This window comes from Callorhinchus milii, unplaced genomic scaffold, assembly GCF_018977255.1.
Source record: "Callorhinchus milii isolate IMCB2004 unplaced genomic scaffold, IMCB_Cmil_1.0 Scaffold5, whole genome shotgun sequence".
NCBI lineage: Eukaryota > Metazoa > Chordata > Chondrichthyes > Chimaeriformes > Callorhinchidae > Callorhinchus > Callorhinchus milii.
The window spans coordinates 27,955,433-28,227,772 of NW_024704746.1; the positions used below are offsets into that span (position 1 = coordinate 27,955,433).

Consider the following 272,340-nt stretch of genomic DNA (forward strand, 5'->3'; position numbering starts at 1 on the left):
AAGGCCATCTCAGAGCTTTGATACAGGATTAGTGTACAATCAATATAATTTCTCAACAACTTCCTAGAATAAACCTCAACATGATACAGGCTGGTGAAATTAGGTGATATTCTACTTACCACTAGGTACCCTGATTGTGACAATATGCGCTAAAACGAGTATTTCTCTATTCCTAAATTGGAATTGATTTCTCAATAAGCTTGCTGTGATCATGTTACTACTATTTCTTCAATAAAAATGTCACTGAACTGGCCTCACAGTGTTGTAATGGCTGTCTGCAAAAACGAAAGGACTTGGCTGAATAAAAGCACGATACGCGTAGCATGTATTTTCAATACCCTGGAGAAATATCAAGACACAAATCCATTTGGTAGCTCATTCATTCAGATGACAGCTTTGAGCCATGAGTTCAAGACTTAAGAGGGATTGTGATGTGACATGGACCCTGTGTTCAGACATCTGAGACAAGAGAACAAAATGTAGTTTGTCTGGACTTTCAGGTTAACCTACAGAAACATGTCTGCTCAAATCAAACGTGCTAAAACATGTACCAGATACATCAGTTTGTCCAGATGGGATTATTGCTTTGTCCAGACAAACTACAAGCCATTTGCTTCCAGCCCTTTGCTTCAGGTTGGTTATGACAGGCATTGGAGATTCTGGATAAACTAGATCTGCACTATCAATGGCTTACGCTGCATTTGTTGATTGGTTTTTGAAGGTTACAGGAGGAGGCCATTCAGCCCTTCAAGCCAGTTCCACCATTCTATTAGATCATGGCTGATCTGTTCCAATTACCATTTCCCTCTCTGTAGACAGACTGCCAATCGTAAGGAAGAAGTAAGATTTGAACCAATTGGGTAGTGGTGGGGGGAGGTGGGGTGGTAGCAGAGAGGAGTTGAGGGACACGATGGTCAAAGCGTTTCACAGAATCTACTGTAAAATGAATTGAATGTATATTTTCTGGGCAAAACAATGGAGAGGGGTACCGGAGTATAAGTCTGTATCCTTTGTACCAGAGGGCCAGCAGGATAGTATAGAAACCACATAAGAAATGCTGGACGACAAAGACCAAGGTCCATTTAGTTCACCTTCCACCTTCCTGGTGGTCGCATGCACATATATCCCAAACTACTTATGTACTATATCCCATAATGTTATTTCCTAAAAGAAACCATAAGTAACATTGTGAGAAATTGCTTAGATTTGTCTGTTTTGAGGGTGAAAATTGACAAATGAAACTATATGATCAGCGAGAATTTCACAGAAAGAACTGAAAATGTAAAGAGCCTTATGACTTTTCTTAGTAAAATCACAAAATAGCTCGATAGATAGCTGGTCTGTTTACAATGGCAGGTGTCTCCTCCCCTGACATTGTTCTCAGCATGAGACATTGGCTAGATAAATGTCATTCAGACACAGGAGATGTTTGCTGGAGATGTTTACTGGAGATACCAAGCAACAGGACTGCTTGTACTCCCCAAGCATGTGAATTCATCAGCTGCTTGGTCTTTTTCAGCTATCTCAGCCAACACACGGCTCAGCTCATTCTCTTTGTCTGACTCTTCTCTCAAGCCTTTCCCTGAACAGTGGAGCAGAGCTGCTGATGACTGGCAGTACCTGTTCCTTGAAGTGAATGTCTGCCAACTCATCCTTCACTGACCAATAACCTGCGGGAAGATAAAGCCTTAGCTTTCTCAGTGCAAGACTGTGCGTTACTTATATAATAATAATAATAATCATTGCATTTGATATAGCGCCTCAGCACGTCTTCAAGACGTCTCAAAGCACTTCACAGAATATATTGTAAAGTGAATTGACTGTATATTTTATGGGTGAAACCGCAGCCAATTGTTCACAGTAGCGTCCCACAAACAGTCGTGGATTGAGTGACCAGATTATTATTCCTTCTTCATTCCACTGGGATCCAATAAGTGGAGATTTCTAGTGCTAATCCATTACAAGGAAACCAAAAGGGAACTCAGATAGTAGATTGTGTCAGAGCAGAGTTCTTGTGGGCCTATATTTATGAACTTCTGTTTAAAGCATAAAGAAATCCTTTAATATGATATAGTGCCTTTCATGTCAGGAGGACATCTAAATCATGTTACAGGATTTACTGTATCCTTAACTGGATTTACTGTAAAGTGCAGTGTATTTTGCAGGAAAACAGGCCAGTCAGCTTGTGCACAGCATCATCCCACAAACAGCCATTTGCTTTCATAAGGAATCCTATTAAAAGTCGCCTATGTATTAGATCCCATTATCTGTGTAGAAATGCATTGAGCCAGCAAGGAAGTCCTCAGATTGGCTGTAATTAAAGGTAACGCTGACAGAGTAACACACTGCGCAGAAAAGAAAACCTGAATGCTTATTAAAAGCCACAAAGACTGATTTCTGCAAAAAACAGACCTGTTTCCATAAGTGGGGCTTCCAGAAACATTTGCAAGACTGTCTCCCTGCTTTGTAGCCTTGCTCATTGCTTGTCTTGGATTAGAACGGGAAAGCCAATATGTATCAAATTATTAACTCATAGGCTTTCACATTCTGAGCCATTGCCAGTGCTCATTCAGATGCCTCGTAGTGTAAACTGACCTCAAAGAACAATCAAGCAAACATTTCACAAGAAAGCTGTCAAGGAACCATTCAAACTTTACTGTAATTAAATCCATGCTCACGATAATATCATAGCTCAAAAGCCAAATGAACTGTTCTTCAGGGCATTACATTTGCCATTTCATGCTACCCGTCTTTGCAACGTGGAGCTATAGTCTGAGGTATTTGATAATAATGTTATCATTTCATACAATACAAGTACAATTTGGATGGTTAACTGAGATGCATTGACATGGTATTTGAAGAAGGGATCAAATAATTATCTTCTGTGTCTTTTTTACATCTTTGTACATTGAGTCACACAAACTTTCATAGGAGCAAACTCGAACATTGACGAAAACCTATTTATAATCTCTTTAAAAAAATGAAAACAAAAAATATAATAATTTGGTCACTCAATCCATGACTGTTATGGGATACTGCTGTGGCTGCCGTGTTTCACCCACAAAATATACAGTCAATTCACTGCATATACTGCTTAACGCTTTGAGATGCGTAATACTCAAAGGTGTAATACTACGCTATATCAAATGCAAGGCTTATTATCATTCTTCATCAGTTTATTTTGTGGCAAACGGTAGGGAACAGATCCACTTGTAAAGATTTGGTGTGACATAATAATAATAATCCTTGCGTTTGATACAGCGTCTGATCACATCTTCGAGACGTCTCAAAGCACCTCACAGGATATACTGTAAAGTGAATTGACTGTATATTTTGTGTTTGACATGTGCTTTAAAGGTGCTTTAAATTTTATACCACCAAAGATGATGTGGATTCAAATAACACTGGATTTAATAGGCAAGGATCAAATGCTCAAGCATTATAGACTAAATGCAATAAATTAAAACAGCAAATTTCAAAATCAAAATAATAAACACATCTGCATAACTGTATTAATAACCGCCTGTTATATATAGAAGGAACATCTGCTTGAAGGGCCTTCACGGTCAATAAATGAGCCATTGATATGCAATTGATTCTCTTTCCTTCTGCATGTTCTTTTTGTAATGAATGTTCGTGCATTTTTTCAGGGTTTATAAATATACCAAAGGGAAAATAAAGGAGACTCAAAAGTACGCTGATGAATACAAAACATATCTCAAGTGCCAAAAGGCGAAATAATTCACAAGTGCTGGAGGCTCAAATGAGCTGAATAGATCCTGTTCAATTGCACGCGCGCACACACACACACACTTTCTAGCAGGAGTCACTGGATAATAATAATAATAATCCTTGCATTTGATATATTGCCTTATCATGTCTTGAGACGTCTCAAAGCGCTTCACAGAATATACTGCAAAATGAATTGACTGTATATTTTGTGGGCGAAATGCGGCAGCCAATTGGCACAACATAGACTGGCAAACAAATCTTAGGACCGTTCTGACCTATAAGTACCAACACCAAACCACGTAGCGGTTTCACCTATTGAGCCATTAGGTATCAATGGTAAGCTATGCGGTTTTAGTTGATTAGACTCTAGCAATTACCCAAAGCACAGTCTGAGGTCACCAAGCCTCGACTCTTGCCAACCTGCGCCTAATACTTTCCGGAATTAGTTACGCAGGATGCGTCTCTCCAAGGAGAGAGAGAGAGAGAGAGAGAGCTCATTCCCTTCCAACAATCTATCTCTGGGATTTCCATGTGTAGGTGGGATGCGTGGAATTCTCAGCTCGGTTTGGAGACTCTTAAACACAGTGGCGGGTTTCCGCCTGTGTCAGACACCCGGCTGAGCAAACAAAAGTGCCGTTATGGAAATACACCACTCTAGTTGTAATTTGTCTTTAGTTTCAGCATGTTAGTTGTGATATTTCTTTGATAATATTATAGCTATATCGCTACACAAAATGGTCAGGTCTGGTAACGCAGACTTTTTATTACAAAGCTCTAACTGTGAGAAGTGTTTTTTGTGTTGCTACTGCAGCTCTATTAAGTCAATGTTGGAGCTCAAACCATGCTTTGACAAGCTTCTAATGAGAGCTAGTTTGGTAAATCCTAAGCAGTTAGTAATAATGAGTTTTGACTCAAATTCTGTTATGTAATGCAGTGCTCTATCAAAGCCAATTTACCTGAACTAACTGTGGCAGATAATCTCCTAACTCATCTTCCAATTTCCCTCCATTTGTTGGAATGCAATCTGATGAACTTCTTGTGATGGAAAACTTATGAAGCAAAAAAAAAAGATGCAAAATAAAGTTGCGTTTATACACCAGACACGGCTGAACAGTAATTGGCCCCGGCTACACTAAAAACGGAACCAATTTTATCACTAACTTGTTTTTGAAAATGTAGGTGAACATACTTATTCTCATCACGGTGTTTGTGAAAAAATAATGTTCTGAGAGCATTTTAACACTTGGTCTAGATTGGAGTTTATTTAGAAACGACTGTTCAAAGTAATGCAACACACTCGAAGGGAAATTTGTGGCATGTGATGTGATAATTATTTGCAAATGTTTTCCCCCTATATTTAAGTGCTCCGAGATGCTAACCTGCATGAAGGGCGCTATATAAATACAAGTTCTTGTTGTATATTTAGAGCACATCATAGATATTGCTTTTAATCCTCATATTGCCAATTTCAACAACCTTTTGTGTCAATTTTCCATGCAGTCTCTTCATATAGAAGATTACCAGTTATCCCTGCCCTGAATTATATTTGAATGGTTACCCTCTGTTATTACATCTTAACAGCCGAATAAGAACGGATTGATTTCAAGATCTGTTCTTATTCGGCCGTTAGCACCTCCCTCCCTCTCCGACCTGCTTCCTCCCCAACCCACAACCCTCTGCCTCGACTGGCTCGAGCCTCCTGCATGTCCCTCGTGCCCTCCTTCCCACCATCGGTGGCCACACTTTCAGCCACTACGCCCTGAAACAGTGGAACACTCTTCCTCCATCCCTCCCTCTCCCTTGCCCCCTCCTTCCCCATTTTCAGGTCGTGCCTGAAGACCTTCCTCTTCGACCGTGCCTACAGTCACCTACCCCGAGCTTAGCTTCGTGCTCCGCCACTGTCAAGCGCTCTGGGACGCTACCTTGCATGAGGAGGANGGGGGGGCTGTGTAAATGCAAGTTGTTGTTGGTTGTTGTTGAGGCACATACCACCCATCTCTCTGAGAACCCAAACAATTACATTTAAGAGGAATGAATGTGGACACACAGGCCTGGAATCAACGATTTGCTTTAGATCTGCCAAATGCTGTGTTCAATCTCTGGAATGTTTGCAGGTCTGTGTTATTTTGCAAAGGGGAACCAGAGATGGACAGAGTAAACAACAGGCCTTTCTGGCAAAATATCTTCTTGGGCTGATCAGCTCAGTAGTCACTGGCTTCCTACACTTGTGCTGACAAGAATGCTGAAAGGTGGTATCACTTGAGTCCTGTAATCACTGGGTTACCAGACTGCCTTGTGAAACCTCCTCCTTCTATAAATACTCCAATTTCTGTTACCAGTGGCGATATAGCACCATTATCCTGTCAAAAACACCTTAATTATCAAGCAAGATAAAAGACTCCATAAAATCATAGCTCTTGTTTAATAGCTTTTGAGAATTAATAGTTCCACAATAAACAACCGGTAAAGGCAATTGATATAAATTATTTCTGTGCAGAAATGTGCAAAATAATGGACCTATTTCAATGCTTTTAAAGTCAGTTCCCTGGGTTTTCTGAGACTGAGATCAGATCACTACAAGAATGATAAACAGCAGCTCTTTCAGGGCTGTCACTGCTGGTTTCTGCTGAAATTCAACACTTTGAATCATCAAATGTTAAACTGCCCGATTCTCCTTTAATGTCTGGTGTAGGGGAATTGGACCACATCAAGCACTCCCAGGTCAGGTATAATGCAGCGAGCTGCAGAGAAATGCTTTCTTTACGGCTTCAACCTCAACCTCAGAGGAACATTGCACTTCCATTGTCAATTGCCAAATTAGCAATAATGAATTGAGAGCACCTCTGTGCAGAATTAACTTTCACCCTGAATTTCAGTTGGGGTTTGAGGGCGATGTTTTAACATTAATAATAGAAATAAAATAAGGGACAAGAAGTTGCTGGGCAAAAGATGACCAAGGTCCATCCAGTTAGCCTTCCACCATCCTATAAATTATATATTGAATCCCGAAGTATCATTTATTCACAGAAATCTAAATAATTTGTCCTTGAAAGAATCAACACTTTCTGCTTCCATATTGAATCCCGAAGTATCATTTATTAACAGAAATCTAAATAATTTGTCCTTGAAAGAATCAACACTTTCTGCTTCCACCTCCTCCCGAGGAAGATGTCTTAAAATGTCCGCATAAAATAAAACAAAATTGATAGACGATGTTATGTTATCATCTTTAGTGATAACTTAAGTGTGAAACTGCTCATATTTAATTAATGTGGAATATTTTATAAAATAAGGTCTAACAAATAATTTAGATAAATATGAAACATTGGGAAATGAGTCAAACTTCTTCCTTAAGAGATTTATGTCCTGAAATTCTGGAACATTCTTCCTCCATCACTCCACCTTGTCCCCTCCTTCCCCATCTTCGGCCCGAAGACCTTCCTCTTCAACTGTGCCTATGGTCACCTCCCCCTTTCCCCCTCGGGTTAGCGGCGTGCTCTGTCACTGTCAAGCGCTCTGGGACACTACCCTGCGCGAGGGGCGCTGTGTAAATGCAAGTCGTTATTGCAGTCAGTTCAACAACAACAACAAGATTCCATTTATAGAGCGCCTTTCACGTCGGGAGGACGTCCCAAGGCGCTGGACAGTTGGGTCAGGACCTGAGCAGGGGGTGAAATGTTGAGGGGAGGGAAGGGAGGGAGCGAGGAGGGGGGAAATGGTGAGGGGAGGGAAGGGAGGGAGCGAGGAGGGGGTAGAGAGTCGAGAGGGGAGCTGAAGGTACGGTTGAAGAGAAAGGTCTTGAGACCGGCCTTGAAGGAGGAAAGGGAGGAGGCGGCGAAGGCACTGGGGATGGAGTTCCAGAGCCTCGGAGCTGAGAGGCTGAAGGCCACCGATGGTAGGGCGGTTGGGACGGGGGATGTGGAGCAGACCGGAGCCAGAGGAACGGAGGGTACGGGCAGGTAGGTAGGGGGATAGTAGGTCGGAGAGGTAGGAGGGAGCGAGGCCGGGAATGGCCTTGTAGGTGAGGATGAGGATCTTGAATTCGATCCTCTGGGCGATGGGGAGCCAGTGGAGGCGAGCGAGGGTGCGGGTGATGTGGTCACGGAGCCTGGTGCGGGACAGTACACGAGCTGCAGAGTTCAGAGGTGAATGGAGCCATGACAGGTTGAACATTTCGCCCACAATTTTCCTGCTGCACTTCAGAGCTTACCTACAGAAGCAGAAATAGAAAGGAAAATTCTGCAACACATAACGCGCTGAGATGCACAACTTCCGACAACTATTACTGCTGTCTCCACAGATAAGAGTGCTTATCACCATTCCTCTCTCAGCAGCACACTACCACCTGAAATCCATGTGTAATCCACTCTCTGTGCAGTGAACCGCATTTACATTTACTGACAAACTGACGTCTTAACCATTGCAGTATCATTTCGAAATGAAATGAAATTTCAAAATAAAAGCCTCTTCAGGATGCACAGAACAAACAGAGGAGTAGGAAACAGACAATTTGAACATTCTGGATGTGGTGAAAAAATTGCGTGAAGCGTCAACAGAAACACAAATTCAAATTCTTGGTTCATTAATTCCCCCCAGTGCATTTTATCTTAAAAAGAATATTACGGAATCTGTTATTTTGGGGGTAGATATCATGTTGTTGAGATGTGTCAAAGTGCTTCACAGAAATAGTGTAAAGTGGATTGACTGTGACTGTTTCGCCCACAAAATATACAATCAATTTACTTTACAGTATATCCTATGAAGCGCTTTGAGAAGTTTCGAACACTTGATAAGGTGTTATATCAAATATAAGGATTAATATTCGTGAATTTATTATTATACTGTAAAGTCAATTGACTGTATATTCTGTATGCGAAACACGACAGCCAATTGCGTACAGCAGAGTCCAATAAACGGTCATGGATTGAATGAACAAATTATTATTATTTTTGTTTTTCGAAGGGGTTATTACGCTGGGAAAGTAATCCGCCAATCAACTAACAACCATTTGCCTATTTATTGCTAGCTAAACAGAGGCGTGTGGAGAAAGGAAACTTGCCTGACATGGAGTCAGTGAATTTAATTTAATGAATTTTAATTACACGAAGCCCAAACAGTTGACATCTAAGACAATGACAGAACATAGAAAACAGTGATATGCATGCACAAAGAGACGATTTTCCCTTCTGAGTTTGCACACGGGCTTATTTTAGAGTAGCAGCTGGCGTAGAAACCAAATGCATTTTGCTATTCATTTTCAGTCCAGCTTAGTATCATCATTCAAATTTAATTTAAATAAATCAATATAATTCCCATCATTATATCAATGTTTGTGCTGGAGTCCTGGAACTCCACCCAATTGTTCTGAAGTTGATGAAATTGACGCAATACAATACAAAATTACATTTGTAAAGCCCCTTTCACATCGGGAGGGCGTCCCAAGGTGCTGAAGCAAAATAATTACACGATATTAGAGAAATGTCCTATTAAGTCACAGTATGCACAACGGAGTATGTTAAATTAAATCGACATTAGTCACATTACTCCCTGCTTTTACTTGAGTAATAATAATCCTTGAATTTGATATGCAACAGCACCTTATCATGTCGTCGAGATGTGTCAAACCGGATGTACTGTATAGTGGATTGTCTTGTGGACGAAACACAGCAACAGATTTGTGCACAGATTTGTCCATGGAGTGAGTGACCAATTTGTTGGACAGGACACCAGATCTTTAAGATCCACTGAAACAGGTTTGACGTCTCACCTCTGACAAAGCAACACTCACCCAGGACTGTATTGGAGTATCATCTTAGAAGATGTGATTCCAATTCACTCGACATTGCCAAGCCTGGATTCCCTTAAAGGTGCTAACGCGGGCATCAGCGGCTAACTTATATGTGAATGTATACGTATAAAGATGTGCCTCTTTGACTGGTCTTTCAGTCATCCCCCTTCCCATTCCCTTTGGCTCCCAACCCCAGCAGTGTGAAGTGCCTTGAGACATCTTCCCAACATGCAAGGCTCTATATGATTGTAAATTGTGTTGTATTGCAATGATAATCTGAGGCAGTTTTGCAGGGTTACCGTTCTACACCGAGTTTGCCTGTCACTGGTTTCGGATCAGTGGCGAAAAGGCATGTGTAAAATACAATTAAAATCCCTAGATGCTACTGCCAGTGATATCTCCATCCAGTCAAGCTCTCAGTCATATACTACAAAACATCTGGCATTCAAAGCCACGTCTACAACTCAACGTCTTTGCTTCTCTTTGCTACCAGCTTTTTTTTTATTTTGGGATATTTCAACGATCAATTAATGGTGATGAAATGTTACATAATAATGATATTCATAACCCTTGCATTTTATCTAGTGCTTTATCACTCCTCCCTCCGCAGGCTGCAGATAATCCAGAACTCTGCAGCCCGTGTCCTCTCCCGCACCAAACTCCGTAACCCCATCTCCCCCACTCTCACCTGACTCCATTGGCTCCCTATCTTTCAGAGGATCCAATTCAAAATCCTGGTCCTCACCTACAAAGCCCTCCATGGACTTGCCCCACCCTACCTCTGCAACCTCCTAACCCCTTACTAACCCGTCCGTTCCCTCCGCTCAGCCGGCACTGGCCTGCTCAACGTCCCCCGACCCACCCGCCACACCAATGGCGAGCCTTCAGCCACTCTGCCCCCAACCTCTGAAACTCCATCCCCCAGTCACTCCGCCTCACCCCCTCCTTAGCCTCCTTCAAAACCCTCCTCTTCGACCATGCCATCGACCCCTTCCCCTCCCCTTCCTTCTCCCCCCTGACCCCAGCTCAGGTCTGAAATGCTGTACTCTGTCCAGCGCCTTGGGACGTCTTTCCGACTTGAAAGGCGCTATACAAATGTAATCTTGTTGTTGTTGTTGTTATCACGTCTAATTGGATTTACAGTGAAATTGCTTTATTTTAGCTACAGTTTCTTTAAAGAAAGACTGCATGGTCTGTCTACTTGCCCAAATGAACATTTGTGGGGCCAATTCCTGGCACAAATAACATTGACTGACCAGATATTCCCACCAAACTAGACATTATAATAATAATAATCCTCGCATTTGATATAACACCTTAACACGTCTTCGCGAAGTCTCAAAGCGATTCATGGAATATATTGTAAAGTGAATTGACTGTATGTTTTGTGGGCGAAATGCGGCAGCCAATTGCACACAGCAGCATCTCACAAACAATCGTGGATTAAGTGACCACATTTTTTGAAATTTTTTTGTACCTATTTCAATGCGTGACTTCCTACTGATAGCAGAATGCTGTTTGGACAACATAATTGCTTTTTACCAGTGGTAAGTCCATACTTATTTTTCGATGCAACCTCTTGCACAATTTGGCTGTTTTCATTGTGAGCGTTCTCTGCTTTTGATGGTGATGATATTGACAGAGGAGGTGGGGGTTGGCGGGTTGGGTGGGAGAGAATCAGTCAAATTGTTTCTCCAGCTGACAGGCTTTTACTTGTCATGACCGGACCTAGTGATTTGCTCTCAGCATGTCAAGCCAGTGCAAACCACCTGGAAACATTTAGGCTCACCCTCTGGTTAGTGACCTTGAACACTTTACTGCACAGAGGGCACATTCACACTGCTGGATGAAATCCGATTCCTGTCAATGCGAATGAGATAACTGGTCCAGAGGGTAGTGTTCTGAGTTTGATGCATAGAAATGGTGGTCACAGATTGATCTGCTTATGTGCATGATGCATTCGTGTCAATTTGCAGACATCTGCAATGGTGATTTGAGAGGACGGGTGCAGATCTAATTGATTTTGAACCACTAGAAGCTTTTTTAGATCATGTGGATTACCCACCTACAGAACGGTTGGTGACGCTTAACAGGGAGAGGGACAAGCAACGAGTTTAGAAAACGTTTAAAGAGGAAAAATACCAGAATGGACAGAATGTAATACCATTAGAATAATAGAGAAGTGAAGGTAATACAAGTACATGTAATAATAATCTTTGCATTGATATAGCGCCCTGTCATGTCTTCGAGACATCTCAAAGCGCTTCACAGAATATACCGTAAAGCAAATTGACTGTATATTTTTTGGACGAAATAAGAGTTAAAGCAGAGGGTGGACAGGGAAGCAGAAACAAGGTACTGTATTTCCTTTTTATTTTATTTAAATTCTTTCTGCAGTAGCATAAGGTTAATATAACAATATTAGCTGCTCCTGACATCTGAATAGCATTATTTTTGTAATCCAAGTGTTTGTTTCAGTGTCAGGACATGAACTGTGTATGCAAACTGAATGGCTGTCTCAGGAGTCTGCAAGTGCCTGGAGCTTATGTAAGTCACAGGTTTAATAAGAAGGGAAATTACAGCACAGCAGGTTGGAATGACACTGCATGCTGCAATTGCAAAGTACAGATATACTATCGTATGGGGCATAGACTCCCAGTTAATAACGATAATAATCCTTGCATTTGATATAGTGCCTTTTTATGTCTTCAAGACGTCTCAAAGCGCTTCATGGTAAGTGAATTGATTGTATATTTTGTGGGAGAAATGCGGCAGCCAATTTTGCACAGCAGTGTCCCACAAGCAGTCATGAATTGAATGACCAAATTATTATTATTATTATTTTTCAACAACATTTTGAAGGGATTATTACCCACGGATCCGCCAATCGACTAACAGCCAAGTTCCTACTTACTGCTCGGTAAACAGAGGCGTGTGGTGTAAGGAAAATTACCTAACGTTTTGCCCTGCCCAGGGAATCGAACCTGGGACCTCTTGCTTGCGAGGAAAGTGCTCTAACCAGTATGCTTCAGGACTCCACAGTTACTCATTGACTTGTGTAACATACTGTATCGCTACAGTGTTATGAATGAGGATTCATTGTTGGTCAACAGGGTCTTCGCTAAAACATTTCTCTAACATATTGAAAAAGCAGTACATTTTCATGCCGGTGATCTGTTTTCTGCACACTTCATCTAAATGAGTGAAATCTTGTCTGCGTGCCACAGAAACAGTTGGAAAACATATCCTGGGCAAAAAAAAAAACCCCAGAGAAAACCTCCTGCTTGTAAATGACACAAATCGCTTTTAGTATACGGGATACATTCTGTACCCCATCGACAATGAATAGCCTTGAATGTCACTGAAGTTATATTATTCTAATCAATAAGAGGGAACCGTCAAATAAACAACTAATGCGCATCACCCGCTGTATAGTTCATCGTAGTGAAGATTTGTAGAGCAACTTGGAAGGACTCGCTAATAGAAGAACAAGTGGTCCATTTGCACACATTAATATTGCACATATGGACTCTGGGCTGTGTGACTAGAAGGATATGGCTCCCAATGGATTCCCTTCCATAACACTTGCCTCACATATGGAAAGAAAATGGAAAAGTCTATAAATTGCAGTTCATAATCCTTTAAGTAATGGAACACCGATCCTCTATAAATCATGCGCATATAAAAATATATTTATTCACAAGCGTCCCCCTTGCTACTAGTAGAACATCAAGCAGAGGCAAGAAGCCCAGCATTTGGATTGCAAATAGCTTTCCTGGTTGAAAATGAAAGCATTATTTAACTGAATAGTGGCTCGATGATTCCCAATACATCTGCACTTTATCAGGTGCCCATTTACTGGTGACTGACTCTGTCTGGGATTAATGTTAAAGTCTGAAATGTAAATGCAAGGAAGTACAATTGTATAGAGCATTTATCTGATTTTTCTATGCCAAAACTATAAGAAGGATATATACATCATTTTGAGAGGTGAGTATATTATATATTCCTTGCATTTGGATATAGTGCCTCATCATGTTTTTTGAGATGTCTCAAAATGATTAACAGGATTTACTGTAGAGTGTAGTGACTGTTTTTGTTGGCAAATAAATCAGCCAATTCGTGCACAGCAATGTCCCACAAAGAGCCATGGAGTGAATGACCAAATTTTATCCCTTGCTTTTACGTTTTAGGTATTTGCCTACAAAATGTACAAGTCCCAGCACTTTACAGTATACCCTTTGAAACCTTTTTGAGATATACTTATTAAAACTCACTTCTCTTTAGAAAGAGTGCCGTGGGATCTTTAACGTCCACCCAAACAGATAGATATGACCTCGGTTTAACATCTCATTGGAAGGATGGCAGCTCTGACATTGCAACTTTCGAGAAAGATTCACCACATTAATACCTGGGATGCCATGCTATGATGAACAAGCATATGGATGAGTGGGTTATGTTTCTTGGAGCTGCAGAGGTCGAGGGGTGATAACATAAATTTACAAGTCAGATATGGAAAAACTCTTCCATCTGGTAGAGTATTCCAAAACTAGGGAGGGCATATAGTGTTACAGTTAGAGGTCAGGGGCAACCCTGATGGTATGGTGGAGTTTTCATAAGATTTTTTTATAGAGCTACAGATTGTGGACAGGGTGTTTGCAGATTTGAAGCCCAGTCTGGGTTGGGTGTGGTGGTATCAGCCCAGGGCTTTGAGGGAGGTTACATTTGTCCCTAGCTATCCCAGAATTAAGCAAGGTAAAGCCAATAAGTTCCTGCTCCTCATCCTGCTCCTCCTTCAGCTCTCACGACTGTCCGTGTGCATGTGTGAGAGCTGGTTGACGGTTAAGCTTGACGCTGATGCCATCTCCAGTTGAGTGACCTGTTGACATTTACTTCCATGGCCACGGGGATGGGTTGCTGTGCCAGTGGAACAGCACCTCAGAAAGAAGAGGAGGCCGTGGATCAGGAGCGGAGACGTACGCCAATGAGGAGAAAATTAAAAAATAATTGGCAAAAAGAACTAAATGGATTAAACGTGAAATCAGAAACTTTCTCAACACAAAGGGTTGTGAAGATACGGAGTTTTCTTGCCCAGAACATGGTATATACAGAATCATTCAATGACTAAAAAAGCGAGAGATGCATATAATAATACTTACATTTGTGTGCCTTATCCTGTTGTTGCGGCATCTCAAAGCGCTTCACAGATATATTGTAAAGTGAATTGACTGCGTATTTTGTGGGCGAAACGTGGCAGCCAATTGCCCACAGCAGTGTCGTGGATTGAGTGATTGAATGTGGATTGAGTGACCAAATTATGATTTTTTTAAGGGATTATTACCCTTGGAAAGTGATCCGCCAATTGACTATTGGATGAACTGAATGACCTACTCCTGTTACTAACATACTCAACTTATCTACTTTTGATACTCACCCACCAAAGACTTGATGTGTTTATAAACTGAATCACACAAATCAATGTTAAGCTCAACAACATTTTATATTTATGTTTTCTATTTATGTTAAACGTCATCATTCAGTTGCCAAAACGTTTCAACACTGACATAACGTAAGCAGCGAGAAGCAATCAAGAGACCCTCAGCTCACAGACTGGTGCCAAGGTACATCTATCCTTCTCTTTTTATTTGAGGCCCACGTCATAAATATGACAATTATTGTAAATTCATTGTCTGCTGCTTACATAAGGAAAACCGACATAACATAAGCAGCAAGTGGCTCCAGCTGCTTTCTCAGTCGCCTTCCTCAGCCACCAACAACAAAATGCTTGATTCTAAGTAGTAAGCATTGCAAGGTGTACTTAGCATCAAGCATTGATGACAATCACAGAGCTTAGAACTGCGCCCAATCTGCCTCTATACTTAAAAGAACACAATATTATTTTTTCTGCAGAAAAATACAGACGGTGATCCAAAGGTTGCACTTGTTTGTATCACATGCAACTTTGCCTTTGCTGTGTACACTGGCACATGAATTAAAAAAAAGGTTTAGCGCTGGTAAAAAAATAAGCCTTTGTTTGAAGACTTTGATTGCCAAAAATTGGTGGCAGATTAGAGTTTGGAGCTTTAATATCACAAGATCACAAGATTGGTCTGGATGAGGAAGGCACTTTGATCCATCCCTATCTCATTCCTCCAGAACTCCAATCCTCTCATCGCTGCATCAAGCTGCTTTTGAAATGAGTCAAGTGTCCTGATCTCTTTCACCTTTGGTTACAATTCTATCAGCTTTTTAACGTGTGCAGTTTTATCTGGGATATGACACCAACTAGCTTTCGCTGGTCTTTCCTGTAGAAAACATAGAAGCTTAATTCAATAACAACAACAACAAATTACGTTTGTACAGCGCCTTTCACACCGGGAGGACGTTCCAAGGTGCTGGACAGTCAGGAATATGGGTCCGAGCTGGGGGTTGGGGTCAGGAGGGGTGGGAAGCAGGGAGGGTAGGGATAGGAGTGACCGAAGGTGCGGTCAAAGAGGAGGGTCTTGAGACGGGCCTTGAAGGGGCAAGGGAGGGAGCGAGGCGAGTTCCAAAGGGTATGGGCAGAGAGACGGAAGGCTCAACAGCCGATGACGAGGGACATGGAGCTGGGCGGAGCCTGCTGAGCGGAGGTCTACATGGACTCTTTACCAAAAGGTGAAGTCATCAAAGTCGGTCAATTTAATTTTATTAAATTACTGGGTAACAATCTACTTACTTCTGTGAATTGTTGGCATACATTTCTGAAGCACATTAATGATAGAGGCTTTGGGTCTTTTTGCCCGAGTGTGTCATCTCCTGCATTCTAAGTGAACGCAGCTTTTTATTCTGCCGCTGTGCACTTTGGAATGAAAATAGATACAATAGGAGTAATTTCGCCAGAGCAAAATCAGATACCGCAAGAACGGATGCACACTTGAGAGAGAGAGCTTTTGACAAATCAAATAAAGAAAAAAATCATAGAAAATAATATTTTTTTTCTTATGAAACAAGAACAGATATGAAAGGGAATAAGATTAAGTGCAGATAAATGGAGACCGGCAAAGAAATACAGCCCAACTCTATACAAATATGTATTTAACTTTGCTATTTAGTTGGACCCTGTGATTGGGATGGGGGGTAGGTTGGGGGAACGGTAGAGTGGGTGTTCTGGAAGATTGAGATCAGATGGATTGTAGGATATTCTTCATCCAAACCAATCTTGTGATCTTGTGAACTTGAAAGCCAAACAAAAACTTCGGGATTCCACCCATTTAGGAATGAGGTTCTAAACCCGAGCCTCCCTATGTGGGGCTGGGTAGGATTTTGGTGAAATAAGTTGCAATATGTTGCGATACTCCAATAATTTTAATTTAATTAGAATTAAATTGTGCTATTTCAGAAAGCAGCACCTTTTTTTATATGTATAATGTTTGCACTTCAATGATGTTCAGTAGGCCCCTGGTAGTGAAGGTATAAATGGTGCCTCTGGAAGCTTGGTGGTACTTTGTATTATTTACTCATTCTCATTCACTTTGTGTAGGTGTTACGTGAAACCCAGGAGGCATGGATCCCATGACAATCTAGGGGTTCTGTGGAGTAGTTTCCCTGACAGCTGCTGGGAACCATCTGACTGTTAGATGTTTCCCTGATGGCTCGGTGACTATTCTCCCGGGCGTTTATTTGCACTTGAGACTGACAGGGCTTAGGTGAATTCATGTGGATTCCTGGAGGATCTGCTCAACACACTCACTGGCAACTCTCCGAGTCTAAATCAGGAGGCGATCAGCCTCATTCAAAATCACTCGTTACTTTTAACAGATCTCCACTTGATTAAGTGTCGTCTTCATAAATAGAGAGCAAATACTAAGTGTTAACATATTCCTACTCCAGTACAAGATTCAATTATCTTAGGCTAGTAAAATTCTGATTTCGCCTACACCGTAACACTGGGTGAATTGGTGAATGTACAAGTGAATATTTCAGCTTGCTGTCTGAATAACAATGAGAATCTTATTTCATCATTTTTTTAGACGTGCCTCTTTCTCCTAAATGTGATTTTAGCAAGATGAAAGGCATCTTTTATGGCACTGTTACAGTGTGGTCCATTATGGTTTTGTTAGCTCAACAGTGGGTTGCGCTGCCTGATCTGGCAGCAAACCAATATATTCTTTTATGGCATTATGTATTGTAACCAAAGAACACAATATTTGCCTGCGAGAACAGGCTGTGTACTGTATTTGGCAGGAAATTCAGCTGGCATCAATATAATATTCTGAAGCACAATGTAAAACAATTTGCTTTTCATAAAGGGGCCTAACTAAATAAAGGTCACATTTAATTTTGGATTTGGCATTCTTAATAAAACTAAGACAACTTGCTTATTGATTACGAGATATAACTGAGAGATACATTTATTGCAATATCGGGTACTAACCCAGACTTGGTGTCTTATCAGATATCTTCTTTACAATGTATTTAGTTATTGATATAATACTGCCGTATTGTTTGCTTACTATAGAAGATACTTCTATCACATGTGAATTATTATTAATAATAATAATCCATGCATTGATTATAATTATTAATAATAATCCATGCATTTGATATAACACCTTGTCGTGTTAAAACTCGCTTCACAGTTTATTTCTGTAAAGTGTAGTGACTTTACATCTGTAGGGGAATACAGCAATGTTCAACAAACACCCATGAAGTGAATATCAATTTGTGAGCTGGGGAATTATTAGTCAGGACACTAGGAGGAACCTCTTTCTCTTTTCAGATAGAGCCATGGGATCTTTAATGTCCACCTGAACAGGCATTCGGGACCTCAGCTCAACATCTCATCTGACAGACAGCACCTCTGACAAGGCAGCACTCCTCCAGCTCTGCATTGAAGTTTCAGACTAGACATGAGCTCAAAGTCCTGACAAGGAGATTGAACCCACAACCTTCTGACCCACCAAAGGAGCCTTTTATTTTCAAGTTCAAATGGCTGTATGATATGGTTTCTCATTGTTAGTTTGAGGTTGTTCAGTAAGATTTAGCCCTTCTGAAGCTGTCTTCTATTCAATTACTTCAATGCAGGTACTTAAGTTGAATTAATAATCAGAAGCCATTTTCCAATTATTGTGGTCAACCTAATGGCTGTATTGTACGCTAAAGGCAGATGCCCTCCAGATAACTGCTGAGGAAACTCCGAGATTTGGAGCGACAGCTGCAGGAAGGAGTTACCTAGAGACCGAATTCGTGAACACGTTTGTACATCAAGCATCTGGAATCCACTTTGATTGTCCTGCGGAGAGGTCAGCAGCTGCTGCTTAAACTCCGCATCTCCAACTGGTGGAACCATCGCTCAATGGGAAGGGACGTGTGCTCAAACTGCGGACAGGAAGACGGTGGCAGTGCTCTCGTGGGTTTCAGGTACGGCTCTGTCCCCTTCTGACTACGGTAACCACGTTTATGTTTCTAGTCCTTCAGAACCTCACCAGGTTTCATTAAGGTTTATTCTCTGCATATCCTTCTTCGGAAATGTAAATAGTTATCTGTGAGGTTCAATTGTGCAGAAGAAACTCACAGAACAAAAAGTAGGTTAATATTAAGTGTACATTAGGAAGATTTCATAATTCATTTGGTCATTCTTTTGTAAAACCCAAAAAAGCATGAAAAATATTAATTTTGAGGATTGGCTGGAACAGTGAATTTTACCCTTGGGATCTGAGCTTAAATTAAATTAAAATAGATAAGATGGAATTCTTCAGCTTCTCTGTTGGCAGTTAGGGTCATGTGTGAAGAGAATTTGGGCAATTGCAACCTAGTTCTTCATAGTAATCTGTTTATAGCACAAAACTGCCTTAAATTTGGCCTAAATCTGTACTGTGTTAGATCACTGAGAGGCCACAATGACTAGATCTGGGAAAAAGGGAACATTTCAAATTGGCTCATTGGGGAGTGTCTTTGTACGGTTGGAACTAAGGGACATTTTGGGAGCACAGAAGAGGGAGTTTTACTTTGCATTTGGCCAATACTAAACCTAACAAAGGAAAGCTAGAAGATGCCAACTGTAGGGAAGTGTTCAATACGGTGATCTTTGAGCACAAGAATTCACTCATTGAGAAATAAAATTGAATGTGAACCCAACCATCGAAAAACCTTCAAAGTACAATCGGAACACAACAACAACAACAACAACTTGTGTTTATATAGCTCCCCTCACGCAGCGCAGCGTCCCAGAGCGCTTGACAATGGTGGAACACGACGATGAGTCGGTGGGAGGGAGTAGGTGACGGTAGGCAGAGAAAGGTTCAGGGGCGACCTGAAGATGGAGAAAGAGGAGGCAAGGCCGAAGGAGGGATATAGGAGACTGTTCCAGAGTTTCGGGGCATTCTGGCTGAAAGTGAGGCCACCGATGGTGGAAAGGAGACCAAGCAGGAGGTCGGAGCTAGTCGGGCGGAGTGGATTGGGGTGTAAACAGGTCAGAGAGGTAGGGAGGTGCCAGTATATGAAAGCACTAAAAATGGAAACAATTTCAGTGGGTTGTGGAGGAGTTTCGTTCTGTATGGGAACAGCAGCGTCCCACAAACAGTCGTGGATTGAAGCGACCAATTGTTTTTTTTCTTGAAGGATTATTAACAGGTGTGTGGAGTAAGGAAACTTGCCCAAGGTTTCGCCCTGACGGGAATCAAACCCAGGTTTCTCGCTTGTGAGGCGAGTGGTCTAACCACTTCAGGACTCCAATACACATTACACTTCAATATCTCCCCAAAAAACAACAAAATTACATTGTTATAGCGCCTTTCGTGTCAGGAGGGCGTCCCAAGGTGCTGGAAAAAGATACTTTATTTCCTAGCACTAAATTATTTACTCTTAAGAATGATCCCAGTGTATTTTCAGTGTGGTACATTTGTATTTTTGAAATATGACTAAAACAAGTCTAATCAATTAACAACTGGGTTCCTACTCACTGTTAGGTAAACAGAGGTATGTGGAGTAATGAAACTTGCCTAAGCTTTCACTCTGCCCGGGGAATCGAACCCGGCTCCTCTCGTTTGCGAGGTGAGTGCTCTAACCAATACGCCACAGGACCCCACAAATGTCTTTTCAATAGCTACGTAAAGCCAGAGGGATACACCAGCCCGTGAAATTTCTTATTCATGAACAAGGACACTCCTTTAACTACGGGCATCAAGGAAACCCCTGGTGTTCACTCATGATCAATAGAAATTCCCAGATGAGTTGAAGTGAGCTGTCATTAAAACGATTAAAATGTTATGAAAATTTAATTCATTGCAGTTTTAAACAAATAAGCGGGAAAAAACACAGGGGGAAGAAGGCTGAAAAAATATTATTGGACGAAGATAGAACAGTGGAATGAGCGCAGGGTTTCAAATGAACCCAGAGATTAGTGGTTGTTTCTGCAAAGTGGAATTGCATACATTGCATGGAAAAAGAATGGCAGTGTTTTTGCTGAGTATGAATGGAAAGACTTGAACGCAGGAAGGAAGAGCCAGGGGGCTCTGTTATTTCTCTGATTTTTATCACAAAGAACAAATGACGTTGCATTGAAAATGTTGAGGTTTTAGCAAATGAATGCTACAAAAGTGGAGTCCTGTAGCGTATTGGTTAGAGTACTTTCCTCACAAGCGGGTTCAATTCCCAGGCAGGGTGAAACCTTAGACAAGTTTCCTTACTGCACAAGCCTCTGTGTACCTAGTAGCAAGTAGGAACTGTTAGTCGATTGCTTTTCTGTTTCCTTAAATTTAAAAAAACAGAGNAAAAACGTGGTCACTCAATCCATGACTGCTTGTGGGACACTGCTGTGAGCAATTGGCTGCCGAGTTTCGCCCACAAAATATACAGTCAATTCACTCTACAGTGAAGTGAAGAGCTTTGAGACGTCTCAACGATGTGATAAGGCGCTATATCAAATGCAAGGATAATTATTTTTATTAATATAGTTAAATATGGTGTCATTTTGTAAAGTTGAAGCACGCACAGTGATCATTTGAAAACTCACGCAGAGCTCACATTTAAAGGAAATCCTTCACTAGGCTTTTGGCTCAGGCAGAAGGAATTTCATGCCGAGCATAAATGTTGAAGATGAGCCCGCAGTGCTCAGCTCTGCTCAACTGTGTTCCTGGCAACATCACTGACGTTGGCTGCCTGATACTGAAGGCCAAATTGTCACAGTAGATCTATCCAAGTTTCGAGACAGCACCAGACAGGCCATTTGACGAGTCTAGAGTGTAAAAGAAATAAAAAAGTTTCAAGCTTGAGCACAGTCAGCCTTCACTCAAGTGTGTCATGCAGAAATACGCTTAGAAATGTGTCTTCCAGAAGTGACAACAAGCAATGGAAACAGCAGAAATGGTGTCTGGTTCAGTCAATTGAATGTCAATTTGAGTTGCTCCAGTGCCTGTTTGTTTACTCCCCACTCAGTGACAGGACTATCGAGGGGAAGGAGACTAGTCTCTGTCAATTGAGGACATTTCATTAGTAGTAAAGTGCGTTGATGATTGTAACGTTTTCTCATGTCACTAAAAGGGAGGACATTAAACGTCAAACTAAAACTACACCCCCTGGACTTTCCTTCCCTTTTAAATTAACTTGTTTAAAAACAACTTCCCAACATCCAGTCGTCCTGGTCTACACTTAATTCAGTTCATTTTAAAAGTGAAATCTGCTTGAATTGACACAGCTAGAGACAGTTTCCAATAGCTCACTTCTCCCAAATAAGTGAATCCGTTTGGCATAATAGTTAAATGAATGTGATTTTATAATGAAATATGCTTGTAACATGGATATCTGCTGGTTAACCAAGGTCATATGACATCATCAGTGTTGCTGCCAGTTTCTGATGAAAACCCACTGTGTTGCCAGGAGTCTGTTGAACTGTGCTGTGCGGAACTGTAAACAATGCTGATTTGGTTCTGTAGTACTGGGGTTTGAACCTACGATCCCTGAATGGTGGATTTCCTGATTATTACTATAGTGACAAATGACAAGCAGTGGGGGGGAGGGGAGTTGGACATAAACAAGAAGCCTGGGAACACTGGACTGCTCAACCTCTTAGTCAAACAACAATAATGAGCAGAATGGGCAAGGTGGGGAGGAAATTATAAAATATATTACCTCTCGTCTGGGAAAACAAAGCTGCATTGTGTTTGAGTGCCTGTGCAGTAAAGGATGTTTTTAAACCCGTATGCAAAGTGGATTGAGTGTTTGAAATTCGAAAAACCCACCACATCAAATTAAGGACTGAAGACGTTGAGTGATACCAGAGACTGTATCAATCGATCATTAAAAAAAATATGGGTCATAAATAAATAATAATCCTTGGATTTGATGCAGCACCTGATCACGGCTTCGAGACGTCTCAAAGCACTTCACAGGATATACTTTAAAGTGAATTGACTGTATATTTTTGTGGGCGAAATGTATTTATTCTATATATACCTCTAGTGATTGCAAATACATATTTCTTTTATAAATTCGCATTTAATTATGTGTCATGGAACACACTTATGACTTTTTCTGTGTTACATGGTTATATTGTCTGGTTCGAATCTTGAGATCTTACTGTAAGGTTTCATTGGTGTTACACAATTACATGTTGTTAGGTAAGAGCCAATATCAGATCACAGTAACCAACGCAAAACATTATTGATTGCCAGCTGTGCAGAAAACATCTGGAACGGCAACAGTGATGTCCAAATTAGATTTGATTAGACTTGCATCTTTGGTAACAGAGTCTGTGCACAACACTCTGGAGGCTGTGAGATCCCCTTGAAGAAATCAAATCTCAAATTAGAACCAGTTGCCTTGGTGCAGAATAATTTGGCAGAACTAGTTCAAAATACATTTATTCAATGAAATCTGTCTCAGGGCTCCTTCGACTTCACAGGAATACGTAGACTTGTGCTCCAATAGATCAATGCCAATATCAGCCACTTGGCTATTTGTCTCAAAATACAATATTAGGCCCATTAAATATCATGGCAAAGGCACACACCTTTTTGAGTGAGGGGCGAAATCTGATTGCAATACAATGTTCTGAGACAGCATTTTGGAATTTTCACCCACTATATGTTCACTTAATGACAGATTGCCACCCAGTGGTGATCCTGAGATTATCAGGACACCATCATCTGCCATTTTGATATTTGCTCTCGTTAACTGGTGTTAAATTGTAGGAAGAGGATTTTAAAGTTGGGTCCTGTATTGCCCAACTGGAATGGAGTTGTTCCCAATCTACATTTTGAATATCCTTCATTATTTTTCCGGAGGTGATGGAAGGCGGTGCCGGTTGCGGCGCCGATATGAGGGAGAAAGGACAGCTCAGGGTCGAACAGAACACCGAGCTTCCTGACGGCTTTGAGAGGTGGAGAGTGCGGCCTTGGATGTTGATGCTGTCAGCGCCTGAGGTGCGGAGGCGCTGACGTGAGCCAATCAGGAGGTCCTCAGTTTTGCGCACGTTGAGCTGAAGAAAGTTGTCTCTCATCCAGGACTCGATGTCAGACAGGCAGACTGTAGGACATCGGGGGTCGTGGAGTTGAGGATAGAGGAGGAAAGGTAGAATTAATGGTTCCATTTGAAGAAGGAAAGCTGTTTCTCCCGGTATCTTGGCAGTGAGTCTCTCAGATTCACTTAATGGCTGTTTGTGGGATATTGCTGGGTGCAAGTTGGCTGCTGCGTTCACCTACGAAAATGTAGAGTTACATTGATCTCAGAATTCTGTGAAGCACTCTGAGATGTCCCCTTATTTGAAAGGCACTATATCAAATATTATTATTTCTTGTGTACAGTTTTAAAATCAATGAACAGCACACTTTACTGTCGCTGTATGCATGCAACTCCTTCCAATTAAAAAAGTAAAACTGTTTGCTCAATGGCAACTACGACTGGAAAATAGCAGCGATTTGTTTTGATTACATTGTCCTTTGTATTCAGAAGAGGACAAACAATAACTTCCCCTCCAAGATACTGCCTCATAATTTGCTCCCTGTTGCTCAAGCTCATTTTCATGGCTGTTATTCTTTCTGGTAAACTATAGGGTGGGAAAACACTGTTTGTAGATGGATTTGCTGCATATTTATGTAAGGGCAAAATACACAGGAAACTGCAAGTACTTACGTTTCCATCAAATACTCTGTTTAAAGTAATGCAATTAAAAATCAACCTGCTGTCATAATTTTACGGAGCTTAAATCATTTGAATTCCAGCAAGGAAATCTTGTTTGAGTCTCAATATAGCCCTGTAGCGTATTGGCTGGAGGACTCCCACTTCACAGCATATACTGCAAAGTGAATTGACTGTATACTTTGTGAGCGAAATGCAGCAGCCAATTGCGCACAGCGGCGCCCCACAAACAGTCGTGAATTGAGTGAGCAATTTTTTTAAAAAAGGAATTATTACCCCTGGGAAAGTGATCCGCCAATGGAATAACAACTGGGTTCCTACTTACTGCTTGGTAAACAGAGGCGTGTGGAGTAAGGAAACTTGCCCAATGTTTCGCCCAGTATATAGCACCATGTGCAGATTATAACAATAGGCAATTTAAGATTATGTAAACTCATCTGGTATACTGTTCTAGCCTATTGGCTCAGAGACAACTGATAAATATAATTGCTTTAGCTTTGAATATCGCCAATCTTTGTTTGTAACGAATATCCAAATGAAAATGAAGCTGTTGTGCTCTAAGTTAGTGTTGAATGTTGAGGGCAGGCATTTGCACTTTCAGTCTCAATCTAACACATTTTGTTGTTATCTTGGAAACATTTTTTTTCCCTTTAATTAGTGTTGTTGAAAGGGCCTGCATATATCGTTTTAAGCACAAATTGTTACCTTGGTGTTTGTTTTCCAAGGTCATCTCCTTGCTCACTCTTGGCAGAGCGCAGAAAGGCTGCAATCAATGGTTATTGCTGTGAGAAAACTGTACTCCTCAAGGAAAAATGAACGCTAAGTTCATCGTATTTTTTTCATGCTTAAAATAGTAATGTTTAAAATAACCACTGAAGTATTTTCAGCGCATATATGCTGAAGTAAGCGTATACTTAACCAGACAGTAACCAGACTGTTTCAATCTCAAAAGGTTTCCGATTCAAGTAAATAATGATGGCTTTTTCGATTAATCCACAAGGAAGGGCAGCTCCTCAATGTCCTACTGCCTATACAGTGGAACACTGTATAGACAGTGGAACACTGTATAGGCAGTAGGACACGGTATATATTCTTAACGTTCTCTTATTCTGTATCATTAATAATAATAATAATAATAATCCTTGCATTTGATATAGCGCTTTTCACGTCGGGAGGACGTCCCAAAGCGCTTCACAGAACACACTGTAAAGTGAATTGACTGTATATTTGTGGGCGAACGCGGCAGCCAATTGCGCACAGCAATGTCCCACAAACAGTCATAGATTGGAAATGACCAATTTATTTTTGTTTTTTGAAGGGATTATTATTAGGCTCTGTGTGGAGTAAGGAAACTTGCCCAAGGTTTCGCCCTGTCTGGAATTGAACTCAGGTCTCTCGCTTGCAAAGCGAGTGCTCTAACCACTGAGCTACAGGACTCCAAATTAGAATTTCAGGAGCAAAAATGAACATTATTGATCAGATAACACCATTACTGTGTATTTGTGTTGGATCGAATCAGACTGGGTGTCTCATTTCTGCCATAAAATATATAGTCAATTAACTATACAGCGTATTCTGTGAAGGGCTTTGAGGCGTCTCGAAGATATAAGGCAAGGATTATTATTATTTGGAGGACTGGGTGATAATATGTATGATTTAATGCAAATCACGCATAGCCACCTCTCATTTGGATATATAAATGCACCAATGATGGATGTTTGTTTTGGGAAACATACAATAACCACAATTGGAATATGGTATTGGTTTGTTTTTCTTCAAGCAGCTTCTTGTACACACTGGGTGCTGTGGGTGAACTTCCTACTTTGCTCTGTACACAGACATGCAAGCTGCCTCTAATTTGTAGATTAGATAACCAGTACAACTGGTTTCTGGAATTCCCTCAACCTTCAGGTTACTTTGTGAGTTAATAGGTCTCCATCCCCCATAGAGCAGACATCAACTATTGATCCATCAGCACCCATTTAGCTCACTTTGCCTTCAAGGCTGTCTGAAACAAAAACACCACCTTATGTATCTTATATCATTGCTCCTAAGTCAATAGTTTGGGCCAAATTCTGTGCTGTAAGTTGAATCGGTACAAACATAGAATCGAGCACCACGAGGTGTCCTTCCGACGTGAAAGTTGCTATATAAATGCTATTTGTTGTTGTTGCTGTGGTGGTGGTAGAATATTTAAGGATTCCAGCTCTCTGCTTTTGTCAAGGCATATCATCAGAAAATGTCAGAATTGAATAGCAGTTTAATGATCATCTGATAAAGAAAAATAGCCTCATCTTTTGGGCGTTACTTTTCAACCAGTTCTGTCTTCCGTTTCATTTTGCCCACAAAATATACTGTCTATCCACTTTACAGTATATTCTGTAACGCGCTTTGAGATGTCTCAACGATGTGATAAGGCGTTCTATCAAATGCAAGGATTATTATTATTATGTTCTGTATTTCAGAAGTTGTTTATTTCCAGAAATATCCATATTTTTTTATATAGATTTCCATTTTTCAACTTCTGTTTTTCTCTTTCTCTCTATTATTATGTCACATATACAGGATCGTTTGATTTAAATGGCTCCGACTTTCTAAACCATAGGATCAAGAGTTGTTATCTGCCAAATATATGTTACCTTAGCAACACTGTGTTGAAGTGTTAATAAAATAGCAACTTCCATAAAACCTCTTTAATGTCACAGAATTTTAAAACATAACAGATATGTGTTCTGCAGGAACCGGTAAATTAATTCCTCAACTGTGAAGCCAGATGGTGATGTTAATAACAATGATCCTTGCATTTGATGTAGCGCTTTCTCTCAAAGCCCTTCACAGGATTTACTGTAAAGTAGAATGATGATGTATTTTGGACTCGAACTCTGCAGCCAAATTACACACAGCAATGTCATACAAACAGCAAGAAAGTGAATGACCATTTTTTTTATTTGGAGGAATGTTTGCCAGGACACAAACTCCCTTCTCTTTTCAAAAATCATCATGGGATCTTTAACACACACTACCCTATGCATAAACAGCTTACTTGCTCCAAGATAACACCGAGACACCTAGATGTCCAATATCTATTCAGTGAATATTACAGACATTTTATATCACAGATATGGTAGGTGGGTTTCACTCCGGAAGCAGTAACCCAGCTCCCTATATATTACAATGTTGTTGGCATCCAAGTCACATTACCGGTTATTCACACAAATTCTTTATGTGCCGAGACTGATAACAGATTAGAGAATGGTTGAACTTTGAGCCTTTGTTAAGTCGCAGAATCGGCAGTCCACCTCGGGTTCGATTTCCAGGCAAGGCAAAAGCTCAGGCAAGTTTCCTTACCCCACACGCTTGTTTACCTGTAGTAAATTGGTTGTTAGTCAATTGGCAGATCTGTTTCCTGGGTAATAATCCCATTTTAAACAAAAACATTTGGTCGCACAATCCATGACTGTTTGCGAGATACCGCTGTGTGCAATTGGCTGCCGTGTTTCGCCCATTCATTTGACAGTATATTCTATGAAGCACTTTGAGAATTCTCAATGATGTGATAAGGTGCTGTATCAAATACAAGCATTATTATTATTATATTATTATTAACTGAAGATTTGTACTCGTTCTGTCAACTAACTGCTGATGAAAATAATACTTTTCTCCCCATTATATAATGTAACTTATTCCTCATTTAGAAAAAGAAATCACACAGCCGTTCAGATCACGCCGCCTGAGAAGAGAAAGGCATTTTGTTTGATATAATCTGGAGTACTGCAGTCCTGTTATACTTATAACTCACGAGCATCTTTCTCGCTACTTCGCAGTCTGTGTTGGGTGCAATTGCTGTCAGTGCTACTTACTGAAGTGACCATCCTAACAATAAGGCAGACAATCAGAGTAATGGAGTACATGATAGATACACTTTGATTTTAAAAAGAAATCCACATTTCAGTGTCACTTTGAGATTTTGTTTTTGTCCTGAAAGTAACAACTACTGGTTTGGATACTCTTAAGCATGAGGGCGGGTGTCCGCGTGTGTCAGACACCAACAGAAAATAAATCCTTTTGCTAAACATTCAGTGGCAGAGACACTGATAACACACTGATCTGCGAGAANTTTTTTCCCCTGGTTCTGGCAAGCATTCCGCCATCAGTTGCCGCACTTTCATCCACTACGCCCCGAAACTCTGGAACACTCTTCCTCTATCCTGACATCTCGCCCCTTCCTTCCCCATCTTCAGGTCACACCTGAAGACCTTCCTATTCGACCTGTGCCTCCCGTCACCTGCCCCCCTCTCCCCCCACCCCGGCTCAATTTCGTGTTCCGCCACTGTCGAACTCTCTGGGACACTACCCTGCCTGAGGGGGTGCTGTGTAAATGCAAGTTGTTGTTGTTGTATCTAAATAGACCTGAAAAATGTACCTACACAGGAACATCATGCGTTCTGTACACGTGGAAAATGAAAATCCCCAAACTGTGAAATTTGTAAATGTAACAGCTAGAGCTTTTGCTGAGAGTGACACTCAACAGCCAGCACTGCCACCTGAGTATCACACATAACGCAGTCTGCAACACAATATAAAAGCAGCGTTAGACAGAGATTGCTGAAGGAAGCAACTGATGCCTGGGCCGAAGGGGCTTAGCAGCGATGAGTGGTTTGGTAGACGTGTATCCCGAGAGCAAGGATGATTTGATTGAGGTGGTAATCATAATATGATAATAATCCTTGCATTTCACATAGCGCCTTATCATGTCTTCGAGACATCTCAAAGCGCTTCTGAGAATATCCTGTCAAGTGAACTGATTATATTTTGTGGGGGAAACGCGGCAGCCAATTGCACACAGCAGCGTCCCACAAACAGTCGTGGATTGAGTGACCAAATTATTATTATTGTTTTTTGTTAAAGGGATTATTACTGCAGGAAGCGATCAGCCAATCAACTAACAACCGGGTTCCTAATTGCTATAAAACACTTTGGGGCATCATCCTGACATGAAAGGTGCTATACTAAACACAAGATAATGCTATAGTGCTATAATGATAACACAATTATCATTAAGAAAGTTAATAGACAGTGTAACAGAACTATTCTTACCACTTTCTTCCCTCCCCGCCACCCCCACTTCAATTTAGGGCAACAATGGAATACTGAGCTTAACCTTTTTGTGTTGAAAAACATCTAACTTAAAGGGCCTTTGGCAATCACGCAGATTTTCCTCCATTGCAGAATAAACAAATGTTTTATTGTTCCCTGTTGTGTGCTTTTTATTTATGCTAAAATATTGAGTTTGAACAAATATCCCAACTGCTTTGGGCTTGAAACAAAACTCCTGATTCAATATCTAGATGGCCTAGAGGTCATTGCTTCCCTTCGGTTATCATATAAATTAGTTTATAAATGTTTTACTGGTGTTTCACAGGGAACATGAATATTTGCTGTGTTCAATTATATTTGAGATAAATGCACATGAGAGGTCTAATGATATTAGGTTAGAGAAAAATATTTGCTCCGGTAATGACTTGAATAACAACCTGTCATTTCTGTTTGGCCTTTAAGGCCTACAAAGAACCTGGTGATTATTAAAATAAAATTAACCACACACAATTTTTTTAAAATTGGTTCCAGAAAAATCTCTGCATTTAACAATTGATGCAGGAATATATTTGAACTGGGCAATCATTTCAGGAGATACAGTGCCAATACTCCAGATGAAAAGGGTTTTCAAGTGAAGAAGAGCAGTTGAGCTTTGTTCGGTGTAGCAGAAGGAAAATAAAATGAAAGCCTAACTGAATAACTTGTACTTCAAAACTCAATGAACACAGTGTTTGGATACATTTTATGGAAATTGTAAATATTTTCACACTTCCTGATCATCTTTGCATTTGATATAGCACCGTATCATATCTACGAGACGTCTCAAAGCACTTCACAGTATATACTGTAAAGTGTAATTGACTATATATTTTGTGGGCGAAATGCGACAGCATTGTCCCACAAACAGTTGTGGATTCAGTGACCAAATTACGACTATTTTTTGTTATGTAACATAAATTGTAATGATGTATTTTGTTGGCAAACACTGCAGCCAATTTGTACACTGCAATGCCCTACAAACAGCCACAAAATGAATGAGCAATTTAAAATAATGAACTGAAACATTTTCCACAGTTCAGACAAGATTACTTTGTGATGGTAAAGTTGAACCAAATTAGGTACAGTGCAGGAAATATAATAATACAGCAATGTACAAATTAGGAGTGAAATCATTGTCAATTAAATTTGGAAATTTCATTGGAACTAATTTCCTGTCAGACAGAGGACTGCTGTTTATTCTCAAAGCTCATCTGCAGCTTGAAGCAGAACAGAAAAAAACTATCTTCATCCAAGAGTATGTCCATGAGATCACATGAGAGGTAAAAAGGAAGAAAGCCCTTTGTACCAACCTGCTGTCTTCCCATTCCGATAACAATCTGTTTCTTAAATCAGACCAATGTCTCAGCCTCTATCGCCCTTCTGGTAAACCCATTTCATTTGGTTAATTATTCTCATTGTGAAGAAATACTTCCTCTCGGCTTAAAAAATTGCTCTTCATAACCCTCAACTTTTGCCTGTACAATAAATTGCACTCCACAACCCTGAACTGCCATACTGTTGCTTTTATATATGTGACCACTCCCTCAGTCACCTTCCTACCCCTACACTCCCTGTCCTCCACCTCCCCTGATCCCAAACCCCAGCTCGGGTCCAAATCCCTGACTGTCCAGTGCCTTGGGACGTCCTCCCAATGTGAAAGGTGCCATACAAATGTAATTTGTTGTAGTTGTTGTGGTGGTTGAATGCATTGCTATGGGTTTAACATTTCATATGCCTCTATAAGGTCCCCTCTGATGCAGATCTGTTCAAGCCTGAAGAGCCCTAACTTGCCTAATCTTTGCTAATAGTTTATTCCTGCCACTCCAGGATCATCCTGGTTGGACTCCCCGGCACTGACTTTAAGTGGTGGCAACCAGAGTCCACAGAACTCCAGGTGCAGCCAGACCCAAACATTATACAGCTTGTTTAGCTTCTGGGATCTCAACTCAACTGATTTCCGTGCCGTTATAGCTTAGCGTCCTGTTTGCCTTGTTTCTGGTCCATCCATGTGTTTCCTATATCACATGTGTATCCTATTTTTGCTTCCTATATGTAGTACCTTGCAATTATCTGTATTGAACTTCATTTGCTTGTGGGCAGCCAAGGCTGTCCACCTTGTTTAGCTCTCTTTGTAAAATTTAGCTGTCTCCTCTGATTTCCCAGTTCTTCAGCAACTCTGTGAGGGGATATCAGCATTTAATTAATTAGGCCAGCTTCAGATAAGGATACAGGCACACCATTTATAATAATGATAATAATAATAATCCTTGCATTTGATACAGTGTTTTTCACGTCAGGAGGACGTCCCAAAGCGCTTCACAGAACACACTGTAAAGTGAATTGACTGTATATTTGTGGGCGAACGCGGCAGCCAATTGCGCACAGCAATGTCCCACAGACAGTCGTAGATTGAAAATGACCAATTTATTATTGTTTTTGGTTTTGGAGGGATTATTATTAGTATTGGAGGGATTATTATTATTATTTAGTTCAAACTATTGACATTTAATGAATATTCTCTGGAATGGTCTTCCTATTTGGCATGAACAAAGCACCCAACGTGCCAACTTCAACTTAAATGAAAAAGATCACTATTCTGAGGTTCAGGGTGCAGCCTAATTACAAAAGCTACTTCATCAAAGAAATGAGGTAACTACAATAGAATATTGGGATTTATATTGCAGTGAGGTGCAAGTACTTTATTGTGATTGTTACTTTCCTTTAACGTCCTGCAGGGTATCGGTTAGAGCACTTGCCTCACAAGCGAGAGGACCTGAGTTTGATTCCCAGGCATGACACAACATTAGGCAAGTTTCCTTCCTCCATAAGCCTCTGTTTACCTAGCAGTAAGTAGGAGCCTGGTTACTCGTCGATTGGCGGATCGCTTTACGGGGGTAACAAACCCTTTAAAATAATAATAATAATTTGATCACTCAATCCAAAATTGTTTGTGGCAATTGGCTGCCCCGTTTTGCCCACAAAATATACAGTCAATCCAATTTACAGTATAAAGTGCTGTGAAGTGCGTCAAGACTTCTCAATGATGTGATAAGGCATATCAAATGCAAGGAATATTATTATTATGAAGGTCTGGAAGAGCACCAGCTGTCTGCAGCTTAACACAAACAGCTCCCACCAACATCTCCTCACCTCTGGCTTCAGTCTCCTTAACCTCGCCCTGCTTAGCTCTGAAACTCACCAAAGCAGTGCTCTTTAATTAGCTACCCCTTCGACCTACCTAGGGTCACCTCCCCCTCCTTTTCCACCTTCTCCCTCGCTCGGCGAAGTGCTCCAAGACATTATCCTTTGTGATCTCAATTATGTGATTAGGTCAACTTTCAAGAGCTGATATACAAGGATTAATATTATTATTATTAATAATAATAAATACAAGTTGATGCTCAATAAGCAAAAGCTGTAATTGAAGATGACTGATTATTGTGCACTGTTAGTTAGTCACTTTGCAGGTATTTCTGGTGTTCTGCTAATACACTGCATCACTGATTTGCAGTGCACAGAGCTTTGACCTTTCTGCAGATCAGCATCACTTTTTGACAACCGTGATGGCTTAGTTAGGATCAAAGTCAGTTTGCAGTAAAAGTGCATAAAATAGCTGGTCCAGGGAGATATTAGCTCTTGAAAGCTGATGTGCTCCATTCAAACTACAGTGTTGATTTCTTTTAATTCTCTTGGCCATATCTGGGTGATTTAAAACCCATCCAAGTGTTACTGTGTAATACTGTCCTTCAAACTTTCTCAGTATATATTGATGATCTAAACCCTAAGATAAGGCAGCTTTAAAGGTAGCATTTGAATGATAAGCACAATAAAATGAAGTGTGTGTGTGTGGGGGGGAGGGGGGGGGGTGGTAGGTGTTATAGTAATAATCTCATCAAGGAATCAGATTTCACTATAAATCCCATTTCCTCCCCCAAAACACAAAGATGACCACTCTGAGGTACTAATAATACTGATCCAGCCATATCCTATGGTGCTTTCCAGGATTGCCCATTTGATGTATTATCCAAATATTTAGTGTTTCTATGTACAGAGTAGGGTTTTACAAACAATTGCCAGGTGTTTGTCACATGCAGATATCCATCACCATACTTAAAGAGCATCCAAACCAAACTGAGAGTTGCTTTCAACCCACCTATACATAGAAATTCCAGAGTTATTTATTGGAATGGAAAGCCCATTCCGTGGAGGGATATATCTTATAATAATAAATATTCCTTGCATTGATTCTTGCCTAATTCCAGACAGTATTAGGCACAGGTTGTCGGTTACCAGGACTTGGGGATATTAGAGTGTGCACAAACACACAAACTCGGACTCCAGGTGATATATTTCGGAAGCTGTCACCACAAGGTGTAGCAATTATTGCTTTTCCGCGGGGTAATAATTCCTTAAAAAAAGAAGACATTGGTCACTCCATCCACGACTGTTTGTGGGACGCTGCTGTGCGCAATTGGCTGCCGCGTTTCGCCCACAAAACATAGTCAATTCACTTTACAGTATATTCTGTGAAGCGCTTTGAGATGTCTCAAAGACATGTTGAGGATCTGTATCAAATGCAAGGATTATTATTATTAGTAGTATTTTTCTTATGTGTTGATTATTGTAACTGCCAATTGATGGTTCCATTTACTTCAAACCTATTGCTGGCAATGGGGAATGTAGTGAGGTTTATTTTTCACCAGATACAGTGATCGACAGTGCTACAGTTTCTGTTGGATTTGTGTATATAGATTGTTTGTATAGATCCATTATAAAAATAAAACAAGAAGGGTTAGGCTGAGGCATTCATGTGAGAAACAGGTTATGAAATTGCAGAGTGGATGCTTTTGATAGCCAGTGACCTCTCGTCTGCAGGTTATTTCTGTTTGAAGTGATGTGGAGCCTGAAATAAGTATGGTCCATTGTACAACAACAACAAGATTCCATTTATTGAGCGCCTTTCACGTCAGGAGGACGTCCCAAGGCGCTGTACAGTTAGGTCAGGACCCGAGCCGGGAGGAAATGGTCAGGGTGAGGGGAGGGAAGGGAGGGAGCGAGGAGGGGGAAATGGTCAGGGTGAGGGGAGGGAAGGGAGGGAGTGAGGAGAGGGGAAATGGTCAGGGTGAGGGGAGGGAAGGGAGGGAGCGAGGAGGAGGAAGAGAGTCGAGAGGGGAGCTGAAGGCACGGTCAAAGAGAAAGGCCTTGAGACCGGCCTTGAAGAAGGAAAGGGAGGAAGCGGCGAAGGCACTGGGGGATAGAGTTCCAGAGCCTCGGGGCTGAGAGGCTGAAAGCCCGACCACCGATGGTCGGGCGGTTGGGGCGGGGGACGTGGAGCAGACCGGAGTCAGAGGAACGGAGGGTACGGGCAGGTAGGTAGGGGGATAGTAGGTTGTAGGTCATGTAACTATTGTATAATAGATGTTCCAACATCAAGCTTATCAAGTTACATTTCTTTTCCCAGCAAATTGTTGTTTCAGCATTAATTCTGCATTTCTTTCCTTGGGACGTCCTTCTGACGTGAAAGGCACTATACAAATGTAATTTTGTTGTTTGTTGTTGCATTCTCTGTCTGATACTCTACAGTCAGGTTTTAACCCGTCCGCCAATGTTATTGAGAATGGTGTTGTGTGTGGTCTGTTTCCAGCACATTACGGCAATTTATATTCAATACTTAAGGAATCTCTAAAGTTAAATTGCATGTTAGACACCAATGAAATCATATTCAAGGCAGTAAAGACTGGATGCAAAGCCAGAAATCAAAGGGTGTGCACTCAAGGCAATGCACGCACTAAATCGTACTGATGAATTTGTCTAATTGTTATTAATAATAATAATAATCCTTGCATTTGATGTAGCACTTTATCACATTGTTGAGACGTCTCAAAGTGCTTCACAGAATCTACTGTAAAGTGAATTGACTGTGTATTTTGTGGTCGAATCAGGGCAGCCCAATTGCACACAGCAGCGTCCCACAGACAGTCATGTTTGTGGAAATAATTATTTTTATTAGTATTATTTTTCCAAAACACAAACAAACCCATTCTGGCCCTTTGCAAAGGAAAGGATAGTCAGCGTTTAGTCAACCATATCTATTTTTTGTGATAGAATTTTAGAGGAAGGTAAAACTATTGTGAGTAGTGCAGCGAGTTAGCACATTAGTCTTCCATTCTCTAGGGTTTGAATCCAATCGAAATTGGTGAAGCACTTTGAGACAACTCAAAGACGTGATCAGGCCCTATATCAAATGCATGGCTTATTATTATTATTATGATCTTAAAAATGAACCAGAGCCTCTCCTGAGTCTCTTTTTTCTCTAATGAGAATAGAGTTAATTCCCTCGGTGCCTTTCCCAGCTCATTACGATACAATCTGGTTTCACCTCGCCGCTCATCTTTGAATTCTCTCCTGTACCTCAAGGGGAATGTGATATTAGGGTGGGTGGTAAACGTACAATTTCATTGGTGCCAGGCAGCAAGCGGGCACCTGGGTGCTATTTTCCACTCTGTGCCCTGCATTATAAATAACCTAAAGGTGTTTTAGTCAAAGAGTGGTAAGTCAATGGTAACTACCACCTGCTCCTGATTTTCCATCCGAAGCCATGGAACCATCTCAGTCATAAGGAAAATAACAGATAGCGAAAAATAGCAACCAATCCAGTGAAATGTTAACTGCGGACCCCCTGGCTCAGGAACTTGATTACCAAGACTGCCACTGAGGGCTGCCTCGATTCCGACAAACAGTCGACAGACATGTCAACTTGGTGCCAGTTCAGCTCCTCCCCAAGGAGGACAGAAATAAGCAAAAACATAATGAATTAATCTGCTATTTACAAAGCCGGTCTGTATGAACTCAATTGACTTCCTCTCACCAGTGCATTGGATAAATCTTTGCATTTTTTTATATTTTTGATATCACCTTCTACTAGTTGTGCACGTGGCTGGCATCCAGGTGGGTAGAGGCCAGATTCATCTGTGAGTCCCTCCACCGTCTTGCAAACACTCAATGCCAAATCTCACACGTGAATAACGCTCGCTATGGTAGGACACCTGTGGACCTACACCCCAGCAAGGCTGGACCAGGAGTGGAATGCAGTGGGGAGAAAATTAGACAATAATATGTGAGCACATTCATTTTATTTTTTTTAAAAATAACATCAACATTGCACTTTAATTGATAGATAATTAAAATCACCCTTCGCCACAGTAACAAGTAACCTCTCTGATCCTCTCTTTACTCACAGAATTCCAACTTTGCTCCTTTTGGCCTGTGGTTCGGGAAAACTTGAATGATTTATCTATTTTCCTCAGTGCCACAGGTTTTGATGCAAATCATGTCTGAGGTTAACCTGTCTCTGTGGATTACTGTCAGATGTTTGCTTATTTGTAATGCCTAAGGATGACAATTACAATAGAAGTATAAAGTTAGAGAGACAAAAGAGGGGGAATAAACATGATAGAAGCCTGAAAAACAAACCCGCAGGAAATGTTCTGAATTGAATCGATCACCCCGTTCTGATAAGGGATCAAACATGAAATATTTGTGGGTTATATGAAAATTCGCTGTGGCATTCACAACGTTTTATGGTAAATCCTCCAAAATCGCTTTGAGACATCCTTTTATAACAATAATAATCCTTGCATTTGATACAGCGCCTTATCTGTTTGTGGAGACACTGCTGCGTGCAATAGGCTGCCGGGTCTCGCCTGCAAAATAAAATATACAGTCAATTCACTTTACAGTGCATTCTGTGAATCGCTTTGAGACGTCTCAACGAAGTGATAAGGCAATGTATCAAATGCAAGGATTATTATTATTATTAATTGGATAGAGCCCAATTCAATGAGACAAATGTTGGGAATCACACTTATGTACTGTGGTTGCAATATATTTGAAATTGTTCAGCTGATCATCCCCAGATGGTTTGAACTGGCTTTTTGCCATTATAATCTTTTCTGTATTTTTTTGCCGACTGTTCCATAAGTGTTTAAATAAACAAGAAAACAGATTCTGGAGGGCTCAGTTGTTTAGCTTTTAGCTTTGCCTTTTGAAAAAATACATTTCTCTTGGTGGATGTATTATTAACTTCCTTCGAAGTGAAGAATATTATAGGCATATAATTTAGATGCTATTTTAATGGGTTTTATAAAATACGCATGGACTATTCAATAAATTTCTTGGTTGAGAATACAATTTCTTCATTGCAATAATATAAAATATATAATACACACATATATAATATTTGTGCCTCTTTAATATATATGGTGTGCAGCATCTTTAATATAGAGTGCTTTCTTGCTGAAATAAGACTGGATCCTGTATTCCCGGCTTTTTATTGTCATGAGGACCTGTTTTGAAAGCCCATTTTTTTTAAGTGAAAAAGCTGGCTTTGTTCCAAAACACTCACAAAATAAAATTACTTTATTTTAGAGAGACTTTCATGTTGTTGTTCCTTTTTTTCCTTTGCTCTCCACACCCCCTCCCAGTCCAGGCTAAGCCACACGTACACACACACACACACACACTCACACATACTTAATAATGACAGTAATAATCCACACTAATGAGGGCTACACACTTGAAGTTCAATGATTTTTTTTAATCCTGGTATCTTTCAATTTGGAAGGATGTCTCAAAGTGCTTCGCGAGATTTACTGTCAAGTGTAGTGACTGTGCAATTTTGCAGGCAAATGTGACAGCCATTTGCGCATAGAAAGTTAATAGAAGCAAATATTAGTGTCATACACATGGACTTAGACAATGATGCTTTAGTGTTGCTTTAGTGTGGTATTGGAGGGCTTCTATCTCAGTGGAACTGGGGACTATGAAGAGGTGGTGCCTTCTTGGGAAAAGAATATCTGCCAATAAAGAAACTTTTTCAATCTTTAGTTTAATATCTTTATTGCATTAGAAACTGGTTGAAGGCAAATTTCATGTATGTGGAGCCGGGCATACTGGAAATGGGTTTTATTCTTCAACATAAATGATTCTAGCTGATTCTTACACAATGCCCGAGGAATGACATGATTTATACAAAAGCCTTGAGATAATTTCATTTCTTGTAATGCATAAAGTATTACTGTAAAGTATGCATTTCAGATTTCAAAGGAATAATATCCAGGATCTTTGAAATGAATGAATCATTTGATAGAAGATATACCACTATTTACAGATAGAATGGGTGCATGAAGAAGCCAAGAACAGAAAAACAGAAAGATTTCTTGCACTGGAAATGCACTATTTAGGGTCTGATCTATTCAGAATCAGCTTGGCTCTAATTGTAAGTCAGTTTGGCTCAATTGGCAACACTTTCATCTCTAAGTCAGAAGGCTGGGACTTTGAATTGAACTGACATTTCAATGCAATACTGGGGGATTCAATTGAGTCTATATGCTTTTAAAGGCCTCTGAGATCATCCCTCAAACTCCAGGGAACAGATTAGATCCCAGAATATGGAATGGTTCTAAAATCATGGTGTATGCGCCAGTGGTGAATGGGATCTTGGTGACATTTTGCTCTAAAGCTTTGAACGTAAGAAATGCTGGACAAAAAGAAGACCAAGGTCCATCCAGATCGTCACTTGCTCATATGTTCCGAACTGCTTATGTACTATATATTTTGGTGGACAGGCTGGTGGAATGAGGACAGTTTTATAAAAAATAATATACTTGCATTTGATGTAGTGCCTTAGCACGTCGTTAACACGTCTCAAAGTCCTTTACAAGATTTTCCTGTGAAGTATAGTGACTGTGTACTGTATTTGTAGGCCAACTTGAGCTCAGCAATGTCTCACAAACAGCTATGAAGTGAATGACCAATGCTATCTTATCTGGGGGATTGTTGGCCTGGACATCGGAAAGGGAAGAACTCTCTTCTCTTTTCGGACAGTACCTTGGAATCTTTAACGTCCACCTGAACAGGCAGATGGCACTTAGGGTTAGCATCCATCTCACACGAAGGACAAAGTTATCTTTCAAATACAAAGACAATGTGTCTGTTCGCTATCCTTGACACAGCTTTTACTGTTTTCTGGAGGATTCAGTCTAATGTGCTAATCTTTTTGCTTCTGGGTCATGCTTTCATCAATGTATTCATGCAGCAAGCAGCTTTGCCTTTGCCAGTTAAAACATATAATTTATGATCCGCACAAGGTTATAGTTACAGGCATTACCATTGACAACCCTGCAGTAATACCATGTGATGCACATAGGTTGACTGCACTTATTGGACTCCACAGCAGAGCCAGAAATTCATTAATGTTGCTTCATGATGCGTCAGGAAAGTTTTGGCTCTCATTGTACATGGGAAGTAATTTCGGTAGAAAGCATTGAACTCAAACGTATTGCCTTTAAAAGTCTGTCACTAATAATAAAATCCAGTCCAAATGCAATCCAACTATAATGTACAACATTCATACAACAGTTTCATAATGTTAGAATATATTATTTAAATGACTAGGATTATCCTCAAAATCCTCATTGGATGAATAGCTTTTTGTTCAGTGGTGAGGTGGTCTAGCCTCAATCCCACTGACTTGCACCCTTCTCTGACCTCTTCAAATTAAACCTGAAGACTTTCCTCTTTGACCTTGCCTTCGTGGTCCCCCTTTCTCATAGCAGCCTTATGGTAAAATCAAAGTCATTTATGTCTGTTGATATCAATTTGGTGTCTCCAAAGTTACCGAAGTAATCTGTACTGTTCAAAGGTCAATTAAATAGACAGTAAAAAGCCTGGTTATATTAAATAAGAATCCTTGCAATTTGATGTAGCCTTATATAAAAAAAATCTTAAAGCCCTATAGAGTTTTCTGTGAAGTGTAGTGATTGTGTGTTTATAGACACAGAACGAAAACCCATTTCACAAGGAACTAGAACCCTAGCCCAGGGTGATGAGGTCAGTTGTACAATTTGAGTAGTTTTTTTTGCTGCACTGCATTATTAGTTCTATACCAGTATTTGTGCTTATTTTTAAAGACTGTTTTTGGTTATTTTTGGTTTATACCCAATGTATACCACTGTTGCCATAACACTTTCAGTCTGAGATCAGTGTGAGCAGACTGAGTGAAATTCTGCTATCGTTGCTCACCAGAGGAGTTGGATTGACTTTATCAGGTCTTCCACATCTGTAATCTGGGTTGTGTTGTGTGGTAATGTGAGCATATTGGGTTGGATGAGCGCAAAAGGCCATGCAAATGCTACCTCAAAAACAAACGGCTTTTTTCTTCCAAAGATGCAACATACAGTTAGTACTCCCAATAATGTACTGAAAGACCCAGAAAAATATACACCGTCAACTCCTGGTGTTTGGGGAAAATTAAAGAAAGGGCAGGTAAATGTGACTGAAAGGTTTGCTCTTAAAAGAGTTACCACAGACACGATAGACCGACCGCCCTTCCTCTGTGCTGACAGTCTCTTTGCTTCTATCAACTCATAGCTTCCTGAATGTTGTTCGATTCCTTGTGATAGTGAGAGTGGTGGGGGGGGAATCAAAGCAGCTGTGGGAATAGGTTTCTTCACTGAAAGTTATTTGCGAATCGGTTTAGTAATAACATTTGTAATAATACTCCTTGCACATTTGATGACCCCCACTCCGAACCCCAGCTCCCTCCCACACCCCAACCCCCAGCTCGGGCCCGTAACTCTGTCTGTCCAGTGCCTTAGGACGTCCTCCCGACGTGAAAAGCGCTATACAAATGTAATTTTGTTGTTGTTGATATAACACCTTATCACATCGTTGAGATGTCTCATAGCACTTCACAGAATATATTGTAAAGTGGATTGAATATATATTTTGTGGGCCAAATGCAACAACCAATTGCGCACAGATTTAAGATCGTGCCTCTATAAGCATTTTCATAGTTTTCTAGTAGCGCCAATTCGATGCTGCTTTTGTATCAAATAGCCACTTAAAAGTTCTTATAAAAGGGACATCAAGAAACCAGTTTTCATACTTTAAATGAATATTACGTAAGGCTTTGCTGTTTTTCTTAAGGAAATCTCAAGAGATGACTTCAGCGATGCTGTCCCATGAGGATAAAATGCTAAGCGGAGCATGTGGTCGGGAGCTTATGTGTTCAGGCAAGTGCGTGGCTTGGAAAGATCATCCATCCAAGAAGATTGGAGCATCAGTTGGGCATATAGACTAGAAGCATCTGTCAGTGATTTCTGGAATATCAGAGTGAGAAGCTTGGGGGGTTTGTTTGAGATTCTGGATGCCTATATCAGGAATCCTAGAGCATCTGTTCATACATAATGGAGCTCTTTAACAGTGAGGCTACAGATATTTGACAGTGAGGCACTGAACTTTGAATTCTGAATTAAGTAACAACTCCTGTCAAAGGAGCTTGTAATTGGAGAACTAGAGATATTTTAGACCTGGGAGTCAGATGGCAAAGTAAGTTATAGTTAAGGTATTTGAGAAGCGCTGTACACAATCACTTTCAGCAACAGAATGAATGAAATCTGTAATAATACAGATTGATTAAGGTGATACATTTGGATAACTTCCACTGAAAAAGGAAAGTGTCCGCAAACAATTCCACACATGTTTTGGATCCAAAATCTGAAGTCTGTACATCAATCATTCGTTAATTATCATAATCAGGAAACCCTGTCCGATTTTCCTTTTCCTAGCCCAGGGACACTGAGGCCAACTGAGGCTAAATTTAACATTATCCTGCTTGAATGAAACTGGGACTCGCTTAGGGTGCATTTTAGTTATGCACTGATTCATGAATGTACCAGCTGAGCCATTGTAACAGAAGCATATGACTTTGTTATCTGCTTCTTGTGAAATGTTATGGATTTTCTCATCTGCGGACTCATCCATGGGACAATGCACCCTCTCCTGGACAATGTGATACTGCAGATAAGACTGGAAGACAAGTCTAGAATTGAACATTTTCTGATGCTTTTTGATCAAATAGCGCTGCAAACCAATGAGGTTTTGATTAGGAGTAATAAAAATATGAAGTTTTCGCCCACAAACAAAAGATACAGTCAATTCACTTTACAGTACATCCTGTGAAGCGCTTTGAGACGTCTCTAAGATGTGATGAGGCGCTACATCAATTGCAAGGATTATTATTGTCTTATTATAAGTTGCAATCGTATAGTGCCCTTACATTGGAGAATGTCTCAGAATGCTTCACAATGATGGGGTTGGTCACTGAACAAGGGAAAAGGGAGATGGGGGTACCTTTGAAGAAATGGGTTGTTAGGCAGCATTTAAAGACAGATAGAGAGGGGGGCGAGATGGAGGAGTAGGGAGGGAGTTCCAGAGGCTAGGAGGAAGCAGAGGAGTGGGATAGTATACACGCCTCTGTTTACCTAGTAAGGAGGAACCTGATTGTTAGTTGATTGGCGGATCGCTTTTCCAGGGGTAATAATTCCTTCAAAAATAGTAATAATAATAATTTGGTCACTCAATCCACGGCTGTTTGTGGGACACTGCTGTGCGCAATTGGCTGTCGCGTTTCGCCCCAAATATACAGTCAATTCACTTTACAGTGTGTTCTGTGAAGCGCTTTGGGACGTCCTCCCGACGTGAAAAGCGCTATATCAAATGCAGGGATTATTATTATTATTCTGTGAAGCGCTTTGAGACATCTCAAAGTCATGATAAGGTGCTAAATCAAATGCAAGGATTATTATTATAGGAGAAGATCACAGAGATTGAGAAGTGCTGGGACGTGAATGGGTTTATAGATAAGGGTGAGAATTTTGAAGTCGATTTGTTGGGAGGCAGAAAGCCAGTGGAGCCTGACGAGGACTAGAATGATTTAGCAGTGACGATAAGTATTTTGATGAGAAAGTAGAAATCTTTGGATCAGGGTTTGGAACTAGTGTGAAATGAAGTAGAGAAAAAGCATCTGATTTAACTAGATAAAGCATAACAACACACTGATTAGAACTCACTCTAGCAAATTATTCAGCTTTTGTCTGTCCTGGTCCATTATATCATTTAGGTAACTCTGTGTGCTTTGCAACCCGTGTTGTCTTGTTACCTTTTGTAACGCACTATAATAAAGCTGTACAATTGAAAAAAAAACCTCCATGAATAATGAAAACAGTTAGATCTTGAGTTTCCCGTGGAGTATAATTTGATGGTAAACATTGCAAAAATTCTTCGCGAGGACATTTTCAAGCCTATTAACTCAAGAAGAATAACAAGAGACAGTGGGTGACTGTCAAATGTAAAAGCATCATTGAAGTCACAGAGGTCATCAACCACACCCTTGCCATTTTCTTCTGGCTCACGACTATTATAAATAGATTTTTACTTCAGATTTCTGGCTTTCACGTTTGTTTCTTGTTATCGTTAGCCCCTTGTGCATCGAAACGCACAATTGTTTTTCAGACCTTTTTCTTGGCTTGGAAACTGCACTGTTGATTGACAAAGCCAAGTGTTCACTACAGTGGTTTCTGGTCAAATCTGGTATGATTCACTGCTGTTGACTTATCTGTTTCTCACGACTTCTCTTTGTGTAGTTCAGATTGTCATTTGATATTTGCATCCTTCTCCCAGTCTCAACAATAGCGGTGAATAAAACTGCAATTGGAAACTGTAGAATCAACTGTGTATTAGAACATCCTGGAAAAAATGTAAGCACAATAATCAAAGAGAATGAAAGAATGGAATTCACAAAATATAATTAAATGGTGTAATCTTCCCCACTGCCCCCCCACACTCTTCAGCTCCCCACTCCGCTGTGTAAAGTGCTTTGAGATAACCTCCTGATGCGAAAAACACTCTACAAATATGAATTGCATTGCAATTCTGCAATCATACAAATATACATCTCAGCTCTAGCAATGATCATAACAGTTGAAAGCAATAAAGACGTTTTTAATCTCAACGTTCAGTTCATATTTACAGCCAGTGCACTGAAAAAAACATTAAACCTTCCAACAAATATTGCAATATGCTTTATATATCCCAATTGTTTAAAGCTCAGCGTAGGATATTAATTTCTAGAAAACAACAATAATGGCTGCAAATCTTTTTCAAAACAAGTCCACTGAAAAAGTATTTTGCAGCATTTGTATGTCATTTCTGTTGATTTAATTGCATTGCTTTCAGATCTAAGGCCCGGAATTTCTTGTGGTCTTGGGCCTAAAATCATTGCCTTAAATTTAAGATTGTGCAGTATTTTTGGAAACTTGTTAAAGTCGATCTTAATTTTGAAGCTAGTTTTCTGCATTTGAGAACAGACTGAGAGTATATTGAGAGTAAACTTTCCAAAATTCCTCATGATCTTAAATCTGAGACAGTCCAAGGTGACATTCGACTTCAGTGGTTTGAGAGCATTGCTTTGTCAGAGGTGCCGTCCTTCAGATGAGACATTAAACATGGAGTTTCTCTCAATGTGCTGGCCAACAATCCTCCAGAAAAATTGTTATCCACGTAATGGCTGAGTGCGGGTCATATTTGTGGAGTCCTGTAACTCAGTGGTTAGAGCACTCGCCTCGCAATTGAGAGACCTGGGTTCGATTCCTGGGCGAAATGTTGGGCGAGTTTCCTTACTCCCCACGCCTCTGTTTATCCAGCAGTAAGTAGGAACCTGGTTGTTAGTCAATTGGAGCATCACTTTTCCAGGGATAATAATCCTTTAAAAAAATAATAATTTAGTCACTCAATCCACAGCTGTTTGTGGGACGCTGCTGTGTGCAATTGGCTGCCATGTTTCACCCGAAAATACAGAGTCAATTCACTTTACAGTATATTCTTTGAAGCGCTTTGAGAATCTCGAAGACGTGAAAGGCGCTATATCAAATGCAAGGATTATTATTAATATTATTATTATATTGTTCATAAAGTGGCTGCTACATTCACCTACAAAAATACAGATAATGACCTGTGAAGCACTTTAAGGCCCTGTGGCAAATGCAAAGATTATTGCTTTTATAAAATAGTGGTGTTAACACTGTTAATGTTATAAGTTTGAGCTTTTGACAATGTGGGATAGTAGAATTACAAAACATTGGATAGAACATTACAGCAAGGAAACAGGCTATTTTCCCAACTAGTACATGTCAGTGTTTGTACTCCACATTAGCTTCCATTACACCTAATCTTTATGCCTAATAATAATCCCTTCAAAACAAAAAAAAAAAATAAATTGGTCATTTTCAATCCACGACTGTTTGTGGGACATAATTGGCTGCCGCGTTTCGCCCACAAATATACGATCAATCCACTTTACAGTATATTTTGTGAAGCGCTTTGAGACGTCTAGAAGATGTGAAAAGCGCTATATCAAATGCAAGAATTATTATCATTATTATTATATATTATAATCTCCTCTCCCATGCTTTTCCATTCCCTACTTCCTCATGTATGTTTCACATTTCCTTTCGAATACTGACACGATGGTTGGCAAAAGGATAAAAGTGCCTGGCACTGTTTGCACAACAGATGAAGTATTAAATCGCATAATGATAGCCCCCCGAACAAAAACTTTTAAGCGTACGATTGAACGCACGACAGGAAAATGATTTGGAATCTCATTAAGGAAAATTACTTTTTGAAACAATTCAACCCCTCTGGTATTTGCCATTAATTGCAGCACGGGGGGAGAAAAATCAACAACAGAGAAATGTGGAAATGCATCAAGCTTAGACAAATTATTCAGGCAGATGCTCGTGAAACATCGCTTTCAACCAACAAAGAGCGGTTTCTGTTAACAGCATGCTGAGATGATCAAACGTATTGCATAGGCTGTGCAAACCTTATTATCATTTAGGAAAGAATTTCTAATTTGTCTTTAATAATTTACAAAGCTGTTTATCTCTATGGACATTACCATTATCGGAAACGCATTTGAAGATATTTGCTGTGAGTAAATACTCCTGATGTGAAAGGCACTAAGAACCGCTGTAATTTGTTGTTGTTTTATTATTGTTGTTGTGGAAAGTCCGACGTAAGTAAGTTGCCTTTTCAGTTTTATTGGAGTTCTGTTGTGGTATTGGAAAGCATGCTGTGGGAGAAACATTAATAATAATTAAAATAATAATATCCAAACATCACAAAGATGTCTCAAAGTACTCAACAGGATTTACTGTATAGTGTAGTAACTATGTATTTGTAGGTGAAGATGTAGGCAGCCCAATTGTCGCAACATTGTCCCACAACCAGCCATGGAACTTTTTATTTGGGGGTAATGTTAGCCAGGACAAGTCGTGCCATGGAGTCTTTAAGCTCCATCTCAGCAGCCAGACAGGACTTCATTTTAATACTTCATCTGAGGGACGACACCTCTTACAATGCAGTGACCCCTCCACCAATACTGCGTTGGAGTGTCAGCCTAGACCATGAGAGTTCAAGTCCTTATGTGGGGCTTAAAGCCACAACTGTCTGACTCAGAAGAGAGAGTGCTATCACCTGAGTCAGGCTGGTGCACATTGACACTTTGTACAGGACATCAGAGTTACCTGATGAGTTTGATTATTAACACTCAGGGAAGGATTAATTCCACTGTGACTGACAGAGGAGGCTCCGGATTAACCTTTATTTAAATGACATTTGTCTCAAACAGTGTGTCGCTCCTAAAGCGGTTTGTCCTGGGGACAAGGGCATGAGCTGAAATCCATCAGGACTATTCGTATCGGGTAAAAGCCAAGGCTGGTGAATAAGCTAAGTCTGATCCTTTCTGGTCCGGTCTCAAGATCACATTGTTGTCATATGAGTCACTGAATCCCAGAATCATTGGACAGATAATACTTGTAGCAAATCATCCATGTAACATACACGTGTGTTATTGATATGGTGCGTAAGATGTCACCGAAACAAATTGACAGAAGCTGAGGAATTAGAAGCCCAAGTGTTTGTCTTTGTCATGATTTTAGCCTTAAGACTTAAAATCCTCAGTATTTGGGAAAATTCGTAAATCCAGTCTTCATTTGGCTTTTGGGTTCCGCATCTCTGCATTTCATTTTAACAACTGTTGCAAAACGAACTTCCAACTTAAGGCTAATAATTTTCCAAGATTCAAGGATACAGTCCGACAGCTCAGTGGTTAGAGCGCTCGTCTCGCAAACAGGTTCAATTCTCGGGCACAGAGTAACGTTGGGCAAGTTTTCTTACTCCACACACCTCTGTTTACCTGACAGTAACTAGTAACCCGGTTGTTAGTTGATTGGTGGATTGCTTTTCTGGGGCTAATAATCCCTTCAAAAGAAAATAATCATAATAATAATTTGGTCACTCAATCCACGGCTGTTTGTGGGACACTGCTGTGCGCGATTGGTGTTTCACCCACAAATAAGTCACATAGTTTGAAAGAACGAAATCATAACTGATTGAGTGTGAACGCCACAAGTTAACTGATAACTGAATCTCTCACTCAAGTGAGGCATGAAATGAATTGATGTTCAGAAGCATTTTCAAGTATATTTGTTTGGTCCTCACTAGAAGTGAACTTCTTTTCATCTTAAGTGTTCATCACCACAAGATGGCAGCACAGGTACTGAAAAAGAACGTCATAGAAAGAAACATAAAAATAATAATAATCCTTGCATTTGATATAATATACTACTCATGCATATCTTGCATTTTGAACATATTGCAATATTAATGCAAAAACTAAATAGAATGATCATTTGGGAGCAAGTGAAAGTCATTCATAGTCTCTCTTCGAGCCTGAAGTAAATAAAATTATCTGGAATATAACGAATGTCTAAGAAAAATAACAGTTAGAAAATGTGCTTGTTGAACTGGACTAATTCAAAAAAAAGAAAGAAAATCTCTTCACTTGTCATTTGCCTTTGAAGTTTGAACATTCACTCTTCCCTCCCCTCTATCTCCACTATAATGTCACTTTATTCGGCAATTTATTCGGACTTGTGTTGGTATTTGACAGTGACTCTCAATATGGAAGTTCTGCCTATTAATTTAAAGAGTACATTTATGTTGCCAACAAAACACAATCTGCTTTGAAATTTACCCTGTTTTGGACAAAAAGGGGCAAAGGTTTACATTTATATACAGTAAAACTCGTATAAGTCTGATCTGTATTAATCGTTTAATCGCCTACCTCATACATCTGCCCAAGTCCAGTTGGATTTGCTATTCCTATTATACATAAATAAATGAGGCCAGGATATTGACAGCATGATGAGTTAAGTGACAGTGGCAAATTAAGTCAGAGTTGAGTTATAATAATAATAGTAATAATTTGCATTTGATCTATTATCGCATCTTCGAGACATCTCAAACTGCTTCACAGAATATACTGTAAAGTGAATTGACTGTATATTTTGTGGGTTATCAGGAATTTACAGTATTTATATGTAATTTTATTAACTAAATCATAATATACTTTCAAAAGTAAATTCGAAGCCCTATGTGCAACTCTTATTAGATTGGCTTAACCCTAGTTATCGAGTGGTAGATTTTCACCTTCGCCATTTTTCTATTTCCTTATCTATTGAGAATTTGCATCAACGTTTGAATCTCAATGCACCTTATAGTGTGGCATTGTTTTCCAGGATATACTGTAAAGTGGATTGACTGTAATTTGTGGGAAATCAGTGGTTATTTGCAAGGAGAGTGGGATTTCCATTCTGATCAGGAAATTATATTAGCAACAGTTTTCATTTATTACTGGTTGAAAAAGTCTTCCTGCTTCATCAGTCAATTGTTCAGTCTACGTTAACCATAATTGATTGTTCATGGTTAGAAATACGAGGCATTTGACATTGAGCTCAGTTTTCCATAGTTTTTGAACAATAAAAGAGTAGAATCTTGTATATCAATCATCGGCACTCAAATAACAGATGTGCTTCCTTGTTTTTAAATACAAAAGTTCATTGAGATGACGTACTGGCTGATCCCGTAACCTTAGCTGGTCCTTAGTTTCAAGTTCTGTTTTGCTTTAAAGTCACCATTTTCATTCTTCCAAATTGTTTGCTTACAGAGTGCTGGATCCACATCTTCAAAGATGGCATCATTTGATGGCATAATTTGTGTTCAGAATTCTATTCCGTTCTGGTTTTCATTCCTCCTTTAGAAGATTTTATTGTGCCTTTATTGTTCATTTCCTGAGCACTGTCTCAAGCATTCCTTGAACTGCAAATTATTTGTTCACATCCTTGTCAGGCTCTGCCATTGTTAATCGCTCCGAGTCCCTACCTCACATGAAGGGCGCTATAAAGTTGTTGTTGTTTATTAGTCTGGCATTTTGCTCTCACAATGCTTAAAGCCACCTTTGCCTTGGATTCAGATGACTCAAAATGCCTTCAAACCCCTTTACCAGAGCCTTGGGACGTCCTCCCGACGTGAAAGGCGCCATACAAATGTAATTTTGTTGCTGTTGTTTGCAGCAGTCTTTAAGATCATCCATCATCCCTTAACCAAGCATACTTCTTACTTCCATCTGGTTATGGAGCAACATATCTGCTGAGCAGCTTTCCTTGGATTTATTCATCTCAACGATTCTGTCACCTTTCTATCCGTTGAAGAAGATGTACTCTTCAGAATAGTTCCACTGAACCTAATCATCTCATGGTGAATTAAAATTATTATTATTATAATATTTCTGCAGTAGTTTCCTTCATTCTCTTTTTGGCAGCGCTCAGCAAGCTCAAACTGACTGAGTATGTGAGATGCGATGATTCCATGATTACTTTCAGAGTTCAATTCTTAATTGTAATAATAATAATAATCCTTGCATTTGATATAACGCCTTATCAAGTTGCCGACATGTCTCAAAGTACTGCGCAGAATACACTGGAAAGTGGAGTGACTGTATTTTGTGGGTGAAACGCAGCAGCCAATTTTAAACTTTGAAGGACACTTAAACCTTAATCAATTGCTCTTCACTTCTCTTTTTAGAAAAGTTGTGTTTTCTTTTCCTAACTTGTGTGTGAGAGGCTTGTGAGGTGAAACCAGATATCTTTTTATTTAGTAATGGGCACTTACAAGCAAGCCTTTTAGTTGTTCTATTTCTCTCCTTGCTTGAAGTCTTTCCATAAACTGTGAAACTGTGAAATGGCTGATACGCTGCACCCGAAACTGGGAATTCACTTCGCATTTTACAGAATAAATCAAAATATTTTGCAGCAATAATTACTGAAAAAGGGGCAAAACCTTCGGCAAGTTTCCTTACTCCACACACCTCTGTTTACCGAGCAATAAGCAGATTGTTAGTCGATTGGAGTATCCCTTTCCGGGGGTAATAAGCCCCTCACCCAAAATATAATAATTTGATCACTCAATCCACGACTGTTTGTGGGACACTGCTGTGTGCAATTGACTGCCACGTTTTGCTCACAAAATACACAGTCACTCCACTTCACAGTATAAACTATGAAACGCTTTGAGACGTCTCGACGACACGATAAGGCACTACATCAAATGCAGGGATCATTATTATTATTATAATATATATATAAAATACACGTTTTTTCTGTGACTCCATATTTGGTAGCAAAGAACTCTACCTTGATCAAATGTGTTACGACACATCAAAACTTTCTCCAAAAGTTTTAAATATCCGGCAGCTGTTGGTCTGGGAATTGGGCTTTGTCAACGCTGGCCTGGCCTATTAACCAAATTGTTGTACCATGAAGTTTAGGAACAGGGAACAGAATGTTTAGCTTGGGAGAAGGTTGCTGCTTTCAGTTACTAAGATAAAGGAAGTTTTCTGCCAGTGAGACAGACAGTACGTGTTGTTTTCACGAAGGAAAAGAACAGAGAACAGTGTCTTAAAAAGTTGGCAAATTCAAAGATACAGCTGTTCTGTTTGAGGATCCATTCATTCATTTCAGGTCAATATTACACGTTCAAAATAAGCCTTGGTACGTGAATTATTCCAATTATCACGAACCGGTATGAAAAGACAAATGCACAATTTTATATGTTAATAAAAATCCATAAAAGGTGAAACCAGATGTCATGATTTTATTAAGTGAAGCAGAGTCCTGCATTTGATAACGTTGGCAGTAACATCTTAAGGTTGCTTTGGACGATGACGTGATTCAGTTTGAAACCAGTTGTCCGTGTTCCTTATTTCCATCATTGTTCATGTGGCTCTTGCACCAGCTCAGGGTTTTTTTGGGGGGGGAGCGTAGCACCTTTCACAGCACAACTCGGTTAGGAATGTTATTTTCAGGTTGAGCTAACACTGTGGGACTGATAGCGTAAAAAACAATTCACATGCATCAATATATAAATGGATCCCAGGAATGAGTACAAGGCAGTAATTTGATAAAGTGGTTCAGATAAAGTCAGCTCAACCCCAACTTTGAAGTCATTCCAGAGTATCTGTTACATTTTACAACATATATTGTGGAGTTTTTGAGTTAGCATTGTTCATTTATTGGACTAGAGTATTATTTTACTGACCGGGATAAAGTGCCAATGCATTCTGCGCTCTAAATCCTGTTGACACGCACACCACAGAAATAAGAATTAAGTTTTATAACACAATGATTGAGATTATTGAAAAAATATCATGGCCTGTTTTCCTAGTACAATAGCTCCCAAACCAAGTACAGTGCTGGCATTAATCATTTGCAAATGAAACAGGGCATCACGCTGATAAATTACTGCTCATGTGGTTTTCAACATCATGCAATAAAGAAGAGACCGATCTGAACTGAACTGTCATGAAACAATATTGCGAGGCCCTACATTATGTCAAGATGAACTGATACTTCAGGCTGACACTTGAGTGTATTAGCGGGGGATCATTTGTCCATCTTTGGATGAGATGTTAAACTGAACTCCCATCTGCCTATCCTCAAATGGATGATAAAGATTGCATGACGCTGTTCAAAATACAGGCTCGAAATGAGCGATTCTTAAATCAGTGGTAAATTTACAACTTACTGGGCAGACATATTGGATTCAACACTAGTCAATAAATATAGTTGATCATAGGATTTATAAACATAGCGGGGTGAGTTTATTTTGTTCTGATCTCAATAATAATAATTATTACTGTTGAAGGTGAAGCACTGGAAAATCAACACATTTATTTGAGGTTGTCACTTTAAATACATTTGTTGAACTATTCGTCACAAGAACATAATGTGATCGAAAGGTGGACGATGTAATAATAATAATAATCCTTGCTTTTGATATGGTGCCTTATCATGTCTTTGAGATGTCTCAAAGCGCTTCACAGGATATACTGTAAAATTAATTGACTGAATTGATTTCCATTAAAAACTGTCACTTGATTTCAGATTTCTGGATATGTGTAAGAAATTCATCCTCCCAACTCTGAAATTGGGTGTTAGTTTTCTTACCATAACTTACTCTGATTTAGTTAAATATTTTACTGTTTCTGGGACACTGCTGTGTGAAATTGGCTGCCGCACAGTTCGCACACAACATATACAGTCAATTCCCTTTACGGTATACTCTGTGAAGCTCTTTGAAACGACTCAACAACAACAACAACAAGATTCCATTTATAGAGCACCTTTCACGTCGGGAGGACATCCCAAGGCGCTGTACAGTCGGGTCGGGACCCGAGCAGGGGGGGAATGGTCAGGGTGAGGGGAGGGAAGGGAGGGGGCGAGGAGGTGGTAGAGAGTCGAGAGGGGAGCTGAAGGCACGGTCAAAGAGAAAGGTCTTGAGACCGGCCTTGAAGGAGGAAAGGGAGGAGGCGGCGAAGGCACTGGGGGATGGAGTTCCAGAGCCTGGGGGCTGAGAGGCTGAAGGCCACCGATGGTAGGGCGGTTGGGGCGGGGGATGTGGAGCAGACCGGAGCCAGAGGAACGGAGGGTACGGGAAGGTAAGTAGGGAGATAGTAGGTCAGAGAGGTAGGAGGGAGCAAGGCCGTGAATGGCCTTGTAGGTGAGGATGAGGATCTTGAATTTGAACCTCTGGGGGATGGGGAGCCAGTGGAGGCGAGCGAGGGCGAGGGCGAGGGTGAGGGCGAGGGTGAGGCGAGGGCGAGGGTGAGGGGGGTGAGGGGGGTGATGTGGTCGCGGTGTCTGGTGTGGGACAGTACACGAGCTGCAGAGTTCTGAATGACCTGCACTGTGGAGGGAGGGCCGGGAAGGCCGGCGAGGAGAGAGTTCCCATAGTCCAGCCTTGAGTTGATAAAGGCGTGGACCAGGGTTTCAGCCGCGTGAGGGGTGAGGTAGTGCCGTAGTCTGGCGATATTCCAGAGGTGATGGAAGGCAGTGCCGGTTGTGGCGCGGATATGAGGGGGAAAGGACAGCTCAGGGTCGAACAGAACCCCGAGGTTCCTGATGGCTTTGAGAGGTGGAGAGTGCGGAGCTGATGCTGTCAGCGCCTGAGGTGCGGAGGCGCTGACGTGAGCCAATCAGGAGGGCCTCAGTTTTACGCACGTTGAGCTGGAGAAAGTTGTCTCTCGTCCAGGAGTCAATGTCAGACAGGCAGACTCAATGACGTGATAAGACGCTGTATCAAATGCAAGGATTATTATTATTACTTCACACATCATTTGAAACAGCTGCACCCACATCTGTTCCGAAGGTGTTTTAAAACTCGTCAAGGGATTCCAATTTCAACTCTGTGCTTCATGTTATGCTCATCAACGCATTTGTCCAGAAGGATAATCGGAGGGGAGAGAGTTCAGGTACAGAAACTGCAGGTGAATGACACATAAACGAAGAAGAACTATTTGTCAAGGAGATTGGCTTGGTGGTTAGCCATGAATCATTCAGTCCTGAAAAGGCTCTTTTATTCTCAACCTTTCATCCCTTTTTAGCTGGTATCAATAAACCAGATTATGGGTTCGAGTCGCAAGTGGGGCCTCAGAATCATGTCGTCTAAGGTGACAATCCAACACAGTGCTCGGGGTACGGGATTGTCGGAGATAGCGTCTTTCGGATGAGACTTTAAACCAAGGTCTCGTCTGCCTGTTCGGATGGATGTTAAAGATCCAATGGCACTTTTCGAAAAGAGCAAAAAAGCCAACAATCCTCCAAATAAAATCGATCATTCACTCCACGGCTGTTTGTGGGACACACAACTGTGCGCAATTGGCTGCCGTGTTTCGCCCGCAAAATATGCAATCAGTTCACTCTTTTTTAAAAAAAAACTGTTTTAACTGATACCCTTGGAAGAACAAGTTCAAATGCTGGAGACTTTTTTTGAATCGCGCAATAGTGTGACGGTTTTATTTTTAGGTCCAAATCCAGGGCAGTCCGAATCATTTTGCTCGTTTGAATTATTTAGAATCATTGAACTTTTGATAAAGTTCAGCCAGCCCTACCATGCAGAGATTTNAAAAAATATATTTGATTTTATTCAGCTCTACAAAGAGAAAGTAAGCTTTGAAGTTGAAACAAATGTGAGATTTCTTGGAAAAACTTACTTTGTGTTTATCAAAAGGTAAATCTGGCTCTCAGGTCTAAATTCCCAAGGTTTATTATATTTTCTGCAATTTAAGTGTGTGTTTAAATGAAGTTTAAGCATTGACAATGCACCCGATGCCAGCGTAAATTGATTGTAATCTTAATGAGAAAAAGACGCTTGCTGTGGATTTAAAATAGATAAGCACCTTTTCTGAATCTTCGTTTCAGCACGCGAGCAAAGGAATAGCTCGTGTTTCAACAGAAATTGTATTCTGTAATCCAAATGAGAAAGCTCGCTCTACTCGGACTTCACGAATAGGTAAACCACTTTTTTTTAAAAAAAAAAATCCTCGAATCTCCATTTCAACATAGACGTTCCCATTCAAAGGAAAAACATGTTTATTTTGTGAACTCGCTTTGGTCGATGAAAAGGTCTGAATTTGGTCATGAATACATACGTACGTACATCTGTGATCTTTTAGCCAATGTGGTTTAGATCAAAGCAACACGTTTAGATGGAATGTTGATGAATTTTTAATGTTATCAGTGATTTATTTAACTGGGTCAGGCACATGGTGATAAATTATACCATCATGGCACTCTTTCATTTTTGCAAAATACATCAAATTAGCTGAGGTATTATATCATTTGCTTCGGCTAATAAATCGTTCTTGTATTTTTAAAAAAAAGGGAATGATTAAATTAATGATTTAATATTAATACATATTTTAGGAATGGTATTTCACATATTTTTGGATTAAACTACTAACTACAAAAGGAAGTGGTCAACAGTACAGGATAAACATTGCCTGATATCCAACCCAACACATAGAAGATGATTATCAAAACATGAAGTAATTAATTGTTGTAATAAAATTCGTACTTTAGCCCTTTGCACCTCTTCCTACAAATCCACAAAGTTGGAATCATAGAGGACCACTTACAAAGATTTACAAAGACTAACCTTTTAGGAATCATTTCTATAGTTGTTTAAACAAAGCAAATAAAAAGCAGATTAGGAGAAAAAAAGAAAAATAACAGCAACAACAGCAGCGTGGATTCGTATTGCACCATTCATGTTGGGAACATATGAAAGGCACAATGAAATCCATACTGTTGCTGTTGCTTTCGCTGTATAACGTTGCTGTTGAAAAATAAATAATAATAATTTGGTCACTCAATCCACGACTGTTTGTGGGACACTGCTGTGCGCAATTTGGCTGCTGCGGTTCGCCCACTAAAAGCCTTTTAACATGCAGAGCTGCATGGGCTCCTTCAATTATTAATAATACTGTTTAGCTAAAGATGTAGGAATTCTACTGAGTCTTTGTACATTAATGATACCCCAGAAATCTCAGTACTAGTTAATGGGCGTGAACTGTTATGTTTGCAGCAGGAACTCAGCGCTGAACTCCAGGCCAGCTGTTTAATTTGCTCTTTGACTCCCATGGCTCAGAAAAAAATCACTCTCCTTATTATCTCATGTTTGCAGAATATTGAAAAAAGCTCATACTGTATCTTTCGTAGTGAATCAATGCATTGACTTCGAGAAATGCACACGCATGTCTTTAGCTGAGCAGGATTGTTTAAAATTTAAGTGCAAGAGCCCTGTAGCGTATTGATTAGAGCACTCACCTCGCAAGCGAGAGTATCCGGGTTCGATTCCCGGGCAGGGCGAAACCTTGGCCAAGTTTCCTTCACACGCCTCTGTTTATCTAGCAGTAAGCAGGAACCCTGATGTTAGTCGCTTGGTGGATCGCTTTCCAGGGGGTAACAATCACTTCAATGAAACGAACAATAATTGTTCACTCAATCCACGACTGTTTGTGGGACGCTGCTGTGCGCAATCGGCTGCCGCATTTCACCTACAAAATGTACAGTCAATTCACTTTACAGTATATTCTGTGAAGCACTTTGCGATGTCTCGAAGATGTGATAAGGCGCTATATCAAATGCAAGGATTATTAATATAAGGGCACATGTAACTCACCCACAAAAATACACACAATCACATCACTTGAACCTGTGAACTGCTTTGAGACAGCTTGACAATTTGATGAGGCATCATATCAAATGCAAGGATTATTATTATTATTATTTAACTCAACATATTTAAACCTTATAATCTGTCTCCCCCTCCTTGATGCAATCTCATGAGTCTTAAAGTGCCCCAGATATAAAATGGAAAGTTCACATCACAACAGAATCTTAGCTTATTAGCAAGATTAGGCTTGTGAATTTGCACTCAGCCCAGAATACCAGGCCATTCCTGTCACTCGACCTCCCCACTTATGGATTTGGATTGCAATCTCTGAAGGTCCATGTGTTTTGACGTGCGTGCTGCCAAGGCTGCCAGAAATCAGGGAAAAATACCCAAGGCCTGGAAATTAGATTGAACGTTAGCTTGCTGCTCTTTCACTATGGAAAGCAGATGTTGTGAGGTGCAGTATTGAGCGAGGCAGCTGTCATCTCCAGTCATTTACTTCAAGGCCTTTGTAGGACACTGTTGAGCGCAAATCAGCTCCCAGCGTCCTGGCCAATAATCCCTGAATAAACATTAATCTTTCACCTCATGGCCCTTTGTGCGATATTGTTGTTCGCAACTTGACTATTTTGTTTACTTCCAAATATACTGTCACTGCACTTTGAAGCGCTTTGAGACTTTTTGACGTAATCAAAACAAGGATTATAATATAACAAATTCTAATTGTTTTTGTTGTACTTTATTAATAACGTTGAAGGTATCATTTTTGCATTGTTATGTATAAATCCTAATAATAATCCTTGCATTTGATATAGCGCCTCATCACATCTTTGAGACGTCTCAAAGCGCTTCACAGAATATATTGTAAAGTGAATTGACTATCTTTTGTGGGTGAAACGTTTACTTATTTTTGAAGGGCTTATCACCCCCGGAAAAGCTATCCTCAAATTGACTAACAAACAGGTTCCTACTTCTTGCTCGGTAAATAGAGGCCTAAATTTCACCCTGTCCGGGAATTCAATCCAGGTCATCTCGCTTGGAAGCAAGTGCTCTAACCAACAGGCTACAGGACTCCACACATTTGAAAGTCCCATATTTAAGTGGTTCTTATCGATGCTGACAAATCAATTAAACTTTAAAGTGGCAGAAAGATATGTGCCCACGTGTACTGAAAAAATAAACCATTCAAACAGCACGACTGGCGAAGGTGAGTCACTGAAAGCAGTTTTTAGCAAAGAGTCATGGAGTGCATTGGCACTAAATAGGGCTAACGGAGAAAAAAAGCTGCCAATCAGATCTGTAAAGAAATTGCTTGCTTAAAAGTCAATTGAGATATTTTAATGAGTACCTAATATGTCAAGTGTAGATACATTTCAAACCTGGTAATATCGATTGTACGGTACTTTGCTGTAAAGTTTTGTTGAAGTATCCTCACAGACTTCAATGTCTTTGGGGCCAGTTAAGGTAAGTCACCGTAACAAACACGCTCTGTATACTCATGAGAGCCTTCAATAAAACACTGGAACTATTAGAGAAGAAATCAGGGACATAGGAATGTGTGCAAGTGGAAAAGATCGTTCAGATCCACCCGGACAATCCCTTAGGTACTCTTTATGCTTTAAAATGTTGCGAGACATTTCAGTACTTGGATATGAACCAATGCGAGAATAATACTACAGAAGCTATCAATGGTTTTGATGTTAGATATTTGTGTGGTGTCCAAGAAAAAAAGTAAAATGTTGACAGGAACTATTCGGCACTTTATAAATAACTCAATCACTAACAATCTGTTTATAGCAAAAACAGGCCAGTTATATGCTTCAGTGATAATTATTGCAACATGAATCTATTCAGCGTTCCAAGACCTTTCTCTGTAGTTTGATTTGGATTAGATTAGTAGCACTAGTTGTATATTATTTCTGATAAATGATAAGCAATGTTACATCTGGCTATTTACAATGTGCAAGCTTTATTTTTTGGGGGGAAAATAGAAAAAAAAATGTCTCTACTAGTAAATTCACTTATTAAACATTTGTTTGATTTAATGTGGTACTTTAGCTTTATTAGAAATAATGCAATTATGTAACGCTCGACGATGAAGATAGAAAAAAGAACCATACTTTCAGAACGTTTAGTGAACTTTGAGAAAATTATACTTTATATCTGTAATAAAGGACGCACAGTAAAATGTACAGGTATCACATGAGATGCCTTGTAACAAACTAATGCTATAAGTTACTGCAAAGGCATGGAGAGCAAAGAGAGTGGGTTTCTTGCTGCTGATACTGCTATACAAATGTAATCTTGTTGTCGTTGTTAGTGTGTACAAGCTATCAGATTGGAACATCTCTGAGCTCCAACTGGATCAAGCGGTTATAGACGTTAATTCAGTCAAAGGGAATCGTGCAATCTTGAGTCCCTAACCTGCCAAACTCCATCCATGTGTGTTACATTTCCTTCGCTCTCTGAGGAGACATTGCAATCGAATGTACAAATGGTTCCCCATCGCTTGCCCCTTTGAGGGATTGCATGTCCTCTATTTTGTTACTTCCTTTCTGTGGGCTTCCTATACCTGTACGTCTTCTTCTACTGACTAATAATACTCCTTGAATTTGATACGGCACCTTATCACCTCATTGAGACGTCTCAAAGCGCTTCACAGAATATACTGTAATGTGAATTGACTGTATATTTTGTGGGTGAAACACGACAGTCATTCGCGCAGCAGTGTCCCACAAACAGTCGTAGATTGAGTGATCAATTTGTTAAAACAAAACGTAATGGCGTTACTCTGCCAATACTTTCCTTGTTTTTTTCCTGTGTGAGGTTGTCTCTGCTTCAATCTTAATTTCTTGTTCTCTTACAAATGTTTTCTCTAACATCCCACAACTTCCCCCACATTTCCTTTGCCCTACACTGTACTCACCAGAGTTCTCCTGATTGATCCCTTAGCTCTAGGTTGACCTTGTGTTTGCATCTATATTTGGTAAGTTTTGTACTCTCGTGACATTTCTACAAAGAACGGGGTTACATTACTGGTTTGACAGACTGCCTGATGGACATCAAGTCCCGGATGAGGGAAAATTTCCTACAGTTGAATGTGAACAAGACTGAGGCCCTCCCGATTGGCTCGAGCCAGCGCCTCCGCACCTCAGGCTCTGGCAGCATCAACCTCCATGGTTGCACACTACAACTCACTGCCAGTCAGGAACCGAGGTGTCTTGTTCGACCCTCAACTGTCTTTTCTTCCCCACTTCAAGCCGATGTTACCTCCGTAACATCGCCCGACTCCGAGCCTTCAGCCACTCTGCCCCCAACCTCTGGAATTCCATCCCCCAGTCACTCCGCCTCAGCCCCTCCTTAGCCTCCTTCAAGTCCCACCTCAAGACCCTCCTCTTTGACCATGCCATCGGCCACCCCCTTCCCCTCCCTTCCCTTCTCCCCCCCCCCCCCCCCCCCGACCCCAGCTCGGGTCTGAAATGCTGTACTCTGTCCAGCGCCTTGGGACATCCTCCCGATGTGAAAGACGCTATACAAATGTAATCTTGTTGTTGTTGTTGCCAGTGATAATAATAATAATCCTTGCATTGAATATAGCGCCTTATTACGTCTCAAAGTGCTTCACAGGATATTCTGTAAAATCGATTGACTATTTTGTGAGCGAAACATCTAAAAATGTAATCAGACGAGAACATAAAGGTGAGATTAACAAACACTTATACTGAATTAAAAAAAATTGTTCTTTACAGTAGTATTTAGCTCTTGCTAGGAAATGATAACGATGACTGCATTATAGATGCATTTGTATGCTTAAACTGATGACAGATTCTTGGAAGAAATATCAATATCTGTCCAGATTGCTTGCTGGATTCATAAAAGTCCTGGTATGCTTTGGGTGAATTTATTTGTTACAGATGTAAGGTCCAGTATTTAAACTAGAGATAATACCTTTCCAAACACTCTATAAAAATGTTTTGCAATATTTAAACTAGATTTCCAAATGTCTTACATGTCGAGATGTATGTTTACTTTGAGTTATATTCTAGGTAATTAATAATGGAATGCTATTTGTAAAACAACCAGATGCGATCTGATGTATATTAATGACTTCTACTAACGCCTCAGAGGTCCTGTAATATAATTCAAAGCAAAGCAAGCATGAGTGACAGACCTCAAGAGCATAAGTTGATCTGTTCTGCACCTGCAATTTGCTCTGTGATTTTCTGAATTAACTCATTGTAAGTTGCCTCAGAATACAGTGGTACAAGATGCAATGGAAACTATTTGTGCTCTTTGCATGGTGTCTTTGCCCAGGAAAATGAAATGATTGGTGCTCCTTATTCTGGTAAATACATAAATCCCTTCAGGAAGAGAGTACATGGAATTCTCAGTTTGGTTTGGATACTCATTCTCATGTAAACCCCATAACTTTAATCTGTTGTCCAAAGAAGACGTTGATCTACTTGTTAGAAGTCTGGCATTTGGACAAAATCCTAACTATACAAATATTAATCAGGTTTTGCTCATGCATGTAAAACAGACAGCTGTGTCAGGATCAAATTATTTCTGTTTAACTTTGTTTGCTGAAAACTCCTTTGGTTCAGAAGTTTTAACTGCAAATAAATAGCTCACTAAATGCTGTGCATAACAGTGTCGTAAAAGTCATCCTGTCAACATCATAAGGAGGTATCAGGATGTCTGCTATTCAGCCCAACTAAGAGAAAAACAAATAACTGGTAACAAAATATACAGTCAATTCACTTTACAGTATATTCTGTGAAGCGCTTTCAAACGTCTCAATGATGCGATAAGGCGCTATATCAAGTGCAAGGATTTTTATTATTATTATTGTTATAACTGGAGATGAGGCTAGTGAGCGAATTCAAATTCTTAAATCCAGTCTTAATTTGGTAGAAGGTTCTTATTTCAAACTGGAAATCTGGCTTCCAAATTATGACTGATTTCCAGCGTGGCAGACAAACCATTTCTGACTTATATATATATAATTATATATATATAGATATATAACTATAGCCTGATGTAGTATATATATATATATATAATATATATATATATAACTATAGCCTGATGTGGAGTGAGCCCATTATCAGTACATCATTGCCACTGACAGTGTGACTGACCTCTGGTCTTAACTTCCATGCCACTGCCTTTTTCTCATGGTACCTGCAAAGGATTTTGTGTGCATCAGCAAAGTCCTTTACGTATTACTAACAAGGTCACAGCTGCATTGTTTAATTTAGTTGGTCACCAAAGAGCAGACAGTCTTCAGTTTATCGTGTTTTCCATTGTGCACTGGGAGCAATTAAACTGTACGCACGTGGAAATATGACCAGAGAATGAAAATTGTGTCGGTAACAAGAAAGGGCACCTCTTGGTGAAGATTCAGTGAGTACCTGAAGTTAATTCATGTCATTTTACATACTTTACCACTTTGCCATGACCTTGTGTACATGCCTTATGAACGACTGGTCAGAAACCATGACTTATGAGAACCTCAAACAGAGAAACTGTGGAATATGAGGAAAATACAGATAAAACCACAAAAAAGAAGGTAGAAAAGTCTTCTTGATGCATGTTTGAAGGACCCAATGGTAAGGGAAAGGTGGTGTCTGAGAATGGGGAAGCTGGAGAATTACTATACTGCTATTCACAATAATGTTCATCAATTAAATAGTGTGAGGAATGCCAAAGGTGAAGGTACAATTTTACAATTTCAAGGTGAGTGTAAACATGTGCATCTTTGCAAACATCTGCTAACTCAGCACAGACATGGAATTAGGAACATAGGTACAAGAGAAGGTCATCTAGCTGTTCAGTCTGTTACTGGATCACGGCATTCCTTTTACTCCCATTTCCCAACTTTTCCCAATGATAATAACAATAATAATACTCCTTGCATTTGTTATAGCACCTTACCACATCATTGAGAAGTCCCAAAGCACTTCACAGAATATATTATAAGTGGATTGACTGTGCATTTTGTGGGCAAAACGTGGCAGCCAATTGTGCACAGCAGCGTCCCACAACCAGTCGTGGCTTGAGTGATCAATTTTTGTTGTTGTTTTTGAAGGGCTTATTACTCCCGGAAATATACTCCATATATATATATATATATACTAGGTTCCAGCTACAGAATTTTCCTTTTAAACATCCCAGTTGATTCTCCCTCTGGGACAATGCATTCCACACAACTTCATTTCAACTGAGTTCCGACCTTCTAATGTCTCTAGCTTATTGCCACATTGGGCAGTACCTCTGCCTCACGTACGTACTAGTAGTTTTAATGATATAATGTTCTGAAGTTGTGAGGGAACTATGTTAATTAGCCAAAACAATTGGTAACTTTCAAAGAAAAGGGCAACAAGGTGAGGCTTCAAATGCTGCCACCATAAAGTTTATGTGGTTTAGGGATCGGAGGCAAGTAAAAACAACAGGTAAATCAATCATGCTGGTCTCAAAAATCTCCCAGCAATGCACTTTGGCTCCAGGCTAGAGCCTTGAAATAGGTTATCTGTGGACCATCTCAAACAGGGAATGTTATGTGGAATGAATGGAACCCAATAAGGAAGATACGGTCAATGAAAATAAAGGGAAATATTTTCCACTGTACTCTTAACAGCAAAAACCTAAAACTTTCCTTACAGCATACTTCTTAATTTAAACGAAGCAAAACGAAGAATAAGGTGAAACCAGATTCAGTTTCAGGAGATAGTTTTACTTCACTGACTATACTCAATAACTTGGTCACTCAATCGATGACTGTTTGTGGGACGCTGCTGTGCGCAATTGGCTGCCACGTTTCGCCCACAAAATATACAGTCAATTCACTTTACAGTATATTCCCTGAAGCGTTTTGAGATGTCTCGAAGGCGCTATATCAAATGCAAGGATTATTGTCATTATTATATATCCTCAGGTTGCATTTCTATTTCCCACATTTTGTTCAATGGTTTAGCAAAGCTCCTGTGGCAGGACGTAACCAAAGGGCAGACTGGTGCATTGCCCTTACCATTTGGTATGTTTAAACGTGTAAGCACAACATACTTTTATGTTACGTTTTTAAGCCATAGGGAATGGCACATCATTATAAATCCTTTTTCTTGAAAGGAAGCTCCACAACGAAATAAACCATATTGCGCAGTCTTCCCAGAGGCACAGTCATCAGTTTCTACCCAAAAAGATTATATTTTCCTCTTATATTTCAAGGAGCTAAGGGATTGTTGCTAAACTTTCCAGATGGTGCCTCAGACACCATTTAGGTTATATAACAGAAATTATGTTTATAATTCCGTTTTAAGTCAGAAGAAGGAAATTCTGAGGTTGAATAGATGTTTGTTAGGAAAGGTATCGAGGGATATGGGCAAAGGCAGGTAATTAGAGTTGAGGTGCAGATCAGCCATAATCTAATTAATAAAAGTCGGAACAGGCTCAAGGGGCTGAATGGCCTTCTCCTGTCCCTATGTTCCTATGTTCCGAACTACAAAAGTAGAAATAAAATATAGAATGCTGAGTACTTTAGAATCAGCTCAGATATATATATATATATATATATATATATATATATCTACACACATACAGCTTTGTTCCTTTTCCTAACTTGCACTAAGGTGATTACAGACCAGGTAAGTTTGAGTGTGTGGGTAGTAATTACAAAACAACAATCTTATTTATGGATTTAATTTGTTTGATAAACCAAGACGGGGAAGTTAGAGCAGTTGGCTGTACCACAAGGTGAAATTATAACCTTGATTAAATTTCCTCATAACTGTTGTTTCTTGGGGATATACAAGTACTGCAGAGTGTGGAGGGGGGAGCAGTATAATAACAATCATTATATTTGATATAGCGCCTTATCAGGTCATTGAAACATCGCAAAGGGCTTCACAAAATATAGTGTGAAGTGGTGTGACTGCTTGTTTTGTGGGTGCATGACACAACTCATTGATGCACAGTGGTGTCCCACAGACAGCCATTGGAGTGAGTGATCAATTTTATTTGAGTGGGGTTTCTTGGCCAGGACAATGGGAGAAACTTCCTTCTCTATTTGAATAGCGCCAGGGAATTTTAACGTCCGCCTGGACAGGTAGACAGGATCCCGGTTTAACATCTCATCCGAACGATTTAATTGTTCCTCTCTCTTCCTGAAGGCAGGAGTTAGGGAAGGCATTGATATTGTGAAGGCTCCAATGTATGTCCTACACTTGAGGATTAATGGCTGTAATGTAATCGTTGCTTGTTTATCAAGTGATGACGATAACCATGAAATAAATCACTTCTTTATTTTACAGCTGTAAATGGCGACAGTAGGTCTGCATGTCTCGATGAGGCAAAATATTCTCAGATGGAAAGAGCTGAGATCAGAAAACACTGTATTTAAGAAAAAAACACAGGTAAAATAAACACATTGTCATTTGTCAGCCAAAGTCTGTGTTCAAAGTCTGAGTCACAAGTGAAAAAGAATAAAGAGAGAGAGAGAATGGCAGAAATGTTTTGAAGATTGCAGTGTTTTGTTCTCTCCCACCCTCGCTCGCCTCCACTGGATCCCATCCCCCAGAGGGTCGAATTCAAGATCCTCATCCTTACCTACAAGGCCATTCACGGCCTCGCTCCCTCCTACCTCTCCAACCTACTATCCCCTACCTACCTGCCCGTACCCTCCGTTCCTCTGGCTCCGGTCTGCTCCACAGCCCCCGCCCCAACCGCCCGACCATCGGTGGCCTTCAGCCTCTCAGCCCAGAGGCTCTGGAACTCCATCCCCCAGTGCCTGCTCCGCCTCCTCCCTTTCCTCCTTCAAGGCCGGTCTCAAGACCTTTCTCTTTGACCGTGCCTTCAGCTCCCCTCTCGACTCTCTACCCCCTCCTCACTCCCTCCCTTCCCTCCCCTCACCTNCCATTCCCCCCACTGCTCGGGTCCCGACCCAACTGTCCAACGCCTTGCGACGTCCTCCCGACGTGAAAGGCGCTCTGTAAATGGAAACTTGTTGTTGTTGTGTGTTTTCTTGAACGCTAAATTCGAGGCTAATGTACCACAGTGACTTTGGTAAAAAGAAAACGAGTCATTTTTTTTGGTGGGATATAAGCACTGCAGTAATCGATTCAGGTGGCAGATTTTGAAAAGATATTAATATTCCTACACAAAAGAATGACTTTTATTTTACATGTCGTCCGTTCAGATCTTCAGTTGGGTGTTAACTTGATACAATATAAAGCTTGTCTATTTTTGGCAACTTGATGCAGCCCCTTATGTCAGTGCTATTGTTTCGAGGGCACAACAACATAGTCTGTATTCCACATGGCCTTCCAGCTATTTATTAGAATGTACTGTGTTGTATTGTACTTGTATGGCTGGTTACTTGGGCTAATATTTAACTCTCTGTTAAAGATAAGTAAATACAACTCGGCAGAAGTTACAGTGGTTGGAATTATTCCAACCATATTGTGAAAAATTTAATGTTCAACCAGGACAGAGGGTTTTGTCACAGACAAATGGAAAACTCACAGTATCCGTGACATTTTTCTCTGCCTGCAGCTCTAAGAATTATCGTTGTTATTATTATTATCACTTATTATGATTACTGTTATGTGCCTAGGAAACCTTAATGCCATGTTAATTCATGACATAAATTAACGAAGAGTGTGCCAGTTTGACAGAGATGTCATTCTTTGGGGATGAGATGTTTTCACCTTCATTTTCCTGACCCCTGACTGTCCAGCACCTCGGGACGTCCTCCCGACGTGAAAGGCGCTCCATAAATGTAATTCTGTTGTCGTTGTAGTTGGATGTAAAACGTTCACATGACTGTATTGAAAAAGATAAGGGAGCTTCTCCAAGTTTCTTGGCTAAAATTCCTCTCACCTGATGGCTGTTTATGGGAGTTGCGCGTAAAATAATTACCAAATTTGTCCACAGAAAATACACCATTACATTTGTCGGTTATTGCAAAGCGCTGTGAGACATTTTGATTTGATGACAAGCAAAAAAATCTTTACATTGAAAATGAAAGTTCTTTCTTTTTGTATATTTCAATGGCCATTTTCTGCTTAGAAGGCAGTCAGTCTACAGAGACTGAAAATCACCCACTACCTTTCCCAACTTCTGTTTGTCAGAATGTGCCGACATATTTACCTCTACTTTTAAAGCTATCTTTTGGGGATCCCACCTTATCAGCAAGGACATTTTAACAGATGTTTGCTAAACCTAGAATCACGAAGATTTAAATTACTGAGGCTAGTGTCAACTACTGTAATTTGCTATAACAGCAATGTAAATTAGATATACTTTTTCCTAAACCACAAAGACCATTAGACTGTGGTTATGTTTCACTGTTCCAATTATAATACGTTATTTTAACATTAAAAATTGAAAATTAGTAGCAATTGAAACACGAGAAATCTGTATTTAATTTGGTATAACAGATAATCTTTTGGCATTTACATCTAACAATTCACCCCGGCCACTTCAATAAAAAAAATCTTTATGGCGATTATCGTTTCTTTCAGTGCGGAATGCAGTTTGCTGAGATTGGTTGCAGATTAAGAGTAAATTAAGATTGTTAGATTAGTGCCCTAAGATGCATAAAACATTTGAAGTTATACAACTCAAATCACTTCACGATATTTGAACTTACACTAAAATAATAACTATTTGTCTTGTTTCTTTGGTTTCATGAATACAAAATGACATATGCATAGCGCCTTTCACGTGGGGAGAAAGTCCCAAGGTGCTGGACAGTCAGGCATTTGAAAAAAAGTTTGTTTCAATAGAGTTACAAAAAGGTGCTTTGATATATAAGGCAGTATAACACTGCAAGGTTTATTTCTCTCTCTCTCTCCCTCTCTCTCTCTCTTCTTCCATCACTCCTTTCTTCAAAGGAAAGATCAAACTTGTACCACAGGGCCTAAAAGATTGGAGAACTTCACTGTATAATTGCCAGTTCAGATCTACTGTAGTATCAGTCTCATATCCTTGAAGGAACCACACATTTTTGATTCCATTCCTGAAAGACATCATTCCAATCTCCTTGAATGGCTTCTCACCCTATGCCCACACGTTCACTTCTGGTATACCTCAAGGTTGTATTCCTAAGTCATCTCTTTACGCTAACCTACAAAGCCTTACAGAGAAACCCTTCATAGAGAGATTTTATAGTCAGTACTTTTTAATAAAAGAATATGACGGCGTAGAAAATTTGATGGAATGTTTTGAATTCAAATTGCACAAATTTCTCCTTTGACAGATAATATCCATTATATGTTTATTATTAATCTAAAGGTAACCGTAACAAGATTTTTTTTTACACACAGAGGATTATTAGAACACGAAATGCTAGGAAATATTGGAGAACTTTTCGTTTCATGCTTACTATATAAGAATTTCCATTCTCTCTCAGGTGTGTGATTCTCTTATACTGTTACTTCATGTTCAAAATATTTTTTATAGTAAATCATATTTTCGTGTCTAGAGATTTGAAAAATGCCACTGTTTTGTTTACTCTCATGTGCAGAAGAAGAATTTGGGGTTATCTTTGCGATATGTTTACAACATCACTCGGGATTTTTAGAACTATTTTATGTACAAAGCTTGCCCAACAAATAACTGAAATTGGTTTCCTGCTATTAAGTTTTTCTATGCCTTTGGTAATTTCATACTAAACAAGAAATGAATGTTTAAAATATAACGTACCCTGCCATTGGCATCTGTCATATTATCTGGATATTATTAGTGACTAAATCATGCTAAAAGCACCATATCGATGTTGTGCTTTGTATTACAATATTACAAGATTATAAGATACAATAATAAATGTAAAATATTCAATGTTATATTTTAATCATTACAGTTTCTTGTTTACTGTGAAATTGCCAATAGCTTTGTTCCTCAGCAAGTCATTCAATCCACGACTGTTTGTGGGACGCTGCTGTGCGCAATTGGCTGCCACCTTTTGCCCACAAAACATACAGTCAATTCACTTTACAGTATAGTCTATGAAGAGCTTTGAGACGTCTCAAAGATGTGATGAGGCGCTATATCAAATGCAAAAATTATTATTAGTATTATAAGACATTGCCACAGAAGAAATCAGTGGATTTTACACTACAATTTCAACTGAGTGATGACCCATTTCTGTCTACAACTCTTCAACAGATAGTAATCAATTAAAATTGATGTTTGATTGTTTAACCGATTGATTTTTTTTTGCTGCACAAATTCTACTGCACTCAAAAAGTAGAAAGGCTTCAAAGTACATGGAAATTCTTTCAACATCTCTTTGAATAAAAACACTGTTATTAGAATGAAAATTATTCAAAAAGACGTAATTAGGTCGTTCATTATTCATTGCTCTTTGCTTTAGAAGCACTTCTGATGACTCATTCCTTATAGTTACTAAAATAAAACCTATTGGGGGCGATAAGTAGATAACATTTTACTTATGAAGGCTTCAGAGCTGTTTTATGTGTATTCCTTTGTGCATTGAATTCAATAAAAGCACAGGTTGGCACTCAAACAATATCTCTGACATTTTACTTAAAAAAAATGCAAACCGAACATAATTATTTGAAGTGTATGATTTTAAGTGACCAAAATTATGTTGAATGCACAAACGAACCGGAGGAGAGACAAGGAGATTTTTTTTACCCAGAGAGTTGCTTCGATCTGGAATACACTTGCCTGAAAGGGTGGTGGAAGCAGATTCACTAGTAGCTCTCAAAAGGGAATTGGATAGGTACTTAAAAAGGAAAAAAAATTGTAGAGCTTTGGGGTAAGAGTGGGACTAATTATAGCTCTTTCAAGGAGTCCTCACAGGCACAATAGGCCGAATGGCCTCCTTTTGTGCTGTAAGATTGTATGATTCTAAAAGCATTTTTGAAATAGCATATCAGACAATGAAAGGATTATTGGGTAAGTAAAAGTTACAAGAGAGGATGAAATTCTATTCAGTGTTTGTGGTAATGACATTTCTTAGTAAAACACAATATTACTAATCCTTTCATCTGATATAGCGTATATCATGTCAAACTGTAAGTGACTGTGTATTTGTAGGCAAACACAACAGATATTGCAATAGTAAACAGCCATGAAATGTGTAAGCAAATATGTCTTGTGAATTGTTGGGCAAGTACTGGAAAAAAGTCCCTAATGTTGTCATATAGTGCCTTGAGATCTTTAACATCCACCTTAACAGGCAGATGGGATATTTGTTTGACATTTAACCTAAAGGACAGTACCTCCAATAACCCGGCACAGACACGATCGGCCAAATAGCCTCCTTCTGTGCTATATAATGCTATGGTTCTATGATAATGCACTGATCCCCAGTACTGGAGTATCAGCCAATATCATGAACTCGAACTTCCCGAAGAGCGGCTTGAACTCGAAATATTTTAACTTAGAGGGTGAGAATGCTATCAAGTGAGACAGGAGCAAAGTGCGTTAAAAAGTTAGTTTGGGTGTTGTTTTCATGCATGGAAATCAGTTGTTTTGAATTAGCCATTGAAAGTAATTGATCATTGGAATTGGGTGAAATGTGCCATGTTTATCATAATTATGCTTATCGTTTCGAATGCATTATGAATTGAATTGCAGCAAATTTCACAGTTTTCTGCCTGTTCACTTGTTTTTCAAGTAGAAATACTTATCGCTCCCATAATATCTCAGGCTTAGACCATTTCGTAGTCCCTGTGGATTCTAGCAGGTTTCTTGTTATCTTGATTGAATCACTTGATTAAGTCACAGTCACAAATCATTATCCACACCACACTTCCAATGATCAAGTAAGAATGCTGCAAAATTGGTCCATGGAAATGGTCAATTCAAACTTGAGTTAAACTTCCTATGTTTAAATTACTTTGAGTTCAATGTTGTACAACAGATATTTGGCCAGTAATGCATCAAAATATTCAGATGATTGACTATTGGTTGGTATGTGATGTGAAATCAAGATTGCAAATGGTTTATTCGTGGATAATTGATTTTAAATCAATCAACCTTCTTTTCCGCATTGTGTTTGGCCTTTGATCAACATATAGGTTGGATAATTGTTTAATAAATCCATATTGGGGCATAAATCTAGCTGAAACTTCAATCTGATAACTCAAAGGTTACATGCACGAGAAATTGCAGAATTATACCATCGTAAAACCAGAGATGATTATGTTCTACAGAAACAAGCAAAAAATACTTTTTCTGTAATTGTAAATTTAGGACAGTAATATGTGTCTAACTCTTGCGATTGTTAAACACTGAAGAATCATTCACAATTTGACTTATTATAACTACAAAGATTGCAATCATGTTGACTTTATTCGCTCAACCCACGTGAGAAATAAAGTTTTTCCTTTTGCTTTTCTTGCTCTGCTTTCAAATTAATTGTTTCGCACTGCACTGCATATAATATACATCAATCTATTAAAGCTAATAGATTGATTTAGGATGTTCGTATATTGCAGAATAGATAAGGAAGATTGAAATGTTGCATTTGCTTCCTGAATTATAGGTCATTTTTCTCACATCCGACAGCAATTTTGCATGATAAATTTCCAGTGAAGTACATTTGTTGGATAATCTTATTATAAATGTGCACGTTTGACAAGTAATCCATTTCACGATTGTTGGTTCAGTGGAGTAACACTGCACAGGTATTTGCTATATCTAAATCAGAGCCTTTCAGCTGCAATTAATATGATTTTAAGAACATAAGAATTTGCCAGAAGAAAGAAGACCAAGATCCATCCAGTTCGCCTTCCACCATCCTGTCATTCGCATTTGTAATTGGTGAATAAAACAGGGTTTTTAGTGCACGGCACTAGGGACTGGATGTAGTATAAGTACATCATGATCTAATAGATCATGCAGTCCTGTAGCTCAGTGGTTAGAGCACTTCCTCCCAAGCATGGGTTTGATTCCCGTCAGGGCGAAACCTTGGACAAGTTTCCTTACTCCACACACCTGATAATAATCCCTCAAGAAAAAAAACAATAATAAATTGGTCACTTCAATCCACGACTGTTTGTGGGACATTGCTGTGCGCAATTGGCTGCTGCGTTTTGCCCACAAATATACAGTCAATTCACTTTATAGTATATCCTGTGAAGCGCTTTGAGACTTCGAGAATATATTAAAAGCGCTATATCAAATGCAAGGAATATTATTATTATTACTATATTATTATATCAGGATTCAGCCTGGTTCAGTTGGTACTCTCCCCTTCGATGATTAAGGTTGTGGGTTCAAGCCCCTCATTTGAGTTTAAGTTTATAGTCTAGGCTATCGCTGCAGGCCTGTCTTTGTTTGGGTGAGATGTTAAACCCAGGTTCTTGACAGTTCATGTGGACAATAAAGATGTCTTGGTACTGCTTGGATAAACAGCTAAACATAGGAACAAGTGTAGGCCTTCAGCCCTTTGAGTATGTTCTGCCATTCTGTTAGATCATTGCTGATCTGTACCTCAACTCCAGAGTTTCTCCCGGTGTCCTGGTTAGATACAATTTGTCATTCACCTCCAGGATGTTTGTGAAGCTTTGCTATATACAAATTGGCTTCCACGTTCACCGACAAATACAAAAATCATGCAAGGTGCTTTGAGATGATTCAACGACATGACACGGCACCGTATCAAATGCAAGGATTATTATTGTTGGAAAACAGAAAGAGAAGAATCTCCTTCATCTTGTTTTAAACCAAGGTCTGATTCATAGAATGTTTGTTGATGAGACTGAATTGCTGCCAATCAATGAGGCAGAAAATAGCCCAAAGTGGAGGTAAGATCTTTGCAACCAGAACTAAGCTCATTAACACAGTGACAGATTGAACTGCATAATGCATACAAGCGGAATAAAGCTTTGCATGAATTAAGAAAGGGCATGTTCTTTAAATTTGGATTTTAATATCAGTTCACACAGTGAAATGTTCCATATCAAATCTGGTTCAGTGTTTGCAAATGCTTTTATTTCTGTGACACTTAGCAGCTGTACAACAAAGACAAGTTGAAACAGGAAAAGAAACGAGTTGTGTATTGCAGCAAGTTTTTTTTTGAGACGGTGGGAACATCATCTCTACAAAATCCTGTTTGAGGCACAGATTTTGCTAACAGCATACACTGCCCATCGTACATTATGTTGTGAAGTAAATTGTACTGCAGAATATCAGATAAAGTCTCCTTATTCCACAACAGCTATATTTGTCGTGGCAATTCGAGGGCTTTCATAGCACTTGTTCTCTTGTTGAGGAAGGCATGGGTCAATATAAAGAATGGATTGCTGGTACCCTAAGGGCTCCTGACATTATTCTATGAATGTTGCTATTTCTAATGGGCCTACTGAAAGCTTTAATTTGGTGGTATAACAATGGCTCTATGGATCCATTGACTTAATTTTGCAGACACTGGCCATTTGTCATGAAAAGCCTATCGTTACCCTTCTTTCTGATGTGAAAGGCAGTATATGAATGTAAATTGTATTGTATCACATCACTTTTATCCACAAGTTAAATGGAAGGATGGGGACAGGAGGAATGGTATCCTCAAGGGGCAGAACATACTCAATAGTATATATGAACAACAGCTTTCAGATAAGTTCCAGGATACCATGGTGTTAGGTGCCAAAATATACAGGAAAAACTGACAAATCGTCATCTACTGTTGAACCTTGTCACATAACAAAGTGCATCACAATGCTGGATAGAGTTCTCTTTGAATGAAATCAGGAGACATTTTATCACGCGAAGGGTAGTGAAAATCTGGAACTCTCTCCCCCAAAAGGCTGTGGATCCATTCACGTTTTCAAGACTGAGGTGGATAGATTTTTGTTAGGTCAGGGTATCAAGGGATATGGGGCAAAGTTGAGATACAGATCAGCCGTGATCTGATAGAATGACGGAATAGGTTTGAGGGGTTCAATGGCCTATTCCTGTTCCTTTCTACATCCTTTTCGACTAACTGAAACATTAAAACAAGGATTCCTCTTAATGAAACTCTTTGTTTGTGTACACGCTAATTGTAAACAATTATAAATGTACCACTTGTTTTAGATATTTTCCAGTTTCCTGATTTCTTTGTGGTTGAGTAGAGATGCTCCTTCGAAAGAATGAAAGCTCTTGATTGCAAAGCAATCATTTTGTTTTCCTTCAAACTTCTTGGAGTTGGTTCAGACAACATTGATTATACGTGCTGTCACCGCAGCATCAGTTATCAACAAATCTTAACGTTGATAAAATCATGCACCACATTGAGGTTAAACCAGTGCTTACCTGCCTCAGTAGATAAGAGAAAATACACAGGCTGCACCTGACATGCGAGATGAAGATCTCTGATTATGTAAGTGATTTTTCTGCATTCTGTAGGGTTTGTAGGATTTTCAAGACCAAATATTCTTGCCATATTTGTCATAAGCAATCCAATTCAACACCTCAATAGGGTGTAAGATTCTGACAAAGCAGGGCTGTCAAAACATTAACCTGCTGATGCGCCATGTCCCTGATTTTATTTTCATATTTTGAAGTAGGGTTTGGGTTATCTATAATTAACCTTCGATCGGAAGATAAGTCCATAGCTTTGTTTCTCTGTCTGTATAAAGGATCTGCATTTGTGGTGAAGGGTCAGTCATGTGAGCTCAATATGTAACCTGAGTTTTCTCGTAAGATCAGGGTACCCAGGCATCTCAGGCTTCTTAGTGAAGACATCTTAATGTCTGTCTTACTACATTTAATCATAATACAAATACTTGCATCTCTCTCGCTGAATCAAAGCCAGAGGTGGAGAGGCGGGGTGGGGGGCAACAGAAATAGCAAAACACAATAGTGAATTTATCTCATGAGGATCTCTCTTGAAATTGGTTTTGCAACTAGAATTATGTACAAACTTCTCCATAGCCTATTGACTGCTAGAGATATGTGGCAAATTTTGCATTGTTTACTAAAAGTGGGCATAAAGCTGTGGTCATAGTCAAATATATGCACGACAAGCTTGGAAGATCTCAAAGTCCACTTGTGTAAGAAAGCCGGGGTTGAAAAATCTAGAGAATGTAGCTTATTTAAAGCAATCTTATAGTTAAAGCTGTACTGGTAGAGAAAATAATGAATTTTAATCCTTTTATTTGCAACAAAATTGATCATTGAACTTCAGATTTAGTTTATAATAACTTTGTTTAAATTTGCTTAAAATCTTGCAAGTTATAGCAGCCTACCTCACCCACCAAAAAAAAATCAACTACTGCATTGGTAAACATAATAAGGTAGTAACATTGTAAGGTAATAAAAAATTCAGTGAAAGTGTGCTCCACCAAATGAGCTTGTTCACGATATTTTCTAAAGTCTAAGCACAGTGTAGCTTTATTACATTATTAATAATGTGAAGCCTAAATGGAGAGCCAAAGTACACAGTGCAGGACACCAAGATAGAAAAGATTAGATGAGAATTCCATGTTAAGCCAAACTGCTGATTGATGCCAAACTTTAGTTTTTAATAAAACTGTAAATTGTAAGAAAGGAAGACTGAGGTTCTTCGGGATTTCAGTATTAAGATCTGGAAAGGAATGAGTTACAGTGAGAACTTGGGTCATAATATCGATGCAGAGAGGAGGGAACAAGAATAGCCAGGGTAGTATAACTTGTTTCCTTCTTGGCCAATGCTTGAATTGTGAAAGCTCTTCTTGGAAACCTTGTGCTTGCAACCATATGCTCTCTCCTGAGATCTTTCATCTCCTACTGATCTGCTGATGCTAGGATACTCGTTAGTGATCTGAACCTGCCTCCTGCCTCCTCCGCCTTAAATCAAAACAAGATTAGAATAAAATACAAAATACTGCAGAAATCTGAAACAAAAATAAAGAGAGCTGGGAACATTCAGCGGGTCAGGCAGCATCTATGGAGAGAGGAAAGTGAGTCAACGTTTCGGATCCGCTACCCTTCATCAGAACTGGGGCATGTTGGGAGGGAGAGGCTTTTGAGGAAAAGTTGAGAGCGGGAGGGTGGGGGGGGGGGGGGGCAGGAAAAAGAAGACATTAAAGAAGACAAAGGAGAAAGTGTGTTAGTTGATGGGTTATGATGGTGGCGTAAAACAAAAGGAGGGGGGTGGTTTGAAACAAAACTGGGGAGAAGAGGTGTTAATAGTGCAGAACAGGCAATACACCAGAGAGAGACAAAAAGTGTCTGGGGTGATGATTGTAATAATAACAGAAGATAACTCTTCTGGTAACAGAAAGAAGGGGAGGAGGGAAGGTGAGCTGTTATGGTCTGAAGTGGCTGAAATGGATATTGAGGCCAGAGGGCTGTAGGATCCCGAGCAGATAGATAAGATGCTGTTCGCTGTGGATCATTAGATCAGGGTAGGAGACCATGGATGGAGAGGTCAGACTGTGAATGAGTGTGTGTATTAAAATGGCAGGAGATCGGAAGATCAGGGTTGACCTTGCGTACAGAATGGAGGTGTTCTGCAAATCGGTGCCGGAAATGTCGGAGAATGACGTGCTGAATCTTGAGGCTGTTGAGGTGGTAGGTGAGGACTAAGGGGACCCTATCATGCTTCTGAGTTGGGGGGGAAGGGGTGAGGGCAGAAGTGTGGGAAATAGGGCGGACACGGTCAAGGGCCTTGGCTATTACTGTCGGTGGGAATCCTCGGTCGAGGAAAAATGAGAACATCTGGGTGGCTCTGGCGTGGAAGGTTGCATTGTCAGAGCAGGTGCGGCAGAGGTGGAGGAACTGGGAAAATAGGATGGTACCTTTGCATGAGGCTGAGTGGGATGAGGTGCAGTCAAGGTAGCTGTGGGAGTAGAATAATACTGGTTCAATCTCTGTGCATATTTGCAGTGAATTCCTGAATAATATGAATTGTTGGATGTCATCTGTGTCCTCCTTGCAATTTGAACAATTGTGTTTAAAGCTTACTCACTCAGTGCGTCACATCCATTTATTGCCTTTGTCTTTTTACTGTATTATTAAAAAATTAGTACATTTCAATGTGGTATAATTAGACTTCAGTCAAGGGTTTTAGACTATTAGACGTTTAAATGAATGAGTGCCTTAGAGCACTTTCATTCCACTGAATGTGAATTTAAAAACATACTTTTTATTTGTTCCAAGAGCTCCTTTGTTAGTTGAAGTGATTGTTTAATTGCATCTTTGAATAGTTTATAGGAATAACAGAAGTGGAATTAATTCTGTAACAAATTCTTCCAAGCAAATTCTATCTGAAAAGAAAGCTTACCCTTTTGGGACAGCACTTCTGACAATGCAACAGCAACAACAAATTACAATGGTATAGCGGCCTTCACGGCAGGAAGACGTCCAAAGGCGCTGGACAGTTGGGATCAGGTAGGGTGGAGGACAGGGAGTGTAGGGGTAAGAGGGTGGCTGAATGCACGGTCGAAGAAGAGGGTCTTGGACAGTATTAATGCAGTGCTCATCCAGCATTATATTGGAATATTAAGCCAATTTGGGGCTTGGAACCCATAATCTTTATGACTCAGACAAGCGTGCTACCAAGTAAGCCAGGCTGTCACCTTAAAGTATGTATGTAGGCCTCAACTTGTATTGTGCAGCACTTTTGATGTGTGTGAAAAATTGCCTTATGTAGAATAGTGATTAAAATATGTTAAGGGAACTCCAGCATTATAAACTAGTTTATTTTATCCTAAAGATATAATATAGTTTATTATAACTACAAATAATTGCATCTTTCTCACTGGTGACTTATAACTAGTGCCCAGTATTACTCCAAATGATGCAACTGAAATAGCTCTACAAAATGGATATCATATGAATCATAAAATCTTAAAGCACAGAAGGAGGCCATTCAGCCCATCATGTCTGCGCCAGCTCTTTGACAAGAGCTACCAACAAGTCCCACACCCCTGCTCTTACCCCATAGCCCTGCAAATTTTATACATAATTGCAGAACTGTCCCTAAGTATAACTCTCCCAAACAAGATCATGATTTAATATAAAACACTTAGCGTTATTTTTAAACGAAATAGGTCCCAACCTATTAAAAATAAAACCGCTGTTAAAAGCAATTTTTTTTTTTAAACGACTGATGCATTTTTTGGGGTATTGTATGATGGAAAATGCTTCATTCATCTGTTGTAGGCTGTGAAACAACTTAACACTGTAAGGCAATCCTTTGTGATGCTGTAGTTAAGGCCATCTCATACACACTTTAGCTTTGCCGGGCATGGAATTATTTTGCAGCAAATTCAGACAAGGCATTCAGCCCGCAGCACTAAGATTTTATCTGGCACACAATCTTGGCGGTACCTTGGGCCTCATGTAGTCTCTGGCTCATGTATTTCAACAGATTTGACTAATTTTAGAAGGAAACGGACGGCTACTGGACAAGCGCTTACTTGAAAAGACTTAAACAAAACAAACTCGGTCAAAATGAGGACACGCACATCTTAAATTGTGCAAATCCTGCACAAGGATCAAAATAGATGGACTGATATTTACCCCTGTATCATAGTATTATGACGGGATCACGAAACACTAAAGTGCAGTGTTCAAAGGTGGTGGATATTAATAATATTATTAATAACAATAATAATCCTTGCATTTGATACAGTGCCTTGTCACATCATTGAGAATTCTCAAAGCCCTTCGTAGAATATACTTTAAATAGAATTGACTGTGTATTTTTGTGGGCGAAAAGGCTATTTCAGCAGCTAGTGGCCTACTGTTTGACAGTAATTGAACCAAAGAGTCTTGACAACACAGATATTTGTTTATTCACACTGTCAGATATAATGGTGTACCATTACTGATTATTTAACTTGTAAAGGAGGGGGAGAAAAGAGAGTGCATTTGGCTTTCGTGATGATATTGTCAGCTCGGATCAGTTGGTAGCACTATCACCTCTGCGTCAGACATTTTTGGTTTGAGCTCTATGTTGGAACTTGAGCTTATAGTCCAGACTGACACTGTGCTGGAGGACTACCATCTTTGCTCCTCTTCAGTTGCGGTGTAAAGCGGAGTGACTGTGTATTTTATAGGCAAAACGCGACAGCCAATTGCACACAGCAGTGTCCCACAAACAGTCAAGGATTGAGATAACTGAAGATTCAAGGTACAAGGTGGCATCTTGGATCTTCAGTATTTGTTAGATTAGTGAATGAAAAGTAACTGTGATAGTTTGAGCTTGAGCTGAGAGTCCCCTCCCCTCCCCAATTCCTATTCCTCTACCTGGAAGTTTCAGAGACTTCTATGTATTGAAGAAATCTTGAAAAGCAAAGCACACAGTCCGGTGAGTAAAGAAACTGTTATGTGGAGCAAACTGGCTTAATTTGTGCTTTTACTTCCACCTGCATGTTTTCTTTTCTAATATCTCTTCCTGGTAATCGGCAGAACAAAAACGTGCACCGACACCATACGCCAGCAGATAGCAGCCAGGAAAAGAATGCACATTAGGCAACAACAAACATTAGAGTCAATCACCACTGGTTAGGATTCAACAGACTGAAAGCAACTAAATGTTGTTCCCATATTCAAGAAAGCTTACAGTGCCAGTTTTGGCCATTCGCCTAACCTCAACAATTGGGAAAAATGATGGAGACAATCATAAGGAAAAAAAAATGAATATTACCTGTATAACAATTCCTGTGTTTGCCTACAAATACACAGGCACTACGCTTTACAGTAAATTTTGTGAAATGCTTTGAGACATTTCGACAGCATAGAGAAGTGCTATATCAAATGCAAGGATTATAATACTATCTTAACTCTGCTTTTGCAGTGGAACTAAAACAGTATTCCCAAACCAGAACTGAACTGCTGGGGGACACGTGATGGTAGGTTCAAAGAGATCAACTTTGGTGCAAACATTTGAATTAAGTTATGGTGTGGAATGAATTTTCAGACAGTTAATGACTGGCACATTGCCGGGAGGTGAATGCCTCTTAATGTGATAAACATCACATGCTGAATTTTTCATGCTTATATAATGGTTTTGGAACCACTTAACTTCACAGAGTCGTAAAAGTTAGCTCTGTTTCTCAAGCAAGACGTTTAACACAACACGTTTGGAAGGAGCTGCGGCATAACTGGAGCTAACATAGACAGAATGCAAAAATCAGATAGGATCAAGTAGGCGAACAAGAAGAATTAGAAATTGGCTGTAGGAGGATGGTGACTCATTTTAAAAGCATGTTTAAAAAGATCTTAGCTCAATAGGAGAAGTCTAGCAAGTTCCATTAAATCTGTTCTTTCGAGGGGCTCAAAAGGGAAATTTGTTTGGAAGACAAACAGGTACAAACTTCAGATCTGGATGAGCCAAACCTGGGGAATTGAAGGGTAATCGGAAAACCACACCATTGAATAGTAATAGCTTGTCTTTGAGTTTGATATAGCACCTTATCACGTTCTCTAGAAGTCTTAAAGTGCTCCAAGGATTTACTGTAAAGTGTACTGATTGTGCAATTTGTAAAATAACTTAGCAGTCAATGTACGCGCAGCAATATCTCACAAACAGCCATAAAGTGAATAACCAATTTTATGCAAAATATCATATTTTAATCAAAATGCCACACTTCTTCGGTAATCCCTGTCCAAACTAATTTTTAAAGTAAAACGTTAACAATATATATACCTCATATACACAGATACGACACAGATTCTTTCCAAGATAGTTTATGTCCTGCTTTTAAAGATTAAGCGGCTTATTCAAGTACATATCGGAATTGGCTTAAAATGCTGCAAAATTTGCAGTAGGTTTAAGGTGCAAGTGACTGCTACCATGGTAACTCACTTGCAGCTATTACTGTTATGGTTTAGCAACATTATTTGAAACCATTTGAATGTATTACAGTGAACAAGATAATAATAATAATCCTCACATTGTACAACGCCTTATCCCATTCGAAGATTGCCTCAGAGAATTCACTGTAACAATAGAGTGACTATGGAGGCAAACATGTCCCATAAACAGCCAATGGCCAATTTTATTTGGGGAGATTGTTGGCCAGAGATGTTAATGTTAACCCAGATAAAGCTGGCAGGCTTTGATGCTGCCATTCTGAAAATGACTGTAAGCATGGTCAAAGAGGAAAGTTGTCAGGTGGGTTTGAAGAGAGATAAAGAGAGGATGAGGCAGAGGGATTGAGGCAGGGAATTCAGACAAGTTCCAAAGATTGGGGGCAAAGCCACCACTGGTAGTGTGGAGGGACATGCAACAGGTTTGTGTTTGCTGAGTGAGGAGGTGGACAAAGTAAAAGGGTATTAGCAGGTCAGAGAGATAGGGAGGTGCTCGGAAGTGAGTGAAGAAATTTGTATGTGTGGATCTTGAAGTCGTTTGTCAATCCTTTGGGGAAATAAACGCTACTTTGAGGCTATCGCACATGTAATGTGTTTTTTTTTAATTGCACGTTATTGTACATACAACAATTGAAGTATAAAAAAAGTAGAAGACATATAAATAACATTCAACACATGAAAGAATGCGTAAAGCAAGGCTGGTTATTTACATAAATGGAGTAGCAATAAGCCCCTTGCATTTTTATGAACTCCAAAACATTTTCAGGTACAGTATTTAATATAATATGTTCCCAACTTTTATTCTTTGTACCATTAGTTCGGACAAAATATCTGCTGCAGGTATGACTAGATAGCAGAATTTTGTCTCAGGCTATTTATTACAACACTAATCTTTTGTCAGTATATAGTACCAAACCATCACTCACAAAAAGATGAACACTTAAATACACTAGTTATCAGAATATAAATGCAAAAATGATATTTCAGCGAATTTTATGACCACGGATGTATTTCTGTACCATGTTAGGATCACTGAAAAATAGTTTGACAAATTAAGATAATGGACTGATTAACCCAGTTCTCATTTGGAAGATGAAATTGATCTCCTTTTAGTTCACAAAGACAACATTTTGATGTTTCAACCGATTGATATTTTCTATTGATTAGGAAGAATGAACTATTTTGGACGCGTTTCCACTCAAATTCCCTTCCCTTTCTGCTTCCTTTCCTGAAGGCATTGGGGTAAAGGATCATAAACACTGACACCTCAAGTAGGTATTCTGTTGAATCTTGACAATAGGTGTTGTCCAACAATGCAATTTGCCCTATCTTTCCCTCACAAACAGATGTCCATCAGCGAGCATATTTTTAATAATAATAATAATCCTTGCATTTATCATGTCATTGAGACATTTCAAAGCAAGTCACAGAATACCCCGTAAAGTGTAGTGACTATATATTTTGTGGGCGAAAGACTGCAGCCAATTGCGCAAAGCAGTGTCCCACAAGCAGTTGCGGATTGAGTGACCATATTATTATTTATTTATTTTTTGGAGGGATTATTAGCCCCGGAACAGCGATCCGCCAAAGCAATCTTCTAACAACCGGGTTCCTACTTACTGCGAGGTAAACCGAGGCGTGTGGAGTAAGGAAACTTGCCTCACGTTTCGCCCTGCCCGGGAATCGAACCCAGGTCCTCTCGCTTGCGAGGCGAGAGGGCTAACCAATATGCTACGTATTTTCAACAGGGATTACTGAACTTCAATAAGGAATGGAACCCTGGATGATTTTCACGTCCCTAACCCAGGCTCACTGATTCCCACTGCCAACACCGCTATTGTATCCTCAGCTGCGATCAACTTACTCAGAGCAGACCAGGCACTGAACCTGGGGCCTTCTGGCTTTACCAACTTAGCCATTGGAGGAGAGTTCATTTTACAGTTCACTTGCGGATCGCAGCAAAGAGGAAAGGGGGAAATGGTAGGTAAGACTTCAGTGGGGATTTCGTACTCATTACAGCAGGCCAGTATGCTACACAGATTTTCGTCTTTTACCAAAAACGTTGTTAATCAGCTTGGCCATTGATTTGGAGCCACTGGGACGTCTCCTGCGGTTGGAGTTTACGTTCTTGATGGCCTTCGAAAACATCACCGTGACCTCTTGGTGATGTTCTGCTGCAGACAGTTCAAAAAAGTGGCATTTGTTCTCCCCGGCTAAGATGTGTCCCTCCTCCTCCTGCACCTCTCTGACATGGCACAGATCTTGCTTATTGCCAACCAGAAATATCACCAAGGTGATGTCCCTGTGAGAAGGAAAGGCAACGGTAATCATGTTCGGAAAATGTATAAATTTCAGCAGCACACAGTTATAATAAGTGCCCTCTACAAACATTCACTTTACAATCTAATCCATTAAGCGCTTTGAGACGCCTTGAAGACGTGATAAGGCACTATATCAAATGCAAGGATTATGTTTATTATTAATCAGGCTCGAGAGGCTGAATGGCCTCCTCCTGTTCCTATGTCCTTATGCGTAATTATTTTTTAAAAATGTAACTGAGGCAACAACAACAAAATTACATTTGTATAGCGCCATTCACGTTCGGGAGGACGTCCCAAGGCGTTGGACAGACAGGCAGTCTAAGACATCAGAAAACTTTGACAGCAATAGCTAACCAGAGAAATTAGTACACGCTTAATTCAACGTACCTTTTGCACACTTCACCATGCAATTCTCTTATCCGGTGGATGAGTGTTTTGGCAGAGGCAAAGCTGGAGCGGTCACCAATGTTGTAAACCACAACAAATCCATCCGCCCAGTTCAGCTGATCAATCAATGACGACTTGCTTTCAGAAGGCTGGAAAAGAAAGGTAGTATTTGAAAGATGGTTAGAAATCTGCCCCCTATAAAACCATTTTATGAGTCTCATCAGTTCTGTACTATGCGTTTCGCCCACAAAATACACAGTCAATTTACTTTACAGTGTATTTTGTGAGAGCACATTTTTACTGTCTCATTAGACATCTCAAAGATGTGATAAGGTGCTATATCAAATGCAAGGATTATTATTATTATCATATATAATTTGGGTTAGTTAAGATGTCTCTAACAGCAATACATTGCCAGGGCTAATTTTTTGTTGTAAAATAACTGCAAACTAAATAAAGTTGTGATATTGATACCTACACATTAGTAACACAAAATAGTCAACATGCAGAGATGATAATATAATTAAAAAGAGAGAGAAAAGGCAGATTGGGAATTGTGTGGTTTGCTTCTATAGACCTTTATCTAATATATCAATTGATAGCACTTTTGTCCAAGTTCGTCTCGGAATCAAGTTCTGGGGAAGAGCTGAATATCAGAGGTGTCATATTTCTGACAAGCCCCATCTGCTTGATAAAGATCCCAGGACACGATTCAAAAAGAGAATGGAGTTTCTTCTGTTTGCTCTCACTCAACAATCCTTCAAATTAATTGGTCGTTCACTTCACCTCGTGGCTGCTTCAAAGTTGCTACCCTCGCCCATAATTGCTTATGAAGCATTTTGAAACCTTATCCACACGAGGTGCTTTCAAATACAAGTTCTCTCTGCCCCTACCCCTTAAATCAGACAGAAGTGGCATGTTAGCTTTGTCTGAATTGGTCTACAGTAAAACTGGTATCAGTCTAATCGGTATAAATTGTATAATTTGTGCCTTGTGCACCATGTAGTATAAGTAGGCTTGGAATCGATAAGAATTGGTAAACATGAATATTTAGCGATTGTCATGATGATCCATCACCTGATCCAAATAAATTTATTGATAAATCTTTTTTTTTTTACGATGCCAGGAGGTGAAGAATTGTGACAAAGTGAATTAAGATACGGTTGGAGCCTTAGGAATGTCAAAGCTGAACAAGGGACAGGTAGAACCGTAAAAAAATGTGCTCTCGCAGTGAGAGTGCCTTGTAAAAGTGTGTCAGAAACGCACACTTTTATGCAGGCATCAAACAATGGAAAATGCTCCCATGGCACTGCTTGAAAAAAAGAGAATGGAGTTGTTCTCAATTTCCAAGCCAACAATCTCTTGGTTAAATGTAGTCATTCACTTTGTGGCTGTTGCTGTGGTGCAAATTGGCTGCTGCATTGGAGTCACTACAATTTACAGCAAATCCCGTGAAAGGCATTGAGACATTTCAATGACTTGTAAGGCAACAAATCCAATCTAATCCAAAGAACTTACTTGTGAACAAGGATCAAATATTTCCAGATTTGTTTGCTTCCCATCGATAAATAAACGTTTTTTGTAGATGCACTCTGTGAAACAAGCGTTGTAAAGATTACTCTCTGCACACAAATTACACAGAAAAATCATCTTTCCTTAAGAAAACGTTGCACTTAAATTCTACCAACATGATCGAATATTTTTTTTTGGGGTGGGGGAAGTTCCTATTGTGTACACCACTAAAATTATGACCATCACAATAACAGGCTTTCTTAATTATAATGAAATGGGGGCAATGTCATTCTATTTCAAATTTGACTCCTCAAATGTTACTGTAAAGCTTATCTAGGATGGGATGGTACGATTGGCGGAAACACCGAGTTTTGTGGGATAGTGGGACTTTCTCCCGACGTGAAAGGTGCTGTACAAATGTCATCTTGGTGTCGTTGTTGTTGTCGTTGTTCATTCTCTGCTGGTACGGTGCATTTTATTAAACTTGAACTCGCTCGACAAGTTCAGAAAATGTACTGACCAGCTGAGAATTCCCTTCTTTTCCTTCGAACACCCCCCACAATGCTCGTCCCACTCACCCACCCAACCACCCACCCCCCAATTCGAGCAATGCTACAGTAATCAGACTGGAAACCAAGGCAGGTAATGTTAAGTTGTTAAACTAGGGTTTCGTGCATCAGATTCCAAACTGAGAACACAGGTCCACTTTCATACAGTACTGGACTTACCAGAGTTAGAGGCATACTCTCCAATAAAACGTTTTGTCAGAAACCTCACGATCAGAGCTGCAACATAAAGAAATCAACAGATCAAATTGCACATTGCGCTGCACAAAACCACAGTGTAAAATTGCCTGTAAGGCGCATTTCACGCAAACAGAGAGGACCACACAAGGGACTGGCTGCAATTTGCTTCCACAATAGTTGTGTCGAAATGATCAAACGTTTACTCACCAGATTTACCAACTCCTTCGTTGCCTAACACGGCAAGTTTGATGTCGTTCATGCTGCTATTTCTGGACACCAGAGATGAGCTGGTTTTCACTTCTGTAACAGTTGCTGATCACAGCTGATCTTGTCCAGATCGGGGAGCTGGTTGATTTGCTTTACTGCCTTGCTGTAGTTGGTGAACAGTAAACAGGGTGATTCTTACATTGCTATCGCCTGGTCTATTGCTCTTAGCTGCACACCACGATGCTTTTTATCTTGCCTTTGACTGACTGTGTGTGGTGTGTGTGTGTGTGTGCTGGGGGCGGGTCTCTCTATTTAAAGAGCCCTGGCTTTGATGTCATTTTGGGGCAATTTGGTTGTCCACCAGCTGTTGGGTCTCCAGAACCTGTCAGCTATCCACATGGCAGCACTACCAACACAGCCCTCCACTCCACTATCTGAGCACTCCATTGTGAAACCAGCGGCACATTGCTGGAGTCCTGTAGAGTAGTGGTTAGAGAGCTCGCCTCACAAGCGAGAGATTCAATTCCCAGGCAGGGAGAAACCATAGGCAAGTTTCCTTACTCCACACACTCGCCTCTGTTTACCTAGTGGTAAGTAGGAACTCGGTTGTTAGTCGATTGGCGGATCGTTTTTACGGGGGTAATAAACCCTCAAAAAAAAAATTTGGTCACTCAATTCACGACTGTTTGGGAGACATTGCTGTGTACAATTGGCTACTGCTTTTCGCCCACAAAATATACAGTCAATTCACTTTACGTATATTCTGTGAAGAGCTTTGAGACGTCTTGAGACACTGACCTGCGTGAAGGCCACTATATAAATGCAAGTTGTTGTTGTCTTGACCAGGTGATAAGGCACTATATCGAATGCAAAGATTATTATTATTATCATTATAAGTTTAGAAATACTTTTTAGCTGAAATCCACCAGCTAATACTGCATACTTGCCATTGAAGCACTACATACCTAATTCTGGAAAGTATTAGGGGCAGGTTGGCAAAAGCCAAGGCTTGGGCACCCCAGAGTGTGTGTTGGAATAACTGCTGGAGTCTCACCAGCTAAAACCAGAAACCTTGCCATCGAAAGCACTGTGCTTTCCCGCTGTTTGTGCAGCTAGGACCACCCTACCCCTTACGGTTTTGGCTTACAGGGTTAACAGGAGCTGAGTGGGACTGTCCCCAGCGACTGGTCTGCCCTTCCATTTCCTGCCACAATGAGCCAGAACTGAATGCGCTGCCATCAGCAGTGCCCTGGAATACCGCAGACCCGCCCGGCTCAGGAACAGGACTAGACACCGGCACAGAGTGTTGGCTTGATTCTGACATTCCATTGCCACACACGTCCACCCGCTTACCTCCCCCCAACGAGGATAGTCACTAGTCGGTCGCGGTCGTTCGACATCTGACAAGCGTGGGTTTGAGCCTCACTAAGTGGAACGGCAGGCACCAGGAACTCTGTGTGAGCTTCCCGGTGCAGCACAACTCAGCGTGAAATGCGTGAGAGCATCGCAGTGTTTTAATATTGGTAAGCCAAAGTTGAATGAAGGAAATGCTTTCTTGAAACAGTTAACGCCAGTCGTCCCCCTTGAATTATCCGACTCAAGTAAAATTCCTCCTCTGCTTATCCAATGTAAAGACTTTACATAAAATGGGCTTCGGAAATCAAACGAATGACCTGAACTATCTTTTTGATCAGTTTGATGTGATAAATTCCCCAAAAGACTGAGCTGTTACACGGGGAGTGTCAACATTAAATTGTGCGAAAACAATTATGTTGCTTGAAGCAAAATGTAGCAGTCTCTGATTATCAGATTGCATGACATCCACCTTTTAAAATGATTACATGAATGTTCAACCGGATACACCAAATAAACACAGCTGAGATATGACATCAATAACCCATGCCGATATGAAAAGTCAGCCAAAGAAAAACTGGAATAAGAGACACGGGAGTCATTTAATGTACTGTTGCTGATGCATTTCCTTTAGATTGTAAGGAAGAATAAATCAGAAGGAAATGATTGCGGTTGAAGGCAAAGAAATGGAAAATTAGCACATTCATTTGAGGTTGTAACTTTAAATACATTTCTTACACTAATTGTCACAAGAAGATAATGTGATCCGAAGGTGTACACTGTAGTGTATGAATCCAAATAATAACAATAATAAGATCATTAGATGTCCAGCATGCACACTTTGACAATAATAATCGTTGCATTTGATACAGCGCCTTATCACATCTTCGAGACCTCTCAAGGCGCTTCACAGAACATACTGTAAGGTGAATTATATTTCGTATATATTTTGTGGGCGAAATAAATTTCCTTTCGGTAAAGTACGTGTGGCATCACCATTCCATTAGAGTGTTCAGATCATTTTCAGATCATTTCCTGTCATGTGCCTTATGAACCTTAATCATTTCGTAATGAGCTACACTTCAGCTACGTTTACTGGAACTCACATATTTCCTAATCAGTCTTGCGATCGCTCCCAACTGAGTTAACAGTTGTTATGGTGATTGTCCATAGGAGCAATTGAGGAACACACCAGCAGTTATATTTGGCAGCTTACTTTACCTAAAACAGAATTGCTGAAGTTAAGAGGATCCAGAGTGATAGAGGCCAGACCCTGAATTGCTAAATAACTTTAGTTTGAAATTAATGCTTTAGGGATCCTTCTGCTGTTTTGACCACTAACTGCTGATCAGTGACTTTTTTTGCTGTTCATCTGAATGGCTCCAAGCATTTGGCTCCACTGTCTGCTTCTACGCTTACTAGTCGGTATAAGACCGAGTGTGGGTCTCTCGGGGCAAAATAATTGCAGGAAGAATAGTTCTCTGGCATGCATTCTGGCTAACAGTACAAATAGCTCGACGGTGAGCCAAACACCACTGAATAACACCATCTCCTACGCTTATTTTCTGCACAAAATGCGGTCAAAATGTCCCTGGTTTCCATGACACCTAAGGGTTCCTTCCACTCTGCTCACTAGCTTTCGCAAATTTGTTGCTGTCTGTTTATAATTGAACTGTAATCATATTTTTATAATTGCAGGCTTTCAATTTAATATTAATCTTGTGATTGGAAAGCACACAGCGACAACAAAAAAAACAATCAATCGATAGTCCCATCAGCAATAACAACAATAATAAATAATCCTTGCATTTGATATAGTGCTTTTTAGGTCTTCGAGATGTCTCAAAACGCTTCACAGAATATATACTGTAAAGTGAATTGATTGTGTATAATTGTGGGTGTAACGCAGCAGCCAATTGCACACAGTAGTGTCCCACAAACAGTCATGGATTCAAGTGACCAGTTTTTTTTTGAAGGATTATTATCAGGCGTGTGGAATAAGGAAACTTGCCCGACGTTTCGCCCTTCTGGGAATCAAACCCAGGTCTCTCGCTTGCGAGGCGAGTGCTCTAACCACTGAGCTACAGGACTCCTGACTGAGCAGCAAGACTCCTGCAATCCTGTAATCAATGAACTCGTTTATATTTAGAAACAGGAACGGGGTCAAATTGTTTTTTTTTTCCCCTCTTATTATTTTACCGCAGAAAATGTCTCGAGTTAGTTTGCAGAAATGTCTTTCTTTTCAAAGTAAGAATCCAGCCATAAAAACGATCCAAGATTTTGTATTTTGTGCTATTTTTCTTATGTTCTTGAAGGAATAACAAACCAAATAGAAATGGTGCCAAGGGATTGACTCCCACATTTACTTACATGGAAATAACTTAATTATATTAAAAATTCTGAACCTAATATAAGAGAAAGTAGTTTACTATAAATATAACAGACAAGCAAAAGGCATGGAAATTATTAAAAGGAAATATCACACACTCAATAATTAAAATCTTAACATTGAAAGGTTTTTGAAGTTACAAAAGAACAAATATATAACTGAACAAATACACTTTTATGATGTGTTGATTATTCGCAGATCTTCAGGACTGAAAACGACACTCAAATACCATCCTTGGGGAAATTGGGTGATTTAAATTAGTGTTCAGTGAAGTGCAAATAATCAAAATCTATGCACTCTGCTTACGTGTGTTATACAACATTTTAGTGTGTGATCTTAAATAACTGGTCACTAAAAATGTCACGTACATTTCCCCAAGGAACTTAAGGATTTCTGTACTTATGAATTTATGCCAATCAAACTTAGAATCAGCTGAACCTCTGCTGACCTCTAAGAAAATATTGTTTTAGATCGGTTCGACTTTGACATTTAAGAATATACTTCACTATTTTAGTTTGTAAGAATCAACGAAAAATGGAAGATTAAGTAAAATAGTTGCCAGTTCTACCTTTCCTTAGTTAATGACAGAAATACTGCGGATCTCTTGCGAGGAGAATGATCTGATCAGCTTTCTAACCTACAACTGTATTTTGTTCTCAAATTTGCAGAAGTGATTAATTATTTAATGTTCCAGAACAGGTAATATAAACAGTATTCAGAATCACATAAACTTCAATGAAAATTTTCAATCTAATATATCACCTGTACTCCACTTCATATTGAGTCACAAAACAATCCAGGTTTTGTTTTAAGTTTTATTTATTTCTATGACAGTCTGCGGGACACAATTGGCTGCTTCGTTTCGCCCACAAAACACACAGACGCTCTATCAAACGCAAGGATTATTATCGTTATTTATTCCAGACACAAACATCTATATTTAGTGTAAACTCTCCTCTCTGCAAAATGTTCAGAATAAATATAAATCGCTGCCAAGAATAAAGAGCGATGCTCTCCAGATAGGTAAGGATTCTTGCCTACAAATCATTAATCTTTACATGACAACCGATCAGCTAACAACCGTGTAAACATGGCAGTGCCTGCTCCAGGGCTTGTGTGAATTAGTCCGCTCTCTTTGGAATTCTATGATGCTGAAAGAACATAATTAAATTCCTGAAATCCTGCTGAACTGTTAATAGCGAATATCGCAGAGTGACTTGATGTCAAAAAACTTTAAAACGTGTCTAAAGGAACTTGAAATAATTAACTTGTATGCTGCACGTAAAGAACATTTTATGACCCATATTTGGCACCTTATACTTAATTGATGTTTAGAAAAGGCCGTATATTAGTATATTTTAGGTTATTGTGGGCATTTAATAATAATAATAATAGTGCTTGCATTTGGACACTGCTGTGTGCAATTGGCTGCCGCGTTTCACCCACCAATTACACAGTTAATCCACTTTACGGTATAAAGCGCTGTGAAGTGTGTCGAGACTTCTCAACGACTTGATAAGGCGCTATATCACATACAAGGTTTATTATTATGATTATTATTATTATTACTCCTTACACACACTCCCATTCCGCTCTGTGACCCGGTCTCCACTGAGGCACGCAGAGATGTATTGTTATTCAGAGGCCTATTGGCAGTGTTCGATGTTACTGAAGGAATGCGGGTGCAAATAGCTGTTATTTTGCCCGATCACTGGCATGTCGGTCTGAAACTAAATGGTGCAGGTGTCTGCGTTAATTCAAGATAAGGCTATATCTGTTAGACATTCTGAAACATGTTTGTCCACGAAAGACTATTAGTTAGAATCGAAGCACAAAACCAAACCACTGTAACCAAGTTAAACCCAAATTGTTTCTCCGAAGCTGCCAACTAAATTTATAGAAAATGCTGCATATTAAAGAACGCACTGCAGTTATATTGACTTTCATGTGCTTTTTCTATTACTCTTGGAGGTGAGGGTGGCTCTATATTACTGATGTAACTTACGACGCCACGCTATAAATTGAGATTGAGATACCTGCGCCCTACCAGAGCTTTTGGTTGCTCCTTGTTATTGAGGTTTATGTTGGGACTTGAACAATAGTCCAGTGGAGCACTCCGTTTAGTGCAGTGTATCTTTAGATATTGTATACAACACAATGACTTACTTTTATATAGCGGCATTCACATAGGGTAGCTTCCCAGAGCGCTTGTACACCTTTGGACTGGCTGATCAAGACAATATGCTTATTTATTAATAGTAATAATTCTTACATTTGATATAGTGCTTTGTCACGTCGCTGAGACGTCTCAAACGTAAACAGAGGCGTACGGAGAAAGGAAACTTGCCTAATGTTTCGCCCTGCCCAGGAATCGAACCCGGGTCCTTTCACTTGTGGTCGAACCAACACATTGCTACAGCCAACACCGTGATTCATTACTTCTGAGTAATGAGATAAAGGAATGCCTGGGAAATGTTCTGTAGTTCTGCTCAAATGTGTTTTGGATTTAATGTGCTGCTCATTATTCATTGACTTGCTTATTTAAAATGAATTACACATTAGTAAATCATTACCAGCTTTAGCTAAAATGATTTTTATTAGAGTGCACGAACCAGATAAAAATGAATCCGGCGAAAAAAAAACGCAGTTTATCAACACTTAAGATGTTTGGTATTTGTTGTTGAGTCTCTAATCTGCACATTTTAAAAGAAAACGTCTCCTGAACTGACAGGCCGACAGTGAAAGTCATAAGCTGATTTTTAAATATTATCGGCCGTTCTTTTTGGAAGTGGATCAACATGTCTTTCTCCTGGGCTTGATGCCATATGTATCTTAATTCCGTCTGCTAAAGGAAGGTAAGGGATCTTTAGAATGTGGGATTTAACGTGGCGTCACAATGTTATGCACTTAAAGAGTCCTGTAGCGTATTGGTTTGAGCATTCGCTTCACAGGCGAGAGAATCTTACCCCACACGTTCCTGTTTACCCAGCAGTAAGAAGGAACCCGGTTGTTAGTTGATTGGCGGATCTCTTTTCCGGGGGCAATAATCCTTCAATAGAATAATAATAATAATTTGGTCACTCAGTCCACCATTGTTTGTGGGACGCCGCTGTGCGCAATCGGCTGCCGCGTTTCGCCACAAAATACACAGTCAATCCACTTTACAGTATATTCTGTGAAGTGCTTTGAGATGTTTCAATCACATGAAAAGGAACTATATCAACTTCAAGGATTATTATTATTATTATTATTATTAAAGATTGTTCAGAGTTTGAGAACTCTAAAGCAGTGCTTTGCTAAAACTCCAGAAAAGTAGCATTGATGAACCAAAGTTGGTTATTCACCTCAAGGCTGTTTGTGGGACATTTCTGTACACAAATTGCCTGTCATGTTCACTGTATAAAATGACTTCAGGGTGAACCTGTGAAGCAGTTTGAGATGTCCTCCTGACATATAAGGAGATATATCAAATGCAAGGATTATTATTTATAATTAAGTACATCTGAGAAACAAAATAGGCAATAATTTAAAGTTGTGTGTAATTCAGCACCGAACACCTGACATTGATGTAACTGAATTTAAAATAGGTTGAAAAACACGACGCACTTTGTTGACTGAATGCCTTGAACTTAATACCTAAAGACATCAATCGTACTGGAAACCTGGTAGATCATCAATACTGTATGTACGCTTTGAAATTTTTCATCTGACCTGGTTTTGAGGGTCCTGTGGAGTCCTATAGCTTTGTTGTTAGAGCACTCGGCTCGCAAGCAAGAGGACCTGAGTTCAATTCCCGGGCACAGGGCGAAATGGTGGGCAAGTCTCCTTCCGCCACACGACTCAGAAGTACCCAGAAGTAAGTAGGAATCCGGTTGTTAGTTGATTAGCGCATCGTTCTTCTGGGGTTAATAATCCCTCCAAAGAGATAATAATAATAATAATAAATAAATAAATAAATAAAAAAATAAATAAATAAATAAATAAATAGATAGATAGATAGATAGATAGATAGATAGATAGATAGATAGATAGATAGATAGATAGATAGATAGATAGATAGATAGATAGATAGATAGATAGATAGATAGATAGATAGATAGATAGATAGATAGATAGATAGATTAAAAAAAACTAATAATTTGGTCACTCAATCCATGACTGTTTGTGGGACGCTGCTGTGTGCAATTGGCTGCCGCGTTTTCTCACAGAATATAGTCAATTCACTTCACAGTATATTCTGTGAAGCGTTGTGAGACGTCCAGAAGATGAGAGAAGGCGCTATATCAGATGCAAGGTTTATTATATTTACAATTAAGCTGCAACATATTATCAACACGTTAACATTTCTCTGTGTCTTATTGCAGGTATCTCAACATGATCCCCTGAAGGAAATAACAGGTGAACAGAGTTTATTCTTTTTTAACAGTCGTTAATATTTTATTTTACTTCCTTTCCCATTCTCTCTCCGCTCTTGAAAATGCAAGATCTGTGAATACAGTTACAGAGATGTCAGTTGCTCTCTGTTACCTAGTAGAAATCGTAGAAACCATAGGCAATTGTTCTTCATGTGTACGCCTACACTGTGATCTTTGGTAGGTTATAACAATGATGATAATAATCCTTGCTTTTGATATAAAACCTGTCATAGGATTGATAACATCCACCTGAACAGGCAGACGGGAGCTTGATTTAACAACGTAGCACACCCACCCCAGCCGCGAGTACAGGATGAAAGCAGCTGTGAGGGCATCATTATCTAGACTGAAATAATAATAATAATAATAAAAATAATAATAATAATAATAATCCTTGCATTTGATACAGCGTCTTATCGCTCACGTCTCAAAGTGCCTCACAGGATATACTGTAAAGTGGAGTGACACTGTATTTTGTGGGCAAAACACGACAGACAGTTGTGCCCAGTGATTGAACCAGGCCACTCTGCGACGTCCACTACATCTTATAAGGACTCGCAAGCAATAACAGTGAATTGTGACGAGAAGCAGGAATCATCATTGATTTCTTTCCACCTCCAAAGCCCCCTCCAAACCCCTACGAAGCGCTGACAGCAATTGTCGTGCGGTCTACAGACAAATGACTTGTGATTGTGACCCTCACCCAGGATTTAGATGTGAGCTCCATATCCATTCAGTGCAATTTTCACATCAAATTGATGCGCTAAACAATCTAAATAGGGCTTTGGTGGCTCCTGAGAGTTAGATGGTGCGATCTAGAGAGTTGCTGCTCTCTGGTGTCAGTTTTCTCTCACTGCGCCTTGCCGTTTATTTTTAATATTCTCATGCGGAGTATTTTTATATCGTTATTTGTTCTGACCATTTTGACAACAACAACAACAACAGCAACAAGTTGCATTTATGCAGCTCTTTTCACGCAGGTTAGCGTCTTGCATTTGGAAGGTCGACGTTTAATGGTTCGAGTTAAACCTTGCATAAAGCTCTTTGAGACGTCACAACGACTTGACAAGGCGCTATATCAAATGCAAGGATTATTATTATTAATATTATAAACGTCCATTGCCAAAGTAAACTTGAACTATTCAGCAAAATGGAACTGAATGTACTCCACTCCCGTAAGGATGTGATTTTCTTTTGAAATATCTGTGTCAGAATAGCATTTCCCAGTCCAAGGTATAGCCTGAGAAGCTGTAAAAGTTTTCTTCAGAGAATACAATGATGGAGTCCTGTAGAGTATTGGTTAGAGCACTCACCTCGCAAGCGTTACGATCTGGGTTCAATTCCCGGACGGGTCGAAACGTTAGGCAAGTTTACCTGGCAGTAATTAGGCACCCGGTTGTTAGTCGATTGGTGGGTCGCTTTTCCGGGGGTAATAATCCCTTCAAATAGGTAAACAAATAAAAAATAATAATAATTTGATCACTCAATCCGCGACTGTTTGTGGGACGCTGCTATGCGCAATTGGCTGCCGCGTTTCGCCCACAAATATGCAGTCGATTCACTTTACAGTATATTCTGCGAAGCGCTTTGAGACTTTACAGTAATCCTTGCATTTGACGTAGGGATAAATAGTGACAAGTGGGCGTTATAATGCAGATGAATAATATTTGACCATTAAAGCCACAGAAAAAAATAGACGGACTTTATAAAATCATTTACTTCGAAGGGATGTGCCAACGTAGCAAGTTCACATGACATTTGAATGTTCACAAAACTTATTGTAGAGTCGTGGAAGAAGTAAGTCAGACAACTGTTGTACGTTAATGAAATATATGAAACATTTGGCTGTAACACTTTCCTGCCTTGGTACAGACAATGTTAACAAAAGCCACTTGCACCTTTCATATAAGAAAACATCTCAAAGAGCTGCTCAGAGGTGAATTAAATAATAATAATAATCTTTGCATTTGATATAGCACCTGATCACATTGTTAAGTTATCTCAAAGCGCTTCACAGGACATACCGTAAAGTGCATTGATTGTATTTTGTGGGCGAAATCTGAGCCGGTGGAAAAATAGAGAGGGTCAGAAGGAAGAGATTTAAGACGCAGTAAAAGAGGTAGGTATTTTCAGATGGTTTCGAAAATAGAGAGGGAGGGTGCAAAAAAGGCAGAGGAATGTTGGGAGACAGTTCCAGAGAACAGGGAAGAGTGCATGAAAACTTCAAGAGCAATTGGTGATGGAGTCCTGCAATGGATTGGTTGGGGAACTCAACTCGCAAGCGAGAGGACCTGGGTTTGATTCCCAGGTGGGGTGAAACCTTCCTTACTAAACGTCTCTGTTTAGAAACCTTCCTCACTAAATGTCTCTGTTTACCTAACAGTAGATAGGAACCAAGTTGCTAGTCGATTGGTGGATTATTTTTCTGGGGATAATAACCCCTTCGAATTTTTTTATATATATTAAAATTTAAAAAATTGGTCACTTTTTTAAAAAAATCCTTAAAAAAAAATTGGGTCACTTAATCCACGTCTGTTTGTGGGACACTACTGTGCACAATTGGCTGCCCCTACACTTTACGGTATATTCTGTGAAGCGCTTTGAGACACCTCAAAGACATGATAAGGCGCTAAGTCAAATGCAAGGATTATTATTACATTTCCATGCAGTTAGGTTTATACTAAAAGCATAATTCTCAGTATTTGCAAATCATTGGTGGTTAAGCGCAGAGGAACAGGCAACTGGTGGGAAAGCTGTAAGTTCCTAACATACTTTATGACATGACCGCAAGTATTTCAATTTTGAGATTATGAAAGGCCTGGTAAGCATCTCTTCCCAGTTACTAATTATCAGCAAGACTTCTCGACATTTAAATGAATAATAATTTGCAGATAGTTTATTAAAATAACATCATCTGATTGTTTGGTGAGCGGGCATTAATCCCCAATAGACTCCAGCATCCGGAGATCTTAATTAAAATGTGTAGCATGGTATCACTTGAGGCTATTCTCTCAGCTACTAATTAGCTCTCCCCCTGCTTTCCCCACCCACCATCACCCAATTCAGTCTCAGGAACACACAATGCTTAAACTACTGATAATTAACAAGTATTATTACTCCGCACAACCATCAAATGTTAGGTTTCAGACTGGAAGAGTAAAATTCTTAAGTGCATTTTGTCACGGCCTAATCTCAATTAAACTTCCTACTTGTTGAAAGTCCAATATAGTACGTTTGCCACTTGAAACGGGGTGTATTAAAGATATTAGACAAGGCTGGTGAAGGATTAGGTAACGTTTCACCGACTAAATAGCAATAATGATAATAATTCTTGTATTTGATAATGCGCCTTATCATGTTGACTAAACCTCTCAAAGCACTTCACAGGATTTTTCCTGCAAAATATTATGATTGGGTGTTTTGTCGCTGAACGTGGCAGACATTTTACGCAAGGCAATGTTTCATAAACAGCCGTGAAGTCAACGACCAATTTTATCTGGAGGACTGTTGGCCGAGACACTGGGAGAGAAATTCCCTTCTTTATTCGATTAGTACCATGGGATCTTGATTGCCAACCTGAACAGACAACTGGGACCTCGGTTTAACGTCTCACACAAAAGGCAGCGCCTCCAACAATTCTGTCACTTCCCCGCACTGAGCTCAAGTCCCTATGTGTGTCCCGATTGGGATGATCGCTGTCAATTCTGTAACTTGATATAAATTTGATAGATGTTCAATGGATATTAAGTGGTTATTAAGCAACAAAAAAATCTCAAGTTATTGGAGAGTCATAAGCTGATAATGTATTTTCAATTAATCAGAGACAGTATCGTGTGTGTGTGTGTGTCGTGTTAAACAGCATTTAACTGTGGGCTCAGTGTATAGTTTCGAATAATCCTGTTAAAGTCATGTGTCTTCGGAGTAAAGTGTGAATCGTAAGGATCTAAGAACTCAAATGTCGGTTGGCAACCTCCGGCAGCCAGGATTTGGAATCAAGTGTCTGCAAAGTACTTTCTCAAGGAGACGAACATCCTTCTGGCAACCCTGTGCTCTGACCATCTGCTAATGATTCTATTTTAATGTGCTTGTCAAATTTCATCAATGGAGATCAATAATCTACCTCTAGGTCCAGCCGTCCTTTTGAGTGGTGTCTTAAATTGCTTCCACGAGAATTGTCTTGCAAGCAAAAAGTCCAGACCCTCCCTTGGCTGTTTCGTGTTCTTCTTGACAGTTGTTAATGATCTGTTTGAGTTGTTTTACTTTCTATAGTATTTGGATCTAGAGCTGGCCACTATTCCGATCACCTAAAAGTGTTAACCTAACACCAGTTATTATGCATTTACGCAGCCTTTTGGTTTCAAAACAACACCTGCAATTAAATGTCCTTTAATCTTGAAAATAATGACAAGTGCAAAATTTGGCTGTTTGAATTGTCTCCTGAAGAATATTATCTACTATTGCGCCGAGCCTGTGCCAGTGCCTTATCACGTCGCTAAGCCACCTCAAAGCACTTCACAAAATATACCATGAAGTAAATTGACTGTGTATTTTGAGGGCGAAACACAGCAGCCAATTGCGCACAGCAGCGTCCCCCTGACAGTCGTGGAGTGGGTAACCAAATTGTTATTATCATTTTTGTGACAGCGACACCAGAGAAGCAACAACAATGTTTGGAAACCTACACATGTTGTTTTCACGTGCGGAGCAATGTGGATTTTCTCAAGATTGGTTGAAATAGTTCGAGGTGCATGTTTATCTCCGAGGATGATATCCAATTATCACGTCCGGACTGTGAGCCTAGAAAGTGTTTAGTTTACCGCTGGAGTTCTGCCCAGATGTCTCTTTTCTCAGTGATTAAATGGATTCAGATTAGACAGAATTTGATTCCATTTTTTCGTTGGCACCTTGCCTCTGGGTACAAAACAGTCCTCGGTTTCTATAGTGATTGGATGTGTGACTGATAGCGTGGAAGTACTTTAAATTCAATAAAATCTCCCATTATCAGAAGAGTTTGAAACACTAAGAACATTTTGAGACAAGAAAAAACTGTATTGGCTGTGAGTTTGATTCATCACGTATATTCTTTTTATCATAAATATATATATTTTTTTCGGTTGCGTATGCAATCTCTGCGAGCTTCATAAAAATCCAAGCAATGTTCTCACCTAGCCTAGGTGCCAATTCCTTAGTCTATGAGCTCGTTTTCGAATCTCTTCTCGGTAATGGTCTCCTCTCTAGTTTACGATTGCTTTTCGTTTGCTTCTTTCAACTCTGTTGCAACCTTTTTACCTTCTTTTGTGGTTGTAACCCATTTAATGTCACGCACTGCTAGAAATGTAAGTCTAATAATAGTCATTATCTTCCAACCTGCAACACATTTCACCGCTGATCTTGCTTAAGTAATTATGGGCCGAATTTTCCTGGTTGCTAATTTTAGCAACAGTGTCAACAAGGATGAACGGAGGAGGAACGCTGAGAGATTGTGTTATTGGATGGTTCATCTGCATTCGGCACTCCATCTTGATCTTACACAATCCGAAAATAAAGTGACTATAGAAACAGAGCGAAAAGGCCAATGCGGCTTCTAAAGAATAGCACTTGCAATTCAGTAATAATAATAATAATCCTTGCATTCGATATAGCAACTTATCACGTCTTCGAGACAACAACAACAAGAAGATTCCATTTATTGAGCGCCTTTCACGCCTTTCAAAGCGCTTCACAGCATATACTGTGAAGTGAATTGACTGTATAATTTGTGGCCGAAACGCGGCAGCCAATTACGCACTGCAGCGTCCCGCAAACAGTCGTGGATTGGATGACCAAATTATTATTTTTTTTTTAAAAAGGGATTATTACCCCCTGAAAAGCGATCCGCCAGTCGATTGACAACCGGGTTCCTATTTACTATTTGGTGAACAGAGGCGTGTGGAGTAAGGTAACTTGCCCAACGTTTCGCCTTGCCTGGAAATCGAACCCAGGACTCACGCTTGCAAGGCGAGTGCTCCAACCGCTGAGAGACAAGACTGCACATTGTAGGTTGACGGACTTTACCAACATATTAGTGAGGTAACAGGCACGCCTTTGCTATTCATCTCCGTTTACAATGTTCTGCTGTGGTGGTTACGAAGATTCTTGTAAGATCAAAATACAGCACCTGCGGTGTTTTTAATCTTTGTGCCTGAAAGCAGAGTAACCTTGTCATGTTTCAAAGCGATATTTATTCGAATAAGATTTTGCAATTCGCCTGACCTGAAGACTCATGTGCTCAGCGGGAGCAGAATAGGATCTTGCAAAGTGCTAAAAGATAGAATGGTGCATCGGTGTGTGGTGTGACACAGAACGGTACAAGTCTGGTTTCCGTACATGATTCCCCACATGGCAACTATTCAATTTTGGTTGTGCTCGCAGAGAGAGATCCAAAGCAAAGGCTTCTTTCCCCACAGGGAGGTAAGGAAATTCTGAGCTGAAGCTCCCTTGACTGTTTTTTTGTGTATAGTACCTTCTGGCAAGTGGTTTAAGGAGTAGGATTAGCAGATGGATGGAAGATGTATATTAGATTTCCCAGAGGTAAACACCCAGTTCCCTCTAATCTTTCTGAGGAAACTTTTTTTTAGATGAACTATAATCTAATGCTGCAGCATTTTGTTGTACCATCATGAAATGTACTTTAACCTGCACTGAGTTTATAAGCTGACAAACCACTTACTGCACTAAAGAAAGATGACTCCCAATTTTTCCCCTCTGTTCCCAGGGGTGTGCGGCCAGATCACTGAGTGTTGTAGCACTTGTTCTCCCAGTGAAATAACTTGTGTACCTCTATGGAATGGTGTGGCCCTTTCAGTGCGGCAAAATATTCTGTGAAAGGAGGCAAGACACATTTATCTTCTCGAACAACAACAACAGATTACATTTACACGGTGCCTTCCATGTCAGGAGGACGTTCCAAGGCGCTTGACAGTCAGGGATTTGGACCTGAGCTGGGGGTTGGGATCAGGAGGGGTGGAGGACAGGGAGGGTAGGAGGGTGACTGAAGGCACAGTTGAAGAATAATAATAATAATAATAACAATCCTTGCATTTAATATAGCACTTTTCACGTCTTCTAGACGTCCCAAAGCGCTTCACAGAATATACTGTAAAGTGAATTGACTGTATATTTGTGGGCGAACGCGGCAGCCAATTGCGCACAGCAATGTCCCACAAACAGTCGTGGATTGAAAATGACCAATTTATTATTGTTTTGTTTTTTTCGGTGGGATTATGAGGTCTTGAGATGGGTCTTGAAGGAGGTGAGGGAGGGAGCGAGGTGAAGGGAATGTGGGATGGAGTTCCATAAGGTGGGGGCAGAGAGGCTGAAGGCCCCGACTGCCGATGGTGTGGTGGGCTGGGCTGGCAATGTGGAGCAGCCCTGAGCCCGCTGACCGGAGGGAGCAGACAGTTCGATTCCTTTCCAGGGGAATACAGTGGTTTTCTAATGTCCAAAGAAGTGAAAGGACTATATCAATTGCAAGGGTTATGATTATTATAATATTTCACCTGGCTAAATGCAGTCACCAGCAAACTTAGTGTAGAAAGGATAAGATATGGTTCCCATTTAAACGTGTGCATATTAGGGAACAGGTTCAAGGATCGAGACTGATTTTGAACGCGGTTTGAATAATGGTAGATCACTAAACCTTATTGTTCTAACCCCAGTTACACACATTATTGCAGTCTGTGGGTTTGTACCTGTTTACCCCGAAACATCAAAGGAAAAAGATCCAAAACTTTCATTCCTTCGAGGGGTTTCATTTTCTTTTGCAGAGAACGACCAGTGTTGTTAATGTGATGCCATATGCTCCATCAGATGGCACTGTTGCACTATGTGCATCGTTTATTCAATATGGTAGTGTTTCAGATTTCTGTGCATTTTTTTAGTATAATTGGAAATCAGTGTTTAGTGGAAAACTTGTCTGATTCCCCCATAATAATAATAATAATAAATGAATAAAAAATCCTTACATTTGCTAGAAGCACCTTTCACAACAGGAAAAGATCTCACAGCGCTTCAAAGAAGATACTGTAATGTGGAATAGGTGTATTTTGTGGACAAACACAGCAGTTAATTTGCATACAGCAATGTTCCACAAACAGCCATGAAGATAGCCATGGACACTGACGCTACCTGTAGTTCCCCCATCGCTAAACTACCAGAGAACAATTAACTCACGATAGATCTAAATTTAAACCTGGAGTTTTCTGTATCTTTAAGTTCAATAGCTTTAGTGGTGCATTTACTCACAATGGATACTCAGACAAGTGAATCTGATCCAAACTTTTGAATAAAATCATTTTCTTCCCAGATGTGGAGCTTATGAATAGTTGTATAATGAACCAACAACAAAAGGAAAGAACATTAACATATAGGTGATTCTTCACACAGCGGATGATTTAACAGTGTCCCATTTGTGCTCATGGGAATCCTGAATAAGATATCCCATTAAATCGAATGGTGGTAACTTCACTTTTGATGATGCTGTGTCTGACCAGAATCCCTATGAGACAGTGTGTCTAAGTTCTGGTTAACAGGGCTCCCTGTTTGCTTGATTGAGATTCCTAGATTTACCAAAATAGATTTGCAGAAATAAACTAAAGATTTTCATCGTACTCACTCACTGCAGTTCAGGTTTCCAGATAACAGGATCTAAAGTGTGATGTCCGCAAATAAAAGATTTCCATTTTTTGTGACTTCTGGACTCCTGCTTGTCCCTCAAATGCAAGGATTATTATTATTATTATTATTATTATTATTATTATTATTATTATTATTATTATTATTATTCCCTCCGCTCCACTATCGGCAGCCACTGTGCCCCGAAGCTTTGGAACTCTCTCCCCCGATCTCTCCAAGCAATGCGTGTCTAGACTTCTTAGGTTTGTGAATATCTCCTCTTTCCCCCTCTCGGTGTAGAAAAATAACATCATTTATTTATTTTTGATTTATTTGTGGAGTTCTGTAGCCGATAGCGTATTGGTTCGAGGGCTCGCCTCGCTTTGAGACGTCTCGACGACGTGACAAGGCGCCACATCAAATGCAAGGATTATTATTATATAAAAAACTGTTGCTCGATCGGTTTGGAACGTGACTTGACTTGCACCAAGTGGCTGGCTATTCTTCACACGGTGCGGTTGAGATGAGATTTCTTCAGGTCGATTTTGATCCATTATCTTGATTTCATCAGCAGCAGCAACAGAGCTCAGAGCTATGAGGCAGGAGCTCTGTGTTTCCTGTTGCGTAACTACATTCCTGTGAGTGGGACTGGCTTCTAGCATTGACCGGGGTGTGACTAAGGCATGAACTGATTCCCTGGTCACCCCTAGAGATCCACTCACACCCAGTCAGACATGCAACAGCAAGATGGGAAGCCTACAAAAGGAATGTTCCACTCAGGCGTTTAGGATCCAGGAGAGCCGGGGCTGGAAGTCGGAACATTTTGAACAAATCAAGATACTGTCATAGTTTTCTTTTCAGGTGAGCATTTCATGTTGTCGTTTCACCTGGGGTCTTAACGATACAAACCCTCACTGCAACACTATTATTCTGTAGGCTTTGTGTGTAACAGCTCGGCGAGAAGGTAATATACAGGACAAAAGTTTGCTAGTGCAAGCATTCAGTGCATTGTACCTCCTCTCTTAAGTAGGCAAACCATGTTTAATACACTATAGAGTAAGTGTGTTCCAGCACAAGAAACCACCAAGGCTGGAAAGAAGGCAGATAGTGGTTTGTGATGCCAACGTTGGCTATTCAATGTCTGTACATTGTTAAAGGAAAGAGACACTGAGGGAGTAAGGAGTTTCGTGTTTTTGAGCTCCTGGGAAAGAATGAATTACGATGGGAAATGCAAGGGTTTCAACACCATGAGAATGCAGAAAGGATGGAAAAACTTATTGTTCAGGAGGAACAAGGGGGAAAAGTTCCGATGCGCGATAATTATTGATATTATTGAGAAAGAACGGGGTGAGAGAGGTCGGAGGCTGGAAGTGGGAGAAGAGACACCTGTCGAACAATATCTTGTATCCTCCGCTCGACTGGCTCCGGCCTCCTCCTGTCCCTCGTGCCCTCCTTTCCATCATTTGTGGCTGCACTGTCAACCACTACGCCCCCAAACTCTGGAACAATCTTCCTCTAACCCTCTGCCTTGCCCCCTTCTTCCCCATCTTGAGGTCAAGCCTGAAGAAATTTCTCTTCAACCGTGCCTACAGTCACCTCCCCACTCCCCCTGGCTCGGAGTCGTGGCATCATCTGCCAACACAGAGGCACCGAGGATCATTGGATTATTATGAATGGCAGCGTTTATTGTCGAGCTGTTCTTCTTTTAGAAATAAATTTCTGTCGTACCTCTTGGCTTGCACCGATGAGAGAGCGAGATTATATCCTTGCAGGACTCCATTCAAGTTGCCTGGGGATACTTAGCTGCCGCTATCATCTGGTGACTGTACAGAACTCCCAACTAGTCAGCCACCATTCTGTATCTAAATCAGGAAAGATAGCAGCAAGGAAGATAGCTCTCAGATCTCCCAATACACAGTGGCATAGGCAAGCTGTGGCAGCCTCAAGTGATACTAAAGTTTGAGGTGATCAGTAGCCCTCGTCCTGATCCAGCTCTAATTTTAAGATGATAATGATGATAATAATAATCCTTGCATTTGATTTATTACCTTATCACGTCTTCGATCGCTTCACAGAATATACTGTAAAGTGAATTGACTGAAACCCAGCAGTCTATTGCCCACAGCGGTGTCCCATAAACAGTTGCGAATTGAGTGACCAAATTATTATTGTACATTTTTTTAAGGGATTATTACCCCCAAAAAAGCGATCCCCCAATTGACTAACAACCCGGGTTCCTACTTACTGCTAGGTAAACAGAGGCGTGTGGAGTAAGGAAACTTGCCTAATGTTTCGCCCCACCCGGGAATAGAACACGAACAGAACTTGTATGGCAAGTGCTCTACCCAATACCCTACAGGACTCCAGATGATAAGATCTAATATCTGTCAATTTCTAATGAGAATAAAGAAAATGAAAATATGTAAGACTGATTTGCGTAAACTCCACTCTGACACAGTTCTCTCGGAGCAGAGTTCTGGCAGGTCAGCCTGATGTGCACTGTGTAATTACAGTTACTAAAAAGAAATTGCCACTCGGATGCATTATTGAGAAATTGCTGCATATTATACTCTTATACTGCATTGTTATATTGTTAGATTAATTATATTATTATGTTATGTTGACTGTTTGGCCTCGCTGTGCACAATGCAGGCCACGCAGAAATCTGATTTGCCAGAATGGGGATTTGGTACCAGTGGGTTTGAAAGCAAAAGTGATGAAGCAGAGTTTCAGAGATTGTTTAACATCAATGTTTCCAATTATCCTTCATTATATGGACTTGTCACGTCACAAAGAATTAAACTCAAAAGTGAGTAACTCTGTACCTCTCTTATCCAATACTGTTAACATTCCAGATATTTAGTCCTGTAGCTCAGTGGTTAGAGCACTCGCCTCGCAAGCGAGAGACCTGGTTCTATTCCCGGCAGGGCGAAATGTTGGACAAGTTTCCTTACTCCACGCGCCTCTGTTTGCCTCGCAGTAAGTAGGAACCCGATTGTTAGTCGATTGGTAGATCGCTTTTCCAGGAGGATAACAATTCTTAAAAAAAATCATAAATCGGTCACTAAATCCCAGACTGTTTGTGAGACGCTGCTGTGCGCAATCGGCTGCCCCATTTCGCCCACAAAATATAGTCAAATCACTTTACAGTATATTCTGTGAAACGCTTTGAAACATCTCGAAGACGTGATGAGGCGCTCTATCGAATGCAAGGATTATTATTATTATAATATTATTATAATTATTTAGTGATCTGGGACACTCGCCTGCGTGTGAGGCGCAATATAAATGTAAGTTGTTGTTGTTTTTGTTCTGAATTCCCTTAGCGGAGAAGGAAGTTGCTCTCCAGTGTTGTGGGATGTTTAACATCCACTTGGACAGGCTGATGGAGCCTCATATGAACTTTTAATGTTTCATCTGAAGGCAGCGCACACCAGCACTGCAATCGGAGTGTCAGCTTAAACTATACGTGTTCCTAGTCCTGATGTGGGGCTTGAACCCAAACCATCTGACTCTGAGGCAAAAGAGAGCTACCAACTGAGCCAGGCTGACATTAGCATGATAAGAGTATAAGGTATTAAAGCTTACTTAAACTCCGTCTTGTGGTGTACTTGTTTGTCACAACCCAAAAGTGCAGAAATTGGTAGCTTGGCTTATTTTGCCAATCCACCCTTTAGCAAGAGGATTAATTAGTGTTTTAGACATTATGTAACAATTTATTAGATCTCAGTTTAGTTCCTTGCAAGAAATGCCAATTTTACAACATCCCAGCAACAGTGAGTTACTGTCAAAATAAAAATTCACAGTAAACCTGCGGCGATATTGCAACAGAATGGACAAATTCTGGCCAACATTGCTTATAGGTATACATCATAATGACAGACTGACCCCACAACATAGTTTTAATTGATTTTTAGGGCTTTAAAAAATGTTTATTAAATTCCATTTTTTCCAATTGGAAGCCTACCGCAAGTGTTAACAAATTGGATATGTCATGATCATCCATGTGATATGATAAATATCTCCACTTGTGAGATGACCATAACTCACTTGTGACTTTCTCATTTGTGAGTTATCTGATCAGCCTCACATCTACAGATATTTATCATCTATCACTGATGATGATGAAATATTCACTTGTTTATAAAATATTCAAGGTTGGGGAAGAGTGAGGGTGGGAAATAAACTTATTCGTGGAACAATAGATCAGGCCAAGAGCAACAGAACAAGTTTAAAATATGCCTCAAAGAAGAAAAAAGAAGTTTAAGAAGGAATTGAGTGATTACAGATTTCAGGGGTGGAATTACACACAGCAACATTCATCACAAGGAGCATACAGGCAAAAGCAGGAGGGAAAGCTAACTGAAACTGAGATGACAGTGAAAGAATAGTTCTTCAGACAATCTTTGCATATAAGTGAGGCACAAACATGTGATTATCCTTTGCTGGATGGAAAAGCTCTCATCACTCGTCAAGGGTGTACACCGACATAATATTGCCTCTCTTCTACTCTACTGATTTTGGTCCCTTTATTTATTCATTTATTTATTTATTTATTTATTTCATTAGATGACATGTACGGAAACCCATCACCGTGCTTAAGAGCATCCAAACCAAACTAAGAGATCCATAGAAATCCCAGAGATAGATCGTTGGAATGGAATGCTCTCTCTCTCTCTGTCTCCATGGAGAGACGCATCCTGCTTACCTAATTCCAGAAAGTATTAGGCGCAGGTTAGCAAGAGCCAAGGCTTGGGGACCCCATTAATGTATTTTGCTCTCCTGTGCACCACAACCCAGTGAAGGCGATTAAGTCTCCTTTAATGGTAAGCAGTAAGTGGCATTCTAAACAATTCTTTCCTGGCCTTGGTTTGCTGGGTTATAAAATATCGCTTTTTGCTAGCTTTTGTTCAGGGTTATTGTGAAGAGAGGATTGGATTTCAATCTAGGTACGTAGATTTCACATTTTTGGGCAACACTACTTATTGCAAATCCAAGTACATTTTGTGATTCTTTGGAACGGTATCAAGCAGTGTTATCCTCTATGATCATCTTGGAGTAGGGCAAAAGCCCAAAGGATACATCACAAAAGCATAGGTATCTCTCATAAACTGTTTAAGAGAGAGAGAGCACGTACAATGTACCTGGACTTTATGAAGCAGCGATGTGTAAGGAGACTGATGTTAAATCTGCAACGCAATGGATATATGCACTCTGTCGACTGGTGATCAGTCAAAAAATACTGCCAGTGGCTCTTAAAGTGACTCCTATCCTGCATTGTTGGCTACTTGTAGCTTTAAGCACTTACAGCAGACATCTCTGGGATTAGCAGGATACACTGAATTGATGACAGAGAGACATTGTCAGAGATGTACTCCACACGTCTGATTTTCTTGTAGTGGTTAGGAAATGCTGAGACATGAGAGTTTCTTTGGAGTGGCTGATATTGTATATGTAAAGGTTATCCAGGTCTATGCACTAAGCTCCAGGTATTTCCTATTATACTTGCAGAGTTTGAGTTGGTGAACATCGCACATTAATGTCTACAAGAGTACAAGGAATCAGTGATGTTCGTTATCAAAAAGGGGCTTCACTCCCTGAACTTGGAGGATATGTGTGTTAGTGTTTCAGAAGTATTCACCATATTTACCATCGCACTCACATCAGGATTTATTCCGTCAGCCTCAGTTAGAACAGTACTGGTCTTGTTAGGTCCCTTAAGGGCATCGAATCGATTATTATTGGAGCAGGGATATTATCGACATTTAAAACCTGCACACAAAAAAAATTGCACCACCACTAACCCCATACATCAGGGTTTATCTACTCAGCACATAATCACCCCGTACATGGAAAGGTGAAGTACACCAAAGTCGCAGTGAATTGAACAAGCCTGGCAGGGCATTGCACTGCACTGCACTGCACGCTCCATGAAGTATGGCACTAAAGGGTTCCTTATAAAATGAAAATAAAAACTTATGAAATGCAGTACATCTGTGTAAATGTCAGATCTCGATTTTAAATTTCCAATTTGTCAGTCTGCCTGACATCGCCCTGGATTTGTGCCATAAATTAAAGCGGTGAGAAAGGTCCAGAGATGAGGTAGCTGTCAGGAGAAATTAAATCGCTAATTTGTTGTTTTGGATGTTTTTCTGTGTGTCCTTTAAACAGACAGTGGAGAGTGAGTGATAACAAACTTGCCAGTGTGTAAATGTTAGCTGCTTATTTTTTATACAGAGAATGAACTTGGGGGAGAAGAAAAATTCGAACAAAATAAATCTCCATCAAACATGCCTACTGTTATTCAGTGGGCATTGCTGTTTTTTGGGGGGTGGGGGCGGGGGTGATGGAAAAATGGTTACATAATCATCTTCATTGAAAGAATACTTAACTAACAGTTTTCAATTCAAGTAAATTTATTCATTTACCTTAGGCAACTTTCCTTATGCCTCAAGCCTCTGTTTACCCAGCAAGTAAGTAGGAATCTGTCTGTTAATCGATTGACAGATCGCTTTTCTGGGTGGTAATAATCCCTCCAAAAAAAATGGTCACTCGATCCATGTCTGGTCACTCCGTTTCACCCACAAAATATACAGTCAATTCACTTTATAGTATATTCTGTGAAGCTCTTTGAGACGTCTCAATGACATGATGAGTTGCTATGTCGACTGCAAGGATTATTAATTCACATAAATTACCCTCCTCTTGCATCCGCTTTTCCATTCATTTCTTCTCTACATCCTTAGTTTTTCATTACCAGTCTGTTTTTGTCATTCACCTACTTATGTTTTACCATTTCTATTTAGTTAAAACATTTCTACTTAATTATACTTAACTTCAAACACTGGAATCAATTATTTCTTCCAGCGATCATCATTTATTTTAAGAGACGGGAGTATCTTTTTATTGACTCGTATGTGATTTTGTAGGTTTTCAAACAAATGAAAGGCTGAAACATGAAAGAATGAAACAGCTACATTATAGATATGAGTAAATCAATCCTTAATGGTTGTTAGTTGATTGATGGATCATTTTCTGGGGGTAATAATCCCACCCCCACCAAAAAAAATTGGTTACTGAATCCACAACTGTTTGTTGGACACTGCTGTGTCCAATTGGCTGTCGTGTTTCACCCACAAATTAGTCAATCCACTTTACAGCATATTCTGTTAATCCCTTTGAGACATCTCAATGACATGATAAGGCACTATGTTGATTGCAAGGATTATTATTATTATTATTATTGTACCCCTCTATTTCTTACTCTAAAATCTGGAAGTTGAAGATGTAAAGGAGCAAATGTGTTCAAAGAACTTTAAGGGTTAATGCCACAGGCCTCCGAGAGTAGGAGTACTGATGCAATAAATGCTGCATTGAAAATGGATCATTTCATTTTGGTCAATTGAATTGCAGCCTTTCTACCCCAATTTAGAAACTGTCATTCCTTGACCTTTAATACTAAGTGATATATTTTATTGCCATGATGAAAATTATAAGAAAAAAAGCACTAAATCTGTAACCTTTTGATTATTTGTTTTGACAGTGAGCTGCTTCATTTTACTCTTGAATATTAGCATGAAATTACATTTAATCATAATTCTAATGAAATTGCTTCATGAACGCATGAGAGCTGGATTGTCATACTAAGTAATCATACTATAGAATAGAATGACTCATTAATACTAGACACATCGCAGAAATACACTGGAACAAATCATCAACTTTAAAAGTTTGTTCACAAACATTTTAAAAAATAGAGCTTCCCTTGTGGAGATACATTTAATTTACTAGTCAGACAATTGAAGGTGTATCTTGGATTCCCTTCTTGGTGTTTCTAGAAAATTGCTTCTTAAAATGTATTTTTAAACAAGATTTAAAATTCTGAATTGTGTCAAAAAAAATCTACATTTGTTTTCCTATTGAACAATTTTAGTTTATTTAACGACAATCCTGGCTCCAAAAAGACCCTCCCATTTAATGGCTTGATGTTTAAAATGAAAAGAAAGTGTATTCAGTTCCTTAACCTATTTATTGGCATTGTCAACCTGTACTAAAGCCAGAATCAGATCAGCTTGTGATTTAAAGGGACATTGTTCTCAGGAATTTCCATGTGATAAATGTTGGCAGCTATGCAAGTCTGCCATTACGTTCCTGATAATACAGAGTTGTTTAAAATTCTCAAAACAGACGAATAGCTTAAGATATCCTAATATCTTGTAAGATGTAGCCTCAGAAGTTCTTGCATGTACGTTCTAATCAAGATCGGATTACAATGCAGGTTCACTCCTTTGTAACTGTTGAAAAAGCATTGCCATTGTGAAAGTGATAGCCGGCCTGAACGGCCAACGCTATCAGTCAATGAAACATTCCTGCGAACAATGAACCTTTGAGTCGCAACAGCGTTAATACATTAAATGTGGCCATTGCTTTACTGGTGATAAATGCTAATGAATAAGCTAGAGATATTAGTGAGACATTATTGTTAACTCACTTGTAGTTTTAATAAGGTTGTACAAGTGAGCTGGGATCTGTAGGTATGTCAGTTTTGGTGCTTCCATTATGCAGTCTCAAAACACGGACGTGCTGTTGTGTTGTGTTCGTAAGCCCACAGAAGACATCACTTCACAACATGAAAAAAACTGTGAGACAAGAACATGCTGCAGTATTAGGCTTCTATTCCAGGAAGCAGCCAAAGAGGTTGAATATAAAGATACCAGTAATATGATTCAGAGCTGAGCGCTCGGAAGGTGATTAAAGTCAGTATTTCAGTTAGTTAACTGAAATTAATTTTTAGTGTGAAGTTTTGCCAATTGACGGTTTGCAAATGATAATACTTATGGGAGCTCATTATGAGNAAAAAACGAAGATGTAAGAGATTTTTTTATGTATTTAGTGGTCTCAAAATGTCAATAGTGGAAGTATTTCTATTCATCATGTTTCTGCAGTAGATCCGCACTATATTAATGTTCTTGCTTATGCCACTGTAACAGAACATTCTGGTTGTCATGAAGCTGCACTGAAATTAAGGTCTCCATATTATAAGTGTATTTCTAAGAATCTTTGAAGCATGTCTTGTTCTGTTCACACTCAAAGTAGTATAGAGGTAGGAAGGCCGTCAAACTGTGCAGGTGCAATCTGAGTGGTCAAAATGATATTCAAGATTGTTTCACCAAACCTCAATGGGGGTGAAACTTATAACATTTCATAAGGTACTGTGAAGCGTGCAAAATCATTGCTTAATTATTGTTGGCATAAATGTATCTGTCAATCAAGCAGAGCTGATCCCCTGACTGACATGCTATGTTCATCACATTGTTTTTAAATGTGTTGCTCAAGTATACCTTAGGCAAGTTTCCTTACTCCACTTACTCCAATAGTAATCCTTGCATTTGATACACTGCCTTATCATGTCATCGAGACGTCTCAAAGTGCTTCACAGAATAAACTGTAAAGTGAATTGAGTATATGTTTTGTGGGCGAAATACTGTTTGTGATAAACACTGTTTGTTTTGAAATATGCAATCCGACCCATTAAGGACCAAATAATAATACTGTTTGTACCATTCTCTCTTTCGTTAAAAAAGCAAGAACTGGATTCGATTCTCCTTCGCAGAAATGGCTTTTCAGCGCTCTGCTTCCAACAGCATGGAAAGCACCACACCTCACATCAGGATAGAGGACGAGTCTGTGATTAAGGTAAGAACCTTGTCCCACCTTTTCTTAAAACTTTTCCTTCCGACCCTTCAGAATTCAGAATTGAGTCCTAATTCCTTGACCCTACATTTGAAAAGCATATCAACAATCATCATCATAATTTTAAAAAAAACATTAAGGTGTGATATTTAATTTGTAAGCCACTGATATGTAATAACCTCTGCGGTGTACTTCAATGGCTGCAATATCTAACTTGTTAGCATTAAATAAGATGTGTGTATGTGTGCATGTGTGTGTGCCAGCCTAGTTCAGTTGGTAGCTCTCTCGCATCTGAGTCATAAGGTTTTGTTTCAAGCCTTACATCCGGGCTTGAACCCACATAGTCTACGCTGACACTCCACCGTATTTCTGGCGGGGAGGGTGTTACATTGTTGGGAATGCCATTCTTCATATAAAGTATTAAATCAGTCCCGTTTACGTGCTCAGGTGAACATGAACAATACCACGGCACGACTCGTGAAAGAGAAGGGAGTTTCTCCCTGTGCTGTAGTTTACCACATGGAGCTGGTCATACTTTGATGGTGGAGATGCTGTACAACTGTAATCACTTTCTATGGGTCAAAACACCCTGTCTGAATATGCAATGCTCCTGCGTTCAAAGAAAAGCTAATATTCAATCAAAGGGTGCGGAGGGCAGCAAGTGGCAGATTCCCTGTGCTCAAAGAGCTGTTAACCCTCGGGAGGTAATTATAGAATTACACTACTTGGAAAGCAATGTGCTGAACACTTGGGAAATGCAAATCTGAGAGCATTGCAGCTAGACAGACCTGCGGTTTCCACATCAGGGAGCACAAAGTAGGACACAAGTACTACACCCGAGAAAATAGTTAAACACGTGGAAATCGCACTTTTAAGACATTTTAATAATAATTCACTTTACAGTATATACTGTGAAGCGCTTTGAGACGTCGCAAAGATGTGATAAGGCGCTATCTCAAATGCAAGGATTATTATTATCATTATTATTGCATTTGATTTGACCTGCAAATAATTTGACTTTTAAACAAATCAATGTTTGATTTAGACAGTTCCTGGTTTCCAAGTTATTCTGTATATTTTGAATTTACTTGAGGGTCATCGAAGACTCCAAAACCATGTTGACAAGATCACAAGAGAGGTTCAGATGAAGAAGTCCCTTCATCCCATTTGATCCCAACAGAGCATCAAGCTGTTTTTTTCTTAATTAGTTCAGCATCCTGGCTTCAACCACCCTTCCTGGTAACCTGGCACTAGTGAACAAGTGATGGAGTTTCTCCCAGTGTTCTGACCAACATTCATCCAGAAAAATATTGGTCCTTCGCTTCATTGCCGTTTGTGGGACAAAGCTGCAATCAAATCTGCTGCCACATTCACCTACAAAAGTACAGTCACTACACTTTATAGTATATTCCTGTGAAACCCCTTGAGATGTTTGACAACACGATAAGGCACTAATATCAAACACTAATATCAAACACTTTGCAAGTGAGAGACCTGAGTTCAATTCCAGGCACAGGGCGAAACCTTGGGCAAGTTTCCTTACTCCACACAGAGCCTAATAATAATCCCTCCAAAACAAAACAATAATAAATTGGTCATTTTCAATCTACCACTGTTTGTGGGACATTGCTGTGCGCAATTGGCTGCCGCGTTCGCCCACAAATATACAGTCAATTCACTTTACAGTGTGTTCTGTGAAGCGTTTTGGGACGTCCTCCCGACGTGAAAAGCGCTACATCAAATGCAAGGATTATTATTATTATTATTATTAAGAATGATATTTTTGGGTATTTGTTGGTAAAAGTGAGGCCTTCTTATTGAACCACAATTCTTTGGCGTAATTCTTTGATAAATTATTAGGTTCGAAGGGAGAAGTGCCAGAAAATCTATACGCTGTTTTCATCACAGCAATCTTACATGTACCTAAACACTGGGTTTCAACAGCTTCGCAAACGACAGTCAATATCTGGCACAGCCTCAAACACATACTGTATTTGCTCCACATGACTCCTCCCTGCATTCTGCCCAGGAGCTAGCCCAGGAGTAGGTTTGCCTTTGGCTCTTGGTGTCAGCCGCATCATACATCTAACTTGCCTGAAGACTCACTGGCTAAAGGTATTGTGCCTTACAGTGCGATATTAATACACAATGTTATCCTCCATGTGTTAATATAGCAGAAAACACAGTATCCTTTCCCACCGACCTCTGTTGATCTGCTGACCCCACATCCACCTGCCCGCTCCCTCCGCTCTGCAGGTTCCGGACTGCTCCACGTCCCCCGCCCTACTATTGGCAGTCGGGCCTTCAGCCTCTCTGCCCCCACCCACATTTCCTTCGCCTCGCTCCCTCCCTCAAGGCACGTCTCAAAAACCTCCACTTCGACCGCGCCTTCGGCGACCATCCTACCCCCACCCTCCGTGCCCTCCCCCCACTTCTGATCCCAACCCCCACCCCTCACTCCCCCCCACCTCCGCTCGGGTCCAAATCCCTGACTGTCCAGCGCCTTGGGACGTCCTCTCGATGTTAAAGGTGCCGTGTGTAATTTTGTATTGTATCACTCAATGGGAAATAGATAACTGTTAAGGAATAATTCGAATGGCCTAAATAATTAGGCATCTTAGAGGCTATATTCCTGGAACGAGTTTAGCAGATTAAAAGCACCACAAGCGGATCCCAGACTGCGTTATTGTCTGGCAGTTCTTGTGTCCTATTCACTAATTGTTATTTGGAATGTCCCCGAGTGTTTTAGTGTTGGAGATCTAATTTAAAAGACTCCTTTGTGGTTAGCACTTTAATCAGAGTCCAGTCTCCCCTATTCTAGTACAAAAGGCACCAGCACAAAACATTAATTCCAACAGCTATTGAGTGACACAAGTGGATTCTAAATGGCTTGCAAACACTGAGTATTATTACAGAATCCTAGGGCAGGAAGAGGAATAAGTTAATATGAACTTTTAAGTCCCAGAATAACACAGGATGCCTGAAATTGATAAATTTAATATTTGATAAATTCCTAAACGAATAAGGTGAGGAGGTGTGTGATTTATTTGTTCTGAAGTCAGAAGCCTTTAATAACCAATTTCTTACAATTGTCCAATTCTCTTCCTATTTTCAAACGTTTAAAATAACATTTTCGAAAGTATCTAAAGATTGGAAAATTAATTCCGTTTGATGAATGCTATTTCGAAGCACTTAGAAAGGATTATTTTCCTGACTTTTATGTCTGTTAAATGGGATTCTGCCATTGTGAACTTGAATTTTACTAACCAGCAGAATATCTCACCCTTAATTTCTGGACACAAGAACAAAAGGTAGAAACGTTGAGGAAAATTGCAAGCAGCCAAGATGTTTCAAAATATATTTTGCCCTTCTTAAATTGTCCAAGCTTCTGATTCACAGTTTTGATGATAACAATCAGAGAGTGGGATTAAGGCTGAGTTGTTACAAGAAAGCATTGATGCAACTGTAATCCAAATTGAGTGCAGCATCCTCTCTGGAACATTAATGTTGCTCAACATGGGCTAACTGCAGCAACTCACTGAAATGCACCTTCTTGGAAAGTGCAGTGCCATTTCACCATCAAACCTACAGACTATAACCAGATTAGAAACGTGCCATTGCTGTGAATTAAAGGAGTGTCTTCTATACATGTATTATTTCTGATACTGAGCACCACAAATTAAAGGACAATGCTTTTGACAGATGATCCAATGCACGTATTGAAACTTGCAAACACCGCTCGCACACGGAATTTTTGACTGTTTGATGTCTTCAAAACTGTGCGAAAATTTACCTTTGAAGAGGTTTTCCATATTTAAAAACGTTCCGTTTTGAAACAGAAAAAAAATCCTTATCTAATCCGCGAAGAAACGAAATACATCTTGCAGACATTTTACCTGCTAGATTCGATGGAGTCCCAAAGAGTTATTCTCAAGTTATTTTGCTACTGTCATTTTGACATAGAATGAGAAGAGGATAAGCTTCTTAACCCAAGTAAGAAGGGATTGATCTAAAGTAGAGTGACTGAAGGGGAATAATGTACAAGGGTCCAACGTATTTAACAGTCCATGAAAAGCATGTCTAATAACTTCACACCAGCAAACCATTTAAAAGAGCATTGCAGAATGCAATTTTAAACCACATGCTCACAGCGCAAGTGAGCCTGAAGAGTGTTTACAGCTTGGTTGAAGATAAACTTCATTGGTTTAATTGTCCGTGGTTCTGTACTCTTAATTTTCTGCTTGTAGAAAATCATGTAGCGTTTTATCAGACATGGCAAACACTTGATTCTAAAGTGCAAACACTGAAATTGTTCCCATAGCTGAAGATGCAACACCAATTTCTACTTACATTGTACTTGCATTTTGATGTACCAGTTTATCATGACATTGAGATGTCTCGAGTGCTTCGCAAGGTAAAGTGGAACGATTGTGCATTTTGTGGGTGAAATGCAGCAGCCAATTGCACACAGCAGTAGCCCACAAACAGTCGTGGATTGATTTGACCAAATTATTATTATTATTATTACCATTATTTGGGAGGAGGCGTTACAACACCCGGAAAGAGGGGGATACACCAATCGACTGACAAGCAGGTTCCTATTTACTGCTAGGTAAATAGGCGTGTGGAGTAAGGAAACTTACCTAAGGTTTTGCCCTGCCTGGGAATCGAACCTGGGTCTTGTTGATAGCGAGGCGAGTGCCCTAACCAATATGTGACTGGACTCCATGATGCTATGTAACAGCTTTCACATTGCTAACATCCCAAACTGCTTTATAGAAACCGAACGGAGATAATGCAAAATATCTTCTAGGGTTGCAAAGTTGCAAAGACTTACTCCTGGAGAAGTCAATGGCTGTAAAATGTATAATATTGAAGTACAGTGTGCACACTGGACTGGAGATGTCAGTGTTCACGCTGCTTTGAGTCTGCTCCATCCAGACCTATAATCTCACTGCAACATTTGTATTTACCACCCACTGGCTCAGGAAAATGCCCAGTTTATACTGTGCTGTACTTCGCAACGAAGGCTGAAGATGAACCTGCCTGCTACGCCCCCAACTGTTTCCTACCTCTTCGAGTCATGCTGCCTTCTCTAACTGCTTTTACTTACTCTGCTCTTAAATTAAAGTGAAGAAGACATAAATGACTCTTCTAGTGACTAGACACACAGCGTGCACATTGCACATATAACTAAAGAGCACTTCAGTCTACATGCAAATATTTGGTAAACTTTTTGGGAAATAAGCTCCTCTGATGGCTTAGCTAATTTATTCAGTGTGTCGCTGAGCATACAGACTTGCAGCTGATGCTAACCCAGGCAATAGTAGGGGGCACTTTAAGAGCTCACGTGCCTAAACTGGAAAGGAGGAATTCAAAATACAGGATTCCTGCTCCTCATCAAAATCTAGCAACAGTAGCAACAGCTGCTGGATGACTTTGGGTGTAGCTATGATTTCCTCCATGTTTAAACAGGCTGCCAACACTATTAAAACACATGCATGAATGCAATGATAGTCATAGGGTAAGTGACAAGTAGATGTGGTATCTACGGAGCTGTTTCCCACGAAATGGCTTATCTCAATAGAAAGAAGCAAATCTTCTTCAGAAGAGGAAGGGGAAGGGGGAAAATACCCGATTCAAGAACCAAATCTTTGATGTTATTTGTTTTATCAAATGCGAGGATTATTATTATTATTATTTGAAGTCAAATTTACTCCTCCTGGCATCAGGAACCTGGGGGGATTATGTGTGTGCTGGGTTGTTGTCAGTGGCAAATAGGAGATAATTCGGAATATCTAACTCCTGCTATCAATTGAACTATTGACCAACAGTATGATTTGGATCGATACCGTGTTAACTTATAATGGCTCTAGGCTATGCTTCCACATGCACAATTGCTGATGATCAACTGGAGCTGGTGGGAATTGAACATTGCTTTTTTGCAATGCTAGGAGGGGCAGATCGGGGTGGGGAGGGGAGAGGGGGCGAAAGGGGCCTGGAACCCCCCCCCCCAACTCCCCTAAGACCAAAGTATGCACCGCTATCCCCAGTGCCAGTATCAAATTCAAAAAATTGCATCTCTTTATCCCAAAATTGCTTCTCTGTCTGTCCCTGTCAGTCAATGTTTGTCATTTATTCATTGTGTCTCTGAGCATATAGACATACAGCTGATCCTAACCCAAGTGATAGCAGAGGGCACATGTCTAAACTGGAAATAAAAATATGCAGCGTATTTATAGTGAGTGACAAGGAACAAGCACGGACGCTGATGGATACAGAGAGGCTCAGAGGTTTTTTTTAAGTCGATTTTTTTTAAATTTCCGTTTGTCTGTAATTACGCATGTCTCAAAGCGCTTCACAGGATACACTGTAATGTGAATTGACTGTATAATTTGTGGGAGAAACGCGGCAGCCAATTGCGCACAGCGGCGTCCCACAAACAGTCGTGGATTGAGTGATCAAATTATTTTTATTTGTTTGTTTATTGAAGGGATTGTTACCGCTGGTAAACAATCCGCCAGTTGACTAACAAGCGGGTTTCTATTTACCACTAGGTAAACAAATTTGTGTGAAATAAGGAAACTTGCCTAAGGTTTCGCCCTGCCCAGGAATCTAACCCAAGTCCTCTTGCTTGCGAGCCGAATATACTGTAAAGTGTATTGTCTGTATATTTTGTGGGCAATATCTGATTATCTAATTAGAATCACACCCTTGAGTTTGTACAGTGATCATTCTCAAGGTAATTGTTGCTAGTGGAAGGTTAATTGCTATTTACTTTTCCAAAGGTTTACCCTACTTACCTGAATGCCTTCTGGGACTGTTTCCTATTTATGTCCTTTAATGAATCTAGATCTTCAGTCTCACCTCATGGGATTCTTCCCACTTAATTCCTGTTAACCCTGCAAGCCAAAGCTCTAATGGGTATGGTGATCCGAGCTGGAAAAACAGCAAGAAGCTTGTCAGACAATACTCGGAATGTGGTTAAACTCCGACAGTACCCCAACGTACATTCAGGGGTCCCTAAGCTTTTTTCTCGTCTCTTGCCAACCTGTGTCTAATCCTTTCAGGAACTAGATAAGCAGAGTGTGTCCCTCCAAGAAGAGGGTGTGCATTCCATTTCAGACACAGGGAAATTTCCATGCGTAGATACAAGAACAGCAACTTGCATTTACACAGCGCCCCCTCACACAGGGTAGCGACACAGGGCACTTGACAGTGTCGGAGCACGACGCTGAAGCCGGGGTGGGGAGGGGGGGAGGTGACCGTAGGCACAGGTCGAAGAGGAAGGTCTTCAGTTACGACCTGAAGATGGGGAAGGAGGGGACGAGGCAGAGGGAGGGATAGAGGAAAGGTGTTCAAGAATTTCATGAACACAGCCACTGGTGGTGGAATGGAGGTCACGAGGGATAAGCTGGAGGCCGGAGCCAATTGGGGAACCTATCTATTTAGTCCCACATCCCTGCCTTCACTCTCTGCCCTATTATATTTTAATTTTTCAAATATTTGTTTAATTCCATTTTAAAAATCTATAATAGATTCTGTTTGAATTATTATCAATTTTTAATAATTGATTCCTTGTGTCAGGAGATACTCTTAATATCTCTCTTTGCTTTTCTGGCGATTAGCTTGAATTTATGACGAAACGTGACTGACTCACTGACCAGTGAAAATAGTTTCTCTATTTATTATAAAAATAATAATAATAATAATCCTTGCATTTGATATAGAGACTTATCACGTTGAAATGCCTCAAAACACTTCACAGAATACACTGGAAAGTGGATCCACTGTGTACTTTGTGGGCGAAACTTATCAAAAATGCCTGTATTAGTTTGGAGATAGTAAAATCATTTAAAAATACACACACAAGAATTTCACAGGACCGCATTAATGGGGTTTATTTGAAAATTGTGTTAACCATGTGTAAATGCTTGTGTACATAGGGAATTAAAGGTACCTTTAGTTAAGTAATTAACAAGCAATGGAAAGGATTATACCACCTAATTCTGTGCTGTGTATACTCTAATCTGAGGATTTAAATACTAAATGAGTTTCTGGAAGTAATTTAAATGTAATGTGAATGATCTAATGAATGCTGATGCCACCTACTCTCATTCCCTGTTCTCTCTCACAGCAAATCCACACTCTCTGCTATCTATAATTTTTCAAAATGACTGTTGGTCAGGCATTGACACAAGGAAAACGAAAGGTTCAGGAATTTGCACACTGTGCTTGTCTGTTCCTGTGTTTAAATAATAATAACAATAAAAGGACAAAGCTTTGGGGACTGAAGTATGAACGTAAATAAGCAACTTGAGCAGAGCTTTCGGGGCCTGTGTTTATTAATAATAATAATCCATGTATTTGATATAGAGCGTTACCACGTCTTCGAGACGTCTCAAAGCATATACAGCAAACACTGTTAAGTGAGTTGACTGTATATTTTGTGGGTGAAACGCGGCAACCAATTGCACACAGCAGTGTCCCCATAAACAGTCGTGGGTTGAATGACAAAATTACTCTCATTTTTTGAAGGGATTATATTACCCCTTTAGTTTTTTTTTAAATGGTTGAAACATATTAATATGTTTCAATAGTTTGGTGGAATTGACGAAGTTTGCCATTGATTTTCTTTCCCCCTCTCTCTCTCTCTCTCTCTTATTCGTTTGAATAGATACTGATTACGCTGTTGTATACATATCAGGCACTAGAGATAATGGAAACCAGGGGTTGAGTATTTACGGAAAGGAGAGGGAGATGTAAATCGTAATTATCATTAATAGATTTATGCTTTGATGGCATTCAATACTTTTTCGTACATTAGTAGCTTTTTTTAATTAGAGATTATTATAAGCAGTCAGAAGCATCTATAGCAGAAGATTTTTTTCCTCCAATACATACAGTCATACCCAGAGGCCCCAATTAAATGACTCTGTTCATAATTGCCAGCTCCCTGATTAGGCTTATTAACATCAATGGAAAAAAATATAGACACATTCTCCTGTAAATTGGGTTCGTCCAGTGAAAGAGTGAAGTATATCAGTTCCACATGTGCTTTTGTCAATGGATCTTAACAGTTTTAATATTGAGCCCTTCTGTTTAATCTTTACATTTGATACAGTGAGTCATTTCAGTGTTAATTTAGTGAGTTTAAGCTTCTTTACTTGAGAAATGAACATCTAAACAATGATATTCTACCTATTTTTACCGATTTGTTGTGCTATTAGTAACCTACAAAAGTCAATAAGAAATAATTCCTGATCCAGTATAGTATTAGTAGTAAAATATATCGAGTTAGAATTGAGCGACAGCACGAACAATTGGTTTAAAAAAAAGAATTTCAAGTGGCTTTGCGAAGGGGGTGATGGAAGGCATGGGTGAAGAGGATAAAGTCTTCAGGTGTGATTTGAAGATGGGTAGAGAGGAGACAAGATAGAAGGATTGAGGCAAGAAGATCCAGAGATTTGTAGTAGCTGATGTCTATGAAAACTTTATTAACTTCTTCAAACCCGTCCTGTACCTTCCTATTTCTGCTCCTACCGTAATCAAAGGGTTTTGTATGACCTCTTCTAATGTAGTGAGGAGTAATTTGGTTTCTACGTTAAATCAATGGCACAGTTGCAGTATAAATCTGGTTCAGAGGGATTGATTCAATTCTGTACCGCACTCACAAAACAACATGCAGGAAGGAGGTGGGCCTTAAATTAAATTGATGCTAATGCCTGTAGCATTCAATTGGATTTCACTGCAAATAAACAAACTTTGTGAGCCTAAAAGAATGACGCTTAAAACTTTGTCGCTATTCTATTGGATTGTTAATGTTGGAGGCACAATAACACTCCCGGCTGTATAATGGGATTAAAATGTAACCGCTGTTGAGTGCTGGTTTTCTGAGCTCAGTGCAAGATGAAACACATAGCATGAGTGTACAATATGTGATGCACAAATGCATTTCTATTATTTCTAGCAAAGTCTATTTGATACTCATGTCCCACACTGAAGATGGCCTCCTGAAAAAACTTCTTTGCCTCTCGTACAAACAAAAATGGGAGGGCTTGAGAGAGCAATGGGGAACGAGGTCAATATTGTGCTTGTAACTATTAGTGATGAAAGGTGGTAGGGAATGGAACACATTCCAATTTTGCCACAATAATTATAATAACAATAATCATTGTATTTGGTATCGTGTCTTATCATATCGTCAAGTCTCAAAGCAGTTCACAGGATATACTGTAAAAAGTGGGGTATTTTGTGGGAAAAGAATTGCAGCATCAAGCACCCTCGGGTCAGATTTGGTCTTGATAACAATAATAATCCTTGCATTTAATATAGCGCCTTATCACATCATTGAGACATCTCAAAGCGTTTCACAGAATATATTGGAAAGTGTATTTTGTGAGTGAAACATGGCAGTCAATTGCGCACAGACGTGTGTCCCACAAACAGTCACACAAAACACGAAATAGATGAGGCAAAGCTGCCTTTACCCAAACAATGTGTTTTTGTACATGCAAATGTCATTCCCCGATTGGACAAACCCTACTACACCTGCTCTAGACATGTAATGTGCTTACAGCCAACATAGTGGGAGAAAAGATTTTTCATCAAAGCATCTGGTCTTGATTTAAACTTGGGGCCCAAAGGTAAAAGGGTGGCACATTGGCATCCTCTCACTCAGCTTCTGCTAACTATAATTTTTGGCTGGCATATTTTTCTCCATTCTCCTGACAAAATTGCCCTGCACCGTAAACAAAGCGGTTTCATTGACCGGAAAGAAAAGCTGTGACTGCTTTGGAACAACATTTCAAAGTGGCTTTGTACTGGAAACACAGGATCATTGTTAGTGAGATGTAATTAAGGCGTGGGCTGAATGACTCAGGTCTCAGTCCAGCTGAATAGGTCGCTTGTGCATCTATGGCCACCAAATAATAGAGTTACACCCTGACAGGCTAGGAATGTACATCCATTAAGTAGCTAGCGAAGCAGTTTGGCGATCATTGACTCGTATGGTCTGTCATCAGCCATTGGAACAGGTTCAGCAATATTTGCACTGGGAGAAGATGAGTAATGCTACCTCTTGCTTAGGCAAGATATCGAACAGTTACTCTTTATTTACAAGGACTATTGTAGTTAGAAAAAAGGGAGTGCTGAGGAGATGGAGCTTCAGGTCATCGAGCAGTAATTCCAGTAACTAAATTGGATGATACGAATTATTCAATACTTGGAATAACCCTGCCTGACATGTTGAGGGTTCTCGTCAGAGGTTAACAAATTTGGTTCTCTCTAACACGAGTAAGATGGGAACAGGCTGCAGGAATCTGTTAGTGTCTTAGTTACTTCAGCAATGACAGCTACTCTGTATTCAAGACCTGTTTGAAGGGGAATGTATGCATGTTGTCCAGGGAGAAACCAGAAGGCCGTACCACATTTGCTTCACAAAACTGCTGGTTGGGAATTTTCCGACACATTGTCAAGAAAAGGCAAATGATTATCTATGGGATTTATGGAAATATAATTTACTAAATTACATCTAAACACAGCAGACTGTGTATTACCTTTCCTGGTCAATTTCACCAAATTAAAAAACAATCGATCAACAATGGTAGCCGCTGAACAACACTTGTCTCAATTTCTACACCTTAGTCGCTGTATTCAAAACCCAATTCAAAATGTCTTGACACGCTATGATTATGTTTTACAGTTTGGATTCAAATACCGCCCATAGCAAATGTTTGACTGGAGAGAAACATTAAATGGTGGTGCAATGATTTTAGATTAGACACAGCTTTGCTCTCCCTGGTTCGAATGCAAATAACTGATCACAAGAGGCCAACCATTTTGTTCCTAATGCTGTGAGGGTTTGCAGATGAATAAATGCCTCTTTATTTAGTTTCTTGCGAGGAAGTCCTGTAGCTCAGTGGTTAGAGCTCTCGCCTAGCAAGCAAGAGGTCCTGGATTTTAATTCTCGGTCAGGGCAAAATGTTGGCCAAGTTTCCTTGCTCCACACGGCTCCGTTTACCTAACGTTAAATAGCAGTCCAATTATTAGTCAATCGGTGGATTGCTTTATCAGGGATAATAGTCCCGTCAAATAAATAAATAAATAAATAAAATAATAAGAATCAATCCACAACGGTTTGTGGGTCACTACTGTGTGCAAAATTAGCTGTCACGTTTCACCCACAAAATATACAGTCAAGTCACTATACAGCATGTTCAGTGATGCGCTTTGGGACGTCTCAAAGATGTTGTAAAGCGTTATATCAAATGCAAGGATTATCATTATTAACAAGCGTGTAATCTTGTGCTGCAATTCGCTTCTTCAATCCAATGCAGGAGACATGAAACCTCATTAGATAACATTCTGAGACGAGAGGACGGAGATAAAAGCATTTTTGGTGAAAATCGTTCAAAAGAGAACTTCATCTCCACTTTTTTTGAAACAAAAATCAGCCATATATCTTTAAAAGCAGGCATTAAAGGATGTGGTGATCTGATTGATTTCATTACTTATTTATTTCACAAGGGGCTCATTAAATGAGATATGTGCCTAGCTAATGTGTGCACACAACTCATGCAACAGCATCTAAAATTAAACAGGGACTTCAATTAGATTAGATGGGCAACTCATTGGTATAAAAAAGGGATATTTGCATCAGCAGCATTTAGTAAGCTGTGGGCTTCACTTGCAAAACTGTTAGTTTAACTCATGATCACACCTTGATGTAATTTAGCTCAACAAGCAGCTAAAAGACAAAAAAGGAATATTAGGGACTGACGTAACATTGAAAGCAGTAACGCAGAACGTTATTTCCTTCATGCTATATGAGGCAGTAATGTTGAAAATGATCGATTTGAAAAATATTTTCCGTCTTATGAAACAGAGTTAAATCCACGACTGTTTGTGGGACTCTGCTGTGCACAATTGGCTGACGTGTTGCGCACAATTTACAATGTATTCTGTAAAGCGCTTTGAGACGACATGATAAGGTGCTAAATCAAATGCAAGGATTATTATTATTAATGTGACACAACTGTTCCTTTTGTGGCATGACTTCCAGCACCTTTTCCCCCCTCCTCTCTTGAGGTCAAGTGTTCCGGGACTCTACCCCATGTGAAGAGCGCCATATAAATGCACCTAAGTACTTACTCGTATCTGTGAGTGCAGACAGGCTGTTTTCACTGGGGGATAGGGAGAGACATTATAATAAGTTTAATACGACTGTATGTTATGTTTCTGTAGTTAATGTTATTAAATACTAAAAGAATGTTACTGTGTTCTTGATGACGTGCTTTCAGTCCATAGTAGACAATAATAATAATCCTTGTATTTCATATAGCGCCTTTCACGATGTTGAGGCGTTTCAAAGCGCTTCACAGGGTATACTGTAAAGTGTAGTGACTGTGTATTTTGTAGGCGAAACACGGCTGGCAATTGCACACACCAGCGTCCCACAAACAGTTGTGGATTGAGTGACCAAATTATTAGTAGTATTTATTTTGGGGGGAAGGGATTATTACCAATATATTGTTGGCAGCCTTGGAGGTGTAGAGAGGCCTGAATGACATATCTGTACAAACAGTGTGAGATTTTCAGTGCTTTGTGCTGGTGTGTTACAGGGTTCCCATTATTTTGCCATAAAACCGTGAATACAATTAACGTAATGTATTAACTTGAAGAGTGTATGAGTGAAGGCTCCGTTGAATTATACAGTTTGGGAGTTTTGCACAGATATACAGTAACACATTCACATGGCAGATTTTGTCCTTTTTTCACTTTTGCAAATATCAATCGATTTATTGCCTCCGAAATTTGTCACTTTAATACCTTGGGTGACTCTGGCCAGACAAATCCCAGTGAGCGTACATGCCATGTGTAACACCTGTCATATATAATGCCCTTTTATTGCAAATCATTATTTTAGATAAAAAAAAGGTGTGGTATTCTGCTATAATTGAACCATCAAGGTAATGAGGTTATCTGTTGAGTTCAGTAATGCAGATTACTGTAAAGATTTTAGCTAGATTGTGAACTACCAGTTTACACGCCTAGCGAGGAAGTACTGCCAGGAATTTTAAAACCATTCACTTGGTGCACGCAATTTAGTTGGAGATTTAATTTGTAGCACTTTGTTGTGGTGACTGATGTGTAGATGACACATTGCTCTTCAGTGCGCTCAACTCCAAATGTTCTAACTGAGAAAACATTCCTGTAATCTGACCATGACAATCAATAGCCTATTAAAAGAGCATTGACCTGTTTGGAAGGGGCGAGGTGAGCACACTATTATCGCTTTAGATGGTGAGTAATCCTCACGGCAATATCCTGCATTGAAGTGAGATGATGCTTTCAATAACACCGATATTGAAGTGTTTAAGAGTGGATCCTCTTCACTCCCTCCCCCTCACCTCCCACGCATCTTTTTCACCCCCTGCTTCAGATCCTCTATTCAAGATGCAAAGGTCCAAGTAATAATAATAATCCTTGCATTTGATATAACGCTTTATCACCTACGAGACGTCTCAAAGTGCTTCAAAGAGGATACCGGGTTATTTTTAATTGATCAAAAATTGCTGTGCTTTACAATCCATTAACTCCACAATGACATCTCAACGTCGCGATAAGGCAAATGCAAGGCTTATTATTACGTTGACCGAGAGAGCACTGAATAAACTATTTTGCTTTGCTTTTATTTGCAATCGTCAGTTGGCTTGTTTTCCTGTGGCGAGACCATTGAGATGCTCACTGGAGCATGTGTTTAGTGAGCAATGTGTTGCAAATGTGATAGTCCAATGAAATCAAAACAAGCTGTTGCTATAGCATCGCCAAACCCTCATTGTTCGAAGTCACATATGTGTGTCCTTTCACAATTTGAGCTTGGGCCAAAACCCTGGGAGATTATACCTCTATAACACAATTTTTCTGCAACATACATGTTTCACTTCCAAAACCTGAATCCTGAGACCATAATAATAATAATAATACAATAATTCTTTCCATTCTTTCTTAATAACCATCCTTTTGTTTAGTTGAACATCTTCAAAGCTACGTTTTAAGGAATTGATACACGATTTGCCAAGTAATGCAGTTGCCAGACACATTTCAAAGTCATTTGTTTTTATCATGCAAAGCAGAACACTTATATTTGCTTTGGATAAGTTGACTCCCAAATGCCGAATGTGTGCTAGTTATTTTTCTGCATTTTCCCTTGTACAAGACAGGTCATTAAAATTGCTTTCGTGTGATGTGACATTACGTGATGAGGTTGTGCGCAGACACAGGGAGTGCTGTTCCTCTCCGTGATGTCATTGGAGAGAAAGTTCATGACATGAAATAAGGAGAGTCCCACATCAATTTCTTGCCAGAAAACTTCTAACCAGTAGTCCACAGGCACCAGTGAGCCTTTTTAATTGTCTATTTTTTCATGTATGTGGCTGGACAAAGAGAAGAAAGTATTTTTCATCCATTCATACTCAGTGGGCTCCTGATTTTTCCCCTTCCTAACCTTAGGAAGATAAAAATATAATAATGTGGTCACACAATCCACAACTGTTTGTTGGACACTGCTGTGCGCAATTGACTACCGGATTTCGCCCACAAAATATACAGCGAATTCCCTTTACAGTATGTTCTATGAAGCGCTTTGAAACGACTTAAAAACATAATAAGGCGCTATAGCAAATGTAAGTTTTTTTTAAGGCACTGGGGACAATCTTAGTACATCCATTGCTGCCTTGGAGTCAGCATAGACTATTGATTTGGGTTTATTCAGACGATAGGATGGTGCTCTAAAGAATATGGCAAATTGTTCTTTACGATTAACCAAAAGGTTATGGGTTTACGGAACATTAAAGCAACTTTTTATTTTACCTAGTGAAGACTCCTTCAATAGCCTGGTAAGTAAAAGCACCATCCAGTGTAAGAGATTGCTGTACAGAACAAAAAGGTTTGCAGTCAAAGTTCTTGCTCCAGAGTTTATTGCCTTTTGTAACGTGAACATCAGGTGAGGATAGCGTAACACTTGGTTATAATGCCCCCTGCAGCCGAATATCCTGTCAACGCTGACTGGTCTAACTCACTCATACATGATGCCCACACAACAGGTCGTGAAGCAACCAGTAGAAAGGAAAATGACTCACATGGTTTCAAAGAACAACAACAACAACGAAATTGCATTTATAGAGCGCCTTTCACGTCGGGAGGACTTCCCAACGCGCTGAGGTGATGTGGGGAGAAATTGTCAGTAAAAAAAAGGAAAGTATTTCATTCTTCTGGACTGACATCCTTCACATTAATCAATATAATGCACACATAATAGTCAATCCACCCTACAGTATATTCTGTGAAGTGCTTCGAGACATCTGAATAACGTAATAAGGCTCTGTATTAAATGAGCAGAAAATTTGTTCACTGTAAAGTCTAATTTTGCTTGTAGAAAGCAGAAAACGTGTGTTTTACATGTAGAAAATGTATTTGTTTTTATTTAAATACGCCAAATTATTTATTGCTATTATGTTTGCACAATGCTTATTCTCAATAATAACTCTTTTTTTTTTAGCAATTCTACAAGTTTGAACAAAATCTGGGAAAGGGCAGCTTTGGGGTTGTTATCCAAGCCACTCACATTCCGACAAGTACAAAATGGGCCATTAAAATACTGAACAAGGAAAAGGTAACACTTTATTTTACAAAATCTGGAACTCTCTAAACTAAGTACAATATATCATAGAATTCTAAAATCTGCTTCTAAAGATGAAGTGAACTGGTGACAATATCTGAGTACTGGACCCCAAGAAAAAAAACCCAGTGGTTGAACACCAATCTCAACAAACATTGGCATTTTGTCTTCCTTAATACGATAATCTCGGCCAGTTTGGAGGGAGGAAAGGTTGGGAGGAAATGAAAAGAGAATGGATGGAGTTGAGTAAGCTACGTGTGGAGTCCTGTATTGGTTATGCCACTCGCCTCACTAGCAACAGGACCCGTGTTCAATTCATGGATAACCAGAAACCTTAGGCAAGTTTCCTCACTCCACACGCCTCTGTTTACCGAGTGGTAGGTAGGACTCCAGTTGTTAGTCGATTGTCGGATCGTTTACCAGGGTAATAATCCCTCCCAAAAATTGTTTGGTCATTCAATCCACGACTGTTTGTGGGACACTGCTGTGTGCAATTCGCTGCTGCGTTTCGTCTACAAAATATACAGTCAATTCACTTTGCAGTATCTTCTGTGAAGAGCTTGAAGATGTCTCAAAGACGTGATAAGGCGCAAAGATCAAATGCAAAGATTATTATTTAGTAGTAATGTAAGACAGGACCTCATCACACTCGTGATAAATAGCTGCAGGGTTGAATATATTCAAAAAGACACAAGTTTCAGTCTGGTCAAAGTCCTATAATCTAGTGCAACCTTCCTAAATCATTTCAATGCATAAACAGGCATGTAGAAAACTGTCCCAGATGATAACTGAAAGGTTGCATACAAACAATGTTGGAAAATGCTTTAAATGTTGCTCAGCTATTTAGTCCTAGTGTTGGAGCAGCAATGCGTTTTGAGCACTATCACGTATTACCGAGGAGCAGATTAAGACTTGCTGTTAAGAATTTGAAATTTAATTTTGCTCTATGTAGCGAATTTGGTCGAAGAGAAGGGTCTTGTGACGTGCCTTGAAGGAGGCAAAGGAGGGAGTGAGGTGAGGGATACAAGATAACTTGCTTTATTATTCATTGCAGCATGCAAATTTGGGAGAATTCCGAGCAGGAATTATGAAATATGAAAATGCCCATTGCTTACTCTGAACATTTGAGTCGCGTAGTCAGTCTCTCATGACATTTGCTGTGTTGGGTGATTGTTCCAGGCTGGAAGCTCTGGAGTCCGAATGCTGGAGAGGGAAGTCGCTATCCTGAAGATGGTGAACCACAATCACATCATTCAACTAGAGGAAGTCTATGAAACATCAAGGGTAATGAGTTGCTATTTATTACCTCACACAAAAATACTGTGTTGAGATCAATGCTGCAGTTTATCACCACATTATTACACCTTGTTTCTCCTTGTATCACAGTCACGCTTATAAGTCATTAGGGTCTAACTTGCAATATTTCCAAATTTCCGTCAATTTTCCTCTGCTCGATGTCTGGGTTTACACATGAAAAGTAGTGTCTTTTGTGAGGCGTTAATAGAGAACATGGCCAATGAAACTGTATAATACTTATAGTAATAATAAAAATAAAAAATATAGCATATGGTTGTGGTTCACCCACATAATGGCATCTGCAGGAGAGGGAAAAGTACTGCAAATAGGCCAATGTTGTTCAGTATAGAGGAGTAAACACTTTATTTTCTGTCAAACCTGTTACATTTATTAAAGATGTCTCTGTGGAATGCAACAATAAACTTACTTTATTTTTTGGGGGTCAGCCAAGTGTCTGACATGTACGGAACTCCATCACCATGCTGTCCTTCCAGATTTGAAGCAAATAATTTGTCTCCGTCTACTAATCGTACTCACAACAACGCTGACCAATTTAAGGTCAAACTCAAATCCTTAGCAGCACCTTCAATTCACTGTCTTAATTACTAATTAGACAAATTCAACTTTTTTATAAAAAAAAGGAACTTGAACCTTTTAGATCATCATGAAGTGATCAGGTCACTTAATTGAATCTTTTATCTATTTAGCAAAATATGGTTGCGATCATTCATCTGTTCACCCTCTTCACAGACTTATTCATAACTTGTTTCCTATATTACAACATTTAGGGAAGTCAGTGATCTTTTAATATTCAGCAAATAGAACTAATCTGCCAACCCAACTTTACCGGTTTGACTATATCTAATTGACCAGTTTATTTTCTACTCAAAGTCAAAGCTCTCCTGAAACAAAATAAAGTAACTAATTAATCACTCTCTCAGTAGTGAATCAATTTCATTTGACCCACATCTAAGCTTTCCTTTAAAGAAAAACCAAACCACATAAATTATAGATAAAATGTAGAATTACATAAAGAGGTTGTACTAATTTAGAAGAAAAAAAAGAAAGCTGTGATTTAATGGCAGTCTACTACTGTGCATAAACTCCCGTAGAGTCCTGTAGCTCAGTGGTCAGAGCACGTGCCTCGCAAGCAAGAGATCTGGTTTTGATTCGGTTGTCATTCATGTGGTGGATCGCTTTTCCGGAAGTAATAATTCCTTAAAAAATAATAATAATTTGGTCACTTCAATCCACGGCTGTTTGTGGGACACTGCTGTGTGCAATTGGCTGTGGCGTTTCGCCCACAAAATATATACAGTCATCTCAAAGCCCACCACAGAATATATCGCAAAGTGAATTGACTGTTTATTTTGCGGGTGAAACAATAATCCTCTCATTTGATGGAGCGCCTTTCACGTGGGTGCTTGAGGTATTCTGTGACATCAGAAATGCTTCACAGAATTTACTGTAAAGTGTAGTGACTGTATTTGTAGGCGTACGTGAAGAACAATCCATGCAAATAAACAAAGGAAGCAGTTTCCAGAGAGAGGGGTGTGTGTAAAAAAAACGCAGCACATTAATGGTTAAAAGAGAGAGGGATGCGATTAGAGCAATTAACTCTCTTGTTTCAGTTGTGGTCAGATTCATTTGTTTCCAGAGCCATTGGCAAAATTTCACCTATTGTGTTAACAAGGACATCGAACTGTAAAACATGCAATCAAACTGCACCTTGAGTGTGTGAAAAATGACATTCGTCAGTCATACAGTGAGAGGAGTTTGCGGAAAACACACATCAGAGAATTGCTAATATATACAACTGTCAGATAGCTCCTAGGAACTGACCAATTAAATGTCTCAAATCCTGGAAAGATGTGCTTGCCTTACTTCAAACAAGTTTTGATATATTTATTCCAGAATCCCCAAGACTACTTATCTTGGGTGACACTTCTGTGATCAAAGGCTCGATAGCAAAGCTTCAAATGTTTTTTTTATCATCGCTTCTGTTGGCTCGGCAATCTGCTATAAAGAAATGGAAGGACTTCTCTCTCCCAGCAATCCCAGAGAACAGAGGAGGACAGACAGGGAAACTTTTTTACATTAAGCACATTGAACTGTGTTTTTTGTTCCAATGCAGTAATCTGCTGCAAGGGTCCTCTGCTATTTATACCAATTATTATTAATTTAGCTGTTGTTTGGGGTTTGTTACATGTGTTTAAAGTGGAGGGAGCTCTACAGGGAGGTACATTTCAATACAAAACACTTCTCTTCTTTCACTGCTACTGTTTATACAAAAGAAACTTCTACCTGTTGAAGGAATCGTTTTATAGCAGTGCTCTGTGTTTCCATTCTTGACACTTCAGGTTGGGTAGAAAGTGTTTGATCTGCACTCAACTGATGTCAGTCATGGATTCGATCAGTAAGAATCCAGATTGCCAGAACCCAGAGACATCACAGATTTGTTCCTTGATGCCAATGGGTAACTGCAGTTCATTTCTTAATACAACATCAATGAAGGACACCACAGTATACAAACCCCATCTGACTGAGGCACGATTTATAATCTTCAACAAGTTGTCCAGGAATGCAAAGACATCAATTGGTGCACTTCTTTCTACGATTCTAGGCATTTGTTAACTGAGTGAGTGGCTGACACCATGTCTGGAATGGAATGTGTGCTCTCGCGCTAGAGGGGTGCACCCTGCTTACTAATTCAGGACAATATTAGGTACAGATTAGCAAGAGCCAAGGCTTGGGGGATCCCAGAGTGTACATTGGAGTACTTCTGGACTTTATTCAGCTAAAACACCATTGAGAGAAACTTTCTTGTAAGCTTCCAGCTTGGACCACCCAACCCCTTATGGCTTTGGCTCGCAGGGTTAGCAGGAGCAGAGTGAGAAGAATCCTGACAACCAGAGTCCAGTCTATCCCTTCAAGTCCTGCTGATGAGCCAAGCTGGTTGGTCTGTCAGCTTCAAGTAGAGTCCACTCACCTCCTCCCGGCAGGATACTGATCTGGGATTTTCATTGTCTTCTTTATTGCAAAAACAACATGTTTGATGCTGATGCTCAAACGTTCTTGCCTGTATAACCATATGAACATTATCCTTGTTTCCTGGAGAACTTAAGGTTATTTAATGACCTGTACACTTTGATAGCACGTTCTTAAAGGGGATTTTGTGAATGGGTCATTATTGTTGAACGACATTCCCCAGAAGGTACATGTAGCTCTGTGATGGTGTTAATGCAGATTTATCAGCAAATCATTGACCTATTAGAAGATACATGGTATATAATGTAAATTGTTGTGTGTTGAACTATTTATTTGCAGAGGCTACCTGCTGATGTAGCATGATTTTCATTTGTGTGTTATCCTACTGGTATTTAATACAATCTCAACTCTGTATGCACATGCGGTAGAGATACCCACAAAATACAGTCAATCCACTTTACAATATAGTCTGTGAAGCACTTTGAGAGGTCGCAACGATGTGATAAGGCGCTACATCAAATGCAAGCATTATTATTATCATTATTATTATTATTCTACCAGTAGTTTTCTCAAATGTAAATACTGTTGCTGACCCCATCCCAATTTATCAACCACCTTTGCTTAATACCTCGTATTTCAGTGTAACACTTTATCTACTTCAGGTAGAGAGATTTTTCATAGATATTAACTGTGGCCTATTGTAATCATTATTGTGTAGTTGCAGATTATCATCTCTGGAGGAAACAATTTTGTTTGACTTGTGCCCAACAATAATGTGTTTTCCCTTTTTGGTAACACAAAGACCCGTTTATCTTCAATGCCCTGGATCTTGGTACATTTCACAATCGCTGTTGAAATAATAAATAAGGTGCTTTTATACTTATACAGAAACAGAACTTGGGACCTGCAAGATAGATGCTTGAATTACTTAACTTTCCCAATGCCAATAAATTGTAGAATTTAATATATTCCATTTATTGGGCAAAAACAAATCACTTAGTTTAAATTGTAGCATTGTTCAAAAATAGAACCACTTGTGCTAATGGGTTTAATCTAGCCCGGCATTACAAAATATGATTAAACATTGAACCAAACCCATCTGTCTTCTTAAACAGAGGCACAGTATTTTCAGCTTGAAGAACTAATGGTACTAAGTCACGTAGTACAACATTCTGTTCTTAGCTGTCTCCAAACGCCCTTTAAAAGATGGAATGCCCTCCCCACTGTTTGTCTAGGTTTTTGTAGTATTTTTAATTAATAACACCGGTATAAAGCAACTCCATTTATCTTCATTTACATTGGATTACAATTTTTTTTTACCGAGCAATCTCGCTTTGACAAATCAAGCCTTAACGTAACTACTATGATTATGAAGCTTAATTGGGCAATGTTTTTGTGGGAGTAATTTTCCTGTGTGCTCACAGAAAGCCTCCTGTAGCAGTCAACTTCAACAAACCGCTTATATTTTTTCATTGAGTCACTAGAGACTGAGTGCTCTGTATTTGCACATGCTAGTTTAGTGGTGCATTAAACCATTAATTGGAGAACATCTTTCGTAATTGTTTTAATCAGTTTGATCAACTCACTGCAACATACAAGGATTGGAGGATGATAGGAAATTTTCTTAAACCGAGATAATAATACATAATAATCTTTGTGTTTATAATAATAATAATAATAATTATCCTTGCATTTGATATAGCCTCAAGGCATTTAATATAATGCCTACAAAGTTGAATGCCTTAAAGTAATCATAACGTTTCTGAAAAATTTACTGTCTGTGTATTAGTAGGTGCATAATACACAGGAAATGATGGCTTCTGTGCTGGGATGGAGAAAGTTATATGTGAGGGATGGCAGACATGGGTGGAATAGGGCGACATGAGGATTAATAAATATTCTGGGTGCTTTCTGTTTTATAGGAGATTGAGTGATACATTATTATCATTAGGGCTGTACATTTGTCATCAACCCATGAGATTAGTATTTTTATATAAAAAATGTCAGAGGTTCTAAGTGAAATAAACATAAAAAATATTGCTTAAACTCTTCCCGTGTCCCCCTCCCTCACCCGAAGCCCATCTTCTGGTTCTCTCCCCTTTCTGCCCCTACAGCTAATAATTCAAGTGTTTGTGCTAATTTCTCTTTTTCTTTTGGCCCATTTCTGGGTGTTGGTTTAGAAGGTCTACCTTGTCATTGAGTTCTGTGAACTTGGGGAGTTGAAAGGAATTGTGGCCAAGAAAGGTCACTTGAACGAGCCCGAAACCAAACACATCATCTCTAGCTTGGCTAGTGCTATATTTTACCTACACAAAAACGGTAAGCAATTCTGTGCTACGACACGCTAAAAGCTGTCGCAATCCTCTCTGAACCATGTATTTTTTTTTCATTTCACCTATAGGGACCACCTTGTGTTGGTTTAAGTCATACACATAAATAGTGTTATAAGCACAGAGCAAAACATTCCCTTAGCTCGAGTAAATTCTATTAGGCAGGAAATTCTCCTGTTATACAGAGGTCATATTTTCGACATTTCCGTAACGTGATATGTATCACAAGGAACTCTTGCTACATTATGAAATGTCACAAATTTCACCCCACTGTGTGACATTTAAATATCAGTAACCTACAGTATTTATATCAATATTTTCTTTCTATATTATGAATAAACTGTTTATTTTTTTTCCAAATGTTCTAACTATCCCCTGAGATCAGCATTCTTGTGAATCTTTAAGGCTATTTCCGCATGTCTGGTTGGTTGCTCTTATAATAGATTAATAAGGTTAGATATCTTGAACCATTTTAAAGAACAAATCCACTCTGTTGCCACTATAAATCAACTGAAATGTCAAAAACTCATACATAGAGTTTTCGTGTATTTGTGCAATGATGCCGATGTCTGAAATGACTGTACTGTATCCGTGCAAACAGGTAAAATGTCTCCTGTTCAAATGAGTAGAGGCTCCTTTTTATCTGTGTGATGCCTTTTGATCTCAATGCCTAGTTTTGCCAGATGTGTACCAGGCTTAACGTCACAAACGCTTTGCGAAATCAGACCTAGAATTTAATGTGATCCTGAGCATTTGAACGCATAGTAGATTGAAAGTCAATGTCTGATCATGTATAAATAGTTCCTTACAATTCCTCATTATCATGGATTCATCTTAATGTTCTGAATGTCCAAAAATGTTTCATTTTTCTTACTTTTGACTCTTAGGTATTGTACACAGAGATCTGAAACTGGAAAACATCTTGGTGAAAAGTAATGATAATGCAGATGACAATGACCTAAAACTAAATATCAAAGTAAGTGATGCCTCCTTGGTTATCTAACAGTATATAGAGTACTGTGATGAAGCACAATATCTGGCTTCATCCTTACTTGCTTTCTGTTTTAGCCACTAAGAGACATGATCTGAGTGTGATCTGTTGTTTGTTTCACACCGTCTCAGCTTCACACTTTCTTGTAGCCAAATCACTGTTGGAGTAATCATACGGTCAGTAAATATACTCAGGCTCTAGTCCTCGGCCATTTCAGCCGTAAGGTATTGAGTCAAAGGACCCGGGTTCACATCCCTGGCAGGGCAAAACTTTAGACAAGTTTCTTACTCCACACGCCTCTGTTACCTAGCAGTATGTAGGAACTCGGTTGTTGGTTGATTGCCATATGGCTTTCCGGGGGTAATAACCTCTTAAAAAAATGTGGTCACTCAATCCACAACTGTTTGCGGAACACTGCTGTGCGCAATTGGCTGCCCTGTTTCGCCCACAAAATACACGGTCACTACACTTCACAGTATATTCTGTGAAGCGCTTTGAGATATCTCAACGATGTAATAACACGCTACAACAATTGCAAAGATTACTATTGTTATTAAATATTTAAAGTAGCCACTGCAGGGGTGAGTTGCTTTCTGGTTCAAATCAAATTGTTAACAATTTGCTGATTCAAATTATAATTTCATTCGATTTCTCATAAGAGCAATGAAATCTGCAAAGTTCTTGTTGGAAAATTTATGTCTATCCCCGAAACAAAATTCTCCAGAACGACATTGCTACTTGGGCACTGAAGAAGATGCAGGTGAAGGTTATGATTATAAGTACAGCTAAGGGGCTTCTGTTCTTGTGCAAATGTGCTATTTTCAGTGCTACAGTGCCTCAGGCATTTGCAACATGAATATTAAACAGAGAGGTAATGGCATCTGTGTCATTCTCATCGCCATGAAGAAAGTCAGGAAAACGGCATAAGTGGTAGATTGAACAACTTGGCAAAATAAACTTTGTCTTGGCATCTGCCACAAGCTGGTAGCATAAAACTATATAAATCAATTTATTTTTGATCAATACTTGTCTTGAGCTCTACCCAAAGGTGCCTAAAGCCACCACATAATGTGAATCATAGCTGCACAGATCTGGGAAGTTTGATTCCCCATTCGGCATTGATCTCAGTCAGGGCGGCAAAAGAGAGGGAATTAGTTATCACATTTTAAAGTGAATGTTCGCAAATGTTGTTTGTTTTTCACTTCACAGGTGACTGACTTCGGCTTATCTGTTTTAAGGGATGGCGCTGGTGTTGGGGGGAAATCAATGCTGCAGGACACATGTGGCACACCTTTGTATATGGGTAAACTTCAGCCTCTTTGCTCAGATGAAATAGATGCAATCAAAGAACTGCATCAACGTTGTTTTTAAAATGGTTTTTCTTTTAAAGTTACGTCACTGAAAATTTTAATTCCTCTCTCTCTCTCTCTCTCCAGCCCCAGAAATTATGAATAACTACGACTACAGCCAGCAATGTGACATTTGGAGTATTGGTATTATTATGTACACTCTGTACGTATTCGTTTAGTTACTGCTGCTGCGCCGAATATTAAAACTGTGCACTGCTTCTGAAAATTAATAAGAAGCCTTAAGAAAAACTATTTTACACAAGTGAAATAGATTCAAAGCATCCTGTACTGTGAATAATTATGAATGACTAGATGATTACATGGGCCCTCACTTTATTCTTGCAACATACTTTTACAGTGATGAAAGTTAATGCTCGATTATCACTCGAAGTGACTGCCTAATTGGGGCATGTGTAGAAGAAGAAATTAAAAGCCAAACGGTTCTATTTCACAAAAACTTATACGTACTGATGTGAAATTCACAGTGTCGTTGTCAAATTTCATTCTAATAAGTGTTCATCTTTTTAAAATTATACTTTAGCTAATAAATGGGTCTGTCAGTGATGGATAGAGGAACGGGCGCAAAAGTGATGCTTTTATTCTATGAAAGTTCAGGGTCTGATTTGCCAATTATCCAACCTAGGTCTTACGTACTGATCCATCATTCTTCCCACAAATTACAGTTACCAGCACCAACTAACTGTAAAGGTGAAACAAATCCAATTGAAAGGAAGTACCCTTGGCACCAACTCTTCCCCTAACCAGAGATAGTTTTATGTTTGTCTCACTCGGCTGGCTAGACAAAATGTCTCAACGACACATGTTAACTGATGTGGTTGCGATTACAGGAACACAAGATATTGCGTTTGATGAAGTGGACCCTTAAGCAATGCTGGAAATAATTTGAATATTACAATATAATAATAATAATAATTTAGTCACTCAATCCACGACTATTTGTGGAACATTACTGTGCGCAATTGGCTGCCGCGTTTCGCCCACAAAACACACAGTCACCACACGTTACAGTATATTCTGTGAAGTGCTTTGAGGCGTCTCGGAGACCTGATAAGGTGCTATATCAAGGGTTATTATTATTATTGTGACTGCGGTTAATATCATAAGTTCAGCATAGGCCCCTGTTTTCATTTACCTATTGCAACACTTTGGAGAGGCAGTTATTGATTAAGTGTTCCATTTGAACACATCTTCCTATAATAATTATTTTATTTTGTTTTATCACCGGTTTTCATCAGCAACAACTCCTAGGGTAGTGTTGTAAGGGATTCCCAACACAGTAGTAAGCCCTTCTACACCCTCCCTTAAGACTACTTGTTTCATGTCATTTCAAAGAATTAATGCGTAAGGTTTTGTTTTGGTTGTTAATATGTCAGCTAGCTGCCATGGGAATCTTGTTGAGCCCCCATATATACACAAAGGAGGCTCTTCTGAAGTGTTTCAGGAAACACTCCTGTTTGGATGAGTGATTGTGTATTAGTTCCAGGTGTGTACTACATAAAACAATATTAATTCAGGAGAGAAACTGACATCCAGTACTGTATGAACAATTAAATCATTATACTCGTGTGACACCTCTGAGTGGTCTAACCATGCAGTTAAAAGCTGTGTTTATCTATGAGTGTGTTTGCACAAAATGGTTTCTGACTCTTTCATTTTTCAGAATCAAAGTAATCTCCAAACTCTTTGCCTGGTGTTGTTTTGTTATCAGTAATCTGGTACTGAATTACTGCAAGAAATCCAGCACCACATTCACATCCCAACAACAGGGTAGTCTGATTCCTCTGGAATTGATGGACCTGTTCACTTCCTCTTCCAAAAATAATGCTGGTCTCAGCTTGTTTGCATGTTATGTCCACTCCAGTGGATATAATGTGAATGGAATCTGGTGAATCATGTTACCGGGGTGAGGTATATCATTAATAATAATACTCCGTGCATTTGATATAGCGCCTTATCACGTTGTTGAGACGTCTCAAAGAGCTTTACGGAATATACTGTGAATTAACTATACTCTGTGGACGAAATGCGACAGCCAATTGCACACAGCAGTGTCCCGCAAATAGTTGAGAATTTATTTTTAAGGGATTATTACCCCCAGAAAGTGATCTGCCAATTGACCAACAACCGGGTTCCTACTTAAAGTGCTATGACAAATAGAATGATTACTAATATTATTATTATTATTATAAAATAACCACGCCAGAAAGAGAAAATGTTGACTTAATCCATGTTAATGGTTTGGTCGGTTCTCTAATTGAAATGTCCTGGCATGAGTTGGATCACAATCTGCCACCGCCCATTGCAGGATGAATCCGAGAGCTGAAGGTGAAGTGACTTTTGACGTGTTTCTTATTTGACTTTGTATGTACTGCAGGTTGTGTGGCCAAGCCCCGTTCACAGCTAAATCTCAGGAAAAACTTTATGAAGAAATAAGAAAAGGGGAACTGGATTTTTCTCATTCTTGTCTGAAGTCCATTAGCGAGAGTGGTAAGATCATGAAATACATTACGTCATAAAATCCTGAACAAGGAAATGATCATGGACCTGTTAGAATTCTCTAACCTGTTGTGCTTTTTCTTTCTATATTATGAATACACTTCCTGGCAAACTGTTTATTCTTTCCAGGGCTTCTATTCCTGAGTTCAGCATTCTTTAAGGCTAATTCCACAGGTTTAGTTGGTTGCTCTTACAATCGTTTAATGAGGTTAGATATCATGAACCATTTTAAAGAACACATCCACTCTGCTGCCACTATGAATCAACTGAAATGTCAAATACTCATATACAGGGCTTTTTGAGCAATTGAGCAATGATGTTGATGTCAGAAATGGACGCATAATATGAAGAAGGTGAAATAGTTTGTCTTCCAAAACATATTTTATTCTCTCCCTCACTATTGTTTTGCTTTCTTGGTTAATCTGTGATTATATTCTGGATTTACCCTTTCTATATTTTAAATACCTTAATGAAAACTCGTCCCACAAAATGCAAAATGCTTTGAGACCTCTCGACAATGTGATACCATGTGATAAAGCGCTATATCAAGTGCTAGGATGATTATTATTATCATCATCATCATCACCTGAGATATTTTTTCTCTGGGACCTTATTAGCTCCACAGGTATGATAAGTAAACTTACAAGTGAATGTCGTCGACCTCTCAAGGATACAGAACAAGACAACTCCAGAACTGCCAGGACTCCTAATAGGGATGTGCTGTGGGCCTGTAGCTATTACACTGTCAAGACACTGTACCACAATGGGTATATTATATTTATTTGTCACATTATTTCTATTTCTTACAGCTCACTGTGTTTTAAAGGGACTGCTGATAGTGGATCCAGCCCACAGAATGACAGCTAGTGAACTACTAGATCACCATTGGATAACTGTAAGCAATAACAAATAAATTATTATTTTAAAACAATCAATTAATTGTAATTCTACAGGATGTTCAATTGACATTTGCCAGTAATCACACGTATTAGATAGTGATACATCCTTAATACCAAGGGCTTGGCTCTCACCATTTTCAGGTTGCATGTGATATACATGTTTGCTTTAGTAAATATTCAACTCCATCTCCAGCTGTATAGTTTAGATCTGGATAATAATAATAATAATAATAATAATAATAATGGTTGCATTTGATATAGCGCATTATCAAGTCTTTGAGACATCTGAAAGTGCTTCACTGAATATATTATAAAGTGTCGTGACTGTGTATTTTGTGAACAAAACGCCTCGCACACGCGAGTCTCATTTGGAATATATTTATTCCGTTACAACATTGTTCATATTACCAATTGAATTTGATTCAGCAACAGCAGCAAATTACTTTAAGCAGACTTAAAAGACAGCTTAACGGAATCGCGTTAGAATTCCAGTTGATCCCGGGGATTCTGCTCCAGAAATGAATGGAGTTTGTGTGGGTTGGCATGATGTAATCCCTCTGACTCGCTCCCTCTCTCACCTTGTTCAGGGTCCATCTCAAGACGTACCTCTTTGACAGCACTTTCGTTCATATCTCCACTGCCCAATTCAAACTCGGGTGCCCAGTCAGCTGTGTTAATCACTTTGAGATGCCGAGCCTTCATGACGGGGACTATATAAATGTGTATTGTGTAAAGCAGCAAATTTAACAATACTTTATTGCTTTAGGGAGAACCGAGCAGCAGAGAACGGCCTAAGAATGTATTGGAAATGATGAAGCAATGGAAACAGGAAATCAGTCGGGAGAATGAGGAAGGCCAGGATCAAGAGAACGGAGTCAGTGAAGAGAAAGACAATTTGACCATTTCAAAAGCAGATCCTGAGACAAACATCTGCTCAAAGAAGCTAGCCACATCTGTTGCAAAGGTAAGCAGTTTGATATCATTTACACACTGTCCTATTAAGGAAAAGAGCATGAATTTGTATGTACATGCATACACATATAATAGTAAAATAACAATAATAAATCGGCCACGACTGTTTGTGGGATATTGCTGTGCGCAAATCGGCTGCCATGTTTCGCCCACACAATATACAGCCAATTCACTTTACAGTATAGTCTGTGAGACGTCTCAAAGATGTTATAAGGCACTATATCAAATGAAAGTATTGTTATTATATAGACATACAATATGACTTCGATAGTAGACTTCCTTTCATGGAGTACTTGTTTTCTTATTTCTCCCCCAGCCCAGTGTCCTTACTTTTATGAAGGGCGCAATATAAATGCAAGTTGTTGTTGCTGTTGTTTTAGGCTGCCATAATTCAGACTGACCTGCTATGTCCAGTAAAGACCAGGGAAGATCATCATGTTATTATATCACTGCTAAATTGTATGGTGGAAGGTTGGAGGATTCTTAAAGATGCAGTCCTTTGGATCCAACATTTAAACCTAGATCGCAATTGCCTGTTCTGGTGGATGTTAAACAACCAATAATGCAATACAGAAAGAGAAGGCGGTTTGCCCACATGCCCTCCAGTTAAATTGATCATTTACCTTCTGGTTATTTGTGAGCTATTGCTTTGTGCAAAATAGCTACTGTAGTTACCTGTAAAGACATAGTCACTAGATGTCACAGTAATTACTGTGAGGTGCTTTGAGACATTTCAACGTGATAAGGCACTACATCAAAGGCACGGATTATTATAATAAATTACATGCGGCAAGACACATGTGTACTGCATTCTGCACTGAAACACTTTGCACTGAACAAATGGCACAAAATGCCTGCTAATGTGTACTAATCAGCCTTTCTCATGATTATACCTCATTGTGTATGCAGACAGCGACTGCAATGTGGGATTAATTTAGCAGTCACCTGGGGAAGAATGTTCCTCCATGAATAACAGGGAGAAATTCATGCCCAGATTAAGACACATATTTCCCTGTCGTGAAGTGTAGCATGAAAAATATCTGCAGTGAATTATTTTGCAGCCACCGTACACATTTAATGCAACCCTTGTTTAAACTATTCAGTTTGATTGAGAAACTCTGTCAGACCTATTGTTGTCTCAAGGTAAATTTATATCATATACTGACCTAACATGTTGAAAAGCAATTGCAGGTGATTACATTAATAAAGAGAAGTGTCACATATTTAATGGCTCTAGATGTTGCAGAACCTAATCTTGTCATACCATTTGTTTGCTATGTTTTCATGATGTCTTTCAAGTGTTAAGATATTCTAAGCATTTGCTGCAGTATTCGTACCTCTCTCACATTATCTGTTGCATCCTCAAGTAAACCATTCAGTTCTATTGAAAGTGGATGAATTCAGTCTGTAAATGTAAACTCTCAGGAGTTTCACAGATTTTGTATGATTTTATGCATTTCTCCCGTATTTGAAGACGAAGGCAACAGCTAATTTGCACAAAGCAATGGCCCACAAATAACCAAGAGGTATAGCCAACAATTCCCCCAAGTAAAATTGGTCATTCAAGTGGCTGTTTGTGAGATATTGACATGTGCAAATGATGCCCAATTTGCCTTCAAATACATTCCACAATAAATCCTATGAGATGCTTTGACACGTACTTCTGACATGAAAGTTGCTATACCTAATATAAGGAATATTGGATATTAGTATGTGGATGGGTGACTATTATAAGGAAGATTTAGCATTCAAGATGCTTTGGAAAAATTCAGAAGGAGTGGCGGATGGAGTTTATTGTAGATAAATGCCAAGTATTGAATTTAGGAATGGGAAAGTAAGTATGTTCGCAGTTAAAGGAAAGGGTACATGGCATTACCTTCCAGGGAAAATTACTTGATGTGAGTATTCATTATGAGGGTGTCTAGTCAAGGTGAGGCTGTTAACAACAGGCAATCAGATTTTAGGCTGCATCTAAATAATATTTGATTTCTGTCCATCTGAAAATATGAAGATCACAAGATTGGTTTTATTGAAGATCTTTGACAATATACAAATGAACTTGATAATGTTTATCAAAGAGCAGAATTCCTCCCCACTCTCACAGACTTAGAATGGGAGCAGAATAGATCTAAACGTCTTAGTTCTATGGCAAGTTATCAAACCAGTCATCCTACCATACAATGTCATGTTAGAGGTATTCTTATTGCAACTTTAAAACTTCAGAATTTGCAATAAAATTATGTTTGCTGCAGAGACTACTTTTGCTATGAAATTTAGTCAGGATAGATGTCTGCAAATGTATAATTACATTTGTAAACATTGATAATAGTTCTTTTAAAACGAAAAGGTGCCCTAGCCCTAAAATTATTTGACGATTAGAAATATAACTACATTTTAAAACCATATTTTTAGTTTGATGTTTGAAGATGTTTTCATGAACCAGTGTCACCTATTGGCAGAAGTTATAACCCTAACCCGGTTGTTAGTCGATTGGCGGATGGCTTTTCTATGGGTAATAATCCGTAAAAACATTTTTGTAAAAATAATTTGGTCACTCAATCCACGCCTGTTTGTGGGACGCTGCTGTGCGCAATTGACTGCCGCGTCTTGTCCACAAAATATACAGTCAATTCACTTTACAGTATATTCTGTAAAGCACTTTGAGACGTCACGAAGACGTGATAAGACAATATATCAAATGTAAGGATTATTATTATCATTAAATCAGTGTTTACTGATTTCAAGGCTTGAGAATGGACAGTATCTCCCTGTTAGGCTTATTGGCACTTTCACAAACGAGCACACATTATACCGGCCCATTAAACCTGAGACCGCATGCGTTCACACTGCCACTTGTAATTTTCCACACAGCTGCCCAGCTGTTGCTAAGTACAGTACCATTTTAAATACACTTTCCAACTTGCTTTAAATTGCTGAGTCCCACTTAAGAACTGATTACTTTTTTTTGGCCAAGAATGAATTGACACAAAGGGACATTAAAAAATAAATACGTTTTGCTTCCACATAATTATTTTTTCTCAAAATAGATCCTTCTTTAACAACTTAGTGCAGAGCTCAAATCCCAGCAGAGTGTTGGCCAGCCTGATCTGTACTGTTTTATAAATTAAACCATTTAACTCCTGATCACTAATCAACATTGAGAGGCCGCTAATAAATAACACAGACGCAAAAAGTGGTCAATTTAAATTCAGTTCAGAAACACCCAAAATCAATCCAATTTGATATCTCTACCGGATGATTAAACTTGCTTTTCTTGATCTACTTATTTTGTTGTGTTCCATCGATTTCAATAAAGATTGTCGGCATGTTACTTAAGAAATGATTTACATTTAATTTAGTTGAATTTAATTTTTAAAACCCCAGTTCGTCTGCTATTTAGAATTAAAGCCAGGGCTAATTTGCTTCATTACGTCAATCGGTTTCAGAACTAAAATAAATACTTTAATAGAAATACCGAGTTTATGAAGGTTGTAGGTATGACTACTCATCTGTCCTAAATTAGGTATAAATCCTGATATGTCCTGATTTAGTTCCTCTCATTATTCGGGAAATTTGCTTCAGTTCTTGTTTCATATTTGGGACATCCTCCCGACGTGAAAAGCGCTATATCAAATGCAAAGATTATTATTATTATATTTCTCACCCAATATTAATTTGAGTCTTTGAAACTCTTTATATGGTCCATCGAAAAAGTGTCTTGAAGGCCTATGTCCCTTCTAATGTTTTATGAATCCCACATTAAGTAAATGTATGAAGGAAAATCTCTGCGACTGAAATGTCTAACATTTGGACCGACTTCATGCCTATGTTTAGCAAGTAATTCAGCACCGGACAAAACAAAAGGCTGTTGAAAGTGTGACACTTTCCAAAAGTGTGATTTTTTTTCCAAAAAGTATAACAGACTGCTTTAACTTGAGAACAATTATCAATAGACTGTGTGTGTGTACTTTCAGTCAACAGGTGCGTGTGGACAGAAACGGTACTCCTTTGACAGTGCACCTTTAAGGATAACAGCTGCTTCGAAACAAGCCTCAGCCTCGAACAGGAAAGCGAGAAGGAAGTCTGAATCTGCGGCTAATTCAAGACTATTTAAATTGTCCGGGCCCAATCCTCTGGTTAAAAGATGACATGTGTATAATTGGTAAAATGTACCGACAGGTTCCTCGGAGAACAGTTTTCCAAGATGAAAACATTATTTAAAAGGATTTGGCAGCATTATTTTAGTACTGAATTGTTAGGATTATCAACTCGAGGTATCTTTCTGTGACAAATTTCTATCTCCGCATACAACTCTTTCTAACACAAGAGATTGATGCATACGGTTCTTTTCCTCTCATCGTTTGCAGCTGACTTCTCAGCTGCCGCATGAGAGAACCTTCAATTCCCTACGTGGTAGTTTTGTTTGTCGATAAGCAGTTCACCATCTTGTGTGTCGTCCTGGTGTAACCTACCTCAATTGATCCAAACACTTTGTCACCTCTTCCCCCCCCACCCCCCCCAACATCCAATTTGGTTCCCCGCTACCAGTGTCATAAACACCTTTACAACAACTTGTTGGGAGCCCTGTAGCTCAGTGGTTAGAGCACTCGCCTCACAAGCGAGAGACCTGGGTTCGATTCCCGGGCAGGGCGAAACGTTAAGCAAGTTTCCTTACTCCACACGCCTCTGTTTGCCCAGCGGTAAGTAGGAACCCGGTTGTCAGTCGATTGGCGGATTGCTTTTCCTTGGGTAATAATCCCTTCAATAAATAAATAATAATAATTTGGTCACTCAATTCACGATTGTTTGTGGGCCACAGCTGTGCGCACAAGGCTGCCGCGTTTCGCCCACAAAATATACAGTAAATTCACTTTACAGTGTATCCTGTGAAGAGCTTTGAAACGTCTCGAACACATGATAAGGTGTTATATCAAATGCAAGGATTATTATTAACTTTGCTATGCTACATCACCATTGTACCTTCCCATACATCTTTTGAGTAAGTATTGAAATCCTCTGCAGTCTACGTGCAAGGGTTTGACACAACCAAAGAAAGAATGATTATTGTTTGTCATTTGGTGAGTTTGTATGTTGTAAAGTAACTATTACCTGGAAGGATATTTAAGCATCATTTATATACTGTTAACTATATTTGTTTCAATTTTTGTAATATTGAGCATTGAATCTTAAAAACTAAGTTTCCATTATATTTATATATCTGTTTAACTATTCACTGTCAATAAAATGGAAATAGTACTGGAGTTCCACAGGAACAATGTATATAAAGTTAATCAAAGTAATGGTTTCTTGAATTATTTTACAATATTCTTCTCTCCAACATGCAAAGTCACCGTGAAATTCGAAAGAGGTACATGATCATTTCACACCAGAGATAAGATAGAAAGAACTCAATTATTTTAGGAAATAATATCTTGGGATACAGTATATATTTTGGGACACGACATGTGCAAGCATCTGCCAAGATGGTGGAAGGTCAATCGGATGGACTTCTTTCGTTTAGTAATTCTTATCTTCTCGCATTTTCGTCGCACCCTATACTTCGGAACTTCTTAAAGAATTTTACAGTAACTGTCAGGTTGCCCCACTGTACCTCTGTAACTTCCTCAACCCAGAACTGCCTCAGCTCAATGGGCATTGACCTGCTTCAGCTCAATGGGCATTGACCTGCTTCAGCTCAATGGGCATTGACCTGCTTCAGCTCAATGGGCATTGACCTGCTTGACGTTCCCCTACATGGATGCTCTTCATTCAGGCTTTCAGCACTTTGGTCCCCACTCTCTAGAATTCCATCGGGCTTCATACCGCAGTCCCTCCGCCTCGCCCCTTCCCTCGCCTCTTTCAAGACCCATCTCAAGACCCTCCTCTTTGACCGTGCTTTCAATCACCATTCTTGCCCTCTCCGCCCTCCACCCTCCCCAATCCCGACCCCCAGCTCAGGTCAGAAACACTGACCGTCCAGGGCCTTGGGAATGTAATTTCCACAGCTTCTCTTTAGGAAGCATTTATGAAGCATGGTTCTTTTGGGTCCCAAAAATATATTGGCAGAAATCAAGAGTTAATTTCCTGAGAAATGAACAGAATAAGTGTGCCAGTTAGACAAAAGCATGCTGTGCGCAATTGGCTGCTGCGTTTTGCCCACAAAAATATAGTCAATTCACTTTACAGTGAATTCTGTGAAGCGCTTTGAGATGTCTCAACGACGTGATAAGGCGCTACATCAAATGCAAGGATGATTATTATTGAATAAATTCCACATGAACAATTAAATAATATGAGAATTTTATTTAAAGACACTACACTGGTGCCTTCCAATAGTCAAAAGTGGAGCATAATTGAATAATCAAGATACGTAGTCAATATAAATGCAGAAGCTGTTTGTAGTTTAACTGTCTATACACAAAGGGTTACAAAGAAACGGAAAGGAAACACTTCTTGTTATCAACGTAAAACTTTTGCTCATTATATTCCAGTTCAAGGGCAATTTTTTACACTCCAGTAACATTTCTGAAACAATGAAAGCAGATAAAACATGAATCGTCAAAATGTTTAAAAACAGAGGCGAATCGGAATATCAAAGTGAATCGAAAACTTGTGTTATGTTAAGAAATAATATTGTTATTATTATAACAGTAGAAATGCTGAAAAAGCAAAAAAAAACTATATGCATTTTTCTCTATTTTAAAAAACGAAACAAAAATGCATTCAACATAACATTATTTGTCCAAAATTGGTCACTCAATCCACAGCTGTTTGTGGGGACGCTGCTGTACGCAATTGGCTGCCGCGTTTCGTCCACAAAATATACAGTCAATTCACTTTACAGTATATTCTGTGAAGCGCTTTGAGACGTCTCGAAGACGGGATAAGGCGCTGTATCAAACGCAAGGATTATTATTATTATAAGAGAGAGGGAAGATGGTGATAGGATTTCAGACCTCAATCACGTCATTAGGTTTACCTCTTGTACAAGTTGTTTCAGGTCCACAAAATTGGGTTGCATTCTTCCTCTAACCCACTGAGGTGGAAATTCATTGCCCTGTATATACTCTTGGTAGCCAGGTAGAAATCAGGCACTCACCAGGAAAAAAGTTTCAAGTGTTAACCCACACTGTATTACGTACTTCTATGCAACCTTTTAGTATTCAGCTTAACTATTATTCCAAAAGGACAGAAAATAATATTGCACGCTAAGCCCTTTTAATTGACCGCTTTGTTACGAATAGCTTGATTTTATGAACAAGCGTTCAAATAAAAATATAAATTGTAACTTGAAGATGAATTAGTGAGTGCAAACAGAAAAAAAAAACAATCCTGCAACATTTGTTCATAAGCTTCATGATAGAGAAAAAAATTATAAAGTTAATAAACAGTACTGTCATCCTACTTCATTCAAAAAAATAAATTGGGTCGCTCAATCCACAACTGCTTGTGGGACACTGCTGTGTACAATTGGCTGCCGCATTTTGCCCACAAAATGCAGTCACTCCCATTTACAATGTATTCTGTGAAGCGCTTTGAGACGTCTCAACGAAGTGAAAGGGCGCTATATAAAATGCAAGGATTTTTCTTATTATTGGTCATTAGAATTTGGAAAAATAATGTTGCATCAGATTCCTAAGCAATAATGATATAATAATGATAATAATCCTTGCATTTGATGTAGCGCCTTATTACGTCTTCGAGACGTCTCAAAGCACTTCACAGAATATACTGTCGAGTGAATTGACTGGGGGACTGGGACATATTTTGGGGGCAAAAATAGTTTATCAAGAATGTCAGGATATCAATGTGGGGCACGGAGCCAGGTTTATATTTTCACGCTCTATATCATTTTTGATGTGAGCCTGGAAATAAAATTGGGGGAGATTTTTTTTTCTTTTTTTTAACTTTAATGAAGATTCCTGTAACCAACTCTTATCATTAAAATAAACAGTCTGCTCAATTTGTCTTGGCCTTCGGAAATCCCTCTCTTGAACATACCTCTGGGGAACAAGTCCAGAGTGATTCACGCCCATGGAGTATAAATGTGGATCGTGCAAATCCCTCTGCTCTTGTAACTACCTCAAGCTGTGTGAGACCTTGAGACGTTTTGATACAAAAAGAATCATCGTCAAAGTCGGAATGATTCACCAACCGTGCATTATAAATACAACAATAAGTCTGAATTAATCATCTACCAATCAAAGTAACCCCTCACATATTTTCCTATGACATCCATTATGAAACTAAAAGATTAAAATTGCTAATTCTCAAAACATTAAAACCACATTTTGTGTGGCAACCTCACCTTCCATCTTTGTTGTGCTATTTATTTTCCTCTGATCTTTGCAAGTACTTGAGATTAATAGGCAGCAATATTATGGGCGCAAAAGGGATTTTTCATGTTGTTAAATTCTGTGCTAAGCAACTCAAACAATACTTCAAAATGAGTAAATATTTATATAAATTGACGTACATTATTCCAAATGTAACATAGCTATTATAATAATGATCAAATCGGGAATATTAGACAAACTCGTGGCTGTTAATTGTTTCACACCATCAGTAGGGAAAATAGAAATTTAATGCGTCAATTAAGAATTCATTTGCTGATTGAATTTTGACCTATCTAGCAGCAAGGAGATAAAGGATTCCTCCCTTATTAAATAAAGACATCATTTTGTAATAATGAGTACTACATGGATTACGTAATACTGGATTCAAACAATTCAAAACGATAGACTTGTTTCTCTGCTGAGCTGAGTGTTGGTTGAGGGAAAATGAGGTAACAAAAAGATTTTTAAGTTTTCGTGCTGTTCAGAGAATGAAAATGTCGACCTTTAGCACACTTCATACATCAGTTATTCCTCATAAAAGCAGTGCAGGATGAATGCACGTTCTCCCACTATAACCTGTTCACATAATTGGGTCAAGATCATCAACCAATCAACAGCTAATCTTGTCATTATAACATTGGCACACAAACATTCACAAAGCAAATGTCTTCAAATACAACCACTATTCAATTACACTGGATTTATTGCACATAATTAAACTGAATTTATTGCTCAAATTCAATCCCCTCCCCACTCCCCAAACTGATGGCCTGGCATTTCTCATACCCTTCTTGTACTAAGATACAGAGCTGCTGAATCGAAACAGCCAGACTGGGTCACCTCTGCCTAAACCTCCCCCTGGGCAAACGGGGCTTGTGCTACAATAATATTGCATTTGCTTTATTTAACCCAAGGCACTGCTGCGATGCTTCATATGACACACACACACACACACAGAGTCATATCAGGGTAATGTTGCAACAAATAGTTCCACCTTGCATATTTGTGGATGTGCTGATGAAACCATTTGAAAAACAATTACTGTCAATCGAAATCTAATCCTTCCAATATTAATTCTCATAAACTAATTGTGGTTGATGCAAGGAACACCGCACTTATCGTACATGTAGAGGCAACCTTCTCAAGCCATTCTTCCCTTTAGTGCTACTTATTTCATTGGAGGTACAATAGGGTTGGGGTGGGGGGGAGGGGGGGGGCACAAGGAAAGTAAAGAGGGGTTAGAGCCAAAACAAATTCTATGTTGGACCAGGATGTGCATGTGAACAATCCCTGAGTATGTTCTTACATCAACAGTGTGCTTTGAATCTTTGTGTTCCTTCAAACATGTAATCAAAACGAGTACCCAACAAAATTGAGCAGTTTTAATATAAACGATTCAGTGATCGATGAGAGAACAGTCTTCAGATTTCATAGTTGCCACGTAACTGAAAATAATACCCAACAAATACGTGAATACAGCACGAAAAATTATTCTCCTGTGTTAATGGTCCAAAGTCAAGATGCATATCAATGGCAAGCTATGTGGTTTTATCTGGTTAGACTCCAGCAGTAACCCCAATGCACACTCTGAGGACACCCCAAGCCTTGGCTCTCGCCAACCCGCACCTAATACTTTCCGGAATTAGGTAAACAGGATGTATCCCTCCAGGGGGAGGGAGAGAGAGAGCGAGAAAGAGAGAGAGAGAGAGCATTCCATTCCGACAATCTCTCTCTGGGATTTCCGTGTGTAGTTGGGATGCGTGGAATTCTGAGTTTATTTTGGATACTCTTAAGCAACGGTGATGGGTTTCCGCATGTGTTATAGACACCCGGCTGACCCCCAAAAAATCAAGGTGTATAAAAACCGCTCCCCTTCCTGACCTCAAAATTACCAGTGTGGGGACTTGCCAATAAAGCTAGTTTTCTTACTGCTTTCTCAGCCACGTACATCCTTTACTCTTTTACAGTTTTGAAGGTTTTTTTTCATTTAAAGTTTCTCCTTTTGGTTTCATTCCACTTCTATCATTATTTTCTACCCCCCCCCCAGCCCCGCCCCCCGCCCCTCCTTACACACACCTTTCTCTATTTTCACTTCAACAGAACACAGCTTTTGTTATTGGAGGCAACACATCCAATAATAATCAACCAATAATAAAACTAACTTCACTTGGCGCTGAATGAATGGTGCCTCATATTGCAAACCACTGCTAAGTATCAGATACAGTTTCAGTACTAAAACCTGCTGGAACATCAGATTTGAAAGGAACATTTTATGATGGTCTAAACTACAAAACACATCTGAGGTCTAAGACAATGTGACATTTTTGATCCTTAAATGTACGGTATTCAAAAATAGCTTGTTTTTATTGAATCATATAAAAATCGTATGAAAGGCATCTGTAAATCTGTAAATATATAGCAAAACACTTCATCTGGGAAACGGAATCTATTTGTTCACGAACTTCGGGACTTTTACAAAATGGTACATTTGCTGCCGCTCGATTGCTCTGTGCTGGGACATTCATCTTCATTTTCATACCTAAAACAAAACGTCAGAGGGTTTCTTTAGCAAACAAGTTAAATCCAACATGAAAAATGATTCTCCTGCGTTAATGGATCAAAATCAAGGTGCATATCTCACTTTGATATTATTGATGAGTTTGCTCTGAGCTGCACCCTCAGTTGTTTGACCGATTCCAATCATTTCAGTCATTTCAATTGCTCATATTTTTTGCAATTGCAATCCTACATGAGATGTGTGAAGGTTTTCTTGTTTACTCATTACATAATTGAGAATTGTATTGGCTGAAAAATGGCATCAAAACAAGCTGGGTCTTGTTCATAGAACTAACGGCCAGTAAACCGTATGTCTTGAATGCTTGAATATGTTGACATTCCCCTCTCAGTTTCCGCGCATTCAATTAACCCCTTCACTACTTATATAATACTCAAGTCACAAAATAATGTTGAAATCCCGAGAAGCACATTTGCTTATTTATGTTGCCATTAATTGCAAAGGTTCTGGAGTCCCAAGACTAACCATCATTGAAACAAACCCAATTTACACCTGTAGAATAGAATGCAACAGTCGTCCCATTCTGCTCTCCTCTCTCCCTGGCTCCTTGTCAAGTTCCAGCACTGTTAAGCGATCTGAGACACTACCCCAAGTGAAGGGTGCTGTATAAATGCAAGTCAATGTTATTGTCTACCTGCAGTTCTGGCACCTACACTACAGTAAGACGTTCTGGTGGTGGATCGGGAACAAGGACAGTGACCAAATTGATATGTGGGATTAGGCACCTGATGTATGAGGAAATTAGGAATATTCACCCTGAAGAAAAGAGTAAGGAAATGATATTACTAATAAATTCAGCATTGGGAAGGACATAGATAAGATCTGAGTCCAATAATATGCTTGACATAGTCACAAAGCTCAAAAGGGTCAAAGTCGCAAGCTCAGAAGGGAAAGGCAAAATATAGTTTACATTTTAACAATTTAATATGTGTGGTGAATACGTGGTAAAAATTGCTCCAGAGGTGGGCAATCGGCTGCTGCGTTTCACCCACAAAATATACAGTCAATTCACTTTACTGCGAAGCGCTTTGAGACGACTCGAAGACCTGATAAGGCGCTGTATCAAACACAAGGATTATTATTATTACCATATAATATCATATCAAGAAAAAAGCATTACAGAAATGAATTTGCAAAAATCCACCTATACTGTGTTTCACTACCATATTTAAAAGTACAGTATTAGTTTCGGACATCTGTATGCTTTGGAGGCCACCCGGTGGAAATACCAGTGAAATGCAATGTATTTAGCTGAGTGCGTTACTTACTACTGAATAGATATAAAAAAAACTTTAATCTACAAGTTCAGTTTTAATCGTTTATGGAGTACTGTTGCACAAATATCAAATGTTTTTTTTTTTTTACAAAATAAGGTCTCACATCCTCCATCGAATCTCCAGAGAGGTTTGAATGAAGAAAGCCCTTCAGCTCATTTAGTCTTACTGCGGATTAGCCTCAATACTCTCCTCTGTAATAATAATAATAATAATCCTTGCATTTGATATAGCGCTTTTCACGTCGGGAGGACGTCCCAAAGCACTTCACAGAACACACTGTAAAGTGAATTGACTGTATATTTGTGGGCGAACGCGGCAGCCAATTGCGCACAGCAATGTCCCACAAACAGTCGTAGATTGAAAACGACCAATTTATTATTGTTTTTGGTTTTGGAGGGATTATTATTAGGCTCTGTGTGGAGTAAGGAAACTTGCCCAAGGTTTCGCCCTCTGCCTGGAATTAAACTCAGGTCTCTCGGTTGCAAAGCGAGTGCTCTAACGACTGAGCTGCAGGACTCCTACATGTACTCTGTACTCCCTCTATGGCCTGCAGAGCCCCATTATGTTGTGGTGACCTGGCCTAGCTCTATTTCTCTAAGCGTAGCTTGACAGAGAACACTTCAGTGTGACTTCTGTGGATTTAACTTAACTGATTTAACAATGTTACTCAACATCCTAATGGCTTTGTTCATTGCAGCCTTCCTGCCACTGTATGGACATAGCGAGCTACAAATAACCTTAGGTCTCTTTCAACTTCCCTCCAGCATGTTTTCATCCTATGCATAGAATACTCAACCGCCTATTTTATTTTACTCTGAATATCCGATAACTTGCATTTAACTTTGACACTGATCAGCTCACACCTTGTAGAGCTCTCCATGCAAGATCTAATGAATCTACCAAGACTTTTATGAGACATAATGCAACCTTAACCATTCTTTTGAAATCTGCTGCAGTATGAATCTAGCGTGTAAAGCAGCCAATCAATTCCATTTGGAAGCCATCTCCTTGTTTTGGAGTATCTCTAGGATGGCATCCACACATTTAAACCTGATTTATACTGCACTTTAGCATCAATTTGATGCCAAGATGGCATCAAATCATCTTAACTTCACATTAGAAATGTGGCAAAATGGTCCACGGAGGTTTAGGTTGTTTCTATCTCGGTAATCAATACGTTATTCTACCTTAACAGTAGCCCAAAGGGAACGCATGAAAACGTGAAAGTATGGACATCGCTAATCAGGCTATTCATAATAGACAACATGGACAAAACTGAGGAATACAGATATCTGTACATTTCACAAGTGACTCACAAGCACTCAAAAAACAATTGAGCTATAGATAGCATTGTAATATTCCATAAACTACACTTCTGATTCTGCATTCAGTTTATACATCACTCAATCAAAATAAGTTAGAAGTTAAAATATGTTCAATTTAAAATTGTAGATCATAATTATGCACAACATGTATATCTTATNAAAAAGAAAAGAAAAACAGAGGAACCAGAGGAACATTAATGGAGGAATTTAATATTAAATCTATACCTTAATAAGTTCAACAAATTTATGGGAATTATATGCATTCTTAAGCAGGCGTAAACATTCAAACATCAACATTAGCTACTCCAGTAGTTTTATACAATTCGGCCACATACTCTCACAAATCTAATAAAGAAAAATAAAAGCCCTGCCTCGCTATCTTGCAGCCAGAATATATCTGTGTCCAAGATCAATAGAACTGTCTGAGTGTACTCAGAGAAGTAGGAAGACAGACCATTATTCAATGGCATAAAGTTTCCCTTTCAAATGAAGTAACACTTTACAATACCTCTCAGTGGGACTTTGCATCAGTCTGACTCGCTTTGATGCAACACTATCATCCTCGTGGCGGTAGAGTTGGGCGTCTGTGAGTGAATCTTGCTCCCTGCGCCTCAGCTCATTCTGTCAATAATTTAAAACAATAAGGTCGCTAGATTCAAGGAAAGTTACGCCATTCCACCTTCTGGAACATCCACTGGTGTGAATTTTCTTCAGTAGCACACTAAACTCAAAAAGGCGTCTTTAAAGACATACAGTACATTACCCGTTTCATGTCTAGAAAATGCTTCTCAACCACAATGGAACTGAATTCTTACCAGGTTTCGTTTCCTTGCACTCTGAGGTATTGTCGAACAGTCTTTCACTGGTATTGCTGTTTCTACAGACCGCAGAGGCCTTCTCGCAAGGTTATCCTTTCTCAGTATGATCGTTTTTCGGGTTTTTAATTGCCTGTGGCATTTCAAGGAAAATTAAAACAAAGAGTTCAAAAATAAATATTTCCAAATCCGTTCATCGCCATGCACAGAGCAAATTAATATGGTCCGAAGGAGGCGATTATGAATATTAAAACTAATATTTCAGGGAGGTTAGTGCCACATTTGGTTCACACAATTATCGTCAGGAACCTCCAAAACTTAAACCAGCTCACGAGAAAAAAAAGATAAAAGATCTCTGATGTTGGATTAGTGTCCCAAGTGAATAGAGTTTGTCAGTCTTACTTTAAACACCACGGCACAGAGCAAAAACTTGGATTCTGACTCTTAATTTGGAATTCTCAATTCTAAGATTGAGAAATGATCAACCAAAGAGCTGTGCATGTCTAATTGAATGCAATATATTTGAAGCATTCTTGACCTGACTCAATGTTTCTTTACTTTGCAAGAATTTGAACAACAGAATGCCAATTTGAGTCAACCATGTTGATCTTATTGAAGCCAACTTCGACGTGAGCCATTTCCCAGCCCTTGGAGTCTTCTATTTTTTCACAAGATCACAAGAAAGGTTCAGACAAAGTAGGACCATTGATCCATTCAATCTCATCCTACCAGAATCCTCACCCTGTATTGCACCAAGCAGTTTTTCAGATCAGTCCGACATCCTGCCCTCAAACTCTTTAATTAATTACCCTCTGGATAATGAAATGTTTCCTGGTGTCTGTCATGAATTTACCCTTTGCATCCCAAGAGTAAACTTATTCTGACCAAATTTAAAGCACAACTACATCGTAGTCTGCAGATAGACACTAAATAGGTCTGGTTGCAAAGAAAGTCCTTGGTCTAAAAGATGCAAAATGCTAAACTCATGAGTATACACAATATCCTGTGTACGCAATTGGCTGCTGCGTTTCGCCCATAAAATATACAGTCAATTCACTTTACAGTATATTCTGTGATGCGCTTTGAGACGTCTCAAAGCCATGATAAAGCTCTATATCAATTATTATTATTATCCTTCAGATTTAGAAGCACTAAAATCAAGTGCTCTGTTGCAATGTCTCACTTGGCACTTTGAAACTTCATGGCACATTTCATGATAATCCCAATGCATTGATTCTTAAAGGAGGATGTCCCCCGATTGATTATCGTGAGACAGATGTCAGCCAATGAATGGAAAGCCAACTGCTCTTTTCACAGTACGTGACCTTCGAATAGTTTGTCAATGGCATTGTCTCTTTCACAGCAGATTTCAAGCTGTCAGTTTGTGAGTATAGCAGCAATCCTGGCGCTAAAATCAATGAAAGAGACGCAACCTGTTTTATTATCAAATACCACCACTATACTGACCAAACCTTAGCGTTGTACAACAAATACCCTTCCTTGGTAGTGGAATTCTGGAACTCTGTCCCCCAAAAAGGCTGTGGATGTTGGATCAGTTGAAATTTTCAAAACTGAGTGGGAAGGATTTTTGTCAGGTACTTTATATCGAGGGATATAGAGCAACGGCGGGTAAATGGAGTTGAGGTACAGATCAGTAGTTGACCATTTAGACAAAATCTACAGCAGTAGAAAAGTTTACTATTGTTTATATAACCCCCCCCCCCCCCCGAGTTATCTGCATTTACTGCACTTGATGCTTTTTTTTCACAGGATATTTGTTAGTGTGAAAGGAAGCTCTCCAGAGAGCACGTCTACTTTGTTCAATGAGGCAAAATGGACGTGGGAGGAAAGTTAATGCTGTGATTGCTTACACTAAATAATCTGAGTCTCTCACTCACAATATGAGGTGCCTCTGATGGGGGAAAAGAATGAAAGCACCACACGGAATGGCAGAGTATGAGGGGGAAGATCAGACTTCTCCTCTTCGGAAGTGTCTTGAAAAGGACATTAATCCCTATTGATTTACTCCATTAACACACATTGAGAATAATTAATGAAGGACCTATATGAACTACAAAAACTTTATGATGATCCTGTAAAAGATGTCTCACAACTTGCCTTATGTGCACTCAAGTCTACATGTGTTTACGTGTGTGTAAGTACGCATGGAGGCTGCATGCATTCATCTTAGGGCAAGCCTGTCCAATTATTTAAATTAAATATTTTGCATAGAGAAAGCCTTTTCCCGCACACGAAAAATCTGACCTTAACTGGACTAATTTATGCTGTGCATCAAATTGTACTTAGCTGAGTAAAGCAAACACAAGTTCAGTACTCCACAGGTTAAAAACATTTAACATCTTTATAATGGAAGCTGCTTGATTTAAATATGACAATTATTGTGCACATTTTATGCAAATGCAAAGCTGCCCAGGCTCCTGGTGAAGATATCAAAGTGAAGTCTAACATATGCTTCTGCTTCGTATTCTTTAACAGTGCGGATAGAGAAAACTTCAACACGATGCTTGCACCAATCTGCCGTTCTCTACCCCTTGTGGCGCACATTTTACAGCAGGGCTCCTGCAGGTACAAGGGTTAGGCTGGCTTACCTTTTGCAGAGCCTATTCTATTTGGGGTTCAAACTGTGACCCCCGTCAGTAAAGATTCTCCAGGGGTGACCTCAATAATGACCATTCTGCAGCCACAGCGAAGGTGGTCAGTGCCAGCTGATTAAACTTTTAACAACATCCCCTGTGCTCTAAAGGGCAAAATGACAACTTTCCCATCGTCAAGGTGTCTGTATAATAAACTAATTAGTAAACCACACAGTCTGTGGAGCTTTTAATGAGCACTATCGGCTGGCCTCTGTAATAATAACCCAGTCTGCCCCCTTTTGGGATTCAATTAAGGGAAAGACTGTCATATGCTTGGTCTATCTGATCAATGAATCCATTCCGACCTTTGTCGGAGCTCTCTACAAGGTCAGTGGCAGTAGCAAGGACAGGCAGCTTGGCACAGAGCCTACCCAATGGCAGTTGACATACACCGATACCAGTCGTTAATATCCTCCTGGTCATTTGACATCACCAGAAACTTCTCCCCCGGAAAGGTGAGCTGAAAGAAAAAAAAAAGTTATAAGAAACCCTTACTTTGATTCTTAATCATTTTATCATTTCAAATCTCTCCCATTGTTCTGAACTTTATATCAAAGGCAACTCAGGTATTTTGGTGAATCACTTGCATAAAAGTGCCTCACCTTACTGTAATATATTGCTTTGCCGGCTTCTTTTTAACTACAAAATATGAAATTTTCGGAACTAATAAAGAATGCAACACCAGCATCATCAAAAACTATAGCTGACATGTCACATGCTTCAAAGATTTACTCCTGTCTGAAGGTAACAGCATCTCACATTGCAACCAAATACATGTGGGTTTGGACTCTATAGGGAGAATTAAGAGAGGGGTATATGTTAAAGGAATGACTCTTACCTTTCATCTGGTTCAGAAACAAACAACAGCATTATTCAGGATAACAGCAGAGATCAGAATTAAATGAATTGTGTTACTGAAAACATTTGACCATAAAAATACATTGCGAGCGCAGAACTCAAAAATGAATAAAGATTTCAAATGTATTATCTAATTAAGAAAGTTCACCAAACAGGCCAAGTGAAACTAGTGGTAATATTAGTTGCCTGCCTTCTGGGAATGCTTAAGATTTATGCACAAATAAATTCAGCTTCTGTAGAAACACAGTAATTAAGAATTTGTCAAGGAAATTTGACTCTCTGGGGGTAGAAATTACATTGTAACATAAGAATGGCAGTGCACCAGCTTTTATACTGGACATAATTCAACTTGATTATTTATACATCAAAAGCAGTCTGCAGCTACTGCAATATAATATGAAAGTGGGAGCACATTACGGATCACACAGTCTACTGAATTTTCTTTCAAATCTTCACGTGAATGTGGAAGATATTTTCATAAAGCATTTCATTTTGCATATAAATTGCAGCGCAGATTGTGCCTGTGAATTTACTGCTGTCAAATTTAATTTTCCTTTAATTCTTCAGGCAAGGATGTGAAAGGCTCACAGTGCTGACTGCAATTTTCAATGCTTACAGGTACCATCCAGATTGATAATGTGCTTTCATGAGAAAAAAATGAACATTGCATTTATTGCACTATTATGTTGTATGAATTTGGCTTCACGAGATAATAGGATGATGAAATGCCACCAGAGTTATTAAAGAAAGCTAACTATTTAAATAAAATGTCTGACAAAACTGGCAGAGACAGCCTTGAACGTATAACTACCATAATAACATTTAAGCATTCAGAGCTTCGAATGACAATGAAAGCCGAAAATTCTTTATATTTTAAGGATTAAAATTTCGGCAATAAAATTTCCTATTGAAATCACAAAGAAGTTTCCATCAATCTACTATCTGTATATGGTTTTATAAGTAAAATGCATTTAATAATTAACTGTGTGTACAACAACTATAATTTGCTTTTCAATACTGCCCTTCACATAGAATAAAATCTTGGAGTGCTGTATAGAAGTGACGTTGCACGGCAAGCAAGAGAGAAGGGGAGGTGACCAGAGGTTGAAGCATTCATAATCTCCAATGGTTGAACAGGTAGGTTATAATAATAATAATCCTTGCATTTGATAGAGCGCCTTATTACATCTTCGAGACGTCTCAAAGCGCTTCACAGAATATACTATAAAGTGAATTGACTGTATATTTTGTGGGGAAGACATGGCAGTCAATTGCACACAGCAGCGTTCCACAAACAGTCGTGGATTGAGTGACCAAATTATCATTCTTATTGCAAAAATTTTTTTTGAAGGGATTAGTATCCCTGGAAAAGCGATCACTTGCGAGGCAAGTGCTCTAATCAATATGCTAAGGACCCCACTATACAGTGTTATAAATTTTTGACAATAAAAGTATGTGAAATCACACATGCCAGATAATATTAATACACTGCAGCTTCCTTATGACAAGATAATTGGGGTCCACAAATTCCAGCCACAGCTATCGCCAGTCAGTGCTTCTGAATAAACTTTTGCATGCGTGCAGTAAGACAGCTCCATTGGTACTTGATTACAATGAAGGAGCAAATGATCCATTTACCTATGGATTATTTTAAGAAAATGTACAAGTCTGGGATGAACCTCAACATCTCCCCCTTGACCTCTGTGCCAATTTAGAACACTGTTACTCAGTTTGCAATAGGTAACTCAGCACAGATTAGGAATATAATCTGAAGCATTCTTGCCAGTATGCCTTGGTACTACAACCATGCAGCATTTTATCCACCAGTCAGTCAATGGAGCCACGTTTCATGATTTGCACGAAATCTAAATCCCATACAAGCATTGTATCTGAAAAAAATGGTCAGTTAGACACAGCAAAAATATTGGGATTTAAGAAAATAAACAGTCAAGATGCTAAATATTAAATGAGATTGTTTCAATACATTTAAAATGAACCGATTCAAAGCACATCGTGAACACTTCCAGATAGATAGTCTGTAGTCTTATAATTTCACTGTATCCCCAATAGGATTTAATGTCTTTACATGAAATACTTACACTCAGAAGGCCTCCATCGCCCTTCGTGTGTCCAAAGACTTTATCAACAGTGCATTCTATCAAAGGGTAGATTCTTTGGCAAGCAAACTTGTCGGAATGTACGAGGTGGAGTGGATGACATGGTTTGGCCAACAGGAGAATATCCGAGAAAAGGAAAAACATCTTTGGTTTCAAATCTTCTCCCTTATCCGGCACCATAGATAGCCAACCCTCTCGAATGTATTTCCTTCCTGTTGAAACAGAAGACGACGCAAGTTATTTTTTCTTATAAAGTAAGGCTGCAATTTCTATCTTTAAGATCCACACAGGAAGAAAAGAATTCTACTGCTAGCGTATTCCTTACGGTAGAAACTCAATCCAAAAGACAAATCAAAGGTGAATCCATTGTCAATTGCTCATTTTTAACTTGACTTCATTAGGAGTAGCTCATAGGTGTAAAACAGCAAGAAAAATTAAAAATGTTTGACCTGTTGACGAGTCACAGTACAAGGTTATTTTAGTTTAAAATAAAGTGAGAGTTAACAGTCAAGGAGGCACTTATCCTCCTTTCTGTGCAACATATATTGGGTTTATTAACCATTGCCATGGATGCAATTTGCCAGGTAGCCTGAAGGCATCAACATTTTGCCCCAGAATTGCATTCATCAATATCCTTAGTGGCCAGTGAGAATATCAATGAGCAATATTAGCTGAGCACGCACAATATCAAAATCACTCTCATCTGCTCAAAGGATTCATGGTCATACAACACCATTTACCTTTATAAGGCAAGTTTAGAGTCAGGAGGACGTCTCAAGTTAAGGACGAAACCCTAACCTGGCAAAACGAGAAGTAGCAAGTACTTCATTGACTTTCCTTTTAGTTACATTGGATTTTATTTTCCTTTATTCAAAGTTCTATTTTTGAAAACTACTATATTGTGAGCTGATCAGATGGTGAATATGTCAACCAATTTTCCATTTTAACATATTGACATTTTAAGATAACTACAAAGGAATCATTTTAATCTTGAAGAGGAGGTGCAAGTATTTAATTGGGGCCAAACGAGTGCAGTTAAGAAGTTTCTTTTCCCCCTTAAAAATTGTGACTGCAAATTTAGAAATATTCTGCAGCTAAAATAATCTCTTCAATACAGTCTCATAACATGATGGATTTTGGTAAATGGATTTTAAATGAGCGCTTCTTCAAAATGACTTTTTCAGTCCGTAAATGATACTTTTGCAATGGAAACACAAATCCTCATTATCGCAGATTTATTCTGTACAGAGGGAACATGAACCTGTCCATTATTGTCCTGCCTGTACTGCAAGCAAGACTTTGAAAAGAAAAAGTTCAAAGAGCAAGACTTTCATGCTACCCTTTCCATGTCAAGCACTTTCAACTTTGGGTTTCAAAGTGCTACTCAGCTACTGTTCAAAGGCAGTGAAGTTTGCAGGGGGTAAGGACAGAGCAAAAGGTTGCACTACAAAGTTCTCAGCAGTACCATTTTACACAAAGATAAAAGTGTTGAAACAAACTAAATATCAATGAAATGCTTAAGTGCATAAAATACCCACGTCACGTCCTTCCATTCTCCGATATTAACTGGTTAACCTATTTGCATCTAGAGGAAAAACAGTGGCATAAAAATTTATCTCCAAAGAAACTAGTTATCTTTGCTGGTATTAAACCGAGTAAGAAAATCGAAACTCGAAAAAAAATCCCAGGGAAGTTAGGCAAGAATATTTAAGAAGTTCCTACCAACATCTAAAAAAAAACTGGCTTCTACTGGTAGAGTATTCATCTTTCTCTGCCTCTCCCTCTATCCTTTTTATCTGTCTGCCCAGAAGATTTGGAGCACCATTAATTGGTCCTCGGGGAGGTTGACAGGCCTCTGCTTTCATGACGAGGCTCTTTGTGCTGTACACATGTGGGTATCTCTCAGGAGATAAACAAAAGGAGAAAGTGTGAAAAGGGCCGATATTTTACGTCTTCAATAGCCTGGGCCCAAGCCTTCACTGTTCACTGTTAACGCTGCAAAATTAGTTAAACTGTTTAATCTGAGATTGTTTGTATTGTAGGGCTTGTATTATAGCACCTTATTAACACAGGCATTCAGTCATTGTAACCATTTGAGATCCTGCAATTTTACATTCTGGTAATATACACATCAGATTTTGTAGAAAACGATATAATAAAAGGAATTGCTGATCACAAGCACTAACCTGGAGTCAACACCTTGGTCCTCTGTCCTTTCAACAACTTCTGCACTCTTACCATCTGCAGGTAATTCTCACGGCTCCTCTCAAGATCTTTAATGTACTGAGAAATATCCGAGACTGCTTGTGCTGCCTCTGACATTGCAGAATAGAACACACAACAGCAACGAACATTTTAAAATGAATTTTAAATTGCATTTATTGTTATCAGTTAAATACACTAAATGTTAGGCTCAATTTCTACCGTAATAAATAATCATAATAATAATCCTTGCATTTGATATAGCCCCGTATCGCGTCTTCGAGAAGTTTCAAAGCGCTTCACGGAATATACAGTAAAATGAATTGACTGTATATTTTGTGGACAAAATAGAACATAGCGCCATGCCTTACTGCAACTGATTCAGTCATTTTAAAAAAAATAGAAAGCACAGATAACATTAATATTTAGGATTAATTGTCCTGCATGTCAAACTACAATTATATGCATTTACTTTGATCAGTGCATCTATGACAGGACTATTAGGTGTGCTGCAAAGTCCATTTCAATTAACATACAATTAAATTAATTTACAGTTTTAAAATGTAAGGAAGGCGAATTAAGGAAACTTACTTGAAAGCTGTACAAACTCAGGATTATCCGGGCTGGTATTTTCTGTTAGATCCCGCAGAAAATGTTTGTATCTGGAAACAGAGATTTTAAAATAGTGGCGTACTATAATAATAATAATAATATTCTTTGCATTTTGATATAGCGCCTTATCACATCTTCGAGACGTCTCAAAGCGCTTCACAGACTATACTGTAAAGTGAATTGACTGTATTTTGTGGGCGAAACGTGGCAGCCAATTGCACACAGTATTGTACTACTTTCACAAGCAAAAAAAATTGCAATGATTTGCCGACAATAAAACAAAGACATTCATCAGAGAACTCAGCCCACGTTTCCTTTTTTTTTCCCCGATGCAGTTGTCAGGAAAATAATAAGCGTTTAATGACAGAGAGGATCTGGTACCACATTAGTCACTATGGAGCTGATGAGAGACATGATGAGTCTTAACAATGGCTCAAACAGTGAAGAAGATCTAAAGTACTGACAACCACAGAGAGGAGCTTCACAGTGCCTGCATAAACATGTAAAACACATAAAAATCACTGGTGTCGCTGGCGACCTGACAGCTTTTCCGTTTTTATTGCACTCTTATCTACACAATTACAACCAGCATTTATATCCATTCAGGCTTCAACTTCCAGTTTACTTCTGCCGTTCCTTTAAAAACTGATATTTCCCTCTGAGGATTGTCATGAGAAATCTGAAAATTACTTCCGAAAAAGAGGTGCATATAAACAGTGGGAAGCTTCAAGGCTTGAGATTCCCCACCCAGCATATAGCATTTTGGTTGCCCTCAAACCTGCTAAGACTCCAATTACAGCAATGTGTGTTTTGACACTTCTGGAAAAGTATCACTTGAATAAAGTTAGAATTATTCCTGCCCCCACCTTGTTTTCACTTGCTTCCATGTAGCTGCCTTCAGCAGGAAGGATGAGCAAAAAGGTCAGGCTCCCTCTCTCGTTATTATCAATACCAATTCTGTCCCAACCTCACATGACAAGGAGAAAAGCTTTGCTTCAGGATAACATGGTTCAAATGTAAAAACTCATTCTAGCAACAACCAGAATCTTAATCTACAAACCAAGGTGGGAAAAACATTTCATATTCAAAATGCTAACAGGGCTTTACTAGTTATATTTCAAATCTATTTATATATACAGTACTTCACATATAATAATAATAATCCTTGCATTTGATATAGCACCTTATCACATCGTCGAGACATCTCAAAGCACTTCACAGAATATACTGTAAAGTGAATTGACAATATTTTTGGGGCAAAATATACAATCAATACACAAATATATTGATTTGTGTACTTTTAAACAAAATGCTCTAATGGTTTTGAAACAATTTCCCTTTTCTGCTGAATTTCCATCAGAGTTCTAAAATACAGGTAAACTCTATACTATGCACCTTTTCGCATTTTGAACATCTTGAAGCATATTTAGATAAATAAGCTGAATTACATCTCTCTTCCAGGGGTAATGATTGGTTATATTTAGTATTGTGACGCACCAGTACTGTCACAACTCTCAAGCGAGTCGATCGTGAAAGGAACAGAATGTAACACACAGAAAAAGGTGGCAAAAGGGAAAAAAAATTACACATAAAAAAATTAATGTTTCAAATGCATTCCCCAGAGGCAAGCAGATGGCAGTAATGCGATGGTGAATGTGACAAATGCTTAATCCTTAATAATTAAGGATTATGAAAACCACGTACCGACATGTCACTGATCAATTTATTTGTTAGATCACTATCCAATTCCCTGCTTGAACTTGCTGACATTGTTACCTTGTGGGTTAGCCATTCCACATATTGAACACTCTCTGTGTCAAGTGACCAAATCTAAACTAATGACCAACTAGAGACTATTCTCCTGAAAAAGGGAAGGGGGAGAAGAGAGGTAAACGGTGTCTCTTTAAGACTCAATTGGCTCCAAAGTGATATCTCACACCCCACCCCCCCCAACCCTATCCTCATCCCCAAGCAATTGTAGATTACAGTAGTCAATCCTCTGCAGCATACTCTGTGATCCAATCTCTCAATCTAGCAGGTTCACAGCGCTCTAGGGCAACATTGGTGATGGACTAGAAGGCCTGGGATTTTCTCCTTGACTACAGATAACCCTGCAAGACAAAGCTCTAACAGGTAAAGTAATCCGAGCTGGACAAGTAGCAGTAGGCTTACTACTGCTTTCCAATGGTTGGTTTTGCAGTTTTAGCTGTTTAAACTTCAGTTGTTGACAAATATACCTTTAAGTTCCCGAAGCCTTGAGACGTGCCTTGCCTCCCTCAAGACCTATCTCAGGACCCTCCTCTTCGACCGCAGTTTCGGTCACCCTCCTACCCCCACCCTCCCTGCCCTCCACCCCTCCTGATCCCAACCGCCAGCTCGGGTGCACATCCTTGACTGTCCAACACTTTGGGACAGCCTCTTGACATTAAAGGCACTACACAAATCTAATTTGTTGTCGTTGCCAACTTGCACCTAAATTCTCTGGAATTAGATAAGTAGAGTGTGTTCCTCAGGGGGGAGATAGTGCTCGCAATACACCCAAACCAGATAAACAAAGCAGTTCATGTGAGGAGCCCTCAACGTGAACACTCTTGTGATGGGCTTCTGATACTCAGCTGACCAGCAAAAAAAAATCCAAACTGCCTTATTTACATTCCTTCCCTCTCCTGAGCTCAAGTCTGTATCCCCTTGAGTTTGCAAATACGTGAAACATATGGTTAGTGCTCGGTTTATGTACACCTGGAATACTTCACTGAGATTTTCCTTGAGCTTTTACTTCTCCAGTGTAAGCATATTCAGCTTCTGTATCCTTATCTTTACCACACAGTACTGGTGGGACTGAATGAGTGCTGTACACAGGTTCAGTAACACTTGCTAGAACATCCTTTTACATCCCAAGATCGTGTTCGCTGGCTACCAACTCATGTTAGATACACTGGAAACAGTGAAGGAAATGAGAACGGTACAAGGAAAAAAAAAGATTAAAAATAAGTGACACTAATAGCAAGGAGATCTACCTCCCCTATACCTGGAAACTCAAAGGGGGATGCAAGTATTGAGAAGAAACTTTTCTCAAACCGGAAATGTTTCTGACAGATTACAGTCACGACCGAGATGAAGAGAGACAAAATGGGATAGCGTGTGAGGTTACTGTAACAGCCATGGAGTGAATTTTTGGCTCGGGCACCCGAAGAAGCTTCCTTTTCTTTTCGACTAGTGCCCTGGAATCTTTACCGCCCACCTGAACAGGCAGACGGGACCTTGGTTTAAGGTTTCACCTGAAGGACGGCATCTCTGGCAATGCAACACCCCCCTTAGCACTGCATGTCTCATTTGTGGCCAGGCTGGTTATGACTTTAAAAAAGTTATATATCTCTAAGCACAATTTCAAATAAAGGTTAGCAAGCTGTGTATTACTCTATTCCATCCAATCTATATTTCAGTTGTGAAATATATCCTAAACCCTTTTTTAGACAATGCAATCAGAAACACCGTATCTATCATCTCAAACAAAACAACGCAAAGAATTTGGAATAGTAAAAAGAAACCCTAAATTGCAATCCTTCACCATGAATTATTTCAATAGGAAGAACAAAAGCAGACTTTACAACTAAAGCAGGATATAGAAAACTAGATTTAGAACAAAATTAATTTTAGCCATTTAATAACTTTAAAAAAACTTTTGCCTTAATGTCTCGCTTACATTCGAGTGGCAGATTATATGCATTGAAATATTAGAGAAAAGATGAACCTATTGGTTCTTTTAGTGCTTGCATAGAATAGAATAACATATTTCAAAGTAGTCTACGATAAGTTAAAATATATAGAAAGCTTTGTTAATACAATGTGCATTTTATGAATCTTTCTGAACTGACTTTTATTTCAAAATATCATGTCATTTTATCAGCAGAACAGTTTATTTCCATAATCATAGAGGCAAGTGCAAAATATTAACAACTGATTCTCGTTGATCTTAGTATTTAGAGTTGGATTAGGTACGGACACAATGCCCTTCTTTGCAGTCAGATAAACTGCTGACATTTACATTTGAGGTTCCCAAAAGATCATTGGCCACTTGGGAGAGGTAAGGAATGGCTGTGCAACCTCATGAGTCAATGCGTTCATGAGGAAAGATACGAAAGAGACAACATTGGAGGGGAAAAAAACACACTTAAGGTCATTGCCGAGGAATGTAATCTAATTTTTCATTGTTGGCACCCGAATCAAGATCAAACACAGCTGGTGGTAATAGAGGAATCCAAGGCCAGTCAAGCTCTCTATTCTGCCCAACTCTGCCCTTCAACCTAAAAACAGTAGAGTCCATGTTATTCTGTTTCCCACACTAGAAATCCCTGTGACCTTTCTGTATGAGATTTCCTAGTTTGTAGGGAATAATGGGCAGTTCTCTGGAGTCGACTTATTTCTACCTGGAACAGTTCTGAAACTGTCAAATCCATTTCATTGTAGGATCCTTCATGAAGCAGGAAATTTGAGTGCGTCAAGCCCTAGCTGGATCCAAACGTTGTATTTTAAAGGTGAAAGAACATCACACTGTTCCTTTGCAGGGCTCTCAGAAAGCACATTACCTGAGCCTAGTGCATCCTGACCAACACATAACACCTATCACAGGAGGTCCAATGATTTTTATTTGGTCAGCTGGGTGTCTTACACGTGAGGAAACCCATCACCATGACGAAGAGTCTCCAAACCTACACATGGAAATCTCAGAGATAGATTGTTGTGGAATGGAATGCTCTCTCTCTCTCTCTCTCCCTAGAGGGACACATCCTGTTTACCTAATTCCAGTAAGTATTAGGCACAGGTCAGCAAGATCCAAGGCTTGGGGACCCCAGAGTGTGCGTTGGGGTTACTGCTGGAGTCTAACCAACTAAAACTGCATAGTTTGCCATTGATATCACTTGGAGGTCAGATGACTAATGTTCAACTGTTCCAAAACTAAACATTCTGCTATTTTACTTTGGGATTTCAAATAAAATGACAAAAAAAAGGCCCAAGGTTGGATGTGTAACAGCTTGAATGTTGCCTCGAGTCAGTTCTGCCACCAAGTCTATAAGCATAATTCGATCAATCATCAGATACACAGCAGTAAGTTCAATACCACTGTGCCTGACCACCAACGACCTTGGATCAACATATGATTAGCACATCCTTAAAGGAGCACTGCAGAAACAGTGACATTTTAATTGAATGAAAATTGAAGCAATCGGAAACCCACCATCGCACGTTCGCATTTAGAAAATAGCAAACAAGAGGTGTTGCTTCTTTAATCCAAGCAGCATGCGGGTGTTATAAAAGATCACCCTTCCCAATCACGTCACAAACATTCACCACTGTGGTTTGTCTCAGACAGCTAAAGAATACACAATTTATCTCAGGTTTTGATTGTAAAACCGTAAACTATTTGGAGTCAAACAATGACTGAAGGTTAACAATCATTGCGTTGGGTATGGCGACTTTCACATCAGGATGATGTCTCAAAGCACTTCACAGGATGTGGTGTGAAGTGTAGTGACTGTTTTTTTGTAGACAAACACAGAAGCCAATTTCTATTCTGTTCAGCACATATTCAATAAGAATCTGGGAACACTCAGCAGGTCAGGCAGCATCTATGGAAAGAGGACCTTTCGTCTGACGAAAGGCCACCGACCTGAAATGTTAACTCGCTTTCCTCTCTCCATCGATGCTGCCTGATCTGCTGAGTCTTCCCAGTGACTTCTGTTTTTATTTCAGATTTCCAGCATCTGCGGTAGTTTGCCGTTTGTTTAATTGGAATGTAATTAGCAGCCATTCAGACAGCCCAAACAATCCCTACTTACAGCCATTCCAGGTGTAGCAATGTAATGAAAACATTACAGCTCTGACACACAGATCTGGTTAACAGTAACTGCTCTACATTTCTTTCCTTCCATAATTAGTGTATTTTGTTATTGTCTGATGGATATTTTCTGATAATAAAGGGCAGTGTAAGGTACAATGCTACTCCTCTGGGCCCAATATACCAACGGAATACGGTTGTCACTGCAGGAGCCTGTCAAAGGCAGAGCACTCCTCTGTGCTGGACCTCTCCAAGCAGTGGTGCAGCTGGCTCTGGCATATGGTTCTATGAGCAAAGGCTTCCCAGGACCTGCTGCTTTCACCACTGCAGAGATTAATTACCGCAGACTGGTGTCAATTCCAGGCAAACCGGGCCTGAGGGAAAATCCCACACTATTACACGATGACAGCAGGCACAAGGTGTCTTGACACTAAGTGCAATGCTAACTTTCTTCCCCGCCCCAAAACACTCGACAGTAAACCAGAAATGCCATAATTCTTACCGTTCCTCACAAAACTCTCCCATGATCATTTCTTCAATCAATAATAATAATAATCCTTGCATTTCATACAGCACCTTATCCACCAATTGAGACCTCTCAAAACGCTTCACGAGAATGTACTGTAAAGTGGTGATTGCAGGTATTTTCTGGGCAATGTTTAAGATAAATGTGGGGGGATAAGTTTTCTAAAACAATAAAATAAAAATACCAATCATTAGTGAATCTTGTACAATCAAATTCTGCACAGAGTAAGTTATACAAAAGTCATGCACACTTTGTGAAAGTACAAAATGAATCAATGCATTGATTAGGTACAGTATTTTACTGCTATTCAGATTAAAAATACAATCATGTTTTCTGTGTAATATTCTTCCTTACATTTTCTACCTTAGAGTCGTCATGAATGCAAATAGAAATCCTTGTCAGAGCTCAACATTTTAAGATATCTGCTTAAAAAGCTTTAATGAGCCAAAGGAATATAAATGGAATAATGGATTGTATAGGGATTAAGGAGACCCTGTGGGCTACAATACTTTCAAACTGGATATATGGATATATGGATATATCACAGGTGCAAAAAAAAATATATGGATATATCACAGGTGCAAAAAAAAATGTGCAGCAAAAGCAAAATTGGGTTCTGTGCATATTTGTAATTTGTCTCTTTATCAAGCATTAATTTGCATCCTTTTCCAATTCTGCTACATGCTGACAGTATTGTTAAGATTGAAGCTAGAGTGATGCATTTCTCCAGGGAGAGAGAGCACATTCCATTCCTACAATCTCTCTCTGGGATTTCCATGTGTAGGTGGGCCGCATGGAATTCTCAGCTTGGTTTGGAGACTCTTAAGCAACGGTGATGGGTTTCCGCCTGTGTCAGACACCCACCCGGCTGATCCCACAAAAAAGAATGAATCTACTCCAAATCCAGGATGGTGTTTGTGATGAACAGCAACAGGTATCGATCTGACTGTGGAGGTTACAGAAAACAACCAGGTTCTCATCACAATGGCAGAATTTCCAGAAAAAAAATCTACATCTTCTGACGTAAGGATTGTTAAAAAGGCCATTTCTGAAAACATAGGGGGATAAAGTATCATTACCTTGTAGAGAAACACAACTTATTTTTGGACTTCATCTGGTAGGACAGTGTTCCTGATTTGTGCTGTGATAAGCAAAGCTATTTAACACGCCAACATATATTAAATTACCATCACTTTATTTGAATACTTGCATTGAATCCTTGGATTTGTATCCTTGCAGTGCCTTATCACAGAATATATAAGTAGATTGACTGTCTTTTTTGTAAGCGAAACAAGGCAGCCAATTGCGTACAGCAGTGTCCCACAAACAATCGGGAATAAAATAAATTTTATTATTTATTCTTTTGGGGGAGGGTTAACAGCGGGTTCCTACTTACTGCTGGATAAACAGGGGCGTGTGGAGTAAAGAAATTTGCCTAAGGTTTCGCCCCACCAGGAACTCAAACCCGGATCCTCTCACTTGCGATGTGAGGGCGCTAGCCACGATGCTATGGGACTCAAATTTATAATAAATTGGTTGCAATTATTTAAGTTAACTGCTCTAACATCCCCAAAATGACCTCTGCAAATCGGAGTAGCTGAAACTGCCTGGTCAGTCAAGTCTTAAAATGGCAACTGTACATCCGCATGCAAACCATGTTTCACTGACTCAAATTCCAGCATTTTAATCAAAGAATACCTAAATTCTAAACCTGCATTTTAGCACTAAAATAAAAGAGTACCTACAACAAAGAGCCATCAAAATACCTGGGCTGTACAGGTCATAAATGAATGTTTCCGAAGTTTGTGATGCAGAAGATTAGAAAAAAATGTATTAACGAGCTTAAGCACGCTGCCTTTTTTCACATAATACGAAAAGGTCATTAATCCGTAAAGAATGCAACATCCCCTACAAAAGTCGTCACATTAATCCAAAAAGGGTGGTTAATCTTTACAGCCTTGCGGTGAAGGGAACCAACAACTTCTTTGGATCTTCAGAGTTTGGGTAAAAAAAAATGCATTTAAAATAAAAGGCAATCATATCAATTAAATGTAAAAATCAATTATAATGACAATTCTCTGACATGCTTGCTAATAATATCTAGTAACGTCTAGAATATCAAATTAATAATTTTCACTTCATATAATCTGGTGCTGTTCATTAAATAAATTATAACAATCTTATAGAACACCATCTTGTAGAATTTTTTTAGCTCATTGGCTTGCCTGACAATGATTAAAATTCCAGCCTTTTCTCTAAAGACGATTCTTACATATCTACATCTGTTGATATAATGAAGGCATTATATCATTCAGTAGGGATGTGGGCTGGCCCTTCATTAACTGAATAGAACGTGAACACAAAGTATCCAGAAGAAATATATTACCCCAAAAATTTTAAGGCACTTCAAAAGTTTTTGGAACATGGGCCAGATCCAAGTTAACATGGCAATACTGTATATTCTATACTAAAGAAAATGATGGGCTCTTACCAGTCGAAAAACAGAATACTCTTATTTTGCATTCACCAAAATAGACTGGACAATCTAATGCCAGTGGTTTCTTGCAATTATTGGAACAATGTAGGAACTCATTTGTATTGCGTTACTATTGAGAATGGGTCATGTGAGAATCGATCTTACCAATGGGTAAAGCTTAAAAACTTGCAGATGGCAGAATGTTAAATGTTAATTAACACAAACTGTCCCGATAATTGACTTAATTGAGTTTTTCAAGTTTCTGAAGATGAAGCACTCATTTAAATCTGCGACGGAAAATGTGAATTGGTAAGAATGCCTCTAAAAGCATAATTTTCTGCTAAAATGGTGGAAAAATGACTGAAAGTGAACAGTTTACCCTATATAATTACACAGCACACCATATTTTTCCACAATCAAGTGCTGATCAGTTGTATCACAGCCATTAATCCTCAAGTTACACATTAACATGATAAACACTGAAAAGTTGCTGTTGCTGCCTGCTGCTACTGACAAAAGATCGACTAAAACCAGAGAACAGCAGGTAAAATTAAAACAGTGTGAATAATCAGCAACCAACACAAAAGAACGATTTTCAAAGCGGTTACATAATCTCAGATAGTGGCTATAGACTATTTGACTTTCGTTCTCAGTAGATGATGTCATTTGAACTCCCTCAATTAGATTACTGCCTTGTAGATCACACTACATAAATACATCTACAAAATCATCCCCGTGCACATTCTCTAAACTATTTACCATGCAATAAATCCACTTAATACCCTTTTGTCTGTATCAAAGGCATTAATACTCTTTGGAGACCGTCAACACACATCAATGACATTGTGCTGGCAGATGCAGAAAGCCAAAAAAATACCAGCGGAAAAACTAATTTGAAAATACCACAAACGGCATTTATTTAAAAATGCATCTTACTCGGCACAAAGTTCAAGTCTGCAATAACATTTCTTGCTTCAGGTGATTGTTAGAAACTGCTCGAGCTTCACTCTCGTTCTTTATGATGACATTTGAACCTTTTGATAGCTGAGAAACTCAGACTCCGTATTAATTATTATCCATTTATATTTTTTTTACTGGGAAGAAATTATGTGTCGGGTAAAACCTATCAACAGCGCTTCCTGCAAATAACATTACAATACCTCTGAAAATGCAGAAATGCAGTGTGACGTGTAAAGGAAGCAATGTTTAGAAGCCAATCTTGTTACAAAATAGATATTTCAGACACAATAATAATAAAAATTATTGGTTTGGTACACTGCCTTTCACTTCGAGAGGATGTCTCAAAGTGCCTCAAGTATATACTGTACTGTAAAGCGGAGTGACTGTTTTGTAGGGGATGCTACAAAATTTAAAGGCCGCAAAATTTAAATTCGTTAGTTAATCCTAAGCATTGCAAGAGAGAATACATCTTGGCTACAGTGTCAACTAAAAATTGTCGTATTAGAAACTTTGCCAATACTGCACTACCAGTCATCATCACTCTCTCTCTCTCAGTCTCTAATATTTTCTCTTCCTATGACTTTTTATATTTCCATGTACAAAAATATGAAACACACCATCTTTCACTGTCAAAAAAAAGTTTTGCACGTGGACAAAGTTACGTATACAGGTGCAAAGTTACAACAGTATAAATATTTAAATTCTTCCTCCCGTAGGCGTCTGTGAAATCTTGCAAAATTGGATTCACAAAATGGTGAAAACAGTATGAGGTAATGGCCACAAAGTTTATAAGTCAAATGAGTCAATGAAATACGTCAAGGCAACAGTTACATCTTTAGCCAATAATTACATAATGTTGAATAATAAATAATAATAATCCTGCATTTGATATTGCGCCTTATCGTCTCATTGAGATGTCTCAAAGTTAAGTTAAGCTGGACAATTAATTCATTTATCTCATTCCCCATTAAAATATACAATTTATAAATTTCCACTGGATTTGAACAGCATCAAGGGATATATGATGCGTATTTATATTGAACTGAGGTGAGTTATACGTTAAAGCAAGTCTACTTACTGTTGGATGCGCCACAGAGGTAGAGGAAGTAATTCCTCCAATTTTAAACCAAGGAATTCAGGTCTGGATTCTTGAAGTTTCTTGAATCTCGCAAAGCTTTTATTTTTCTTAACTTGCTCCTGGAAATGGACCACAAACCATAAAACTAAAATGAAGGTGCAGATACCACTAGAAAGTATGAATGCTTAATTGCTTGTGAGAAGACTTTCTATAATATTTAGGATTTCAGCTAATTGCGTTGGGGGTACATTATTATTATGCATAGCAATGATACTGAAGGTTGAAAAGGACAAACCAACTATTCTTTGTCACATCACCCTAATTATGCAGCCCCATGTTCCAACAATTACATTTATGTAGACCTACTGTTAAAATCAATGTTACTTGTACAGCTAGTCCTTAATCAATGAAATCAGTCAATTTACCATGGTCACATCCTTCTTCTTAATTAAGACAGTGATATCTCTCTAGCTCAGGGTCTCAAAGAGATAAATAAGTACATAGGTTGTGAAATGTCAAAGAGGTGATTCCATAATTTTACTCCTTCGAACTGGAAGGAACAAGACGGTTTCCTCATAATGAAGAGGGTGAAAGAAAGCAACACGATGTTACAAAGAACTAACTTAGAATTTATTAAGGAAAGAGCAGGAGGCAGCATCTGACAGCAAACGACTAATGAGCACAAGAATGTTTTCAACATGCATATCTTTCACACTCGTACTCTATTCTGAAGGTTGTGCCACTTAAGCCAATTTTAATTAGATGAGAACTTAGACCTCAATGGACAATTGACCTTTCTTTTTAAACTATAATCCATTTCAACATTGTGTAAATTTACTGACATGCAACATGAAAGAATAAACTAAATTGTTCATAATGTTACTCGGATATCACAAACATAGTCTTATAGACTCATGCAGTTACTTTATTATTACCTGCAAGACCTTGACGGCATTCTCCATGTTGTCAGCGTAAGTGGAGTAAAGTTGCAGGTGAGGACAGAAGTATTCAAAGCCCATCCCAAACTTTCCTTTTTCCAGATAATATAGCAATGTCCTGTACAGTGACACAGAATGTAATGCGAGACAGTGAACATTGTCATGCCTCAAAGCCAAACAGGAGGAAGCTGAAACTGCTTATGATGTCCCTTAATGCCTGAATGGTACATTGAATAATAAAAATAATAATCCTTGCATTTGATATAACGCCTTATCACTTCGAGGAGTCTAAAAGCAATTCACAGAATATACTATTAAGTGAATTAACTGTATGTTTTGTGGGCGAAGCATAACAGCCAATTGCACACAGCAGCGTCCCACAAACAGTCGTGGATTGAGTGACCAAATCACACTATTATTTTTTTGAAAGCATTATCACCCCCAGAAAAGTGATTCCCAATTGACTAACAACCGGTTTCCTACTTATTGCTAGGAAAACTGATGCATATGGAATAAGGAAACTTGCCTAAGGTTTCGCCCCAATCAGGAATCAAACCCAGGTCCGCTCACTTATAAGACGATTGCTCTAACCAACATGTTACAGGACTCCACCATTTGGTGTGTAATCCAGATAAATACATTCCATAACCCATTTTCAGAGCTGTTGTTTTGAATTTAGATGTAGAAATTAATAGGCAACCTGCCCTCTCTCAGGAATGAGGATTTTGTATGATGAATTTAAAAATTAATTTCATTGCACTCTTCTAAACAGTTTTATTTCTGTGGCTGTGGATTAAAAAAAAATCTTGAAGGTAATTACAATTTGGGGCATAAACTTGGCATTAGGATAAAGGACTTTATCTATGAAGATTTACGTGAATGGGGATTTGCTCATTTGCCAATTTATGCCATGCGTCAATACTAGCTCAAAAGGAATATCCAAAAGTTTGGATGGGTTGAAATCTCAAGAGAAGACTGACTTAGGCAGCAGTTGTACGATAGTGGCAACATTAGATGTCTAGGAGTAGGTCATTAGGTTTTAGAAAGGAAGGATAATAGCACAGAGAGAGAAATCTGGTGGATGAAATCTAAAGGGCGCTCTGTGCTTCGGGTGTAGGAGAACTTATGTTCCTTGGAGACCTCCAAAAAGGTCTAATAGTCAGAGGACTAGATTCATGATCAGGTTCGGTTTCCAGCAACACATGCTGGAAGAAACATTGGCGTTCTTCTCATTTACATTTCTTACAATTGTGGGATTATTAGCAGGTCAGGAAAGGGATGTTGGGAGCTTGGCACTTCTCTGGCACTTGACTGTTCGGCTTTGGGTGTTGGGGAAAGAATTTTCCAGAGTAAATGAGACGTCCTCACAATATGAGAAGCACTTTACCAAATATAGCAATTATTATTAATTATTAGTCATTATTATCATCAGCAGCCAGAGAGGAAATTAAATCCCCTTTGAAAACCTACACCTTTCACACATTGGCAGTTTCCAGATATTTATATATCGAATCTTTCCTTCAGACAGTGCCAAAGACAGTAGTGTTTTCTCACCAGTTATGAACGAGAACAGAAAGGCCTATATTCATATAAGCATCCCTCAGTTAGCAAACCAAACTATTCAAATCTTTTTTCTGAACATTTTATAGAAAATAGAATTGTCTAAGAGACGACAAACACCTACATATAGAGGATATTTGCTCTGAAGATCTTGTGACAGAAGATGAGAGAAAGAGAGGTGAATCTCATTGATCTTCCTCCGGTTGGAGTTGGTACAAGGGAAGGAATAAACTTAACAAGAAAAAAGGAGAGAAGGAAGTGATATCTGATCACACAAGGAGGTAGATTTGCTGATGACATCAAAGGAGCTGAAGGTAGCCTTAAAGAGCACAAGCATTGAACCAACCAGTGGCTTTAGTGAATGAAACGAAACTGGTGATGGTGATACCCACTACACAAGATCACAAGATTGGTTTGGATGACGAAAGCCCTTCAGCCCATTTCATCTCATCCTTCCAGAATACCTACCCTACCCTCTTCCTCATCATAGCAACAAGTTATTATCACAAAACAATTTGCAATACAATTTACATTTACTGTATATTGCGCCTTGTATCCTGGCTTTGACCATCCTTCCTGGCAAATTGTTCCAGTTGTTAATTCACTTTCTGATGTTTGTCTTGAAATTTCCCTGTTGCAATTCTAAACCTTTGTCTTGTTCTTGTGTCGGTGCATCCGAAAGTTTCACCCACAATCTTTACAGACAATTCACTTTTGTGAAGCACTTTGAGACATCTCAATTGCAAGATAAGGTGCTATATCAAATGTAAGGATTATGATTATTACTATTAAAGTTGTTGGGATGTCAATCACATGAGAAGTTATCTTGAATAGATGCACCATTTCCAAATCTATGGTGGATTTAGATAGAAGACAATTTGAATGAGAAGATCAAGATTTTGAATCACAGGTACAAATCCTAGCATCAGCAAGTTTACCAATGGTTTGGTATCACTCAGTTTTGGATTTATTCAACCACACTGCCCCAGCCACAACATACAGTATAAAATATTTTTTAAAAAACCATCTTGATTTAATGTTTATCCATTAAAAAAGGCTGTATAAATGACCAGGACTCAGCCTTGGACTTGAATCCATATTCCTGCCCAAGGAGAAGAGCTAATTATTTGCTTTAAGATATCCATCAATGGCGCTACAATACTGATCATGAGGAGTTGCTGCTAACTATTCTGTCACTTCATATGGTGGTAAAATACCTAGCCTCCATTTGGCACTTTCCTACAACAGCATGGCTGACATTGGACACTCACTATTGGGTAAATCATATGATAAGGGCATGTTTTATCACACTGACAATGAAGTGGAGCTCCATTGCGCTGCCCTGTGCTTAATTATTCTTTTTAAGCCACCGCATTGCTCTTAACTAAATATTTGTCAGCGACAGAAACGAATATTAAATAGTGGGCATGTTTCTGAATCAATGCCCTACAAAAGGATGCATGGTGGTTTAGCGTTTCTAGGCAACCTATTTGAGACAGACAGAAATGGACGGACGCCCAGACACAATCAGAAGCTGTGCAATTGGAGTAACAGTGAAATGAGTCGGAGCAGCCTTTGAGGATTGATTTGGGAAGTAATTGGCAAGCAGAGAGCTTTCACAACAACACCAGACTCAGTTTTCTCGAGTTTTTAAATTACAGTCTCTCCCTCCTATCTAATTCCACTGGCTCCACACCACTGAGGTATCTATGTAGACATCAGACAGGTTCAAAACTACAAGTAAACTTCACGAACTAGTAAGACACACGTGACAATAATCTTCCTCCCTATACAAATAAATATTAGTCAATTGTGGATCCCTTCAAAAAAAAATAATTTGGCCACTCAATCCACGGCTGTTGGTGGGAAAACTGCTGTGCATAATTGGCTGCCGCGTTTCGCCCACAAAATGTACAGTCAATTCATTTTGCAATATATTCTGTGAAGCGCTTTGAGACGTCTCAACCCCATGAGAAGGCGCTGCATCAAATGCAGGGATCACTTTTATTATTATTTATAATCTGGAAAAGATAACTGGTACTTTCAGATAAAAAGTATTGTTTTATAAGAAAATTTCTGAGAATTGACACTGGTAACCAAAAAAACAGATAGAACAGAAATCTGCTGGAAAACGCACCTGTTTTGAGAGTGGATGGATTGCATGGTGCAAAATATGGCATCTCTTGTGTCTTGTTGAAGGGTTCCCTTGGCTTTTAAAATCTCTATAAAGTACTGTCAGAAAAAAAATCTTTGCGTCATCATTTTTTTCTGAATTATTTATATAAAAAAACCTACAACAACAACTTGCATTCATATAGCTCTTCACATGGGGCAGGAATGAATGCCACCTACCTAGTGAAACCAGTTAATACCATTTCAAAAGGGAATTGGACAGGTACTTGAAAAGGCAAAACATTTGCAAAACTATGGGGAAAGAGCGGGGGAGTGGGACTGATTAAAAACTGCCATCATCACGCCCACCCTGAAAAAACCCTCCCTTGATGCATCGCAGCTATCAAGCTACCGGCCCATCTCCAACCTCCCCTTTCTCTCCAAGGTCTTGGAAAGAGTTGTCGCCTCCCAACTGCGCTCTTTCCTCTCCACCCATTCTCTTTTCGAACCCCTTCAGTCAGGTTTCCGTGCTGCTCATAGCACAGAAACTGCCCTGGTCAAGGTCACCAATGATATCCTGACCATCTGTGACCAGGGCTCCCTCTGTCTCCTCGTCCTCCTCGACCTATCGGCAGCATTCGATACGGTCGACCACGCTATCCTACTCCACCGCTTGTCCTCCCACCTCAACCTTCAAGGCACTGTCCTTGAATGGTTTAGCTCTTACCTTTCCCACCGTCTTCACTTCGTCTCAACGAATGGCTTCTCCTCCACCCCCCGTACTGTCTCATGTGGTGTCCCTCAGGGCTCTGTCCTCGGTCCCCTCCTCTTCACCCTCTATATGCTCCCCCTTGGTGACATCATCCGCAAACATGGGGTTAACTTCCACATGTATGCGGATGACACCCAACTCTACCTTTCCTCCTCTACTCTCAACTCCACGACCACCGATGTCCTGACAGCCTGCCTGTCCGACATCGAGTCCTGGACGAGAGACAACTTTCTTCAGCTCAACGTGCGAAAAACCGAGGCCCTCCTGATTGGCTCACGTCAGCGCCTCCGCACCTCAGGCGCTGACACCATCAGCATCCAAGGCTGCACTCTCCACCTCTCAAAGCCAGTCAGGAACCTCGGCGTTTTGTTCGACCCTGAGCTGTCCTTTCTCCCTCACATCCGCACCACAACTGGCACCGCCTTCCATCACCTCCGGAACATCGCCAGACTACGGCATTACCTCACCCCTCACGCTGCTGAAACCCTGGTTCACGCCTTTGTCACCTCAAGGCTGGACTATGGGAACTCTCTCCTCGCCGGCCTTCCCGCCACCTCCCTCCACAAGCTGCAGGTCATTCAGAACTCTGCAGCTCGTGTACTGTCCCGCACCAGGCTTCGCGACCACATCACTCCCACCCTCGCTCGCCTCCACTGGCTCCCCATCCCCCAGAGGATTGATTTCAAGATCCTCATCCTCACCTACAAGGCCATTCACGGCCTTGCTCCCTCCTACCTCTCCAACCTACTATCCCCCTACCTACCTGCCCGTACCCTCCGTTCCTCTGGCTCCGGTCTGCTCCACGTCCCCCGCCCCAACCGCCCTACTATCGGTGGTCGGGCCTTCAGCCTCTCAGCCCCCAGGCTCTGGAACTCCATCCCCCAGTGCCTTCGCCGCTTCCTCCCTTTCCTCCTTCAAGGCCGGTCTCAAAACCTTTCTCTTTGACCGTGCCTTCAGCTCCCCTCTCGACTCTCTTCCTCCTCCTCGCTCCCTCCCTTCCCTCCCCTCACCCTGACCATTTCCCCCCTCCTCTCTCCCTCCCTTCCCTCCCCTCACCCTGACCATTTCCCCCCTCCTCTCTCCCTCCCTTCCCTCCCCTCACCCTGACCATTTCCCCCCTGCTCGGGTCATGACCCAACTGTGCAGCGCCTTGGGACGTCCTCCTGACGTGAAAGGCGCTCTATAAATGGAATCTTGTTGTTGTTGTTGTTGATTGGGTAGCTCTTCCAAAGAGCTGGCACAGGTACAATGAGCCGAATGGGTTATAATATTCTATGATTCTATGTCGTTAAAAACATTTTGTCCTGGCTCTCTCAAATTCTTACCACAACAATGAGCTCCAGTTGTTCGGAGTACCTCTGTTCAGTCTCTACCAGTTCTTTAGCAGCTCGAATCCTCTTTCTTTCCCACCGAGCCCTCTGCTCCTCTATGATGATGCTTCCCGATGAGTAATTCAGCCGAGCCATCGGGGTAGAGAGTTGATCATTAGTACTGGCTGCTGCTGTTTCTGCTTCTGGGAGACACGAGTAAAACAGTTACAGATAGACACATTAATCACCGCAAATTAATTGTATAAAAAAAACACAACAAAAGCAGGATTCGGAAGTTTGATTTTATTACATGAAACATTGCTTTGACCAGAAAATGTTTCAGAAAACCATTATTTATTGGGTTCTTAGGATTATTATAATCAAAAGATAACCGTTAGTAAGGGGTGACCGGTAGGGGGTCAAAGAGGAGGGTTTTGAGATGTGCCTTGAAGGAGACAAGGGAGGGAGCGAGGCCAAGGGGTTGTTGGATGGAGTTCCAAAGGGTGGGGGCAGAGAGGCTGAAGACCAGATGCCCGATGGGTGGGCGGGGGACATGGAGCAGGGGCAGTGGACAAAAAAAAATAAACTCCATATTTTATAACTTGGCAATAAACACATGAACAGAAAACGAGAAAATGCAGGAGGAATTTCTTCATATCTTAACCTTTTTTTTATTGTTGCTCCAAAACACAGTAAAAAATTCCGTGTAATAGTCTTTCCAATTTTGATGCATAGATAACAGAGAATGTTGACAGAAGCCATCTATATGTGATTTTTTTTAAGTATCTTTGATAAATATTGTTTCACAAAATGCCCTTCTACTTTATTACTTTCAACAAAAAGCCAGCTATTCAAATATGCTCTCTTTTGCTATGAAACATTTTAATACCCAAGAATTCATTCACACAGAGAGAGGGAGAGAGAGAGAGAAATCAAATAATCTCTCTTTGCTGAATATACGTGGCACTACAAGTGGTGAATCGAGACATACCAGTATGATACGATGGTTCTTACTTTGCTTCGTATTCTCTATCAGCCCCCAAAAATATTGGATTAAAAAAAAATCAGCAAAGGGTTTAATTATTTGTTATCCGGGTCTATCCAGGATTTAAGTAAGTTAGTATTCCACTCTAGACCTCTTCAACCTTGAAACTATATGTCTCAGAACCTGTCCTTATATAAGTCTACAAGATATTGAATGAGATAGACAGAAGCCCAGCAAATCGTCAAGTGGCAATGTTTCTGAAGCGAAATTTTGCGACAAAAGCCAGATTTTTTTTTAACCACGTAGAGTAATCAACAGCTGGAATACAATGGTAGCAACAGTGGTTGTGACCCAGATACTGAACTAACTTCAGAAACATCTGGATGTTATAATGGGTAGAAAGTAGTATTTGCATTCTGGAAGGATGACTTATGAGCTGAAGTAATTGGCTGCCACATTTCGCCCACAAAATACACAGTCGATTCACTCTACAGTATATTCTGTGAAGCACTTTGAGATGTCTCGAAGACGGGATAAGACGCTGTATCAAATGCAATGATTATAACTATTATTAGGTAATTTAAATATGGTGAATGTGCATATTGTTAATTTCCTTTCATTTCAACTAAATTGAATTTGTAAGCTTTCATTAACAATACGTAGGCAGAAGTAAGAAAAACACTCCTACAGAATGCAGTGAAATAAACAGCAAGCAGAGTGAAAAGAAATATGATGTGAAGTACAGTTAAAGCACCTGAATCTAAAGGAAGGTGTTACAGCCACTACCACCTTCGGGAGAAACAAAATAGAAATAGAAACACGCAGCAACACCTTGCATTACTGGCAATTAGATGTTAAACAGCCAAGAGACTCACAGAATTAAATTGTAAAAAAAGAAACCTGGAACATCAAAATAAACTTATTGTTCACCATTGAAACATTTAATTTATAGCATCCTTTGTATGATTCACAGCAGATAAGCATTGAGCTCACTTCAGAATTCTGATTTGGGTTAGAAAATATTTGAGCCTCTTTAAAGGATAGTTTTGATTAGATAACGTTTGAAAAAGGATAGAAGTGTTTTAGGGTTATCTGTTATAGATCCCATATTGAATGCTGACTGGCAATCTCATTGATGTATGTACAGCTCCGCACTGTACTGTCGGTATGTGACATCAGGCGTATGCCTTCATAATCATGATCTATCAGGATCTACATTCAGTGGAAGATTAGCATACTGGGGAGTGTCATATATTTTCACAAGGATTTGATTTCCTCTCAAGTTATTCCACGCTGAATGGACTGGGACTAGAGACTACGGGTCAGATATTCCCTTTATCTTTGTGACTACTGCTGGGTTTTCCTAATTTTTATTTGCGGTCTTCGATGACTCTATCCACTGATGCTAAGTCTTTCAAGCTTTGATTTGTTCTCAGCACTAGCATCCATCCTTTCCTTCGAGTATGCATGTTCATTTATGCATGTGCCTGTGTTTCTTAGTGTGGACCAATGTTTGCTGCAGTATCCTGTCAGTTTGCGCTAGTTGTTTTGCATTCAAGTGTTAAAATCAAAAAAAAACTACAACAAAAAAGAAAAATCTGTGGAAGTCAAAACTTCCCTTTATAAACACATTGCAATTCAGTGTCATGAAGTGTGATCTGAAAGCGAACCTATTGCAGTCTGGCTGCTGAGACTACCTTGAGAAAGAAACACATTGATTCCCACAACTGCAGTATAAATGGTCAGGCTAAAACTACACAGCTTGCCATTAATAGTCGTGTCTGGCCAGCTTTCCTGCTGCTAGTCCAGCTAGGACCACCCTACCCAATAGTTAGGGCTTTGTCTTGCAGGGTTAACAGGAGCTGAGTGGGAGGATTCCCTGCCCCCAGTGATTGGTCTGCCCTTCCAAGCCCAAGCAGTATAAATATAACCTCTGGTGAATCGACAGTCTCTTTAATAACATTTAAAAAATTAGACCTGACATTGAAGCACAGCGTCTCCTCAGCCTTGGCCCATGCAATTAAGAATGTGAAATATAGATTAGGCTCTCCACTCCCAATTGCTTTACTGCTGGAAAGGACATGCAATTGTGTTCCACTGCAAAACAATCATCAGTAGTAACACGGGTTGCAAACTAATTTTGTCCATCGCTCCTCAACTTACATACTAGAGGCAAGGCACAAAGACATACCAATTACAAAGCATCCAATTAATAAAAACAATTTAGAAAAATGGATACGTTACATACACATCCATTGTCACAAGTAAGATTTTTGACGATGGTACAGAATTAAGAGAAATAGAGAAAAAACACACAATTATTGTAAACTTCTTCAAATTCAGGTGGAAAATTCGGGCAAAGTCCATCCCTAATGCATCATCTATCCATATTGTGTATAAAGAGAATAACTAAAAGCTGAACTAAATAATAGAGTACACAGAGAGGACTATTAAGGAGAAGAAACAGGATTCATGCCACAGTCTGCTTCAAGGAAACTAATTCACCCAAACTAAATATATATATATATACACATATACTGAAAGAGTAAACCAAATTTAACATAAGAAATATAATCCTTGCCTTTCATACAGCATTTTATGCTGTTATAATGTCTCAAAACGCTTCATAGGATTTGCTGTAAAGTACAGTGAATGGGTTTTCCTGAGCAAACAAGACAACCATTTTGCCACGGCAATGCCACAAACAGCCACAAAGTTATTTATAAAGTAAACTGGCTGCGGACAATTCATTGATCAACTGCAGTCAAAGAACCTTTTTTCACTAAACCAACTGTTCATCGTTTGCATGAAAAAAATGCTTGTTAATTCCACAAAGAGGCTTATACAATAACGTTCTAGCCTACGTTTTCCAAAAGAAAAGTAGGGATACTTTCCTGAAATCCAAATGATTATAGATTTGTATCCGACATCTACTTTGACATAATTCCACACGTATTTAAAAGAACAGATCTTTAAAATAAACCCTAGTCCCATTGAGTTTTTTTTTAGCAATAAGTGCTTTTGAAATAACAATAGCTGACGAAAACATCTATGACCAGAAGTCCACATTTAGGTCACCAAGACTGTCAATTTCAATCTGCTATGTAATTAAATATATCACTAATATAGATTTTTGCAAAACTGTTACTGGTCACTGCAAACATCTAGGACAGTGACAAATCACACTTCACAGCCTTAAAGGTTGCAAGAAATTTACCTCAGTAACCACAGATCTAATAAATGAAGATAATATCGTAACAGTTTCTGGTACAGTTGATACCTTATGTCATTTTGCAATATGAAGCTGTCGAAAAAAGTATAGTGGAATAAATGCAGATGTTAAACTCAATGGGCTTCAGTTTTAGCCATAGCACGGTCACCAATATATCTAAATATTCTCATTTACTCACTGTTGTCAATTTTGACAACAAAAAAAATCCCCGACTGTGTGTGGGAGACTGCCGAGTGCAATTGGCTGTTGCATTTCGCCCACAAAATACACAGACAATCCACTTCACAGTAAATTCTGTGAAGAGCTTTGAGACGTCTCAACAACGTAGCAAGGTACTATATCAAAGGCAAGGATTATTATTCTTACTTTCAGTAACCTATTTTGTTTATAGCCCATGCTTGCCAAATGACTACATATTGCAAGTACAAAGACAATAACAATTAAAAAAAACAGACCTGGCTAACATTTGTTTGCCACTCAATTTCCTATCGTTTTCAATGGGAGTCCTGGAACTGGTATAAATACCGGTATAAGTCATATTCTTCACCTGTATCATTTCAATTTTTAAAGTGCTAGACAAAATCCCTACTGTTTACTAATATAAATACAAACTAAACTAAATATTATTGACCAATTTTGTAACTGTCAATATTACTCCTCATGTCCCGAGTTTATAAACTATTAAAACTAAATTACATGCCATTCCACTTGATCTATGGTATAAAGCTTTGCTTGGATAATGAGGCAACATTTAAGGATTGTAAATGATAGCAGCTAACATTTTTCTTTTTGAGGTTGTGAAATCCCCTTTTGGCCCTGTATATATCTCACCCAACCATTTTTTAAATATTTATCTTTTTCCCTTGTAATATCACATCTATGTTGTAATAGATAAGGGATTCAAACTCTGATCACCGATTCATCCAGTCCTCTATATTTACCATTACAGGATTATACATGTTATCCTGATGGGAGTCCAGCAGCAAAAAGACTCAGTTCTCAAGGGAAACCTGGGACTCTTATAATAATAATAATAATCCTTGCATTTGATATAGCACCTCGTCACGTCTTTGAGACGTCTCAAAGCGCTTCATATAATATACAGTAAAGTGAATTGACTATATTTTGTGGGCAAAATGCGGCAGCCAATTGCACACAGCAGTGTCCCACAAACAGTCGTGGATTGTGTGACCACAATTTTTTAAGGGATTATTACCCCCGGAAAAGCAACCCACCAATCGAAGAACAACCGAGTTCCTAGAGCAAAGAGCAGAGAAGTGTCAGGTTTTAGAAAAGTCTCTGGACTCTTGTAATGAGGAGTGAAGGGGCGAGGATCTTGGATGACAAAATGTTCTCCTAAAGATAGGTCCAAAACCCAGAACGCTCAAAAAGAGTGAAATGAAATAAATCCTTTATAATTGATTCAACTTGAACCATTGGTCCTAATAAAGGAACAAGTCCCATCTTTATAAAAGCGTGAAGGACATCTGTTATGCAATTCATGACAAGAATTTTGCTCTGGAATCCACTGCCACCCAATATGCTCATGAAAATGACTAGACTAAATATGTTTCCCAAGCATGTTCCACAGGAGTATCGAGATAATATAGCAGCTGGTGGTGACAAATTTTGGATTGAAGCTGCAATACATCTCGGTATGTCACACAGTGGCACTTTGACCGTTCCACTAATATGACTGAATATAATTGCTACCATCCTAGGTCTTACACAATAGAATCTCCACATCCCTGCTGGGTTGAACATTCACATTTTCATGCATGAAAATCCATACAGCTTCTAAGCCACCTGTAAACAGTAATAGTATATAGGCATAGATCACCTTTGAGAAAGAGGTTTTGCCAGCTGGTTTGCCAATTAAAAAATGAATAAAACAAAGCATCACTTCATACTGAAAAGACGTTGCATCTCTCTTTCAATGTTAGCAGCTCTGTTATATTGTTTTACCGTTGTGGGAATGAGAATTGCTCTTCCAATGTTGAGAATCTGCCCTTCACTCCTATCCTTTGGTTTCTGTTTACTCGCCATCTTTCAAACCGTTCTGCTATCCCTCCCTTGAATCAGCATGAGCCTCTTTTGAGGCACTATATTGAAGGCCTTTTAAAAATCTATTAAATATTTAAAGATTGTTAAATCTTCAAATATTGGGACTTGAAGCTTTGGGGTTTGAAACGAAAGGATGACAGCTGTCCATCAGTTGTTTGGAGGATTTAGAATCAGGAATGGCAGAAACTCAGATAACAATGAATCTTTAATCATGTTTAAAAATACTGCGCAGATTGCTGCTGCAATTACTCACATGAATTTCTAATTGGTAGACAGTCTGATTCATTTTTATCAGTTTATTAAGCTGCCAGGGGCTGCACAAGGCACGCAGTATTAGTAGCTGAAGTGCAGAGGTCACAAACTCTGGACACATGAATTCTCCCAGCACATTAACCTTAAAAGATTTTCACTTCATCTCAATTGTTATTTCTCCCCCACCTTCTTTATATTACATTCTACGTTTGCCCTCACATACATATCTTTTATTGATCTCATTCCTTTGACTCTACTTCTCCACCTCTACAATTTATTACCCTCTTTTTAAAAAATATGCCGTCTAAATTATTTGATTTTCTTCTTTTCCATTTTGATTTTAATTTCCATTCTACTGTTTCACAGTCTCACACGTTTGGATTTTTCCCACCCACAAAAGATTACCGATTTATAACAACCCACTTTTCACTAATAACTATTTTTTTTTACCTGAATTTCATTTTTAAAAAAGTATTGATCTTTTCAACATGGTGATGATGTGCATTTATCCTAAAATTCATCTCACTGCTCGCCTATTCCAAGAATATGAGATAAACAAGTAACACAATATACACGGAGGCGCGTAAGCTGACTCTGGGTACACAGGGACACTGTATATAACACTATAATAAAAATCTGTGCCTTTAATATAGCACTTTATCACATCTCTGAGACGTCTCAAAGCGCTTCACAGAATATACTGTAAAGTGAATTGACTGGAATGAGGAAAAGCTGGAGACAACCAGAGAAAGTGATTTGACGGTTAACAGTATTTTAAACAATCAAATTCAGCAAGCCTCTATCAAAGATTATGCACAACACGTCAAGTCTATTAAACTTGTTCTGGGCCAAATAATACTAGAGAGATGGTGGAACAAAGAAGTTCAAACACATTCTAGTTGTATTGTAAGAGGTATGCTTCCTCTCTTTCCTCGCCATTACTCCTGCAAAGACAATCTAAAACTGTGTTAAACTTTTTCAATTCTTAAACACAAGAGAGAGTACCACTGTTATATGTTATACTCTTGACTGCTGGTAGATCAAGGATCTTACAACCTTGAAGTCGGGTCGTTTTCAAGCCAAGCCACTGCTAATCACTTGCTTATTCATAGTGCACATTATACTGTAGTCTGAAGCAGTCAACATTCAGCAATCTTAATTATATTATAGCCTCCATAATATAGTGCATCAGTTCCACTCCAAGGCTCCGTCACCATAATTCTGGTTTCATAGGAGTTCCATCCACCACACTCCTTCCTTAGTGGTGTCATCTTTAATGTAACAGCAAGGCTGCAGTGTTGGTTGGCAAGAGTTTAACAGTAATTAACCCCTACTCTGTCCCCAAAGAGCAGTACATCAGCAACTTGCCAAAACACAGTAAACAAGAGGTCTCTGATCAATGGAGAAACAATTCTGGCTTCAGAGAGCCTTACATCTCAGTGATAATTGAAGTAATGTCTACATGTATGAATCTGTACACCTAACGAAGCAACACTGTACTCATTAAAGCCTTTTCAGAATTTTTAATTGAGACCAGGGGTAATAAAATAATGATGTACATGTTCTGCACACGTTGTGCTAATTTACTGTGATTTCTTGCCCCCAGACTTCGACAAATGTCACTGCAACCAACTGCTAGGAAGTGGGCAAAGGCCTGTATGAATCACAGCCCAATTTTCTCCTGTTGCCCATGAAAAACTGTCATGGCATTACACAGCTTGATTCAATGTGCATAGATGCAGTAGAACATGGTCATTTCATAACTAAGTTTCAGTTGATGATTGTGAGTTGTTTCTTTAAATGAAGTCGTAGAAATACGGAAGTTTAATTCTACGACTTATGCAGTTTGGCTTTAAATAGTAAATCATATTAAATGTTATGGTCCCAACTAATACAAATTATGTGAGTTTTACTGCAGAAACATAACGCAAGTCAAATGCCTTGAAAAATGACCTCTGGAAAACAAGCAAGTAACCTGCTCTAGTAACTAAGTTGGAAGATACAGAAATATTACTAATCATTCCACCTTCCTTTAAGAAACATCAAGTCCGTGATTGGTGCTATCTTTTATAGCACAATTAAGATTACACTCAGGAGGTGAGGAAATCCTAAGGGTGTGTGAACTCAAACATTCACTCATAAATTCCATGACATACACTTCAGAGAACAAGGTGAAACTCCCTAAAATCCGGTGTTTTCTCGGTTCAATTTCACAGCATTTACACTTGCTGTGGAGTGATAACATTTCCATATGCTGTTCTTACACAAGTATTCACAGGCCACAGACATCACAATGTTTTAACCCTGCTACCTGGCTGTTTCATATGCTTTTTTAAATCTTCACATGTAAAAAGCCACATTCACATTATGAAGTTTGGAGCCCCACAACATTAAGTTTGAACTTTGATAATTCTACAAAAACCTCAACAACAACAAATTACATTTACATAAGATCGTTCACATCAGGTGGATATCCCAAGGCAGTGAAAGGTTTCCACCTGAGCTAGGGGCTGGAATCAAGTGGGGTGGAGGGCGCGAGGGGGGTGGAGCGGGGGAGATGGGAAGATGACTGAAGGCATGGTTGAAGAGGAAGGTGCGGAGGTCCAGAAGGTGGGTTGATGGTGGAGCGGATAGTGTGGGGGACACGGAGCAGGCCAGTGCCCCGCTGGGCAGAGGGAGAGGATGGATTGGGAAATTTCAGTGGGTTGCAGAGGTGGGGAGGAGCAAGACTGTGGAGCGCTTTCAAAGTGAGGATGAGGATCTTAAATTCAATCCTCTGGGGGATGGGGGAGCCAGTGAATCCAGGGCTGGGGGTGAATCTGATGGCATTGCTGAGAACTCAGCTCAAGTGATTCATTTACGCATTTGGTTATCATTAAATCACAACTTACGCAAATGTCTTCTCGTTGGAGTTCGGTTACGTGAGGTGTCCATGGTTGCCTGTATTTTCTGTCAAAACCTCTGGAAAAAAAGGAAAAGCAAAATTTTTAGACACTTTGGGGGCAAAGACGCAAACTTATATGTGATAGCATTCTTATCGCTGGGTCAGAAGAGTGTTTCTCTTTAAGCGCTCCAAGACACCGTCCAGGATGAAGGGTACTGTATAAATGCAAGTTATTGTTGTTGGAGAAAACAATTTGTGGGTTTAACTTTCATGTCTGGACTTTCAGCTCATATAATAATAAATAATAATAATCCTTGCATTTGATATAGCGCCTTATCACGTCTTCTAGACGTCTCAAACTGCTTCACAGAATATGCTGTAAAGTGAATTGACCGTATATTTGTGGGCGAAACACGGCAGCCAATTGCGCACAGCTGCGTCCCACTAACAGTCGTGGATTGAAAAATGACCAATTTATTCTTGTTTTTTTGCTTTGGAGGGAATATTATCAGGCGTGTGGAGTGAGGAAACTTGCCCAAGGTTTTGCCCTGCCGGGAATCGAACCCAGGTCTCTCGCTTGCCAGGTGAGCGCTCTAACCCCTGAGCTACAGGACGCACATTGCAGTTGTTTTTTTTTAAAAAGTACAATGAGGAAATCACCAAGTTTCATCACAGGATTGTTTCACTTCCTTGCATTTGCTATCGAGCCTTATCCCAAAGCTGATGTAACATTACAGACAGACAGTATCTCAGACATCTAACGTGTGAACACACAGTAAACTCAGACACAGTAACACTGTAGACACAGTAACTCACACACTGTGACACTGTAGACACAGCAACTCACACACTGCAACACCGTAGACACAGTAACTCACACACTGCAACACCGTAGACACAGTAACTCACACACTGCAACACCGTAGACACAGCAACTCACACACTGCAACACCGTAGACACAGTAACTCACACACTGCGACACCGTAGACACAGTAACTCACACACTGCGACACCGTAGACACAGTAACTCACACACTGCGACACTGTAGACACAGTAACTCACACACAATGCAGAATGGCAGCAGATACAGGAACACTGATCCTCTCCCCCCGCCTTTTTCTTAAATTTCACTCTTCCTGTTACAGGCAAAATGGCAATTGGTTCTTTCAAAAGTACCCAGAGTGCAAACTGCAGCTGACACTCCCTCTGGGCTGGCCAACTGCAGCCGCCTTCTTGTCCACACCTTACTTTTTGCATTTGACTGTATCTCTGGGCCAATAATAGCAGTGGAAATGGAAGGAGATGAAACTCTAGGTTAATTCAACCAGACCTGCTGAACCGTACTCATTTCCACCCCTCCCTTTTATATCTGCAAAATAAAGAACTCCTTCGGTTGTATCTTTCTCTGCGTAAACTCATATGTGCTGTACATGGTTAAGTGGATTTGCAGACTGTCTCACTCTTTGGGATCATAAATCTTACTCCCAGCAAGGGAACAACCTTGATGTCTTCGATAAGGGCAAGAACATTAGTTATTTTGCGTTGCTGCCATGGAAACTGAGGACGGCAAATATTTATTTGTATATTAAGTGCTCTTGTTCGGCAAAATAAACTGATGTCTTCAAATGAACAATCTTAAACTGATGTCTGTTTAAACCGTCGTTGGTGTTAGAAGCTGCCGCAATTTTCAACCTAACCTCCGCAAGTAATATTGTTCCCGGAGAACGAGCATTAAAAAAGGGAAGAGGCTCGGTGTGTTCCAAAGCCATGGTACAATTTTGAAAATCGTATCAAAAGGCATCATTTTTATCCAACAGCGTCGTGAAGAAAATGAGACAAGACTCTTATCAGAATCTGCAAAAAAGTAACCAGAAAAAAATCCCAAACTTTTTCTTTAAACTTCTAAAATGACAGGTTTTCGGTTACACAATTGAGGTGATCAGAGCCCTTGTCGTGATCCAGCTCTAATTTTAAGACGATAAGGATAATAATAATAATCCTTGCATTTGATTGAGTGCTTTATCACGTCTTCGAGCGCTTCACAGAATATACTGTAAAGCGAATTGACTGTGTATTTTGTGGGTGAAACGCGGCAGTCAATTGCCCTCAGCAGTGTTCCACAAACAGTCGTGGATTGAGTGACCAAATTATTATTTTTAAAAATTTTTTAAGGGATTATTTCCCCCCAAAAAGCGATTCTCCAATTGACTAACAACCGGCTTCCTACTTACTGCTAGGTAAACAGAGTTGTGTGGAGTAAGGAAACTTGCCTAATGTTTCGCACTGCCCGCTCATCGAACCCAGGTCCTCTCGCTTGCGAGGCGAGTGCTCTAACCAATACGCTATTCCACGCTCCATATGTTATAAGCACATACTTCATCCAAACCAATAGGAAATGCCAAAAGAATGATTGAAAATTATTTGAAACATACTCTTCTATCCCAGTTTGTTCCTATGCATACTCATTGAAATGACTGGACAGTGCACAAAAGTGAACAAACTGAAGAGGCAGATCAGACAATTGTATTCATAATAATTCTGAGTACTACAAACGGTCGCTAAAATTCACCTCATCTTTGATGTGCAGTTGTTTTACTTTCCAAGTAAAAAGGACTTCCTTCAAGTTCCGGTTTCTATTGAAATTCAAGTGAGGATGAAACATAACACATTGGCGAGTGCATTCTCTCCATTCAAAGTACTTACAATTAGTTATATTCCTTTAATATTTATAATGACAAAATGACAAGGCTCAATACATCCTAAAACATACAGTAAAGGTTAAATAAGTCTAAGAATAGGAAATAGTTCCCAATATTAGGCCATCATTAAATAATAATGATTTGTGAACGACATACCTCAGTTGGATTGTCCAATCATAGGGCTTTTGAAACAAATGCCACCCATTTGGTGAATAAATAGCGATGGTGATTAACAATTATAATTCTAAAACACAACGGTTACTAACAATTATAATTAGCAAGAACATTCTTTTGTTATTTGCATGTTTGGTGGATTGATATAGGTTTTGTTTAACTGAGGAATACTGATGAGACCATCAGGATTTAGTGGGTTGAATGGGTGACTGACTGTTGGTGGGAGCTGAATTAGCATTAATAGAGATACAGTCATTAACCCAGTATTGCTTGAGCATCTACTCTGTATATTAATGAATCTCCCTCACAGCTTCAGGCTTAGTAACCCTTCCAATCCATTAGCTCTGCTGGTGTCAAACCCACTAATATTCAGCCAAAGTCAACAAAACTAAACAAAAGATTGTTACAAATAATTATAAATCTTTGCAAATGATCGGTTCTCAACAGGGGTATGATGGTGAGACTGACACTATTTAATGTGTTTTTCTAATTAATTCCAAACAGTTGGATCAACTGTTTTATGATTTTCAAACTGTTTTTTTTTAAATCTTTTAAAGCACATACAAGGGCTAAAGGTTTATATTTGCATGTAATTTGTGCAAGCTTCAAGAATAGAACAATTTTTGACTTTGTTTTATCTTATAATCCTGATGTTCAGGAACTCTTAACTCACAAAAATATCACAATGAAGTAATTATAATCAGTCACCCTCAGAAAATCACCAAACCAAAATGTGAGGTAAAAGTTCAAAGAGAGGTAGAGTGGTTTATTAAACACTTGTCTAATAAACCATTTGATGCTGCAATTAATAACAACAACTTGCATTGATACAGTGCCTTTTTGTGTAACTTAGTGTCTCAGAGTATTTCACAAAGATAGAAATTAATGCCTTACAAGGAAGGAAGGGGAGGTTGGAGGCGGGATGTAACCATTGGGGCAATCAAAGAGAATTAAAGACACAGATAGAGAGGGCGTGAGGAAAAGGGGGAAGAGGGATGGAGTTCCAGACATATAGTTGCTGAAGGCGTAGACACTAATAGGGAGGTGCTGAAGCATGAAAGAATTTGTGGGTGAGGGCAAGAACCTTGAAGACAGCCTCGTGGAGCCTGGGAAGTATTAGGATGAGGATCATACTAATTGCAAAGGTAGGAGTGAGTGGCAAAGTTTTGTATCAGTTGGGGCTTACGGGTGGTGGAACTATGGAGGCCAGCCGTGCTTTGAATATATTGTAGGGTGTTTATTATTGAAGAATCAGATGAACGGGCAGAAAGATTTTCTTCAACCATACCTCTCGTTGTCTTCTACTCTTGTGCTTTCTTATGTGGTTCAGTGTTAGACAATAACACGCAGACAAGAGAGTATCAATTGTCATTTTAGAGCAGAATGATTTTTACTAATCATTAAGAGAGTTGTTATGGTCTGGAATGCACTGCCTGAAAGGCTGGTGGAAGCAGATTCGATAGTAACTTTCAAAAGGGAATTGGATAGGTACTTAAAATGGGGAAAAAAAATTGCAGGGCTAAGGGGTAAGAACGGGAATGTGAGACTCTTTGGAAGTTCTTTCGAAGATCCAGCACAGGCGCAATGGGCCAAATGGTCTCCTTCTGTGCTGTAAGATTCTATGATTTTATTCTACAACGGAAGACTGTTTAATTAATTTAAAGTGAAAATCACCCAATAAATAAACAAATATAAATAAATAAATATGTTTGATAAATAGAAAAAAAAGCATTGGGAGCAAGTTTGTCAGATATGACTTTGTTTGCACAAATAAAAATGTATTTTGATATTTATTTAAATTCTATTTTAAAAGAATATTTTTTCCATATGAAGATATTTTCTTTCAATTATGTTATACCCGTAATGATTTATTTATGTAAAAATAAGTTCAAATGCATGGAATCTTAATGTAACACAAAATATATCACTGATTTAACTTAGATTTAATCAATTTCCCCAGATCTTATATTTGAGATCTAGACATATAAGATCTGGGGAAATTGAACATTTTCAGTATTATCTGATAAATATAAACATCAAGAAATAAATACATACATATATAAAATGAAATACATTTACAAAAATTAAGAAAATGCTCAAAGCAAAAATATATTAAAAACAGCTGTTGCTTTTTTTTTGCTAAGGAGTCTTAGCCTCCGATTTAATTCTCTCTTCAATAGTTGTTAAGATTGAGAATTTGTAACATGAGGAAATCAAAGTCCAAAAGCTTTAGCCTACCAATTCTGCAGTATGATAATAACTTATACAGTATATATAGATATATATCAGTCTGGTGGTTGATGATAATGTGGTAGGTATACTTTTTGACTTTCAAAATGCTTTCGAAGGATATTTTTCTAAAGGAAAAGCTCATGAGATCTGAAAGAAAAGAGTCAATTGGACAATCAATTGGTTAAGTAATAGGAAGCAGAGAGCAGTCATCAATAGTAGCTCTAATTAGATAACTGTTACCAGCAGAGTCCCCAAGGGTCAAATACTGGCATCCTACTGTTCATAATAATAATTCTGCTGGTGAAGATAATATCAATAAAAAGGTTCAAATAAATGTATTGCACTAATGTATGTGACAAAGCAAGACATTCAGAAGGGAGTGGAGAGCTTTTTTATATTAAAAAAAATCGATAGCAAATATTACAAGATAGAAAAATTTAACAATACATTAAATTACAATTTACATTTTTATAGCACCTTTCATATTGGGAGGATGTTTCAAAGTGCTTGAAACTGGTGGCTGGGAACTCGAGACATGGGGTGGGAGCTGAAGAGGGTGAAAGGGAATTGAACTGAAAGTGCAGTCAAAGAGATAGATCTTGAGAAGAGAATAATACATTAAAAACAATAACTTGCTATTAACGTGGAATAGACAAAATATTTAGGTAATTTGACCAAAAGTTGAAAATATCATCAAATTGGAAATAATAATTCATGAGCCAATATAGCATTAAACCAATTGACTGTAAATGTAAGGAAGCAATACTAGCAAAGCATTAGTGAGATAATGTACAAAGTAGTTTGTCCAGTAGCTTTGACCATTCTCCCTAAGGTACTTACACAGCAACACAAAAGCTTTCTGTATGCTGATATTGAGACTTATATCATGCATGTTGGAACATAAAGATCAACAAATGCCTTAACATCTGAGGGAGAAATTACAAAGAATTATGTTACTCATTAATAAACAGAACTCATTAAAACGATTTTCTATCTTTTGTTTCTTAACAACCCTGACCCGCTTATTGAATTTGTGTTTTTCTGGCCTTTTAGATCCCTCATCACCTTGTATCCTTTCAATACTAAGTGATTAGACTGTCATTCGACAGGTCAGAACAACTTGCATTCAAACCTGTCACATAAAGCTCTTTAATTCTGTCAGAAAGTTTGCTGGCTACTGATGTTTTGACTTAAATTTAGTCTTAATTTGGAAACCAGACAAAAAGCAGCTTTTTTTTAAAAAAAAGCAACTTCCAAATAAAGACTGACTTTAAAAATGTTTCACATTCTCTGCGTAATCCTAAATTTTGAAGGAAAATGGTCATACGTAAGGTAAGTGAAATTTGGGGTCCTAACTGCCAAGATTTATTAATGCAGAAAATGTTTACATGAAAATTGCTATCAAGCAAGATTACATTAAGTTTACCTTATATAATAAAAGGTGATGAATGCTTCATAATGCCAATTTAAAATCACATGTTCAGACGATGCTTGTCATGTGGAGCATAGTTCTGATTTTCCAATCCATGAGTTCACATAACAATCATCTGAAATAAGTGAACTGAGTTTTGTTCTGCTCGCCTCGTAAGTGAGAGAACTCAGGTTCGATTCCCGGGCAGGGTGAAACCTCAGGCAAGTTTCCTCACTCCGCACACCTGTTTACCTGGCAGTAAATAGGAACCTGGTTGTTAGTCAATTGGAGGATCGCTTTCTGGTGGTAATAATCTCTTCAAAAAAAAAATTTGGTCACTCAATTCACGAGTGTTTGTGGGACACTGCTATGCACAATTGGCTGCCGAGTTTTGCCCACAAAATATAGTCAATTCGCTTTACGGTATATTCTGTGAAGCGTTTTGAGACGTCTCGACGACATGAGGCACTATATCAAATGCAAGGAATATTATTGTTATTTATGTAGGAAGTATTGGTTCTCTGTATTGGTACCTCCCTCTATTGAGAATTTAGCATTTTTGGTTTTGTCCAGTGAAAGTATGTCAGCCATTCCACGACACCCCATATTGAAGGACCAACGTCCTATGACATTCAACAGTATTGCTTTCAAAGACAGTGTTAATTTTGAGAATTCAGGTCAATGCTTTATATTTATCCAGACTTAAATTATTATAAAAAAAAGAAAATCATTGTGCTTTATTGGTGATAATAACCCTGCACTCTAAGGCACCTTAAGAAACCTGTAAAGTGTAATCTTGACAATGATTATTGTTAGTGAATGTGAGGCATTAAAATTACACTTTTAGTTTAACATATTGTCTGCATTTGAAAATCGTTGTCTGACAGCTGTACTTAGGATGTGAGAAAATCTGTCTTCCCTGCAGGGATCAGTTTATTTCCTGTAAAGCCTATGCAAATACTTCAATAAGAACTTGTTCCCAAAACTACATTTGTAGAAGTGAAAGTAATAAATAACCAGCTGTTCATTTAAACCACTTTTTAACCTCTGACCATAATTATTTCAGTTAACATGAAAGGATAAGGTGCAAAGACACTGCAGATGGCTACTGATTGATATCCTGTAATTATAATTATATTAAGTTATTAATGCAACTGGTAATGAAAAAAGTGAAAATTATTGTAATTAAACATAAAGAGAGAAACCTAAAATGTGTTTTTTAAGAAGAAAATAAACATTAGTTTGAGAGCAACACTCTTTCGTTATTTTGATTTTGTGCAGAAATAAAAAATGTATTAATAGAGAAATATTATACATAAAGCATTAAATACCCAACATAGTTAGCAATATTTTAATTTGCACTATTCAATGCTTTCTCATATTATTTGAAATTTGAAATATTTGATCCAAGGTGATTATTTAAATGTTGTTGTATCAACATTTTTTACTCAGTGGTTGAATTTTGCATATATAAAGAAATACTAATTGTGCAATTATACACTAGAACGCAAAGCTGATCTTTTCTATGCCTTTGCGACCATGAAGCTGTCTTTTTTTTACATCATTAAGAAGTGCACAAGTTTGCGCCATTTCACACTAATATTTTTTAGTTTTTTTCCTGCTATGTTTGTTATTGAAGAAAGGGTTTGCTGTTATTTCAGAACTTTTCATCCTGTGGATTAAACTATGCTGTCAGCATCAGCACAAACAACAAGAACAAAAATGTTGCTGGAATGGAATAACACTATCCCCCAGCAGTTTACATTGATCTCCCCACCTCCCAAGTGCAATCTCCAAATGCCAGGGAAGCCAAATAAAATGTAAAACAAATATTGTTTTTTGTGGTAGAATATTGTTGTAACACAGAGCTTGTGGATGTCGGTCTCTCTGTGTGATTCTCTCCATTCTCGGTTGCTCAGGGTAGGGCAGAAAGTGAAGCATAAGGACTTCCCAACGGGAAAGAAGTGAAAGAAGTGAAATTGTGAAACTACGATTGCGCTCCGGAAAGAAAAGAGCATAATTAGAAATTATGAAAGTTCCTCCGGAATTGTCAAGTAATCTTTCTCTTTTAGATGCTGATTGTCCTGTTGTGAATTTCAGCATTTCCTGGTTTCCATTACCCTCAGCCTCAATCCACGCCTGTTTGTGGGACGCTGCTGTGCGCAATTGGCGGCCGTGTTTCGCCCACAAATACACAGTCAATTCACTTTACAATATATCCTGTGAAGCGCTTTGAGACACCTCAATGACGCGATGAGGCGCTGTATCAAACGCAAGGATTATTAAATTATTAGTTTGTTTAATTTCCCCTTTCGGAATGGGTATGCATTTTATGCTTTGTGATGAAAATCAGTGTTGGAAATGTAACTTTTTTTTATTGCGAGCCCCTGGTTGTCAGCAACAAAGCATTGACAATTGGGTTACAATACAGTTAGATGTTCTCTGCTATGTATTAACAATGAGCCTCAGCCCCAATCTCACAAGACACGATCCTATAGTCCCCGTAGCATTTTCCTTTCACTACAACAGCCATCATTTGAAATGTATATCAAATTTGTACCGAATTAAGGGCAGTTGTGCACATGCTGGGGATTGTAGAGGCTGCTGAAATGAATGTTGTAAAGGGCTATTACAACCAGCAGATGAAGAAGAGACGTTAGTTTCATTATTCTGGCCTAGATTTGCGCCCAGATAGCAGAGGTGACAGACCAAATGTGCTAATCCACCCCAGTGTTACGTGCATTCACCTGCCCGGTAGACATTATAGAAATTTTGCCTTTACTATAATCCAGCAATTATTACACCAAATCATTTATTTGGTTCGATGAATATCAGTAAAAGAAATTATTGTTAGCTCTGAGATTTATTTTTTCTATGTGGAGTCCATTGTGACATCTTTATGTAACCAAAGGTATGGAAGGTCATGTGGAACTTATAATGACTTGTGTTCAGTTGAATTCAGTAATTTTTATAATTGTAGATCAGTTTTGAACACTAGTACTAATAGCTATACGTTTTAAAACTGTTTTAATTGAGCTTTAAGTGGCAAAACGCTACCTGGGCTCCCCTTGTGACCATTTCATTCCTCATTACCCTCTAATGGCTAGTTATTATTTTCATGTTTAGGGCCTTCCAGCTTATTTTAAGCTATTTTTAATTATTTTTAACCGGCTCCACTCAAGACTTCAATTTCCTTAATGAGACCTTCAGCTATTCATTGTAATAAAACTCTTCATTGCCTTAATTCCTTCATTCAGCTACCTATCAGAGCTGACCCCGTTATTTGCCTCTTTCTCCTTTGCCGTTCCTGAGAGGTTGAAAGAATGGCAAAGGAAAATCTCTTCCGAAACTGGGCCATCATTGGCTTGGAGACAATGTGTGCAAAGCTCAAATCATCACCCATTCTTGGTAAAATTTTGCTTAACGTTCTGATTTGAAAACATTACCTGAAACCCTTCACTTTGTCTAGTCATTCTGTTAATGAGACTATTTATAATTGACAGGTGTTCCACTCGACAAAGCCGATTGCTCAAGCTCGCCTCCTTAGTTGGGGAAAGTTGTTCTAATTTGTTGATGCTGGTTATCGAATGATCCATAAATAGTAAATCAGGGAACATTGTGAATCAAATGGTTGGTGAGGGTCTCTTGCAGTCAATGAATTTCTCAGCAGCGTAATTAACACTTTCACCTTGTCAGTTACTTGTGCCTACTCAGAATCAATAGGAACTACATTGGGGAGAGTGCCCAGTCCCCTAGTTTGTCTCCTAATTAGAGATGGCTACCTGTAATCAATAAGTAACATACCTGGGGAAATATAGTTCTTTATTCAGTCTGTGATTCTTTCTTGTAAACAATCGTTTGAAACCTGAAGAGATTTTGGTGGAGCTCCCTTAGTTACAATGCTCTCAACTCCAATCAAGCTGATTCTCAGTTGGTGTTTTTGTTTGGGTTTAATTAAAATCTGCAGGTGAAAACTGATATCTAAGCCAATTAACTAACGGAAATGCACAGACAAACTTGCATAGAAGCATCATGTGTTTTGCCCACAAATGTACAGTCAATTCACTTTACAGTATGTTCTGTGAAGTGATTTGAGACGTCTCGAAGCTATATCAAATGCAAGGATTATTGTTATTTGTGGAGGTTCTGTTCAAAACACAATTTCTGTGGGAACAATGCATCGAGTGTATACTGTTACTGCTTCTGAAATGCTTCTAAGAAATCACCACTAAGACATAATAGAGGCGTCAGAGACCTCTCTCTGGTCCAATCCATCTGATAAATATCATATCAACTGTAAACTTGACCCCAAAATATGTTTATTGCACTGAAAGGTGAACCTCAGATTTTCTGTTTGTGACACATATATTTTAGATAGAGAAGCCAGCTTGCGAGGTTTCAAACACGGAAATGTGAAGACTTGGCTTTCATCAACTCTATCCCAACCTACTTTAGCTCATGATTTCAACGTGTTTAAAAAGACATTATCCTCTCTGGATCTATAATGGACAATGTTGCAGGCTCCCCGTTTCTCAGCCTGTCTCAGTATCAGTTTGTCTTCAAGCTGTGGCAGATAAGCGGCTGGATCTCAAAGGACAGCACTAATGGATGGCTTGACAAGGGGAAGGCGACAGTCCTTTTTGTTACATAGGATCCTTACCTATTTAAAAAACACATTGCACTCAGACAGTTCAGTTTCTGTGTGATCATTGACAATTGGTGGGTATGCCAGACTGACTGTGCACTTAACCCTCTTCCACCTAGTGATTTTCCATTAAGACTTCTTTGACTCTCATCATATCCAGGGGGTTTGACAGTACAATAAATCGCACTGTGTATCCAGATTTAATAATCAGTAATAAAATTGCTCAGTTCTTCGACTTCTTTGCGAAATCATTTGTTAGCAGCTAAAAAATAGAAAATAAAATCTTTGTTTTTGAGAAGCCAAGAAAGAGTTTTTGCACCGATTCTGAGTGGAAATTCTTTTCATAGTTTCACATTTCTTCCCATCGCAGGTTTGTGTAATTCATAGCATGTACAATGTGTAAGGATTTTTAAAGACAGTGCTTAATAAGGTAACCATGTGGGAACTATTTCTAGTAAGCAGATGTATATCAGGTACGACATGCCAACTTGTAGGATTTCTGCTCCAAAAGGATCTTGTGTCAGAGTTAGGTTCTCATATTGCTATCATGCCTTATTAGTGAGTTATTTTTTAAGAAATCCAGTTAAAATGATGGCATTTTAAGTTCATTCCATGACATTAAACTCACATAGTCTAGGCTGATCCTCCAGTCTAGTGCTGGGGAAGTTTTACATTGTTAGAGGTGCTATCTTTAATATAATAATAATAATCCTTGCATTTGATATAACACCTTATCACATATTTGAGACATCTCAAAGTGCTCCACAGAATACACTGTAAAGTGAATTGACTGGTGAGGTGTTGAACGAAGGTTCCGTCTACCTGTTCAGGTGGATATTGGAAGATCCCACATCATTATTTGAAAAGTGATGTACGTTTCTCCTGGTTTCCTGGCTAACAATCCCCACATTAAATTGGTCATCCACTTCATGGCTGTTGGTAAGATAGTTGTGCGCAAATGGCTGTCACGTTTGCCTGCAATATACAGTCACTACGCTCTATAGTAAATCCTGTGATGCACTTTGAGACGTCCTTGTAACGTGAAAGTGCTGCATCACATGCAAAGATTGTAATTTATGTTGTCGTGTAGGACTGTGGAAACTTCTTGAATTCAGTTTTAATTTGCCACCTGTCTTTCCACAGTACTTAAAATTCAATTTTAGATTAAATTTAAGCATTGTGCTGCATTAAATTTTAAGACAAGATGGTCTGATTGGCTAATACTAAATGGAATTTCAGCCTGTTTGTTGCACAAAATGAACGTTTAATATTAAAATGTTTCCATACATCGGTTGTTATGTGGCTACTTGTGTGTTATTTTTTTAGAAGCCTTTAAAGTGTACCAGCTCCACATATTTGTGGGCAAAATGCCAAAGGAACACTTAGGCAGCAATTGTGTAATTATTCCTCTGTTTGACTACATACCTTTGTTGCAGCTGGAATCTGAACAAGTGTTGTAACACAACTCCCCCTCACCCTCTCCTTTGGTACATTATTTTTTTGCGGCTTTTTTTTTGGTCAATCTCTCTGTCCGCCCTCATTCTCTGCATGAGATCACATATTTTCCGATTCTAGCCCAGTGCCGATGCTCGTGTCTTGCTGTCACTTGGAGCTCTACGAAAATAATAATCTGTAGTAATAAGTCCTTTATGTAAAATTTGAAGTCCTGTAGGAATTCGGAGTCCTGTGGCTCAGTGGTTAGAGCACTCGCTTTGCAAGTGAGAGACCTGAGTTCAATTCCAGGCAGAGGGCGAAACCTTGGGCAAGTTTCCTTACTCCACACAGAGCCTAATAATAATCCCTCCAAAACCAAAAACAATAATAAATTGGTCATTTTCAATCTACGACTGTTTGTGGGACATTGCTGTGCGCAATTGGCTGCCGCGTTCGCCCACAAATATACGGTCAATTCACTTTACAGTGTGTTCTGTGAAGCGCTTTGGGACGTCCTCCTGGCGTGAAAAGCGCTATATCAAATGCAAGGATTATTATTATTATTATATTATTATTATTATGAGGACGTTTTAAAGCGCTTTGCAGAATTTACTGTAATTTGTAGTGACTATATTTTTTAGGTGAACGCATCAGACAATTTGCGCACAGCAATGTCTCACAAACAGCCAATAAGTGAATGCCCAATTTTATCTGGATTACAGTCACTACAGAGATTTTCCAAGGCAACAACAACAACTTGCACTTATATATATACAGCACCCTCCATGCGGGCGAGTGTCCCAGAGAGCTCAGACACTGTTACATCAGAAATATTTAAGACATGTTGATGCAAACAAATGTTACAGCATTGATACTTCTGTGAAATTCGATCCATAGGCTAAAATAGCTTGGGCCAAGAAGTTTTAGGGCAAGCTTTCAGTATAAACTACGGGAACTGGTGAAATATGATGTACATTACATGACTGCACCAATCAGCTAATTAGCAATGAAGTTACAAGTGAGTGAGTTAAATGGGTTTTCCACACAAGTGTGATAGGAATGGTTAGAGTAGTTCATTCAGTTCCATTAAGGACCTTCCATACATAGGATACCAGCAGCGCTCAAAATCCATAGCAGCATGGCAGCCCAAGGCTAGCGTATTATTAGTTAGACTATTACATTTCTCAAACTTTAAAACCCAGTCAGCTTTCAGGTTTAGCATATACAGATCATTACTAGGCTAGTGAATATATGCTCTGATATTCACATGTTAATACATGCATAATATTTGTGCTTTCACACGGAGATTGGAGAGGACTTTCACTGACATTAGAATGAAACACAACCTTGTGTATAGTGAGACCTGGGGTCATAATCCAGAAATCAAAGCCATATGGATGGATTAGTGGAGCTGTGTGTTTATACCCCAGGGCAACTACACAGCAACCTTTTTTTTAAAAACAAAAAAATGTTTTAACATGCATACACGTGAGCTACAAGCATTGCCATGTGTATGGGCATCGGACCCGTGATTTTATGAGTCTGCACAGATGAGATTTTTTCTTAAAAAAAATGAAAGACTGAAACTGCTGTGTGAACAAATGGCAGGTGGTGCGCAGAGGTCATTGCAGGAGGTACAGAGATTCAAAGGTCAGTACAATGGAATTAAGGTCCCAGGTTTACTGCCAGTTCATCTGAAGCACAAATATGCTCATGTTCAAACTAGTAGTAGCAGGAGACCTCTGAAACTCTATAAATTGATAATGTAAAACAGACCAAATGTCAGACTCCATTTTTAACAATGAACAACTATTCCACCTTCAAAGAACGTAAAGTCTGCTGAAGTAATTATTGCCTTCTTTCATTCAAAGATGGTTTCTGTTCAGAACTACCGTCGGGGAGGGTTGAGTTAGCTCCTATTTGACCTCTAAACAGGAGCCGTGAGTAAAATAATGCTCTTCCACCAGCTACTAATGCGTGGCCTTCTCAATTTAAATAGCTATAATCCTACAGCAACATAAATTCAGTCTAGTACTATCTGCGTTGGTTCATTATGTAAAGCAGCAACAACAACTTGCATTTATGTTGGCACCCTTCACACTGGGCAACTCCTCGGAATGCCTTACATTGGCAGAGCCTGACTCCGAGCCAGGGGTTAGAGGAGGTGACCGTAACCATGATCGAAGAGAAAGGTCTTCCTTTTCGACATACAGGCAGACATATTGTGCTTTCTGAAATGCAACAGGGCTCTAACATTCTACCAGCAGTTATTCTAATGTAAAATGTATTTGCTTTAGCCACTTTTAAATTCCTACCTTTGTAATAATCTAGGATGCATTTCTGATTTATTGATGATTTATCGATAGTTCTAATGGAACAGAAAGAGGATTATAGTTTTTTTCTTAATTCCATATCAATACTCGTCAATTAATAAGTATTGGAATCATCGTCATTTTGTTTATATATATGCAGCTATTTCCTGCTATTTTAATATCTTGACTAATGATTATTAGAAAACCTCATAATGAGATTTCATACATATTTCATTGCCCATAATACAGTAAAGCAGCTAATCCAGTGTTTGAAGATATCCCCTCGCGAGTTACTTTGGGAGCTCGCCTTTGCTAGAGTGGAATAAACAGTAAAGGGTTTGAGAACTCGATACATATATTTTCTAGTCACAGTGCTCACGGTTAGCTCTTGAGGATAACAATACTTTGAGTATTGAACATCCAGTAACTTCCAGCGGTCATCCAAGCTAACAAAGAGAGACAGTGCTCTGCAGTATAGTATGTACGTTGCGTTCAACTGAATATCTATACCTATTTTTTTAAATACTAATTCAACTAAGGAATACAGGGTGACCAAAAAGTCATGATAACTACCCTATAATCTAAAACAAATCATAATTTCTTTATGACTTCTTAGACATTGTAATGGTATCTTGACGTTTTGGTTATCCTGTATTTGGAACATATAAGAAAGTAAGATGAGAAAAGTTAATTCCCTCCACAGACAATTCAAGATTTAAGATGGAATGGATTCTACTCAGTCTCCTCAGGGAACCAGGTAAAATGAATAGAAAGTTTCTGAAATGTTTCTCAACCTCAATAAGCTAAATTCTGGGATATTAATCTAACCTTGCAGCTCACACTATTTAACACTGATTCCTACTAGTCGCAGGAGTATAGGAAGCATCAAGCTCCACAGAGGATTTTATCACCTACAACCAGCATTATTTTTCTTAACAACTGCACCAATATCTCTTGAGGATAACAATACTTTGAGTATTATCAATATCACCATAGTGACATTATCTAATGACACCTTAGGAACAGGTGTCGGCCATTCAACTTACTGAGCCCGTTCTGCCATTTCATTAGATCAGGGCAGATCTTTTAGCTTCAGCAAAATGCAGGTAAAATGTGTGACAAAGTCAAAATTGACTGAGGTGACTTTACAATTATTATTTTACCCCTAATAACTATCCACAAATCTTTTCGCATATTTGCCATTCCAACGCATAAAATCTTATTTGCATGTTAATTATGCATTGCAGATCAAAGTTGTGCAACTGTTCACTTTGTATTCCTCATGTATGACATTGTTTTGTTCCTGTTAGCATTTTGAGATGGAATAAAGTGATCAATCTCTTTAGAGACAATAAGTCAGCTTTACAGAAAACATGTCACAAACAGTATCGCCAGAATTATGTTATTGCAAGAGCTAAATGACTTAAATGGAGGTACTTAGAGAATTGCAGCTGAATGCATTCTATATCGAGAGTCAGTTTGATATAAACACTGCACAATTAATATTGCATGCAGTTTCTGTTTATATTGCTTTTCAATCGAATCATGGTTCTGTTAAATTTTAGGTGGCATAGATTTTGTTGCATAATACTGTGTACATTTTAATGGTAAAACAGACAATGTGAAACAACATTCATAATTTTTATAAGATTTCCAAAAATGGAAAAGAAGTTGTCAATTATTGATGTCAGTGATTGGCAGCTTTATTTTGCTCTTTATGATTTTGATTATCTTCGGGTCTTCCAATTGGTGGAATCATTGCTCATTGGGTAGGGATGTGTGTCAAAGTTGTTGGCAAGAGAATAAATACAATAATGTTAAAGTTACTTTCATTTGGTGTAGTGCCTGTAACAGAAAAAAATCTCAAAGCACCTCACAAATGGTTCTATTTTTTGAGTAGTGACTGTTTATTTGGTGGCGAACATGGCAGTCAACTTGCACGCAGCAAATGTCACTCAAACATCCATGAAATGAATGATTTTTTAAAAAAAATCTGGGCAGGATGCAGGGAGAAACTTTCCTCCCTTTTCTGTGATATTTCCTCTAATTCCCTGTCTCACCCAAATGAATCTACGCTGCATCCTCTCAATGGAACTGATATGTTTTCTCTAACGAGCCACTAATAGCTACATTCAGCTTTCCAGCCGCAAGATTTTGTACAGATTCAATATAACTGGCTTGCATTCACACTCCTATATACAAATCGCAGTATCCCATGTTGCCCACAAAGCATACAGTCAATTCATTTTACAGTATATTCTGTGAAGCACTTTGAGACATGTCGAAGATGTGATAAGGAGCTATATCAAATGCAAGCATTTTGTGTTATCATTCATGTTTTTTTTTGGACCTGTTAAACGGCTTTTAAAAATCTGTGCTTCTTCATTCTCCAATCCTTCTGTTCCTCCTTGGTGAACTTTACCATTTAATAATAATATAATAATAATCTTTGCATTTGATATAGCGCTCCTTTCACGTCTTCTAGACGTCCCAAAGCACTTCACAGAATATACTGTAATGTGAATTGACTGTATATTTGTGGGCGAATGCGGCAGTCAATTGCGCACAGCAATGTCCCACAAACAGTCGTGGATTGAAAATGACCAATTTATTATTGTTTTTTTTTGGAGGGATTATTATTAGGCGTTAAGGTATTTTTCCATACATGTTTCTTTTTTCAAAACTGTGCTAAAGCCAGATTTTTCTATGTTGAAGTTCAAAAAAAAAACCATCATGAGCCTTATATTTAATTACCCTACAAACCAGTTTAACTTCTCTGACATTCTTCTTCACGATTTGTGAAGCCTTTAATTTGTTAACATCTGCAAATGTTTCGAGATGATTCCCCCATGCTCCAATGTCCAAATCATTTATTTATGTGAACGAGAGAAGCCTAGCACAGACCACTGGGCATTGTTAATTATAATTCCAGTTTAAAGAATAGCTTAGATATTTTGTTACCAGTGCTGTCCCGTCGTTTAAAGTTTTTTGGGAGAAATAATACAACTTAATAACGTATTGCGCAGTTTGTACAGCCTCAGTAAGTGGAATGCATCCTAACTATACATAGGTCTGAACATGCAGTGTCCTCTGTTCATATCGTAAAGTGATTTACCAAATTATTTAATTATGATAATAATCTTTGCATTTGATATAGCGCCTTATCATACTGTTGAGACATCTCAAAGCGCTTCACAGCATATACTGTAAAGTGTATTTTGTGGGCAAAACGTGGCAGCCAATTGCACACAGCAGTGTCCCACAACCAGCAAATGAAGTGAGTGACCAAATTTATTTTTTTTGAAGGGATTTAACATAAATATAAGATTTATTTTGTAAAACTTTGCAAAATAAGTGTAACATTTAACATGTAACATTTTGTAAAATAAATGTAGTATTTATTTTCGACATTTTGTATCAATGTTAAAAATAAAATGAAAACCTGGTTGGTTTAAGTTTGGGGAGGTTGACTCCAATTTAGCGGTATATTCTCAGAATGTATCATTGGCAAATTATGCCTTCGTGTACCTCTGTAAATTACACGTTTCCCCTCAACATGTGTTGAATGAGCCATTTAAAATTGTATTTATAATAACCTTTGCATCTGATGTATTTTGAAGGTAAAGTAGGGAGCTAACTTATGCACAACCATGTTCCAGCTTGAGTGAATAACCAATTTTAACTAGGTGATTGTTTGCCACAACACTGGGAGAAATTCCCTTTTCTTTTCCAGTCGTGGGGTATTTAATGTCCATCTGAACAGGCAGACGGGACTTTGCTTTAACGCCTCATAGAGAGACGAAGGACAGAACCTCCAACAACAAAGCACTCCCCAGCATTGCATTGAAGTGTCAGCTTAGACTGTGAACTCAAAGTCCTGACATGAGGCTTGAACCCACAACCTTCTGATTCACAGGCAAGAGTGCAACCGTCTGAGCCAGACTGATATCACTGAGCCTCATAACATTTTTATTTGACTTATAAATAGTGATTGTGGAAAGATTTGCATTGCATTTACTGATTAATGTCCGAAAGCCTATTTATTTGACTTTGATGTACAAATGTGCTTCAGGATGTGAAGCACTCAGTGACTCGTGAAAACTGGTCATTTAGTGATCTCAAACTCTTACTTTTTGAGCCAGAAATTTGGGGCATTTTCTTGGCTGAAAGCAGCACAAAAGCTAAACCCCACTGCAACTTTCAGTTTTGAAAATGCCGCACTTTAAACCCCTTTGAGAGAGTGAGAGAGATAAAGACAAAGACACCGTGGGACAGAGAAGGTACTACTATTATTATAGAAGGTAATTTCAAAGAAGCAGAAAAAGGAAGATGCAAAAACACAGAGGGAGAATAAAGCAATGCACAGAGACAAAGAGAGATCGTACATAGAGGAGAACAAATGGAGAGAATGAATACAAACTGAAAGAGGTCACAGCACTTTGGTGTATTTTTCTATGGAATGCTAGGTTGCGGATTCTTATCTATCATCTTCTACACTATATTCACAATCTTGACCCAGACTCTCAGAGGAAGACAGCATGAAGAGGTGAGGTACTTTCCCTTGAAGAGCTGAATAAAATTCCTCATTACATTATGAAGCGCTTTGAGACGTCTCAACGACATGACTATACTAAATGCAAGGATTATTATTATTATTACATTACCGAAGTTTTTGGAATACAGTGGTTGCTGACAGCAAAGGAACAGACATCAACTGTGATGTTCAAAATTGCCCATTAAGGTAAAGTAACTTCCATTTCCATTTCAGTTCATGTACAACAGACACGTCTCATTGTAGCGCATTCTGTGAAAGATCAGCGCACAGGATTAGAAACAAAGGTGTTTTTTTAAAAAAGGGAGGACATAACAATAACAGCTACTCAACAACACAACACGGCAACAAGATAAGTGCTGTGAAACCATTAGCTCCACAGGTCTGTAGGACAATAGTACAGACACAGAAAGAACATGCCTTTCATCATGTCTGGAAGAAACAAATGGATTATTGCACTACTGGAATGAACTCGAGCCTTTTTAGGTTTATTTCATCTTGAAAAACATCTGGCTATCCAGTGCTCTTTAGCAGAGATATAAAAGGACTTGCCGATTGCTGTGTGCTGAGGGACATTCAGTTTAGCTCAAACCATGAAACCGTCAGCTTATAAACGCGGAAATTACTATGAAAGCTCTCACCAGCAAACTCACAACAGTAGAGAAAAAATAATAAATCTGTTCCCTACATGCAGGGGACTATTCAGTTGCGTCTCCTGATGAAGGAAACTTAACAGCTTTTCATTTTGGTAAATAATTGCTTCTCCTTGGCCTTCTTTCATTTCACACGAGTGGATAGTCCAAGCACTTAGAAAGCAGATTTATTAATCCTGCACCTAAGAGTGTACTGCAATAGCGATTGTGGTTAAACTCTCCATTACTAAAATGCTGGTGATAAGGTTTCATAAGAGACTCATTTTTATCTCCTTTTTTTTGTTGTAGCATCTGTGCTCCATAGTACCTCTTCATTTTGTCCAGTTAAAACTTTCATTAATCTTTCACTTAAGCTACAATACTTGCCAAAGCAAATGAATTAAAAAAGCTCACATACTAATAGTTCTACAGCAAGTGACGCAGATAATAAGCTGAGATATTCATTTATAAACTCAGCCTCTCTGCCCCTACCCTTAGGAACTCCATCCCACAATCCCTTTGCCTCGTTCTCTGTCTTACCTCCTTCAAGGCACGTTTCAAGAACCTCCTCTTCGACCGTGCCTTCAATCACCCTCCTACTCCCACCCCTACCCTCCACCCATCCTGATCCCAGTCCCTGCTCGGGTCCAAATCCTTGACTGTCCAGCACCTCGGGACATCCTACCGATGTGAAAGGCGCTATATAAATTTAATTTGTTACTGTTGGAAACAGATGTAGTTACCTCAGCTTTGAGCAGTTTATTCCTAAAATTGTTGCATTAATGGTTTCACCGGGCAATGTATTGAAGTTTACAAATACCTGCAATTTTGAATGAAATCAACTTTTACTAAAGGCTTATGTTTAATTCAATTACAATTGCCCTCATTTTTAAAGCATACTAATGCTCCTAATGATAAAAATGAAATAATAATCCTTACATTCGATGTAGCTCCTTTCACATCAGGAGGGTGTCTCAAGACACTTCGCAGGATATAATGTAAACTGGAGTGACTGTACTTTGTGGGCATAAATGGCAACACAAGCAATGTCCCACAACAAGCCGTGAAGTGGATGACCAATTTTATTGGGGGGTTGTTGCCTGGGAGAAACAGTCCTTTTCAATGCTGATACGCAGATATTTTCATCATAACATTTCTACTTTACACACTAAACCATTTGCTTTGTAACACACTATCTGCTAACACGTCAACAGAACTGAACTGAATTAAGACTACAACTCCAGAGTAATGTTTTTCAATAATGCTTCATCAATACAGCTAGAAGCTGCTGTGTATAAAACCATCACTGTTCAGACTCTACAAATGGAGTGCTATGGTGTTTGGTTGCTCTTGTCAGACGGCCTTTCTCAATGCTTACAAAGCTATAATTCTCGGGAGAGTTTCATCTAAGTATTTTGACCTGTCAAAATTTACCTCAGGAGAAGTTTTTGGTAGAACTTCCAAAGCCTCTTTGCTCCAATAATTGACAACTGACTAACTCCATAATAAAAACATTAGAGAAAGTCAAGATTCACATAATGAAAGGCCACTTTGAGGGCTCCATTTTTTCAATTATTTTCCTCACCCTATCGTTGTTATACTCTCACTAATATTATCTGCACATATTTCTACAGATCAAACATGATGTTGGCAATTACATATTCCCCAGACAATGCAGTTTAAGATTATTCTGGAAGCTAGTTTGATTCAGAGAAAACACAAGAAAGTACAGAATGAGAAAAGGTGACTTAACCTTTTTTCCCTCTTTCCAAACCATATTATTTCATGCATTCCATCTAACCACTCTATCTCCTGAAGGAAAATTCGGCAATGAAAAATCCTTAGTCTGCAAAAAAACTACAAAATATTCATTCATTCATTCTCATCTCTCCGTTATTTGATCTGCTTCCCCTCACAGACAACATTTTTCATCTCCAACCACACTAAATCCACCTTATCCCTTGGAGAACTTGCTCATCTCACTTCCTTCAATATTATTGTATTGTTTTTTGGGGAGGAGTTAATCAACACAGTTTATCAGCTGTTTTGCAGTGTGTCTATTCCACATATCTACTGCTCTTCAAGGAAAGAAAATCTTGCTAATCTCAAATAATCTCCTTATAGTTGTATCATCTGTACATCGAGGCATTCTAAAGAAACCTGGATCACGTCCCCTATCTCCTTTTCTCCCCAAAAAACAAATCCATCTCTGTCAGCCTCTTCTCATTACCTACAGCCCCAAATCCCAGAATCATCCTTGTTAATATCCTCTGAACTTTCTCCAATATATAAATCCTCTTTGAAGTTGGGGAGCCAAACGGCACACAAGATCAGGGTAATTTGTTTTGATTTATAGTCAACGGCTCTTCATATACAATCAAGAATCAGATTATCTTTAATGACTGTAACTTTCCATTGATTGGAAACCTTCAGTGAATGATCAACAACTACAATGAAATGCTTCAACCTCTTCACTTTCACTAATGGGCACCCGCCTATCGTATACAAATATTTAGTGTTTCTGTTTCCAATTTGCATTACTGCACATTTATCTACATTAAAATGCATCAAGGTTGCCATTTTCACCTTTATGACTATCGTTTTGAGCATTATCAGTTATTGCTTGCTTATCATTATACCATCTGGTGAATATATATATATAATAGTGATGTATAGCTACTGTCTATTTTGTGGGCCAAAGTATTACTACTCCCCCTCCCCCGCCCCCCTCCCCCGCCCCGCAAATCAGTCATAGCTCTTTAGGCATTTTGTATGGAAAACATATGAAGTTTCAGGATTCATCAGTTCCAAAGGTAATGCATTCAGACAAGGAATTACAGTGTGATGCAAATGGAGAATTGGACTGTGCGCTACACAAAGCACCCACTAGAGGTGCATCTCCCCTGCACAATGAACCAAATTACTGTACATTCAATCAAATAAATTGGGCATTCGTTTCCCTGAAATCAGTGGCTTTTTTTTTTTTGCTCTTCCCCATTGTTATGTTTATATATCCAAACCTAAATTATACTCCTCTATTCTTGCCAACGTTAAAGCCAAATTGAGCCAATTCCGAGATGATAAAAGTGCTTTGGATTTCCTGTTGTACATTTCAATATAAATGCAAATTGTGGGGAGCAGGGGTTTTACTGAGAAATAAGCCACCAAGGCACATTGAAAGTGGGCAACACGAGTCCAAGGGATAAGTAGCTTATTTACTTACTGATTTTGTTTTCCCTTTTTCTTACTTTTTTGTATAAACCACTCCACACAAATCATTTTTGTGGATTTATATCAGTGTGGTTTCCGGACATGTTGAATGGGGAGTATAAAGACTCTTTTGTTTGAACTCTACACAGAATATGCATCATAAGCACACCACTGCAACAGTCATTTGCACAGTCACCCAAAATAGTTTGCTGGCAACAAGGAATAAATTCCACCTGGGAATTGATTTACCCTATTTAATATTTCAGAGCATCCAGAGTTTTGGAAATTCATAAGAAAGAGCCATAATTGTGAAGCTGTTTTTTTCTAAAAGTTATTTTAAGAACTACAGATAAACAACTTCAGATTTGAGACTGAATTCAACAATTTGTTAAAACCTGGAGGCACTAAAATGGTACATAAATAGAGCAAATTTGGACCCAGGCAGAATTTATCCCCATAAATGAATATATGATTTCAACAATTGATTTAACTGGATTAAAAAGAAATCTGTCGCCTATAAACTGTTGCATATTAATGGAATTTACCGTTATTGAATGTGGTATATTTTATGGAAGAAACATAGGAAACCAGGGTGTATTGAGTAGGAAGGAGATTGATTTAATCATAGAGGGCATGCAAAGGCTATTTGCAATCTTTGGGATCATTTCAAGCATGGGATGAGGTTTCTGAGTAGTTGAACATTTCAAGAAGACTGCCAAGGAGAAGATCACACTTAGCCAATGTTCACACAGCATTATTAGAAAACATCCACTCAACATTGATACCTATTGAGAGATTGTTAGACCTGTTTTCCACAGAGAGTTTGTGTGGAAACACAATATCTGATGTGCTTTATCGGCTCAGCACTATACTTAAGTGTGTAGGTATGACAATATATAAGTGTGCTTCACAGGATGATATTTAGGGCTTTGTGGCTTGCAACCTTGCAAGAGTACCATAACCAGCTGTCTTCTAGGTTTTATAGAGCTGCAATAAAGCTCTATTGCTTCCCTTTATTCCTGTGTTCTTTGTGAAATTTAATTTTTAAATATTCGTTTTCTACAATTAACAAAATGTCTTTCCAATCTATCCTTTACTCTGTTATAATTTTTCCCTTCATCTTTTGACAGTTAGAAACTGCTTAACTACCATCTTTGGCTTTCTTGTCCATTGAATATATATCAATGTATTCATTTGACTTAGTTCTTAGACTTTTTTTTCCTAAGCCCAAAGCAATTCTGAATCTTTCAAATCACNTTTTTTCATCAGTGCCATTCCCTTGGCTTAGTGAAATCAAATTTATCTGGTGGGTTAATGTGAAAAGAAGTTATTTCTCTGTGGTTTCACAGAACCTCTTACCAATTTGCAAGCCTTTTCTCATCCCAGTTCGTCCAATTTCCTGACAATTCACTCTTTTACACTCACTGCCATCAGTTTACATTTGGCTTCTCCTGAATTGGGCTCAGGGTTAACCAACAAAAACAGTCGCTAGTCTTGACGTTCCACTATCTCCAATTGATTTCAGCCTTTCTCCACTTATTCTTTATACTCTCCCAACTCATTTACTTGCCCAAAGGTTACAAATTCTTAGCACTTAATCAGAGGATTCATTCATCACGGTTTTGAGCTCCTGGGATTACAGCGAAGGGTTTCCCTTGACCTATCTGTGAAGTTCAGGACCAAGCAGTGAGGTTGGTTTGTGGTAAACAGGTGAATGGCTGTAGGGAGAGTGTTCTGGCCTACACTGACCTGCCGTTGGGCACCGTGGGGGCTGAGTCAGTTTCACAGTGGCCACTACTGACAAAGCACCTCACATGAGGCCCTCGGGGCCCTTACATGAGGACCTTGGAACTTTGGCTTGCAGGGTTAACTTGAGCTGAGTGGGATGATTCCCTGCCCCTTAGTGACCGCAGTATCAGACACCCGGCTGACCAAAACAAAGAGCCTACCAATACTGATTCACATAAAAAGAATGACCAGAGTAGATTTGACACCCAACAAAATGAATCCTAACCAGTGTCACTGCTTTGAGAATTGAGGGAGAAAAGGATTTTAAAAAAAACTTTTATGGAAGCGGTAATTATTTTGTACAGACAAGAAAGATATTGTTCTATTCTTATTCAAATATTGTCATCGCAAAATTAATATTACTTTAACTGGTCATTACAGGACTCTACGGAATAGAAGTATTACAGTATTATTGCACCTCTTCCCAACAAGATAACCATACATAATTAGCGAGTCTCCTATTAGTAATTGTATAATTTATTTAGCAGCATGTAATCCTTTATTTCTCTCAAATCTTTTTCTGTAATTATTAAAATATCTTTATGTTCTTTCTAAATTATTCCGTGTTACGTAAAGACATTAAGAAACATCTGTAGGAATTGAATTGGAATGTGATAAAACCCAAAAAAAGGAAGCCAGCGCTACAGCTAATCCCTTTAACAGAATTTATTTGATATTCCTCAATTCTGGACAAAAGTAGAGATGAGTAAGAATTATTGTGATTTATTCTGTTTTTCTTCTCTTTTCAACCGTTCAGCCCTTCAACCCTCTATTTTATTCCTACAGCCACTTCTCATCATTATGCAGTGTGGAGAGAGCAGAAGATTTTCACGCTGCAAACTTAGTCAGCACATTATTACTCCACAATGTAACATTCATCCACAAAGTATATGGTCACTTCACTTTACTTTATATGCTGTGAAGCGCTTTGAGACATCTCGATGACATGATAAAGCGCTATATCAAATGCAAGGATGATTATTATTATTATTAACACTGGTTCATCTCTTCAAAATAATAGCATCAGTGTCAGGCTGTAAAGGAATGAATAGTAATTACAGTCTGTTAAAAAAGGAGGAACAATGAGTCAAGCAGTATTGATGCCAGATCGTACAGTTGGAGTCATGGGGATGTTTCGAACATAGACTCTCTCCCAGCCGAGCTGAAGTAGGGTGAGTCAAAGGACAAGATGCTTGATGAGGGAGAGCGAGTGAAATACACGGTCTAAAAAGGAAGGGATTGGAAAAAGTGAAGAGGAATCTCAAGGTGAGTGAGATCAGCGTAAGGACTATTAAATGCAAGCAAGGTCATAATTTGGACTTGAGTGCACGGGGAATCAGTATGGACAGCTGATACAAGTGAGATCAGACCTGAGGCTGAGTCAAGGTGATCGACGTGGCAAGGGATCTAATATAACTGAGGTCTGAGTCCAGGCCTAAGTGTGAAGGGAATTGGCTTGGAGGATGGATCTAAGTGAGGTCAAAGTCTGGGGTTTAGCGCAATGGAACTGGCATAGGAAGCTAATGTACACTGAGGCTGAATGAAAGGGAAGTGCTGAGAGCAGAGTATGTGAGGTCAAAGTCAGGCCTAGCTAGAGGGATTGGATGGCAGATGAATGTCTCGCTTACTGTTATTAAGCAAATGGCAATTTTGGTTATTCAACATTATTGGACATTCATCTTGCCCGAATTATTAATATCCCCCAAACAAAACTTCAGCAAGCAATTTAAGCTTACCTTTACAAAAAAAGTATGAATGATGATACCTAATTACCCATTAATTTGTAGTCAATTTTAAAATGAATTTGCATTCAAATGAACTTATGAGTAATTATTTTTTTTCCCAGCTAATTGTCTGGCAGTTGCTTTAGAAATAATTGTTCACTAATGGTTAATGCAGCAGCTGTTCATTACTAGTCAGCAGCAGGGACTTTTGGAGTTCACAATCATTTGTTGCCAGGAATACTGGATGGACCAGTTATGCAGACAGCTCGATGACCGAGTGTTGCTAAGTCAACCTACTAGGAGGCGCACTAGAGTAACATGAACAAAGCCACATTTCCACCTCTCAACTATTTCCTGCTCGCCTGGAAATAATTCTGACCATGAAACAGAAATGCTACCAGCTTCACTCGCAAAGATTTTTTGCGTAGTGGTGAGCGCTCTCGCCTCGCAAGCGAGAGGACCTGGGTTTGATTCCCCGGTAGGGCAAAACCTTAGGCAAGTTTCCATTTAATGGAACTCAAACAAATATGTTGCAGTGACTTGGGTCATGGGTTTAGAGCAGGTACGTTCTGATTAAGAGACAAGATCGTACTTTTTCACTCCCCACATTAAAAATATGATTTTATCTCAAATTGAAAATGTCACTGCATCAGAATTCACAATTACTTTTTTACTTCAATTTTCTTCCAATTTTCTCTCCTTACCTCTTCTCTCCTGAAGACAGTAATTTGTGTTTAGATGTATTTCAACAATCACTAGTAAGCATCGAATCACACACCCTGATGGTTATTCCTGATGTGTGAGCTGAACATCAAGTGTTAGCAGGCTATTTAAACAGTGGAATCATCTAACTTGATTGTCAACCCCAACACACAGGGTCTCCAGGCAAAGACACAAGATAATAATTGGAAATGTGACTGCTGTCCCATTCCCCTTCACTTTCCGAGCCCAGGAATCCTAACCCTAACCCAGGGATCAAACCAAGGTCTTTCCTAATCGCTATAGCTCATAACTAAACAATGTGGTGCATATAGACATCAAGGATCAGCTGAGGATGAATGGATAAAGATGTCAACATATTTCAGGCACATAATTGACCAAATCGGCGTCACCAATCCTGACGGAAGCTGTGAACTATCAAACCTTTGAATTGGAGGAATGACCCTTACCTGCCTCAGATGCCCTTCCTCTTGTTGACTTGTTACGTTGTTAACTTGTTACGTTAACACAAACTGCGGCCGGGCAGACTGAAATAGAAGTACAATAAGTATTTAGTCACCTTACTATTGCAGAGTGTGCGCGGGACAGATATTGAATTTCTGTACACTAGGGCTCATCAGGCATCTTGGTGCATGTTTGTTTCCCAGAATACTTACCTGTGATTGCAAAGCAATAAATGTTCATATACTTTAACGAAAAGAAAGGCATTTCCTGTCCATCTTAGTCTCGTATATTTTAGAGCATTTAGTAAATAAGGAACAGTGTTTTCATCTGTAGAAAGTTAAAAGATTGTCTGCAAAGGACAATCACACCAATCCTTTATGGACAGTAAACCGCGAAATAAAAAGAACCATGATACAGGGCCAGATTCTTTTGGCAAGAAAATCATAAAAATCTTTGATTAATTTTTTTAAATTCCACAGGATTAAAACAAGTTCAAAAATGTTCCAACGCAGGATTAAGTTTCCAGTAAATGTCTAATACTAGAAACGCCAAATGGAGGCAATCATTGGATTGCCCTAAGAAAGGTCTCTTAACAGCTTAGCGTGAAACAGCAGCTAGCGTTGAGGTGAATGTTCCAGATTTCAAGTCTCACTTTGTACTGTTATCTGATCTCAACCAGGGCAGCAGAGAAGGTGTGACAATTAGTCTCGACGTCCCTGGTTTAGGGAAGAAAATTCATCCTACGTTCTCCCTCCTGATCACAGTCTAGTGCCCCCTGTTGGAAGCGCACAAGTCCAGATAATAGTCGAGTTTAGTATCTTTCTGCCCAAATAGCTATATTAAAACTTTTTGCACAGATCATGTCCCGTACAATGGCATCCTTAAAAAAAAAGGTTATTTTTATCTCTAAAATTGGCCATTAATTGTCGGGATGCACGTAATATTCCCATCAGGTTCCGAACGCCTGCTGTTGTAACGTTTTATTTAAAGTGCAGAGGCGAGTTAACGGCAAGGAAAATAAAAAAAAATGTTGGTTTAACACACACACTGTTGCTCAGTCACGAATGTAGCCTTGTACTAATGAAAAGGCTATGTGTACCTTATTGACGGCATGCGGTGCTGGAAATGCAGAGTATTAAAACCATAATCAGTTTTTGGAGCCTGTTGTGTGCATTTATGACAGTGGTGGCCTGTTAATGGAAACAAACTCTTTGTTTCGCAGCACATCACAGGCAAGGATGCCTAAAAGAAACCACATGCAAATATTGATGGATTTTTAAGCTAATTAAAACTCTTGAGACAGCAATCATCAGACGGCGACATGACAAAAGCTCGGGCATGCAGACAGAATTTATTTTTTTTATTGACAAAATCCGTCTGCGAAAACCTCTGCACGTTTACATTCATCGTGTTACTGATCGGCAAATATGCATTTGTTGACCTTGTATAAAATGAAAAGGTGCAACAGCTGTGTTTCAGTTTTAATATCAAACCAAGTACTGAACTGCCTCGTACACCTGTACATCAAAATATCTGCCCCCCAAAATCAGGAAGTTTAGATTTTTTACAAAATGTTAGAGATATTTTACAATTTGTTCATTTACCTAACAGTAAGTAGGAACCCAATCGATTGGCGAATTGCTTTTCTGGGGGTAATAATCTGTTAAAAAATATAAAAACAATCTACGACTGTTTGTGAGATTCTGCTGTGCGCAATTGTGTGCCGCATTTCGTCCCCAAAATAAACAGTTTATTCACTTTACACTATATTCTGTGAAGCGTTTTGAGACGTCTCGAAGACGTGATAAGGCGCCATATCAAATGCAAGGATTATTTTTTTGCCATTCTACTGTGACTGTCAACAGTTAAAACAAAGTGCTTTCGTACGTTATGCTTGTGTGTACAGTAAATTAAATTGTTCACTGCCATCATATCATTTTAATTTAAATCAAGAAAAAAACTTGGCCATATGTTGGTGGCTGGAAAAAGGAAATGACTAAATGTGTGTACATTGCCCTTCAATTCAATATTTAAGTGTTGTCGGTCAGCATGCACCAACAGAGACAGATACTTAGGACTCAAGTCTGTTTTTTCATACAATATTTATTGTGTCAACCGGAGCACAGATAAAGGTTTAAAAGGTTAACTAACCTCTTGTGAGATCCTTTTCCCAGCAATTGCCGCTTAGCTGTGCTGCTTAAATTCTGACAACAAATAGCTCCTACCTTAACCTTTTGCAGGGATCCCCATTATCCAGACAGACCTGCATAACATAACATCAGGCTATATCTCTTCTGCTACCTGCCCAACATACTGCTTCCTACGGCCTATATCTGATATATTAACTTTAAATTCCAGTTATTCTTCCTAAAAATCGATTGGAAATTAGGCTTCATTTTGTTTTAATTGAGGTAAAGACTCGTTGACAGAAATGTACCTCCTTTATCCACTCTCGGTCTCCATCATGCACCTTACACAGCCAAGCGGGAGAGTGAGCCATGCTCAAAGCTTTTCTAGTGCCGCACAGAAGCTGGAAACGAGCAGGTGTGAACCAACAAATTTAGGGATGACTCTCTCTCTCTCTCTCCGAGTATTAAGAAGTGTTCGACATCTTCCTGCTGCCTCTCTACTAGTGAAAGGTTGCAACCACCAATTCAGTGCTAGCAAAGCATACAAAATACCGCCACTACACTTTACCATCTATCCTGAGACGTCCTCCCGACGTGAAAGACCATGTTAAATGCAAGGGTTATTATGATTATTATCTCCTCTCTGCGTGGCTCAGTCTGTGAATGCTCCAATGTACTTTGTCATCAAGTTATCGCCATTTGTTAAAAACACATTCAACAATGTAATGTTCCCTCCTTTTTTGCATTTGCACTGTTAGTTGATTCAATTGAGTTACAACTAAAGAAATACAAGATAATCTACCTACAGCCGAGCCTTGTTTAAATATCTTAATATCACTGTTAAGTCACTCTTAAGTCACTACTTGTGGGAAGGACATTATATAAATACAAGTTGTGGTTGTTTGTTGCATCTTTTTTGTGAGGTCTGTTCCTTATACCTGCACCAGAATCAAAATTTCTCCCATTAGTTTTTTGGGGGTGTTTTTTTTAAAGGAGATTTTTCTTCCTGCAATTTAACTGTCTTCTACGAGCTTGGCCTGACATCTATGTAAAAGAGGCAGCCAATGGCCAAATTTCTGACAGCCTCCAATGCCTCCTGTAGTATTGCACTTGGAGTTAGTTACCAGAGATCACCCAGATAAGACTGTTTTGCTTTTCCTTTCACACTGCTGGCAGATACCACAGCCTCTGAGCCACACCTTCATATATCAACACAACTACTACACTGAGTTGAATGGGTCTCAAAGCTATGCTCCTGGTTTGAATGCTATGCCACATTTCTATTGCACTCTCCGAGAATCAGGAGTTGCACAAAGTGAAGGTGATTCTGATCTAAGATCATATCCAAAATGTGAACCTATCCTCTTTCTATCCTATCCTGATTGACCTGCTCTGAATTCATAGCATTCACAGCCTTCCATCTTACTTCCTAAAAACACTGATTCATTCAAGAAAACAAATTAGATAGATTTCTGCAAGGACATCATATCTCATGATATGATATATAGTTTGGGACACAGCCAGGGTGGTGGAAGACAAACTGGATGATCCTTGGTCACTTTCGCCTGGCAAATTCTGATGCTCTTATGTGAATGCACCGAAGAGTTGGGTGCTGCTTTCTACCTACAACTCAAGCGACTTTCCAGTCGTGCCAGTTCCATTCAATTTTCCCTTTGTGTGCATGCATGTGTGCTACATGGACTGTAATTGTGTCAAGTACATGCTTGCTGCTAGCAGCTCGCTTTAGAAGGTAGTGGCATCACCCAGAGTAATATGTTCTCTGTCTTCTGTAAGCTATTAAAGTGCCAATGATATCAAAATGGTAAACGAAACAAGACATTAATGGCTCCCATGTTTTGTGCTATCCCTTCATCATCAGTATTAAGTCCAGTGTCAGAGATCAATTTTTTTTCTGGTTGGTCTAAGCATTTTTTTTTAAAAACAAGAAAAAAAAATTCATTCAGTTTGCCGTGTTCCTGTTACAACAACAGATTGGTTGTTTTTACTGTGAAGTAGTTTGAATTTCAGTTTGTTAGACGCATTGTTTTTCCTGACAAAACGAAACAAGGAGATATAAATTTTCACCTCAAATTTCACTTAATAACAATCCAACAGCTTCTTTTGGAATGCAAGACTATCGTGGTGCTGGTGGTTGAAAGGTTAAATGTGCTTTTTTAATATGCATCACTCGTGTAATTTATTTAAGAGGGTTAATGTGATTTTGATATCTGTACCGTGCAGGAGAGAGAACTGTACTTAATAGTATGAATTCCACCTGCTACAGCCTGCAAGATTGGCTTAATTTCCAACCACTCCATTTTATGCTACCACCTGAGGTTGTAAACATCTCTATCATTCAAAGTAAGACTTTCCTCCCTTCAATGTGATACTTAGGGGCCAGCCATCAACTAAGATGCACACCATGAAATACCGCAAAATTAAATGTTTTCATGGTCTAAATATTATTTATACTATTTGTTGAGAACCTCCCCTAAGCTGTGAATCTATTGGAACCACCAGCCTTACTGCACTAAATGCATAATGAGGGAAGTGGGGCTGGAAGTTATAAAAATAATAATAGTACTTGTACTTGATATAGTGTCTTGTCATGTCATTGAGACGTCTCAAAGAGCTTCACAGAATATACTGCAAAGTGAATCGACTACATTTTGTGGTCGAAACACGGCAATCAATTGCGCACAGCAGTGTCCCACAAACAGTGAATTTATCAATTTGTCAATAAAACTAGGCAAAAAACATATTCAGTTTGTTACCAACCGCATTGTTTGTGACGCAATTATCTGCAAGTTTGTCTTGTCTTATGATTTATGCAGTCTTAAACTGGAAGGAGTTCATTCAACGCATATCGAATGAACAGAAACAGAGCTTGTTTTCAAAACGGTGCTTTATTTGCAGTTTCTCCCAATATTCTGACTATGCACTGTGCACAATATTTGTAACATTGCAGTCTGCAAATGGGCTGTTTCTAAAGAACATGTGAACATGTCTGTGCATTTGCCACTGTGTAAAACGAATCAAAATGGAAATGTAATTCAGATGCTAATGACACAAACTGTGCACTTAAAAAGCTGATGCGACTCCAGAGATTTCCAGAAGGCATTTAAAATGATACAGGAAGAAGAGAAAAGGTGTAAATGATTTTTTTTTTCTCTCTCTGATGAAGAAACCCTGCTTTTCATTAGCTGAAATCCGGCAATATTGGGAACAGATTTTTAGCCGCAGTAAGTAAGCACAATTTGTAAGAAGGAAATAAAATGTTGGCTGAATTAGCTTTTGGTATAAATATTGGGGTTGAAAATGTGATATTCACAAACCAGCAATTCCTCATCATAATAATACTTATATTTGATATAGCATTTTATCACATCGTTGAGACGTTTCAAAGCACTTCACAGAATATACTGTAAAGTGGATTGACTGTATATTTTGTGCGCGAAACGTGTAAGCCAATTGGGTACAGCAGCGTCCACAAACCGTGGTGGATTGAGTGACCAAATAATTACTATTAATGTTTCATTGGGGATTATTACCAGTTCTGGTTCCAATTCCTGTACTAATTCCGATGTTGTTTTGCAAACGCAGACATTGTTTTGTTTTTTGACTGTTTCTTGGCTCATAAAAGGCACACAAAATAACAACATAAAGGTTGGAAAGCAATATGCTGCCACAAAACCTCCTTTGTCATGTCCAGGATTCCTTTTTTAAGCAGTAAAAGTAAATGAATTTGGTAGCGCATCAAGCAATTTTAGTCACACTAGGTAACAGGATAGCAGTTTAAATAAACAAGAAGCTCAAGAGTAAAAACAGAATCAAATCAGTAAAGGTGGAAACCTGGAACTCTCTCCCCAAAAAGGTTGTGGATGCTGGATTCATTCAAATTTCCAAGACTGAGGTCGATAGATTTCTGTTAGGCCAGGGTATCAAGGGATATAGGGCAACGGTGGGTAATTGAAGTTGAGGTACAGATCAGCCATGATTTTATAGGATGATGGAACAGGCTCGAGTGGCTAAATGGCCTGCTCCTGTTCCTATGTTTCTATGTTCCTATTGTGCAAACCAGTAGTCCAATATGAGCTGGAAGTTCAATACATGGCTAACTTCGTAGAAGTGTGTTGGAAAAAAATTCACCTCCAGCGCAGCACACACAGGGAGGGACCAGTCGATGGATTAAATGTACCATCAAATGTTGCTAAGTCCACCATCAAATGTTAATTACCACACAGGTGTTAATTAACATGCTGCAAAATCTCAAAATGTACCTCGACTTGTGTGCATTTCTTACAGAACCAAAGAGGAGTTCAGCTCAACCCGAAACCACTGACAGTTCACATCTGTTACCTTTACAGAGCTGAAGTGAAAGGAGAGCTCATTCTGCCCTTCCAACTTTTGTTCCTAATGAAATATCAACACCCACCAGGAGAGAGAATTCAGTTCCAATTAGGAAAGGCAAGGGTCGTGGGGAGAAAGGAAGCCAGAAGAAATATTCTATGAATAGAAGTTGATTGGCACACAGAATGAGCTATCTTCATCCAGCAAGGCTTATAATATATAATAATAATCCTTGCATTTGATATAGCGCCTTATCATTCTTTGAGACGTCTCAAAGCCCTTCACAGAAGATACTGTGAAATTAGTTGACTGTATATTTTGTGGGCGAAACACAGCAGCCAATTGCGCACAGCAGTGTCCCACAAACAGTCAAGGATTGAATGACCAAATTTTTTTTCTTGCAAAAGGCTTTCAAAGTACTTGCAACAAATAACTGGACTGAAGCAGATTTTCAAGCATCATAAGGAGGTGATGGCAAAGTATTAAACACAATCTCCTGAGGCCTCTTGAGAAGGAATCCATCTCATTATCAGGACAGGCCCTTTACTCCTTTTTGACTTTTCTTCCATATCTTCAGCTGATAGCCCTTCTCTCATAAATCCTGAGGGCTCTTCATCACGTGCAATGAAATTAAAGGGACCTGCGTTGAAAATAAACATTTAATTCTCTCGCCCTCATCGTGAAATCATAGGGAGAGTTCCACAGTCAGGCCTGCGATGCTGCTTATAGCATTGCAAACCGATTGCGTGTTCATTAAAATAATTTCAGTGGCAAAACATGATTCAATTTTCTGGAAATAACTGGAGAACGATAGGAATACTGTGAATTCCTTATGCGGCTTAAGGATAGCTCACTATAGTCCACTAATCTTAATTGACTTGCTGCTGTTATGGGTTAAGCAATAGGGAAGGAGAGACATCAATCTTTTCTCGTCAAGATCTGACTAACAATTCAACATGAATGGCTAAAATGCTGAGATGTTTCCTATCAATTTGATGAACTTCCCCATAGCATACAATTGGATGCTAGTATCCTGTTTGATAGACACTGGTATAACAGTTCCTAGTTATAGGTCCTTCGCCTTCACCTTTAGCTTAACTAACTTACTTACCTTGAAAAGTAGGCAAAAAAATACAACATATCTCTGACTGTACGTAAATGCCATTCTGGAGTTGTTAACTTTACCAAAAAGGGTGTATTTTTAAATTGAGAATCTAGATCAAGGACTGAGGAGTGGTGCAATGCACCAACTAAGGTATAAAAGATTAACAGAGAAACAAGACAAATGCAGAAATAATTCTTTGGTGACATCAAGCTTGGATTTTTAAAGATAATTGTTGCACCAAGTAACAGCTGTAAGGAGGTCCTGGGAAAGAATTTGTTTGTTTCTGGATGAATGGTGGAGAGAAAGAAGATGGGGAGATGATGTACTTGAATCTTGAGAGAAACAAGACAGGAAAGATACATTTCAGAGGGCATGTAGAAATATATGAGAAGCTAGTGGGATAGAGAAAGTGAATCTAGAATATCTCTAGACACACCAAAGCAGCAGGACAGGGGAAGTGGGTTAAAACAGACACCAGGAAGTATTTCTTTACACAGAGGATAATGCAACTGGAGCAGAGAACTGGACACTAGAGTCTCATTTAAGATATAGCTTGATGCTGTAATGGGAAGTAAGTAGTATTCTGAAAAGATTAGATCAAATCGAATTAAGAGTCTTCTACATCTGTACCGCTTGTGACTTTATGAAAATTCAGAGGCATTGACTGGAAACTAATGTACAGCACAAACAGATAAAGCTGAGCTTCTTGGAAGCTGCTTTAGGCATGGAGAAGATATGAGGATTCCGTATACTCTTGCAGGAAAGATAGATATAGTCAATTCTCGAGCAAATTCTGTTCAAGTTGTCTTTTACATGCTTTGTGCCTGTTTTACATCAAGAAAAAAACAGATGTAAGGTCTTTTTTTGCTGACATCTAATCTTTTGAAGATAACACATGGGGGAATGGTGTACGCCAACAGCTCCAAGAATTGCAGACAAATGTTGCACCGCAAACAAAACCAAATATATTTTTAAACATTTTCATATGAGCTTCGTTAGTTCCAGAATATCACAGACAGACATTTTTGAAAGTACTCACCAAAAACTGCTTCTGAAACCAAAAATAAGGAATGAAAGCTCAGTAATAGAGCTAGGACGGGGTTTGGCTCTGGGCCAGCAGTTCACAGGTTCAAGGTCAAGTTTTGCCTCATGTTTGAAGCTCAGTGCTATACTGTACCAACAGTGCCTTTACCCTCCAGGACATCAGAAGAACCTATCCATTTCGCCCACAAAATACACAATCAATCCACTTTACAATATATTCTGTGAAGCACTTTGAAACATCTCAACAACGTGATAAGGTGCTATATCAAATGCAAGGATTACATCGTTTATATAGCAGCCTTCATACCGGACAGCGTCTCAGAGCGCTATATAAAGGATTATTATTATTTTGATGTGGCAGGTAAATCTTGGGAGCATTTTCATAAACAGATCTGAAATGACTAATTTGGAAACAAGTAATCTGGCGTCTTAATTTTCCAGGACAACGACCTCGCTGCTGTAATTTTCCTGTGCGATGGCAGAGCCAGGGTTATTGGGTAACTAGGCAACAACATTAACCTCTACAAAATGTGTGTTGTGTGTCTGTGGTAAACTGGTAATGACAGAACATATTCATGTAAGTGGAGTTTTGGAAATGGTCAAAGAACAGCACTTCTCCTTGTATTATGTAATATCCTTCTTAACACCCAGGAAGAATCCTTAGCTAACCAACTGATAAGTGAACAATGCTTTGGAATTCCACAAGGATTAAAGACGTCTGGAACGGTTATTTGTGAAGACTAACATGAAAGGAATCATCTGGTAACATAATTTGTGTCCTCGTAGATTTTTGTCTAAAAATGACAACTGTTTGGAGGGTAACGCAAGGATTATTATTGTTATTGTTAGTATAAAATAGATAATAGGATTTCTGACTACATAAAATGATTAAGATTGGTTAGCAGAACATGTAATGAACATCTTGAATGGGTTAACACGATGTTTGAGGCCAGGATACTTAACAAATAGCTTGTAACTGTAATAAGAAGACTGTAGTCGGTATTCTAAAAGGGTGAGAGCAAATGGTTGATGGATTTTCTTCTTCCACGTGTCTCTTGTGATCTCGGGAATAAATCTAGCAATAACTCTTGATTAGGGCAATACATTGACAGAGTCAACAGCATAGTCAATGTTGATCCTTTGATCTAAACAGAAGGTAAGTGAGTGTCTGTGGTCAAACTGGCTCAATAGTGACACCTCATGAAGGGAGAGTAGGGCTCAGTCACCTCTCTGGTGATTCAATACTTGAATTAAGCTGATCTGCAGTGGGCCCTGCTACTACTAATAATAATCCTTGCATTTGATGTAGCGCCTTCTCACATCTTCAAGACATCTCACAGCTCTTCACAGAATATTCTGTAAAGTGAATTGACTGTACATTTTGTATTATTTTAAGGGATTATTAGCCCCGGAAAAGCGATCCAGCAATCGACTTACAATCGGGTTGCTACTTACTGCGAGGTAAACAGAGGCGTGTGGAGCAAGGAAACTTGCCTAACGTTTCGCTCTGCCGGGAATCAAGCCCAGGTCCTCTCGCTTGCGAGGTCTCTAACCAATATGCTACAGGACTCCACATTGGCCAGCCCTACTGATGATTGTCCAGCCGGCTGAGCTTATTAAGTTGATGACATTTAACATTTATATGTCACTGGGGACATGGCTGTTGGCCTCTGATAATGCTGAAAGCCAATTCTCTAACAGGTAAGTGGCCCTAACACACAAGTGTTATGAGGCTTGTTCAGGTATGCTTAATACAGAGAGTATAATTCCAGCAATGTGCAATTTGGGTACTTGGGGGTAGAAATTCCACCTGGGTCTAGCTTTCCTCTATTAATCTACCATTTCAGAACAACAAAATTTATTACATTTTTAAACACAACCTTAATTTTCAAGTCAGTTCACTGTAAGTTCCTTTTAATGATGACAGAAAACGGGCTTCAAAGTTAAAACTGAACTGAACAATTTGCCAAGTTCTGCATGTTCGGAAATGCTACATAAAGGGGTAAATCTAAACCCAGGACGAACTTCGATCTCCTAAAGCCACCTGTGTTCCATGTGTATAGGCAAACAGAGATACGTTTACTCTCTGCTCCAATAAGTTCTCAAAGGTTATAACTGGAGAGCACAGCAATTAGCCTCTTGACATGAAAAGTGCTATATCAAATGCAATTTTTGTTGTTATTGTTGTGTGCCAAACACCCAGCTGAACAAAACCTTAGTAGAACTGCTTACATAAATAAGAAAGCATCAAAAGTCTTATAGGAACACCACACAGGCAGTTATATCTCTCTCTGACGCCTTAAGGTGTAATATCAGGAATGCTATGATGGCTTTATACAGAATTAAGGAACCAGAATGATAATATAGCATCTTACTGCCATTGTGCGCTTAAAGACTTCAAGGCATGGATATATAGTATGGTGTGTCTGATTGCATGCTCAGTCCTGTGTTTTAAACCAACCAATGTTCTTCCTACTGCATCTGCGTCTGTGTTGAGCGTTCTCTCTTTCACTGGTTCGAGCGGTCAAGTAGCTCTCTTGTAGTAATTGTTGACAGCTATGAAGAGAAGAGTAACAGCCACTTGTGAAATTATTCTATTTGCCTCGCTATTATTTGCCTAATGGATTGAAGAATGGATTGAAGTGAAAGGTGAGTATTCTATGTTGACCTGTACTGCAATACTATCTATGTGGCACCAATGTAACATAGTTAGTGGTAGCAGTAAGACTGATTTTATTAACATGCAGTTTTGGAAGTCTGTGTTCTGTGTTTGCCAAATTAGAAATAAATTCAGTGGCATTTAAAAAAACGAACCACTGGATATCTCTTAAAATTAGAGGCACTTAGTGATAGCTAATTAAACTTGTGTCACCCAAACTGAATGAAATTTGGGGCCACTTTTCAACTGCTACATTCTAGCGATATTCAAATTCTTTGTGGAATACTTTTTAACGCGTGAAAGTCTTTTCCAGGTCAAAAGAGTAAAAGTTTCATTCCGTCTCGAACAATTAATCTTAAACTAATTGAAGCGTGATGCTGCGGTGTGTTTCACTCGGGCTTGCAAATCTCATTTAGCAAAGTGAATTCAAGGCACATGCTGAACCTAATAATGTGACAGGTGGGCAGACCACAAGACAGCAGCCTTAGAAAAGTTGATTCTCATTAAACCTGCAGAGTCCTGCAGTCAGTTTGTGATGGCTGAGTAACACTAATCGCATCTGTTTACCACTGGGTGAGGGGAAACTGTATTTTTTTTGTGTGTGAGTTAATATTCTTGACTCCTGCCCAAAAAAACAGCATGCCTGCTTCCTCCTTCGCTATTTGCTACCGTTCTGCTGACTCCTGCCGGGTGCACCCTGCTCTAATTAACTCGAATGGATATATAAAGCAAGCAAGCCTTGAGTTGGGTGAACCAATTATTTTGAAGGGTATTAAGTCATCAGATTTACTTTTATCTTGATTGCATTGTGGAAATCGTGCATAATTAATGGTGGGAGCTTATTAGGAAAATGATTAGGCAAATTACACAGGTGTCGGATGCATTTTTTATGATAAATTTGCTAGAACAATCCTGCAATTCCATCTGTTCAGCTTGTATCAGAATGTCAGGCTGGAGGAATTAATGGTGTAAAGTCACAGAAAGTTAAAGGGGTTCGTAGAAATGTTGCTTCATGGTGTGTGTGAATTTGAGGCCCTTGCAAGACCATTAGCAATTGCTGTTTGTGAGCCAAAGCAGTTTCAGTTGTGCAATACTCAAAGAATTGGAAACTTCCTCCCCATTGCATTTTACATTGTAAATGCTCCAAAACTAAATTAGGTATAATTCTAAATTAATGCAATTCTGCGCTGCAGAAAAGTGAAATTGAAATATGACCCTTTAATGCTATTGAAATAATCAATTCCCTGATTAATTAAATGCAGCATTGACTGAACCAGACCGGTAGAGTGTACAGATACATTGGCTATGTTCTAACCTAAGTCCGTTTATATAAAAAAAAGGATAATAATTGTACAGTATAAATGCTTCTTGGAGTGCAGTGTGCACTCACTGAATCTAGTTCGCTGATTAAATTTCATGGAACTCATCTGTATTAATGGTAATGAAGAGAAGAGGGAGACAATTGCTTAAATGGGGGATTGACAAGTGACAATGATTAATGGTGTTTTTGTTTATTGATCTGGCACACTGCCAGGTATGGAGGCTAAAATTTGCAAACAGTGTTGGTTGATAATCCCGCAATAGCACAGGTGCACACAGCCTTGTCAGAGAATAGTATTTGAGAAAGTGAGGCCCTTCAGTGAGCAACTAACTATTCAGCTTCACAGCAATTTGTTAATCGTAGTGAACTTGGCTTCTCAGGATTTTATTTTAAGCGTTCAAAATACTAAATCTACATCGTTAGTGTTTTTTTCCCATTATACTATACGACCAATAACCTAGGGACGAAGATCAAGAATGTCGGGCACGTCAAATGCTTTCCATTTTGTGGTGTCTGTTTGTCTAAGGAATAGATTACCTTCTCTTCCACTCTGTGTCATCACAATGCCATGAGCTTTTCCCTGTCTCGTATGACGTGGGTCAACATTAATGTTTAGCACCCTGGTCATTAATTCTATAATGCAGCTTTAAAGCGCATTCATCCTGTTGTAAACACATGACATTATCCATCTCCGGGATTGCAACACAGAGCTTTCAGAACTGAATCGGTCTCAATGGGACCATATGTAGAGAGTGGGTGGAGTGCAGCCAATTCTCCTGTTTGGAGCCCAACATTTGGTTCCAGCAGCTTGTTTCTGAAACCTCATCCTGTCGTGGCAAAGATTGAATTTTCCGTGAATCGGGTGGGGGGGCAGTACCAAAAATTAAAGAGCAATACATCAAAATTCTGCTTGAATTAGTCGTTCATTTATGCGCCATCTGAAAATGACATTTCTGGGCCACTTGTTTTGGAATGCATGTTTTCACCTGTTGTGACTTTAAAAAGGTTCAGAATTTCTTCATCCCCCACGTTCCTAGTTTTCTGACAAATTAGGCAGTAAAATCTGTGGGTTATTATATTCTGTCACAAGTCCAACATTAAAGTAGTTCAGGATTAATCCACGCATCAGGATATTTCTGTATATTAAAAAGACTGCAAACTAAGCTAAATATCAAGTGCCACATGAACAGGATAATTTAACAGAAAATTAAGATTCAACAACAAAATCAATTCAGGATGATAAATTAGGTGACATTGATGCATTCATGTAAATAAGGCCATTGACTTAGATTTCTATTGCTTACTTGTATGCAGGGCTGAGCCTGCAGAACTCATTTCATTTAAGATGTGCTGGGGATGTTTATCACTTACCTTTATAATACAGTACAATTTACATTTATATAGTGCCTTTCATGGCAGAAGGGATGTCTCAAAGTGCTTCACACTGCTGGGTGGGAGCAGGGGAGGGTGGGAGGTTTGCCCAACTTTTTTCCCCCCCCTCTTCGACCGTGCCTACGATCACCGCCCCCTGGCTAGCCATCATACCCCACCACTGTCAGGCGCTCTGGGACCCTGAGTGAAGGGCGCTCTATAAATGCAAATTGTTGTTGTTGAACTGGAAGGGTGGGACTGTGGGGGGTGGAAAGAGGAAACATGACTGAAAGAGCCATCAAAGGGGCACGTTTTGAGGCAGCTCATAACCGTGAGGAAGGAGAGAGTATTTCATATTGATTGCATAGAAATTCAAGCAATTTTAGCACATATTTAAGAAAATTGTAATAAAATGCAGGTTAGTGGCTATTTTGATGTGATTACAATGTCGTAATCTCTTCAATGCATTCAGCTGCCACCACAAATATAATAATCCTTGCATCTGATATGGCGCCTTATCACGTCATCAAGATTTCATAGTACTTACTATGACTGTATTTTGTAGATGCATGTGGCAGCCAATTTACACACAGCAATCTCCCGCAAATGACCATAAGGTGAATGATCAATTTCATTTTAGGATTGTTGGCCACAAAACCAGGAGAAACTCCCTTTTCTTTTCGAACAGTACCATGGAATCGTGATTGTCCACCCGAACAGGCAGAGGAGACCTCAGTTTAACATCTCATCTGAAGGACGGCACCTCTGACAATGCAGCGTACCATCAGCATTGCACTGGATTGTCCAACAAGACTATCAGCTGAAAGACCTGACGTGGAGTTTGAACCCACGACCTTCTGGAGAGATTGTTACCAACAAATCATGAAAACAAAGCTCAAGCAGTTTTTTTTAATTTTTAACAAGAATGTTGTGGACGTAGCTTTCAAAAGGGAATTGGGTAGGTATTTGAAAAGGAAAAATTTGCAGGGCTATGGGGTGAGAGCAGTGAAGTGGGACTAGTTGGGTGGCTCTTTCAAAGACCTGGCACAGGCATAATAGGCCGAATGGCCTCCTTCTGTGCTGCGAAATTCTAATCTATATGTTAAGAAATTCAATGGGGAATTGCACATTTTAACAGTTTCAGTATCAGTTTCAGTGTCCAATTATGACTCTCATGAGTAATACAACACAGAGTCCAATGTAGAGTAAAGCTCCCGACACGCTCGCAAAAACACAATTTGACCAATTTCTTAGACGAACAGCCGCTATTACACTGATTCCTAGTTTGTGTTTCCCAAACCAGACATTCCTTTGTCTCTGACCGAAATTTCCATTTCATGGTCAATTTGTTGCTGAACTGTGAGCAGTTCTGTTTTGAATACCAACACCCTCCCTGAGCTGAATTGGGACTACTCATAATCATTTCTGTGGAATCTTCACAGCCAGAAAACAAAGACTTGCAGACTTGGATCGATTCGAACCCAAGTGAAGAGGCTCCCTGAATCATGCAGTACTTTACTTAGGGATCTTTATAACAGTTATCTGCCCTCTTAAACAAGAATAAAAGCTTTAAGGTTGGTCTTATTTAGCCCCCAAAAATACAGTCAATCCAGTTTACAGTAAATTCTGTGAAGCGCTTTGAGACGTCTCAACGACATGATAAAGTGCTGTATCAAATGCAAGGATTGTTATTATTTTTTATTGTGTTCCATTTCCAATTTTTGCTAGGAATCAGGGTGGATATGAAAGCCAATACGCTCCTTATCACTGATGAGTCTACAATCAAAAGATTAATAATTGTGATATCATTATATCGTACCAAGAAATAGTAGGAATTATCAATTGAACCCATTATGTTTTAATATATATTTTCTTCACTATGTATAAGAATAAAAGGCAGTCACATTTTTGATTCAGGAATCACATTTGAAATGATTGCAAATTTGGCTACAAAGTAGCCTGTAATATACTTTACAGTGAATCCTGTGAAGAGCTTTTGGACACCCTCGTGATGTGAAAGTGCGGTATCAAATGCAACGATTATTATTTTAATATCATTATAATAGTCAATTATTATTGGACTACAATATAATGCCAAAATGTTAATTCATATATTTTATATGCTTCCTTTATTAATTAAAAACAAGAGTGGAACAAGACTGTAAATAGTATATTACTTTCTATTACACAGGGCATTTGCAATATTACTAAGTCTGAGACATCATGTGCAGTACAAAATGTCTAAGCGATCCTTCGAAATGCTGTATTCTGTCAATAAAACATGGTATACTGATCGCACTGTGCCCAAATCCAGCGCTGGTAAAGTCTCATATTAAAGGTTGCTGAAATTTACCCTTGTTATTTGGTGATAATTCCTCCTGCTGCTTCTCAGCTGCCTAAACCTAAAATAATTTTTCATCAATCATTCATGGTATTTTTGCTAGTCTAATAGTAAGTCATTTATTCATTATCAATGTTCAGATCTCCTGACTGCTGGAGAAATGCTGTCAAATTAGGACCAAAGAAACATAACAAGCTGGTTTCAGAACAAGATTCTGGCCAAAATGATCATTGTTAATGACAGGAATGAGTAATTAGAATGAAGAAATGACTGCAGATGTATTTCAAACTCTAGCCTCGGGTATTCAGGTTTAATACTCATAGACTAAATAAATCATTATCCCGTATTTGGGCTGTTTAAAGGCAAAGAACTCTTCAGATTTTAAGATTATTTCTCATCGAAATAAATACTCCTTTATTCTCTCCTTTTATCTGGATCCCTGTTCACTTCCTTTCAATAAAATAATGCACTGGAACCAAACTCCCTCCATTTCAGTACTTCAATCATCTTTACCCTTAGCTGTTGTTATATTCAGAAGTCTGTGGGCTTTTTCATTGCTCAGCAGTCCAAAATACTTAAGGGTGTGTAAAAAAACACACGATCCTGACAGCCACTGTTTGAGGTTTCTACAGCATTGATTAGAACAAATGTTAGCAGCACCAGTTTCCCTCATGTGGTTTTCACCCTGTGCTCATTAACGCGATATTAAAAGTTCCACAAGCTGGTGCTTCACTCATATCATTAAGACTGAAAGCAACGAGCAGCAAACAGGAATGTGGCAGAAAATAAAATGTAATAAAAAAAATCAAATCGCTCTAATTAACCCTTTTGAAGACTTTAAGACCTGATCAGACATCACCAACTCTCTGCCTTTCATCTGCAAAGATGATTTCCTGCTAACGCTGATTTGATAGTCTCAACGACATTTCATGAACTACATAGAAACTAAAAATGGTGGCAATTTACCGGGTACAACTTTGCTGCTCATATACCACTGTGATGGTTAAGGTTTGAAAAACCTCAAGGCCACAAAAATGTAAATTTACTTCTCGTAAGCTTCCTCTCTGATCACAGTATAGGCTCATTATTGGGAGCCAACAGTTTGTATGTTAGAATGCTGCATGCATGCGGCAACACAAAATATCTTAATTACATAAAACCTTCTTCAACTGAGTCTTACAGACACCTCCCCTCTCTCCCTGGCTGAGTGTCAAGTTCCGTCATTGTTAAGTTCTCCGAGATAAGCTACCCTGCTTGAAGGGCACTGTAATAAATGCAGGTTGTTGTTGAAAAGTTGAAAGCCATGGTCCACTCGTGCTGTTACCAGGGAATGACTTCTTAGACTGGAGAGAATCAGATGACATTTAGCTTACCAGAAATTCTGGACACCACAACCAGACCATGGATTCCTAGAGAACCTTATGCCATGGATAGATAACCTCCCAGAACATCAGGACATTGGATGCCTCTTCTCCCATAGCTCAAAGGAAATTGCAAAGCAAGAAAGCACGCACACTCGGAACATGAGGAAATGAAGTAACATAGTCCTATGCATGTATACTTCTCCACTAATCAATGACTGGAACAAGTTGCCAGGAAGAGTGTTTAAGGCCAGGGCAATGGAGGGCCAAAGTGTCTTCTTCAATCAAACCAATCTTGTGATCTTGTGAACATGCCCAACAAAACTGATACCTTGGGGACATAGGTGTACTACAGGGGTTGAGACTGAGACCACAACCTACAAGACCACGATCCATTCAACAGGTGGATGTTATTAAACCCCCAACAGCCAATGTGCTTAATGCTATTATACTGCATGTTTAATGTTCTCACCAGAAGGAATAAATAAACTAAATAAATGTATGGAGGAGCAGGTCAAATGGGTTGAGTTCTGGCTACTCCTGTTTGCGACAATAGAGAGAGAGCCTCTGTGAATCTCCAGGATGGCCACACGACTTAAAGCTCTGTGTGTGGGCAGTTTCTGACTCCAGTGAGGTCAGTGTTGTTTACCTGGACCCGTCTTGAAACTTTAAGAACATAAGAACATTTGCTAGGCGAATGAAGTCCAGTTCGCCTTCCACCATCCTGGCTTGACATATTGTGTTGAATAAGGGATAAGTCTCCTTAACGAGTCTTTATTGATCCAGAATTACCGAAATATTAAAAATGTCATTGAGTTCAGAACAATTCAGCTTCCAAAAATACTTTGAGACTCAATCGTGTGAAAAAAACTAATAAGTTTGAACTTATTTTCCAAGTGAGGGTGGGCAGGATTATATTTCATTCTGCGGGATATTAACAAGTAAGTACCAACACTTTAATTATCAGTTAAATATCCATTAGTAGCAGTGCTTTATGACTTTATGACAGTTGCTGCAAATGCTAAACAGTGCGTCACGAATAATTATCAAATTTCACAAATCATGGAAGAAACAAAATATCCTCATCAGCCTTGAACCTTCCTTTGTTTATTTCTCTCCTTTGTTGGTTTGTTTGAAATGCGTCGATGGGGCAAGTTGGGTTGAAGGAATTGTCCGGTTTGAACAAGTGGGGAGCAGAGCTAACGTAACTGTGTCTCAAGCAGAAGCCATTCCCCCCAGGTTAATGATCAGAGGCCGTACAATTATGGTGACGGTGAGCTTACTGCTCCATTAGCTGCAGGCAATATCAGGTTACTGTCCACACAGCTGGTCCCGCTGGGCACCCTCAGTGCTTAACACTCCTGTGGGTATTTCATGTAAATTGAGTAGTAATCACCACGTTCTTTTGCTTACTGTTATGCTGCCGTCCGCAGACATGTGGATGGGTAAGGAACAGGCAAGTTGCGTGCCATCGACACACTTCACCACCACGCCATGCAGAAGGATCAGCTTTTGTCATCAATGACGGTAACTGTTGTCTCAATGTACGGTAAGTAAGCACTCTCGAGTGTGAACTGTCATCACACAACTGATAGCCACATGTACTGTATATAGCAATCATAATAATAATAATCCTTGCATTTGATATAGCGCTTTATCACATCTTCGAGACGTCTCAAAGCGCTTCACGGAATATACTGTAAAGTGAATTGACTGTAGAATTTGTGGGCAAAACGCGGCAGCCAATTGCGGACGGCAGTGTCCAACAAACAGTGGATTGAGTGACAACATTATTGTTATTANTTTTTTTAAGGGATCTGCAAATCAACTAACAAAAGGTTTCCTATGTACTGCTGGGTAAACAGAGGCATGTGGAGTAAGGAAACTTGTCTAAGTTTACGCCCCTGCCCGGGAATCAAACCCGGGTAGTCTCGCTTGCGAGGCGAGTTCTCTAACCAATACACTGCAGAATTTCTCAATACCATGTAAGTGCAAGACTCCATGCCTACATGTAACCAAAATCCTGGGCTGGAACCAACATAAATTCAAGCCAAATCAAGTGGTGCACGGAAGCGGAATCTGTTTCTCAAGGGTGTGCTTCTGTGCTTCTCTTTGGCTCCTGAAGCTGTAATCTCAACATAACATAAGATACAGAACGGTGTCAAGGGCAACTTGAAGTTAATTGCATCACAATTAAACACCCCTAAAAGCACTAGAAGAAACACGTAGATATAAGATGGGCTTTGCCTCCAGTAAGACACAGAACTGCAGCTATTATTTTCCCAGCTCGCAGAATATTTTTGAATTTTAATCGAAATAAGAAATACAGTGATTTGGTCCAAACGTTTCACCATTATTGGATGTCTCCCAACCATAGTAGGGAGCATTAGGTGTAAAATGGCTGATTCCTGTTGGCAATTAATTTAACTATATGATTCATGCCTCCTGACAGGAAATAGCTTGTGTAGAAATTTGGATCTGACTTTTTTTTTCTGTGCTGTGAGGCCTTGCCGTACTTCTCAGGGAATATACTCCAATAAAGAGGACATGGGGTTTAAGAGTTGCAAAGAGAGATTTCAGGGTAGATCTCAGGAGATTTTTTTTACCCAGGAAGATTGATTGAGACCAAAACACTGGACTCATTTTAAAAAAAGCTTGATGCTGTGATGGGAAGACAGTAGGGTGGCTATTCTGGAAGGATGAGATCCAAAATGGCCTGAAATGCTTTCTTCATCCAAACCCAATCTCATAAGCTTGTGGACTCTATTAATATGAATTCAGACAATCTCCAGAATGAAGTTTGGAGAGTGGAGGCAGATAGACTGAAAGCCTACCCGCCGATGGTGGGGTGGGTGGGGCAAGGGACATGATGCAAGCCCAAATTACTCCTACTTGCTGACTGAAGGGATTGGTAGGGTTTGAGTAGATGGCAGAGGTAGGGTGGGGAAAGAGTGTGAAGGGATTTACTGAGAACAAGGACCTTGAACTCAATCCATTTATTCATTAATACAGTACAGAGCATCATGAAATGTTCATAATGTGAGAATATGTGACCCATATTGGTTGTAGATAACCAGACTATGATTTGACTACATTGATTGACGTGTCAATGCACGATCAAGTCTGTGCTCAAAGCATTGGCGTGACAGGAAATATTATTCCCTTACTTAACAACTCACAAACTGAAGTCAGATTTCAGCTGAATTCTTTCTCCTGCTTTAGCACCCAACTGCACACCTCAGCATTATTTTATTGCAACTCTCGGAGGTTGAATCAGAGTGGCTCTGTGTAAAACCATCAATACCGACAGGGCACGAGCACTTTCCAGATTATAGCAGATAATAACATTTCTAGTAATGGGACCTGAGGGGGAAGGAATGTAAATGTATTTCAGGACCTACACAATAAATTTGACTGAGATGGTTTAATCTCAGATTTCCTGCATTCCGTCAAATTACCTAAAAATCCTGTATTGTAGTGGTTAGAGCACTCGCCTCGCAAACGAGACGTCCTTGGTTCGATTCCTGGGCAGGACGTAAGTTTCCTTACTTCACACGCCTGTTTACCGAGCAGTAAGTAGGCACCTGGTTGTTAGTTGATTAGCGGATCACTTTTCCGGGAGTAACAATCGCTTAAAAAAATGTAAAAGTGGGAAAAAATGGTCACTCAATCCACGTCTGTTTGTGGGATACTGCTGTGCGCAATTCATTGCCGTCTTTTGCCCATACGACATACAGTCACTATACAGTATATTCACTCTACAGTATATTATGTGAAGTGCTTTGGGACGTCTCGAAGACATGATAAGGCGCTACATTGAATGCAAGGTTTGTTATAATAATAATTATTAATTAACTTATTTATTTTATTTAGCATGCTTTCGCCCACATCATTATTATTATTATCTGTGATTTCTTGTAAAATAACAGAACTCTGGGCTCCAGGGTTAGTGTGAATCTCCTACTGAGAAGTAAATATGGAGCTGGGCTGTGATTTTATTTGGACTGTGCTATCTATTTTGATGCTGATTTTAAGAGTACCCATTGACACAGATTGGCTTTGCTTATCCCCAATTTAAAATCTCGCAATCGCTGTACTCAACAGACTGCTGCCTATCAAACCGTTTTACTTCCAGGAAAAGCAGCCGTGTTTCTGAACTGTCTGAGGTTTCTGATCCTCTGTGAATGACATTAATCAGCGTGCCAAGATGCTGTCATCCCATCTACAAAGAACACTTATACCGTGTAAGTGTCAAGATAAAGAATAAAGCTTCAGTCATTCCAGTTAAACAATACTGGGGTAAGCTTGGTGCTGATCATATGTGTAATTACTGCACCATTAGTACAAATTATACTTGCCTTTTTAATTTTTTTTACATGATCTGGCTTACCTGAGCTCTACGATCAAACCTATCAGGCTGACTTTTTGTTGCATCCTCCTGGTTCCCACCCTCCCTTTCAATGCCTTTTTCATACTAAAATGTCAAGTTGAAAATATTTTATTTAGCGTGCTTTCGCCCACATAATACACAGTCAATTCACTTTACAGGATATTCTGTGAAGCGCTTTGAGATGTCTCAACGATGTAATAAGTCATTATATATAACAAATGCAAGGATTATTATTTTTCTTTCTAATGACCTTCGCCATACATTTAGCAGGTTTGTATAATTATTTTCACAACTGCCTGCTTTCAAATTTGCTTTTCTATTTTTTTAAAAATGCAATGAGTCCAACTGTTATGTTTTCTAATGTTCATTAATGAGTGTCATTAGTGAATGTTGGCTGGAAACTCCGTTATCCATTGACTCTGACCTCTTCCCACCAGCTGCCGCAAATGCACACAACCAGCAGAGGGTGTTGAAGGGGAACCTGGAGCGGGAACCCTGGCTGTTTTTACCCTTCCTAACCTTGGAATGGGGGCAATTTACACGACTCATGAAACTAAGATGGGCAAATTCACCACAGACCAGGATTCAAACCAGCTATCTCCTGCGTCTGTAAACCGCAGCTCTAACCATGACGCTCTCGGTGCAGCCCCTAAAATAAAGCTGCTTTTTTTCAGTGATTGAAAGCTCAAGTACTGATGAATAGAGAAACTTAGGGGAAATGCCATTGTGTGTTGCATCAACATGACACTATTGTTACAAAGATGGTTCCTACGTCTTTCAGATACTCAACTTCTGCAGAAAGAATACACAAATCTACAAAAAGAAATACAAAATACACAGTCAAATCACTACAGTATATCCTGTGACGCGCTTTGAGACGTCTCAACGACATGATATGAGATGAGATGCAAGGATTATTATTAATTACTAAAGGTAATGGTTTCCTTAATCCGAAGAGGCTTCAGAAAAATAAATGACCAACTTTGTTTTAAAAAATGAATTGGTTACAATTTTGGACAAAGTCAGAATGTCATCTTTCTTTAAAAGAGACCATTACTACTTGGAAAGCTACTGTCAACATAAAGCAATTACTTTATCTTCTTATGTATTCCACAGTGTTTTCGTTTTCAACACATCCAGTTCTCATCTGCTTGCAAGAAAAGCCACTTCACTGAGCTCTGCAGAGAAGCCTTAAAAATGGTAGCTATTCTCTAAGGATAGGACTATGTTCAAAACTAAATGCTGTGGATATATAAAGGGGTAAGTAATTTATATTGTCAGTACTTTTCCCTACAGTAACATTAATTAGCTAACAAAAATTAATAATTGGCAGAAACCTTCTGAGTATGCTATCAATCAAGCTATATTACTTCGAGACATGGTCATTCAGTGCAATATTTATAAAAAAGACAATTTCGAATGAAAAGAAGGAGTAGACTTTTGCGAAGGGGGAAGAAAAAAAGAGACAGGAACGCGTCAGGTGCAATAAATTCAACGGGAAACATTTCCCACATTGATAAAAGGCAGAAATGATGGTTCAGACGTGGAACACGAAACTTATGACAATAAGTCGAAAGAAACCCAATCGCACTGAGTGGAGAGAAAGCAGAGACAGGCAGCTGATAGAGAAGGAGATGAATTCAGACAATGTTGGAGGATACATGTTATCCTGTGGTTGTTTGTGTTTTGCAGACAGTCGCCCTATGTTACTGGTCTGGCTGACAGGGGCATTGATAACTGCGTGTAACTGTGCAACTGAACACTGTCGTGCATTTTACATGGCATTTATCCCAGAATGGAGTCAGGCTGTCTATCCATTATCAGTCCAGAATGAAAGCACCTAAGTCTAATTTGAATGTAGGACTTGGGAACGGCGAGTACTGCATATCACTTTATTGGCATATCATATTGACTTTCTGATAATGTTCTGAAGCTTGCTGGGCAAGCAAGAGAATGGGGCTTTTGGGTACAAATTGTGGCGTCAATATTCAACCAGCAAGATCAATTTTTTTTTTAACTTTTTACTAGTAACAGAAGAAACAGAAACGCCATGCAGTAATCTGCCACGTATTGCTTCTCCCGAAGTTGCATAAGAAATGAACAAAGCGCAAAAATTTCTCATATAAAATCAGGCTTTCTATATATGAAGAAATAAGTGCAGCTTTTAACTCTGTCTTTGTGCCGTCTCTTTGTTGTGCTGACACACACATTGCACAATGTGCCTTAGCACATATTTTGTCTGCAGTCTAATGGAGGTTTGATATTCTACCTGGATTAATGCAATCTGTGTTCAAGGATCTTCTAATTGCTAATTGTTTGTAAAATGTTTTTTATGCTGCAAACAATGAACTGCAAATCTGCCAATCAGCAAGTGCAAGACTTAGGTTCCCAGAAACAAACATTTTGGTTAAAACTATGCCTGGATTCCTGGATTTTGCTGGTTTGAAGCTTAATTGTGATATAAAAACCTTGGAAAATGTCAGCTGGATTTGAGAAACATACACGTGACAGTCGTCTCAATCCACGACTGTTTGTAGGACACTGCTGTGCGCAATTGGCTGCCATGTTTCGTCTACAGTCAATCCACTTTACAGTTTATTCTGTGAAGCCCTTTGAGACGTCTCAACCACATGATCAGGCGCTGTATCAAATACAAGAATTATTATTAATGCACGCGATTGCAGGAAAAATGAATGCAGTTTTGCCATTTGTTTGTTATAACCAGGATGGCATTAAGGATCACTTAATAATAATAATAATCCTTGCATTTGATATAGCGCTTTTCACGTCGGGAGGACGTCCCAAAGCGCTTCACAGAATATACTGTAAAGTGAATTGACTGTATATTTGTGGGCGAACGCGGCAGCCAATTGCACACAGCAATGTCCCACAAACAGTCGTGGATTGAAAATGACCAATTTATTATTGTTTTTGTTTTTGGAGGGATTATTATTAGGCTCTGTGTGGAGTAAGGAAACTTGCCCAAGGTTTCGCTCTCTGCCTGGAACTGAACCCAGGTCTCTCGCTTGCAAAGCGAGTGCTCTAACCACTGAGCTACAGGACTCCACTTGGGATTGGGTTGAACAGTGGTCCACGATGCTGTGAGAAAAATCAAGCGCAGACTGTGATTAGAGAAAACGTGCCAATATTTTAAGTAAAAAGGAGGTTAAGCAAATGTGAAAAGGTGTGTGGACAGTGATACCCACCACCAAGAGGGCATTTGTCTCACCACTCAATTGAAATCCCTACAGAGAATAAGCAAGATGATGCAGAAGGGGATATACTCACTTGCCTCCCAGTGATGAATTCCACTTTTAAACGTATGTGCCACTCAGATTATAGTCTATAACACTTGCTTATTAAATCCCACAAAAGAAAACTCCAGTTAATGAGCAATATGTAGGCATTTAAGCGTGCACATCTTTCCTAAATTCACATTCCCAACACTAGCACAGTCCATCTTTGGTTAAAACTAGCAAAAAATGTTTTTTTTTTTTGGTTTAGTCCTTTTAAACTTCACCTCATCGTCTATTGCACAGCGGGATGAGGCAACCAGTGAGGCAGGACGGACCGATCTTTAAATCGCTTGTTTGTAAATGCATTTATAATTCACACCAATTTGTACTTGAGGCAAAAAAAATGCAATCCAGCGGGTTTCAGAATGGCAGACAATGTAATAGTAAGCCTTGACATGTGGCGCACAAGCACAGACTACTTTTGAGGCAAACAGAAAACGAATTTAGCACTTAGCCAGGAAAGATAAAGATTATAAGCAGCTTTACACTCAAAACAAACCATAATCTTTACTTCTTTCATCCTGCTCCCTCAATTATTATATCACCCGAAAGCATATATTCATGTTTCGCACTCAGCCACTCTATGCACAGGAAGTGGTGTTCAGATGACTTCTTGTAAACCTGTAATTTTACAGCATTTGACATAAAGTGACATAATTTATATCATCACGTTAAAACGTGAGTGCCCCAATAGGTGCACAATGATCATGCGACATCATCCCTGCCAGCAAGTGACTTTACATCCACTGTGCCTCTGTGCTTGAACGTGAACCATTAGGGACAGTGCTGTCTGACATTATATCTTCAGGTTATCATTATAATTTTTACCAGATCGATTCCTCTCGACCACAATGATGCTTTGGGGCATCTGTCACTGTTAGGAAGTGATTGACCAATGGGTATCATTAGAAATGGTACTCTTTCTGTTTCTCAGGCTCCCTGTCTCCTGTGACCTTTCACATAGGAACCAGCTGGAGCTGGAAGATATTTAATTGAATGGAGTCTTCAGATGTGTTTTGGTTTTGGAGGGGGTGAGCGCAAGATGCTGCAGTAGGAAAAAAAAACTTTCTATGACCTTCAAAGCCTAATTGATAGGCTTTTCATAGACCTTGTTTGAGATTTGCTTCTGGTCCCTGTTGTTCTGTAGACCCTCAGAACTCCAGGAGAGGCACGGAGTCAACAGTAGGAAGCAGGTCCCGAGTGACTTAAGAGCAATCAATACCAGCCAGCAGTGATGGTGAGCAATAGTCACTCACTACCTTTCTGAAGCTGCATTAACAGGCAGAACTCATCCTAATTTCCCAGGCCTCTCTCATTAATCTGAGCAAAAAAGACATGAGATGCATCGAGCAACACTTCTAAAAAAAAATGTAGTTCAGCTGAGTTAGAGAGAGAAGAAAAAAAATCGAAGTATGCAGCCGGCAGCAGAAATCAAACTACTTCCCCCATGTTTGTTTAGGTTTTATTTTCAAAATAAGATACCCTTATGGAATAAACAGATTACGGGTGGTTTCGAGAAGAGACAAAAGGCTTCCACAAATCTCCGCTGAATTAAATATGTGACAGGGGAGATGGAATGAAGGAAGCTCATCCCTTATTGTCTTTGAGAGCAATTTAATTAGGCATTAGCCCCATGTGTACAGGGGGAGTCTCTGGGCTGCTTTCTAGTTTCTCTGAAGGATGTGGCCTTGGACACACAGAAAGGATTTTTAAAGGATCATGTAAGAAGATCAACAGATAAGCAGCTAATTCTGTGTACTTAGGGAGCAAATGATTGAGTGCACTCCCCCTGGAATACTCCGGCTGATGGGATGAAAAGAGGAGGGTAGAAAGATCTTAAAGTATTTCGGCATTAATGCTGATCACTAAAATTAAAGATTTATACTGTTTGATAGGGTTTCCAGACTGCAGCCGGGCACAGAGTTTTTTTTTAAAAAAAAGGATTTCTTTTGAGCTCGGCCCATTTCAGAAATTTTCATCAGAAACCACTTTTGAACTAATTGGAGTCTGTGGATAGGAAACCTCATTTTTGGTTCAAATCAATTTTCTGAAAATGTCATTTGATTCGGGAAATATGAGTGATATGCCTGATTTCTTGATAAGAAATGAAATGAGCTGTTGTCCTTCAGGATATCATAGACTTGAAATGGGGGATTTTATGGTTAATGCCATCTGATAGAAATGTCCTACTTTGAAAGGAGAAGTCCATCAGCCCGAGGGAGATGGTAGAAAGAACGAATATTTTTTTTTAATCTACAGCTGCACCTTTTGCTACATGTGCAACAAATACAGATTTTTTTTCTCTCTCTGCAAACGATTAATTGGAAGCAGCAATCAGTTTACTGGCTGATTAATGGGGTGACAAGACATATCAAATATTTAATATATTGTATTGATATTAGCTGATGATGTATTATTTGACTGGTCACAACACAGCGGAAGCCATTAAAATGCAGCAGAACAGCGAAAGCACGCAGTTTTATGTTTTTTGAGTGTCCGTTAGCTGTGCACTGAAAAGACACATAAATACAAGTTACATATGAATTTTTATACTGCTGGCAGCAAATTTTTGATTGACTTCATTCACATGCTTTCATGGGTATGTCCCAGTGTATAAAGAATAATGTACACACATTCTTAGTTTTCTCCACTTTTCGCTTTCAGTCTCTTCTAGATGGTACGAACTCCAATTTTCTGCATGAATACAGTCAGTGTGACTGTGGAATTAACCTGGAGGAGGAGCAATTTGAATAGGATGAACCAGACAAGCCTTTTTCCCTCCCCCACAAGATGGAACCTTTCACTTCATTAAAACCATCTCGCGACAATCCAGAATTGTTTAACCCCGACACGCTGAACCATCCATGACTGAGTCACAAACAGACCAGTGCTCACATCTCCAGCTATCTGGTTCAGGGTCCACCACTCAAGCCTCTTAAACTTTTGATCTGTACCATTGAGTAGAGAACAGCAGATGGTTTCTAATAATCCTTGCATTTGATATAGCGCCTTATCACGTCTTCTAGCTTTGATGATTTATCAGCCACAACTCCTATTTTTCCTCTCTCCTGCCCTCTTCCTCTGGCTCCTCTTATTTTGTCATTCCTGACCCACCCACCTCTATTTTCCAACCTTTGATGACACAATCCATGAGTGTGTGTGTGTGTGTGTGATCTTGCTGCTGTAATAACTATACACCACTTATAGATATGTGCCCGCAGTTACTGACAACCAACCTCTGAAACATCAGGAAAAAACTACTCAGTGGGATTCTCAGTCCTTACAACTTAAGGGAGAATGAATTATGTTTGCCAGCAAATACCTAAGCAAAGATACACCCCACAAACATCCACTTGGGGGTGGGGGTGGGGGGGGAGAGCAAAAGGAGGATGGTGACCTTGATCCATAGGAACAGGAGTAGGCTATTCAGCCTCTGAAGCCTATTCCGCCTTTCTATTAGATCAGGGCAGTCCTCCATTCTATTATATCGTGGCGATCCCCTTGATATTATTTCCTTTAGTCAACAGTCAATCGGAACCAGGTTGTTGATGGCAGATCGATTTTCCGGGTGTAATAATCCCTTCAAAAAAATAATAATATAGTTAATCCACCAGTGTTTGTGGGACATTGCTGTGTGCAATTAGCTGCCTTGTTTGACCCACAAAACATACAGTCAATTCACTTTACGGTATATTCTGTGAAGCGCTTTGAGACATCTCAAATATGTAATAAGGCGCTATGTCAAATGGAAGGATTATTATTATTCGTGCCTAATTGCATTCAAGCCTGATCCTGTCTTCATCCATCATCTGCAAACGTACCCCTTTCAGCAAGGATTACTGGATAATTATCAGTAGCAAACACCCTAACTATACACACCTCCTTTCCCCATTAACGCCCAACCCCCCCAAGGCAGTAGCAGCCTTACTACTGTCTGAGTTGAGAGGTTGAGATCAGAAACTCTTGACACAATTTGTGAATGAAACCTGAGACCTTCCTGATCTGTGCAGTTCAATATTTCTCCACAACACCTTTATCCATTGAGCCACTAGCAAAGCCCCGCTGGACTTTTTAGTACCTAAATTATCAACCAATATTCAGACATTCTCGATCAATTCCCCAGTCGGCTCAACAAAATAGCAGCTAAAATACCCGATGCCGCCTTTTCATCAACTAATCCAGTGTTATTCATTAAACCATCAAAACTCACTGACAAACATGTCAATAGCAGATTTGTCGACTTCCTGTGCGCAGTAAAACGTTTCCTGTTCATTTCACTGTTGTGTTTCTGAGAGGACATTATTGTGTTAGCAAAGTGAGTGCAATTGGATAAAGCAGAGGGAAGATTCAGCCTCGAACTCCATTTGCCAGTAAACAATGAGATCATTTTAAAAGCTTCATTACAGCAATGTTTCGATATAGCAGTATATTTGTCTTGACTTACCTAACGTGGGATAATTATGTTTTATTAATCCGAGTGAGAATGAATCTACAAAATATTGAAGCACTGTGCCTTGAAGCCTGTGAATTATTTTAACTGGCCACATGAATGACATTAAATTTGACCTTTCAGGTAATCCGCCTAATCCTTTAATCCCTTTTGTAACCTATGCATCTCATTTGCTGCGCTTGACATTTTATTTTCACTGGTTCTAATATGGCTGACTTGAAACCATACTTTATCAAATGTACATGATAACCAACAGAAAACAACAGAATCCACAGCTTGTTCTATGAATGAGCAAGACTTCACTATCCATGAGTAACAGTGATATACGTTCAGGTTACATGATACATTGCACGAAATCAACCCAAATATTTACATACAGTATATGTGCTTTTTGTGAGAATCTTTCTGCAACGTTATATGAAACAGTAAAACAGTAATGCTGCCTTCGTGGGACTGGGTGTGAGGCTGGTTGTAGTTAATGAATTAGCATTTCGCAGTGCCAAAGAATCACTTGATTAGAGACCTTTTTCAAATTAAAACACAACATATGCTACTGATTTAGGGGAAAGAAGTTGCTTAAATTCAAGAAAATTGATGCATAAATGAACAGAACAAAAAATTAGCCATTTTTCCATGAAGTAGGAATTTCTTAGCCATCTATTGCTGTACAAACTTTGTGATAGTATTGAACTATCAAGAGCTGAAAGTGAGCCATACATTAATGTCACTCACTGACATACTTCACCCACTTCATCAATAGATACAGAATACACATAACATTACTTATTGTTTTGAAGCGGTTATTTTATTTAACCTGGAGAAAGGAATAGAAGGGTATGGGAGAGGGGATTAGGAGGGGTTGGGGTTTGTGCAAGAGCATAATCACTGGCACAGTTGACAGAAAAGACCGTTTCACACTGTAAAGTTCTGTATAACTCTGTGTATTGTCAATTGTACTGTTTTCATAGGGAACCACAGCAACAATTTGCACCAGTAAGGCTCCAGAAACAGTCTTGAAGTGAAGGATCAATTAATCTGGTGGATTGTTGGCCAGAACATCAGGAGAAATTCCTTTTTGTGTTTGAACTACTGTCGAGAGAATTTTAACATCCACCTGAAGAGGCAGATGGAGCCTTGGCATAATATTTCATTCAGAAGACACCAACGTTAGGATTGAGATCAGTAATACAAGATTTTTGTTTCTTCAACAGAAATAATTAGGGAGAAAATCGGGATTTTTTTTATTCGAAGCAGAAAACAGGTATTGACAGGAACAGAGAGCTTTACTACCTAGAGTGGAACTGAATGATATCGATTTAAAGTACAACTGAAATAATTTCCACTGTACGTGTTCAACAACAAATTGTATATATACACCGTATTGCCTTTCACTTTGAATCTAAAGCTATTATATTATTATTCTTAATATTACTCAGCCATAACCTTAAAAAAAACTTAAATGATATTGCGGTACAGATCATTCATTAACATCAGTGCTCGATTTGAACAGAGTCCATAAATGAGGCATCAATGGATTCTCAAATTAAACACATTTGAAGTCTGGCTATGATGTTACGAAGGCAATGCAGTTCTGTTGGGTAATTGGTTTGAAGTGGCAAAAATCTAAGATTAAATGGAGTGATTTGGGATCATTGATCTGTGCTTCTTATTCTTTTTTTTGGGTGGGTGGTCAGCTGGGTGTCTGACACGTGTGGAAACCCATCACCGTGCTTACGAATATCCAAACCAAACAGAGAATCCCATGCATTCCCACCTACACATGGAAATTCCAGAGATAGTTTGTTGGAATGGAAAGCGCATTCTAAAGTATGCGGAGCTGGATCAGAGTGTGCAACGCACTTTGTTAAAACATAGCAACAGCAACAACAACGTGCATTTATGTAGCACTTTTCATACGGGTAGCTTCTCAGAGTGCTTAACAGCCCTGGTGTTTTGGAAAGAGAAGGGAGATGACTAAAGGCATGGTCAAAGAGGATAGGATCGTAAGGTTTGAGAAAGGTTATTTGGCTATTTGTTACCCACCACAGACAAAAAAAAAGCATTTCCACACTTGGCCAAAGCAATACAAAAACAATCTGTCTAGTGAAGTATTTGTTCATCTCAATCTTTTTCCTATCTGAACAACCTCTATTTCTGTTCCCCGATCTTTTTCCATTTATTTTATTGAAAGAATTGACCTGCGTAACATCAATTGCTTTTGCTGGAAAATTTTAAAGAACATACCGACGGGAGACATTTAATTGCCCTTAACACTGAATAAATGTCAGTGATTTGCATCCTATACTGCATCGATTTTATTTTAAGAACCATTTCCACATTAATGTAATTTTGTTAGAAAGAGAAATGTACTGTGACTCAGGTGGATTCTCAATTGCCGTCTTTGCTGCGTTTTCCGAGGCTTTGCATGAAACACGATATTCCAATGATTGAACCTTGGCTTCCAATTCCTATTGTTCATTTCTTGCAATGAACAGCATTGGAGGCAGAGCAGTTGACTAATAGGTCACCTTTCTGCACCTGAGATTTTTGAGATGAAAATACTAATGCCAATTGGAAGTACATTTGTGTAAAAAAAAATGTAAATGACAAATAATCAGGGCTAATATGTGGTGATTCACGAAAGGGTTTCCAAGTATGTAATCCCGCACATACCCAGATTCACCTCATCCTAAACTGACAGAACTCCACTCAGATGGCAATCTCATTTCCAAATTCTGTGCCAAAGGAGAATTCTTCCATTTCCCTTATGTGTAATCCCAGTGACCTCTCTGAGTGAGGCTGCCAAAGGAATGCCAGATCACAGGGATTTTTTTTAAAAACACACAGAAGGTCCACACCCACGAGCAACTAGTTTGAGACAATCCTATTTTACATTGAGTAATTCCAGTTAACACAGAGACAAAACCATCACTCTGAAAATTTAAACCCAGGTTCCATTGGTGAAAGGACAATAGAATAACAATAAAGCTTGCGTTTGACATAGCACCTTATCACATTGTTGAGACATCTCAAAGTGTGTTACAGAATACACTCTAAAGTGAATTGACTGTATATTTTGTGGGCGAAACGCAGCAGCCAATTGCGCACAGCAGCGTCCCACAAACAGTCGTGGATTGAGTGACCAAATTATTATTTTAAAGGGATTATTGCCCCCAGAAAGCAATCGCCAAACAACTAATAACCGGGTTCCTATTTACTGTTAGGCAAACAGAGGTGTGTGATAAGGCACTATATCAAATGCAAGGATTATTACGATTTGACTTTATGATTGATAGGATCAGTGTAAATGTTGTACAGTAGCAACCTTCAGTAACCTTTGAGAATAAGGGGAGCTGCGGTACTAATCTTTCAATATCTTCTTCACGGGCTACGAGGATACTGTCCACTTGTCATCAAACCAATCAATATACTAGCGGGGTCACAAATGGCATCTTGTAGATGCCTTTGAGAAAGAGTTGCAGTGCATTGACCTGTGAAACCCAAGCATACATCATTTAAATGCATGATTGGGGCATTTGGGAGGTCATGAAAGAAATAAGTCATATTAAGGTGAATAGAGAAGGGCTCAATATAGGGAGGGATGTAAGGCATTAGTAATAGTGTGATGGGTTTATAGCACTTAATAATGTTCCATTTGATATAGTGCTTTTCGTGTTAGGAGGAGGTCTCAAATTAGTGGCACTTCACATGATTTAACGTAAAATGGAGTGACTGTATTTTGCAGATGAATGAGAACGAGAGTATGTGAGCTTTGAACTGTTGCTTTAAATATAGTTTTATTTTCAACCTAATTTTTCTAAAGTTCTTAAGAAACTTTTTCAACACTGTGTCCAAAAATAAAATCGGTCACGCACTCTATGGCTGTTTGAGACATTGCTGTGTGCAATTGGACTGTTGTGTTCACCTACAAATACAGTCTCTCCACTTCAAAGTAAATCCTGTGAAGTACTTTGAGGCATCCTCTTGATGTGAAATACAAGTATTATTAATAAATTATTAAATTCTGCAGGTTCAGGAAACACTGACTGTCCAGTACCTTGGGACATCCTCCCGATGTGAAAGGCGCTATACAAATGTAATTTTGTTGTTGTTGCTAAACAAATAGAGAAAATCTGAACCCAGGTGTAAATCCTCCCATTGGTTTTGTGACACAAAATTCCTATTTGTGCCATAGAAACCTTTTCTGCATTCTTCCACACTCTCAGGTGTGTTAAACAGGATCAGATTGTTGCTTTATCTGCTGTTGCCTTGTATCCTCAGGTTGTTATCATGTCGATTGTCATAATTTCTGAGCAATAATAGCAATAATACTTGCATCTGACACAGCGGCTTATCAAGTCTTTGAAACGTCTCAAAGCGCAATATATACAGTATATTCTGTATAATGCCAGTTTCCATTGTTAAAGTTGTCTTGCAGACAACATCATCCATTCTTTTTGGTTACAAGATTACTCTCAATCCAACTGACAATCTTGTAAAGGTTAATTTATCACATTAGTGACGGTCATTTCCTTCTACATGTTCGATCTAATTGAGCAAATTGCTTTTCTTACAAAATTGTGAGGGTCTTTTTCCACTTCCTCTCAATCACGGTGTGGCAATAACACATTCCCTTGCCTGACACGTAGAGTTGAGGACCAACATCTTGGAGGCTTCCACTCTGACCGCATATCAGCTCATGAATGCACTGATTTCCCAATAGAAAGTCCACTCTTAAATACCTGAATGAATCATGATGTCCTTCCCCAGTCAGGCCTTTGAGGTAACTCTTCTCAAACATCAAAGAACTGGAGTCAGCCTGACACCTGACCTACCGAGGAGCTTTGATGAAATCCGTTCCCTTCACTATGATATCATTGTCTAGAAAGGAAACTCAGATTGCATATTTCTATGTCTCGATCTGCTGATAACTTTTTGGACATCTCATCAAACAAACTGTGCTAAACGCTTGAAGTATCTTTGCTTATTGACATGAAAGTGGACAATTCAGGGGTTAAAAAAAATTGATACCCAAAACCTGTTGATTTTTTTTTTAGGAATTTCCTGCTCCTTTGTACTTATAAATGGTTGAGCTTTCCATCAACAAACATCACATTCTGTGCCACCTTTGACACAATGGGCATTACAGCAATTCTCAGAATTTGACATCAGTGCAACAGAATAAGTGGCACAGAGACATCTAGATTAAACCAAAACACTAACTCACTCCAGAGAGAGAGAGAGAGAGAGAGAGAACCAGCTCAGGATCAAAGAAGTTCACAGAGCTTGAGATGTCTGGTGATAAACCTTCCTTAGATTCTTAGCTCTTTCTGAACTATTAAACTTGCACCAGACACAGGTTAATCACTTGTGGACCACCAAGCTGCCAAATGTTTTTTTCTTTCCATGAAGATCTTGAATTGAAAAGCAGAAATGAGTGTTGTTCCCAATAATTGACAAGACACATGTGAAGAGACATGTTTGACATTATATGCCACAGGTACATTAACATATTGGAAGCTGTTCCTGTTGAGATATCATGGATGGATATGCAACACTAGTTGATAGCAAAAAGTATGTTGGGAAAAGAGAACAATGGTAATAATGGCTTTCAGTTTCCATTTGTTCCACAAGGATGTTGGGAAACCCATATAGCGAAGGATACTTCTCAGCAATGACTTGCTAAATGACTTCGGACTCTGCTGACTGAATGATTCCTGTAGTTTCTCTGGCTGGGGTTTGAAAGATGCTGGTAAACAGAGCGCAGCAGTCACCTTCATTGGCATCAGCAGGATGTAATTTGTGGAAGCATGTATTCCAGATCCCCTTTTATCTCTTCACACAGGTCATAAAGCATTTGCTTATTAAATCTAAATCTCCGTAAACAGGGCATGTCACTCTAATCTATAAACTAATGTGACCTCTATTAAACTTAACGGATAGCTCAATTTTTACAGCTCATCTGTACCAATAGCACAATGTCTGTTGGTCACTGGAAACTGGACACATTGCCTGACGGTGGTCTAAAACAGTCAGGATCTGTATTCTTGTTGCTCTCTTCAAAATAACCACAAACAGTACATGAGCAGATCACTGCAGGAATCCATTAACAGCTTGTTTATTTGCACTTGCACACAATTTGCTCATACACAAAATATGCAGGATGCACTACATATCAAAGAAACGTCAGCATATTCTAACCCACAGTATGTCTTCATATCTACAAGATGACAGACAGAATGGGTCTCTTTTTTGAAAAAAAACTTTTTAACATCTATTTTAACTTTTGTGCAAAAAATGCTTTCCAATATCAGTGGTGCCAAATAGTTGTTCTTGATATTTAATTTAATCAAATGCATGACCTTGCATTAAATTCAAAACAGTAAGGGTTTATTCCTAGTACAAAGTCATTTAATTCATAGGTAACTGAGTTTGAGTATCATTCCAAGATTATAAAATAAATTAAACTTGTTGAAAGAAGAATCACAATTTCTTCAAAGTAAAAATCCTTACAGCACAGTTTTCTCAAACAGCAATCTTCCTGACGTGGATTTATCTTCAAAGGATTATTTTTTTACCTTCAGATGATGTGATTTTCTAAGGCATTACCTTTTTTTTTTACTTCTTTTCTCACACAAAACACATTTCTGTAGCTACTTCTAAACCATACCAGATAGTGGTCAAAGGCAGTCCATTCTATGCTCTCTACTAAAACACATCTGTGATATTATCCTGGGAAGAACAATTGATTGTGAACTGGACGTGGGACTAGGAGACTGTATGTTCCAAATCCACTGAGTCCACTTAGCCCTTCACCCTTCTGAGGTTACAATAGTGAGGTTTTGCTGCTTATCTTCATTCCGACATCCTTCTGCTCACCATAGCTCCCTTGAATCATATGACTTCTACCTCCTGTTGCTAAAAATATCTTCCTGTCACCTCACTAAATTTATCTGCTGCCCCTAACATTCCCTAGGTAGTTCCTAAAAACTTTGCAATTTACTGACAAACAAAATCGAATCTATCAACTCTAACTTCCTCTCTGCTGAAATCATCTTCTTTCCAGCTTTAATCCTCACTAAGAACAGTGGCATCATTTCTCTTTTCCAGATCAGATAGGGGCATTAATGATGAATCGTTTTCTATTTTATATGATTACCCAAATCCTGATCAGTTCAGGAAATCTGCTGGAACATTTCCTCACTTGTTCACCACTGAAATGACTAACCTTTTTCTTAGCAGCAATGGTATCTTGCCATTCATTCTTTCCCAATCCAAACCTTCAGATTAGGCATTCGATTTTAGTTCAATCCTAATTTAGTGTAGTTTTGCCTCTTGCAGAAATTCAGGCGATTACACTATGTCTAAATAAGTTAGTTTAATTAAATTAGTTTCATAAACATCATGAAACTGCTTATAACCTCCAAAATTCACTGCTAGACAATTCTGTAGGAGAAATTCCACTTCTCAGATTTACTTTATTGATTTAACATTGCAGAATGCCCAAAATTTGGCAAATTATTAAATTCAGTCTTAACTTTGAAGTTGACGTTCTGCTTTTCTTATAAGAATAATACTTCCATTTGATGTAGTGCCTTATCACGTCTTCGAGACATTTCAAAGCGCAAAATATTACACTCTCTGAAATATTAAGTCAGAGTAAATCTAGACCCAGGTGGAACTTCTATTGTACAAGAGACTAAAAATTCTGTCTGGGTCTAAATTTGCTCTATTTTTGTACAATTTCTGATGGTCCAAAATTTTTATACAAATTACTGTATTCAGTGTTTAATGTTGAAACAGATTTTCTGAAAACCACCTTCAAGGTTAAGACTGAATTCAGCAATTCGTCAAATCTGAAATGCTAGGATAAGGACAGTAAAAGTAGACCCTGGTGCAATTTCTCTGTAAATATTCACAAACTATTTGATACTATATTTCATATTGATCTGAAACTCTACCCCATGTGAAGGATGCTGTACAAATAGTTGTTGCTGGTGGTTTGATTTTTGAATAATCATACTTGCATTTGATATGGCGCCTAATCACGTCTTCGAGACATCTAAAAGCGCTTCACAGAATATACTGTAAAGTGAATTGACTGTATATGTTGTGGGCGAAACCCCACACAGATACCACTATTCAAAAGAAACCACTGCTTTCTTTTTCCTCATCCAGTAACCATTTCTTTCTGGTCCCTTGCCAAAGTATCTTCTAGGCCTGGTGTGAATCCTTCTTTCACCAGTTTTTCATCCTCATTGTTCTCGGTCGCGAGCTCTCCTAAAGAGAAAAATGATCTCTCTGGGTCACTTGTCTCCTCTAACTTTAATCTTCATAATCTTGGCAAATCAATATTACTATGCCATTGCTCCTCTGAACATTGTTCTGAATACATGGCCCGTATTTGCTCTCTTTACTTTGTATCCTCAGGATATTGTAATTAAAACTCACCAGACTGAGGCCTATTCTGCGAGATGTGTAAACACACATGCACAGAGGAAATTACAGGCACTCTTAATTACGGAACAGCAACCAGTAGTAATAATCCTTGCGTTTAATATAGTGCCTTATCACATCAAGATAACAACAACAACAAGATTCCATTTATAAAGCGCCTTTCACGTCGAGAGGACGTCCCAAGGCGCTGCACAGTTGGGTCAGGACCCGAGCATTGGGGAAATGGTCAGGGTGAGGGGAGGGAAGGGAGGGAGTGAGGAGGGGGAAGAGAGTCGAGAGGGGAGCTGAAGGGTCGGTCAAAGAGAAAGGTTTTGAGACCGGCCTTGAAGGAGGAGAGGGAGGAAGTGGCGAAGGCACTGGGGGATGGAGTTCCAGAGCCTCGGGGCTGAGAGGCTGAAGGCCCAACCACCGATGGTAGGGCGGTTGGGGCGGGGGACGTGGAGCAGACCGGAGCCAGAGGAACGGAGGGTACAGGCAGGTAGGTAGGGGGATAGTAGGTCAGAGAGGTAGGAGGGAGCGAGGCCGTGATTGGCCTTGTAGGTGAGGATGAGGATCTTGAAATCAATCCTCTGGGGAATGGGGAGCCAGTGGAGGCGAGCGAGGGCGAGGGTGAGGGCGAGGGTGGGAGTGATGTGGGCGCGGTGTCTGGTGCGGGACAGTACACGAGCTGCAGAGTTCTGAATGACCTGCAGTGTGGAGGGAGGGCCGGGAAGGCCGGCGAGGAGAGAGTTCCCACAGTCCAGCCTTGAGGTGATAAAGGCGTGGACCAGAGTTTCAGCCGCGTGAGGGGTGAGGTAGTGCCGTAGTCTGGCGATGTTCCGTAGGTGATGGAAGGCGGTGCCAGTTGTGGTGCGGATGTGAGGGAGAAAGGACAGCTCAGGGTCGAACAAAACGCCGAGGTTCCTGACTGGCTTTGAGAGGTGGAGAGTGCAGCCTTGGTTGCTGATGGTGTCGGCGCCTGAGGTGCGGAGGCGCTGACGCGAGCCAATCAGGAGGGCCTCAGTTTTTCGCACGTTGAGCTGAAGAAAGTGTTTTTCGCACGTTGAGCTGAAGAAAGATGTCTCAATGTCTCATAGGATTTTATCTGTGAGGTGCAGTGGTTATTTATTTGTAGAGCAACACAGCAATGTCCCACAAACAGATCTGAACTAATGACCAGTTTTATTTGAGGGATTGTTGGTAGGAACACCAGAAGAAACTCCAATTCCTTTTCAAATGGTGCCATGGGATCTTTAATGTCCACCGACAGATAGACTTGGTTTAACAGTCCATCCGAAAGATGGCACCTCTAACAATGTCTCCCTCCCCCAGCACTGCATTGGTGTAGCAGCCTAGATTGAGTTCAAATTCCCAGGACCAAAGCTATCTTGTTCCGTTCTGTTCAGCCCTTTTTGATCCTACACTATCTCAGCTCTTCACGATGGAACTTCTCACCTCACTCCTATAATCAACATACTTTTGAAAGCCCTGTGACATCATCCATTTCCTCATTTTTGACTTACCTCATCTTAATTGCTGTTCTTTGCATCCTTCGTGGAGCCTTGCACCTTGTTCTGTTATATATGTTCTCAGTAACNAAAAAAGTAAACAAATCTGAAAGTATACAAGTAAACTGTAAAAATGTCCTTTTTAGTAAATATTTCTAAAACTCCATCAGGGGAGGGGAGACAATCCCCTTCATCACTGATAATGTGATTGACAGAAAATGTCCAGATAGCCACAAGACTGAAATGGAGGAACCAGTGTATATGTACCAGTTGTTGGTTAAGTGCCAGTGCTGCAGGGTTAAGCACACTCACCTTAAAAATGATTGGCTGCTGACTGATTCTTTAAGAGGTCCAACCAAACTCTTAATTAATCAATCAGGCTGTCTTTCACTCTGTTTTAACCTTACACTTTACTACATTTCCAACACCAGCCTTCCTTGTGCCTTTGAATGAAGCTGCCAAATGGAGTGCCGTATTATTGACAGTTTTGTGCTTTGGAAACTGAGCTGAAATTCTTCAAACCCCTTTTATGGTCATTAAAACTCAAGGAGATGAGAAGATTTCATCCCATCAGTCTGGGTTAGATTTGAACCCTGGTCCCAATCCCTCATATGACATATACTCAATAAATAGAGGATGCGTTTGAAATGACATGCCTCATGAGTTACCAGTCTTGACAGCATCACCCGCCAATTTATGGCCAATTTATTGGTAGGCACTAGGGGTGAGAGGTTATAATTATGTGGAACAATTGGCTCTTTTTTTCCTGGAACAGGAAAAGTTAGGGGAGAATCTGAAAAAAGTTATCAAATTAGACTAAATATACAATAACTATTTCCGTTGCTTGCTGAGTTGGTAACAAGAGGACATAAATTGAGGGTTGTCACACAAAGGTAAGGTTAAAAGATTTATTAGCGAAGCTTTTAAATTTTGGAATGCTGAGTTCATAATAATAAGGAAACAGGAATTGAATAAAAACTTAAAGAAAAGATAATAATCCTTGCATTTGATATAGCGCCTTATCACATCTTCGAGACCGTCTCAAAGGGCTTCAAGGAATATACCGTAAAGCAAATTGACTGTGTATTTTGGGTGTCCCAAATTTTTTTTTTAAATTGAGTGACCAAATTATTCTTTTTTTGTTAATTTAATATTAAAAATGGTATTATCGGGTATGGCGGCAGAGCATTGGAATGGGATCAGAGTAGACAGCTCCAGCAGGGGAAACAGAAACTGCCTCTTTCTGAGTTGATTTGATACGCCAGTAATAGTTTTGCTCTTGCATTTTGTAACTCAACAAAGCTTAGCTCTCCGCCAAGCTCCAGTTTGTCCAAGATTTGAATACTGTTTCCATATCTGGGCCACCTCTTCTAACACTTAGCTTGCATTCCTTGACATAATACAAGGAAAGGCTTGCAGTCTACATCACTTGAAAAACGATGGTTACACAGATCGACTTCTGAAAAGGGGGAATGTTAAAATATTATCTGTAAATAATTAAAGAAGTGATCTGCCTCTTATATAGCTGGTTATTGCCAGCTAATGAGATAGTAATTAATGTGAAATGCCTCATGTTGATAGAGCAGGACCGTCAAATATATGATGCAAATCCAATGTACGCAAAATCCATTTTTTTTTAAATGCCTCCATTCATTTAAATGTAATTTTAGTCTAACTTAAACACGTCTCTATATGCAAGGACGAGGGATTATAATGTAATCACGGAGTAATGTCCACGGATGCGAGTCAAATGATTCAAGTCAACTGTAAATGTCAGGTCAGAAATACAACTTTAACTCTAACCATAGTGAGATTTCAGATCTGAATTACTGGATGCATAAATTAGTGTCGTGTTTTGATATATTTTTGTATGAATACCTTATGAGAACAAAATATACAGAACGTTTGCAAAGGTTTTTAAAGTTCGATTTAATTCACATTTCAAATGAACTTGGGCTTGATACACATAAGTCTTTCAGCACAATAGTAATACACTGTGTGTTTTTGGATCTGTTGATCACCAAAATATAAGCAAAATGCCACAGCATACAAGTGACCATTGGTTTGAAAGCTACCTCCCCACTTGACCTCAGATCAAATCATCAAACAGAATTATTAATGATGCTTCTCTTCAACAATCACAAGCAGTCACTCACTTGAAAAATCTCTGAATTTATCTCACCAATTTATACACTTTAATGAATGAATTGGCAGATAGCTGATCTGTTTGGTAGCCTAGCCTCATTATTTTAACCGACTATTCTCCCACTATAAAGGCAATGTGTCGAGAATGCCCCAGAACCATTTATTAGTTACCTCTTTCTTCCAGCTTTTAAGAACTTACAGAAAACCAACTTTAGAGTCAAGACTGAATTCAATAATCCGAAATGCTACATATATACATAAATTTAGACGCAGGTGAAATTTCTATCCCACAGAGTTTATAACAATCTGAATCCTAAATTATAATACAATAATAATAGTCCTTGCATTTGGTATAGTGCCGGGAAGACGTCACAAAGCACTTCACAGGATTTGATGTGAAGTGTAGTGACTGTGTATTTGTGGGTGAATGCAGCAGCCAATTTGCGCACAGCAATATCCCACAAGCAGTCATGGAGTGAATGACCAGTTTGATCGGGGGGATTGTTGGCCATGGCACTAGGAGAAACTCCCTTCTCTTTTCGAATAGTGCCACGTCTTTATTGTGCTGGTCTTTATTACACCACATGTGTCTCGATCCACTCCTTACTCCCTTCCATTCCCTTCTATTCTTATCTCCCTAATATGTAATAATAATAATATTTATATGCAGCTTCCTCTTAAATGCATCAATACTACTGTTTCAACCATCACTTTGTGCAGCAAGTGCCACATTCTCACTACCCTCTGCGTATCAACTCACATTTTTCGGTATTAAATTTCACCTGCCATCTCTCTGCCAAATCTTTTAAGTCTGCCTACATGTCCTGCTGAATTTGCTTACAATCTGCTTCACTGTATAGAAGATTTATGTGAATGAAGAAAAGCAGTGGTCCCAACATGCACCCCTAGGGAGCATCACTAATTACATCTCTCCAATCTAAATAACAACCTCCTACTCTCTGTTTCCCATCCTATAACCAATTCTCTATCTATGCTGCCACCTTTCAATTAATACCTGTAACAAACCTCTTATACGGCATCTTATCAAAAGCCTTCTGAAAATCCTTACATACAACATCCATGGCATTTACCTTTATCTAATCTCGGTTATTTCATCGAAGAACTTTATTGGATTTGTCGAGCAAGAGCTGCCTTTAACAAATCCTTGCTGCCTGTCTCTAATCAACCCATGCCTATAAAGTATTTTTCTGAATAAGGAAGATTGAGTCCCATGATCCCAACCAAACTTTGCCCACGTTATAATAATCCTAACAGTGGTTCATGAAATTGGTTGTTGGTTTTGGGGAGAAAAGGACAGCCAATGGCGTGTGGTGTGTCTGTGGTGCAGAAAAAGGAAATTACATCCAGTTATTCATCTGTTTATTTGCAAACCGAAATCAATGATTATTTGTTGATTATTTGTGGAATCTTGCAGCGTATTGGTTAGGGCACTCACCTCGCAAGCTGGATTTGATTGCCAGCGATAATAATCCCTTTTAAAAAAAATTGATCACTCAATCCACGACTCTTTGTGGGACACTGCTGTGCGCAATTGGCTGCCACGTTTCGCCCACAAAATACACAGTCAATTCAATTTACAGTATATTTTGTGAAGCACTTTAATAAGGTCCTCTATCAAATGCAAGGATTTTTATTATTATAATTATTATTGTGTTAGGTATAAGCATTTGCATAAAGAAGAATGCAATATATAACATCGCATTTAGTCCAGCACCAAGTAATAGCACCAAAAAAACTATAGAAGTCCATCTGTTTGGACCCAAAGTTAAATAAAAAAAATACAAAACTCTTAGCTTGAATATTATGCAATGGATTTCTCTGCCAAATGGCTATCTAATTCCCTCTAGTTGCAGATATATAAAAGCAGTTTTTAATTTGCACCTAAAATATATTGCATTGCAATTCATTCATAATTCTGAATAAACATTACCAGAAGAGATGAGAGTGCTACGCATGAGAGAATTTTCTGATTCACTCGACAACATTCACCTTGAATTAGAAACTTTCTCTAACATACACACACACATACATACATCCTGCTAAATACAAACAGTAGTTTGCCTTCTATAATCTTGTTAATGGAGAGAAAAACAGAAGTGACAGCAAAGTGACATGTGTGTAACAACACAGGGTTACATGTTTATCATCTTGATCATGGAGACTGGAGACGTTAGCACATTGCAGTGACAGTACAATTATTAAGCTTAACCTAGTGTCATGCAAATATCCTGAAGCAGAGAGAGCGCGGTGCACTGTAAGAGGCAGCATTATACAGTATATTGCAATGGTTCGGATTATGACACATAAGGGCTGTGAAATTCAGTTAACCCGGAGCAGGACCAGCAGGGAAATTCAGAGTTTGATATCAGATGTTACATTTTTTTCAACTGATGTTTCTGTCCTGTAATTTAGTGTTCCGTTTACCGGTTCCTAATCACATGCTGCTTCCGATAACTAGTCTTCCTTTTCTCGTATAGCATAGAGCGTTACATACGTTTGTGAAATATACCTTGAGTGCAAGCAATGAATACATTATGCTCTCAGGCTGAGCAATAGCCTTGACTTTGACTAGTTACTGCACTGCCTTCAGGAGATTCAGGAGTTTTCATCTCATCAAGGAGTGTTATAGGAAGCTGCCAATAGATGATAAATGAGTTGGAGTTGATCTGACTCAGAGATACCCCTGAAACAATTCTATAGTGACCACCAGTGGGAAATTGACCTTGATCCTTTTTAAGTACTGTTTTCCCGGAAACCACCATGCCTTAGACATTGCTAGAATAGATTCAACTGTTATCTTGTCACAGCCTAATTCCTTCAAGGAGAAATGCATGGAAGTCTGGGTTCCTGGCACTGGCATTGAAGACAGATGCTTGAGGGATTTCATTGCAAATTTGATACAATCATCACATTGAATTTATCAAGAAACATTGTATTTTCAGTCAAGAATTAATGTGACTCAATAACATAATATAATAAATAATAATAATACTTGCAGTTGATATAGGACCTTATCATATCTTCGAGACATCTCAAAGCGTTTCATAGAATATACCATAAAGTGAATTGACTGTATATTTTGTGGGCGAATCATAATAAATAATAATAACCTTTACATTTGGTGTAGTATCTTTCACTTTGGGAGAACCACTCAAAGCACTTTGCAGGGTGTACTGTAAAGTGCAATGATTGTGCATTTTGTAGTCGAACTTCATTGGAATACTAGTTCAACTCCATAAATGTTTCATCTGCAGCTGGCCCAAGCCTTTGCATGCCAGTCGCCAGTCACCATCAGTTTTGTTTTGGATCTGAAAGGCCAGTGTTTGAGTGGCACTTGACAGAACACAAACCTAACTCAATCTATGTTATGCTGGTATACCATGAAGCAGCATCGAAACAGCCTACTCCACAATCTAAAACAGCAATGGCAATGCTGAAATCCTCAGCTAAACCATAGTGCTGAAGTCAAGGGGTGAAGTGGTTTGATTTGATTGAGTATTCTATGAAGTGACACTGAATGCCATGTTTCACATTCAGCAACATCAATTGCAGTGAGGAATGGCAACAAAAATGATGATGTAGACTCTTTAGAACTGGGTTTGCGCCCACCATATGCCAAAGCCTGTAGCGTAGTGGGTAGAGCACTCACCGCTAAAGCGAGAGGACCTGGGTACAATTCTCAGGCAGGGCAAAACCTTAGGCAAGTTTCCTTACTCCACACGTCTCTGTTTACCTAGCAGTAAGTAGGAACCCAGTTGTTAGTCAATTGGCGGATCACTTTTCTGAGGTAACAAACCCTTCAATATTTTTTTAAAATAACAATTTGGTTACTCAATCAACAACTGTTTGTGGGGCTATTGGCTGCCGCATTTCGTTCGCAAAGTATACAGTCAATTCACTTGAAAGTATATTCTGTGAAGCGCTCTTTGAGACATCTCGAAGACGTGATAAGGCGTTATATCAAATGCAGGGATTATTATTATTATAAAGTCGGGCCAATCTTTAGTAACGCTACATATTGAAAATTGTGATCTTAAATCTGTTAAGAAACATGATAATTGCGACATTTTTTTAACAGAAGAATCAACACACCGAATGTGTTAAGAAGCATCAAAACTTTCACTCCATAAAAGTAATATCAAATATCAAATGTAAGTATATTGTTGGGCAATTTGCTTTGTAATTTTAAGTACAATGTTCTGCTTAGACCATAGATGTGGATAACTCAGTCATATTCTTATTAAATTTAAACGAACAATCTTTTTGTTTGGATCACCAAACTCTACGTTGGGAATCTTAATAGGCAACATACAAAATGGGTAATGTAATACAGTCAATTCACTTTAAAGTATATGCTCTCAGTCATTAAGCTGACCCCCCTGAACACAAATTTTCTATTCTAAGTGCACATTGAACGATTCGATACAGTTTGCAAACAGAGCAGAATAACCTCCCCAAGACTTTAAGCATGGCTTTTAACAGAGTGCAGTAATTGGGATGGTGGAGCAATCCTTTGCTCAGGGTGAGGTGGATCCCCAGGTACTTAAAGCCTACTGATTTGCTCTTAAAGTCAGCCGCTTTATTGTTCGCAGGTAGCGGATGCTTCCTTTTACAGGCAAGGTTTCATTGTTATTCAAATTCTATTCCTCTTATTTTGTACAGGGAAACAATGCCGTAACATCAATTAAATGAAAAATATTGAGCAGTGACTTCATTACTGTATGCGTAGTGGAACACCATTAGATGGTATTTCAATCGTGCACATTTAAATTGTGCATTACATTTTATTTATGTATTTCATACATGTATGTATCAACAGGGAGTATTGCTATATGAAACTCATAATTACATCAGTTACACTGTGGAATAATTAATAATTGGAATAATAACAGTCTAAAACCTAACGTAAAATAACTTTGTATCATAGTCTGACAGCATGAAACCAGAAGATGGGAGCTTTCTGCTGCAGGAAGATATTGAAATAGAACCACCTGCAAACATAATGCCAATTAATGTCAATTTATTTTTTAAAAAAGGAAAAAGAAAGCAACATGTTTAAAGATATTCTGTCCTATAACTTACCTAGCATGAGCAATAACAAATCCTTGTAGGTATATTACATAGGTCCACTGAGTTCCAAGCAGATATTGATCTAGTATGTCCATTTATGTGGTCATCACCCCTCACTACATGAACAAATACCAAGCAATATTTCTCCTATCACTGTAGCTGAACGTATGGTTTGTTAATCCAATAGCATCCAGACTAGCACAAGGGAACTGCTTGCTTTTCTTTGGTCAGCTGGGTGTCTAACACATATGGAAATCCATCACCGTGCTTAAGAGTATCCAAACCAGACTAAGAGTTTCACATATGTATTCCATAGTGAAGCACATGATCTCCGTATATGGAATGCGTACATCATATGTACCTAATATCAGAGCGTATTTGGTGCAAGGTTGGCAGGAGCCAAGATTTTGGAATCCTGAGTGTATATTGGGGTACCACTGGAACTTAACCACCTAAAACGACATAGCTTGCCATTGAATGCAGTGTCTGGGCAAGATTCCTGCCTTGCTTGGCTGACTAGGACCATCCTACTCATTAGGGCTTGGCTTGCGTGGTTATCAGGAGTATTGAAAGCACCACTGACCTGCCTGGCTCAGGGGCTGGATTACAAAGATTGCCACAGAGAATTGACTTGATTCTGGCATCCCATTGCCAAGCACATCACCATGGAGCCAGTGAAGCCTCCCCCTCTCAACGAGACTCCCCCTTATCTCCCCCTTCCTCAAGGGGGAGATAAGATCATTTGACATCCGACCAGTTCAGGGTCACTAGGTGGGCAGTAGATATCAGGAAATCGCTGTGAGCTTCCTGGTGACCAGCACAGCTCATCTTGAAACGCCTGAGAGCATTGGCAACTTCCGCCTGCCCACAGCTTGGCAGAATTCTCTACCCATTGACTTATGGTTGCACCAGATGGAAGAGCAGAGCTTGTGCAAGCAGCTGCTTACCTCCTTGTATAGCAAGGAACTGCTTGCCAACGGTATTGTTGCATATGATTAACAATTACTGGATAATAATATCGATAGCATATGCTAAAACCACTTTACCTTACAAACTTGCAGCAGATGATGGACGACATACGTTGCAGTCTGAGATGCAGCATTTGTAAAGTGAAGGTTATTGGGTTTATAACAATTTCCAGCTTGTGACTAACGTTGTGCAATAGCAATCCTGAATGCTGACAATGACCATTGATAGGGCCAAAGGTCTGGTTTTTTTTAGAGAAGTGGGTCCCAAAGCAATATATTGGCTGTGGTCACAGAGAAGAAGTCAAAAGTTCAAACAGCAAATGCTGGCCTAGGAGCAGGGAAAAACACCACTGTACATCAGATCATTGGAATAGACAGCACCTCCCCTACGCCAACCAGTCAGAGTGAAATATTGGATAGGCTCGGTATAGTAGTCCAACCCAGGTGATTACTCACAGCCAGCCAAAAGACCATTGGTAGAGATCAGAGAGTAGGACATCCATTCTGTTCTCAGCAGCAGAGTAAACTGAAAGACTGAGTAATATTTTACCTTGGAAAATCACCAGCATTGAACGGTAAACTTTAAAAGTTCCTCTAACCGACTTTGGTAACAATAATAGAATAATAGTCCTTGCATTTGATATAGCGCCTTATCATGTCTTCAAGACGTCTCAAAGCCCTTCACAGAATATATTGTAAAGGGAATCAGGTAACTGTGCAGATTATTGGGCGGGGGGGGGAGCAGAATACATGACTCAGGTAAAAGTGTACCTTATTGGGGTGCAGAGTACAGGAGTCCTGTAGCTCAGTGGTTAGAGTACTCGACTCGCTAGTGAGAGGATCTGGGTTTGATTCCCAGGCAGGACAAAACATTGGCCAAGTTTCCTTACTCCACACGCTTTTGTTTATCTAGCAGTAAGTAGAAACCCGGTTGTTAGTCGATTGTGGATTGCTTTCTGGGGGTAATATTCTTCAAAAAATAATTTGGTCACTCAATCCATAACTTTTTATGGGACACAGCTGTGCGCAATTGTCTGCCGTGTTTCGCCCACAAAATTCAGTCAATTCACTTTACAGTATATTATGTGAAGCGTTTTGAGACCCCTTATTGATGTGATAAGGTGTTATACCAAATGTAAGGATTATTATTATTAGAGGAAACAAAGGCACAATCATGATGAGCAAAACAACTTCCTTCTGTGCTGAAAATGTCTGCTTCCAGGAACTATTACATTATATTCACACATGCCATGTCTGTCCCAACACTGCTTGAAACTGATTTTCATTCCTAAAACTGGAGAAGACTTATATTCTCCAGCACTGACACCTCTCACCTTAATGAGCATAAAAACCCCAAAGAAACCTTAATAAATAAATCATCTGCAAAGTGTACTAACTATCTATGATACAATGCAAATTAAAGCATCATCCTCTTTAATTAATTCTGATGTCTGAAAAGTACATCTAATACTCTTGACACAAAGTTCCTTATGCGGTTCATGTTTATTCTTCCAGATCTTCGCGAATCAGACTGCTAATTAAATAAATACACCAGTGAATGACTGCGCCTTTTAAGTGAATTAATATAAAAGATCTCATTACTGCACTCACTTCCTCCCAGTTCCACTAATGGCTGCCATTTTTTCAATTCCTCTTTACACCACAGGAGATATAAAACAGACTCAAAACATTTACATTACTTTGTTAAAGCCAGGAGGCAAAAAAAACAGTAGTTCATCACAGAACTAAAGGCTCACTCACTCACTCACTATTGATGGAACTTTTGCTGACGGAACCGCCAGGAACTGTACACTCCTGTCAGACCACCAAATGTGAAATAGATTTTTTACTTCTGTGGAAAACATTTGTCATTGTGCTGTGGCATCATGATGACCAGAAAGCAATAGTAGGACACTGAAAACTGTGCTGTACATGTGAAGAGGAGCATTTTGTCCCTGTACACGTTCTAACACTATGGCAGATTGTACCTTGGCGAGATTGAAGTGGCATTTTATTAAAAGAGATATTGGCGTATCTAAATCGATGTACTTACGAATCAACACAAATTCGCACAATTGAGATCACATCGCTTTTTAATTACGTTCTGCAATTATTCCGAGTGAGTAAATGTATCTGCAAGATAAATTTCGCCCACAAAATATACAGTTAATTCACTTTCCAGTATATATCGTGAAGCGCTTTGAGACGTCTCGAAGACGTGATATCGTGCTATATCAAATGCAAGGATTATTATTATTATTATTGTTGTTATTAAAACACCCACTGTTTTTCTGTGCCCAAATACAAAAGAAAAGACTGAATGCTCTTCACCTTTGAGTATTGTTTAGAGTTAAGAAACATTCTCTGGTTCTGCATGTGTCTAACTATAGTTTGTAATATTCAGAATGAGAAGATACAATAAAAAGCAATTTGTGGAGATTCCTGAATATCATAAAAATGCTTATACTGTATTTTAAAAGCTGCGATAGACATTCAGTACTGAAAAGGTTAAAGATCGGCTCTGTGTGCATAAAACATAATCTCTAGAGGGACGAGCAGTGAATTTTATTAACCCTCTAAGGAATATCTATCTCTAACATAGAAACAAGATGTGTTTTCTCATGATTGTCTATATCAAAATTATTACATCAATGCAAAATAGCAACAAATACACTGTGCTTACAGTAAACCAAATAAAATAAAATATTGCTCTTAGATGTGTACAGAACTGGTGCTATGGTGTTTGAGAGTCAATACAGTGCACATTCAGCGCATCAAGAGCAGTTGCTTTTGGGTTCAATGCCAAACCCTATATAAGTCATACCTTAAAAAAAACATAATTTGGTCACTCAATCCAAAGTGAGATTGTGGGACGCTGCCGTACACAATTGGCTGTCGCGTTTCGCCCACAAAATATACAGTCAATTGACTTTACAGTATATTCTGTGAAGCGCTTTGAGACGTCTCGAAGACGTGATAAGGCGCTATATCAAATCCAAGGATTATTATCATTATTATATAGGTTTCCGAAGAAACCTTATATTACTTGACTAGCATTTTGTAATAATGTAATGCAATCAATGCAAAGCAAGAACTGACCTCTATACTGGCCAACTTATTTTTAACCTGGAATAATTTCGAATGCTTGTTTTTACAGCACAAGAAATAAAATAAAATGTCCTGGTGCTTCTGGAAGGGGGAGAGAGTTTGGAGAGGAAGAGAAATGCTAGCAGCAGAATGATGAATACTGTTTTCTTAACCCAGCCTAACTCTCATCAGCCACCTGCAACTCCATCCTGCCACATGTCTGAAGTAGCTCATTAACTTTCCACTGGCTTCCCATGAGTTGTTTTTTTGGTTTTCTTTCACCTTGGGCATGTGCAGTCTGCGAGTTCAACAGTTAGCTTCACGAACAGTCCGAGTGGATTTTTTCTTCACAAGCGCAGCATGCTTTAGGCAGCCTCCCTGCCAAGGCTCAAGTTCTCACTTAAACACATTAGGCATCCCATTTCAGTCTGATAGTGTGGTAATTATTCCTGCTTCACCCAAAAAACTATCCTAGGGTAATTGGCGCAAAGGAAATTACCCAGAGTCCAGCGCCATACATAGTTAAGGAGTGAAACAAGTGAAAGATAAGTGAAGCAGAGAGAGAGAGAAAAAAAAATCTGCACTTATTTGATTTTAATCTTGCCACTTTGCAAGCATTTAAATTGCCTTAATCAGGTGGCTGGCTGCCAGCCTTGCTGGTAATCTGTTATCAAATTTGAAACTAGATTTTTTAAATGTCAGCGTGGGTTGTGATTTGAAGTCTATTAACAGTTATGAGCTTGCCTCCCAAAGTTCTCTAATCTGTGTACTAATGACCTCTCCAGTAGCCTGTCAAATATTACTTTATTATAACTGTATATTGGTAGTTTTTATAGAAGCGGTGTTCAATTTTCTAATAAACACGTAGAATAAAATATAATGTCTACATTCTCAGCAAAAGAACTCCATTTTTTTTTCTGCCAATAACCTAGCTACGGAATAACCTTGATAAATGTAATTGAATTTTTTTCTCTGATAAGATTAACTAGTGGTAATTGTGAATAGCAAGCTTTGCCTCCAATACAAATGAGATGTACGACAAGCTGAAAGTAATTTTTAAGATAAAAATGAAA

General features: G+C 39.2%; 3 protein-coding genes and 2 non-coding genes across 7 annotated transcripts; 2 read left to right on the forward strand and 3 right to left on the reverse strand.

Annotated features, from left to right (window-relative positions):
* Positions 1-82,317: 82,317 nt before the first annotated feature.
* Positions 82,318-86,210, reverse strand: rergla (RERG/RAS-like a). The gene is made up of 5 exons (XM_007904111.2): positions 85,956-86,210; positions 85,731-85,787; positions 85,009-85,082; positions 83,491-83,639; positions 82,318-83,084 (listed from the first exon to the last, which is right to left on the reverse strand). The coding sequence occupies exons 1-5, from the start codon at positions 86,005-86,007 to the stop codon at positions 82,814-82,816; spliced, it is 603 nt and encodes a 200-aa protein (XP_007902302.1). The 5' UTR covers positions 86,008-86,210; the 3' UTR covers positions 82,318-82,813.
* A 6,211-nt stretch (positions 86,211-92,421) lies between these two features.
* LOC103185547 (serine/threonine-protein kinase 33) lies at positions 92,422-147,016 on the forward strand. 2 transcript variants are annotated; one of them, XM_007904108.2, is made up of 13 exons: positions 92,422-92,552; positions 94,062-94,095; positions 112,349-112,460; positions 129,019-129,132; positions 130,318-130,422; positions 135,603-135,741; positions 136,640-136,728; positions 137,953-138,046; positions 138,180-138,255; positions 140,488-140,600; positions 141,419-141,504; positions 142,275-142,472; positions 146,455-147,016. In XM_007904108.2, exons 3-13 carry the CDS (start codon positions 112,380-112,382, stop codon positions 146,626-146,628), a joined length of 1,269 nt encoding a protein of 422 aa, XP_007902299.1. In that variant the 5' UTR covers positions 92,422-92,552; positions 94,062-94,095; positions 112,349-112,379; the 3' UTR covers positions 146,629-147,016. The 2 variants fall into 2 exon arrangements, with proteins under 2 accessions (XP_007902299.1, XP_042191475.1); XM_042335541.1 differs by having other exon boundaries at positions 112,353-112,460.
* Positions 147,017-147,060: 44 nt separating this feature from the next.
* Positions 147,061-147,133, forward strand: trnav-cac. Its single transcript has one exon. It is a non-coding gene; the product is annotated as a tRNA-Val (tRNA).
* A 5,769-nt stretch (positions 147,134-152,902) lies between these two features.
* On the reverse strand, positions 152,903-193,356 carry arhgef39 (Rho guanine nucleotide exchange factor (GEF) 39). Of its 2 annotated transcripts, none has more exons than XM_007904116.2 (13): positions 193,301-193,356; positions 192,244-192,313; positions 182,835-183,019; positions 180,763-180,857; positions 177,063-177,183; positions 176,128-176,246; positions 165,231-165,301; positions 164,624-164,752; positions 162,420-162,649; positions 159,834-159,922; positions 156,809-156,941; positions 156,502-156,614; positions 152,903-153,355 (listed from the first exon to the last, which is right to left on the reverse strand). In XM_007904116.2, the coding sequence occupies exons 2-13, from the start codon at positions 192,284-192,286 to the stop codon at positions 153,289-153,291; spliced, it is 1,395 nt and encodes a 464-aa protein (XP_007902307.2). In that variant the 5' UTR covers positions 192,287-192,313; positions 193,301-193,356; the 3' UTR covers positions 152,903-153,288. The 2 variants fall into 2 exon arrangements, with proteins under 2 accessions (XP_007902307.2, XP_007902303.2); XM_007904112.2 differs by having other exon boundaries at positions 182,835-183,022.
* trnaa-ggc lies at positions 192,780-192,853 on the reverse strand. Its single transcript has one exon. It is a non-coding gene; the product is annotated as a tRNA-Ala (tRNA).
* Positions 193,357-272,340: the final 78,984 nt, after the last annotated feature.

Coding starts and splice junctions, on each gene's coding strand:
- rergla (XM_007904111.2), bottom strand. CDS start 86,007: ATGAACGACATCAAACTTGCCGTGTTAGGCAACGAAGGAGTTGGTAAA. Junction 85,788..85,955: donor CGAAGGAGTTGGTAAATCTG/GTGAGTAAACGT, acceptor TTTATGTTGCAG/CTCTGATCGTGAGGTTTCTG. Junction 83,640..85,008: donor TATTTGATCCTTGTTCACAA/GTAAGTTCTTTG, acceptor TTTCTTTTCCAG/CCTTCTGAAAGCAAGTCGTC.
- LOC103185547 (XM_007904108.2), top strand. CDS start 112,380: ATGGCTTTTCAGCGCTCTGCTTCCAACAGCATGGAAAGCACCACACCT. Junction 129,133..130,317: donor AAATACTGAACAAGGAAAAG/GTAACACTTTAT, acceptor TGATTGTTCCAG/GCTGGAAGCTCTGGAGTCCG. Junction 140,601..141,418: donor GAAGTCCATTAGCGAGAGTG/GTAAGATCATGA, acceptor TATTTCTTACAG/CTCACTGTGTTTTAAAGGGA.
- arhgef39 (XM_007904112.2), bottom strand. CDS start 192,286: ATGGACACCTCACGTAACCGAACTCCAACGAGAAGACATTTGC. Junction 183,023..192,243: donor TCCAACGAGAAGACATTTGC/GTAAGTTGTGAT, acceptor CGTGTCTCCCAG/AAGCAGAAACAGCAGCAGCC. Junction 153,356..156,501: donor ATGCAAAGTCCCACTGAGAG/GTATTGTAAAGT, acceptor GTTTTGTTTTAG/GTATGAAAATGAAGATGAAT.